The following is a 288,358-nucleotide window of genomic DNA, read 5'->3' as shown; positions in this document are numbered from 1 at the left end:
GAAGAGACAGGTGGGTCAGCATTTCAATGGAAAAATTTTAAGACACAGAAGACAAGGGAGCGTGAGGGCACAGAGATGACTCTGCGAATCTAAGCCCGGGAGATGGGGAGAATGATGTCAGCTGACAGAAATAGGCGAGACTGGGAAGGAGCCAGCTTTGGGGGAGAGATTGATGGATTTGATTTCAGGTGTGTTGCACTTCGTGAGATGGCTGGATATGCAAGTGGAAATTTCCAGCAGACATTTGGGGTTTATTTACAGGAGAGGATATATGGCTGCTAACGACAGCTCCTGGGGGACACAAAATTGGTAGAAGCTGAAATTCAAGAGGAGAGAAACAGAGAATTCAAATGAGCTTGCACAGACCCAATAAAGTGGAGGCCCTTGTCTATGCAGTAGGAGCTTAGTGTTAAAAAGTTTTCTGGTTAAACAAATGACTAGTCTGAGGCAAACTTGGGAGTTGAATTTTCTGGATCATTTCTTCAGTCTCCCACTTTACTTTGCATATTGTAGACACAAGGAGATAGTTCAGGGTTTAAAGCCAAATAAGCCCGCCAAAAAGAAATTCACCTCTTGAGCTTCGGCTTGTGGATTTCACGGCAGAATGTGGTTTTCTCAGTAGTCGACAAAGTAGCTGGGAAATTTCTGAGCTAGGATGTTGTCTCTAAACACTGCAGTGTCTCGGGCAGTCTGAAAAGCCCTTAGCACTTCAGGATCCAATTAAAAGGGAATTATTTTCCCATTCCACAGCTAAGGAAATGGATCAACAAAGAGGCTGAATGACTGTTTTAAAACCTGACAGATGTAACAGGGCAGACAAGGGAATGGGATTTCGAAGACTCTCCCGTGCCGAGATGCTAAGTTATTTTCTTTTTAGTGTGGTCTGTCAGTTCTCCCAGCAATGAGTCAGTTGAAATCAATCTTTGATAGACTCATGGAGGTAAATAAAAAATAGCCCACCTATATCCAGTTGCAGTCAATAAAAAAGAGCAAGTACTTTGAATTTATCACACTTCCTAGTAGATTTTCATTTTCTATCTTTTTGTGCTCTTTCCACATAATCCTTCATATACATCCAAATAAAAGTAAAATACTGTTTTCTCATTTCAGTATGTATCTGTTTACTCTAGTCTACTGAAATTGTTCTTGCTAATAGCCCTGATGTCTTTTAATTACCAGATTCATTGGAACATTTCTCTTAGTCTCTTTCTGGATTATTTTGCTGTTCGACATTCAAAATCTCTCTTCTGTAGACTTCCATGAAACCTCACTCTCCTGTCTCTTCTTGGCTTTCTACAGGGGATCCCTAACTACTTACCAGCTAAATTCTGGCACTTTTCATCCTAAGAAAGCTGCTATTTTATTTTTCATTCTGCACATTCTTTCATCTGGTTGATCTAATTCACTCTCATTATGTCAGTGATCATTAATATACCCATGACTCTGGAATATTATGTCTGGGCCAGATTCTTCTTCTGGGTTTCAGATTTACACACCCAATCAGACAGCTCTATTCAGATGTCTCCTAAATATCTCAAGATCAAGATATCTGAAACCAAGAGAGTCTTTTCTCCTCAAGTTCTTTTTCTTCTCTCACCACCCGTCCATCTATGAAATTGGAAATGTGGGAACCAGGGTAATCTTCTTCGTCAGCGTTCTTGGTTCCTACATAGTAGTTCATTACTGAGTAGGTAGTACAGACATTACTTTCTTTTCTCAACAATGTCATTTGGGGAAGATAAATGTAGCATGATTTATAAGGAGTGGAATAAGAGCCCTAACTTTTTTTTTTTTTGATGAAGAAGAAATAGTAACTATGACAGTTAAAAAAAAGGAACATTAAATTTTGTATCTGATAGGGCAAGGCCTTCACCCATTTCCAGAGGAACATACAGGAATCCAAGAGAGTGGAATGTGTTGCCCAAGTTGGAGTAGACTCGGAGGTGCAGTGGATTTGCAAGTCTTTTGATTTTCTATTCTCTACTCTTTCTCCCACCACTTCCACTTCACAGCTCCTTTTGCAACACATGGTGGTCAACACCTAGTAATAACATAGGAAACATTCATAGTTTAGATTCACTGGAAGCTCTAGAAGTTTGACAGCTGGATTTCATTCAATCCTTTAGATTGTTGATGTTGATTATCAAAGTGGAGTTTGGGCCGGACCAGATCTGGCCTGACAGTGCACATATCCTGTTCTCTTCCATCCCTAAGCCTGGCGTCACTGATCAGTTTAGCCAAGTAGTCATAGTGAAGCCAGAAACAGCCCCAGAGTCCCGAACACAGGGTTCTAACAAGTGGTGTCCATTGGAGTTTGTAAGAGAATTGAACCCACTTTTTATCCCTGCAGGAATTGTTTGTGCCACCATTTCTTTGTTGTAAAGACCATTGCAGTAGGCAATGCTGCTTGTCCTCCATTCTTCTCTATAGGTTACTGGTCCATTGAGACGATGCATTGTCTCAGTAGCACCTGCTTTTCCTGTGCTGCACTTCTAATCACCTGTGAGGTGGAATGCTGGGGAGTTTTACTTACCTATTTTATTCTCTCTCCACCCCCCCCGCCCCCCGCCCCAGTCCAACTCTATGCTGAGGTCTGTGCTGGGTTCTGGATTTCTGAAAATTTGTCAGACCAGAGTATTTCCCCTTAATAGACAGTTCAGGCACCAAGAAAGAAAGTGAATCCATATAAGACAGAGAGTCAATGAAATTTGAGCTCCTGGACTTCAGGTTTAATTACCAACATGATGTACCTTCTTAACACTTACAACTTGGTATTTCCTGAACTACTTCTCAGCTTTAATATGCAATTCTTTCTTTCTTCATGTTAACTTTTTTGAAAGTATGAGAAAAGTGATATTTCTAAATTGATAGAGTCTCTGAGACTCGAGATAACTGAGCCAGATGGCAGGAGCAGCAGGAACCACACCCCATCAGGAGTAGAGAGGTAATTGTGGGGAATGGAGAGAAGGTGGGAGGGACTGTGAAATGATAATGAGCAACTAGTGAGGAGACTAGGTTATTATAACGATTTTAAAAAGAAATTCCTGTTGGATTTCATGACATTTAATTAATTGGTCCTAGGTATTCATCATAGGATTTCTTTACCTTCGCTGCTGTTCTAGGTTTCTTAAAAAATGTGAATGCCATAGCTCCTTTTTTTTGAAGCTTAAAATCTTACCAGCGAGATAAATACAGCCATCTGTTACTTCATGACATTTTGTTCTGCAATGGACCGCATATGCAAGGTAGTTCCACTCAGCTATGTGGGACTACGTGTTATGTATATGTGGACAGCTTTGGTGTGGCGTAGGCCAAACCATCTGGGTTTGTGTCTTACACTATGATGTTTCTGCAATAACAAAAGCACCTAATGACACCTTTCTCAGGACATGCCCCTGCCATGAAGGATGTATGCTTATACTTAGGAAGAGATTAAAGAAAAATGTGAGTTTTCACCCCAGCAGCTTACACATCTGGAATTAGTATCTTGCCCTTCTGATTTAAGTCTGGGATGACACCACTTCTAGTCACCTGGACACCACCTTGGTGGTAAAATCGCTCAACTTCATTTTCATCTTGTTGGTGATTTGTCACCCCATTTAGGTTTTATTTATCCTTTCATCCTCAGCCCCTTGCACCATTCCGGGCACACATAAAAGATACTCAGCAATTGCTGAATTGTTATTTCTCTGTATTTTTGGCTTTTGTAGCTCTTCTTTTCAGTTCAGCTATTTGGCAAACTCAGATTCACCCCCTCCAGATCTCACACCTGGATTATTCGATTTTCTTCCAATTTTTCACTCCTGCCAGACCAGACTTTCTAAAATGCCTTTTTTCTCAATGTGTTGTTTTGCTCAAGGATTTATGGGCATTCCCCTTTTACTCCTTCCTAGCCAACTCTGTGCTTCTCAGCTTAAGATTTTAAAGTGACCCATTTATTTCCATTTATCTCCCCTATCTATGATTTATCACACCTCTATCTATGATTATTCTCCAAACAAGCCTGGGGCTTCATTAAGGTTAATCTTCTTCTTAGTTCCTGTGTATAGGTGTGTTAAATCCAGTCTCTGCATATGTAGGCCTGTTACTCTGCTTGTCCTGTGTAGCTTCCATTTTACTGGTCTATAGTCTGCTGATTAAGCCCCATATCACCCACCCAGGCTCCTCTGGGAGTAAGTTAACCAACAAATTCATTTTGTAAGTTAACCAACAAATAATTTTTTTAAAGATTTACTTATTAATGTGTATACGAACTGGGGTACAGGTCAGAGGTGTGGGGGTTGAGAGGATTCACCAGAGACAGAGTGGGGAACAGAACAGGCAGATTGAATGAAATACATTGCTGAGGGGAGCAGTGGGCGAGTCTGGAGAGTCTGCTGCACCATGTGGGTGGCTCCCTGGCTGGGGATCATGTTCCAGTGGCTGTGGACAGCTTCATAGGTTGTGTCTCAACCCCTTGTGCCACTAAGAAGCAAATGTTAATAGACTGTGTGACCTGGACATAAATATCAGGAAGATGGGACTTCTGCCCTTAAGAATTTCACAGTGTAGTCCAATATGCACTCTCACATTGTCTGACAACAGTTTTGTTCTCTCAAGTAGCCTGGAAGCTTTGGAGCAGGTTCTGCCCTTGCTCTGGTGGTGCTAGATGGTGCCAAGGACAGGGGGCTAGGAGGCTGCTCTTAGAAGGCTCTTGTGGGTGAAATATAAACTCATGTGGGACCCTCCATATCTTCTGCTATAGCTGGCAGGGAAAAAACTCTGGGAAAAGAGTGGATTGGTCTCCTCTGAGAGGTAGCCAAGCAGGACAAGGAGGAGAGTGAGTGATTATGAAGGAGAGGACATTCTGAACTTTTCTGAGTATCCAAGTTCACATTAAAAGGGTTGTAGACAAGAGACAAATTTTGAAATTCGGGTAAAGATTAAGAACCTTTGTGGAGTTCCTCCAGTGTGGGAGACTCTGGGCTATTGCTTTCACATGCACCATCACATTTATTCCCCACAACAGCTCTGAAGGGCCAATATCCTTGTCTCTAGTTTGGGTTGGGGTACTGAGATTCAAAACAGGTGTTTGGCTGGCAGAAGTCACACAGGGAGTAACTGGCAGATTTTTCTGATACACTTTAGTGTGTATGATGTTTGTATTCTGTGACAATTTCCAATAAAGTTTTGGAATGTTTGTACCAGTTATCAAATTTAATGGGGACACATACATAATGTGGCAGATAACCTATTAGCAGCTTCCACTCTGTTACGCATGTGCTCCAAAGAGTTCACACTCTGCCTTCCTTCAATCACTTTACCTCTTGGCATCTCAATAATGGATAAGTGAGTGAAGAGGCCTTGGTGCATGTGAAGGGGGTAGTAAAGACTCTTGGCTGGACATCCCTTCCCCAGGGCAAGTGGATCAGGGATGATTTGAGAAACATCACTCTTCTTTCTTTTCCATCAAAGATCATGCTGGGCTATTTGGAATTTCTCTATTACTTGGGTAAAGATATTGGACCTTTTGAAATTATTGGGCCTTTTTAAAAATAGTTGTGCATCTTAAGGGCAGCCACATGGAGCGATTATTAGCCACCAGTATCCTGGCTCAGTGAGTGAACCTGACACACCAGGTCTGGCTGGGATGGGCATAAAGACAGGTCTTTTTATTGCAAAGAGAAAAATGGGGAAACATGGGCACTAGAATTGGGATCCTGCTTGGCCAGGAAAAGTAGGAGGTTGCCACACACAAAGAGGTGGTGATATAATGGAAGGTGGACAGGTAGCAAAGATAAGCTTTAAATGCTTTATGTTCTTTAACTTGGCACAGACCCTGATCACTGAAGGGATAAAAGCTACCATTACTGGGCTCCCTGGCTTTTTGGCTGCAGATTGCTGGGTAAAGCCTGACTTTGTTTTGTTGGAGGATTCTTTTCCTTAGAGCCATTTTTCATGAAAGCCATGCTGTTCTGCATTTGCATTAGGATAAGAGCATCTTCTTTAATCTGGAACAGCCTGCTGTGTGTGTTCTCTGGAGATGAGGCTCATTAACTGTCACGGTAAAGGGATTCTCGACGCCTCTCCTGTAGGTCAGAAGGTCCTCCTGGGCCCACGGACTGTTTATGAGTGTAGGAACAGTGAGGACAGTGGGTACAAAATGATGCCCTCTCCCGCACCAGAAATGCACCCTCCATCACACTTCAGGATTAAGACAGTAATTAAACAAACCATGCAATTGTTAGGTTAAATCAAACCATACAACTCTGGTTTCCAATTTCCTAAAACCCGTGCTGGGGCAGAGGAAGTAGAGAACATGAAAGCAGTCCTTTGAAATCTAGCAGCTGCACATCTGTTTACCTGGGACATGATAACATATACAATTATCAGCCTTGTTTCTACTCCCAATTATTTTGTGACATAGATTATGGGGTGGGGATGCAGGGAATAAAACTGAATGTGTTATGTTCTATGTAACCTGATAGCCCATTATTTGAGGATCTGATCTTGTTAAGACTTGGAGCTGAACAAAACTGTAAGTTACTGCATAAAAATCCTTTGCAGTGGAGTGAAGCAGGATGTAAATCTTGCCCATCCTTTCTTCTAGAGGAGGAGACAGAATGAGCATACCACTGCCCTTTGCAAGCCTTGGTCATTGATTAAAATTTGCATTCTAAATGTGCTCTAAGGGGTTCTTCTGTGAAAGTATGCCATGTAGGCTTTAAAGAGGTTGGAGGTAGTCCTGTTCAGCTGGGTAAAGAAGATCAGAGGTCGGAGCACACAATTATTCTAGAAATCTAAATAGATTAAAAATGGGCAGCAAGAGAATATTGTCAGAGGATGAGTCAATCTTCATTATGAAAAAACTTTTTAGCATGTATGTGCATCTGTGCATTTCATTTAGGCCTGTATGTAATTCATATTTCAGGAGGCTCTTTGTTTTATGAGTTGCTTCGTTTACATAAATAATCGCACTATCTCAAAGTGAAATGTGACCCAATACACCTTCTTTGGAAATTCTTGAGGAGGAATTTCTTGGAAAAACTGATTTATTTTTGTAGCAGAATTAGAAGGCAATATGCCTGGAGTACAGCTTGTCAAGAAAAGGGGAGAAAGAAAACCTGTGCTGTCGCAGATTCATTTGCATTTCTAAATAATAATCTCATTCAATAATTGTCAACATTAAATCATTTTTTAAATTTTTTAAATTTTTATTTTCCCCATACAATTGCACCCTCCTTATTAACATTAAAACATTTTTTAATCTCTTAAGATTTTTTTACTTTCTATATTTCTTTTATACAATACCAGTAAAATTTCTTTTCATTTCTCTTTACAATTACTAGAAGCTCTTTGAAGGTCTCTCTATAAGGCTTTCCCAAGAAATAAAGCATTAGAGTATGGACTTTGTTTACCCTGATACCTATAATGTAAAATATAAAGCAATTTATAATATTAAATAATGTACAATATAAAAATTATATATATATTTTTTCTTCACTAAAGACTGCATTTCAAATATAGTTCAAAAACTTACCTGATTGGCAATCTTGGCTCCTTTTCTAAGATACTTTTGTCACAAGAGAGAGCTCTTAGAAAAGGGCTCTTTCCAGTGAAATCTTCTTTGGTAATGGAAGTATATTTTGCCTGCAGTGTTCAGTATAGTAGCAGATTGCTACATGTAGCCATTGAGTACTTGGAATATACCTAGTGTAACTAGGAACTATTTTTTTACTTGGTTTAAGCTCATTTAAATTTAAACTGTCATGTGTGGCTAATAGTACTGTATTAGACAGTATAGCTCTGATGCTAGAGGCATGGCATGGAATCCTAGTTTTACTGGATTCCTGTGACTTCAGATTTATGACTTTATATAAGTTGTTTTATGTCTCTGTGCTTCAGCTTAGTAGGCTTTCATTAAATTCAAAATACTTAACGTAAGTTTAAAAAATTCTTTGTTCGTTCCACACCTAACTTGACTTTTCAACCATATCACTTATTACTGTCTTCTGTGTTCCTTATTTTCACACAAGTTAGACTACTCTGAAAATGAGTCATATTTCCCACATACTTTAATAAGTGCTCTCAACTCTAAGTTGCAGAAAATTCACATTTATTTAAGAGAATTTATTGCCTCAGATATTAGGCATGACTGGATCCAAGAAGTCATCTTAGTTCATCTTATTCTCTTTCCTACTTTCCATTGAGTGTTCTTTATTATGTGGATTACAGAGAAGTTATGCACAGCCAGCAGGAGTTGCAAATATATCCTACTGACTTTGGAACACGAGATAGGTGAAAACAAACACCTATCACTTTCTTGTTAACTTATGCGAAAGTCTTGAACATGAATCTCAGTAGCGAGTCCTGGTTCCTTGCCTACTCCTGAATTAGGAAAGTGGTAGGAAGTAGAATGTAACCACTTAAAATCAAGCCTGGTTTCCAAACCCAGCCTTGATATTAATCCTGACAGATCACCTGGAATAGGAAGAATGATGGTTAGCTTCCAAAAGGAAACAAAATCAAATGCAGACAAAAACAACAAATTGCAGTTACCCTGTACACCTTCCAATGGTTCCTTCAAATCTTTGATTACCTAAAAGTGTACATGTTTAAATCTTAGGTAGGAACAGATAGCTGTCCATGTGATTTGGACTTCTCTCTGATGGGAAAGAATTCTTGCCTCACCGGGGAATAAATGTAGCAGGATCTCTTCCCCCATCTCCCTACTTTTAGGAGGAGCTATGTGACTCATTTTTCTCAGTGGGATGTGAAAAGAAGTGTCTGTTCCATAAGTCTTTCCTATACACATTTCTCTCTTTCTCCATCTGCTGACTGGGTGTTGAGCTAGAACAACCTGGGAACCTAACCACTGATGATTGTAGGACCCTGACAATTTGGATTCCTAAATGCTAATGATTATGTAGAGCAGAGTGCACTTCAACTTTTTCTCCTAATCTTCCCATAGGATTGGTTTTTCTTATGTGTGAGATATAAGCTTCTATTGTTATTCCACCAAAAACATCACATTTATTTGTTGCAGTATCTAATTTTATCTTAACACTGAGGCTCACTTCTAATTCCAACACATATATTATTATTATTATTTTTTTGTTCTTCCTAAATTCTGTTACACTGCTTCTTAACCCTCACAGCTGTCCTAAAAATCTTTGATTTTTTGGACTCTCTTAGCCCAGGGTATGGTTTACACTTGCCATCTTGACTTATGTTATATTTATGTGTGTACCTTTGTCATCCATTATGTTATATAGAAAACAAGGTAGAGGGCCTCCCCGGTGGCGCAGCGGTTGAGCACTGGGTTGCGAAGCTGCCCGCAGCCTCTGAAGTGCTGGTTTGATCCCCAGCCACCGGGTGAAGGTCCTACATGGCGCGCAGACCTCTCCTGCCATGCCCGCTGCTCCCCTCAGCAGTATACTTCGTCAGTCTGCCTGTTCTGTTTCCCACTCTGTCTCTGGTGAATTCTCTCACTCTCCCACGCTTCTGACTGCACCCAGTGCTTGTATAAATAAATAAATCTTAAAAAAAAAAAGAAAACAAGGTAGAACTCAGAAGAGACAAGAAATAAAATAAGTTTATTTTTTTTTTGCATGAATACGATTTTGTTGTAGTTTTTTTTTTTTTTCACCTTTGTCTTACTACTCACCTGTCTCATTCAAACCTGTACAGTCAAGCCAATAAATGGTTGTACCTTGAGTACAAGAAATGGAAGATATTACCTAACCTCTCATTTATTCCAACCGAAGCTTTGAGATGTTATGATTTAGCTTTATTAGCTGGAAATAGGAACTGGTTCATTTTACCCCTCCCTGTTGGTTTTTCTATCAAACTTTGTAATGACAATATATAAAATAAATTGTAGGTTTAGATCAGAAAATATGATTGGGATGCTTATGATGAGGGGGATTAGGCACATAGAAACTGGCTCAATGTTAAAGAAATGGGGCAAGATAACCCCACAGTCTAAGTAATAATAACAAATTAAGTTTTTTGAATTATAAATAGTGAGAATTTGTCCCTTGTTTGTTTGAAATGGAAACATTGTAGTTTATTAACCTGTTCACCTGTAAGATGTGACTTTGTGTTTCAGTCAGATATGAATGTATCTCTTAACTTTCATGTTTGGAAGAAGAAAATATTCTCATCATCTCAACCCAGGTTGACTAGTAAGAACAATATGTGGATGGGCCAAACCCTTCATTTAGAGTATTTGGCAAAAGCTTGAAATCTTATTAACTTAAAGTGGCAAGCTTAGTGGTAGAAAAAATGGTGGAAAACTCACAACTTTACTAACCTGGGGTTGTAGTCTTAATTGGGTGATAGATCAACCGGATTTTTAACTGAGGAAACCTGGACATTATAGGACAAAGAAGAACTTAGATAAACTCTCTGTGTATGCTAGCCAACTGGGGCCAGTGCAAAGTAAGCTTTAAAGGCATCCCCTACTTCATACACACACTCTACCCCTAATAGATATTGTGGAAGCTTTATAATTTCAAAGCATTTGACCACAATCTCTACCCAAGTTATTAGCTCTTCAGTAAGCTAAATTGACACAAGGATGGGCCTAGGAACTCAGATTAAAAAATGCTAATAAGAATTAAGAGCTGAGTAGTGATATTTTCAGCTATATGCTCTAGGGGGAAAGATTCTATACTGTAAGTACAGGCAACTAGCTATAAAAATCCCTTAGAAAAATAACCATGATCTATACTTGCTATGATATATTATCTATAATGTTCAGTTTAAAGCAAAAAAAAAAAGAAAAAAAGAAAAAATATGAGTCAAGTAAAGGCCAGTATGATGTATATTTAGGGGAAAAAATCCATAGCAACTGATCCTGAATAGGCTGAAATAGTGGATAAAGACTTCAGAGTAACTACTATGAATATGTTCAGCTAATTAAAGGAAAATACGATGGCAATGATTCAACAAATAGGAAATTGCAATAGAGAAATAGAAACTGTATTTATTAGATTGGAAATTTTAGAGTTAACATAATATAACCAAACTGAAAGATTCACTAGTAGACCTAGTGAACATATTTGAGAGAGCAGAAAAATCAATGAACATGAAATTAAACCAATAGAAATTATCCAATTTAAATAACGGAGAAAATATTGTAAGGAGAAGTGAACAGAGAATCTGAAATCTAACATACAGGTAGAGGGAGTCCCACAGAGGAAAAATGAGAAAAAAAGTCACAAAAAATATATAAAGAAATGATGGCTGACTTCCCAGATTTGAGAAAACAGTTTATTTATTGATAAAAGAAATGCAGTATTCTTCAGAAAGGAAAAATAGAATGTGCTCTACACTTACATGCATTATAGTCAATGTATGTTAAGTGGCCCAGAAATTCTGGAATCCATGGAATGACATAGAGTGCTAAAACGGGAGAAAACTTTCAGCAGAAGAATTCTATTGTTCAGATATGAAAATAAAAGTCATTTTCAGGTAAGGCAAAACTGAGAAAGTTCCTTAGTAGCAGACCTGTTTCATAACATATTCCGAAGGAAGTCCTTCAAAATGAAAGGGGATCGTACTCACAGGAAGGAATGAAGATATTGAGCTGGTCTCAGCTTGTTGATTGTGATGGTCTCACCTAGGAAGGCCTGAAGCACTCACCTAGGAGCATGGGATTTGCAGTGAGTCCCTACAAGTATTTCTTCCACTGGGACTAATGCTGTGGCTGAATTGGCCCTGGTGGTTGATAGTACAGCCATAGGATGCACTTCCAAAAAAAAAAAAGAAAAAAAAGATCTTCCAGGAACTTCGAGGAAGAAGATATATTATGCGCAGGTCCTGGAGGGTATATGGCAAGCCTGAGGCCACACAGCAAGGTTACAGGTAGAGAGACAGAGAGAACATCGGCCTGGAACTCTGCTTTTATTAGAGTTCTAGGTTGGGGTGTCTTTGGTTTCTTGGGTTCACTCTTCATTGACTAATTTAAAATATAAGAGTGGGAACTGGGGTACAGGAGGAGAGAGGCAGGTCATTTATCTAACTTACCTAGGGCTTCTTGGGTGGGGGTGCCTAGTTCCTTACCTGGTTGTTTGGTTGGTAGCTGTGTCTGTATCAATATCTTCTTTGTCTTTTATTCTTCTAATTTCTTTTTTTTAAAGATTTATTTATGCATATAAGAACTGGGGTACAGGCCAGAGGTGTGAGGGGTGAGAGGATTCACCAGAAACAGAGTGGAGAACAGAATAGGCAGATCTACTGAAATACACTGCTGAGGGGAGCAGAGGGCAAGGCAGGAGAGGTCTGCTACGCCATGTGGGTAGCTCCCTGGCTGGGGATCAAACTTATGCTACAGTGTGCAGCTAACTTCATAGGTTGTGTCTTAACCCCTTGCACCACCAGGGAGGCCCTTCTTTTAATTTCTTTAGAATGATATGCTTGTTTAAATCAATAATTGTAATGCTGTATTATTGGATTTATAAAAGAGAGATGTAATATGTCTAACAGTAATAGAATAAAGTATCAAGGATGAAATTAAGCTGTAATGAAACAAAGTTAACTTATGAAGTCACCATTAACCTGAAGTAGATTGTGAGTAGTGAGAGATATGTACGTACAGCCTAGAGCAACCACTAAGAAAATAACTTAAAATATAGAGCTAAAAAACCAACAGAGGAATTGAAATAATATCCTATAAAAAGTTAACGGAGAAGAAGGTACTAAAGGAGGAACATAGTAACAATAATGGTAAGCCATTGAAAATAAATTAATCCAACCATATCAATTACACTGAAATTTTAAAATGTGAAGTCTGAAGCAAATAAATTTAGCACATGGAAGAACATCTCTACCCATAGCAATAATTTCATTAAATGTAAAGGCAGTAACACTCTAATCAAAAGATAAACACTATTAGATTGGATAAAATAGCAAGACCCAACTACATGCTGTCTTCAATACACATACTTCAAATTCAAAGAAGCAATAGGTTGAAAGTAGAAGTATAGAAAATGATATGTCACACAAACAGTAACCATGGGAGAGCTGGAAGGGGTATATTTATATCAAAAGTTAACTAGATGATTCTGATGTACAGTCAGAAATAAGAACCCTTCACTTTTACTCACACTGTGACAACAGAGCATCAAGGAAGCCTTCTAGGATGAGGTAATCCTTGAAAGAGAAATGGATATCAGGTAAAGAAGGTAATGAGTTGCAGGAAAGGGAAAAGATGCATTGTGAGTCATCATTCAGTGTTCAGTGAGTTACAGTTGGGGATTATTCAGGATAAAATGAGGGGTGAGGGATGGTGGGAGGTGGCACATCTCCGAAGTTGATAGGGGCCTGATGATCGATGGCGTTGCCTATCACCTACATAAAACAAAAAGTCTTTTAGGTTGGCATATTAGATTTAGAGTTTAGTCACTATGGAATGTGACAAGGTGTTGTGTGTGTGTGTAGGGGGGATCTCTAATCACATAATGGCAAAGGACTAAGAATAGTGCCAGTAGAAAGGAAGAAGGCCAGTGGACTAGTTGCCTTAGACCCAGAGACCCCTATTAGTTTTCGTACATGTGTTAATTTGCTGCTTTGTGTAAAGGTGTGGGTAGGTTAATCTGGCTTATCATGCTTCCTATCAACAGTGACATACTTCAACCTATTTTTTCCCATAAAAATAATTTGTGAATTTGTACAGAGAAAGTCTAGTCAGTTTTATCTCTATTTCAAATTTAAGACTTCAGTAACTGGAAGTGACCTTTTTTGGAACTCTTGGGCTATGAATATGTGCACATGTTTGAGTCTTTACAATACCACTTTATAGGGAATTGTCTGTGGTGGTCATTCCTGAGCTTTTGTGTTTAAAGTGTGGGTAACAGGTCCCATAGCTGGAATCAGTATCTCTGGGTCAAGATTCAGGAACCTGATTCTGATGTAAGAGGCTGTTGGACCCCATTTTGAGAAATACTTAAATTCAGAACTTTCATCCTTGGCCCTTTTTTCTGTGTATGATAAGGTGGCCTTTTCACTTGCGAAGGAAACTCTTCTTTATAGTTACGACTCTGTTCTGAAATTCAATGACCTAAAATTTTCAAAAGGCGTGTGGAACTTAATTTAAATGTCAGCAGATCAACAAAATCTTTAGCATACTTAAATATTGGAAATGTTATCAAACAGAAGTGAATGTTACACCACAAAATACAGATCAGTTACTTGAGCAGCTGCCAACACTATTTTCAGAGGTAAGAGTTGGAAGATGTTATTCAATGCCAAATTCAATTTCCTTAGCTTGTGAGGAAATCTGTGTCTTATCAGCCTCCACGGTATTGAAGAAAGAACAGAGCCTTTAGCATTCAACCTAAATTTGAATCCCAGATCAATTTTTTACAAGTGTTTCTTTGCACAAGGGTCTTACTTGGCTGTTCTGAGTTGTGTGTCTCCTATACGTAGATGGATCGAGTACAAAGTCAAGGAGTAGGGAGGGAATTAAACAAGAAATGCACATAAAGCACTAGGTCCAAGAATATTCTTGAGATCCATTGGTTTCCTTTTATATATATATCCCTAAGTTAGCACATATGAAGCTAGACCTGGAGTGACCATGAAAAAGGACACATTCTAACAGCCCAGATAATTTATTAGTAGTTGGTATAATAGTCCTGGTAGTATAAAGGTGCAGTTCAAGGTGCTGCCATTCTTTATCTGCTTCTCAGAGCAATAGTTCTCCTTCCTCGATAGTGAGAAAGGAAGCTGGAATCCTGGTCTTTTTGGGGTGGGTGTGGTGAGGGACATTCCTGTCTATCTCGGGGCTCTTCAGTCCTGTGACCTGAACCAGTCACCCCCACCCTGCCCCAGCCTTCAGCTCCAACTTTAGACCTCTATCCCTTTTGCTCCCCTTCCCCCAGACTTCTGCCCCTCAAGTCCCTGACAGGTTTTAAGAAAGACTTTGTTAATTACTGTGTTCAAGTGCACAGGAGAATTGACAAAAAGGCAACGAATCATGAGTCTTACATTTTAAATATGGCAATCCGAGGCACTCTAATAAATATTCTTTCAGTAATAGAATTTTTGACCTACCTGATTTCTGACCAGATTCAAGCAGCATAAGAAAATGCAATAAAGTGAAAATGTAATTACTTAGGTGTCCACTCTGAGAGTAGTGTTTATTGCATTTAAACTTTTTTGGGGAAAAGAGTTGATAATGATGTTTAGAGTAGAAAGTTCTATAACTTTTAATAAATTCAGGCTTCAAGGCAGAACCAAGCATTTTCTTCACTGAACAAAGCAAACAAACTTGGCCTTGACTTTGGGGCAGCTCCAGGGGGACTGGAAGAGGAGAGGTGATTCATGGGATCAAATAGACTAAAGCAGGGTGCCGTTAATTCATTTTAGTTTCACAGACATATTTTATGTGTGTCTTGAAATTTATTTAAGTATGAATTTATTACTGATTTTTACATATTGCAAATTTAAAATCATATATTTTCATTTTAGAGAAATAAGCATTATCTACAGTCCCACTTATTAGAAACACACTAGGCAGTATTTGCTAATTTTAATTCAAAGATTTAATTCTGAAATATAACCTGATTGTTTTCTGCATGAGAGATTACAAAAGAAAACAGGTTTATAGACTGTCTTTTTCTCTCTTTCATTTATTACCTGATTCTGAGAAATGGAGATAATTTTAGGCAAACAATTTAAAAATAAACCTTGCTGGAATAAAGAACATCACCAATCAAATCATAGCAGGCAAACAATTAATGCTTTTAGAAAATTTTATTTTAAAAAAATCTAGCTAACTTTATGTTATGTCTTTATTACATGAGTATTACATACTTAAGGGAGTGGGAGGGAGCAGGTATGTATGTATATAAATCTATCTGTGTTTTGAGTCAACACAAATTTCTGTGATAAGACGTACAATTTTTTCTAATGGGTATCTTTCAAGTGTGATTTTTGTTGAAATGGCATTTAATAAGAAATTACCATTTTAATATGAACTAAGCTTAAAGTTATGAGAAGACTGTACATAGACATGATGCTTGAAACTCCAGTCCTAAATAGTAAGGAGGTTGATAAGAATATCATTTTTGTTTTAACAGAAGTCATGGAACAAAATTAAAGCTGAACAGATTTCATAGCTGATAGTAACTTCTGTTTTTGTTCAAACAACTCTGATGATTTAGTAGTCAAAAGACCTTTTTATATCCAGAAAACTTAGTAACAATCCTATCGGGAAAGGGCTGGGTAGACTGAGAAATTTTTTTTCAAAAGGTCATGGAGAAAACACAGCTATATCTATTTTACAGCAGCACCTTGAAAAATACAACCAATTATTTCATTTTGCTCTTTTAAAAGGGTATGGATGCCAGATACTTATTTTATAAGGTTGGTATTAAGCACATAAAATTTAAAAAATATGTTTCAGAAACATTAATTCAAAAGGGCACCTGCACCCCTATTTTTTTTTAAAGATTTATTTTTATTTATTTATACAAGAACCAGGGTATCAGGCCAGATGCGCGGGAGGGTGAGAGGATTCACCAGAGACAGATAGGGGAACAGAACAGGCAGACGGATGAAAAACACTGCTGAGGGGAGCAGCAGGCGCGGCAGGAGAGGTCTGCCATGCCATGTGGGGCCGGCCGGGATCGAACTGGCACTGCAGAGGCTGCGAACAGCTTCACAGTGCTGCACTCAACTGTCTGTGCCACCAGGGGAGGCACATGCACCCCTATGTTTATAGCAGCACTATTTACAATAGCTAAGTTGTGGAAACAACCCAACTGCCCAAAAATAGATGACTGGATCAAGAAGATGTGGTACTTATATGCAATGGAATATTACTCAGCATAAAAAAAGATAAACGCATGCAATTTGCAGCAACATAGATGGAGCTGGAAGGGATCATGCTCAGTGAAATAAGACAAAAAGAAAAAGAAAAATACCAGATGGTCTCACTCACAGCAGGAATTCAGAAAATCTAAATAAGGGATCAGGAAAAAGGCTAATTATAATAAAGTAAAAATCAAAATCAATAAGCAGCTATAAACCAGAGACACACTATTGGGGGGAGGGAAAGAGGGAGTAGGATCAAAACAAGGAGGGTGGGAATTTTATGGGGGCCAAGATGAAAATGCATACATTGTGCAAAAATGAAAAATGATGTAAAAAAATATATAAGATAAAAAAAAGCTGACCCCCAAAAAGTTAAAAAAAATAAATAAAATACATGTCCATTTCATTTAAAGAAATTGCATGTTGACTCTCGGTCGTAGCCCCACTATGGAGAATATTGTATTTCTTTTCTAAAAAAGGTGCAGGTAGGAAGAAAGTTTTCCTAGCTCTTTCCCTGATGAAATTTGAAGCTGTCTACTTTTTTTTTTTTTTTTTAGTGTTCTGCTTGAGTTAAGTATACTTTAGATGAATTCAAAGATGCCAAATCATAAATAATAGACACAGTTACAAAGCTGTTGGAAATTTTATAAAATTGCTGGTTTGAGCTTCAATAAGCCACCAGGTCAGAAACAAGTTCCCATTGCTCCATTCCTGAGGCATGCAACTGTGTACAGCCTGGCGTGAACTCCAAAGGGTTGAGTAAAATGTGTTTTTCTCTATATTCATAATCATGATATCAACACCAAAGACAAAGCTGAATTTTTTTTTTTTTTTTGCTATACTCATAATCAAGACAAAATCCCACTGATTCTTTCCAGGTTTAGAACAATGTATTTGTCAACTTTTGTGTAAAATTAGTATCATAGATACACGGTTTTAAAATTAAGGACAAGAATATTTACTTTGTTCCCTTGCATCAAAATTACTGCACATGCAATTTCCACATAAAAATAGCTTCTTTAGGGTAGGAAAATCACTCAAAAAATTGCAGGAGGTCTTTAAAAGAACAATTCTATGGGCTATATAAAAGGCCGGCATTCTTATGAAAAGATCTCCTATTTGTTTAATGTTTCCAAAGAATAGGGGAGTTAGGGACTCTTTTTGAATACTTGTCTCCTCTCTTCCTTCTCTTTCCTCTTCCTCTCTTCCTTCCATTCTGCATCCCCATTAAGTGCATTAAAATAAATAAAAGGGAAAATGATGTCATCACAAATATCAGATAGCTTTCCTGTAAACAAACAAAAAAAAATTAGTTGCTACTTTGAGTCCTTAATGCAAGCTAATAGTTAAATTAGAAAAATAAAGAGCAGAGGCATCATTTTCTATACTCAGGGACTGAGAAACTATAGCATATTAAATATATTTTGATCATATTTATTAAGGATCAGAAGGTGGTTGAGAGCTGGTTTTTGAAAATCCTGTAAGACCTAAAATTCCAAAGACCTTTTCATTTTGAAAGAATAAACAGGATTATGAGTACAGGTAACTTTTTCCTGGAGGAGCTGTAAATGCAAGTCATTAGCAAAGTTCATTCACTACATCGGAATTCATTTTTTATAAGGTCTGCTGGATAATTATTCTTTCTAAACATGACAACAAAACCTGAACAGATGTTTAGGTAGATAACAGAGTTGATGGATCAGATGTAATGATTCTGTTCTTTTCATTGTTTTTAATAAAAAAGAAATATTTGATGCTAAGATTTCTTCAAGGTCATTAATAGGAATGTGTTCCCTAGATTAAAGAAGAAGAAAAAAAAGGTGGTATAGAATTTGATGTGATACTAGGATAATGAAAAATGTATCACTTAACAAGGTCTGCATTATTCAGAGTTATGCCCATGCAACTGTGTGCTCTAATCCCCAGCCAATACGTTGCCTGGTAACCAGTTACCTGCACACCTGCTCCGTAGCTATAAGAGACAGTGCATGTATGGTTATAGGCCATATTTAGTACCAAAGAAAGAGATAAAAATCCAACAAATATTAATATTTTATGCAACAATATATCTTTTACCTTATTGTTGCACTCACTCACTGTTTAGCCAAAGATTTTTTTTTTTAATCAGAAGAATCACTGCTTGCCATCACACTGTTTCCCCCCGAGTAGCATGAGAAAATCCCTTTCAGAGCAGCTGTAATCAACTCTGTTTGCTGCAGACAACAGATGCTACCATTAGAAGGGATTTTGCACTTAGGTGAGAGGGAAGGCTGAATGGAGAATTTCAGTTTATAAAAGATTCCAGCCGTGGAGGCAGAATCATTCTAGAATCGGTTTGACCATAAGGGTCTATCTCCAGGAAAGCTTGATTAACACAGCCCTAGAAATATCAGCCATTGTGATTAGGCTGTGGTGTAGCTGGATTGTTCCTGATTATTTCCCTCTCAAGTTGCCGTTCAGAACAGTTCTACCATTGATTGTGTGGCAATGACCCGGCGGGGGGGCCCTAAGAGGCAAGCTTTGGACCAACATATGAAGCTCGTGTATTTTTTTCCCATTAGAAAGCTGATTGCACACTATGCATTTCAGTCTCGGGTCTGTTAGAAAAGATGTCCCAAGGGCCTCAAAGTCATTTCCTCCAACTTCTGGCAGAATCACAGCAATTTATTTATTTTTTAAGAGTTGGACGGTACCTTTAGAGATCATTTAGTTCATTGGTTCTTGGCCTGTCTGTATATTAGAGTCACCTGGAGAGCTTTTGAAACATGCTGATGCTTGGACCCATCCCAGAAGATTCTGATGCTACATCTAGACTGGATTCAGGTCAAAGGAGTAGAGAGGATTCAAAATCAAGTATGTTATACTAATTGAGAGCCCTTCACCTAAAGAGAAATATAGGGAGTGAAGATGACATATTGCCCCCCAACTTTTTTTTCTTGGTTCTTATATTAACTTTAAGCATTGGATGGAACTAGGGTGGGGCTTTTCTGTTCCAGTGAGAGCGGAACAGCCTGCTCCCACTTCCCTTAGATCTGTCTTCCTGTGTCAAACCACTGCTCTGTGGGGGGAACATCCTGAGCCACAGGTGAACTGTGAAGACTTTTCTCTGACAAGGCTCGGCAGTGGATCAGACAAGTTCCTTCACTGAATGAACTCCAAGGCCACTGCCAAAGCTGACTCTTCACTCCTTGTTCTATTTTGCTTTATCCACGATGATGACACATTGCCCATGTCCTGCCTTGAAATTCAGTGACAGTGTTGCATACACAGTCCAAATCTTAGCATTAATATTAAATTCCTGTAAAATGTCTAGGGAGAAATTAAAATCTAAAAACTTGATACAATCCAGAGGACTTCAGGCCCTGCATCTCATTTTATTATCACAGTAATTAAAAAAAAATCCATGTAAATGCAAATCAATAATCCATCCTCCTCAATTTAATTTTTCTCTCATGAAAAGATGTTCTTGATCCAGATAGTTCTGGGGATTTTTTTCAGGAGGTGTAGCCCAGGCAGAATCTATTGAGACTGGGGGAGTTTCTTTGTGTTTGGAACTTGTGTTGAGAGAATCCATGTCTGTAAGAACATCACTTATAAAGAGTTTAAAGAGTTAATAGGACATGCAAGACCATTGGTTGTAGAATAAGCCAATCCCAGTCTTTAAGCTGTTATCCTCTGTCCTGGGCAACACTGTTCCAGCTACCAAGTTGCCAGAGGCTATAACAGAAACATTGCGACTGAGAGGAGGCCCAAAGTAGAAGGTTGGCTGTTGTCAGCTGTCTGAAACACACAATGTATTACCTTAAATGCAATGGAGAAATTAATCCCAGCATGAGGTTGGTAAATGGGCACTGAACATTCAGGTACCTGGGGGAAGACCCCACACAGGCAGGACTCATCCCTGGGACACAGGTATCCCCTCATAAAGAAAAAGTATTTGCAACAGAGGGGCTTCTGTCATTGGATCTTATTGTTAGAGATTTTTCTTTCCTCCTTTTATCTCATGTTTTTGAAACCTCTTCATTTGTCTTTTTCTTTTCTGCTGCCTGCCCATAAGGCATTGCTAACACTTTAAACCCAGAATCTCATGGGCTCTGCTGTATTGCAGTTTAAAAGAAGCACATTTTTTAACAAGTTCTACCCCACCGCAACTCTCCATGTCTGTCTCTGCACTGAGGCTCCCTTCTTTAGGAGACCATGGTCCCTGGCAGAGTCCTTGGTGTGCCAGTCTGCCTCTAGAGAAAATACTAGCATGTAGGCAGAGCCACAGAAGCTGCAAAGATCAGTCAAGGGGAGAACTGTCCATTGCCACCCATACAACTTATGGTCCATCTGAGCTGTTATAGCCCCAAACTATAGGTTCCATTAAGAGCCTGTGACCTATTCTCATTTACCAATTCTCCAAGTACCTGGTTCATAGCGCCGATGTTGGGGTATTGAGGGGACTCCTTATAACTGCAAGCCTCACCTGCTCCATTGACATGCTGATTAGACATTTATATCTGAGGGCAACATGCCCTAAGACAGAGGGAAGTGAAAGGTCTGGGGTACAGTGTCTTGTTTCATTACCAGATTCACCATCAGATACATAGCTGGAGGGAGATGAAGTAAGAAGGTAGAGAGGGGCCAGAAGTATAGTATTAGTTGATGTCCTTTCATGTGTCAAGAAACATTTGGAATGGAAAGCAGGTGTTCCCTTTTGATACTTGTCTGCTCCTGTGCTAGGCCCTGTACCCATCACTATTGACAAATCTTCCTTACACCCCCTCTTCCACATCTTGTGTTGCTGCCCCGTCAACTCTGTCTCCACTGCTGAAGTCAGGCTGTTTTCTCTGTTACTAAGAATTTTGTTCTCTTCATTACTGGGATTCAGGTCTTTGTGGCCCAGCCCACTCTGGCCCCTTCCTTGACCCACCCTCCCTGCATACAAACAAAAATCAAAAACCTTCCAGATCATCAGTGATCATTTTATTGTACCTGCCTGATGATGCCATTTTTTGCTGTGTCCATCAGGGGCTTCCCACTGCCCGCAGGAGACTTTCTCCATCTCTGTGTCTGGTGTATATGGTCCTTCACATAGGGGAAGGTGGTTAAACTGTGGACTTGAGAGAAAAATGCCTGGTTTCTAAATGAGACCTTGAGCCACTAGCTTAAGTAACTTCGTGCCTCACTTACTTCATCTGTGAAATGAAGATAGTAATGATATTTAGCTCAAAGTGTTGTTGCAGAAATCAAATCAAATAATCCATGTGAAACACCTGTTATTAGACCTGGCACATAGTAAGAGCTCAAAATTCATCTTTATTTTAATTTGGTCTCTGCTTTGATTATGTAGACCCTTTCTCGGCCCTCCCTCCCAACCCCCAAGGTGAGATTTGGTCCCAACTACCTGCTTTTCTCTGCCCCTGCCACATTTTCTCAGATCTTTGTTTCTTTCATCCTAGATGGTCTGGGTGTGTCCCCTTTTCCATGTTGACTGCCTGGCAATGTCGGCTTCATGCTTCAGCGTTCAGTAGAAATGTTTTCTCCTCTGTGGACAGATGTAGGAGTTTCTTCCTTTGAGATCCTTCTTTCCAGAGCTACTAAAGCCAATACCCTCATTCTCCTAAATAGGCACTTCCTGAAGTTGGGGACTGGGTCTGCCTTTAGTTCATGGTGCCAAACACAAGAGTAGGCATATAGGAAAACTGCTCAGAAAGTCTTGCTGAATGAGTAAATATGTGAATGAGAAGATCCTTTTCTAGAGCAAGTAATTTCAAGTTTGGAAAGCTTTGCATGGACAGCATTTTATGGAGAACCTTCCTTCAGCATATTTTCTGATGCAATTCTGTGGAAACTTTAAATGAAAAAGAATTACAGAATATAATTGCTACTTTTTTAAAAGCAATTTTTTAAAAGATTTATTTATTTATACAAGAACTGGGGTACAGGCCAGATGCTTGGGAGGGTGAGAGGATTCACCAGAGACAGAGCAGAACAGGCAGACGGACGAAATACACTGCTGAGGGGAACAGTGGACGAGACAGGAGAGGTCTGTTGTGTCATGTGGGACCCTTGCTGGCCAGCAGGATCGAACCGGCTCTGTAGAGGCTGCAGACAGCTTCACAGCGCAGTACTCAACTGCCTGCACCACCAGGGGAGGCCCCATAATTGCTACTTTTAAAGTATCAAAACTAATAGAGAATTTTTTTTTAAACCCATTCTAATATATTGTGGGTGTGGGAGGAAGAGGAGAATAATTCACATGTAACCTTTTAACTGCCTTCTTTGTTGAAATAACTTTTCTAAAACAAATGATAGAGTTGATGAAATCTCTTACAAACGAGTTGCAGTGCAGTGATGTATGGCCCTAAGGAAGCTGGTTAGTCTCAAGGCAAACCATTCTTGTATACTGATCACTTAGACCTTTTTTTTTTTAAAAAAAAAAAACTTTTTAAAAGGTCAATTGGTTTATTTTCGTGTATTTAGCAACAGTTTACAAAGCACTCTTTTAGAGCTGTCATTGTATTAATTTTCATGGTTTTAGTAATTGTGAATTTTATATTTCCTTGGGAAGCAATTAATACATTTAAGAAACTCTCCTGGGCTTCATAAACACTTCCAATTAAAATGTATTGATTTGGCAGTGGTTTCTCCTTGGTATTCCTTTACAGAGACCAACAAGCATTTCATGTGGCTTTGTCTAACCTGAATGTGAACAAAAATGAGACAGCTGAAGATATTATCTCTTTTTTCCCTTAGAAGTTAATTAGTTCTATAGGTATTGTTAGCCTGTAAGCGCCTGGAGGGCAAGTGTAATGTCTTATTCATTATTTTATCTCACCCTGGGTCTAGCAGTGACCCTGCATATATTAAGGGCAGCAGTTGGCACCCCCAGCAGAGAATTTGCATAAGTGAAGGAGCTTTGCCACTGGCCAATGTGGAACTAGGAGGAGAATCAGCAGAGGTCGTGGCAGGAGCTTTGTGAGTTCATGGGAAGCAGGACAGACTGCACCTCTGGGGCACCGGGTCTGAGTCAGGACCCAGAGGCAGCAGAGAAGCACTTCCTGTAAAGCTCAGGAGGACACAGTGGGATCCAGTCAGGAGACCTCTAGGTGGGGTGCAGTGTTGTGAATACATTTCAAGTTGGAATCCTTTGGAGGATTTGGGTGAATAGATGTTTGTGGGAATTTGGGGTGGGGAAGATTCCAAAGTCTGAAGCTGGTAGTTCTTGTGAGCATTTGCCATGCTTCCTCATGGCGGTCTGTGGGGTGTGTGTGTACGGTGTGTATGTGTGGGTGGGTGTATGTGGTAGGTGTGGTATGAGTGGCATGTGTGTGTAGTATGTAGTGTCTATGTGATTATGTGTTATACTGCATGTAGTGTGTATATACAGTGTGTAGGTAGTATGTCTGTGGTACATGGAGTGCACATTGTGTATGTGTGGTGTGTGTGAGCTGTGTGTGGAGCATATGTGATGTGTGGCAAGTGTGGTGTGTTTGTGGTGTATATGTGTGGTATGTGTAGTCTCTAGTGGGTGTGGTGTGTGTGTGTATGAATGTAGATATATGATGTGGCTTCTCATCAAAAATTAGCCCTCTGATTTTTCAAATGAAAGGATTGGATTTCTCTCAGAGGCCGATGTTTATGTAATAAGAAGCCTCATTACCATGTGTCTAATGATGGGTTAAGTCCTGCAGGGAATACAAATAGTATATAAAATGTGGTTTGTTCATCAGTAGTTTATAATCTCATTAGATGTGTGAAAAAGATCAGGTTTACAATGGAATAATATAGGATTTTTTAAAAATTAATTTAATTATATATATATTTTGTATTGTTCCTCCTTTTTGTACTTTGCATGCTTTCTCCTTCAGGGGTAGTCCACACAAAATTCCCATCACCAATTCACCCACGCATGATCACCATAGTCCTTGTTTTGATCCTTCTTCCTCGCTCTCCCCTACAGAGTATCTCTGATTAACAGTTGCCTGTTAATTTTGTTTTTTATTATAATAATTTTTTTTCCCAGGACCCCTATTTGGTTCCCTACATTCCTCCTATAAGTGAAACCATCTGATGTTTTTCTTTTTCCTTTTGGCTTATTTCACTGAGCAAATCCCTTTTCGTTCCATCCACGTTGCTCCATGGAATAGTATATGATTAATGATAAGTTGTGGGCTGGCTCTATGAAGAGGTTGAGCAGGACCTGAGTTGTGAGGGATGAATGGGTGGCATTTCCACAAGTGGAGAAGGGCTGTCACATGTATGACTTGGGAGCACACGCTCCAGTTCTGAGTGAAAATGGTTGGCCGGTGTAGCGATTCCTACTGTATGAGGAGCTGAGAGTTAAAATATTACTTAAAACCCATTACAATCTGGACTTTACTATCAGGTAAAGCTCTCTCAGCTTCACCTTTAGGCACAGGGGAACTGCTTATGGTTTTTCATCCAGGGATTCACATGATCAAAATATTCTTTTAGAATACTCTAGCAAAAGTATCCAGGCTGGACTGGAAAAGAAGAATCTGAAGACAGTGAATCATATTGTGCGTGTTCATTTCCTCAGCCCCTAGAATGTTCTATGGTCTCCTTTTATCCAAATATCATCAGGTTACTATAAGGTCATTTTTGCATAGTTACAGATAAAAAATAAAACATGAACTAAATTTTTACTACATTCTATATTCTATTAATCACATTGCATTATACATATAAAAATCTTTAAAATTCTCTTCACTCATTTAAAGGATATTTTAAAATGTATAAGACCATGACTCTCATAATGATATAAAATGAACATTTGAAAAAGATTTTATTTAACTCATTAATGGTGAACTCATTAATGGTGAACCCTGATAGCTCTTACAACCAGTTCCAAAGAGTCCAAAGAACAGACACATTTATAGATAGGAATATTGAAAAAAAAAGTACGAATAGAGCTGAGACTGAGAAAAATCAATGCACTTCTAAGGCCCAGAGTTTACATGTCTCTAGACAAGAATTATTTTGAGTTGCTACCAGTGGTCTATAATTTACAGATTTGAATAATAGCTTAATGGCAATGAAAGGCTAGAGTGGATAATCCAGAAGGGTGTATTCTAGATAATGCAGAATTTTAAAGCATAAAGTTATTTTTTTAATAAATTTCAGAGTCTTCTTTTCCTTCGCTTGATCCCAAACTTTGTTTCAAAATGCCACCCATCTTTATTCTTTTTTACACTGAGTGATTTCCTGACACCTCTGGATCAAGAGCAATTCTGGACCCTTCCATTCTAGTGCAAATCATTCTTCCCTTCTCTCTCATTCTTCCTTCCTCCATTACTGCATCAGCTCACAAAGATTCATGTTGCTGTATGCCTTGGCAGGCAGAATGTGCCTGCTTTCATATTTTCTGTCATACCTACAAAGCCAAATTTTTATGCAATTGTTTTATATCAAAAATATTTTGGGATTGTGATCCTGATTATTTACTTTGCCCTTAAGAGTGCAAAAGACCAAATGTAGGTAGGATAAAGCTTAGATATTCTTTTCTTCTTTTTTTTTTAAAGATTTATTTATTTATACAAGCACTGGGTACAGTCAGAAGCACGGGAGGGTGAGAGAATTCACCAGAACCAGAGCAGGGAGCAGAGCAGGCAGAAGGACCGAAGTACACTGCTGAGGGCAGCAGCGGGCGACAGGAGAGGTCTGCGGGCCATGTGGGACTCTCGCCCGGTGGCCGGGTAGCAACCGGGGATCGAACTGGTGCTGCAGAGGCTGCGGGCTGCTTCACAATCCAGCGCTCAACCTCTGCGCCACCGGGGAGGCCCATTAGATATATTCTTTTCTTATTGCACTGTAAAGCTCCCACTAAGGGATCTTTTGGTCCAACCAGAGCAAAAGCATCTGAGGACAGTTTGGCAGTTGAGGCAAAAATGAGACTGGAGCTTGGCTTCCTTGGTCTAGGAGTCAGTCAAATAACACAGATTTATTGAGTGCTTGCTATGTGCCAGATGTCCATAGAGCTTAGAGTGCATGTAAGAGAGCTAGGCAATATATAAATATATAAATAGTGCAGTGTTTTGTATATAGATAAAATACTGTCTTAGGTACAGTTGTATTATGTATTATTGTGTTATGCAGTATGTGAAAAACATTGTGAAGGAAAAGAAAGTAAGGTATTCTAAACAAGGTGATTAGTGAAGGTCTTGGTAAGAAGGTGGCGTTTCATGAAGACTTGGAAGAAGTGGGGAGTGAGCCATAGGACATAGGAGGGAGAACATTCTGGGAAGAGGCATAGGGGTCAGGAAGTACAAAAAAAACAGAGGTAGGAACATACCTGGTATGTGAGGAGCAACATGAGGCCAGAGTGACAGGGTGTTAAGTAGCACAGTCAGAGGTGAGGTCAGATAAGTGTGAGGAATGGGTGCAGATCATAGAGACTCTTGTAGCAGATTGTAGAGCTTTCAGATTAAGTTGGGAAACAACTCGGACATTTTGAATGATAAACGTTCTAAGAGGATTATCCTGAATGTTATGTTGAAAATAAAGTGTAAGGGGACACTGAGGCCAGGAGGGAGGTGATTGCACTAATTCAAGAGAGTAGCTTGGGGCCAGGGAAGGTAGCCGTGAGGGTGAAGAGGTTGTAAAATAATGATGGCCACAGTGTTGACCTCGAGTCAGTTTACATCAATTATCAAGTTTGGGTGGTGTTTGCTAGTTTTCTAGGCATATTGTTAGGAGAGCCTGTGGTTGAAGAGTTATATAAAAGCTAATTCCTATCCCAGAGGACCTCAGTGCGGTTGAAGAAACAACCATAAAAATATTAAAACATCACCATGTGTTGTGGCCAGCACACCAATACAGACCTTGATGTAAAAACAGGAATGGCAGTCAGTGAAGGCTTCTAAGTTATATTTTGAAAAAGGAAGGACTTTTCAGGATTCCCTTCCCAGGGAGGTTTTTTTTTTTTAAATTTTAATTTTTTTAAATTTTTAAACAATATTTGTTCCCCCCACCCCCTCAGATTGAGTCCCCATAGAATTTCCTTCCTGAATGCACCCGTGCACCATCACCTCAGTCCCCTGTGGTCCTCCCTCCCTCCCTCTGATCCCTCTCCCTCCTCCTCCCTGCAGGATGTCTCTGATTTATAATTGTCTGTTTTTGTTTTGTTGTGTTTTGTACTGTTATTATTTTTTTTTACACTGATGTCTTATTGGTTCCCCTATATTCCTGTTATAAGCGAAACCATTTGATATTTTTCTTTTTTCCTTCTGTCTTATTTCACTGAGCATGATTCCTTCTAGCTCCATCCACGTTGCTGCAAATGGCATGAGTTTATCTTTTTTGAATGCTGAGTAATATTCCATTGTGTGTATATATAACACATCTTCTTGATCCAGTCATCTATTTTTGGGCATTTGGGTTGTTTCCAGGTTTTACCTATTGTAAATAGTTCTGCAATAAACATAGGTGTACAGGTGTTCTTTGAATCAGTGTTTTTGTGTCCTTTGGGTAGATTCCTAGGAGTGGAATTGCCGGGTCATATGGTAGCTCCATTTTCAGTAGACTGAGGAACCTCCCAGGCAGGTATTTTAACAGGAGAGAATGACAAGATGTAAGCTACTAAGTTGTTTCTGTTTTCTTCTTGGAGATGTACCAGATTCAAAGCATTGAAACAGGATTCTCACCTGTTTCAGCCTTACACCTGAGTTCCAGCAACAGCCTGGATGCTCTTGTGAGTTAAGGTCTATCTTGGGGCAAAGAGAAGAGCCAAGTGTGAGACCCTAAATATAAACTCCAGTGTGTATTAAGGAACTTCAGAAGACTAGGGGACTTCAGAAGACTAGGGGACTGGTCAGCAAAAGTAAGGGGAGCATGAGAGTCCCAGAGATTGAGATCCCTGGGGTCATGGAAGGAATTTAGGGTTATCAAGGAGTTCATGAGGAGATTTTTCCAGGGGAAGGGGAACAAACTTTCCTACTATAAATTAAAAAGACAAGTGACCCAAGAGGTAGTTCCATAGAATTTGAGAAAGAAAGGGAACTCTGCTATTTGTTTAAGTATAGAATATGAAAACCTCAAGTGGTGGGGAAGGGGTGCATAGAAGCTTGTCTAGGCCCATCAAGAAGCCCTTGGGAGTGACAGGGAAGTTTCTGTGGTCAATCCTCGCAGGCCGTGAAGAGCTGCAAAACAGGTCAGGGAATCCAGTAAGAGTGAGAACTCCAGAGTCAGGCAGGGTCTAATTCCTGCCCCACCACATACCTGGATAACCTCCTTAATCTCTGTGTCTTGACTTTCTCACCTCTTAAATCAGGCTGGTAGTAATTGTGGCTACTTCATGACGTTGCTATGAGGAACATTTGCAAACTGCTTGGAACAGTTGCTCGCATGCAGTATAAGTGCTATGTACTTGCTGTTATATTACTACCCTCTGGGATATTTGCCTGTGACCTGTGGTGGCCTTGAAAGAGCCATTGACTAGCAGAAGGAATACTCAACAATAAGGCAAGTATGTGGACTTGGAACAGGGCCTCTTCCTGTGAGAGTCCTGGGGTCCTAACAGAGCTCAGGGGAGGGGGGAGGCCTGGGGTTAGGACTAGAACTCCCAGTAATACTGGCAAAGAAAGTCTGGGCCAGTTTTAATTTTATCTTGCAAAATAAAGAAATGTGATGTTTCTCAAGTGTATCATGAAGCAAATTCTTAGCAGTTACGTGTGCTCAGGGAACTATAAGCAGCTATAAATTGCTGGAAGATAGAAGCTGAGGTGGGGACAGGTAATGGTGAAAGGTGGGCAGACATCAAATGAAGATGGACCTCAAATGCCCTTCAACTCACCTTAGCGTTTATTCTGCACATTGCTGGGGAGCCATCGGAGATGTTTTTAAACAGAAGTTGCATAATTCAATTTAGATCTTAATATCTTTGTTGGTCACAGCAGCATAGCTGTAAACTTGTCAACACAAGAGAGAGCAAGAGCAATCAGTTGAAAAGGCCATTGCAGCAATTCCAAGAAGGAAGAAGAGGGCCATGTATTAAGACATTAACAACACAGGTACAAAGAAAGGACAGCGGAGCTGAGACATAGTTTGGAGATTTGGGTCTGATATTGCAGACAGAGAAATCAGGCTTCCGGCTTTGGCTATGGGGAGGCCAGGAGAAAGAACAAATATGTGTATGACTGTAAGTTCAGCTAGGGTACCATTAGCTTGAGATAACTAAGTTTCAAAATTGGCCCATGACAGAGGTTTTGGAATCGTCAGGATAGAGATGGTTAAAGAGGGAGTGAAATTGCTTAAGACAAAGGCAGTGACATCAGAAGAGAATTCTGCAAACCCCAGAGACTTGGTGAGGATGACTTGGAAGAAATGGTCAGCTCATAGAAAATCATCAGGGAGAGGGTAGTTACCACACAACAGCAAGCTGTAGAGGGTAAAGGAAGCTATTAAGTTGTTCATTTCTGTTTTATTCTTGGTGATGTATAGAATTTGAGAAAGATAGGGACTTGGGTAATTCCTTAATATACAATTTGAAAGTATCATGTGGTAGGAAGGCGGTACATGGATGCTTGGCTGGACAAAGGTAAAACAAGGGAAAGAGCTTCGAGGCAGTCTCATGATGACATTCGGAGAGTTCAGAGCAGAGGAGTTCTGTTGATAGGTTGGTGGAAATAAAGTCAGTCTTCAAGTCCAGGTGGGAGCAAGAAGCAAGGATGTAGTAAGGTGAGCATGGACCATACTTAGGTATGGTATGGTCCACACCATAAGTATGGACCTAAGTACGGTCCATGCTCACCTTACTACATCCTCGCTTCTTGTAAAGATGAAGATGGAAGCTAGAGGGGCAGTGCTGGGTCAGGAATATTGCCCTCGAGTCCTCCACCTGGTAACAACTTCAAGCCATGGGGAAGTTCTTGGGAGAGAGAGAGAACATTTGAGGATTCTTATATTTATACTCAGAAGGACATAATAGAATATTTTCAGATCTCTTTCTCTGAAAGTGAGGCTTAAAAATTTACCAATTCAACCAGCTGAAAAAATTCACATAAGAGGACATGAATGGGATATTAAATGAAGAATCCCTCTATTTAATTGACATTTTCATTTTGTTTTCATCAAGAGTTGGGCTTTTGTTTTCTCAAATATGATTTTTCCACATAAAAGTGAATCTCTGGCAGCCTCATCGCATGACAGGCTGTCTGTTCTTTGTCCCACCAAGTCCTACTGAGACACTCTTTAAAGTCTGATATTAAACTACGGAGCTTATCCTGTAGCACATCTTAGAAACTGAAACCCCAGTTGTCAAATGTTGAACGGTGACGAAATCCACTTTTATGATTCAAAAGGGCATGTGTTTCACGGGGACAAGGAGCAGAGCTTTAATTTTGCAGAAATGGTGAGAACACTGTGGGAGGTATATTTGGGATAATTGTAAATATGGTTTTTCCCTGAATGAATGAATCTTAGATTGTTAGTTAGGAATATTTGGAAACAATACAATTATCAACAAGAAAATACTCAAATGCCTCATTGCGTTCAGTGGTTTCTTTGATTAACTGTAGAACCTGCCATTTCTCAGCCTGTGCTTTGTCTCCAGACAGTGAAGGAGGGTCCCACGGCAAATGTTGGGCTAAGTTAAGTCTCCAAATAATACCATAGCCATCAAATTGTGTACCGCAACCTCCTTAATCTGGAGAGTTCAGGTACAAGAAATTTTCTTCTTGATGCAATGAAATGTATTTTCTGAATCAGTTGTTTAACAAATATTAAGGACGTGACCTTTGTGTGTTAGGCATGGTGTGAAGCTCTGAAGTTACAGTCTCGTTATGGACAAGTTCCCTGGCCTGATATCATCAATGGTTTTGTGTAAGAAGATGACACTGAAAGAAGATAATTGCGGATGTGTAAAATAAAAGGAAAAATGCATGGTGGGGGGTAGAGATATTCAGCAGGCAGGGATAGTGACCTAAATAACTGTCAGTTCTGGACATGTCCATCAATTTGTCTGCTGCAGAGGGAACAGCTACCTCCTTCCTGAGCCTCCATGAGATGACATCTGCAGGGGTATCTTCTCTCAGCGCTGGACAGGAGGGAAACACAGAGGGCAGCAACTGTCATAACCAAAAATGAGCTTCCTAATGTCTTAAAAAACTATTCTCCAGTGAAGCTGGACATTAGGTGGACATCTAGCTATGCTTTGCATGTTTGGCTGTGTTGTTAGTTGCATCTTGAGGATTCTTACTCCTTCGCCTGTTATTATTCATAGCTGCGAGAGGTTCTAATAACCTGGGTTCTCTTTTCAAGGAACTATAGATATTCCTTCTCTTTCTCCTCCTCTGCTCTGCTCTTCTCTTGCTTTGCTACACTTCTATTTCCTAATTTTTCAATGTAACTTGGAATAAAGCATTAGACATCATTTATTTATTTATTATGTCAGCCAGCATTTGCTCTGTGCCAGACACTGTGTTGGATGAATGTGAGATATCCTGTCTGTCGCATCATTTGCAGATTATGAAAGAGATGAACGTGTTAGCAGACACCTGTAACAACCCTCTGTAGCACGGTGGAGATGAACACGAAGGCAGTGGCACAAGAACTGGAACTGAATGACTCTCAGTGTGTGTGATCAGGGTGGAGGTGATGTGGAGAGCAGTCACAGCAGACTGAACTGAGGGTGTGCCATTTGAACTGGTTCTCTCAAGGAAGCTTTCTGGGTTCAGATGGAATAGTGGCACGGAAAATGTCAGTGGAGGGACTTCTACTTTGGTAAAATCACTAGGAGGCTTTTTAAAAACCTCAATTCTCAGACCTCAATAAAGATGCATTGGGGTTGGAGCCTGAGCTCAGGTGGTTTTCAAACCTCCCCGGGTGGCTCAAATGGGCCCTGCACATTGGATCCACTGATCTGGAGAAACTCCAGTGCATGAACACATGACAGGAGGAGGGTATGCAAGGTCCTCGGACTCCATGGAGGGAGAGACTAGCACCACATTTTGAGAGGTAGAACAACTTGGAACCACCAGGAAGATAAGGTTCTCCTAGTTAGTGTTGATGAGGGAGCAGATGGGGGACCTTGTGCCCACCCCAGTGTCCCAGCAGCTGCTGGTGGATCCCCGGGAAGGACTCTGCACACAACCTGGGGTTTCGTTCTGGATGCTGGTTGACCTGCCCTTTCGTTTACTACGTGAGCTAGGTAGACGCCAGCTCTGGGCTCCTGTCCTGTCATCAGTCTGACTAAGGGAAGTCCCAAGGGCAGGTGTGTCCCAGCCTTGTCTATGGCACCCTTAGAACTCCCTGGTGGTACTGTTGGGTCACTTAGAGAGGGAGGGCATGTTTGAAAAGGAGCTCTCAACCTTGCCATCCCCCAATCAGGGTAGCTACCCTGAAGGATTTTTGTATATTTAGGGTCCATGTATGATTTCATTTCAGAAGAGGGCTCTGATGTCTAAGCAACACAAAAGCAAACAATTAACAGTTTGGAAAGTACTGGTCACAGACTTTCCCATCTATCAGATGAACTTGAAGAATTATAAAAATAAAGACTCGCTAGACCTTACCCTTGATTTACTGAATCGTTACTCCAGGCGAGGTCTCCAGGCTCTTTGGTAAACAGGCTCTCTGGGTGGATCTCACAGCGGCATCCTGTCTCATCCATAGTCTGGTTTTTGAAAACCTCTGTTGTGTTGGAACTTTCTAAGCACTAGCATACCATGAGTCTGTGTTTATATTCTTCCTGTGTATAACACCTTCTGTTCCATTTGTTTATTTTTTCCTCATTTCTACAAAACAACAGCTTCTAAGAAGCAAAATATCAAAATGAAGCTGCCACCATATTTGTATTTTTTCCCTATGTACAAAAGATAGGGCTGTTTTTCTGGCTTTTATGTCTCCCCCACCCCCTCTGTGAACATTGTGTTTAAAAATAGGCTTTTTGTTTTTCGACAGTGCCTACCGCTGTAGCTTCCACATGCTTTGGAAATCATGCCATTCAAGTTTGAATAGATACTAAAGGAGCCCGGGGAGTAATTTCCCCTTGCATCATTTGGGCAACAAAATATTTCCAAACTGTGCTCTGACAATGACTTTGACATATTTCTCCCTGTCTGTTTGCCCCCACCTCTGAAAACATATAAGTATGCTTGATTGAATAGCCCACTGGAGAGAGTTAAAGATAAGCCTGGAACACCTGCTCTTGAAATAGTGTCTGTGCTTTGTACCCCTTAACAAAGAAATATGATTCTTAGAAGGGCCAGTGAAGGGCAGATGGAGGAATTAAGGGAGTATGTGGGCTGAAACATGAGGTCAAACTAAGAAGATTAAGACTTTCAGCCTACAGAGATGAAGGCTGCATGGGGAGATGATCAAAGTCGATGCAGCCACGAAGGGCATCAATATGTTTGTGTTGACCAGATTCCAAAGTACGAAAATGGACAGGGAGGATGCTTTGAAGCTTGAAAGAAAAGAAATTTAGGACAAATAGAAAAAGGAGTTTACACAGTGAGTCATAAACTCTTGAAACAAGTCACTCCTAAGTTAAAGTCTGAGTTGAAAATAATCAAGGTTCACAGAAGATGTAATATATGTATTAGCTGGAGAGACACAGTGGTTTCTTGAGAGTGAATTATTCTGGCCTGTGGCACCTGTCTGGCATGTGTGTTTGGGTTGGTAGCATGTCGGAGATGCAGTGCTTAGCTGCTTGCTCTGCAGATGCCCTAGTATGACAACATGTATGTCCTTAGGGAGCAAACACATGATTCAGTTAAGTGCCTTGAATTTTTTAATTAATAGAAATGACATCCTCACAATGTTGGGATGTGTTGATGTATGAAAGCTCCTCATTCTTTTTTTTTTTAAAGACTTATTTATTTATGCATACAAGAGCTGAGGTACAGGCCAGAGGCATGGGGGGCAGGCGGTGAGAGGATTCACCAGAGACAGAGTGGGGAACAGAACAGGCAGATTGACTAAAGTACACTGCTGAGGGGAGCAGCAGGTGAGTCAGGAGAGGTCTGCTGCGCCATGTGGGTTGCTCCTTGGCTGGCCAGGAATCGAACTTGTGCTGCAGAGGCTGTGGATTGCTTTATAGGTTGCATCTTAACCCTTGCACCACCAGGGAGGCCCAAAAGATCCTCATTCTTGAAGCCCTGTGGTTTGTCACTTGCCCAGGCCTGTCTTCAGTTGTGCTGTGAAGACACCACTGCTGTAATGGTAGGTGCATCGTGTCACCTCCAATCAGATGGAAGGACAGAGAGGGACAAGACATGAGGAGACTTGAAAAATGACATGTTAAAAGAAACAAAAGATTATTTTTGAAATGTTTTGGAAGGAAAAAAATGAATACAGCTGAGACTGCAAAAAACTGTCAGTTACCTTAAAGAGAAAGTTCGGAGATTCCTTTAGAAATGCAGAGGAAATTATCAAAGAAATAGACATGATAATAGCAAAGCTGATCAATATGAAAAAGAATAGATTATGAAGCCATGAGTTTCAGGGGCTACTGACAATAAAACCAGCACAAATGGTATTGAAGCAGTAATAGAAGATATAAAGAAGAAAACTCCCAAATGGAAGAAAGATTCAGCCAGCATTTGATAGCATTCAATAATTTCCAAAGAAGTAGCAAAGTAAGACTTATTTTCAGACATTTTCTAACAAAAATTTTTGACCCTTATAGACAATAATAACATTGGTGGAAAACCTTAAATCCCCAAAAGTTTTTGTGCAGAGGAACAAAAGCAAGCTGAATTGGGATGTCAACTCTGTGATATTAAATACCAGATTGGGTAAACTCTATACAATGAAACACTAGATAATAATAGAATTATGAGAAAAAGACATTTGACCAAAATATTATCTAAGTTTTTATTAATGTGTGAAAGTAATGGAAAAGCCTTCTCAAATATTTAAAGATTCAGAAAGACTATCACATATATATGATTCCTAGATAATTATTCAAGATATGTCAGTTGATGATCTCTGGGCTGAGAAAATACACATTACATGACACTTCACAATAATTATGTGGATTTCAGATTTCATATTGTATTAACAAGCTGACAAGTATGAATAGTTTGTGGAGAGACAATGTTGATATCCTCAACTTACATAGGGAGAAATGACAGATGTACTGTTCCTACTTCTAGAAAGTAAATTGAACATTGCTAGAGCAGAGTGAGAGAAACTCCAGCCATAGTATTTGCAGAAGAGATTGCAGCTGATGAATGGGCTGTCTTACCTAGAATATTTCAAAAAAGAATCTAGATCCCAAGCTCAGTGGTAGTAGATAACTAAGAGTGTAAGAATGACCATATACAAAGCAGAGCATTCATTAAAGGTTTATATTTAAAGATCTTTTCAAATAAGGACACATATTCTAGGTTCTCCCTGAGAAGACTTAGCAAACAACTAGTTGCTTCTGGGCAGAACATCAACTACAGTAAAACAAACCCCAGACAGGTCTTTTTTAAATAAGTTGAACAAATATCTTGTGAAAAGTTGTGCTTTTAGTGTGGGTTATCATCACTCTGGAGTAAAGCCCTTCACTTGCTGTCATTTAAATGTCACATAAATAAAGTTGCTCTCACATCTTTAGCCATCATAAAGGGAAGCATGTGAGCCGGGAAATTCTGTCCTTAGCCTTATATTTTAAAAGTTTACAACATAGAAGAGAAGCTAAAAGATAACCATAAAAAAGCTGACCCCTGAAGAAACAGAGAATTCAGTGAACTAAAGCTAATTTAAAAACAATAACTATGACAACTCAACTGTCCTCAGAGAGATTTAAGGACCCTGTTACCTCCGTAAAAGGGGACCATGGTTCTCTGAAAATGAAAAATATGAAGAACAAAGATGAACACTTGGAAATTAGAGAGATGATTCCCCAAAATACAACATCTTTCCTAGTGTGATTGGGAGAAAAGTTTGAGGAAATCTCATAAATGCAGCCCAATAAAAGAGGATAAAAGAAGAAAAGGTAGAGGTTAATTAAGGTGAGGACTTCAAAAGTGTCCAGTGGATAGATTTTGTAACAGTGAGGTCATTGGTAATATTACAAAAAATAGTTTCAAGGGAGCTATAGCATGAACACAGTGTAGATATCCAAATGATGAGATTCCGTGTAGCTGTCTAACGAGGACTGGTTTAGTGGTTCCAAGTTAGTGGAAAAGAATCCTTTATCTCATTCCAAATATATGGTTCTAACTCATCTGTATAGTTCAGTGGATAGTGACTTCTCAGTCTTGAATTCAAAGCTCAAAAACTATCCTACCACATTATTTATTGCTTCTCATTCCAGGTGAGTGGCAATGACCTCAAACCTGATACACCCAGGGCCAAGGTTGTCCAGATCGTCAATTTTTTTTTTAAGGAATCTAGGTTACATTCTTCAGGGATCTTAATTATATTAATTGTATTATTTTGTAAATTGGTGACCTCTACTTATTGAAGGGTATGTGAATTGACTAGTTTATGCCTTACTATATCATAAATTGGTACATGATTTCTTATATAAGCAGTTAGAGAATTTCATTGAGGTAAACATTTTATGTTCCTGGACATAAATAAGCTCAGATAAATACTGGAAGAAACAGTTGAAGATTTTGTAGCAGAAAAAGGACCCTCAAACCGTATTTTTCAAAGATTTTCATGAAGTATTCATTGATGCTACAAGAGTACATCACTATTATCAGCATCCTCAGAAAGGTAGTATCTTGTTATATTGATATTTTTATTAGATTTTTCAGGGGTAGAAAGTTGCCTTCCAGGTAAGAACTATCTTGGAGCTCATTGTTTAAATACAGATGAAGGTTTTCCAAATCTGTGATTCTCTTTAACTTTATACCATTGGCAGGAAGCAAAATGATAATGGGTAATAACTAAAAAAAAGTCACTTTTTATATAGCAAGTGAGCTGGAGACTTTCAGTCCTGCAAATTAAGTTAAAATGAATGGCTTCTGAACAGCACATTGGGTGACAGGAAGTTTATAAATGTTGTCTCTCGAGGTGTTCCAGTAATAGTAAGTTTGGGCAGAATAAGCTTTCCTGTAACAGTCTCCTTGGAAAGACCAGCAGTCTCCAGAGAGACTGGTTAATAAGTCAGTTACCTGAGTGTTGCCAAATGAAATAGAAGCTGTGGAGGAATAAAAAGCAACTTAGAAAGAGAAAAATGTTAATTTAGCCAATTCTATGTTTCTCCATCCAGAGTGATACTCAAGGCTGGCTAATACACTGTCTGTGATTTAACTCTAATTTCAATCTATATGCCAGCCTCCACAGACACAGGGTTTTGTGTTTTGGTCATGAAGAGCTGGTACGGAGAAGACTGCTGATGTGAGCCTTAGGTTGGTGCTGGGAGAAGGCTGGCTATGGTGGTGGGAGGACCTCCAAGTGGGCCTCTGTGACTGGACAGCCCCGTGTATGGACTATGGTTCTGTCGCCATGTCCCCTCGTTTGCCAATACCTTTTCAGATCTTAGCAGGAATCGAGACATTGCTGAGTGGTATTTCTGTAAGTCACAGTCTGACCGTCATCCCTACAAAAGCATTTTCATTTTCTCCTGGAAAGGTGCTCTTAGAGGAGACACAATAAATTGGCTTCTGAAATGCCTCGACACTTTGAGCTCATTGGACAAATGGTGGAATATATAAGTTCATGAGCAGAATGTGCTTGGATGTGTACAGAGAGAGCATCTCTCTGAAAAAGACAGTGTTGTTGACCTGAGGATTTTTTTTTCTCATCCTTGGCATTCGGCATGTTCCAAAGTAGCAGGAAGGAGAGCAGATTGAGGTCTCCAGATTTCACAGGCCACCAAGCCAGCAAGTCTCATGGTTTTGTTTCATACACATAATCCTACACATGTTTACACATAGTTTCTCCTATTTTCTGGTAACCCAGAAGTTAATAGTGTTGTTGTTAAATAAATGAATGTATTAATTTTAATGTGAAATGATGTTTGAAAAAGCAGGAATGTTTTCTCAGGAAAGCTTCATGAAGTATTCATTTTTCTATCACTACACTGTAAATCTATATACCAGTTATAATCATTTTAAGATTTACTTTGTTTGATCTTTGGTTATTATTTTGAACAAGAGGGCAGTGAGGAGGACATGACATCATTTTACCACCTCTCTCCTACCTTCAGGCCTCCTTTCTCTGCTGCAGTGCCATTGTCCCAGTGCAAGTTTGCATCCCCAGCCCCTGCCTGGACTATTGCAGTAGTCTCCTCCTCACACCAGCTTTGTGTCTCTGCAGATCGTCCATACCAAAGTGATGGCTCTCAAGAATATATTTGGTCATGTCAATTCTTTCCATTATTTCCAGTGCCTAGAAGAGGGTATGCAAATTCCATGCCAAGTCCTTTACAACTGGACCCATTTCTACTTCTCTTATGTAGTGATTCTGAACTAGGATTGATTTTTACCTTCTAGGAGATATTTGCCAGTATTTATGGGCATTTTTGATTTTCATTGTGTGTGTGTGTGTGTGTGTGCGCGCGCATATACATGCGTTCATGTTTCTGTACTATTGGTTTCCAGTGGGTGGAGACCAAGGATGCTACTAAAAAGCCTATAGTGCACGGGGAGGCCTCCACAAAAAGGAATTATACAGGCTTAAAGTGTCGGTAGTGCTGAGGTTAAGAAACCCCCCTTCTGTCTAATCTGCTCATTTTTCTCATGCTTCCAGGGCTCCAGCTATAGGGAATTGCTTGCTCCTCTGCGAGTGTGTACTGTTGTCGTCATCTTTGCACATGCTGTTCCTCTGATTGGAGTGCCTCACTCCTCTTTTACCATCTGGAGGTAAAGTGTTATCATCCCTGGGCTGCCATAGTGCCTTGAAAACCTATCTAGTTTGTGCTTATGTTATACTGTAATGTTGGTAATTTTTTTTCCTTGTTCTCTACTGGGCAGAGTTGTTCATATCAAGCATCGTGCTTGACATTCTATCCCTACCATCTGGTACAAATCTGGGCATAGAGTAGGTGTTGGCATGTTTGTTGGATACTTGGCTAAAAGCATGGTTGGATAGAATCTGTATTTAGATCAGATGATAGTCAGAGTCCAATATTGTTTATAAGCTAAGGTTACTAATGTCCCATTTTGGAAATTAACTCTTCTCTTATTCCCTTCCTTCCATTTTTCCACTCTCTGGATTATTTTCTCTCGATTCCTACTTGACTGCTGGTGTGTTGAATGTAGTGGGTGATCAGTAACTGTTGTTTCAAGGAAACTTGGCCACAGGTTTTGGTTTAAACAGATGGTAGCATTGGCTAGCCTTAGATTCCTTCTCTTTAGGGAGGCAGGGAAGAGAATTTTTTCCCTCAAAATTGATTCCCCCCAAGTCACGTTATCCCTACTCTGTTCCTCTCCACCACAGTGGTATCTCCCTATGCCCTACTTCACCCATCAGAGCTCAGCATGCCCTGTAAGTTTGGAAACAGAATGGAAGATTCCTGGAGTGGAAAACCAGGGGGCTTCCCACAGATTAAGCCGCCTTAACTCAGTTCGCCCCACTCATTTCAGAACATTATATCCCACTCCTGCTGCACTTGTAATGGCAGAGACCTGCTTCCTCTTCAGGCCACAGCGTTGGCATTAAGTTCTGTCCCCATCAACTATGAACACTGCTTGCTTCACCTTACTTCTACCCTTCAATCCTTAGTGTCGTAGTTTCTATCTTTCACCTACCTTTTGTCACCTGGAAGAGAATGGTCCGTCCAGTTTCTTCTGAATGTTCTTTCTTCCTTTGGCCTGAGACATGGCTGCATGAATTATCTGGGGAAGTGAATTTTTCAAGGTCTGTGTTAGGTTGCTATCCCATTCACTCATCCAGCCTCCCCATTCCTACCTCTTCCCTCTCAGTACAATTTCGTCAGTTATTTATAGTCCCTGGTCTTGGACTCATTTTCTTGTTCTTTGGTTCTGTTCATTTTTATAAAGATTCTGGTCATCCTCTTTGTGCAATGTAATCATTTTCTTTCTCATGAAGTCTTTGGTTTTCCTCCTGAATTCTTGTTCTTTGCCCTCATTGCTCTGTAGGAATCCATTAGCTCATCCATCTCTTCCTTCCAAATTTACCTGTCCTTTTTAGTGGAAGGTATTTTTTCACAGGCCTTTTAACTTAAGCCTTTTACCTATTGTATCTCTTGGGTAACAGGTGCTTGGTGGTCTTAATCTTCAAGTTTTATTGTGCCTAGAAAAGGGGGATGGGTCGTGGGAGAAAGGGAGTAATTGAGGAAGAAAGAGTCAAGAGAACTTCATTTCACTGTTATCAGAAAAGGACAAGGATCACAGTGTCCTGGATTCTTGTCTGTTACATTCAACTCTGGGTTTCACAGAATTTCCTTTGCTTTCTTAGCACCTTGATTTCTATTTCCTCCCATATACAAAGTGTCAGTAATTTGCTGGCATCATTTGAAAAAGCAAAGACAACCTCAGGAAGCTTGCTCCTGGAGCCGATTTAGTGTTAGGCATCGTTTGATAAGGCATAGATACCTCCTGGATGGTCAGCCAGAGGGAGATTAATGTGCCCAACTCAGAAAGAAATATATCAGTTTTCAGCAAGGACTCCCACCAGAAAGCTGTCCTTCCCACAAATAAAAAATAAGCAGACCCAAACCACACACAAACAAGACTTTCGCTTTCATTTACCCCAGACAGGCAATATATACAGAATAACCCACCCAGAACTCAGAGAGTAGACAGGCAGGAAGTCACTACATGTCATGAGCTGAGGCGAACAAAGATCTAGGGCTTGAATCAGAAGGTAGGCAGTCAGCATGTTGCAGGGGATATTGGCAGGAAGCAAGGTATCCTTGGCCATCTGGCTGATTATGAGGATGCACCGAGTCAACTCTGATGTGCATTAAGAGACACTCAACAAAAGGATGCTGGTGAGAAATGCAGCAACTCGTCTGTGGACCAGGGTGGAATAAATACAGGATGGAGCACAGAGGGAGAGCAGCAGTTCTGATTACATCAAAAGGACAGTCCCCTACCCTCTAAGTATAAGGGGTTTCAGTAATTTTTTTTTCTACAAGAACAAGGTATTTCTTTTAGAATACCACTCTCTTTCCTTTATATTTGTGTATGAATAAAGTTCAGTCCTTTTCAGCATCCTTGTCTTCATAGAGTCTCATGTTAACCTCGCTTGGCTTTATTTCATCCACACAGTGCGTCCTATTTCAACCAAGAGTCTGGCATGCAGAGTGGGAGGGGTGGGTGAGCCGTACCCTTAGGGGTGTTGGCAATATCAGATCCCTCTGCCTAAAATTCTTCTGTGTAGGGTAAACCTCCACCACCAGATCCCCATTAACCAGAGTGTTAGAACAGTCCCAGTTTCCATCTCTGTTCAGGGTGGTTTTGAATAATTTTAAAATTTCATCAAAAAAATCAAATATCAAGAAAATTGATGGTGGTAATACTTAGTGCTGAAAAGATCTTGGAAACTTTTATGATCAATGAATAAGTATTCTGGGATTAGTATAGATTCAATTCCGTCTCCTTTACATGATTTAAATCAGTAGCTATGGAAACTCCTACTTCAAGTTTACTATAATAAGCCTGAAATGATGACCTCAGTCATCAAAAGAAGACTCATCAGTGCTCAGGATGGTGAATGTTGTTAGGTTGGAAAGGGAACTAATATTGCATCTTAGAAGGTTTAAAACAAAGGTCAAAGCAAAGGTTCTACAAACATTCTGAATACCTATTTTTTAAAACTTTTTTTTAATGAAAAGTACAAAAATACTCAAAAATAGAGAGGATGACATAATGATCTAGAAATTTAATTCTATTCAAGCTCCATTTTAAGCAAGCACTCGTTCGCGTGCTGTTTGTGCTACTTGTTGCTTCATGTCATAAAGCTCGAAGGTCTGCTTGTCCCACTTGAAGTGATATTGAGATTGGTGAGTGGGTGCAGATGTGGCAGCTTCATCCCTCCATTATAAAGTCAATGTTCCTCGATGATGTTGTTTAGATCCATTATTTCATTGAAGGGCTTGCAAAAAGTGATTTTCTATTTCTACCACCCCTTCTGTTTTTATTAGTGGATGTTTTCCCATAAAGAAGCAAGTCCCCTCATTAATTATTAGAGTGCACTGAAACAAGGGGAGGTCTAAAATACAGGGAGAGTAAAATAAATGCCCACTTTACTCCTTGTGCTAATCAGACCTCAGAGTCATGTATGGCCTCAGACATCGGATTTGTGACCACCTAACAAATGTGACCAGAGGCTTTGTTTTTAAACTCTATTTGCTAAGGTCATTGGTGAATGCTTGTGTGCTTGTGTTTTAGAATTATGTTTTTTTTTTTCCTTGGCAAAATGTAACTTTCCTCCCTGCACGTATATACCCTGCCTTCAATAAAAGCCAGTACACATTCTCAAATAGAAGTGACACTAGAAGGGTTGAGTCGAAGGAAGAGTTATGATTTTTGTGTTCATTCTTCAAGTATTTTATGATTTGTGTTGACTACAAGGACCTCCCAGACCTGACATTGGAACTGTAGGTTTAAATATAAATTCTAGATGGTAAGAGGTGATAGATGGCTTGTCCCTTCCCTCTGACAAGCCTACTGTAAGGATGTGCACCTGGTTACAATATATGGACAGAGAACTGCCCTGGCATGGTGCCTGCTAGGATGCCTGTGGTGTGGCCAGTGTGCCCCTGCAGGTATTTTAGGAAGTCACCGTAGCATGCTTTTATAGGCAGTTTCCCTGTGCTGTAAGCTGCATCTGTAATAGTCGTAATCCAAGGTATCATCAACAATAGTTTTAGTTCCTTTATTGGAGGGAGGGATGGCATGAGGCAAAGTGGGACAGGGGCAGGGAGAGAGTTATTTGAAAGAGAAAATTACTGTATTTTTTGCCTTTTCTCTTTTCTATCATCCTTTTTGTTTAACTCAGAGTTTGGGTAACCCAAGATGGTCAAAGTTTAAATGCTTACAGGCATTAGATATAAAGTGTGGTGAAACTCTTTAGGCTGAACCCTTTCAGGAAAGAGGACTAAAGACAATGCCAGAAAGATCTCAGAGAAGAGGGTTGCCATATAAAATACAGAATACCCAGCCTGAAATAGAATTTCAGATAATGATTAATGTTTTTTAGTAGAAATAGATCTCCAGTATTGCTTGGGACATATGTCTACCAAAAAACAATGACTTGTGATCTAAAATTCAACTTTAGCTGATCCTGTACTTTTTTTGCTATATCTGGTAATTCTTATTTGGAAGACTGAGGAACCAATCTGAGAATTGTATGTGGTGCTGTGTGTTGAGCCTTCAGTCCTTTAATTATCTGGAAAACTCAAGGGAGAGCCCTCGTGGTGATGAATATTCCTGTACAACATGCTGCTATTCATCAGAGCAAAGCCTGCTGTTCCTTAATAGGTAGGCTTTTTAATGTCCATCTTACTGTATGAAACTGAGTATCAGTAGACAGTCTTTTCTGGGGGGGTCCAAATACTCCAGAATAATCAGTCTTTCTCACTGAGCAATCTCGGTGAGGCTGTAGCCTGGGAACCATGAAATGCTAGGGGCTAGGGTAGCTGTCTTTACATTTAACCAGGCGAAACAAATATTAACTACAATTTTGTTTAATTTGTTCAGAAATCCAGGGAAGAGACCAGTGTGAAACTTGCATTTTTCATGACCTGATTATAGAACTAAAGAGATTAAAGGAGATGTAAGAAATGAAATAAGATGTGAGTATCTGATTATTTAAATGTTGCTGCATTAAATCAGTCACATCGAACCTGTATATTCGGTGATCCCTGAGAAATCTGAACCTGGAATTTCTCTTTACTTTCAATATTAGAAATGCCAAGAGAAGCTTCCTCCCCCGACCCTTACCATTCATGTTGTTCTGTTGATTTTTGCAGTGTATGTAAACCCGAAATAGAAACAGGGAATGACTGCCCAGCTATCTTTATGTGATAGTGAATACTTCTTGAAGAATTATTTGTAAGATAAAGAACTAAGAATTTATACAATTTAGCTAGTAGGACTGTAAGGTTTTTACTTTCTTTTTGAAAACTGTATTTTCTTTATGTCAATCTTGTGGCTCTTAGGAGCTGCCATTTTTATAAAATATATTTGTATGCCCAGCTTCTTTTGATTGGTCCAGTAATAGTACATTGGTAGAAATGGAACCAATCATAATCCTGCTCTGCCCTTAAGCTACCCTGTGATCATTTGAGATGCCTCTAGTAGTCTTCCAAAACATCAATAAATTTCCTTTCCCCCCTCAGCAAAAAGTTCAAGTTGGATTTCCGAGACTTGCAATCAAAAGACTGGTAGTAAAACCCAGAACTAAATTTATGTGAACTATAGTGTGTAAGTATTTAGGTTGCATTTTAAAAAAGCAACAAATTAAAACCCAGCCTCTCCTTAGAGTATTTTTGTAATGTTTCCTCTTATTTTAATGCTGGGATCCTCCATGAACATTTTTTTGATCATTTTTGGGAAAAAAAAAATTTTCCTTCAGTGTACTATCATATTTCACTACTTGTAACAATCATTCCACATTTAATTCATATTCTATTGTATTACAACTTTTTTTCTCAATTCTTTCTCCTGTACCTGAGAACAGGAACCAATTTTTTTTACTCATTTTCATAGTCTTTGCAATATGTATAAATAAAAATAATATTTGTGAAATGGATGAATATTTTTTCTTGTGAATATTTGTTCTGAATGGAGTATATAATAGAGTTTGGGTTGTCATGTATCCCAGAGAAGGTATTTTTTTTTCAAATTTCTTAGAGATATACATAAATGAGTACAAATGGTATATTTCACATAAAATAGAGATATTCAGTTTTTAAAATATGATTCAAAAGGCATTGGAAAGATGTGGTTGGCTTGGGAGAAAGGGGTTATTATCCATAGGGTCTCGATGTGCAGTGAGACTAGCCTCCATCAGTGACAGACGTTTGAGGGAACTTCTTTAATGTCACAGACAGTTGGAGACCATGAAAAAGATTCCCAGCCACAATCTTGAGTTGCCTCTGGGAGGAAAGAAAAATGACTTCCAGCAATGACTCCACAAATAACAATGTGGAATTGGCTGGCTTTTTTGAAGAAATCACATTGGAGATAGATATTTGAGGAATGAGTGAAATCACACTGAGGGAAGACATCTGAAAGCTAATAGGGTGTGCTGGTAGGGATGTCAGAGAGAGCTTGGCCTAACCTGAACTTCTCCAGCACCTTTGTATTCTTGTGAATAGGGAAGAATTGTGTCTCTGGGGGACCATGGACTCTGTGTGGGAATGACCTTAAAGCAGCTTTTTATAGGAATTGGAAATAATTGTCTTCTTGGTTCGTGATGAATGACAGAAGTAGATGCTCGAGAAAAGACTGAGTAGATGATGACTGAATGAGCTGAAGGTGGAGACTAGGAATGAGGAGTGAAAGACTGAGTGGTTATGCACAAATTCACAGCTGTCTTCTTTTTATCCACCCCAGAATCAAGGAGAGGGTAATTCAAGAGAGATTCCTGGAAAAGTCTAGACTTGCTGATAATCATGCCAGGGGGCCCTTATGGAGTAGTAGCATGGTAAACATGTGATAACATATATTGATGTAACAATAGTGTTACATATAGCATATAGCATATGCTATCACAGCATATAGTGTTATAGCAACTGCACATTATATTATAGTGAAAATGGCACATTTATATACATTTGGATGAGGTCACGGGACATTTGGATGGCATGTATTTGAAATACTTGTGTTTAACCATTTCCAATTATCTGACACCTAATTGTTCCCAATTTTTCACTGTCATCAGTAGTATAACTGTGAACTCATTGTTTATAAATCTATGTCCAGATTGCTGATATTTTTCTTTAGAGTAGGTTCCTGGCAATGGAATGAAATCCAATAGTATAAATAATTTGGGTCTTGATACCTATTGCCAAATTGCATCTAAGAAGAGTACAAAATATAGGCAAGCCTGTAGCATATAATAGATCCTACTTTGTGAGGCCATGTCTTGAGTGTTATCCCTAAAATGAAAGTATTTTCATACATGGAAATGGATATGTTTTGAGTTTTCCATTTGCTTTTTATTTTATTAATGTGATGCATTGTATTAATACAATTTCTTTTACTGTGTTCCATAGATAAACCATATTTGTGAAAGAATTCTTCTTAAAAAGAACAACTTGATTTCCTTTTTATACAAGAAATAAGTTCAGGGGAGAAAGTAAAGCCAAGCAGAAAGGAGAGAATTAAGATCACAGGAAATCCTACCTCCTAGAGATAACCACCATTGAAGCTTAGGTATATCTATGTTTAGTCTTTCTTTAATGAATACATTTTAGTGGTTTTCTTTTTTTTTTTTAAAGATTTATTTATTTTAATACAAGAACCAGGGTAGAAGCCAGAAGGGTGGGAGGGTGAGAGGACTCACCAGAGACAGAGCAGGGAACAGAATAGGCAGACGGATGAAATACACTAATACACTGCTGAGGGGAGCAGTGGGTGCGACAGGAGAGGTCTGCTTGCCACGTGGGACCCTTGCCGAACTGCCGGGATCAAACCGGCGCTGCAGAGGCTGTGGACAGCTTCACAGTGTGGTGCTCAACTGCCTGTGCCATCAGGGATGCCTCATTTTAATGGTTTTCAAACCTAATTGGACATCAGAATTACTCATGGTACTTCAGAAAGAGAGAGAGCTGACTAGACCTCCTATCTAACTTCATGTTTAGCAGGTCTTTCCTTAAAAATATTTTCTGCCATTGTGTTTAATGATGTTGCATTCAGTATGCCTTAGGGTTTTATTTACTTACCAATCCAGATAGCCAAGTGGATTCAAAGGTGATCTCCCAAGTTCTCTGTTTTCTGGTATTCATGTTCTTGTGTCATTCTCTTCCCTGAATGGCTGACCTAGCAATATGCTTGTAAACAGTAGATGGTACTGTCACTTCCATGAGTGGGTCAGAGAGGATTATGACTTCTGCCTTTTTAGCTCACTCTCCTGAGACTAATAGTATAGCCTGACTTAGCAGAAGCAAGTGGTCATGTTTCAGAGGAACATTTTATGTAACACGGAGTGGAGGCCCTCAGTCCAGCTGCTGCAAAGAACTGCGTTTGCTGCTTTTTCTTAGCAGGGCAGCATGTGACTATGACACTGTTTCTCAATCTGGCTTTATCTTCCATGCCCTATGAATACTGTGCTTACCTTCCAGAACTTGGTGATAAAAGAGTTCTCCTATATTCATTGGCAAAGTGGGAAGGAAAGGAATTACATTGCTGTGTTTAATGCCATTTGACCTGAAAAATATATTTGCTATTTTTCAGTTTAACTCTTTAATTCATGTTACTCTTCCCATTATCTTCTTATACATAATTCATTTCTAGGCTCTTATTTTGATTCATCTCTGCTCATGGGAATGTATTTTCAAGTGTATTTTTAAGGTTCTTACCTTAAAAAGTTTCTGTTTGGTTTGTCTTTATCTTTGCTTCAACTGCATGGTGAAGGATAGAATTTGATTCTTAGAGGTATACTTAATGTAGATTATTCATATGTTGATTTTTAATCACACTTGACACTTATATAATGTTATAATGCAGTGTTATTTAAATAAAAAATATTTTCAACCAAAAATAAATAAGAAAACATTTAAATAGTAGCCCTTTTCCTTTTAAACTCTGTAACTGTTTGATCTGTTGTCTTTTACTACGAAGAGGAGCCTCAGGCCAGCCTCATTTTTTCCCCTTGTGGGTCACATCTTTTTCCCACCTGGAATCAAATGTAATTTTTTCTTTATGCTTACATTTTTTCAGGTTTTTTTCTAGCATGTAATCTTAATTATTAATTTTACCTGGAACATAGTAAGCATGTTTAGTTTGCATCTTCAAGTCAGTTTTTTTCCAATTTTAGAAAGTAATTTTCAATCCTGTCTGGTTGTTGCTTATGTTTCATTTATATAGGTTTCTTTTTCAGAAACATAATTCTTAGATGGGATCTCCATGTCAATTGTGAATTTTTAATGTCTGTGGGCGCTTTTGTGCAGAGAAAAAAGGCTATGTTATTATTCAAGGTTTTAATTTAATTCATTTTATTGAAGGTACAGTCTTATAGAAATCCAGCTTTTCTCAAACCTTTAAATTCACCTTACATACTTTATTATTTGATTCGTGAATCTAGTAAATTTTAACAATTGCCTTCAAGGAGACTTTGAATAATGTTTGATCAATTTAAGTTGAGCACATTCAACTCTCAAGCAGGTCCCTTTACAACTTAGTTAATAAAATCCCCTGAAGTATTTAAAATACATTTATATATTTAATGCATTCAGTTTTCTTTTTAAGCTTTTCAATGCATGACCTACCAGCCAACCATAACAACTCCAGTAAATCTAATAAATTAATCTTAAATAACAAATCACATGTTCTCCTAACCATTCCAGTACTTTTAAACTTGATTAAATTCTCTAAATCTTTCCACTTATAAATAAAAGTCTCAAATCCATTACTCAATTACATCTTCTAAATGGGAAACCCAAGGTTAATTTGTCATATTCACTAATATGCCAGATACCCTTCAACATTAAACCTCTTTATATATTGTATGCATGTTGACCCATGATTACAAACTTAATCCTAAACTTACCACAGAAGTGAGAAGTCTGGAAATCTGTTGTACTTTATCATTTCTACATTTACTGCAAATCTTCCTGATGGGGAAAGACAGTTACACACTAGATTTTATCATCTAAAATAAATTGATGTTGCCATTCCAAACAAGTTGGAGTTATTGGTCAGGGAAAACTGGGTCTATGTTTCATCAGTTGGCTGAGAATACATTTAACTAGAGGTTTTTGGCCATGATATCTCTATGGGGCTTAGGGTGATCACGAAGCATTGTTGTTATGACAATAGGGGACTCCTACTCCATTGACTTTAGAAGTGATTGGTTCTTTCTTCTGGTTTAAATTGTGTAATCTTTTGATTTGAGTGGGTGGGATATTGCCCTCCCCTAATTATTGCAACTGAGTGCAAAATCGTTTGGAGTTTGTCTTTCTTAGCTTCTTTAAACTATCTTACTATATTGTTCTTTAAAGTCACAGTTCTGTATATAATTCATTTCCTTTGATTAGAAAACAATACAGTAACAACTCTTTTGATCTTTAGAGCAGTCCTATGAAGAAGAAACTATTATTGTTCATCATCATTTTATATGATCTTTATTTTTTTAGGCTATATGAAATCAAGTAACTTGATCTAGGTCACACAGTGATGGACCCAAGATTCAACTGTGGCAGTGTCTTTGTGTTTACACCTTTTGGAATACTAGTTCTCTGCTGTAGCTACGACCAAAGGAGAATCCAAATCCTTTGAATCCAAATCCTTGAAGAGGAGTGACTTTGCCTAGGTTCAAGTTATAGTTTTAATTTTCTAATGCTCCTAATAAGGTTGTAGTTATCTTCTTCTCCAACCTATTTGCTGCCTGATTGAATTTCTGATCTGCATGCAGATGAGGAACTGGTGTTCATAGATTGCACTGCTGATCTCCTAGACTGTTGGCATCTGTTATCACAGCCAATGCCGTGCTAATCACATGCTGTTATTTGTCCTGCTTTCTTACCTGGCATTCACAGAGGGCACCACACTCATGTCCTCTCTACCTCTGTTTCTGATATTATTTTCTGGAGCATTAATTCTACTTTTTAACTATCTTCAATATGAGTTTCAGTACTCTGACTGCAAATTTTGTTTTCTTGAAAGTCTTCCTTGGTCCTCCCAGCTTCTTTTGCACTCAGATTACTCTTTAGAAAACTCATCCTCTTTTATTTTTGACTCTTAATAGCTTCCTTTTGGGGTGCCATGGAGGATACAGCCTCTTAGGCAGTGTCTAATTGAGGCTGCCAACCCAATTCTTAGAATTTCTTCTGATTGCTCTAAACAAAGCATTTTCAGAGTGTACCTTTACTCTGAGATCTTGCATTTTTTTCTTTCATCCTTTTCCATATGGTTTTTTAAGCACCCTTGAGAAAGGGAAGAGTTCTCACAGTGGGCAGTCATGGATAGGAAGTAATGCACCATCCCCTGTCTAGTCCTTGCCTTACTATTTTCTGGAAGCTTCAGGTGGAAGAAATGGAGGAAAAAATGGTGAGTTAGAGCAGGTGAGAGAAGAGTGAGGAGAGAGAGTGAACAAGCTCTGTTGCTCAGGCTTGTGGTCCTTCTAGACTTGGGGTTCTGCAAGTATACATTTTAATCCATGTTTCTGTGCCATGTATTGTGTCAAGATATTTATCAGAATCTAGGAATAAAAATCTGTAACTTTGTCTTGATAGTTGTGCGAGTTTTATAGTTTCTTTAATTTTGTAAGTATTTTAGCTAGGAGTTAGGAAATGGTTGCTAGCTACTTTCCATTTAAATCAGAAACATCTAGCTATGATTCTTGATGACTTCTATTGAATAAGTGTGAAATCTCAAATGATTTATATCCAGGGATGTGATATGGGCTTGATTTATCTCATTTTTTCTTTTTATCTGAAAGATAATCTTCAAAATCTTACATTTCTAAATAACCAAAACTAAATATTTTCTCTTGGCTATTCATTCATAAACATAAGCAGCTAAAAACCATAAAACCATAAATATAATATGATATTATATAATTCATCTACTTTTATAGTAGAAAATAGAGTATATGAGACCACATTTTATTCTGTAAATGTAACAAGTAACAAGGGGACAGATGAGAGCATGGAAGGGGGACAAAAACACATCTTTAAAATCCTACCAGATTGAATGCAATTCACTCTCCATGGTGGACAGTAGGGTCAAAGTCCCCTGACATTTAGAGCCACCAGCAGTCTGGGTCCCATTTGCTTCTGCAGCCCTATCTCTTATCACCTCCCTATATGACCCCTGCATACAGACAAAGCAGCCTACTAGGCTGAACTTTGCATCTTGTGTTCTCTACCCTTCAGTCTTTTTTTCTTTTTTAAACTACTTTTTTTTTTTAAGATTTTAGCTTATTTTTATACAAGAACTGGGGTACAGGCCAGAGGCATGGGAGGGTGAGAGGATTCACCAGAGACAGAGCAGGGAGCAGAACAGGCAGACAGATCGAAATACACTGCTGAGGGGAGCAGTGGGCGAGATAGGAGAGGTCTGCCGCGCCGTGTGGATATCTCCCTGGCTGGCCGGGAATCAAACCAGTATTGCAGAGGCTGCGGACAGCTTCACAGCACTGCGCTCAATCCTCTGTGCCACCAGGGAGGCTCCTCCACCCTTCAGTCTTTGCTAGCTGTGTCCGCTGGCTAATGTTCCCTCTCCTACCCGCTCTTCTTCCAAGGTTGGACTGCTGCTGTCTCCTTTGATCCCAGTAGCCAATAGTGTTCTCTACAATCTCTGAAACACCCCAAGTATTTACAGCCTAACACTGCCTTGAATTGTACTATCTGGTTCCTGTCTTATATTTCAGTTGATTGTACTTTCTAGTCTGACAGGGACCCCACCCTATATTCACACTTCTCCTAAGGCCCAACAAATTTATTTGCCCAGAGCAGGACCACCATGAACAGGTCATTTGACTGAAAAGAGATACAGTGAAAAGGAAAGTAAAAGGGCACAAGTAATAATTTAAAGAACTAAAAGGAGAGATAGGGTAGGCATGAAAAATAAAGATGACAGAAGGGACAAAAAAGAAAAGGCATGAATGATATAGATATGGAGGAATGATAGAGACAGACATGGCTTTTTTTTAATTCTGAGGGAGACATACTTTTTTGTTTTTTTTTCCCACTGAAGTGCGTGTTAGCATGCCAGCTCTTGCAACACTGGGGAAAAGAGTCTGTCTGCTTTTATTTACAAATTTCAGATTTCAAAGCTTATATTGGAAATAAACATCTATGTTCCCATGGAATGCCACAGATTCTGTATTGTGTCAAAGAATGTGTTTGGGTTTTTAACAAGCATTTTTGGAAACTCCAGGGTGTCTATCAATTTTCTAGTTATTCCTGTGAGTCTCTTTGACATTCACATTCTATCATTTTTGCCTAATCTTTGTTATTTGAAAGATTAGGGCTGTCTCGTTTCACAATACCTGTAAGATTTTATTTGAGACTGGCATTCATTTCCTGATGTGTACATTTTTTCAAATCAAAGCTATCGTTTTCTCAAATCCAATCACTTTGGATTTTGTTTTAATTGTTTCATGGTGGGGATTATAGGTAGATGAAATCAAAAGTAAGAGTGAAAAATCTCTGGAAGGAAACAGTTGTTCTCCGCTTACAGCTCTTAAGCTGTTCTTATTAAAACTCCAGAGCCTTGGTTCTGAGCTCAGCCATCTCAAACGCCACATGGCCACTGAGATTGTGGGCTGCCATGTTATTGCTGGTTTAATGCTGCCTCATAACAGCTTTACTCAGGACAAGTGAAACGAAGGCTAAATGTGATTTCCAGGCTACTTTCCACTTTTGCTTACTTTAAGGTTCTAGTCTGTAAGAGATTTAAATCTTCTGAAGCCTTTTTTGCAGCATGCCCTTGCTTAAAGAGGATAGAATTGACTATTTGGCTTCTCGAATTTACTTCCTTGCTTTGTGGGAATGAGTTTCCAACTTTTCAGGAGTTTACTATGTAGTTACAAATCTTAATCTTAAGTGATGATTCTGAAATCTGACTGCAGCTGCATTTCTCCCCGCGTGCTCACAGCTGTTGGGGGTGTTTCTAGAGGAGAGGGAGGTGTGTCTGGAAGCTGTAGGAAAAGCCACTGAAATGTGTGGATGGCATGGAAAATGCTTCCAGGTTATAGTCAGTTCAGGATGAAGGTATACCAAAATCCTCTGCATTTCAGACAATTTGGGCATTCAAGAGCCAAATTTGCAGGTGAGGATATAGTAGTAGAGATGGAGGGTCTTCAGGGAGGCACCAGCATATGTCAAAAACCCAGAGGCAGTACTCAACTGTGTTCTGAGAAATGTGAGTGTAAATGTAGTGTGGTACTCTGGAAGGTGGAGAGAGGTGAGTCGGGGAGCTCAGCCAGTGATCTTTACATCTAACAGAAGAAATTAGGACTTCAGAGAGTAAGGAGAACTGTCTCCATCAAATGGGAATAACAATTGCATGTTTCTAAGGGTTCAATTCAATAACCATGCTAGCATAGCATTTAGAAGGGGATTAAGACATTGCTGCTTCTAGCCCATAAATGGTCTTTACATGAATTCGGGATAGATCCTGGTGCATCATGTCCTAGTTATCTATTGCCCAGTTGTCTATTGCTGCGTAACAAACTTCTCCAAAGCAGTGGGCCATAAAACAGCCATTTTATTATGCTCAGAGACTCTGGTTAAGAATTAAGACAAGATAGAGCCCAAAAGTAATGGGGAGCTCAGATGCGCTGGGTCGTCAGGTGAAGGCACTCGAAGGCTGGAGATGATGCATCAACTGAGTATTATCTGTAGGTGTCTTCACACATGTTTGCTAGTTGGTACTGGCTGCTGGCCAAGTCCTTAGCTGAGACTGCATGTGGTAGCTCCATGTTGTCTGAGCATCCTCAGAGCACAGTGGCCAGATTCCAATGGCGAATGGCTCAGAATGAAGAAAGAGGAAGCCACCATTTTGTGACTTCTGATATTCTGTTGATCCAAAATCAAAGCATTTTGGAGACATATTTTAAATTACCATGTGTTAATTAGAAAAAGATGCTCTCTTGAGGCAGATACACCCTTTCAGGCAAGAAAGAAAAAATTCTTATTCCTCCAGAAAAATGTAGCTCCACACAAAAGGAACACAGATTGTTTCTAAGAGTAATTTAATATGTAAATTGTAAGAGTGGAAGTATTTGCTCATTGAAAGATTCTAAATTAATACATTCTATTTATAACATTAAGTTATGATGCTATTTTTAAGACACTGAAAAATTTATTCATATAAAATACTTAATTCTCTTAAAAGATGACTTGGAAAATTTCAGGTGGAGTGAGAAAGACCTACCTAATATTTTAAATGGGGCCTACTGGGACTCAAACTGAGGCTTCTATTTTAGTGAACCCTATGGCCAAATTTGTTTTTTGGGTCTTCAGTTACTTCACAATACTAAAAACACTGCCTTCCTACATTGCTGCTCTCTCTAGAAACAGAAGGAATAAGATTAGAGTGATCAGGGCCTGGAGTTGCCATTGAGACTGGGGAAATCCTTTATTTCCTGGCCCCAGGTTGCCTAAGGGCTGCAGAAGGGACAATGTGGTTTTCAAGGCTTGGCCTCCTTCTTATTTATAAGAGTCTAATACTCTTATTTATCTCCTGGAGGACTCTGTCCTAATGGATCAATTTTTATTCCTTTGCATCCTTTTATTTCTTTTAACCCACTTAAAGAAATGTAGGAAAGACTACTGATTGTTAAAGCTTTGTTTTGCTCTTGTATTGGATGCACCATTTTGGACATGGGGTAAAAGCACTTTTTGAGTGGTAAGATATTATTATAATACCTTATCTCTTCTACTCATTATGTACCATTAAGAAAGGGAAAAAACCCTGCCAATTAATTGTGAAATAAGGGAGGCCATGAATTTTAATGCACATTTTGATTTCAGAGATATTAAAAGCCAAAAAAGTATACCAGTCTGAAATAAGTTATAAATATTTTATTTTTCTTTTTTATTAATGAAATGCCATTGTTTTATATCTTTGTTAGTGTTTTGACAATATAGGGTTTCTCCCCTTAGGTGAGGTCATCATAGCTCTCCCACCACCGAAGCACCCGTAATCCTGTGCCACAGTCTATTGTTACACTCCTACCCCTCTTATACCTCCTTCTCCCTCTCCCATCATGGATGTCTCATATCTATGGACAGTTTTCAAGGATTGCTTATTATTTTTTTAAGAAAACGTCTTTATTTTATTTTTTTTAAAGATTTTATTTATTTATACAAGCACTGGGTACAGTTAGAAGCGCGGGAGGGTGAGAGAATTCACCAGAGCTAGAGCTTGGAACAGAACAGGCAGACTGATGAAATACACTGCTGAGGGGAGCAGCGGGCACAGCAGGGGAGGTCTGCGTGCCATGTGGGACCCTCGCTGGTGGGACCCATTTTGTTGCTGTTATTGATAGCTCTTGCAAGCAGTGACATAATGAATATTCTATATAATGTTCTTATTTATTTGAGTTTTTGTTTTTTTGGTTCTTCTCTATTCCCTGATAAAGCACATAGGTTCTAGATATCTTGAAATGTTTTTGTTTAATATTTATATGTGTATGTCTTTAATGCACCTTAAAATATATCTTGGTATGTGATGAAAGATGTTAGTCCAAATATTTTTTTCCCAGATGGATAGCTAGGATAACCTGTTAAACAATTTAAGTAAAATGAGGATTTACTGTCTGACAAAGGTTGCATTTCATTTCACTGGGTAAAAAATGAAATGCTACCTTTGCCAGATATTAAATGCTCATATCCTAACATCTGATTGTTGTTTTTCTATTACGTTTCTATCATTTAATTTTCTATTTTTCTTTAAAGATTTATTTATTTATACAAGCACTGGGTACAGTCAGAAGTGCGGGAGGGTGAGAGAATTCACCAGAGCCAGAGGGGAGAGCAGAACAGGCAGAGAGACAAAATACACTGCTGAGGGGAGCAGCGGGCAGCAGGAGAGGTCTGTGTGCCATGTGGGACCCTCACCCGGCAGCCAGGGATCGAACCAGTGCTGCAGAGGCTGTGGGCAGCTTTGCAACCCAGCATTCAACCGCTGTGCCACCGGGGAGGCCCTAATTTTCTATTTTTAAGTTAATACCATATTCTCTTTATAGTGTGATCTATATCTGGTAAACCAAAATTTCTCTTATTCTTCTTTTTAATCTTTTTCTTATATGTTCTTACATATTTTCCTTCCATATAAAATATACAGTCATTATAGCCAAATTTTCTTAAATGTCATGTTGTTACTAACTGTAATTGCATTAAGGTATATATTTGCATAGACATTTTTCATGGTATTAAGGTTCCCTTTTTGATAACATGGACCAATTACAGTGAAATACTCATGGTTTTTTCCTACTATTTCTTCATGACTTGGTATTATAGCAAAGCTACATTCAACTAGTGAAATTTCCTTCATTTTTCTATAGCCTAGAATAGTGTAAGCAACACTGGAATTATCTGTTCATCAGAATAAGTGTAATTGTCTGGTATTTTGGTTATCTCAGCGATGGTGATGCTAATGTAATTTTATAACCCATTGAACTAGGAATAAGTTAACATCAAGCAACACACAAGAGAAGTCCTGTACTACAAATTATTATCCCATCAAACCCCACCAGTAGTGCCCCAGTTAAAAACATTGCTTTTGAAAATCTTAACTGAGAACTCATTGAATTTCAATAGTTCTTTCTAATGATGACTTAAAAAATATTTTTAAAGTGTTCTAATCTCTGTGATAATGGATCTTTTTCCCTTTGGTTTAAAAGTGCGTTCCCATATATCTTGATATGAACATTATTTTGTTTCATTGCTTTCAAAATAATTTGCCATTTCTTTTTTGATTTTACTCTTTGGAGCTAAGAATTTTTTAAAAGTGTGTGTTTTAATTCTTACTAATTAATTTTTGGGGGAGAAGAAATTTTTTCTTATTTCTAAAATATCATTTTATAATTAGAATATATTGCATGTATATTTCTCTAATATATATATATATATTTTAAAGATTTGTTTATTTATTTATACAAGCACTGGGTACAGTCAGAAGCACAGGAGGGTGAGAGGATTCACCAGAGGCAGAGCGGGGAACAGAACAGGCAGACCGATGAAATACACTTCTGAGGGGAGCAGCGGGATACAGGAGAGGTCTGCGCGCCATGTGGGACTCTTCCCGGTGGCCGGGGATCCAACCAGTGCCACAGAGGCTGCGGGCAGCTTTGCAGCACAGCACTCAACCGCTGCCCCAGGGGAGGCCCTATTTCTGTAATATATTAAAGACTTTCTTTGTGTGGTCTTTCTTCTGTGCACACGTACTTTTGTGTTCAAATTTCAACTTTAAAGAAACTAGTCAAATTGGATAAGAGCCACCCCAGGTGACCTCATGCCACATTAATTACTTCTGATGTCCTATCTTCATGTGTTGTTACATTCTAAGGTACATTCTGAGGGCTGAGATATCAGTGTATGGATTTTAGGGGGACACAGTTGAACTTATTAAGTAAAGTTTATAAATTGCACTATTCAGTATCTCTCTGATTTTGGCTAGAGTTGGGTGTGCTCGAAGAGATTTTTGCATATCAAGCTATAGTGATATTCTCATCAAGGACTTATGTTATTAATTAGTAATTTTTGTATTTACTTTTAACAGCTATCTTATATAGAACTACATTTTTTATTTCCTCTTAATCTATATGTTTATCAAAACCTGATGATCCTCATTTCTTATTTGGTGTTTATAACATAAATTCCACCTTGAAAAATATTAATATTATCTTTGCAATTCTCTTTGGTCATATGTGTGTTTTGATCTTTAATCACTGTTGTGGTATAGTCGTTTCTTTTTAACTGCTTAAATCAGGGTTTTCACTTTCAGTTCAATTTGACAGTCTCATGCAGTTAATGAATTCAATCTTTGTTTATAGTATCAATGACTTGATTTTATTCCTGTTTTCTGACTTAATAATTTAAATTGTTGTTGTTTTTCCTTTACCCTAATTTTAAAAGGTTTGATGAATCTCTTATTTATTTGGAAGATCTATTACATTTCAGGTTATTAATGGTTGCCTTTTCTTTCCCTGTGTTTATAGTCTTACATATATTTCTCTAATATAGCTTAAAAATTAAGGTGTTAGTTATTTTCTTACCAAGAGGCACTGTTTCCTACATTTACCCCACCCTAATAAATTGAGATTTTGAACACTGCTATTCCACTTGTCAATATTCTTGCTAGTTTTTCCACTATGGATGTTATAGACTCTATAGATGTTATTTCATTATCTCTGTGCCTAAGTGTTGCAGATGAGAAGTCTGATGCCTATCTGAGTCTTTTTCCTTTGTGCTGACTTACTTAGTTTTGCTTCTCTCTGGGAGTTTATTAAATTATCTCCTCATCCTTAGAATCCATGAATTTTAGATTTGTTTTCAGTCTGTGTTTTTTCTGTTTTAATCTATGCTTGAAGTTTGTCCTCTTATTCTGCTCTTTCTTCACTTAAGAGAAAGCTTTTTCCTATTATTTGTTTAAACATTGTATCTGTCATCTTTTCCTGTCTTCTAGGAAAAAAAACTACTTTCTTGGCTTTGTCCTCCAACACTTTTTCCTTTCCTCTTAATGTTTCTAACATTTTATATTTTTCATCTCTTCATATTATATCTTTTAAATTTTTACTTTCTACTTAGCATTTTGTTTTGAGTTGTTTTACACACTTAATTTTCCAAGTCATTCTTCTGGATCTTAACAATAACCATTTGCTCTTCAAATTCATATACGAACTTGTTTGTGAAATCAGCATCTTTATTTTTATTTCCCCCCAGAAAGTTCATTTTGTTCTTCACCTTAATCATGATTGCTATTGTTTTTTTTTTTAATAAAAGTATATTTTTACATTATTGTGTTCTGTTGCTCTAAATGATCTTACCCTCTCTGGCTTTTATTATAATTAAAGACATATATATATATATATTATGCACTCATTCTTTTTGGGGGCAGGGTGGGGAGGTGTTCTCTCTGGGGCTCAGGTCTGGTTAGCAGTTCTGGAAGTGAGTGATAGAAGGAGTGGTGCCGGCAGGAGGAAGACTCTTGTCTTAGTTTTTCCTAAGAATGCAGAACTGGGGATAGGGCGTATTGCACCCCCCTGCTTAGTTACATTTATCCCTTTCTCCACTACTTGTCTCAGGCTCTTAGGCATGCTCATGGTGCTTAGGAGCCACTGAATTTTGTGGGCCCAGCTCTTTCCAGTATCTTAGGAGTTATGATCTTCATGTCTGGCTGTTTGAGGTTGTTCTGCTGTCATCTCTTTCTCATTTAACTCCATTGTAGAAAACAAAACACTCCTCCTTTGGGGGCTTACTTTGAGGAGAACCCACATTTCCTTCCAGAGATCACTGGGTACAAGACTGGCGGTGGGGAGTATAGTTATCACAAACTCTAGCAAGGTGGCCATGTTTTCAGAATCCCCAGAGGCCTTTTAAAATAGTCCCATTTTAAATCAGCCAAATCTTAACAAATTTCAGGAGAAGTGATCAATCTAGGCTGATTCTTTGCCTTAATGCACATTGGCAAGGAGAGCTTAAATTGTCAAATGATGTTTTTTCTTTCACATGTGTGAGACTGGGGGACATTTATTGTAAAAGTTAAACAGAGTGACAGCTTGCTTTGGCTGATGTGTAAGAGTTCTTGACTGGACTGCTTTCCTTTCTTCCATAATAAGTAGTTAATAGAAATTCACTGACCTGCAGTGCAGACTTAATTTATCGTGTATATCAAGTTGATTTAACAGGAATGGAATGTGGTGGAACAATAGCTTCCCTCTCTCCCCACCTCTTGGTGATCCTCCGACATTTCGTCTGGAAAGAAAATCAGATTTAACACCATGTAGAACCTTTGTGATTTTAAATAATTGGACTGTGTTTGGAAAAAAGTATTTAATCAATGCCAATCATCTGTTTATTTGAAAAAATGTTGGATGGGGGAGGTGGTATTTGTCTAAAATTTTCACTTGCAAGGAAGACTGAAGTGACTGGGTACACTATGTACTTTGCACTGTACAAAAGGAAAACTGAAAATCCTGAATTGCTTCTTTCTTTCATGGCATGTTCTCCTTTTAGAAAATCCTTAATTAATTTTGTGTGAAAGCAGACAGTCAACGGATTTAAAGACGCAGAAAAACATCTTGAATTCCCGACTGCTTGCAAAGTGGGGAAAGTGAAAATGGTGAATTGATTAAAAGAAGTCATCCTGAAGTCTACCATTATGATGAGATGTAAATAACAACAGCAACAAATCTGAATCATTTAAGAAAGTTTGCACAGGGTTTTTTTTTGCCATTTGAAATGCATTTTTCCCCCAACTTTGTTCTCTTGAGACATCAGCCATTTAAAAGCATGATATTGGAACTAACCCAGCATCACTTTTAATTAGCACAGAAATGCTAATTACACTTTTTCTGTGTGATGCTTAATGTGAGCTGTCAGGGTACTGCATTTCACATCAGTTGCTGTGAGGTACTTGCCATCACCAGACCCATTTTAAAATTATAAAGGCCAATACCTCTAAACTGATGATTGTTTTTAAACTAGCGGAATCTGTTAGAAGATGCATGAAAATAGGGGCATCAAAGTGAAACGGGTGAGCTTTTATTCACTCCAGACACAAATATCTTTCATTCTACTCAATGTGGTCTGTGAAAACCATTTTTTTTAAACCATTGAATCATTTAAAATACCACATAATTCTTGATTTTGAAAGAAAGCTACTTTTTCATGGAGCAGTCACTTTGGAGAAACCAATAGTTACCATCTCTTCATTTGACATGTTGAGGAATTTGCATTGTAGATTTTCTTAATGGAAGGTCTACCTGTGTTCTTGCGAGAATTTTTCAGAGGATAGCTCTAGGAATACAATGGATACTATCCTTTAATAAATTCTGTTGTGTAAATTTAATTAAACACAAATACACTGTAGTTCATTTTAGTTTAAACTAGATTTACTCTTCTCTGATAATCAAACACTTGAACCTCCCTTAGCAAACCTCAAAAAAAACAAAGCAGAATTCAAACACATTCAGTGATAAAATCTAAACCTTACCGTCTACCAATATTTATGAGTCAGGATGAGTCTAAAAGGCCTTAAGGTCTATACCCATGTAATTCTGGGATTCTATATAACAAAATAGATTATTTGTTTATTACATTACCTTTCTAAAAAAAATACTGATGTAATGAGTACTAGAGTTAGCCAGAATTCTAGGAAGAAAAATTGAGCAAAACTTTTGTGTATTTTTGGGGCTCATTTTGTTTTGTTTTATTTTTGTCTACTAAAGTAAATCCTCTTTTTCACTCACTTGGGGAAAATTCTGAATTAAGTTTAGAAGTCTGAATTACAAAATATTATGAAAGAAATTGAGTTTCACGGTGTCTGGCACATGTGGCTCACTGAGTAATGATCCACAACAGCGACCACTCTAATGTTTATTGACTTCTGCAGTGGCCCTGGCACTGTGCTCTCTGTGTGTGCAAAACCCATGCCAACTAAGTGCCATCACTGTCTCCTTTTTATAAGAGAGGCCGATGCATTCAGGCTGACCCTGGATGTTATTAGGCTTGCCCAAGAGTTCACAGCTCATAAGGGGAAAGGGTGGGTCCCAAAAAAACATGCAGAATAGAATTAAGGTATTAATGTTTTTCAGCACAAATTTTCAAAATTGACATTTATTTAGTGAATTTATATTTATAGTTATATTTAACTCCTTTAAAAAATAAGTTGAGACAAGCTACCCAAAAAAGGACATCACAATAAGGTCAAAAGGACATCACAATAAGGTCACAATAAGGCTTATGCAAATGAGGAAGACAGAGCAGCAAATAATGGTAAGCCTTCGAATACCCAACACAGAGGGTGAGGCACAACACATTTTTTAAAATTTATTTATTTTTAAACAATATTTGCTTCCTCCCACCCCCTCAGATTGAGTCCCCATAGAATTTCCTTCCCCAAGGCACCCATGCACCATCACCACAGTCCTCTAACACTTTTTTTTTTAATGAATACATTTTTATTGAGGTGACATTTGTTATCATGCTATGTAAGGTTCAGTTTTACAGCAATGACTTTGACCCCCGTGTCCTCTAGCTAACGATCCTACCACAAATCTAGTTTCTATCCATCACCATGTAGTTGTCCTTCTTTTCCCCATTTCTCCCACCCCCCTCCAGCCCCCTTTGCCTGTGGTAGCCTCTAATTTGTCCTCTGTATCTAAGAGTTTGTTTTTGTTTTGTTTGACAGATGACATATATTTTTCCATAAATATTAAATATTTTCTCAGAAGAGAGAAAGTTCTTTCCCTTCCACCACATTTAAAAACAAATTCCCCATGTTAGAGCTTCTAAAGTGAACATAAGTACTATAGTTTCATAGAGTAATTACAGTATCATCACTTTTGCTTCTATCTTTTTGTCCTGGCAGAAATATTCAGGAACCATGAAACCTTTAAATTTGGTCAGCAGGAGGGAAATGTTGTTGAATATAAGGATATAGGTGATTTAAGACTAGGTAATCAACCCTTAAATTGTAAAAAATGGACTATATTACCAGAAAAGACCTCTCAAGGTGCCAGATATATCCGCCATAGCTGTGACAGTGCTACCCACCAGGTCATTTCACACTGATACCGTGTAGGGTATGATGCAGGAGGTATAATTCGATGATTAGATGTGGCTTCTGCTCCTGGGCCTAACTTTTAAATTAGACATAGCATATTAGTGCAGAGAATGGATCAGAATCTAGATAAGGGAAGCACATATGTCTTATAGGCTATTTAGAAAGTATAGAAAAATTATAAAGAAGAAAGTCAACATCAATCAAAATTAACATCATTGTAATCTTGGTATTTATTTCCCTCCAGTGTCTTATCTCATTCCATCTATATGAAGAGCAGTAGATATTGATATGGTAAAGATACAATGTAAATATAAATATAGGTATAGATAGATACACACTTGTTTCACACATGTTCAGAGGTGCAGAATTTCAAATGGGTTTTGTGCCTTTATCAAAGTTTCAGAGCTCTTGAGTGGTAATGATGGAACTCCAGTCCATTTCTGTTTGATACTTAAGATCTAGTCTCTTAAGCACTGTCTGAATTCTGTGTATGTTGATGTCTTGCCACAAAAGGTAGAAGCATGCATTATTTAAACTTTGTATTTTGCTCTCCCTTCCCCAGTCACCTTGTATTGGGAGCAGTGTTTCATTCATGTCACTTATATTTTTCTTTTTTTTTTCTTTTTGCATAGAAGAACTGGAGTATAAGCCAGAGGTACAGGGGATGAGAGGATTCACCAGAGACAGAGTAGGGAGCAGAAAAGGCAGATGTACTGAAATACACTGCTGATGGGAGCAGCCAGGGATTCAGGAGAAATGTATATTTTGTTTTTTTTTTTTTAAAGATTTATTTATGCATGCAAGAACTGGGGTACAGGCCAGAGGCATGGGGGGTGAGAGGATTCACCAGAGACAGAGTGGGGAACAGAGCAGGAAGATTGACCGAAGTACACTGATGAGGGGAGCAGTGGGCGAGTCAGGAGAGGTCTGCTGCACCATGTGGGTATCTCCCTAGTTGGGGATCAAACTTGTGCTGCAATGGCTGCGGACAGCTTCATAGTTTGCGTCTTAACCCCTTGCGCCACCAGGGAGGCCTGAGAAACGTATATTTTGAAAAGCATCTTGTAATTTTTTTTTGCGTCTTAACCCCTTGCGCCACCAGGGAGGCCTGAGAAATGTATATTTTGAAAAGCATCTTGTAATTTTTTTTTTTTTAGGATCGTACTAACACATACACATAGTGCTTTTATAAATGAGAAAAAAAGCTGTAATAAGCATGACTGCCTTTAGGTGGATATAGAATAGATGGATTGATTGGTAAGCATTTAACATGTAGCTTTTGGCATTTTGTTATCCCATAACTATTTAAATTAAATTGTATAGCTCTTTAGATATAGAAAGCAAATAGATTAAATCTGCCCTCATTCCCACTTTGTGCAGCCAATCGCTATGGACAGTCTTGCTCAGCGTGTCATGAATGTTGGTCCCTAGATGTTGGCATTTAAATCATCTGGGAAGCTTTAAAAATCCACCATATTTTCGACTCCACTCTTAAAAGAGTCTGATTCTATAAGTCTATATGTCCAGGCATCTGTATGTTTCTCCCAGATAACTGATGTTTGACCAGGTTTGGCAATTCCTTAGTGGTGAGAAGAGATACGGAGTCAGCCCCTAATCACACATGTCCCTGGACTGTATTTGGGTTCTTTGAGTCTTTGTTTCTTCATTGTTAAACTCAGGGGAATTGAAATGATTTTTTTTCTTTGACTCTTATAAAATGCTTCTCCTACTTCATAAAGGAGATAAAAAAGATAAAATTCAAACCAGCATTTCAGCTGTCTTTTGACTGCCGACAAGATGACAGTTGTAGGCGTGTCTTGGTTTAGTGATGTGTAACAGTAATGATAGTGAGCCCTGTTGTATATAATTTAATCCTTAAGCATGCACCTACCACTTAAAGTTATTTTCTGTACACTTAAAATGATAAAATAGTGAGCAGAATTTCCTTTAACTTTATTTTGTTATTGTATGTTGTGCTATTCCCACAAGAGAAAGCGTAGTGATTTTTTTCCCCACTTTTCTTTAAAAATCAAGCTCATGCAAAGTGACAGCTTTAGAACATATTTCTGAATCACAGAATGACCATTATAGGACTCGATCATACAAGTTACATCCCTAACTACCATTTATTTGTGCTAAAATTGGCTACATTCCTGATGATAATTCTGCAAGACAGCAGTAGGATATGACTTGCCTTCCCACTGTTTGATATAAATCTCCACTGATACGAATTGAGTTCAGCTGCAGTGAACTTAAATGCTAATGTTGAAAACATAAGGCAGCCTGCTGTTTCTTTTATACCAGAAAGTTTTTAACTTCTACAGTCTTCTGAATCCCCTTCCCCCCCCCCCCCCACCTCAGGTTAGATCAAATTAGAACCACTCCATTTCTGTCTGAAGGGCGAAATGTGCAAGCTTAATTTCTGTAACTCAACATGAAAATGGAAGAAGGAATTAGTCATAAGTTTGTACACACCACTCTTATCCTCACACAACAGCAGTTATGGGGAGATGGTTGGTGCAATGGAATTATCATATAGCCAACCTTTGTTTACTAAGCACCAATTCCACCTGCCTGATACTATGTAAAGTACTCTAGGGTCTAGAAAATAATAATGGTCAACATGATAATAATGGAATGGATTCAGTGCTTACTATGTGCCAGGCATTGGCATAAGTACTTTATGTAAATTTTACTGATGGGGAAACTGGGACCCAGAGAAACATAATAAAAAGATAGCTCAAGGACTCCAGAAATGTAGATTCAAACACACGTTTATACTTTTGGCCTCTTGATGTTGCCTAATTTTAAAGAGTTTATAGTCTAGTTGGAAATACAAAAAACGTAGCTCTTCTGGAAAAGGCTTAGCATAGCAAGGTATGCGTGAAATAAGGAGCCTTAGGTTTCTTTCTGATGATGTGAGATGTCAACAAGGTGAGAGTATAATTCTGAAATGGGAGCATGACTCAAATTAAGGAAAATGGCAGGAATGGGGGAAAAGAATTCAGCTGTGCAATTCTTACTGGTTCATACCTATAGCAAGTTCCCTGAAGTGCATTCATGTACTTTTCTCATTGTACTTTTTGCTGTGACTCAGAATTGGCCCCGGGATGCCTTAATATTAGGTGTACCTAGAATCTTAGATGTTTAGTGTCACTGATATTGTGAACTTAACAGGTAGAGTAGAATGAAATGAGATTGAAGTGCAGTCAGGGGGGAGAAAGAGAGGGAGGTAGTGGGGGAGAGAGAGAGAGATGGGGAGAGGTTAATAACTAAAGGGTGGAAGAGAAAGGAATTAAAATAAGGAGCGGTCTTCTCCTCGAAGAAGATGCAACCTTTGTCTTAATAGGCAGGAAGAACGACCATGTGCATTGTAGACTGATTCATGGATTTGGTCAAAACTGATGGCTTCCATTTTCTCCATGAAGGGAATGGAGAAGTCTGTGCCAGGACCACACCTTTTTTTAGTAGTCTCTCCTTGTCAGCAAGGAATCTACTCTAAAATATTCTGGATGGCCATATCTTCTTGAGATATGTAATGGAGTCTGTTAATGTCATTACATTTTTATGGACAGAACTTAAGGGAATTGTGACCAGTGTAGCATGTTTATGGATGAGTTTTCATCATACTCATGACTACTGCAAGTTGTCTATTACTATTTGGTTCCCTTTTCTTTTTTATGGTTGCTACTTTCCATTTTATCTTCCTGTTTGATGCCAGGCCTGATGAGCTGGAGCAGAGATACTTGGTATAATGGTTTCAAGTCTTAATATCAGCACACTTTCAGTGCCCTTAGATAATTAAGGCTAAAATTCACAGCAAGTGGTGGTGACAAGAGTCAGACAGCAACCATACAGATAATGCAATGTGCTTAATAATTGTTTCTTCCTCCCTTCTCCTAATAATCAACTTTACTTTTACCTGCAATGACAAAGACTGGTTGGGGAAAACACTTGTTATGTAACAGTTTTCTTCTTGACCCGAGGCAAATCTAAAAGACATTTTATCTGTTCAGTGGGTGGCTGAGAATCCCAGGCAATATTGTAGACATGGCTTTTCTATTTCCATTTTGGAAATAGCAGTAAGTACCACATCACAGAACTCTTTGGAGACCTGAGCTGCAGCAGCAGTAGTTGTTCATGTTAGTTATTGCATGACCATAACACAACTTTGAAAATCAGATTTTTCACTGTTAATAATTAAGCAATCACAGAGGTATGAGCTTTGAGAAGACTTCTTTATTTTTTGATCCCCTACAGGGAAACCAAAAAGAACAAAGTGAAAGTTAATACATTGAATTCACTAGCCAGTTTTCAAGTCCCACAAATACCCTGCCATTGAAATTTCAGTGTGAGATGGGCCAGGCACCTCAGAAATGAATTATTTTCCCCCTACTTTTCCAATTGTGTGTTTTATTAGAGATCTTCTTTCTCTTATCCCAGAGATAAATATGTGTGACATAGGCTGGGCGGTCCTTTGGGAATTTCTCATATTCAATCAGAGGTTTGCAGAGCACAGAGAATCCTTTCTGAATGTCAATAGAGTCTAGGAATGGTGAACAGGGTAAGAATTGCCAACTAGGAGAGAAGAAAGACCAGAGTGTTATTTTTGTCTTGAAGTAAAACAAGTTTGGAGTCAGATCTTGGATTCACAACTTAGTATCTTGCTTTTTGGTAAATAATTTAGCTTGACTGAGCCTCAGTTTCTTATTTGCATAAAAAGGGAAAATAATACCCATTTTAGGGATTCTGGGCATTAAATTAGAGCTCCTAGCATATGTCCTGTCAGATATCATTCTTAACATATATTAATTTCATTCTCTTTTCCCCAAATAAGATTTTCTTCACATCTCCTGAATGCCTAAAACCCTTTAAGACTCATTTTGTTTAGTTACTTCTGTGACTATCTCTTGCATCGTTATCTTTCTTTCCATATCTTCCAGCAATGGCAGATTGCTATTCCAAGGATAGATTGATGTAATTAAAACATGATTCCAATCATATGTCAGACTTCCTATGAATCCTTCAGTGATTTTCCATTGTCTGCCTAAAAAATCCCAAACCTCCTAGCTGGGAGAGGTGAGACCCTCCGGTTTTGGAATTTGCTTCCCTCTCAGCCTCTTCGCTGAATTCCCTGCATACACACAAGTCAGGCTTCCCTTTCTCCTGAATATGGCTCATCCTGACCTGTCTCTTCCATTTCTTTGGCTTGATGAAGTCACACCCTTAATGAAGACCAGTGCTCTAGCTACTTCGGGGTGGCTAGAGGGTATACTCTCCCTCTTTCTCCATCCCATCCTGGAAGAATATTTCCCTCTCACATCTGCCACAGCATTTTTTCTTTCGTTGGTTGTGTCTGGATTTTTTATTCTCCAGGCTCTTAGCCTTGTCACTGCCTATTGACCCTAAGGTCTCAGCCCTAAATCATGTCCCCAACTGTTGGGTCTACGTTAGTCTCCTTTGGTATACACTGCCTTCAGGATAGTCATCTCAGTCCATGATGCTATAGGCATTGGTCTGTTTGTTCCATTAACATCACCTACTTGCAAGATGGAAGCTTCTTGTGCTCCATAGTATTTACCCAATGGGTGGAGGAGCTCAGGTGCCTGTTTTTCTCTCTGTTGTATCTTCAATCCTGACACAGTGTTTGGCATCTAGAAAACACTCAGTTAATACCTGTTGATTCAAGAAATGGAGTATACTGCTTGTGACAGACTGCCTTTTTAAAAAATACACTTTATTTTTTAGAGTAGTTTTAGGTTCACAGAAAAATTGAACAGAAGATATAGAGATATAGACTTCCCATATACTACCTGACCTCACGTGTGAACAGCCTACCCTGTTATCAATTTCCCTCATCAGAGTGGTGCATTGTTGCAAATGGTGAACCTCCCATGACATATCATTATCATCTGAAGTATGTAGTTTGCACTAGGGTTCATTCTTAGGGTTGCACATTCTATGGATTTTGACAAATATGTAATGGCATGTATCTATTATACCATTATAATATACAGAGAGGTTTTACTGTCCTAAGAATCCTCTGGGCTCAACCTGTTCATCTCTCCCTTCCTGTTAACACTCAGCACCACTTACTTATCTATAGTCCTCATATTTTGCCTTTTCCAGGATATCATGTACTTGTAGTCATACAGTCTGAGACCTTTTCATATTGACTTATTTCACTTAGTAATATGTACTTAAGTTTCTCCCTGGTCTTCATTGCTTGATAGCTCATTATTTTTTTGGCACTGAATAATATTCCATTACTTGGACATACCACAGTTTACTTATCCACTCACATACTGAAGGACTTCTTGATTGCTTCCACATTTTGGCAATTAGGAATTAAAAAGCTGCTACAAGGATTTGTGCAGGTTTTTGTGTGGGTGTGTATTTTCAACTCATCAGGTAAATACTATGGAGCACAATTGCTGGATCATGGTGTTTCATTTTATTTTTCCCCTATATTTATTAATTTTTTAATTTGCTGCAACATTGGTTTATATCATTGGATATGAATCAGATGAATAGGTTCACAATCGCAGATGTGCATCACCCTATCCCACCCGCTGCAGAGCACCCATATCCCTTTATCATAGACTGCTTGCTCCCCCCACCATGTTGTTCCAACCCCTCTAGCTCCCTTTCTCCATGGTAGCCCCAATTCTGAAGTCATTTCTGGACTATATTGTAGCTATTTGTATCTCTGTCCTATCACACCCACGTTACTGGGAATAGGAGCTGTATCATATAAATCCTGATTGGCCCTATAGCATCTAGCTCAGTGCCTTGCTGCCCATAAATGCCCACTAAGTATTTGTTTAGTAGAAACTGAGTGCCCATAGAAACAGAAGCCCCCATATGAAGTCTACAGATGTTTTAAGTGGTACAGTAACTGTCCGTGGGGGATAAGGGGCAAGGATGGGTCCACTTCAGGTTATTAGGAGTGTTCTCATTTTAGTAAATAAAACACTTGTAGTGGGCTATCAAAACCTTGATTTTCAGATCTCATTCATAAATGGCAAGGTTTTCTTTTCAAGAAAAAACCTTAAAGCAGAGATTAAAACATAAACCCTTTTAATGATAAAAACAAAAGCTTTCCTTCCGCTCCCATGTTGCCAATGAAATGGCCTTTCTCTGGAGATATAATTTTCTCTATTCACCATCTTTCTTTTAAATTGCCCAATCAATCAGGAAGGGGGGATTTGTGCCCCACCTGTGGCGAGACATTTTAAAAATTCGAGGTGTTTGATTGCTATGTTTAGATTTATGGGAATTGAGATGACCCTGAAGATTAAGTGAAGAAGCAACTGTGAAAAGAAACTGAAACAGGGAGAAAATTGATTTTTAAGTTGGAAACATATTGGTGTTGAGAGGTTTAAATGAGGAGATAGGTCACAATGATAAGGTTTAGGTGGGTAGGGGGAGGGGTACACTGGGAAATCACATTGTTTAATTGTCACTGGTGTAATCCCCATTGACCTTCAGGAGGCTCCAAGAATGATGATATCATGAGACCTGAGCTTTAAAATCACATTTAGTGAACACCTAATCAGACCTACAGATGGGCTTTAGATTTGATCCTCCTGATGAAACTGAATTAAGACAGGGTAGAAGACAGAAAATAAAGAGTGACTATGAGATGAAATTCTTCAGAGTTATTTTTCAAGATGTGAGAGGCAGCAAAAACATATTGCTGGCTAAAACAAAATAAATTTAATCACTGAAGATAAAAATATGATTTTTTTTTCCAAAGGGGGAAAATGTTTTGGAAAATTCCCCCAAATGTATGAATATCTTTAAAGGAGATCTACTTCTGCATACTTGAAATTGATTTATTTCTGCTTCCTTGTAGGTCACTGGTCTCTCATCTATTCTTCGATATTTTATAGTATCGTATCATTCCTTTTTGCCTTTTCTCCCTCCTCTTTTGGTGACTTCCAAAACACATCTTTGGGACTAATTGTGAAACTTCAGTGGCATTCAGGGTACTTGCTCTTTATTCAACAGTAGGATAGGATGTAATGACAATTCCTGTCCTCAAAAATTTAAAAGACTTTCAGGTTAAATCACGTACATAAAACAATGAATAAGCAGTTAAACCACAGACATCAAATCTAATAAGTTCGTGAGAAGGAGGAGGGGTCCCTCTGACTGGTTAATCATGGCAAATTACATGGTGGAGATGGGACATAGTGAGTTGGGGAAAGGAAAAGTCATGGACAATGAAGTTTGGGGGAAAGTAGACTAGAAATATTGTGGAGGCCAAAGGACACTGACCTGATGAAACTAAAAACTGGTTATTGAGATGTAACAGTCAACTAAAGAATCAAAAATGAATTATACATTCTGAGAACATGATTATATAATTGTTAAGTCATTTATGTATGGTATTTATGTATTTCTGATTAAATACATGGATGGAAATGCCTGACCCTCCAATTGTGTTTATTTCTCATCCTTGAAGTCATTTGTTTACACACACACACACCCATATAAATATATTTTATGTATTTATCATCATTCTTGGAGCCTCCATATTGCTGTGCTTATTAATTTGTTTGCTTCTTTTGGGGGGTGAGAATAGCATGTCTCCAAGCACATTCTTCCTACTGGATAAATGAGCTAAAAGGAGTAGTATATGGCCTTCTCCGTAATGAATAGAAATGACTAGATACACATATTCCATTAATGAGACTAAGTGGGAACAAAGCTATGGCAGGTAAATAGTTTAAATAATAGAAATATACATTTAAAAATAGAAATATACATTTAGAAATATACATTAAAAAAAAGGTGAAGTAAAGACATTTGGCCAATTAAAATACTATCACAGACCATATGATAACATCTCCTGATATATAGGTAAGAGAGATTAGTAGGAACAAAGGATTTGCATTCAGCAATATTATAAAAATAATAATGATGTTTATTTAAGCATTGAATTTTAAATCACAGAAAAGCAGAATGGTAAAGAATGACGAGATAAAAGGTAATGTATTTGGAAGCAGCATGAATCGTTGTATAAGAGAGGCACTGGATTAACAATCTATAAAATTTTCAAATTCCTTGTGCAAGCTTTCTTTCTCCATTTAAAAGGAAGACTCTAAAAGTTAACATCATCATCATGACCACCTCTCCAAATAGTCTTTATTTTATTTGTTCTTTCACTCCATTTTGCCTTTTTCTTGCTCTTAGTTTACTATGTAGACTAGAGGACTGATCTCTGTAACATCTCAGTTGGCAGTTTGCTGGGTTCAGCTGTGGGAGGTATTTGCAAAAGTTTGGAAGGTGGGAGAGGAAGACAGTATTTCTTCCCTCTCTCCCACTTGGCTGCTGCTTCTTCAGACAATCCCCTATTATTCCATCTTTAGTTAGATGATCCAGTCCCTTGACTCTGGAAACAGCAACTGTCATTCACTCTAGAGGGAACATTCTGAGTTGCTAACTCTAAGTTGCTCCACCTTCCCTTTTGGCTAGCCTTCTCTTTCATCACCTGCTCAACAAAATCCCTCCAGTATTAGATTCCTTATTTTAAACACTGTTTTCTAGATTGGACCCTGATTTATGTACTAATTTTACATGGGTAATACAAGAAATGAGACATTACAACATATCAGCTTGAGATATTTGGAGAAATATAATTATACATGTTCAAATAATAAATCTAGAGTAATCATATTTAATACTACATGCTTTCATAGTATCACGAGGCATGCTCATAGGATGAAAATCTCCTGGTGACTCTAAATTTATCTCTGCTTATTGCTATCTGCATTGTCACTGAAAATGATAAATTCCCAAGTTCTGGAATGTATCCAATGTGTGTAATGTGAAAACAACCCAGGTAAATGCTTTTCAATGTGAAATTTTTCATAACTCCTTTGACAGGCATACCTTTTTATTTTTGCATGGGTAAGTTATTTCCTCCATTACTTAATTGGTTTTGCCAAAGAACAGAAGACCTTGGTGTAGGAAAGTGTCTACATTTGTGAGGTAAGTACATTTCAAAGAAGTTCCAGTATTGTTGATATAGGTGGTACTGTAAGATCTCTGGTAGTCTGTTATGCTTAAAGTCCTGATTCTGTTGGGAAGTCTTGTCCTCTGATGCCTGATTGTCCATATCAGTTTTTGTCAAGCACAGTTTAAGAACTGCCTATCCTGGAGTCACCTGGGGATGCCTAAAAAAAAAAAAAAAACCACAAATGCTGAAACAAAACAAAACAAAAATGCAAATTCTGAACCTGAACCTCTGTAAATAAAGCATGAAAATTTGAATTTTAATAAGAAGAATTTGTTGGGCTTTCGTTTGCAAAATGCTGTGTACCAATGAATGCTGAATTCCCATTAGGCTGTATTTTATCTCCTCAGTGAGATCAATGGCTTTCAGAGGAACATTTCTTCATCCAATCTGTCTTCCCTACATTGCCTCACAGAGTAATAAGCAATTAGTAAATGTGCAGTAAGTATGTATAGAATTGATCTGGATCCCTTTATCAGCCAACCCAAATATGAAGAGTAATTTCTTTATCATTATCATAATGATAATGGTTATTGTTGTTCTTTAAAAAGAACAACACTAATGTAATTATCTAGCAAAAGCAAGGTAAATCTATTTTTAAAATAATAGAATGAACATTAATAGAAAATCTGCAGGCATTGATGAAACATATAAAGATAATGACAATGGACATTATGAAATAGGAATTTAAAAAGAGCAAATCATGCCAGAAAAACTTGATTGCTTTTTTTGATAGAGCTACAAGATCAGTAGATAACAGTAATGTGAAATTGTAGATGCAATCTATCTCAATTTTGGTAAAGTGTTGGATAGTGTCACATGGAATTTTCCATCTTGAATTAATTGAAATTGGCTTTGGCATGAACCTCTTGTTGTCTGTTAGATGCTACAAAAGACTACTAACATAATGCATCTGATGAAGAGAGTTCAGAAATAAGGGCTAAGTTTGCCTTCATTTGCCACCTTAGTGTTTGATTTGTAGACTATATTTAAAGATGTTGGTGACATTTTACATTTGTGTTGCATTAAAACTTGTTGGAATCACCAGGGAATGAGAAATTATACTAAGATGAGTTCAGATATCATAAATATTCATATTTTGTTCCATTGACAACCTTCAGGCTTTTAAATATTCTACCAGCTTGCTTGCACAGTTGTGTTCACATGTAGCCTTCTCTAGACTTAATGAATATACAAGCATATGCCTGTTTCAAACATGCTAACATTGCCATATTTATAGCCTAAAAATACAGGCAACCTAAATATATTTAGAATTTGTTCTTAAACACAGATGCATTAGAAAATCCTATGACAAAGTTATGAAAAAAGATAGTAATTACACTTATTCATCTAAATTTGCTGGGTCATTTCTCCTAAAGCTAACTTGCTTTTCTAAACTTACATAAATGGCAAATCTGAAATATGATATGATTGGCCAAATAGGTATGTTTGGGTATGAATTGGAAATAGCAAATTGAAAAGGATGATGGAATTTTCCTTTTCCTTATGATTCTGAGGGAAGCGTTATCTGAATTAATACATTTTCAAAATTGTACTTGTGGAAAGTGATAGAAATGTTTTGTGCTAGAGCATTTTATTACTATAAGTTAGAAAAATGAAAATAAAGCAATAAATATATGTAGTTGATTAAAATGAGTGTAGTGTAATAACAAGGGTGTCATCTGTGTTGAGGTAGTTTATCTAATATATTCAAAGGATATGAATACTATAGAATTAGTTACCATGGTACTAAATTATTAATGAATTATATTAAGTAAATGAAAATTTAAAGAGAATCATACAAGGGTGAACTGTTTTAATTATAATATTCTAATAAATTGTTGGGTAGTTCAACTCTTAATATATTTAAAATTAGTCTAAAACCCAGCATATGCTTAGAACTGATAACTACAGATGATGACTTCTTACTTCTCATTGTCTCTGATTGTATGAATTTTAATTTTTCTATATATAATAACTAATAGTTAAATTTTCATTAGTGCTATGCATCCAAATTTTGGTAAGCACTTCACAGGGATAGCTCACTGAATCCTTCCATCAGTCCAAGAGGTAGACATCGTTGTCTTCATTTTCTAGAAGAAGAATTTGAAATTTTTATAAGTTGAGTGACTTAGTCAAGATTCCTTGGAGAACATTTACAGGTTTGGGGGCGGGGTAGCAGAACCCAGATAGAAAAGTCATAGAAAAGTCAGTTTTCTGGTCAAGAAGGAGCTAAGGGTCTAAAGAGGCATGAACTGGGATTCACAGGGTAGAGTGTCGGAGAGCTACATGGAAGAGAGACTTCTGGATATCGGCAAAGGGTGCCCCTTGAGATGTTGACGTAATACTAATCAGAGAATCCTTGTGAAAAAACTATGAAGATGGGGAAAAAATACTAACTGAAAGGATTAGTGGGATGATACAAGATGATCACAGAGGCCTGGGACCAATTCTGAGCAGACAAAATACTGGACTGTGTGTTCTGGAGAATTCGGCTTTGTAGTGGGGAATATTTAGACCTTGATTAAATACTGCTCTGGTCCTGCCTAGAAATGATTAAAAGCAAGAACTGAAATAACCAAATCATTCTCAAGTAACTTAATTATGTGTTCCAGTGCACAGCTCAAGAAAAGAATACCAAATTATCCAGTACCCAGTGTTGCAAAATTCACAACGTGTAGCATTCAGTAAATAAGTATCAAAACTATACTCAACCACTTACTGGTAGCATGTTGAGCAGGTATTTGGATTATAATCCTCTACTTCTTCATCTTCAAAATAGGGATGATAATGGTGCCTTTCATGAACTGTGAAGTGCAAATAGCTTCACATCAATCATGTGCTTGGCAGAGTGCATCAGTAGGTAACAGTGCTCAATAGATAATAGTCATGTATGGCCTATGTGCTGAAGACCCTCCTGCCTTGAACATACACTGAATCATGAAACACAGAGCTGCATGTGGCATTGTTTCAAAACCCTCCTCTAAGAGAAAGTAGCCACATTGGTTTTTAGCAGCTTCTCCCCCTACCCTCCAATTTTCTGATGTTAAATAGTTGGAGATATACTTAGGATAAGAAGAATGTAAATATTCTATCTTGACAGACAAAAATCTGAGTTTCCTCAGTTGCAGATATTTACTCAGTGGAAAAAAAAAACAACAAAAAGAAATACTGCTTTAAAACTGTCATTATCTGAGAGCTTTTTCTAATAGGAAAAGAGGGCCCAGGGTCCGCCGAGAGCATCTCTTGACTGTTAACCATCTGCCAGAATTTCAGGGGGTGCTCTCCAGTTCCCCTTCCTCACCCCCCATCATCCTGTAGTCCTCTGTCCATTTTCCTCTGTCATCAATTTTGTTCTGATTCCACTAGGACAAATGGTATGAGATGAACAGAGAAGCAGGTACCCCCTCAGCTATCGATCCATCTCTGGCGCTGATCACTATTACCTTGAACATCTGTGGGCAACTCTGTTAATTGTCTTCCTAGTGAAACTACATTTTTAGCAAAACAGAATAGAATCCATTATAATTAATTTGGTGCTGGGGAGCCTAATATAAAAAAAGTAAGTGAATTGAAATGATTTTAATTTAGAATGATTTGTGTCTGTTTCATTTTAGTGTATAACTCTGTTATTTCTAGCATTAAGCAGATGTCCATTTTTTTTCATATATATGTATATTATATCTAAGGGTCCTACCTATTATTCCCTTTCATGACCTTTCTTTCTTTGGTTACTGGATTCTTCATTTTATTTTATTTGTTTTTTAGATGCTTGCACACCGCACCTCCAAAGGTTGTTAGCATTTGTCAGCTCTCCAAATGACAGTTCTATTCACTATAGGAGACAAGTCATTTTCTTCCTGACGAAAGGGGAAGCTAATCTCCTCCCACAGTAACATGTTTTGAGAAACATAATGCAGTGGGAAAATGTACCAATTATTTCGCTGCAAATTGTCTTCCTTCTGCTAGATAGACAATCATATCAACATTTCGGACTCTTTATTTTTTCTTTCTTTTTTTTTGCAGTTTCATAACACAACTCGCCTCCTGCAAAGTTAAACTTGATGTTAAAGGAAATGAATGAATGTACCACGAGCTATATGAGTGATAATGTATTGCTGTGTGGTTCTGGGCTGCTATCATTTGAGATTTCATTCCTGTTGATAGCTTCCATCCAAGCCCTTTAGCAAGAACATTTGTTTTCCATCACACCGGTACAGGAGTGGGGAAGATGGCTGGATTGGTTACTTATTCTTCATGAATTCAGCAGGGGAAATTAGATAGAGGGTGTTTATTATATATCCACTTTCCTCTGACCTCTTTAATGACGAGAGGGCAGTGGAAACAAGGGGATAACTTCTTTTTTGAGTCCAAGTGCAAACTAGTCTGTGTGTTGTGTTAGTTGTAGAATCTTGAGTTCGAGGCCTCGCTCCTGTCTGTGTTGGCTGGGTGACCTTGTACAAGGCTTACTTTGTGCATCTGTAAAATGGAGATAACCATGGTACCTTCCCTGTGGGGTGCTTGGTAGGATTAAGGGTCCAGTACAATACAGTACCCACTGCTCAACAGAGGATGGAGTGTGCTATGATCACGGCTGTGGTCTTAGGCACATGTTTAAATTCATTGACTTTAAAATAATTATACATTTTATTTTATTGTAAAATTAGCCCTTTGAAGTTCCATTTGGTATGCTTTTCCCAGGAGAGTATACCCAGTTTGCAAATACATTATATACATGTGGAAGTGGCTATATAATTCTTGAGACAATGAAGGTGTTTTTCCCCTGCCATATCTGAGGATAGGTGAACTTAAAAAACAATATGAGACTAATTATAGAATTGCTTTCAAAGTTAGAGTAATAATTCAACCTGATAGGTGTAAATTATTGATCCTGCGGGGCTTGTTTCAACAATGACATACCATCTGGATTTCTAGAGATTGAGGAAAATGTGAGCTTATCAAATTCAACCATTCAGTTTTATAATTGAGGAAACTGAGATGTAGGGGGTTTACCTTTTTCACGGTTACATAATTTATTCCAAACAGAGTTGAGTGTGAACATAGATTTCTTCCAGTTTAGTTGAACACTTTTTCTATAATACACCCCTCACTGACATGCTTGTAATTTTGGATTCATTTTTATGCAAACATTGTATGTCAGAGGCCTTGTAAATGTAAAAGCAAGTTACCTATCTTTCCTGCATAGTGTAAATATTAATTTGTCTTCAATTTCTTTGCTCAGTACAGTTCCAGTCAAAGAGTCACAGGTTTGAAATTAGTATTATCCAATGACTATTACTTTATTTTCATAGTGTCTATAATTTAATTGTGCTTTGTATGGTTTTTCACAGAAAGCATTTTGTCTGCATGCCCATGCATTTTCCCATCTTGAAAAGATAAGAACTGAGCCTTTTAGAACTAATAACTCAAGGAGAAACCCAACCAGGTTTTAATTTGACAACGTTAGTCACGTGCATGCCAGACTCACAGCTTGCATTTTCCCTCTTACTATGCAATTATCTGTAAATACTGTATGTGCTTGGCTAAAATGCTAGGAAGTCTACAATTATATTAATGTAGCTCCTTAATTGCATATAATGGGATTTTCGGCTACTGCAACCTATCACATTTATCATAGTCCTAATAAAATTACTCGGTTTTTGTCTAAGGCCTTTTTATTTACTCTTCATTTAATTTAGAAGACTTCTAAAAATAATTTAATTCTTGAGAAATTAAATCATTTGAAATGAAGCAGGAAAATATGAAATCCAGGTTAGTGCAGAATCCACTGAAGAGGCAGTTACCCCAAACTCTGAGTCTAGTTGATGAGACATTTTATGCCCCGAGTGGCAAACACTGAGAAGTGAGTAGTGCTAGGACTCCGCTTACAAGATTCCCAGCTGTAAGGGGTGGGGGGTGTGAGGAGAGGGTGCATAGGAATGTTCATAACTCTTTTGATGCCTAAAACAGGTCTCCCTTGATATATAAAGGAGATGTATTCCCCTCCAAAAGGTAGCTGCCTCTCAGGCACATATCTTCACGTTGGTCCCATTTGCATCAAGGACCATAACAAAATCCAACTGGCATTTCAAGGCGAGGGACTCTCCAGCATATATATTGAAATCCTAATCAGAGAAAGACACTGGTTTATATGAAAAGGTTAATAGTATTCAAAAGCCACTGAAAAATACCTATGCTGACCCTCAAAAATATCAACCTCACTTTAAACCTGTAGTGTAGAGAAAGGAGGAGCCAAGAGCTAAGGAGCTGGAGAGGACTGCAGGCACTGGTGGTCACTATGGGGTAACAGCCATGGCAGGAGTGGGGGTAGGTTGGTTAAGAAGTGGGGCTTGGGGGAAAGCCACAAAAGTGACTCCTTATGTATCCACTTGCTAGCTCTCCCGTTTCTTTGGCACTTTCTCGTTGACTCTCTTGTTGCTTTTGTTATTGTTAGTACAAATCATTCACCTAGATCTGAATCACCCTCACCTTACCTTCTGCCTGGAGTCTGTGGGTACATGTGTGGGAGCAACCAATTCACTTTTTTACTGCTTCTGGGGAAACCGTGGCACGGAAGTGGAAATTGTACACAGGCTACTTTTTGTCTTGTGGGCTCATCACCTGTATCTGTCACCCCTCCAGGGTGACGGTGCCTCTGGATGCTGCCCTGGGCTCAGCTAAAATTGCTGTTGTCCTGTGGTCTGTGGCTTCTGAGAATTTCAAGTCTGTGGTGGGCCCCAAAGTTGGTAAATAGTAATGATTCCTTGCTCTCGATTCTGGTGCTGAAGTCCAGGAACATGGAGGTGGGGGAGGGGAGCGAGAGAGTAAGCATGTGTGTGGGGAGGTGATGGAAGACAGTGATACAGAAGTGTGCAGAGACACTACAAGATAGAAAGTCTCTAATCACAGAGGTTTTGGTTCCTCTGAGTGTATTGGGGATACCCAGGGACAGTGGAGCATGGTGACAGCAAGCCCAAACAATTGGGCTTGGATTTGAACCCCAATATCAATTTCTTTTGTGATTGTGTGACTTTTGGTAAGATATTTATCCCTCTGTGACTCTAGCCTCACTATCTTGAAAATGGAGATGTGGCTGTTACAGGGTTGTATTGAGGCGTTCCTAAGATGCAGTGGGGTGTCCACCCAAGCGAGCTCTCATTGCTAGCAGCCCCAGAATGGGCTTCCCAGTTCTTGTGCCTTGCATTTGTTTTGGGGTCAGAATGTTGTACATCTTTGGATAAAATTAATGGACATGGAATTTTCAGGATTGTAGGTAGTGGGTATTTGTTTCCTGTATGTATGTGTCACTGTGAAATGCTGCTTGTTAGATGCTCTGTCTTGAAAATAGATGCACTGTATGTAATACACATGTATGGGGGTGTCCCTAGCACTAGAGTTTTAGTATCTCTAATGACACAAAGGCTTTATGGCTTTTTCCCCTCGAATTATATTCACATTTTCTATAAACCAAATGCTTTTCTTCATGAAATTTCTTACAATGTCTTAGTCTCTCCTACCATCATCACCCTACCCCCTAATTCTAATTACAAAATAGCATGTCTAATAGTGCTAGATGGAGGTCAGACAGTGGCTTTATCTTTCTTCTCTTGAGACCTATCATTCTGGTCTTATTGATGAACATATAGATGATGAAGTGGATGTTAGGAGAATTTCTTTCACTTCTTACCCTTTGCCTTTTTGCAGGGATTCATCTTGATTAGACAAAAACAAAAAACAAAAATAAACAACAAAACAATAAATACCAAAACTTGGAATAATTTCCCTCTCCACATCTAATGGAATTATAGTTTTGAAAATATTGAAACAGGAATTGATGTGTGGAGGAATGGCTCTTTGTGGCTGCCTGGAAAGTGTGAGAATGTGAAGGGCCACTACATTATTTGCTAGCCTGCCTGCTTGCTTGACCTGATGCATCAGCATCTGAGAGAAATGAATCTCAGGGGAGAATTTATTTGGGTCACCATAGCAACAGAAGGGGGTGCAAAGATCGGTCTGGAAGCCTGTAAAGAATTCAGACAAGTCCGTATGACAACTGTAATACCTACTTCTTTGAGTTTAAATGTTTCAGGGAAAGTCTAATATTTAACTTTTCCAGTGGCATTCAAACTTTTCTTTGGCCATTGGTGGTTAATGTGGCATGACTCAGACGTTGATGTCTGATGTCTTTTTAAGAAGTTAGATTCCTGCAGGAATTCAGTGACTATTACATTTTGAGTCATAATACTCCTGTGGCAGTCTAGCAGGAGTAAACTTTTTCTTTTTTAATTATCTTGTTCTATCTTTTTGGTTTCTGACTAATAAAAAAATGTTCTTTTTACTGATGTGTACTAACACCGGGTGCCCTTCTTTATCATTCCATTACTGAGCTGAACATTTTAAATGTCATTTAGAAGAACATTATATTGAGCTGCTCACAAAGAAATGCCTTTCATGTTGGGATTCAATATGGGAATTTAATTCAGTCTTGCACTGAGATACTGGAAAGATTAACAGATTATGGGATGAGAATGGAAATATAAATGACAGATCAAAGAGAATTGTGTAGGCTGTCGTCTTGACTTCCTCAACTAAGAGACAGATGAGTAAAATAAAGCACATGTATTTGAAAAAGAGCAGGTATAAAAGGAAGTGATATGCATTTGTTTGAAATCTCTGTACTAGAACCTGGGTGTTAGGGTGTGTAGATACATGGAAATCTGAAGAGAATTGATTTCCCAAAACAACCTTATTCCCACCCATCTTATATTTATTTTTACCTGTCCCAAACTCAGTACTTTTCCTCCTTCATCTCCTGCTTTAGCTTTCTAGTTCTTATGTGGAATTTACTCTTAGTTCTTCCTAGCAGAGAGTAGGTTGACCCAGTGTTCCAGTTTTCCTGGCACTGACACGTTTTTTTTAGCATTGAAAATCCCATTGAAGTCCTCAGTTCCAGGCAAACTAGGTAGGTTGGTCATCTTACCTCTGAGTATTCTTTGTATCTTCCTTTCTGCTTTCCACTTCCTATTTGCCATCACTGCTCTGTTCTCTGCCACTCTGTTATAGTGCCACTCTGACATATAGTCCAGACAGACAATATATGAACCACTAGCTACATGTGACTGTTTAAATTTAAACTAATTAAAATAAACCTAAATTTAAAACTTAGTTACTTAGTCTTCCCAGCAAAGTACTCAACAGCCAGGCATGGCTGGTGCTCACCACATTGGCAGTGAGGGTATGCAGCATTTCTGAGATAGTGCTGATTTAAGTAGCAGAACTACTGAGGATGGGGGTAGGGAACTGGTGGAGAGACATGCCTTCAGCTTTTCCTTAGATGAATGTATAGCTTGGATATAGTGATAGCTAGAAACCTGAAATGCTGAAAAACCAAATAATCCTTAGATTCCATGTCTTTTGAATTCCTCCTTGTACCAACTATGCAACATGTAATAAGGCTATCTATCATCATTATTGGGTCATTCGTCAACCAGGTATTGAGCACCTGTGCTGGGATACCATGATGAATTATGATGTCTGCCTTCTAGTAACTTATGGTCTAAAATGAAGAAGAGCTGTGATGATTATCATATAATACGACTTTTCATTAGATACATAGGGTGGGGTTGATGAGTGATTGTGGTTGGTGGTCAGAGGGGATTTTGCAGAGGAGATGATATAGAAAAAAGAAATGGGAACAGAAGGAGGAAAAATGTGGTAGAGGGCACGGCTTCTGGAAATGAAATCTCTGAGTTTCAATCTTGCCTCTTCCCTCCTTCTATTTACTTATTGGTTTGTGACTTCGGACAAGATTCCTAACTGGTCTGAATAATTGGAGAGTAGTAAAATAGTCTTTATCTCACAGAGTTTTATGATTCAGTGAGTTAATATTCATAAAACTCATTGATTAAGACCTGGCACATGATATAAACTATATAACTAGTTGATAAATATGATAAACAAGAAAGGATAATTGGGACACAGAAAATAAAAAGCACAGAGATAACAGTGTGGTAGGATTAGGGGACCACAGGTTTTCTAGAACTGTCAGAATTAAAATGGTGGTAGGTGGTGACCTTGCTGGGGTGGATGTATGGGTGGATGGGAAGGAGGGAAGATGTGGGATGGATTGAGGAGAGACAAGGTGGACACATAAGTGGGGCATGTGATGGGTGGGCATATTATTCTGTAAGTGACAGGAAATTGTTGACTTTATTTTTTAAGAAGGAAAGGGAGATTAGATCAGCAGTTGAAAAAGGGTCAATGTCTAGGAGGAAGCATTTCGAGACAATTGACAACATTTGAAATATGAGGAGATCTAAAAGGAAATGACAGATTTGATACTTATTTGGAGGTTAATAAAAATTGGTGGCTAATTGGCTATGGGAAATGAATGAAAGACCAGTCTACATACATCAGTTACCCCCAAGTATTTGAAAAAAAGAAATAGAGGGTTGAATTTTGGAGTGAATTTCAAAGAGAGTTTTTCTCGCCTCCGGAAGATAGCATCACAAAGAATATGCTATTATTCTTACTTATTGTAAACTCATAAGTGAAATTTTCATAAAGAAAATTTCTTTGTGATATGGAAAAAGGAAAAGGGGAAATTTGATGCTAGAAAATGGTAGAAAGTCTACCATCATTCTGTTATTCTAAGTTATTGTTTTGTCTTTGGAAAAGTAATAAAAGCTTATTTCCTTTATAACTTCATCTGTGTACTCGAGGCTGTCACATTAACCCCACATTAGTATTAGATTTTAATAAAGGACAACACAGCAGGAAGAAAGATGTTTGCTAAATCTAGAGAGTGGGCCATATAATTTCGTTTGGGAAGGGTTTCTCATTGTCTTGAAAATGATTTTTGACTTTGTCAAATAACCACAATAGAAAGCAAAGGCTGTGTTGGATAGTACTTGGGAGGTGGTGCCACACAGTGTGTATTCTGTTCCTGTTCTTTCTGGGTAGCTTGGTGGAGCCACAGAGGAACTGATGTCTTGAAGGCCTGTGCAACTTTCCTTTCTTCCTTGCTGGAGGAGTTTGGTGATTTCATTATAGGACCTCATGTCATCACTGAGTCTCAGTGGCTCACGAGCTTTGACCCTTAACCCCCATCTGGGTCCTGCTGCTTACACTCCTGGTGATGCCCATGACATGTTGCTCAGCCCCTCTTCCCACGTGCTTCTTGTGTGGCCCCAGATTTCCTATCCTAGGTGATTCAAGCCCAGATATTTCCATGGGTGGATGGATGATGTCTCTATCTAATGCTATCACCTCCCATCCCCAACCCTGGATGTAGTGCACTACTCTCCAGGCTACTAGTATATTCAATATCCCTTCTTGGGGAAATTTTGACTTCTTGGCTCGAAGGGTATTACAAACAAAGGGAGATGCATAGGGCTGGATGTTTATATTTCCTACAAGATTTGTTGGAATAGAGGGACAAGGCTGGAAATGTCAGGTGAATGGACTTAAGCAGTGTCTGTTGGCTCTGAGCATCTGTGACGGGCCTGCTTCATGGTGTCACAAGCAACTGACAGTTGCTGGATGAGTTTTAGCATTTTTCTGGAGTTATTGTCCTTGATCCCCTGATTTCAGAGCTCAGTCCCTCTATGATCTCCTTCCCATAGTAGTTCCTTGAGCCTTCATCATTAACAATATTAACAACTACAATAGAAACAGCTAGCACTTGGGGCTGCTCCCTGTGTACCAGGCACAGTGCTATGCCCCTTGCATTCCTTATGTCTTTTAGTCTTTGATATCACCTAGTGAGGTATGTACGGCTGTTTTCTTCACTTTACGGGTGAGAAATTGAAGGTCAGAGAAATAGATAGATCTGTAAAGAGTCACCCAGTAAAAGTGGAGGAACTAGGATTCTGATCTAGGTGGTCTGGCTCTAGAATCTGCTGTTGATTAGTATCCTCTTTTTAAGTATTACGTTCTCCACCAACCACCATCCTTTCATACCTTGCTTTACTGGGAAGCGTCACATGTGATCAAGTCAGCAGCATGTCACCCTGCAGGGTCTTACAAAAGCATCTAAGAACTCCTGTTAGGAGCATTGAGATCTTGCTTCTCAGTGTTTCCCAGAAGGCTCCTTAGAGACAGAAAATTGCCTAAACTCAGCACTTGAGTGTTGAGTTTTCACAAGAGTAACTTTCCCTTATAAGATATTTTGCTAGCAGTGGCTCCAAACTCTTTGAGGAGCAAGACGCAGTTTTTATCACCCCATTTTTTATATTTTTTAAAAGAATATGGTATTCAAACTGTTCAGAGACACATTTGAAGAGTTTTATTTTTTTATTTTTATTTTTCATATATTTCTTACATCATTTTTCATTTATTTTTTATTTTATTTTTTTATTTAAATATTTTAATTTATATAATTCTTACATCTTTTTTCATCTTTGCACAATGTATGCATTTTCATTTTGGTTATATTACACATACAATTGCACCCCTTATTTTGACCCGAATCCCTCCTCTCCCCAATCCCCCCATAATGTGTCTCTGGTTTATAGTTGCTTGTTTATTTTGATTTTTTCTTTATTATAGTTATTCCTTTTTCCTGGTCCCTTATTTAGGTTTTCTAAACTCCTGCTATGAGTGAGACCATCCGGTATTTTTCTTTTTCTTTCTGACTTATTTCGCTGAGCATGATCCCTTCCAGCTCCATCCATGTTGCTGCAAATTGCATGAGTTTATCTTTTTTGATTGCTGAGTAATATTCCATGGTGTATATGTACCACATCTTCTTGATCCAGTCATCTGTTTTTGGGCATTTGGGTTGTTTCCAAAGCTTAGCTATTGTAAATAGTGCTGCTATAAACATAGGGGTGCAGGTGCTCTTTGGAATTGATGTTTCTGTGTCCTTTGGGTAAATACCCAGGAGTGGAATTGCTGGATTATATGGAAGCTCTATCTTTAGCAGGTTGAGGAATCTCCACACAGCTCTCCATAGAGGTTGGACCAGTTTGCACTCCCACCAGCAGTGCAGGAGAGTTCCTTTTTCTCCACATCCTCACCAACATTTGTTGTTGCTAGTTTTTTTTTTTTTTAATATGTGCCATTCTCACTGGTGTAAGATGGTATCTCATGGTAGTTTTGATTTGCATTTCCCTGATTACAAGTGATGTTGAACATTTTTTCATATGCCTGTTGGCCATTTGCGTTTCCTCTTTGGAGAAGTTTCTTTTTAGCTCTTCTGCCCATTTTTTGACTGAATCATTTTCTTTGTTTTTGTTGAATCTCATCAGCTCTTTGTAGATTTTTGTGGTCAGTCCTTTATCATTAGTGTTTTGTGCAAAAATTTTCTCCCAGTCAGTGAGGTTTCTCCTCATTTTGGTTATTGTCTCTTTTGCTGTGCAGAAGCTCTTTAATTTGATGTAGTCCCAGCTGTTTATCTTTGCCTTCACTATCACTGCTTTGGGTATCACCCCATTTTTATATATGGAAAAAGAGAGCCAAAAAGGTTAAGTGACTTCCCCAAGGTTGAGTTGCAAGTCTTCTGAGGTGACAAAAAGGTGGCAGAAGATAAAGCAATCTCCACTTTCTTTCAAAGTCTCCTAAGTTTGGGGCTTATAGGATTCTCTTTGCTTCTTCAGTTTATATAATGCAGCTCTGAGTGTCTGACCTGACCTCTCATTTCTTCCTGGCAGAGCAATGCAGCTGCAACAGGTTCTCCTGAAGCCGGCGTTGGCTGATTCATTTAATAACTGCCTTTTGTTATGCTCTCCCACTCAGAAAGGGCTCTTGCTTTTTCTTCTGTGCTTACTCAATCTCATCACCCATTTGCTGCTGAGAAAGGCCACGGAGTATTTTTATTCTGGTCATTCTCTCATTACCCTTGGATAAAATAGCCACAGGCACTGGGTAGGTAGCATTTATAGTGGTTTTCAGTAGAGTTGGCATTCCTTTCTGTTTTTCCAAAACACAGCTAAGAAAAATCTCCTGGTAGTCGGAGAGAAGGGACGTGGCTCACCCACAGGTCAAATCCTATTAGAAAGAATGCTGCTACTGCTGATGCCTCAGAATGATGAAAAGGGTTTTTGGCCATAGCACCCATCTTTCAGAAAGCGACATGAGACCCATTTACACCTTCTGGCTACTGTTTCATCTCCTTCCTTTCATCTTAATCACTTCTGGAACACTATTCCATCTCACTATTGAAATTCCCAAAGACCCCTTCAGAGTGGCTCTTATTCTTCCACAGTACGCAGAGCTACATAAGGACCATCTCCCTTTCGGAGATTGCTGAAGGCTCCCTCAGCTGTCAGCTCCAAAAGGCTGCTTCTCAGTCACTCCACTGTTGCGTCGAGACAACACCACACTGACAAGCGGGAGTCATGGAGCAGGCTACATAATGCAGGATGCTGCTGAAGTGCAAGATCCTGGCCCTTTTGTTGACACATGTAATTGGTTTTAAGGAGATTAGGGAGATTAAGGAAAGGGGAAGGGTGTAGAAGATTAGGGATCGTGAGTCTGCCCTCCAGACACTTCTAATCTACTTGATGCTATACTCTAATCCCCAGCCATGGTTCTAATCTTATCAACAAGGCTCTCCACTGATCAGCTTCTGGGGTCCCTTGTCATACATCAGTCCTCAGCCCCCCTGGGCATTTCCAGTCATACCTCGTGATGTATAAATTGGGAGTATATATTTTGCATCAGTCCTCAGCCCCCTGGCTTTCTGGACATACCTCCTGATGCACGTGTTATGCTTCAGTCCTCAGCCCTCCAGGAGTTCTGGACATACCTTGTGATGCATAACCTTCCCAGTGTGATCCAGCTTTGTGCTCTTGTTTGATCTGAAGGGCTTAAGGGTTTGGGCTTCTGTTCCTAACTGGCCGGGCCACTTTGACTTTGTTTAGGTGACAAGATGGCGGCCGAATAGGCTGCCTAGGAGTAGCAGACCCACACTCCACTGCTCCTGTTATACGAGCTATACCTTTATTCTTCACTAGTCTGCAGCCCCTCTGAGGACCCACATAGTGCCTGCTCCATAATAGGAGCTCATAGAGGGATTGCCAGCAATGACTTGGCCTCTGAGGAATAGGCCTTAGATGGCTGCCTGTTATTTCCCGGACAGTCCCACAATACCTCACTTAAATACCTCTGGTGCTTTAGCCTGAGTTTCTGATCTTCCACATCTATTTGTGTTCTCTTTCTCCTGATTTATCATCTATACCTCCAGGCTACAGTTTCATCTCTTTCAACCTCTGCAACTTCTTCCTCACCTGGACATCTGTAATGTTCCTCACCCCCCCGCCCCCACTCCTTCCTCACACTCCAGAACATGCCTCAGACTATGCTACGGATTACTCCATCAAAGTGGTTAAAAGTTTCTTCCCTTTAGGAAGCAATGTTGCTCCCTTTATCTGTCTCCAGAGTCCCCTCTTCTTTTGACTTAATACTGGCTTATCGGTTTCAAGTGACTTTGCCCTCTCTGCTTCCTAGAGCAAGGTCAGCACATTTTTCTGTAAAGGGCCAGACAGTAAATATTTTAGGCTCTGAGGGCAGTATGTGTCATTTTCACTTTATGGTAGAAAAATCTGTGGAGAAACTGTGACTGGTGTGTCGCTTCACAGTTTGCTTCTTGAGAGGCCAGGATTCAAACTGGGGTATTCAGACTCCAAGTCCAGTTTTCTTTCCATTATCTGACATTTCTCATTTTTTGTGATTTGTGTTGCCCTGTCATCCATCAGTAACATGCAGGGGACAGTTCCATTGATTTCTACTGATTATACTTTTAAGGTGGGCCATTCACGTCCTCTCTCTGACATGCCATTCCCATCACCCTCTCAAAGGCAATGTATTGCCAAATATTGTGCAAGGTAGTTGCTTAACCACAACTTTGGAAAAATGGTATAATGAGCTGACCACAGAGCACAAGAAATGGCCTGTTGTATACTTATCTGGTAGGTGTGAATTTTGCTTTTTTCACTATAAATGCTTAGCACATACTAGAATCTCAATTAGCTTTTGAAGTCAGTGCATGTTTATAACAAAAGTATTTGACCTATGAGGAAACATGTTCCTAGTTTTTTACTAGTGATTGACCTATTACTAGATGAAGTTTTTTTCTCCTCATATATTGATCAAATTGAAATCAAAGACAACAAAATGAACATCCTCTAATATTAATTTATTTGACTTTTTAATTTTTAAAAATGTTTTACAATGCATTCTTACATGGTATTTGAATTTAGAGGCAGGATAGTGTTAAAAAAATGAACATCCTGGATTGTGCAAGTTGCGCTGGTATTCGCTTCTCTGTGTTACTTGAGAAGTGAACCTCATTCTCTTCCTTTCTCTGTTCAACTACAGCACCCTCAATAATATGCCCAGACTCTGTTGTTAAATGTATGCAAGTGCTTCGCCATACATAAATTTATTCTCAGTTGACTCAGTCTCACTAGGGCAAAAACGGAAGCAAAAGAAAAAAAAATCACCTGGTGTAGCTGGTAGAAGAGGGTGGACCAACTAGATAGATTTCTAGGGACAATGGCTTACACTGCTGGAAGAATTGGTTTGACAGGTGCATTATCAACCCAGTAGATATGCAGAGCTCCAAATAGCCCACATGGCCTCACCTCTACATGTGCAGGGGGTGAGTCATGATCAAGAGGTAATGGAATGGGTGATCGTGTGGGTGACCGAGGCCCAGGGCAGCCAGCGCAATGGTCAGGATGTGCCACCATTGAGGCATCTCAGTTGACGCTTAGTGTGATTATTTGATTGTCTCTGTGACGTGTACTCGTAACTGGGGTTTCTTCTGCAATGTCACCATATTGTCTTAGTCTCTCTATGGAAACCATTCTTAAAAAAAGGCAAGTCTTCAGTTTAGGAAACTAAATGTCAAATATTTCAACATATCTTTCTCTTGTGGTAGACACATTTATTGTTTTCTGTGGAATTTAATTGCTTTGCTCCTTAGCTAGTTTTTTCCTCATTGCATTGCATGCAATGATAAAAATGGTCTCCTACAAGACAGAAGAGTGGAGGGAGTGGAAACATACTGGTTATCTCCCACATGGTGCTGACCTTCTAAGTCAACAAGTGTCACCAAAGATGGCCTCGTTTAAACTGGGTTTTAGGGTTTCTTCAGTAGAAACATTTGAGATGGATTATTGTGATCTATTTTAAGTGCAAGACAACAGGGATATTTTCTTCCCTGACACTGTGCTTTAGTTGTGTTGTTAATGAAATTAAAAAGTATTTACAGTTGTGAAGTTTCCTTAGATATACTTAGTGGCAAAAATAAAAATTAAAAAAGAAAATTGTCCTACTTCTTTAATTCTTGGGGAAAACCACAATTCTGAGTGGGAGTTGGTTCTTTGTCTAGGGTTCAATTCTGTCTTTTGCAATCTATCCCTTGTAAAATACCCCTTGTTCCCTCATGTAGGCCAGGGGATATATTTACATTACCTCTAGAGTAGTGATTCTCAACCTTATATGCACATTAGGCCATTTGGGCTAGACCCCCTTTAATTGGCTTGGGGTTGGTCTGAACACTGAGATTTTATTTTATTATTTTTTTAAGATTTCATTTATTTTTGTGTAGAAGAATTGGGGTATAGGCCAGAGGTGTGGGTATGGGTAGTGGTGAGAGGATTCACCAGAGACCGAGTGGGGAACAGAACAGGCAGATCTACTGAAATACACTGCTGAGGGGAGCAGAGGGTGAAATAGGAGAGGTCTGCTACGCCATGCAGGTCAGCTTCCTGGCCAGAATTGAACTTAGGCCTCTATGGAGGACCAGGGCCATGGCCTTAGTAGTGCTGAGACTTAAACCCTCGGCCACCAGAGAGCCTCAGCACTGAGATTTTAAAATTCTGGAGTGGTTCTAATATGCAGCCAAGGTTGAACACCTCTATTTAGAGCAAGGATTTTATAGTGCATCAGTGGGATTCCGAGTTTATAGCTACTGAATAGACTCTTGCTAACTAACATACAAAAGGAATTTGTTAAAGGATAAAGGGACCCTCACTGATTGAAAGAGAAAGAGCTACATTGCCAGGTCTCAGAGAGGACAGAGACCAAGACAACTATGGTGTTTGAAGGAACATGAACTAGTGGACGGACTCTTTAGGCACTGCTGGGATAAATCACTCCAACCACTTTCTGTTCTTAAAGTTCTGCTTAAGGTTCAAGTTCCAGGGAAAGAGAGGGTCATCTATGTCCTTAACCCCACCCTTAGTCAGGAGACAGTGCGATGGATAGTTTCCCAAAGGAAAATTGATTTGCTCTTCTCAGAAGATGGCACTGTTGGTTCTTGGCAGACGGCACCAACAGATGTCTCCACACCCTGAAACCATTTTGCTCTGGAAGGGGAAGATGTAAGAACATTCCTCTCAGAAGGCAGTTGGCTCAGGATCAGACTCCCTTGGTGTCTGCTAATTTGCTCATGGTAGTTATTCATTCAGAAAAAGTTTCTTGAATATCTATAATATAAAAGTCTCTCTGGGAATGGCAACTTAAGGAAGTAGTTGATGCTTTTAGGGTGCTTACGATTTCATAACAGAAAGAGACATGCAGATGTTATCATACTATGCCAGGCCTATCTCTAGGCATTACACTGTAACACAAAACACTATCAGTTAGACAATTAATACTTGAATGCCTACAATCTCTTAGGCCACCATAGCCTCCACAAGGGAAGAGAAGAGGGGTGTGACCAAATGTCCCCAGACAAGTGTGGGTCTATTGCTGCTGTCTTTTTTCAACTTAAGTTCTGGATCATAAGAATTCAAATTTATTCTTTAATTTTAACTAAGGTATAATTATGATGATCATTTATCAATATGCAAAAACTAACATGCTCTATTAACTTCATCTGCCTTGCCCAGGTTTTAAAAATATTTTGATTATTTCTTTCCTGTTTTATTGAGATATAATTGACATATAGCACTATGTAAGTTTAAGTGTATAGCAGGTTGATTTGATACACTCAAACACTGCAAAATGAATATCATCAAAGCATTAGCTCACACCTCCATCCCATCACATAATTATTGTTTCTTTTTAGTGATGAGAATATTTAAGATGTACTCTCTTAGCAACTTTCAAGTATATAATGCAGTGTTGTTAGTTAAAATCACCATGCTCTACATCAGATTAACTTGTTAACCTTGTAGCTGGATATTTGTAACTATTTATTTTTTCTCCACCACAGTGCCACCCCCAGCCCTTAGTAAACACCACTCTGCTGTTGTCTGAGTTAGGCTCTGTTGTCTGAGTTAGGTGTTTGTTTACCATAGTTCCTGGTGATTTTACTAGTTTAAATAACAGGTTTGCTTATTTCTGGAAGAATCAACATCTGTTGACCAGTCTAGAGGATGCTTAAGGAAAATGTAGCCATAAGTAAGGGAAGAGATGGGCTGTTCATTCTTGCTTTCCTGTGCTTTCTTTTTCTAGGCTGGAGATGACACTCCTGAAGTTAATTCCTCCATTGTCCTTGCACTGTGAGATACCTTTCTTTCCTGAAGGATTTCTTTAATCCTCAATGGTTCTTTAAGTGACTGTCTTGATAACACCAAATGTTGTCTGGCAAGCCAGTGACCTCACCTGTCTATCCGCATACATTGTTAGAGGAGACTGTGAACTTTCTTTTGGCCTTAACTTTAGGAAACTGAATCCCAAGGCAAATATAACGCACATAAAGACTTGTCTTGTTGCCTGTTCCCACGCTTTGCTGAAGAATAATAGAAATTATTGTTCTTTTTTATTTGTGTTTATTTAACTTTTTGGAAGAACTGCTCACTTTTAAAAAATAGTTTTATTGAGTTAATATCCATTAACAAGGTTGTATGTGTAATGAAAATGTAAGATCACCCCTTCAGGCAACATTGTCATAGTGTCCACCAACAAAACCCCCACATTCTCCATCTCACTCTCCCTGCCCGTCCCATCCCTCTCCAGACTCCTCCTCTTTTTCCTTTCCCTCTTCCTCTCCTCGCTCTCTCCTCCTAGTAGAGTGAACATTTGGGGGAGCACTGAACGTGTAGATCTTAGGTAATTTCTCTGGGGACACTGTTGGATTCATGTGTTACAACAACTCTGAGCATTTGCAGTTCTTTGTCTAGAGGGAGAAGGTCTTTTTCCTTTACCTATGTGCATTTTGTCACTAGGGTCCAAAGCAGCCCCTTCACGAGGCATCTGCCTTGCTCACTGCTCCATGCACTCAAGTACCATCTCTCAAAGGTAGGGAGCTGGTTTTCTGGCTTAGCTGTACTGAGGTTAAGATCAGGGGCCTCCCCTGGTGGCGCAGCAGTTGAGCGCTGGGCTATGAGGCTGCCCACAGCCTCTGCAGTGCCGGTTCGATCCCCGGTCGCCGGCGAGGGTCCCACATGGCGCACAGACCTCTCCTGCCGCCCGCTGCTCCCCTCAGCAGTGTACTTCGGTCCTTCTGCCTGCTCTGCTCCCTGCTCTGGCTCTGGTGAATTCTCTCACCCTCCTGCGCTTCTGACTGTACCCAGTGGGGGGGGGGGGATCACATCTGCCTGTTTACCTTTGTGTCCCCAGTTCCTGGCAGGTACATCCATGTAATAGGTACTGAATACGTATTTGCTGATTGACACATTAGTCAGACCCTTCCTGCTATCCCCGTGACTGACACTTTCCCGAGATCCAACATCTCAAATGCAGATCAACTCCTGCTTTCAAATAGAGTGCTCGGATCCAGTCCAAGCATGACTTTAGGCTCTAGATGAACAAGCGGAGCTATGCCGTGCCCTTCTTCTCTGGCTAGAGGTCATTTCCCACCTGCTTCCTTCCCATACATCTTGGTCATACAGAATAGAGCTCTCTGTCTCATTTTGAATTTTAATTATTTTTCCACTCTTCTGTCTTTCCAGCAAGAATGGAGCCCTGGCTTACTTACCTTTGCCTTCTCATCAGCACACACAGCTTTTTAGGTTCTGAGACAATTAAAAAAAAATGAGTCAGAGGAAGAGGAGAAAGAGGAAGACAGAGGATGGGAGGAGACTAAGAATGAAGAAGGGAAAGAAAGAGGGAAATAAATCCCTGGTTTGTAGATGGCCTCCATCCTCGGGTGGAACTCTAGTTTGTTCTGTTAGATTCCTCGGGCAACAAAGTTTCTCTCAGCTGGTCAGTGAGGTACCTGAGAGTCCTGCTAGTCTGAAAACTATTGTAAACTAGTAGTACTCCTGTGACTTGAAGGAATAGAAACTAACTTCAGACCTGAGAATAACCTGAGACTTCAGCTCACTGAACCACAGTGCCCCAAACTCATTTCCGACACTCCCAGTCTGGATCAGCCACTTAATGCTGTAATGGAGGATAATCATATTGCATGATATATTTTGCTTAATGAATGTGTGGGAAGGCATTCCTGTGACTGTAATGCACATGGCTTTTAATACAGCTAAGTGGAGCTGATGCCTGGTGTGCTGAAATCTAGTGTTAAAATTGTTGTATGTGCAGCCAGATCCTAGAGAGACTCAGACGGAAGAATCCACCACAATTAGAATGTCAAATCACACTTCCCCTTCTTCAAATTGCATTTCTAAAAATAAGATAATGAAAATATGTATTTGTGTGGGAGAGGGCTTATTGTAAAAAGCTGCAAATAAGACGCAAGAAAATGTCTGTGCTCACAATCCCCATTCAGGAGGAGGCTTTCACTGCAGGAAGCGTCTGTGCCATGAAGAAAGCTGCATAATGTGCTCTGTGCACAAAGAGGTAGCGGCCAAGAAAGCTGATTGCATTTCTAAGCCTCTAGAATAAAAAAGCATGCAGACAATATTGTTTTACCGGTTAAGACCAGTTTTCCCTTCTCCCTGTCATCTGATTTCAGACATTCTTTGAAGGGGTTGGGGAGAGACTTATATGGTCTATTAAACCTTGCAGCAGCTTTTAAACCTTTAAAGTGGTTCATTATTAAATACATTTGGTGGTCACTATAGAAGGCATCTAAGAAGTCCAGAGAATTTCTCCCATACTGTCTTTTCCCCAGCTTCCTAGTGTGCTGATACAACTAAATATAGTGGACAGGCTTAGGATTTTTACTGGTGGCAAGGGAAAGAATCAGCTGACCTGTGAGATTCCTTCCCTTAGGAAAGTGTCCTTGACAATGAAGATTGCTTGAGATAATCTCTCTTTTAGGATGGGAGAAAGAGTAAACTGGGAAGAGATATCTGGGGTTGCCCATCTCCTAAAATTTTTTTTTTATTTGGGGACTCATAATGAAATAGAATTATTTTCAGATTCAGGAGTAGACAATTGGATTGTCTTTTCTTCCTTTTGTAAGGTTAATGGATACTTTAGGTATATACAATTTCTCTAACTTAAGTGAAGATGGGAGTGAGGAAACTATTGGAGCAAGGTGGAAATAATGTTATCATCTTGATAGTTAAGCTCTTACTAAGAGATAATCAGTGTGCTGGGAACTGGCCATAAGTAGTTGAACTTCCTGTGCTTGAGATTGTGGACAGATTTTTTTAAAAGTTTGTTGACTTTTTATTACTTCCAGCATTTCAGTATTGCTATTTCAGATGATTTTCCTTGTGCCTATAAAAAATACTTTTAGCAATTTTATTTTTTTTACAAGTCTCCTTTCCACTTGGGGAATTTTTCTTAAAATAGCTAAACTTTCCTTTTACTTCTCACTACAGAAATTTTGATTAGTTATTTTCTGTCAACTCTGTAATGAGGTCATTCTATTGTTCTCCAGTTTTCATCATCTCTGATGAAAAGTTTGCTGATTATCCTAAAGGTGTGTCTTTCCCCTTCTGCCTACTATTAAGATGGTTTTCATTGTCTTTGTTTTTAGTAGTTTATCATGATGTAAACAGACACGATTTTCTTTGTATTAACTTTGCTTAGGGTTCGCAGAATTCTTGGAGCTGTGGGTATTATTTTTCTTGAGTTTTGGAAAAATTTCAGCCATTACAAGTATTAGTTCTGTTCTTTTCCTTCCTTTTGGGCAACAGTTACAAATATGTTCAACTTTTTTGTTGCTGTTGTGTATTTATACTCTTTTCTGCATTTCTTTATTCTTCTCCTCTCTGAATTTCAATTTGGATATTTTCATGGACCAGTATTCCATTTCAATAATTTTGTCTTCTATATTAAATCCATCCAGTTTAGACATTTGGCTTTTTTCTACATATTTCCATTCTTTGTTGGAATTCTCCATATTTTTATCTGTGTAAACATATCTCTGACAGAGACAAATATATGATTTCACTTATATGTGGAGTCTAAAAATCAAAGCAAAACAAAAATTATGGAAACAGAAAACAGCCACTTTGAGATGGGGAGGGGGTTGGGTATGGGTGAAATGGGTGAAGGAGATCAAAAGGTACATACTTCCATTTACGAAATAAAAAAGTCAAGGAGATGTGATGTTCTGCATGGTGGCTATAATTAATATGGCACTGAAAATTTGAAAGTTGCTGAAAAAAGATGGTAAATAGACAGATTGTGATGATCATTTCACAGTGTATACAAATGTCAAATCATTATGTAATACACCTGAAAATAAAATAATGTTGAATGTCAATTATGCTTTAATTTTTTAACAATCCACTTTATTTTTTTGAATTTAAAAGTTACATACACTAAAGTTTGTTTTCTATTAGCTCTAACAATGGGGTTAATGTGGACCTATTTCCCTATCTAGTTTTTCTTTGTATTTTTGGACATGTAGTGCTGAATCTTGGTATTCCTACTAATTTTGAAATTAAATGCCTGACATTGTATATAAAAACAATTGTGGTAATTCCAAATAATGTTCTATTCTTTCAGTTAGCATTTACCCTTTATTCTCTTATGTAGATAAAGTTGGGACTGTTTCTTAATACAATTAAATGCTATGTTTTAATTTTGGCAAGTTTCAGTCTACCCTGGTTCACCTCTATTCCCAAAGCTTAACTCTCTTGAGAGCTTGAGGAATTCACAGGACCCCTTCCCCACATCTTCCACCCTTAGGGACCTAAACTCTAATCCTTTCTTCCTTAAAGATTGAGATCCCTAAAAACTCTGCTCTGCTTTTCTGTTTGTTTACTTAGCTTAGCCTCCTGGCTTAGCATCAGAATTTTGCAAATGTATTTGGGGAAAAGCTGTCTGAATGTCAACCTTAGTTCTCTACTCCTCCCTTGTTACCAGTGTTTTGGGTGTTAAAGTCTCAAATTTTGTCTCTTTAGCTATAAGACAGTGAAAAACTGCACATTTGTCTGTCCCAAGCAGTGGCCTTGTGCCCAGACACAACACAGATTTGCATTTTCTTGCTCTGTGTACAGAGTCATCAAAACAGTAAAACAGTTGCACAATATCAATGTGTGGTTTCCTAGTTCTCTTCAGAATCTTTTCCTATCTAGTTTTCATTGTTCTAGCAACTTGCTGATACCTGTAGGCAGATTTTTTTTAAACTCCTGCATTTTAAGTTATTTTCAGATATGTTGACCTGCCATCATTCTGAATTTCTTTTGTAGGGAAGAACTATAATATTTGTGTCAGCATGTAAGATGTATCAATACTGTTTGCGGCATAGGTATATAAAGAACAGAGTTGATAAATTCTTGGGGTACAGTCTGTTTTTTCAAGAATATGGTCCTGTTATGGGTTCAATTATATCACCCTAAAAAGATAGGTTGAAATTCTAATCCCTAGCACCTTGAGTAGGTCACATTTGGATAGGACAATTGCATATATAATTAGTTAATATGAGCTCATGCTGGAGTGGGGTAGACTCCTAGTCCAATATGACTGCTGTTCTTTTTTTTTTTTAAAGATTTATTTATTTATAGAAGCACTGGGAACAGTAGAAGTGCAGAAGGGTGAGAGAATTCATCAGAGTCAGAGCGGGGAACAGAACAGGCAGACTGACGAAGTACACTGCTGAGGGGAGCAGCGGGAGAGGCAGGAGAGGTCTGCGTGCCGTGTGGGACCCTCACCCGGTGGCCGGGGATTGAACCAGCACTTCAGAGGCTGCGGGCAGCTCAACCACTGCACTACCAGGGAGTCCTGTGACTGCTGTTCTTATAAGATGGAAACCATATGAAAGACAGAATGGCATGTGAAGATGGAGGCACAAACTTGGAGTAGTGTATCTTTCAGGCAATGAATGCCAAGGCTTGTCAGCCCAGAAACCAAAACTCAGAAGAAACAAGAAAGAATCATCTCTACAATTCCAGCTGGAAGTCACCTGCTGACACCTTGCTTGTTTATTTCTTGCTTCCAAAACTGTGAAACAAAAAGTTTCTCTTGTTTTAAGCCACTCAGTTTGTGGTAATCTGTTATGGCCACCTTAGGAATAGAAGAGAGATCTCTTGTCCTTAGAAATGAGAGAAGCTGCTCTGAATAAGAAAAGAATAATGAGGAACTCAGAGAAACTCCTGAGGGATAATAAACAGGGAATGATCTGGTGGGTAGAGAAATAGCAAATTAGAAATGGTGGTTTGACATGATGCCTTGTATTTTCAATAATGTTTGTGATGGTCTCTGTTTTTGGTACAACTTAGACATGGTACTTAGTTGATAGATTAGACTTCTTAAAACAACCAGAAAAGAGTTTGTGAGCATGTCCAGGTCATTGTGGGGAAAAAATGAAGTTAACATATATGGATGTCAGAGGGCAGAGGAGCCCTGAAACTTGAAAGGCCCTGATATTCACATAACTCAGGGAGGACTTAGATTTTCTGCTGGTTCTGGATATTTTCTTCAGTGGAAATGAGGAGGATTATTTTTAAGAAATTTCACCTTGAATCCAGAATCATGACAGGTGAGTTACTCACGTTTTCATTCCCTTAAAATTTATAACATTTAGTGCCTTATTAGCTGTTTTCTTGAGTTGTGCTTTTGGAAGATTGCTTTACCCTTGGTTATCTTTTCAAGCATAGTGTCAACTATATTATTCATGACAGGTTAGATTATATTGCAATCATAAATTCACTCTGAAATCTCAGCGGTGTTCACAAAGGCTTGTTTATTTTTCATGTGCCATGTCTAACATGGATATTGATGGGGGTGCTATGCTCTCCATGGCCACTCAGCTGGTCAAGATGATGGAGAATCCACCACTTGGACTATCAACCTTCACTGCAGGCAGGACAGGAGAACATGGGAAATCATGTGTCAGATTCTTTCTAAACTCTCTTATGGTCTGGAAATGACACAATTACTTTTGCTTTCAGTCTGCTGACCAGAGCTACTTATATGACTGATTTAACTACAAGAGGGGAAAATAGGGGCACACAGAATATTTTGGTAATCACTGTTATCTTTGCCCCTCCACCTTAGCCTATAGTGTGGTTACTACTGCTATAATATTTTCATTAAACATATGAGGATATTGGAGGCATAGGGAAGTAACTTGTCCAAGCTGGTGAGCAGCAGAACCAACCAGGCAATCTGAATTTGTAAGCACTCTCTATTATATGGCGAGGAGAGAGTAGTCTGTTTGCTGAAAATTTTTATTTATTTATTTATTTATTTTTAATCAGTACATTTTTTGAAAAGATTTATTTATTTATTTATACAAGCACCGGGTACAGTCAGAAGCACGGGAGGGTGATAGAATTCACCAGAGCTAGAGCGGGGAGCAGAACAGGCAGACTGACAAAGTACACTGCTGAGAGGAGCAGCGGGCGGCAGGAGAGGTCTGCGTGCCATGTGGGACCCTCACTGATGGCTGGGGATCAAATTAGTGCTGCAGAGGCTGCGGGCAGCTTCACAGCCCTGCGCTCAACCACTGCGCCACCGGGGAGGCCCTTTGCTAAGAATTTTTAACTTCCTCATTTTCCTCCTCCTGATCACATATAGTGGGGATTTCTTTATACTTCTGCTTCCTAAAGTAACATAGAGTGAAAGAACAATTGAATGAAACATATCTTTCACTGTTTTTTGGAAAATGAGCAAAATAGATTATTTTCCATGAAATCTTTCTTAATTAGCTGTTTTAGTCTGTTTAGGCTGCTATATCAGAATACCATGGATTGGGGGGCTTACACAGTAGACATTTACTTCTCACATTTCTGGAGGCTGGGAAATCTAGGATCAAAGTGCTGGCAGATGTGGGTGTCTGGTGAGGACCCATTTCCTGGCTTACCAATGACTGGCTATTCACTGTGTCCTTAGATGGCAAAGGAACAAGGACACTCTCTTTTTTTAAATAAGGGAACTAATTTCATTCCTGAAGATTCCATCTTTATTATCTCATTATTTCCCAAGGGGCTCACCTTCTAATATCATTACATTGGGAATTAGATTTCAAAATGTGAATTTTGGAGGACACAAGCATTCAATCTATGGCACTAACGGAAGCTAAACTAAAATCACTCCTTGCTTTGAATGCTCATTGCATTGGGATTGCATTACAACAAGGAGAAATTTGGGCAAGATTTGTTTTTCCATGATCTACAAACTGGCCTCCCTACCACACATATACCATTGTATTGTGTGTGATCAAGCTCTCCTCAATCTTAGGGAGATGCCAAGCAAATATGACTTTTTATTTCCCTTCTAAGCACATTGTGCCTCCTAACCCACTTGTATGTGAAAATTCTGTGCTACTGTTCATACATCCGAGACTTTATTCTTTCTTTAAACAAGTTTTAAGTCCATACCTTGTGTTATTCCCTGGGGCTGTCGAAACAATTTAATGTGTGGAGTAACTCCCTCTATGGAACAAAGGTTGGGCCAATAAATACACAAAGAACTATATAGTCATTTATTGTAACCTTCCCATGGTTGATTTCCTCAACTTACTACAAATTTCTTGAAGGCATTAGGGACATCTAGATGTTGGGTCCTTTCACCATGCTTCATTGAAGGCTTAGTAAAATCTCGGTTGGTTATTAGTTATTTGATTATCTGGACTTGAGATGAAATTCTACCTTTCAGTACTTCTTAGCCCAAAGAGTTCTCAGAGTCTGGCAGATTCTTACTTGGCTCCAACTTTTTCTATTTTTCCACTTAGGACAATTCTCAAGTTTTTGAGGTTGGTTTATGATGAGGTGGTCAGATGTTAATTTGTTCTATTAGAGAATCTATGTTCACCCGTGAAATTCAAAGTATTAGACTAAAGTCAGAGATGCTATTTTCTGTAATTGACTAAAGTTAAGCAGGTGAGTGATAGAACTTCAAATGCAGGTAATAGTGCTGAGCTAGCACAGTGCAGGCTCCATCTCAGAGACCCCCGAGCAGTCTAAAATTGTCTAAAAGAAGCCACAGGGCTCTTTTAACCAAGTTAAGTGCTCCCCTACTTTCTGACCTCTGAACAGGTCAGATATCATCTTATATTCCAAGACAACATCACTTGTGTTATCACGCTCGGGACTTGGTTAAAGGAACTTTTATTGGACTATAGCTTCTCATACTGCCTGGAATTCTCTTGTCTTGTTACTTAATAAGGTTAAGGGCTGCATTGATCTTAAAGTGACCACACAGCCCCAACCCAGCAACCTGCTGAGAATAAGGCTGAAGCCTTGGAAGAAAAAGAACTGTACTTCTTAACTGAGAGAATGGATCTGTCCTGGAAAGCAGGAAGCTGGCAGGAAGAAAATAAGGTCACAACCTTCACCATTCTCCTTTTTATGCCAACCAATTATTGATATAGCTTAACAGTCTTTTCCTTGAGCATGATATTTTCCCCTTAAATTATGCTTCTGAGACAAAGAAATGGCTCCTGTCTGTTCACACAGACCACTACCTTTTTGGCCTCTTTTTCTTTTAAATGAATGTTATATCCTGATAAAAGGAAGCAGTTGTCTCCCAGAATGTAGGAATCCCTGATGGCAGCATGTTTTTTAATGGGAATGGGGGACTAGATAGAATATGACCCAGTTATTAGTTTTTATGCTCAATTCGTGGTTAAAACTACTGTTCCTACTGTCAGGAACACAAGCAGAAATCTGTGATTCTTTCTTAGTTCTGTTTGTTTCGTGTACGTGTCAGGCTATAGATATGTTGTTAAAAATCTGAACCACCTGGAAAATAATTTATTTTTAACTTACTATATTAGTTAGGTTTCCTATGGCTGCTGTAACACATTGGCACAAAATAAATGACTTAAAACAACGCAGATGTGTTATCTTATACTCTGATTATCAGAAGTGCAAAGTGGGTGTCAACTGGGTTAAAATTAAGGTGCTGGCAGAATCCACCCTTTTTGGGGATAATAGGAATTTTTTTTTTTTTTTTTGTATAGCCTCTGGAGACCATCTGTACTTGTATTATGGCTTTCCTCCATCTTCAAAGTCAGAAACATCGAGCTAGTCTTTCTTACCCTGCATCTCTCTGCCTCTCTTCTCTTTCCTTCTGCTCTTTTTAAAAACTCTGAATACAGTGGGTCTAGCTGGATAAACTAGACACTTGCCCTAATGAAGGTCAACTGATAACCTAATTTTGTCTGTAAACTTTGCAATGAAACCTACCATATTCATAGATTTTGGGATTAGGCTTTGGGCCTCTTTGGTAGGGTGTGTGTGTGTGTGTGTGTGTGTGTGTGTGTGTGTGTGTGTTCTGGGGGTAAGGGGAGTGTCATTCTTCTGTCTACCACAGGAATCAGGTCTTTTCCATCTTTTTAAAATTTGATTTTGATTATTCCAGGACCTGCATCCTGGTTGCAGGTTTTTAATCAGCTAAATATTTATGAAATAATTAATTTAGATCTTTCCAAGTCTTCACTGGCTTCAATTTAATATCACTTCACAATATTCTTGATTTTGCAATATAAGCAATTAGACACAGTCATTGATTGTCAACCAACTATTTCATGAGAGTAGAAACTGCTGGTGAATTACTTATTGATTATGTATGACTGTGACATGATTGTCTTTGCACTGGCTTTAAAATAGGATCAGATCCAAGCTTGTTTCCAATATGTCTTAACATTCCCAGACCACCATGCCCAATACACTGCTTCTTTGAACTTCTGATCTTTTCCCAGATTGGAAACTTTGGTATCTTCTTTGACAATCCTTAGTAACCATTTTAGTGCCCAGGGCCCAGATGCCCAGAATATATAATTTTCCTGATTGTGGCAATGGCTTCTGATCACTTGTTCTGATTTCTGTCTCATCTCTCTGTCCATCCTGCATACTGTAGCCAGAAGAATTCTTTTAAAAATAGTTTCACAAATCATTAACTCTTGTTCCAATACTTACTAGATGTGACTGTGCAAAATAAGTTAACCTCGACAAGATGTGGATAAAATAGAGCTAAGACAATATCTACCTCTAGGTTTGTTGTGAAGAGGAAATGAAATTTAATACATGTGAGGTGCTTTAAGCATTGCCAGGCATATATTAATCACTCAACAAACACTTGCAATTATCATTACTGTTGTTAATTTATCAAACAATATAAATGCTTCTGCTCTTGTCCTCAAGATCCCTCTGGCCCAATCCTCTCCTGTGGAGTGACTGACTTCTATGCTTATGTCCCCTTCATCTTCCCCCTACTCACTTCCCACCCACAGCCCTGAGACCCAGGAGCTCTTATCTGCTCTTGGGCAAGAAGATGTGGGAAACCTTCCTTTATCTCATCAAGCTTTCTTGCCAGCATCCCCTCTGGGCCTGAGCTTCTGAGACCTAAAAGGCCAGACTTTGAACTTCAAAACAGCTTCTTCTCTTCTTTTTTGTTCTGACAACCCTTCCAGAGTTTGAAGTTTTACTGTTTGGCTTGAATGGAGAAAGTGCCAGAGTATAAATAAAGAAAATACTAGGAGGTCCCTCCCCAACTTTGCAAACACACACACACACACACACACACGTGCGTACATATACTCAAAGCAGTTAAACTATTGAACTATTATAAATGTTTTAAATAACAACAAATATCTATTAAGCTTTTTTAATATAATTGATATTATGGCTTCCCACTCACCTGTGTCATCTCGTTTCTCGTTTTGCATGGGGCCTCTGCCTCTGACCTGCATGTCATACTCTCCGACCCCCAGATTCACATTCCCACCCGCTGAGATAGATTCTGCTGTTTCCTATTTGGATTGCCTTCCTATTTTTTGATCCATTAATCTATATTCTCCCCTCCCTTTCTGGCCCATCTGTAATGCTTCCTCTGACCATTCTGAAGCCATGCTTTCTCCCTTTGCCAGGTACTGTGGGAGAAAAAAAGTGAAGGGAAAGGAAAGATCTGACTGTTACAAAGATAACCCAGGAGACAAGACCAATATATGACACAAACTCCATAGTTCTGTCAAATTCTGGGGTACAAAATCATAATTGCAACCTAAGTATCCCAAAGGCATAGTTGATTATAATCCTGCATCAGCACATATATAGGCTTGACCAAATCCTTCCATTCTCAAAGCAGATTTCTGTTATGTGTTTATGAATCTGTTCCAGAGATTATGTGTAAATTAGTTCAAGATCTTTACACTTTCAACAAAGCTGACATATACAGAAACAGCATTTACAAACTTTTTAGGTAACAAACACCAAAAGGTTTCTTTTAAGAAACAAAACATGATATGATTTACAAAATAGTTTTGTTTGCACAAAATTTCAGGATAGATAACATTTGCATAAAATGAGGCAAGCCTGTAACTACCTTACAATTGCCTGAAGTGCCATGAATTGTTCATGCAACTCCCAATAAGCTGAATTCACTCCCAGGAGTAATCTGAATTTAAGTTTTGGTAGAAGGCATTAACAGAGCTCTTCCAAAAGATAATTAACTACTCACAGTCATCCATTCAGTTGTGTTTGGAGGAGTTTCACCTCCATTTTTACATATTTATGACTTTATTTATGAATAATGAGCATTACAAAAAGAGTCTGAACCAGCTAAAAGGAAAGATCTTGAAATTTAGATTGGTTCAATCTCTAGTGCAATGATTCTTAAATGAAATTCTCAAATTGTGGATGAGTTTTAGGAAGCTATCAAACACTGGAAATTGCAAGTCCAAAGTTGTGTGTGTGTGTGTGTCTGTATGTGTTTTATGTATGGAGAGAACCATAGCTCTGATCAGACTTTTCAGATAGATCCACGACTTCCCTGCCCTGTCCCTCCCAACCCCACAGCTACTTCTTTTCCTATGGATGAGCTTCAGGAAGTTCTATGAGCCTCCCAACCTCCTTGATTTGTAGTATCATCACTTGTGTATCAAATATACTGGGACAGAGTCTACTAGGTGCCCATATCTTATCACCCCACCTTTACCCCTCTCTACTCTGTTGTTAATGTCTGCCTGTTTGGATTCTGAGAACTTGACTTTATTCCAAGTTTCATGAACTATATTCCCCCTAATATTTTGCCTTTTGAGCCACTTCTGCCCATTTTTATAAGGACCTATTTGGGCTTTGTATCTCAAGCCACTGAGTGCCTTGATACCCTTGAGACAGAGATCACCCAATGATCATCTTTGCAGTCTATTTGTTGTGAGTTGTGCACATTTCTCCTTTCAGAGTGATCATCTAGTTTTTGCCAGGGTAGAATTGCCGTGGTCTCCCGATGTCTGTTTATTCAGGGAGAATGAAATTATTTATATTTTTTATTGGTTTATTTTTACTCTGCGGTTTTTTTTTCTGCACCAAAGTAGAAGTATTTAACAAAATATGATTCTTGTGCCTTTTGTAAGCTTTGTGTTAATCATAAGATAGAAAATAGCTCTATAAAATTAGACCTAAAAAGGATCATGGGAACAACCATATTATAAAATAATTAATGAAGGGAAAACACCTTGTTAGGTAATGTTATGATAGTGAATGTTAACTATTAAAGTAATTAAGTCCATTATGATGGGATTTGATGTTTAAACTTAAAAGCCTGTCAATTTGGAAGTTGGAAAGACAAAACTTTTTCCCTCTGAAACTGATTGTGATAACATTGTTGAGAAATCATGCTACAGATTTCTCTTCAGAAAAAAATTACTCTCTAATAGTTGGCATAAGAATCTAATTTGTTCTTGTTCTGTGTGGATTCTCTTCTAATCTTTTCTGATGGATGACTATATTTACCTCCTTTAATTTTAAGGAAAATTCACTGTAGGTGAGTCCTTTCTTCTTTGTACAGGTCAGTAAGATTTTTATTTTTGTTAAAAAAAGAAAGAAAGACTCAAATATTTACACTATGTATCAAAGAAAAAAATGAGGGTTGATGACTGCCTTGCAGAACTTCAGCTTCATTTTCCTTGCTATAGAATATCCCAATTATCAATCAACATCAGCAAGAAATGCACATGCAAATCAATGGACTGTGTTAATCTATGTGTGTGGTGTATGAATCAGGAATGGGTAACTAAGAGAGAGATGGAGGAAAAGCAGGAAGCAGGAAGCAGTCAGCTCCATGGTGTGGTAGGAAGCTCCTGATAGATGCTGTTTACTCTTGCTAGAGATCCAACCTACGCCTTCTGAGGGAAGACCATTAGAGACACTCAACAAATCACTTTTGTGTTGTGACTGATGTGGAAGTCAAAGAGTAATTATTTTTAAAAGTCCATCAGAATAATTTCCTGTACGTCTGGTTAAAATAACTTTCCCCAAATTGACAGTGCATGGGCTAAAACCCATGACCAAAGAGTACTAGAAATAATGAAAGGGAAAAGATCTGGCTTCAGTAAGCACTGTGGGAATAAGGACCTGGAAGAGAAATGTTTCTCAGGGCCGCATGGCCTCTCTAAAGCCAGAACAGCATGGCCCCTTCAACTCGACCTCAACAATGTGAACACTTAGCACAGAATGCCTGCCAGCGTGCCGGGCCAGGCCTGCCAGGCCATGGCTGCTAGCTCAAGCATAAAGACTGAAGGGAATTGAAGTCCGTGATTAGGAAATTGAAGACTGGCTGAAAACTTGAGATTTCCTGTACTTAGCTGGGGGGACTTGTGAGAGATTTGATTAGAATGCACACCGAGAGGCCAACTCTTTTGTCTCTCCTGCTGCACATTGGGCCGAGTGGTGGGGTGCATTCCAACACCCTTATTGGATTTGTCTCTGAAGATTTAAAGCATTCAAAAGTAAAATTCCATTGATCTGAAAGGTCAGGAGGGGCAGGAGAAGGCATTAAAGGTTTAATTTCCAGTTCTGGGTGACTTCCTAGTACTTTACCTCCATGAGTCAGGGCCTCATCCATAAAAAGGAGGAGATGAATGTTAATACAAAAAAAGAGAAAGGAAGAAAAAGAAACATTCCTCAGTAATGTTACGAATGAAAAAAACAATAAGCATGCCAAATACTTCCAAAGGAAGCTAGTGAAAATGAACACTTTTAATATTGTTTCAAACTACATCTTGTAGAGTTTGCTACTAAATGAGAAGCAAAACTGAGGTAAGAAATTGTGTGCAGTAGTAAATTATGGTTAATGTCAATAGTATTTTTTTAATAAATGGGAATGGGAAGTTGGGGCTCTAGCATAGCTTTGAGTCTGCACAATAGAATGCATATATCTGGGGGGGGGAGAGGGAAGGGTGGGGAGAGAGAGAGAGAGCGCGCGAGCGAGCACACGAGCGAGCGTGTGCAAACTGAATCGGGCAGGCTGGACACCAAGACATCATGTGCTGTGGGTATCTTGGGTGGCTCCTGACAGGTATGTGTCAAGATGTGAGCGAATTATGTTTAATGTTGCTTCTGTGTCTCTCAGAGCCCCCTGACAATCAGACGCTCTCCTCTTCAGCGTTGTGAACTCCTTCAAAGTTCGCCCTTTGATTAATTCTGCCAATTTCATGTACTGCCAGAGTCATTTTGATTTAGTGACATTTTAAATCCATCTCCTGTGTTTTCCTCCTCTTTTGGTCTAAAGTTAGCATAGCCAGATCAGTTTGATGTACAGTTGCCCCTGTGCTTCTCAACTTCAGAATCCCAGAGAGGGCCCTGATGGGGTGTGTCTGACTTTCTTAATACAGAGGCAGAGCTGAAGTGCATCTGTAATGGAAAACATTTTCCCTAGTAAATATGAATGGCCCTGCTGTCTCCTAGGTCACATTTCCTATTTAACATCAATTTCATATGCTGGACTTCCTTTATTCCCTTTCCACTTGGTGCTATCACATCAGGATTCTTTCCAATCATTTCCAACAAAATCAGGGCCCACATCAGTGATAGCAAGTGCTGTTTACATAGAACAGCCTATTTATAACAGGGATGTGTATTGACATACTGTTAGGAAACAATGAAAAATTGAGAAAAGAAGATGTGTGTAATTTTATAATTGTGTCCCTAATGCCTAATGTTCTTGCCTAAGTTGCCCAGCACCTTGTCTGGTCCAAATTAGGTGTTAAAGACATATTTTTCTAATGGGATAATTTTATCTCTCATTGGAAGTGCCATTGACTAAAATAAAGGAGAAAACTCTAGTCCCTAAAATGATTTTTTAAAATTAGAAGATGACTGTGAATTTTAGGTGGGGAAGATATTAAAATATGTTCACTATGGGCATCTAAGTCAGGAAAAGCTTTGCTCTGTGATTTGGGCTTCTTCTCTACTCATTCCCTATTTCTTGTGAGAATTTAGGACAATGGGATTAATTTCCTATATTGATCTGATCAGTGACATTGCCAATGCTGTGTAATGTTATATATTCTTCCCCAGGCATTTCTTTTCATTTTTAAGAATTCTTCATCCTTCTAGCATTCTTTTGGCTTCTTCCACCAAAGACCGTGGAGTTATCCTATATTTCTTTTTCTGTCACTCCTCCTACATCCGGTGAGTCAACATATCCTGTTATCTGCCTTCAAAATAATCATTTGAGCTACTTTTACCATGCAGAGTTTAAACCACTACTCTCTCCTGTCTGGATGGTTCCAGTTGTCTCCTAACAGGTCCACTTTAGACTTTGCTCAGCACAACAACCACAGTGATTCTCTAAGATCCCTTTATGTCAGATCATTAAGCGCCTCAGCTCAAGAACATTTGCATCTCCCCATCTCACTTGGAGTGAAAACCAGAGTGCTTACAGTACCCCCAGATTCTGTCTAAATCATCTCTTGAACTTGCTCATGGACCTGTTCTCCCTTCCAAGCTTCTACCTGCCGAACCATCATGTCCTCGCAGAACCACACACACTTTCTCCTTCCCTGCACCGAATGCTCCTCCCATAGCCACTCCATGGCTGGTTCTCTGACCTACTTCAGGTATTTGCTCCATTGTCACCTTCTAAAGTCCTTCTTGAATCACTCTATTTGAATGGTTGCCTGCTGACTTTACTCTTCCTGCCTATTTTTCCTTGTATCATTTATCACCATTGGAAGTACTTGTATTTTACTTATTTTTATGTCAATTGTGGATATTCCCCACTAGGAGGTGAACTCCTTTAGAGTTCAGGGCTTTGTCTACCCTGTTCCCTGCTGTATCCCTGGGACTTAGTAGGGAGCTGACTCCTTAAATATTTGCTGAATGAATGGATGAACACTTTCCCACTCTTTGGACCAGGTTGCAATGTTTGTCTTCATTAATCCACCTTTCAACAAGTCAAGTAGACTGATTCTTTCTATCACATAACTTAATAACATGATTTACTATGCATTTTAAAGTGAAGGACAGAAACTCGACTAGACTTGCTGTGCTTCTCAAATGAATATCTCTATGTAATTACTTTAAACTTCATGGCAATCAAACTTATTGATCTAGAATCACATGCTTCTTTGTGAAATTGCCTTTAAAAAATTATTGGTACTCCAATATCTCTCTAAACCCATCTACTGAGATTCATTGTACTTAGAAGTCATGGTGCCTGGAAATAAGGGAAAAAAAAAGATGTGAGAGGCTAGGAAAGTGGTGGAAAATGTTATGATAATACTCACATAGGTGGAGTAAACCAACAGTGATTGATCACTTGTTTTATAGATGAAAGACATTATTTGAAAATTATTATAATGTGCAAACCCTGGGAGATATTAGTTAAGTTCATATGTCAGAGGAGAAATATCAAGTCTTCTGAACATTTGTTTGTATTATTGACAGACTAGATGAAGTGATAGTATTTCTCATAAACAGCAGTGACCAAAGACAAGTAGACCCCTTCAAGAGCTAACTGCTGTTGAAAGCCCCTGAATTTTGACTACATTCCTTCTTGCCTGTCACCCCAAGAAACTTTGAAACCACTTGAGTTTTCCAGCTGAAAATACCTTAGTAGAATGAACTACTCATGTGAATTATGTAAGCTGTTTTGCAAATATATGTATGTGTTTATGCCCTTGTGGATACTGGAATAGACTCAAAAATGGTAATTCTGACAAAATAATCTGTATGGTATAGAAGTACTCTTAGATGATCTGTGGTCAACTGAGTCACTAGTAATTTTATTTAACTTTGAAAATTATTGTATGGATAAACAGTGTTTTTGAAAGTCCATTTTAACTTCCTTTATAAAACACTAATTTATAAGATTTATACTATGGCAGTCAAGCATTTGTGCCTTCATTTTAAAATAATGCTAAATTTGCTGACTTTAGAACAGCTAAAAAGTGGCAAAATTGATGAATTAAAACATAAAATGAATGCTTTTTTTTGGAATTTACTATGTTTTTCATTCAAGTCAACAACTAATGTTAGTTATTTAGGTTTACACCTGCCCATAGTACTTTACAGCTTAGGAAACAGTGTTTGCTATACATCTGTGCTCTCCACCAAGATGATTATTTTTATCACCAAATGTGTGACAGCAAAGGAGCTGTGTCTAGAAAAGATCAACCACCTTATTGACAGCCATATGCAAACCTTGAGAGAGAGTGTCACATTTAGAATTTGAGAAATAATGTAGAAGGTATGCTATTGGGTGATGATCAAAATAGTAACCATTCCAAGTCCTTTGAATTTCTTGTCTTCTATCCATTTTAATTTTCATATAAGCATTGACATGTAGAGACAATACCTATGCAGAAGTGAATTTTTCTCTTTGCATAAACAAAAATATTTTAAGGAGGTCACTGCTGAATTAAGACAAATGAAAGCCAGACATTTGAAATTCTAACCCAGTCTGCCACTTATTGGGTGACCTTGGGAAAATTAATTAATTTCTCTTTGCTACAGTTAATTTATCTATAAAATAGGGATTATTAATTACATCTAATTTAAAGATGGTATAAAAATAAAATGAGCAAGCATATGTAATATGCTTAGAACAGCTCTATTGGATGAATGACTGAGTCGGCTTTGAATAAAAAATATCAAGGTTTGAATCCCTGTTTTTCTAATTATTAGCCATAAATTATACAACCTTTCTCAGCTTTGGTTTAGTTATCTAAAAGATCAGAAAAATAATGTCTAACTCCTAGAAATGTTGTACAACATCAAGTGAAATGACACTTGTCACTCTTAGAGTGGAAAATCTATATATATCTATATATTGAATTTTTCATACTTTTGGAAAAATATGCAAAAATGGATCATATTCTACTGGTAAGAGTATAAATTGGCAAAATTATTTGAAAGAAAAATTTGGTAAGATCTTTTATCCTTTGAAATGCTCTTACCTTTGTCTAGTAATTTTACTTTTAGAATTTTATGACAGTGATAACTAAGAATATATGTACAAGATTATGTACCTCACCATTGTTTATAGTAGTTATAACTGGAAACAACTTAAAGGTCCATCAATAGGAAACTAGTTAAATAAATGATAAATCTGAAGAATGAAAAATTAATGAGGTAAATATATAGATATATAAGTGTAGCCAAAATAGACTTATATTAAATAGTTAATTAAAGAATAGTATATTACAGATGTCATGCATACACAGATGCATATATCAGTATATATGTAAGTGTAAAAATATGTAGTATCTTGTGTATCGCCAGCTTGAGGTACTTCACTGACTTGGTACAGAGGTGAATGCACCTCTCCTATTTTACCTGTGAATTGCTCAAGTGTCCACCTATCTTAATGATTTTTTTCAAGAACTCCATGTTTATAGAGCTCAAGCAGGGTGTGTTAATCTAGTTCTCAACACCAGGGGGACCCAGCACAGCAGAGTCCGCTCAGTCACTCCTGACCTTGCTTCTCATTTCCAGGCTAAGTTGTGCCCACTGGTTCCGCCCAGCTGCCAGGTGACACTTGTCCATGGCTGTTGGGATGCCTCATTCCTCCAGGATCCCGAGAAGCTGTGAGGGCCCCTGTTTTTGCTGTGGAGGGACAGCTGGCTGCTGTTTGCACCCACCGGCTTCCCCATTACTCTCCATTTCACTAGTCCAGTCATAGATACCTCCCCCTGCAGGAGCCTTTCAGCAGATGCCTTTGGCTCTGCTGATGAGCTGATGTCCTTCCTTTTGCTCTCCTGGTGAGGCCTCAGTATCCTTTCCCGATGGAACCGCCCAATCAGTCACTCAACCAGTTTTCCTAACTTCAGGGAGTGAACTTTTGATATCTCCTTTCTCAGAAAATATGGGGACATGGCAACAGGGGTCCTTTTTCAAATTGATCCATCTCCTCTCCAAACTCTGCTCCCCAGGATAGGAGTGGTTTTGTGCTCCATTCCTGGGACACTGGTGTCTGCTGGTCTTGCATTTACACAACTATGACAGGTCCTTTTTCTTTTCATAATGAAGACCTCTCCTTCAAGGTGGCTTCTGGCAACTGCAAGCTAGGGAATAAGGGAACTTATTCCTGTCTCACTAGTCCTTCCTTTTATACAAGTATTTTTATTTCTCATGCATACAAGTTTTTGTCTGTTTGTTGGTGATGCATATGTGTTGAGACTTCTCAGAAGAACATTCAAGAAATTATTAATGTTGCTATCTATGAAGAGTAAGAGTGATTGTTAGGAGTAAGGCTTTTATTTTTTATCTTATTTAATTATTTTTGTTAAATTTTTAAAAATTTCTTTTGTAATAAAAATAAAAACAAAGGTAAAAGATCATTTCGAAAATAAGAAAATATATTCTCACCATGTGACAGATATTTTAAAAAATGGCTGTTTCCTTTCTCTAATTGTCACTGCCATTTTTGCGACCCTGTAACCTGGATAGGAGTAGCTGAGCGTGTCTAAGGTGTCCAACATCGAATAAAAATGTTTCTGTGTGACAGAAATTTGAGAGAAGGGTCAGAAAAGACTTGAAATATTTCAAGGTGGGCCAGTGTGTACGAATATTTTCCCCCATAGATTTGCTTTCATGGCTCCCACGTATGATTGTATAGGATGTGCACTGAGTGAGTGTCACCTCCAAGGAGTGTCATATGATATGATAGACACAGTAATTTGATCACTGCCTTTGCCTGGATGATACAGAAAGTGTCCTGTTCAAACAGAACTATTACATTATGACAATTTGATGACCAGGGAGCTGCAGAGCAGGCTGTAGCTCTGATGACTCACCACTGGAGTGATCATCTCCAGAAGGAATGGAGGAGGCCATTTTATGCTCTTTTCTGATTTCCATTCACCTTTGTACTGTGCTAACATGTGCCACTGAATCTCTTCTCTTGTAGGAGAAAAAGGAGATCAGAAGATGGCATAACCTCACCTCTTCTCTGAGTCTGCTTCTCAAACAAGGTACCTTCAGATTTAATCAATAGGTTTATTGTCATTTTGGGGGCACTAACATAGAAACTCTCCTGTTATTTGGCTTATATCAGAGTGCTTTTGAGTAGGATGTCACTGGGTTTAAAACAAGTTGAAATTTTTGTGCATTTGGTCACAAAATCTTCTACCTTGGAATTGTTATGGATTTCGGATAACAGGGAAACTCAATAGGATTAAGACCTTTTTGCTCAAGTTCATTTTGTGGTCTGTCAAAATGTAAGAACTGTTGTTTGGGTACTGCTTTGAACTTTCCAAGACCTATTTTTTTTTTAATACATTGAGGTATTATTGTTATGTTACTTAACTTTCAGGTTAATTTATTCATAATATAAGCATTGATGATTGTGCTTATGTCTTCAGTGCACAAACTTTAACACACAGGCCCTAAAAGACAGAGTGCTACATAAATCCCTGAAGTTTGTGCATTAAAGGAATTATAATTCCTGTGCAACTCTGTTTGTCTTATCCAAGCACCACAATTAAATCCTCTGGGATATTAAATTTCGCTGACTATGATATTAAATAGATAAAAGGTTATCAGTTAAGAGTTGTTCAATTGTACGGGGTAAAAACTGAAGTTGAACTGGCATAAGCACTAAAGGAATTTATTGGCCCCTGCAACAGAAAAGAAGTGAAGGCTTCAAGACTGGTTTGATCCAGGGGTTCAAACAATGTAATGAAAACCTAATACTTTTCCAGGTAAGTCTCATTTTGGGGCTTTATATGCCAGCAAAACAACTCTAAGAAGCTCAAGATGTGCATTTACCCAAGTACAAGTCCAACAGAAAAGTCCAACGTGCTTCCCTCACAGTCTCACTACCTCTCTTAAAAAGTGATCATGTGTCCATTCCTGGACCAACTGTGATAGTCAGAGAATATGACTTGTTTGTCTAGGAGTAAATCACATGCCCATGCCTAAAGAAGTTGGGTCAACTCTGCTGTATATGCCTGGTCAAACATGGGGGAAATGGTGGTTCCTCAGAGGGATGTTGGGATCTGGTAACAAAAGACTAGACATTGGGATATAAAAAGAAAAGTTTCTACTCTGAAAGGAGAGTGAATAGCCTGGGTTCCCAGATGAACCCTCCTCTCTAAGGTTTATAAAAACCAAAATAAATAATAGTAGCTTGTTTGTACGTTTGGAAGGTGCCGTGACAGTGGTGATTACGTATATAATTTTGTAGGTATTGGTTGTTCATTAGATCTACTTATAGCTCAGTGACCTTCTTTTCAATGTCTAATGGAAAGCACTTACAAGATTTTTGTTTTTAAAATGATTTTTAACTTCTTTATTTTTAATGTAAACAGTTGCTTACCCCTACCAATCATCTTCATACAAACTTGGATAAATCCCATCAAATAGAGAGAAATGGATGAAAATCACTCAGACTGATCACCTAAAGATTTTCACTGTTAGCATCTTGGCATATTTCCTTTTTTCTATTGTTTTATTTTGCATCAAAAATTATAGGAATGATCCAGAAGGGTTAATTAAATAGTGGCAATTCTGGATCAGGGGCTTGGTATCTAAAGACTCAAATATAAAATGCTTCAAGAGCATTTAATGTATGAAAACAAACCTCAAAAGAAAACTGCAATTTCTGATGCTGTGTTCTCTCCTGCAGGCAAGACATTATTCTTTCTCGGGATATGAAAGGTTATTTCAGTGATATTGGCTTAAATCAAAGAGTCAGGTCAATCTGTCATATGTCCCTGAGTTTTCCAATCAACAGGATTTACAATATTATTAATCACATTTTTATATCATTTTATCAGCTATAGAGGGCCTGGATAGGGCTCCTGTGAGAATATACAGTGTGTCGTACATTTTTAATACATTTGCTATTAGGCCTTCAAAGAACTCTTCTCCATTCATAGTGGTGCATTTGTATATGAAATCATTTTTAGAATAACATGGAAGTAAAGCAGGGCAGAATATGCTTGTACTTCTCTTGATGCTCTTTTCTTTGCAAAAGGAGACCATATATATTTTTTAAATATTTTATATAATTCTTACATCATTTTTCATTTTTGCACAATGTATGCGTTTTCATTTTGGTTATATTCCCCATACAATTGCACCTCCTCTTATTTTGACCCTAATCCTTCCTCTCTCCACCCCCCCCATAGTGTCTCTCTCATTTATAGTTGCTTGTTGACTTTGATTTTTACTTTGTATTAATTAGTTTTTTTCCTGTTCCTTTATATAGGTTTTCTAAATTCCTGCTATGAGCGAAACCATCCAGTATTTTTCTTTTTCTTTCTGACTTATTTTGCTGAGCATGATCCCTTCTAGCTCCATCAAAAGGAGACCATAATTAATGAGAGGTTGCCTGAGAGCAGACCTTCCAGTTATCTTAGCCTTGATTCTTGTGGCTCCATTTCTCATATACTCATGAAGGACATGGCTCCCTTCATTTACTGAACAAGATACAACTTCCCTGTTCTTTTCACAAAATCCTGTGTTAATGTTTATGGTTCAGACAGTCCTTTCAGTTCTGTACCACTATTCCTAGGATTCAGTGACTACTGAAATAGAGGCCATAAATCTTGAATATTCAGATTCAGCTAAGGCAAAGTTCCCTGGGAGGCTACTAGTTTCCCGAATGTCTGAACCTTAGTCATACCCCTTGATTTTTATGGTCTTCTACTCAAGTGCTATCCTGCTTCTAGTTTTTAGGTTTCAGTAATTTTCCTCTGGTACTACAGAATGTTAACTTAGAAGTATCCTACAAGACATCTTATCATAGACTATTTAAGCTGTTAGCATTCATTGTCTTCCCTTTTCAAACTTCTCAGAAGGGGGCTTCATCGCCATCCACTTGGCCAATCTGTACAGTTCCAAGTCATGTTAGACCTCTTTTTCTCTGCTCTATCAGTAATCCACCAGCCCCAAATCAACTAGTATAAAGTCCTACCAATTCCAAGGCCATAGTATTTTTAAATCTCTGCACTCTTCCTGAGTCTTCAGTCCCAATTCTGATCATGGCACCCTCACCCTACTTCTGTGTGGTTTAGATGGGCCTCACCCACTCACCTCTCAACCTTTATGTCAGGTCAGTGTTAATCCATGGGCTTTGCAGGACCCCCAAGGAAGAGCCCTCATCCTTATACCAGTTAGAGCTGCTTTTGAGCATTTGTCAGCTCTGGTTAGAGGCTGTCTGACAGCAGAGATGAGAAGGGCAGAGCATGCTCCAGCAGACTGGGAAGGGTACATAGATCCTGCTGTGTTGGCCTTCTCTGTTCCTTCAGTCAGTTTGAATTCAGTTTCTCATTTGCGAGCTTTAGTCCTGACCACTGAAGTTTACTAGTATTTAATCAAGCTCAGTGCTAGTGAAAAAGCCTTCCTTGATCCCATGCTCACCTTTAGCTGGTATCCTATTGACCTCTTTTCCTTTCTTAAGAGCCAGAACTCTAAAAGGAACTTCACAGTGCCCTTGCTTCTAATTTTTTTTTTTACTTTTAATTTATTTTATATATGTTTTACATCATTTTTCATTTTTGCACAATGTATGCATTTTCATCTTGATTACATTCCCCATACAATTCCCTTCCCCCTTATTTTGACCCTAATCCCGCCTCTTCCCCCACCCCAGTAGTGTGTCTCTGGTTTATAGTTCCTTGTTGATTTTGATTTTTTCTTTATTACAATTAGTCTTTTTCCTGGTCCCTTATTTAGGTTTTCTAAATTCGTGCTATAAGTGAGACCATCTGGTATTTTTCTTTTTCTTTCTGGCTTATTTCGCTGAGCATGATCCCTTCCAGCTCCATTCATGTTGCTGCAAATTGCATGTGTTCATCTTTTTTGATTGGTGAGTAATATTCCATTCCTTCCAATTTATGCAACAACTATAATCAGCCTTCTCCTTAGTGTATAGCCTCATCACAGCGACGTTGCCTTCACCAAACTCTCTCCTTTCTCTTCTCCTCAGTAGGTCTTGAGGCTGCCATACAGCACTTTCCCAGAAGTGCTGGAGCCTGAGGACTGTTTTCTCCATTTTCATGTTCTTTCCACTTTGCGTGGCTCTCTTCCATCTCTCTGCAAAACCTTTTCTGTTTCCTTTATGGATTTTTGATATTTGGATTCTTGAGACTCTCTCCCAGGTTTACTTTCTCCACTCCACACCTTTCCCTTGGTGATCTTATCTATTTCTATTCCAGTGACTTTAATCATCACCTAAATATTGATGATCCTGATCTAGTCAGTATTTTTTGGATTTCAATAGAGAGAAATCCATCACAAAGTGGTTTAAGTTGGTTTAGAGACTGAAAACACACAGTAATACACCTGGATCAGATTTTGCTGCATTTGTGTTCTCAAACAGTGGCTTTGAGGCTCATCTGTGCTCTCCCATGTGGGTGCAGGTCTCTTCATGTCCACTTAGCCATCCCAGGGAAGAATGAGTTTGCTCCCGGATACCCAGGACAGGCTCTAACTGACTCATTCCTGAAACAATCCCTCTAACCTAGAGTGTGATTATTATGATCAAATCACATATCTGTTTTTATGGTAGGAGGAATAAGAGGATAGTGTCAACTCTATTTGGGGAAAATAGTTTTATTAACCAAAGAGAGAAAAGGAGCTCTTGGATGTGTAAAGCCATCAGTGTTCAAACAATTCCCAAGCTGAGGATTTCAGTTTAGGTGTCTCTCTCAGATAAGATTCCTGTATAACTACTTGTCTGGTTAGAAAAAACCTGCTGTTTCTCCCATGACCACTATCTTGGGAATTTTTTTTTTTCTTGTATGCAGTTGTCAAAACCAGAGATCTGTGTCATCCTTGATTTCTGCTCCCCTTTTCCGCCATATCCAAATCCAATCCTTGTCTCCAGGTACATTATACACATCTCATGTGACCACAAAGGAAAGACCTAGACAATCACAGGACCACTAGCATTGTCATTTTAAAACTACTGCATAAACATCATCCCACCCGATTTCTTGTTCTGTGAGAAAAATACCTCCCATGTTGTTTAAGTTGCCTTCATGTGGACTTTCTCTTCCTTACAACTGGAAGCATTCCTAATTGACAAGGTGCCTGGCTATGTGCTCTAGTTTGTACACTAACCTCCCCTCATATATCATTAATGTTTTATGACAAGTTGTTATTTAACTATATTTGTGTTTAGTTACAGTCTGAACTTTATTACATCTGTCTTGATCACTGCTCTACCTCCCTACCTGGCAGAGTGCCAAGAATGAGTCAGATATACCAAAATTGGACCTGCATTTTCAGCTGCAGCAGAGTAGCAGAACAAGAGATATTAATTATTAATTTCCCATGGTCCTTGTCATATGTAATTTGTCCCTAACATTGAAGTTAAATGCTAGTGGCCATAGTCACTGTTATATAACTTCCAGTAGAGAACTCTGTCTTTTGTACTTGTGTAACAATATGTAAGTCAGTAATTAATAGGTAACTCTAGATAAGTTTAATAAATGTTTATTAAATGAATAAACAAACACGCAATAGGTCCCTCAGTAGTCATGACTCCTTAGGGACAGTAGGATCAATTAAAAATGACAAATCTAGTTGACTGACAGAAATCCAGATAGTTTTGGTGACTATCGGGGGTTACTGGTCAGAGAAGGTTTTATAAAGCTAACTTCTACTGATGCTTTAGATCGCAGCTCACAAGACACTTTTTTGAGAAGGCTATCCTAAACTTCCCTTTGGGGGGGGGGTTGGCAATTCAAATGCAAAGAAGGTAATGTAGATCAGTATGATAGGGTAATATAAGCAGAAAGACATCTTAAGGTGAATTCTTCCAACACAGACACTCTATTTACATGAAAAAGTGGAGTAATTAATCATTTCCACAAAGATATATTCCCTCTCCTGTTTTTCATGAAGCTACTTTCTCCACCTATTTCTTTAACTTTCCATTTTTGATAGTTACATAGATACCAGAACAGTTCCTCACTGGAAATTAGCATTGTAAGCACCATGATTGTGGCCCCCAACACTTGGCTTCAGTAACAGGGACAAATGTCATGGTGGGACCATGGAATTTGGTTATTGATACCTCTTTTTCAGGGGTTCATCTACTATTTAACTTTGGTTGGAAATGTGGGCCCAGTTTTACCAGATCTGATTTTTCAGAGAAGGTGAAAATCTAGACTTTGCATAGGAATCTCTTCATTTTAAAGTTTGAGTAAAATTAAAATAGACAAAGAAACAAAATAAACTGTGCTAAACATAACTGGGGTTTGAATCTATCCCAGGCTCATGAGTTAGCAACCTCTGTCCTAAAGGATCAAGTTCCACAAGCCATTACTTTTTAATACTGTTCATCATAGCAGGGGGATGGCCATGTGAATTAAGGGAGCATTGGTCTTTCTGCTTCTGATTTCTTCTCCCTTTAATCTGTCTTCTACGTAGTTGACAGAATGACCTTTATAAAATACAAATCTAGTCATGTTGTTTCTACTAAAATACCCACACTAGATTTCTCATTCATTTCTTTTAGGTTGAGGTACAATTCAACTAGCATAGCCTTGACGACTCTTCAACCATCCCTATGTCTTATGCTTCAGTCACATTTGCCAACTCACTATTCCCTTGGAATAAAGGGAATAAAGTTAAAGTCTGTCTTCATTTTGTTCTTACAATTTCCTTAAGCCAGAATTCCTCCTCATCCCTGCCATGTTAAGTCACACTTATCCTGCAATTTCCATATTAGTTGTAACCTCATCTATGAAACCTTCACAGATGTAAGAGACAACATTAATGACTCCTTCTGTTGTTTTATATCATTTAAAAAAAATAACCACTGATGTAGCATGGACTCTGTTTTAATAGAGATCTACTTTTTGCTATGGTCTCCCTAGCTATCTTATGAAACACTCAAAGGTATGGACCAGAATTGGGTGTCTTTTTGAGTAATAGCTTGTGTTTTATAACTGCCTTGCTCTTTTTATTTTTTCATGGGTCTGTCAATACTTTAGCTTCCCAGTAAAGTTGGCATAGAGATTAGCATAGGGATTATATGACTCATAAGACATCATATTCTGTTATGCCTAGAGTACATGCTTAGTAATTATTTAAAAAAAAGTCTAAATGATTGCATCAAAGTCAACACCTTTCAAAAAAGAAGAATGAAGATGCTGTATGAGACAGGTGATATGCTTTAAAATATCTTTAAAATAAATTAATTCAAAGGATCATTAAGTGGGTCCTATTATCTTTAATTGAAGGGAAGTGTAGTCAAATCTTGTGCATTGTTTTTTTTTTTTAAAGGGATAAGGTCAGAATTTTAGGTTTTGAAAGGAAATTCTTTATTTATTACATTCAATTACTTGAAGGAGCAGTAGTTTTAAAACAGTGCATTTAAACCACACAGAACTGTTTTATGAGTACTTAAAAGTTTGTGGGACTTTTGGCTTACGTACATCAAATTCCACCTTTGTTTGCCCTGTTCATTTGCTTAGCAGTGAATACTTTGTCCTAGCTTCTACTCACACATAGAACAAAGGGAAATATTATTGGGGTGTGATTGTGCCACAATGATTGTTATCACTACATGAAGGCTCTTATAACCATGGATCCCCAATAGAACCATCCTATGACAGACTCCAATGTGGATCCTTTTTAGGCAAAAAGATATATAATGTCTATTATTAAGCATTCTTTGGTTGAAAAAAACAGAAGCTGCTGCCCAATTTTTATTAGCTAGGTAGCTCTAGAATCAATAGGCTTAATATTCCTAATTCTGGCAATTTTGATTGCAGGTAATTTTCATGTTTTTTTTCCCTTTAGATAAGTGATTCATAAGAAGGCTGCTTTAATTTCCAGTGTAGCCAAATAGCTCATTGTCTCCTTAATTTGAATACTGCGAAGGGAAATGGCTTCTCTCCCATCACAGTCCACCTCAGCTCTGTCTTTCTTCATTTCTGTTTTGCACTCCATGGGGAAAATAAAGAAACACCAGAAAAGGAGACTTCTCCATTCCTTTAATAGGCACAGTTGTATTCCAGCCTATAAGTGAGTTTCAATTCAAGACAAGTGGAAGGTCAAACTCAGGATATTAATGAGAACCATATTTTTTCTTCCTTGGTGGCTATTAAAATGATAGATGCCAGTGCAGTGAGCTAGAAGAAACCCACTCAAGACCTTGAATGTACCATCCATCGTTAAATCTCACACAAACATGTGTCATTATACATAAGCATTGTAAGTGCAGCCAACCTAAGGCCATGGCTGCTTTCCTGTCCTGTCTGTCATTGGGCTGTCAAATCCCATGCAAACAAAGAAGGGTCCCTTATTATTGATTCAGTGAGGAAGAGCTCGAGTCAGATCTTGGTGGATACATTCCTGAGCTGGGTTCAAGCCAGGTCAAAAGTGCAGGAGCCAGGCAGCAAAGCAAATTATCCCATGCAGAACATTGGCCTGAACGGTGCTCTTCAGAGGCAAAGATTTGCTACCCAAATGGTCCTGATCTCTAAATCTTTCCTTTCTGTCAACTGTTCTTGGGTTTAGTGACAGTTTTAAGGGCTGCTGTTTTACTGGAGAGTGGTATTTTAAAGTAGCATGGGAGAAAAAAGAAATGTATTGGTTGGGATACAATGAGATAGGAGAGAGAAAAGGAGAATTTGCACAGGTGGTTAACATGCCATGGATCCACTGTCAAAGTTAATTCATTCATCACTTGTTCCTTTATGCGCCAGTCACCATGTCAGATGCTGGGTGTGCAGTTATCCCTAGAAGGACTCACAGAACTCAAAGAAGTTGTTTTATTTGTGTTTATGGTTATGATAAAAGGATATGCATTAAAACTAGTAAAAGCAAAAAGCACATAGGGTAGGGTCCAGCTCAAGCTTCTCTCTTACACAGGAATCACACAGATAGTGTTTAATTTTCCAGCAATGGTGTGTAAAACATGTGTGAAGTATATAGCCAGTCAGGGAGACTCACTCAAGCTTTGGTGTCCAAAGTTTTTCTTGAGTGTCAGTCACATAGCCCTGAAACACCTGCATAAATGACCTTACTACTCAGTCTCCCATACTCTCAGAGGTCACAGCCAGGGCCCAAGGCAAACAAAACTAGACATTGACCATGAAACCCTTGATTCTAGGTATATAATGATACTGTCATCAGGTAGGAGATCCAAGGGCTTAGAGGTTATCTTCCAAAAGCTGGTCAATGGTCAGTCCTTTTTTACTGGAATGTACAGGTTTTGAACACCCCAAGCCTACTGAATAAGCCCTTCACTGCACACTGGGGATGGGGCCTTTCTTCTGAGAGCCTGGGTGGTTATACAAGCACATAGATATGAAACGCCACCACCAATACTGTATCCTATTACTTTGACTTAGATTCATTTCTTCCTCCTAAACAACAGAAGTATCTACTCTGTGCTTATGGAGAAAGAAATGTTCTCAACATTCTTCTGCTCTAATGGAGCTTACAACCTAGCTGGGGGAGGTAGGCAATAGACAGATAGTATATTACTATATTATTTATCAGGTATTATGGAGAAAGTAATACAAGGTAAGGCAGGCAGTGAAGAAGGGATCATGGGCGCTGGTGTTTCATGTGGGATGATTAGGGCAGGTCCCACCAATGAGGGGGATATCTAAGAGGAGACTTGAGGGAATTGAGGAAGGTTAAGGTATGAAGGGGACTTGCTTTGTGTTTCAAGAAGAACAAGAAAGCATGGGGTGTGAAAGCAGAGTGAGGAAGAACGTGGAGGAGGAAATGTGATCTCAGAGAGCAGAGTCTGGATTGTTTCTGGGAAAGATAGGACGTCTTAGGAGGGCATATAAAAGAAGCGTGACAAGATATGATTTGTGTTTTCAAAGGATGTCTCATGTTCTGTGAGGAAAATAGGGTTTAGAGAGCAGAGGTGGAAACAAGGAGAGGAGTAAGGGGCTCTTGTGACATGGTAGTGGCTTAGACTGCAGCTTCTGGTGGCAACCATGAGACAGTTCAGAGGACGTTCTGTATGCATTTCCAAGGGAGAACTACAGAGTTTTCACGTGGAATGGATGTGGAAAGTGAAAAAAGAAAGGAGTAAGGAATGGCTTCACAAAGACAGTTTTTCAGTATGAATTGCTCCATAACCTTTAATTTCTAAACTATTTACCTGGTGCTTCAGGGTGAAGCACTCAAAGAGCAAATGTAATTAACAGGTATGCAGTGTTCTTTGATTTTTAAAATTTCACTTAATTATTGAAATAAACATGGCATATTAATTCACATTTCCATTGTAGATGACAAATGTCAGAGGTCAAGGGCTAAATATTAGTGAAAGTTGGCAGGCATGATTGGGTTCAACCCTAGTCTTATTTTTCATGTGCAATCTCTTTATTCTATTAACCTCTGTATCTTGAGATTGTTTTTGACTATAGGTAATAGAAACTGGTTCCAAACTAGTTTAAATGTCAGAAACATTCCCTCTGTCACAGAACTGCAAGTCCAGGGATGGGACAAGTTGCATTTACCATATGATCAGGACTCAAAGATATCATTGAAGGGCACCCCCTGGTGGCGCAGCGGTTGAGCGCTGGGCTGCAAAGCTGCCCGCAGCCTCTGCAGCGCTGGTTCTATCCCCTGCCGCCTGCGAGGGTCCCACATGGTGCGCAGACCTCTCCTGCCACCCACTGCTCCCCTCAGCAGTGTATTTCATTAGTCTGCCTGTTCTGTTCTCCGCTCTGGCTCTGGCGAATTCTCTCACCCTCCCATGCTTCTGACTGTACCCAGTGCTTGTATAAATAAATAAATAAATCTTAAAAAAAAAAAAAAAAATCCTTGTTCCAGATCTTAATGGGAATGCTTTTCAGCTTTTCACCATTGAGAATGATATTGGCTGTGGGCTTGTCATATATGGCCTTTATGGTGTTGAGGTATGTTCCTGGTATCCCGAGAATTTCAAGGGCCTTTATCATAAATGGGTGTTGTACTTTGTCAAATGCTTTCTCAGCATCTATGGATATTATCATATGATTTTTTTGTATTTCGTTTTGTTAACGTGTTGGATTACATTGATTGTTGAACCATCCTTGTGTCCCTGGAATAACTCCTACTTGGTCGTGGTGAATTATCTTATGAATGCATTGTTGGATTCTGTTGACAAGAATTTTGTTGAGGATTTTTAAATCAGTGTTCATTAGGGAGATTGGCCTGTAATTTTTTTTGTGTGTGTGTGCTGTCTTTGTTTGGTTTTGGTATTAGTGTAATGTTGGCTTCGTAGAACGAATTTGGTAGTGTTCCTTCTTTTTCAATTTTTTTAAGTATTTTTTTTAAATATTTATTTATTGATTTATGCAAGCACCTGGCACAGTCAGAAGCACGAGAGGGTGAGAGAATTCACCAGAGCCAGAGCAGGGAGCAGAACAGGCAGAAGGACCGAAGTACACTGCTGAGGGGAGCAGTGGGCAGCAGGAGAGGTCTGCGGGCCATGTGGGACCCTTGCCCTGCAGCTGGGGATTGAACTGGCACTGCAGAGGCTGCAGGCAGTTTCTCAACCCAGCGCGCTCAACCGCTGTGCCACCAGGGAGGCTCCTTTTTCAATTTTTGGAAAGAGTTTGTGTAGGATAGGCACTAATTCACTGCTATACGTTTGGTAGAATTCATTTGTGAAGCCATCTGGGCCTGGGCTTTTGTTTTTGGGGAGTTCTTTGATTACTGCCTCAATTCCAACCCAAATGCCCAAAAATAGATGACTGGATCAAAAAGATGTGGTACATATACACAATGGAATATTACTCAGCAATCAAAAAAGATAAACTCATGCAATTTGCAGCAACATGGATGGAGCTGGAAGGGATCATTCTCCGTGAAATAAGCCAGAAAGAAACAGAAAAATACCAGATAGTCTCTCATAGCAGGAATCTAGAAAACCTAAAAAAAGGGACCAGGAAAAAAAATAACTCAAAAGAAAAAAAGAAAAAATCAAAATCAACACACAACTATAAACCAGAGACATACTATGGGGGGGGGGTGGGGGAAGGAGAGATTGGAGTCAAATTAAGTGGGGTACAATTATATGGGGAATATAAAAATAAAATTTAAAAAATCCTTGTTGAATTTCATTGACTTGAATTATATTATCGGGTGTATTGAGATGCCAAAGTCATGCCTGGCTTGCAGTAACTTTTGGCCAACTACCCTTTTTCCCAGCTGAGATATTTATCCCCCCTTCTCCCTGCTATACCAGGCAGACACAATTTCAGGTTGCCTGGTTTAAAAGCAATTATACCTCTAGAGAATCTTGTTGCCTCTGATTTCTAAGTGCTGGTTGTTTATAGAATTACTGCTCAGATCCCTTTAGTTCAAAATGAACATGCCAATGAAACTGAAATGAGAATCTGCACTTCTAAATTGGATTATCGGCTTCCCTAGTGTACCAGTTTGCACTGTTCCTCCCTCAGCAAAGTTGCCCATGACTCATAGCAGTTTAGTTTTACAGCTTATGCTGGATGGTTGAAGCTGGTGCTTCTAGTTAACTTATTAGTTATGCTGTGTCTTGGGGGTTTCCGCAGAAACACATCAGCACACCTTTGGATCCTTTGGAAATAGGAGCTAAACTTTACAGAAACAAAAAAAAGTACATTGAGAAGAGAGTAGATCCCACCATCAGTTTCAATTAACAGGCTCCAATGCAAAATTTAAAAACAAACAGGAAATAGTCTCTTTCTTCCTGTCTTGCTTTCTGTGCTGGAAACACTTCTCTGCTTTTCTTTGTAAATCAGAGTTGAAATCAATATGGCTATTTTGATGCTAGAGTAATTCATGCAGCATGTTTCCATTGCTAACTATTTTTGTTTGGCATGAGTATAATTGACTAATGTCAGTGGAGCTGGATTAGTGTTTATCAGTTAAAGACTGCCACAGAGCTGTATAGAGAAGGTGACACAATGCTGTGTTTTCATGAACTGAGTAACAAAAATAAGTGGGTGGGTGGTTTAATTTCCCCTCTGAATGGATATTAGAAGAATTAACAGATTTTCTGGAACATGGCCACACTTTCAGATAAATCAGATTTGGGTTTAATTGAAGTGAAGTTATCTTTTAATTTATAGAAAAGGAATTAACTAGCAGATTTGTTGAGGAAGCATTTAAAAATACAGTTCCAGTGAAGTACTACAGATTTATAATTAAATACTAGTAAAAATTCATTGTATTCCCAGGATTTGAAAAACAAACAAACAAATAAACAACGAATCCAATTAATTAAGGAACGACAGAGCAACTCGATGTGGAAGTTGTAGAAAGCAAACGTGGGATGCACGTGAGACCTGAGCTGGACCCTGAATTCACATGGAGTATAATTTACACTCTTCTGTGGGGAAAGGGAAGGATGCTGGTGGAAGCTGATGATCCACATACCTCTTTGCCATCCTCTTGATTGGCACATATTCTTTAGGGAGCAATTTGCCTTCTCTGCCAAGGGAAATAAAAATATGGCAACACATTGGCAGTTGCTAATGAGAATGAAGAGGCCAAATGGGAAAAATGGAATACATTATGTTTATTTAGCTAGTTTTGGGCTGGGTTTAAAAGATACTGTGAACTTAATGCCACTCATCTTTCCAGAAAAAGTAGAAAATGTTATCATTCCTTTAACTATAGGAACTGATGAGAAGGGGTCTAGGCCTCGAATGCTTAGACTTTCCCAGTGACTCACCTTACCTCTGCTTGATGTCCTGTCTCCCCTACACACAGTATAAAGCCCTGGGCTCAATCTCCACTGCAAATGAGACTCTTCTAGGTGGCTTTCAGAAACCCAATGTCCAGATCAATTAATCAGAGTCTCTGTCATTCTTCTTCTTTTTTAAAAATAATCATCCCAGGTGCTTTGAATGTGCAACCAAGGTTGAGAATGAGAGGTTTGGAGAGTACCCTCTCCTGGCTGCCCAAGAGGGGCAGGAGGCTTATGGTGTAGAGAATCTATTATTATAGGGAGAAAGCATATTTTATGAGTGTGGAAACAGAAAAAAAATATTTCCCATGGTGATGCTGTACAACTTTTTTCCTCAGGAATAATGAATAATGCTTGCAAATAGAAATAAATGTTGAGCCTACGAGGTAATCATGACACATATCATTTACCAGGACCAAATTTTGTGCAAGGAATGTTTATGTGATAACTTGTTTCACTAGTCACAGTAACCCATGAGATAGTGGAATTTATCCACTCGACAGATGAAGAAATAGAGGGTCTGGGAAACCTAAGTAAGATCACACAGCTGTTGAAGGTGGAATCACATATGGAACTGCGAGAGCCAAAGCTGCTTCTACTACTAGCTGCTCTTCCCACAGCCTGACTTTCAAGGAAGCTTGTGTAGCTTCAGCTTCCTTTATTCCTAGTCACCATAAAGCCACAGAAACAAGTTCTGTTCTTCGCTTCATTTGAGATTTCCTCCATTTTCCTCCTTGTTAGTCCTTCATTCCTTCTATTTTATTTTCCTAATTTATGTCCCTGCTCTTTTCACTTCCCCTACTAAGGCCAATATTAGAATGCTTAAATTACATATTGCAAAAGCTGTTTTCTGGCACATTGAATACTCTTTTTTATCATTATTTGCATACATTCAACTCACAGCACACATTTTATTAAACAGATGGGGGAACAGAGGAAGCAATCTCATTGTTTCTCTAAGATTTGAAATATTTTCCCCAGTGTCAGAATTTGACCATATATCTTCCATACTGAAACCTTTACTATTGCCAAATGGCTCCTCACTGTAAATGAGGGAGAAACAGTGAAAGACAAAACTCCCACACTGTTGGTTTCTACAGTTGGCAATTTGTAAGCACTGGTTAAGTGCCTACTATTCACATTTGTCTGGGAAGCACACTGAGAAGCTAAGGGTGTGACCTAAAATGATGATTTGAAGAATGCTGCAGAGAAGAGGTGGGTCCTGACAAGGAAGTGGGTTCTTTTCTGAGTCATGATGAATAATGCCTTTGTCTGTAAATAGATGATTAAATGCAGTTAAGATTCTTGCTTCCAATGTAGTTCAGGAAAAGACCTATTAAACTATCAATAAGCTGCATTCCTTTATATAACAGTGTGGCAAATATAATTGGTGAGTTATTTTCATATTCCTCCACCCCCGACTTATTTATGAGAGTTACTTAGGAATGAAAAGATAGGCTGTGATGAACTGTTGCTGGCAAAACATTTTCCCAGTGTTGCTGAGTTTCTTTTCTTTTGCATAAAATTGTTTCTTCTTCCCCATAATCATTAGTCTGTGTTTTGATGATAAAACAGAATTAGAAAGTTGGATATCCATAATTAATACATGTTTATGTTGCCAAATGGTTTCTTTCTAAAAATAAAATGAAACAAACAAACAAAAAAAAAAAAACAATGGCAGAAACAGTACAAGAAGAGCTTCAGTTCTGTGACTCAGTTAGCAATGCCACTTGAATTTCCTACTATAAGGCAGTGGGCGGGGTGGGGGGATCATAAAGAACTATGATTGGAGTGGGATACAGCCACAGAGTTTATTTTTATCTGAATGGAATTTCCAGGGATAGACAAAGCATTTACTACATTTCTCATTCTTTTTGACATAATCAAAAGTTGGATTTTTTTACATAAATTGTAACAAATCTAAATAATTGTACTAGCAGCTGCAAATTTGAAAAGCCAAACCAAGCTAATAGTACTGTACTCCAGCCTGGCAATCTCCATTGACAGTATTTAAAAAAAAAAAAAAAAGATGGATATTAGTTACCATTTTGGAACATTGGCTTATTCATAGTTTCTACATTGAAAAAAATCACAACATTTTTGATGAAATCAGTAATGTATGGCTTACTTCAAGAACGATAGCACTGTATCTGTGCCTGGAAATCATTAAGCCTCATCTTCTCTCTGCTCTATTACCCCATGTTGTGCTGGAGCCATAGAATTTTCTTCCTGCTACTTTTTATTTGTGGTATTTATGCATTTTATTGATTATGTGACATAATAAAACATAGCAAGTCGGAGCCATGTGTCCTATATATTTTGTTCAACAGCGATGCAGAATGTTAGGGTTCTGCTCTCCACTTGGAGAAACATCTTGCTGGGATATAAATAGATTTATAATGACTGCTAGGCTCTGTGCCTGCAAAATATCCTGGTAGGTAGCTCATTATAGAGCTAACATCATTAATAAAATAGCTGAAAAATTTCACAAGTACAGGAATATCTTTTATATCAGTAGCTGTAAGGAAAATACCTAGTGTATGCATAATTTGAGACTCATTTTAAAGCTATAATTTATCATCATTATCTACATATTATAATGGCAAAATGCGTTTAATTGCTTTTGACTGGACTGGCATGATGATGAGGAGAAAAGTTAGTAGCAGATGGCTACACTGTCAAAACTGCAGTCTTATCCCAAAATAAAGCAACAGACAGAATAAAGGATATTTCTGGTTTCTAGCTCTATCTTACCTTGATAAGTATGAATTGGCATTTCCTGGTATTATAATTGCCTAGAGAAAAAATGGAAATATTAATTATTTACAGAAGACTGTAATAACTGTGAAGTTCAACTTTATCAAATTTAAATTATCTAACATTTTTGAATGAACAGAAATATTTACTTTTGGTATAAGTGGGTTTACCAAATATTTCTGTTCTAGTCTTACAGTATTAAATTATATGTGCATATTTTTAGAAGACATCCATTTTGTTACTGTACAATATTTAATCTTTGACTCTTCCTATCAAGTTCTCACTCTCTTAATAATATCAATGGCAAAATTTATTTTATTTGGAATAACCTAGTTGTACACAAGCAAATAATTTATCCTTAAGCAGTCTGTAAGGTACATGCTATTCATATTTCACTGTTTGAAATTTCAGTATTGCTGCATCAGTTACAATATGACCTGAAATGGCCCTTCTATGTTAAATACAACACATAGATAAATGTGATTTGTTAAAAAACAAAAACAAACAGAAACCCCCCAAAACCTCTCTACCCTGCCGTAGGATCTTTGGCAAATCAGAGAGTTTAAGATCAGATCATAAGAATTCAAACTATAAAATTGCAAAAATTAACTTTGCTTCTTTGTCTCCTAAGACTTTGGTGGCCCGAGAAGAACACAATTATCAGGTGGTAGATTACACTGTTGACTGGTCAATGCAAGTAAATTAACTGCTTCAGCTGATGGAAGAGAAATGCCAGCTATAGCAACTTAAGTGAAGGTGACATGCTATCTGCAAAATAATGTGAATTCGAAAGTGCAGTTTAACCCCAAAGTAAAGGGAAAAAAAAAAGAATGGAGCAATCTGCCAGACTAAAATAATGTGCGACAGAGAAATTATTCGGAAATGGAACTGGTTATAGAGATACAGATTTATTATTTGGTTGCTGTCATGATAAATTTGCCTCAGCTATGCCCATACATGTTACAGTATTCATGTCTGAGATGAGTAGAGATGTTGCAAAAGGCTTTGCACAATTGAAAATTCATTCTGAAAATATAAATGAATAAATGCCCTTTCTTAAGTGTATATACATGCACACACACCCCCCACACACTTACATACACATACATCTATTTCATATTTAAACAGAAAATGGTCAGCTAGTGAATTGAGATGTCCACACATCCTAAGGGATTTGAGACTGTAAAATGAATTCATTATTATTACCCATTGGTATAAATCGTTTAGCCAACCATTTCAGTGGTTCTAAAATGGTTATTCTGGTCTAATATCAAATAGTGACTCTCAGCACTAGATAGGTACTATCTGGAGCAACATTATTAATAAGTATTGTTCACTGAGTGCTAATAACATAGGTAAACTAAATAATTCTACTTAATCTAACCACAATCTTCTTATTTTTGTCTTCACATGCACAATTTTTTTGCTGTTTTGTGATATATTCATCAAGAAGCAGGCTTAGCCCAATATTATAAACATCAGAAAAGTTAGAGGATGTGCAAATATTTTTATGATAGGAGAGAAATTAGGTAATTCCTCACTTTGGGATCCATGAAACCTCTCTCATGACTTGGGAAGCCATAATTTTGGGGGGCAGACTTGGTGAGAAGACTCACAGTTTGTGTATTAGGCTTCCATTAACAAATCACACTATAATCCTCTTTTCTGTTGACTCAAGAAATATTAATGCATATGGCTCCAGTTAGGACAGTCCAATAATAATACGAAGCTTGTTTCTGCTTTGAAGTTTTCTGTGTAATTATTGTCATTTGATAGCAGAGTTTTGCATCTAGTCATTCTGGATGTCAGACATCCTTTTGGAGCCCCTAAAACACCAGGGGCTACACCATTGTCTTTGTCTCCCTACCTATTCCTTTTTTTTTTTTTAAGATTTATTTACTTATGCATACAAGAGCTGGGGTGTAGGCCAGAAGTGTGGTGGGGGTGTGTATGAGAGGATTCACCAGAGACAGAGTGGGGAGCAGAACAGGCAGACTGACTGAAATACATTGCTGAGGGTAGCAGTGAGAGAGACCGGAGAGGTCTGCTGAGCCATGCTGAGTTGGTTTATCTCCCTGGGCAGGGATTGAACTTGTGCTGCAGTGGCTATAGATAGCTTCATAGTGCTGAGATTTAACCCTTCGAGCCACCTATTCCTTTTTTTTTTCTTTTGATTAAAGGAGTCTCCTGACTTCTCTTTCTTCAGTCACTTCTAACACTGAGTTATTTCATATACCTTCCTCCTAAGATATTGTATTTTGTATCAAGTATAGGATAGGAAAAAGAATGTTTTCTTCTACCCATTTTAGGTTCATTGACTGGGGCCCTGCAAAATAGACTGACAAAAGACAGATTAACAAGAGAAAACAAACAAAAATATATTAACATGTGTATAATGCATACACAAGGGAGCTCTCATTCAGTGGGAGTAACAGAAAAGGGTGGTTAGAATAGCATCTTAACAAAAGAACAATAAATGTAGAGAAGTGACAAGACAAAGGTAAAGGACATTGAGTGTCTAAGCTTGTGGAATGGTAAATTTATGGAGAAGTTAATGGTAGATCACGTCTAGTAAATTTGCGTAGACTTGCTGGGTGCCATCTTGTCAAGGGTGTTAAAAGGTTGTTATTCCTCTGGTACTGGAAGTACAGAGGGAAGGAGAACTCACCGGGGAATTGACTTTCTGCTTTCAGGTAGACTGGAAGAGGGGAGAAAGCTCATTATGCACTACTGTTTTCTTAATTCCCTTCAGCTCAAAATAATCATTATCACAAAGTGGCATATTTGGGGGTAGCATATTCTGCCAGCTTTCATAAGCAGTGTGACTAAAATATCCATGTTTGTGTGCCTCTTTCTGATTGCCTTAAGTTCTGATTTCTAGGCATCAAGATTATCATTTTAGGTATATTCAAACATAGTGTTCTAAAGTTACAGAACCTCAGAATAGCACCAATTCTATTGTCAATAATATCAAATACAATCATCATTTTTATTACTTCATCTTTATCATGTAAGCCAACTGACAGCTTATGACATGCAGGAACTATCAGTGTTTGATCACATTCTATACAGTAGCACAGTGAGGTAGATGCTTTCAAAGTTTCTACTTTACAGATGTGGAAACCAAGGTGTAATGAGTTGAAATATCTAAGGCCATACAATTAATGGGAGTGACTTGAGATTCCAACCAGGATCTCTTGGACTCTATAGAGTTTATGCTGTTAATTACTGAACTTTGCTTTGTTCTCATAATTTGATTCTTTGTAATTAAATGTAATCATTTTCTTCATTCATAGAAGGTTCTCAGTGTTACTGTGATGCTAGAGCTACAATTTTATTTTCTTTTTTATAGTTGTTTAATAGATGACCATAACTAATCAGTTCATTTTTACTTCAATTGTATATTTACAAAATTGTATATTTACAATATTTAAAAATGATAGATTTTCCTTCAAGTAGTAAACATGAAAATATAGGATTGGCAAGAGTCCTTGAGATGATGACTGGCATTTGAAAATTCACTAGAAGAAAAAATAGAAATGAAAAGTAAAGCTAAGGAAAAGGGAGAATAATAACATCCTTTTTTAAAAAAAAAAGTGGACTTGTTTTATCCTTTAAACAAATTTGAAACAACAATCAAATTAATGTAAAATAGAAGCTACTCACTGGGGGGCAAGAGGAGGACTTTTTACTATAATAAAATCTATTTCACCTAATTCCTGTGTGATGATTTATAATGTTCTCTTCTAGCACAATGCAAAAAGAGCATTTTGGAACTATGCTGTTGGAAATGCACTTTTTACCACTGTAATGTATAATTATAGCCTACTAGAGCAGCTTACATTATCCTTTAAATATTTATTCCTTTGAATAATTGGATTTAGGAGATTTGAATTCATTTGCTGGCTATGCTATTAATTTTTCATATATTTTGATAGTATACCAATCATTACTTGTCTAGCACCTAGTAAATGTAACCGAGGCGTGTAGAACTTTACAGCAAAATTATTCATTTTTTGGATCCTTTTCAATATTTACATCCAAATAAAATAGAAACTAGGAAAATTTAGCTCAGGACTTCCTTCTGGTGGCTAAAAATTAATTTGACTAGTCTTCTATTTTACTTTCCCTGTAGTCGAAAATCATGGTTAAAAATAAATGAAGACAATATTACATCAAAACCGTTCCAAAGCTCAAAGAGGCTTATAGGCTGTTGCCATGGCACCCACTGGGGCAGCTTACCGGCAGAGTTTGGCTATAGCTGCCTCAACAAAATGGGCCTAACTTTTGTTTTCTACAGGAACAGTAAGACTCCAAAGGCCTGTGTTGACAGGTAATGAGATTTAATTCATAAGAGGACAAAAAAAAAAAAAAAAAGGGGGGGGGTTATCCATATTCATTGCTTAATGAAATAAAATTCTTTCAGAGGATTCTGGGAATTCTCCCCGGTTGCTTCCCAAGCTTCCCTTTGATAGCTGTAAACAAATTACCTTACGAATAACTTCTTAATCAGGGAAGAGACTCGCTGTTCTCTACTTGATCTCTCCCTTTGGGTGGTCCCAGCTAGAGAGCTGCAGTCTTCTTTCTGAGAGCTTGGCTTCTGAAAAGCCATATAGCATTATGCTGACAGCTGTAGACCTCTTTTTTGTTAGGATAACAAACATCCTGTGTTGAGGACAGCATCAAGCCAGCTTGCAGTATGCCCAATTAGAGAAGCTAAAATCTCATTTGTTTCACCATGGGAGCCCCCTGAAAGCACACCGTTTTGGCCTCATTACAGTATTTTTAACTTTACGAAAACAATTTCATTATGGAAATTAAAGAAGCTCATTTGGCCTTAGCATGTATACTGAAGTTAATAAATTCCAGAAGTATTTCAACTACCACAGCATGTAGTTTTGTCTTCACTTAATCACAGTCAATAGTTGTTCTGTAGAAAATATGGTGGGTCCAAAGAAAATTATTGTTTCATTTGCTATTTGCTGTATTTTGATTAACAAACAATCAAACCTGCAAGAAAAATATTAATTTCAACGGTGTCAGAATAGAATGAACTCATGAAATTGGTGTCTTTGTGGGTATGTTGATTGCACAAATACATAACTCAGCATGCTCTGTTTATGTATAACTTCTTTGGAAGGTAACCACAACCTAAAAAGTAAAATTGAAATAACATCCTGTACCAATCAGTGCAGATGGAGTTCATCTTGGATGTTAAAAAAAAAAAAAAAAGTGCTGAAAATTTCCATCCTTACTACTTTTTGGAAAGGGAGGAATTTTCCTGTTGGGGAAGTACAGTGAGTACTTGATAAAAATTCCAGCTACACTTAACATTGTAGATGATAGGTGTTGGGAAACTCAATTTGGCTACAATTTTTTTTTTTTCTCATCAACGTTATAGTAAAATAACTTTGAATTAGGACATGATTCCCAAAACTACTTCAGTTGGCTTTTTTCATTCCAATTAAGAGAGAAAGTAATACAACAGGTACTCAAATGGTGATGTTTGGTGGCACAGGATTTGAGACTCCAGAAAACTTTGTGTAAGGCATTATCTCTGCTACTGCCCAAGTGATGGACATGCTGGATTGATTCTCAGGCCTCTTCACAATGGGCCCTATGCTGGGCTATGTGGAGCTCAGTTAGTTCCAAAAGAGTTCTGGAACCCAATTCCAACACGGCTATGGGTGCAGACTTCCCCACACAAACAAGAAATTCTGGGACACCAATAAAATGTCTGAGACACTAAAGTATTACGATCTACTTTTCTTTCTTCCAACAGAAAACAGAAAAATAATGGTATATTAAATTTAAAAAGTTGGGGTGGGGTAAGAAGGAGAAAAAAAAAAGATCTCCTTCTAAAATAGAGAAAAAATAACTGTCAGAAATATTGCAGTAGTTATGTTTGCAAAATAGAAAAGAATGAGCCATAATTCCACCTTTTGGATGCGTGGAAATCTATTATTTTTGTGTTTTCTCCTGTAACTATGCCCATTCAACCCCTCTCCTTCATTTCCCCCTTTCTTCCTTCCTCTCATCCATCTATATACCCCTTTATCTATCTGACGAGTAGTTGAATAGTTACAGATAGTGCTCTTTGTAGCATGATGTATAGCTCGCTGCATTTTATCAGTGGGTGCTATTCATTTGATGCTTCTTGTACAAAGATGTAGAATGACTCATAGTGGCAACTATAAGCCTAGAGAAGATTACTTGCTGTTGGATGGTATCTATCCTGATATTGGAAAATATTGTCAATGTTTCCAAAAATATTATTAGCAGTTTCATAAGGCTAAATATTCGTAGACTTTTTCTCATCATCAAATGAGCAGCAATTTGATGTAGTAACAATGAAACCTATAAAATCCAGGGGTACCCAGGGACCCCAAGCTGTTAAAAAGAGAAACCCATTTTGCCTTATCTTAAAGGCCATCCACATGCATCAAAGCGGTAATCAAACTATTGTGTGCTCGAAGATCTTTAATCAGTGAGAGGCTCAAAGGGAATAGAGAGAAGAGTAGGGGAGAGACTCTCAATCAAATTCTGAAAATCACCCATCTCCTTATTGGCAAAAGTACAGTGAAACAGGCACAGTCCAAAGCAGTGTGGCTAAGACCTGAAAGCTTTGCAGGAGTCCCTTCCAATAGGGAACAATGAGTTATGAGTTGGGCAGGGTACAGCAAGCTTGGAGAAGGGGAAAACCCAAAATTCACTGTGTACCATCCAAGCTGAAGAAGCCTCCATGAGGTCAAGCCAAAGGCTGACATCATCCTTGAAGAGTCAGCCTCCCAAACTGCTCAAGTACCAGGAGTAACGTCACCATGCATCTCCCTTTTCTCTGTTCCACCTATATATTCCATCTGCATATCCGTCTCACTCCTTCCTAGCTGGCCCCCATCATTCTGGAAGTCTAGTTCATGGCATGCCGGGAGTTGTAATTCAAGGCACCGGAGATGTTGGAGGCATGGAAGTGGGGGCAGGGAAGATGGCCCAGGTTTCCTCAGCCAAGGTGATACTTAGCCCCTTTCAGGTTTTTTTGTTTGTTTTATTCAGAAATAACCATTCTGTCACAGAAACCTGTCTGTATGGCAAGATAAACAGAATGTCTGGTCTTCATCCTATGAGCCAGACACCCTTTCTTCACCTGAGTTCCCCCTTCTATTCCTTGGTGCCCCAGGCCCTATCCCATTGCTCAGCTCAGGATAACTAACCTCATTTTATCCCATTTACTTTAGAATATACATCCATGTGTGTAATTAAATTTGTCCTTTTCTTCCACTAATCTGCCTGATCTGATTGCTTGACTAGTCTGATGAACCCAGAGGATAAGGGAAAATTTTCCTCTGTTGCTACCTTCCAAATGAATCTTCCCCAGAACTCTGTGAAATAGTTAACACCTTAATTAATGTTATATCCATTTTTACTTCAAGTTCTCTCTGCTTTATATCTGGATATTGTGCAGTTTGCATTTGTGACTTCAGTGACCCAAAGGAAATGTGTTTCTGCTCCCATCGATGCTGGTTTTCTTGTTCCACCTTATTTATCTTTGCTTCTGTTGAAAGACCAAAATAAGAATTCTAAAAATTATTTTCAAAATGCACATGCATGATTCAACCTCTGGATCATATCAGAAGAATTTTTCACTTGTAGGCCGCATGAATCCATTCTGTTTAACTTGTTTCCCTTGTTTATTTTAGACTTGGAATTTAGATTTTTGCATTTGAGATTCCTCAGTTTTACATTGGAGGGAATGGAAGTATGCCTTAAATTCTTGTGGCTGATTATTTTGGGGGAGGAGGTAACTGCATATCTACAAAAGGAAGGAGCTTACAAGAGATATTTTCCTTGAAGTTGCATTTAAATATTAAGCTTGACCATTTTTTTTTAAAGATTTATTTTATTTATTTATACAAGCACTGGGTACAGTCAGAAGCACGGGAGGGTGAGAGAATTCACCACAGCCAGATCGGGGAGCAGAGCAGGCAGAAGGACTGAAGTACACTGCTGAGGGGAGCAGCGGGCGGCAGGAGAGGTCTGCGTGCCATGTGGGACCCTCCTCCCGTGGCCGGGGAGCAGCCTGGGATTGAACCGGCACTGCAGAGGCTGCGGGCAGCTTCGCAACCCAGCGCTCAACCACTGTACCACTGGGGAGGCCCAAGCTTGACCATTTTATTTGTCAGTTCTTTTGGGCTGCCTAAGGCGAACTGGCAGAAATTTTGAGGGATACTATCAATGTACCTTCAAGCCATGCTCTTGTATCCATCCCCACTAGGAATTTGGTTTCCTCCAGTCCATGGAAAAACACTGTTCTGAGTCTGAAGAATTAGACTTTGTATCTTTCATATTGACAAAATGGAAATATTAGAATCCTAGAATATTACAGTTGAGTGAGACTAAGATATTTTCCAGTTTTATTCTTTCATTTTATAAATGAGAAAACTATGGTCTGGAAAAGTTAGTGACTTGGGAGAAAATTGACAAAAAGCACAGTTGGAAGAGTTTTGGGCCACCCAGGTTGGACCGGTATATTTTCCAATGCAGTTTTACTTACTCCAATGTTAAAAGACAAATAGTCTTTCATTGTCTCTTATTGCCACTCAGCAGTGGGAAAATTAATTCAAAAGCCAGATATATACTAAACATCAATAGTCTTGGCCCTATGAGTAGTTATATTAACTCATTTAGGAGAGACAGGCTATTGATAAATAGATTTGACTGCTGCGGCAAGTATAAATAGCTTCTTCGTTGTCTTAGAAGTCAATGATTCTTTTTAAACATTTGCTGTGCCTCCTGAGAGATACAATTATCACTCCTAGAAGTTACTGAAGAATTTGAAGCTTTGAAGAAAGTTTAAATAAAAATCAAAAGAAGGATTTAATATTGTGCAGTAGGCAGTCTGCACTGTGTCCCCTCTGAGTCCCAACAGGAGCATTGTTTTATAGATCAAGGGTTCTGTGTTCATATCCTGTACACCAATAAATCTGAAAAGGGGAGTACTTTTTTCTAAAGTGAGACTGAGTTTCAAATAGGGCGTACTCATGCTTCCAAATATTTAACAAAGTGGTAGAAAATATGCGAAGCGATCATCGGCCAAATATGAAATCTTGACAAGTCATTTAACCTGTCTAATTCTCCATTTGCACATCTGTGTAATTAAGGAGTTCTTGATGCCTCTAAAGGGGAATAGAATAAACAGTGATTTATTTTTCATTTATTTAATTATTCACTTATTTAATCGGTCCTTCAACAAATAATTGAAGATACAGGTTGCCTTTTATTTCTAGAAGTGCCCTATTCCGTATCCCACAAAGTGTTTTCTGCCTGAACCTCTGTTTTTTTCAGACTGTAAGCCCTAGAGGGCAGGTGCTATGTCTTTCTTATTTACTGATGAATCTGACTTCCCAAGAGATTGGCTTTCACACAGTAGATATTTCTAGCAGTAGAGATACATATGTGTCATTAATGAGTCCACCATGTTCAGATAGAGACAGAAAACCATCAGAGACAGCATTAACAGCTTGTGGTAGGTTTGTAAAAGGACTACTCATACAGTTTTAAGGAAGCATAAAGGATAATTTAAGCATTGAGCTCAGCTTGGTAGAATCAGCTGAGCTTCAAATATTAAATCATTACACAAGCTCTATGAGATAAGGGTTGTCCTACTCACTTGTATAGAGGAGGGAAATGAGTCTCAATCTTATAATTCAAGGATTCATGGTCATGAATCTGGATCTTGTACTCATGTGTCTGTAAACAGAACTTTTCCCTGGCCCTACTCTGTTTCTTCTCCAGAAACTCCATAGATCTACTTTTCCTGGGAACATTTGAATCATTTGAGGTGGAAGAGGTTTCGAGTTGCGGTGTCTTTAAAATGATAGACTGCTTGAGGCTTAATCCCCTTTACTTCTGTGCTCCTCCTTCTGCAGGCAGGCTGTTTGATAGATACTACATTCTTGTGTCTCTGTTTCCATTTGTCCACATGATGGCCAACACCATTTCAACTCTACCTTCAGGTATGAGTTTACTGATGGGATGATAAAGTGCTTTTTCTCCTCATTTTGTGATTGCAAAATAAAAGTAATTAAATTTCAAAAAATGAGATCAGTATTCCCACCCTCCCTCCTTTCAGTTATATCTTCTGTTTTGATCCCTCATGCTACAAACATCCTTTCAGAGGTTTCAAAAGGTAACTTCAGTACCATTGGTTACCAATTTAATGATGGCTTTTTAGTTTTCCACCCACTGGATCAAAATGTTAACCAACCTTTGTCTCTGCCATAAATCCCATCAAAGTGTTTACATCTACCCCCAAATCTCTTTTAAATGCAAATAAACAAGTTCAGCAGAGACAAACACCATGTGGATCCTTAACTGCAGCCTGCAGACTGTTCCAATCATTAACTGCAGCTTGCAGAGATTCCTGATAAAAAAAAAAAAAGAAAGAAAGAAAAAGAAAGTGTGGTCTCTCTAATGAAGCTTTCCTTCTCATTTATCAAATATGGCATAGCTTTGCCCAGCTGGCCTCATTGGAAAATTAGAAAATAGCTTAATCTGATTCATGTAGAAGACCTCTCTAGCAGGTGAAGAAGTACATGTTTTAAGGTGTATGTTTCTTTGACTTATTTTTTAAAACCTGCCCTTTGTCCTCAGGTCTGATAAGATGCTTAAAAGGACATGGAAAATCTGGCCCTCAATGTAAGTGGCCTATGGATTAGAATATATATAAAAATATGTATTTTTTCTTTAGGTATTGCTCAATTGTCCTACACTTAGGATCGTTGGGCAAATATTAGAGTGGAATTAATAGGCTGGAGAGTCCTTAGGGGTCCCCCAGTTGGAACTCCTCATCTTCTAGCTGAGAATCTTCAGGTGATCACACAGACTCAGTGGCTTGACCACTCACAGCTAGGTAAGGACACTTGTAGAACCAGAGAACAGGTCTTTTCACTCCCAACCAGAACCCATTCCCACTTCTTTACAAGGGCAAGTTAGGCATGTCAAGCATTCTTGTATTTCCTTTGTTTGGAAGGTGAAATCTGCAACCCAGTTCTGAGTCTCCTTGGCAGGTCTATTTTGGTAAGGATTACAAAAACCCAACTCAGGTTGACTTAAGAGGAAAACACAACTTAATGATTTGTAGCTGCATGTTAAGTCTTGGACTTAGCATAGACCTAGACCTCTTTTAATTTCTGATCTTCTTCTTCAAGGCTTCACTGCACACTCCATGCAGTGGCAAGATGGTTGCCCACAGTGCCTGGACTTCATCCTGCTACATTCAAATCTGATAAGAGAGAATCCCTGCTTTCCCTGTAATTTGAATGAGCACTTATTAGCTCCATTGGGTCCCAGACCCATTTTCAAATTTGTTCTTATGATCTAGGGGAATGTGATGCTTTCCATAGACTATCTGAATCGCATGCCCTCCCTTGAAGCCAAGAACATGGTATTTCAGATAGAAGTATATAAAGGGTAGGAGAGAAGGTGATTACGTAGGAGAAAATTTGGGTATGTTAACCTGATGAAGGTTGAATGGATGTGGACAGCACAAAGAGCGAATCATTACAAATGGCATTTTATAACAGTCTTCTCAGAAGTCAACATCTTCCTTTCCTTTGTTCGTTTGTAAATTTCTTTCAGTTTTAAGCCCAACAGAATCATAAATATTCAAAGAATAGTTAAAGTCCTGTGGGAAAGAGTATGCTTGAATATGATAATGATCCTTTCATTAAAATGTAAGTTCTTATTATTTTAGAAAAAAATACATGGTGAAATTTTAAAGCAATAGCCTGAGTTGACTACCAATAGGCTGCAGAACTGGGGCCATACAGGCAGAAATCTCTGAAAGAGAGGAATTTCTTCAAGCTTGGCTGAGCCTCTCTTCCTTGCAGCTCACCCACTGTGTTCCTCAATGAATATTGCCTCAGTATAGTGGGCTTCTTAGCATTCGATTGGTACAGAATTTGCTTCTCATTCCTTGAATACTCCTTCTATATCCAGAGAACAAGTCAGCACACACCGGTGGAGAAATTTTCATTCTCCCTTTTCTATTGGGGTTGGCATTTTAAAAGAATTTAGATTTAGTTTGACCACAGAGAAATCCATTGGGCTTGGCAGATGTTTTCTCAGATTTTTCAAACCCTTCTTTTATAGTCTCTTTTAGATTTCCAGGCCTATACTGGTTTAGTGGGGTGCACCCTCTGACTCTTATTGATTTTTTTTTTTATTTTCTTGCTAGTAATTGTCCTGAGGATGAGAAGAAGGACTCATGTAGCCACAAGGCAAGGGTATTTGGGATGGTCCATTTGGGAATCAATGGGGCCATCTTCAGATGGGACCCCCTCTGTGACTTCAGGATGAAAGTGGCTTCACATGCCACTGCATGTGGTGTCATCTTCCCATGCAAAGCTGAGAATGATTCATTTAAAATACCACCTGGAACTATTCAAACAGGTGTCTGTCCATGCTGATTAGCTCTCATTTCCACACTTAGAGAGGTTTCTGGAATTAAAACAAATATAATAGTGGAATTCAACCCATTCAACTATCAATTAGCAAGTTATGTCTGTGCACATATACTACCAGTCTCTTGTTTAGTAAGCATGTATACAGGTACTATTCTCCAGCATGTTGACTCTCTATGAGTGAGAGGTTGCTTAGAAGTTGAATACCATAGTAGCAATGTGTGCCCAAAGCATCCCTTTTCCTGTGAAATCTCTCATTTGGGCACAGCATGAATATACACTTTTACTATTCAGCCAAAAGTGGGAGATTTGCTTGAAGTCTTTGATTAATGCAAATAATTGCTGCATGAGAGCAGCTCTGATGCTTGGGAGCCCATTAGTGGGGCACAGCTGCCATCAGCCAAGGACAAGCTGTGCATACAGAGATGATTCATGGACTGGGTCTGTGGCTCGAGCATACTGAGTGCCCTGCAATTTGGTCTGGATAACTCTTGGAGTTGAACAGTGTGTGCTTGGGAGTGGGGCATACAGGTGGCTGGGAGAGAGCTCCAGCCGAGTTGGTAGAACAGAATGGGTGATGACGGAAGTGTCCTTAGTGACAATTTCTTCTACTTCTCTAGCAAATTATAGTTGATTTATTTTGACTTTAATTCTTACAGCAATTTGTGTGGTAAGGAGGGACTATTTATCACCTCCATTTTACCACTAAGGAAAATGAGGATCATGGAAATTAAATGACTTGTTCAGAATCACAATACTAGTAATTGATGGAATCAGAATACAAATCAAGAGTGAATCAACATTCAATGCTCTCCCTCTTCTACCAAGTAGTAATATTGCTGTGGTAGGATATAAAAATATGTGAGTTCACCTCTTAAAGATAATGGGTGAAGTGATGGGCTATGAGAAATAGGTGAATGGTATCTGAATTCTTTATGAATATTAAATATTGTGCATCAAAATAAATCTCATTGGCTAAACTGAAACATTATTGTCTGTGGAGTGTAGACTTCTTTGCATGGGTCATCCTGCACAATTCTTAGCAAATATCTGGAACAGAAACCTGACTAGTCAGTCCATGGAAAATGCATTTACTCTTAGAGAAGACTCATATTAATCATGTTTTTAGAGCTTAAGATGCCAAGTTTTTAAATTCTAAGAACTATAAAATCAGAAAGTATAGAATGGTCTCATCTATTCCCATGCACATGCTACATGGGATGCTATAGGTCTTTTTGGTATTATTTGTTCCTAATTCTTCCTTCTTTTCCTATCTTTCTCACAAGTGACTGAGGGCAGAGTGTTCTCACCTGCCCCAGATATTCTGGGCTTAGTTAGCTCTGTGACCTGACTTGGCCTGTGGATTATGAGAGACATACTGTACAAGCAGGATGCTTTAAATGTGCTGCATGTTTTTGCTTGCACTTTTGCTTCTGCCTTGTATAAGGAAAAGAATATGCCTAGGTGGCTATGGTTCTTCACTCTGAGAGCTGGAATGAGAGCATGTGGAACAGATCAGAATCCATCTGAATCCAACCTGAAGTCTAAAATAGAGCAAATGTAACCAAGCCAAAGATCGATGAGAAAAAAATACATGTTAGTTGTTGAATGCTGCTGAGACTTTTGCATTGTTTGTTATGGAGCATTATTCTGGTCAATCAAAAGACAAGTATATTCAGAAGGATGCTGTGTGAGCGTGGAATAGGATCAGATGGTTCAAGGTCTCAACCTCATTTAGCTCTTCTGTGGGGATAAATGGTCCAGAAGGGATGAGTCCTTCTAGCTGATCACCTTCTCTCCTGAATGGACAGTGTTATCAACATCAGCGTCCTTTTCATTTGTTGCTGTAACTTACTAAGTCCTCTTCTGATTAATCTTTTTGTTTTTTCAATTGGGAACATTTTTTGACTTCACCTGTCTTTTCTGTTTACTAAGGGTGGTCTGAGCTGATTAACTGTGATGCTGACCACTTCACTGAAGGAGAGGAGAGGAGAGAAAACTGAGCAATACTGGCTCCAGGGAGGATCAGGCCAGGCCAGATGGGCAGTGTTCTAGGTCCTCCCAGCACAATTTAACCCATTCTACTTACTTAGCTGGAAATTGACCATGTCAAGCACTGTGCTTTAAGCAGGAAGGTCTCTTGGTAAAGGCAACATTTAATGCACTCACATCCTCTTGGGATTCAGGACCTCATGTTCAGGAGGCAGACTACCTGGGTTTTCCTTCTCACTTTGCAACTACTGTAAACTGAGTGTGAGCAAACCCACCTTACCTCAGCAGTTCTGTGATATAATAACCTCCTAGAGGCTTTTTGGGGAATTGAGTTATTTAAATGCATTAATAAGCATAATTTATATAAACTAGTATTTAGGATACTACCTGGACCATAGAAGGTAGTCAGTAAACATGACTTGATATTTATCAGATACAGAGTGGTGTCAGATATTGTGTGATAGTAGATATGACAGGTTTTATGCTTAAGGAATGAATTTAAAAGACTCTACTGTTTATCTATGAAAATATAAATAGTACAGACAATATTGTGTATAATAAAGGGAAATTATAAATATTGATGTGCACTTTATATTTTACCATAGGGTGGGATTTTTCCATGCTTAAATCAAGAGGAACTATCATTATCACAATGTTGACTATATTATAGTACAGTCACACAATGGACTATAATGCAACTGCAAAAAGAAAAAAGGAGAAAATTCTAAATTCTTATTGTGATTTTCTCTGGATATATTGAATGAAAAATAATACAGTACAGATATGAGTATATAGTATCTACCTTTCACAAGAAAGGAGGTTAAATAAAAATGTATGTGGCCATATGCTTATTTATGATATAAGAAACCCTGGAAATATAAGTCAGTTTCAGTAAAAATAGCTGTCTTTATGGATTGGGTTATGAAAATCAGATTCCTTTAAGTGTAGTTTTTATATAGTTTTGAATTTGATCATATGAATATTTTGCATATTCAAGATAAAAATTAATTCAAAGGATTAAAAAAGTTAAGCCCCCAAATGGGAACAAATGGAAAGAAATTCAAGTGATTCTTTATCAGAATAATTACATAATCATTCAGATAAAGACTTATACAAAGTGACTTTTGAGTGCAGTGCTCTTGTTTCTTCCTTGGGGAAATATATGATTAAAAACAACTTCCAAGGGCCTCCCTAGTGGTGCAGTGGGTTGAGCACAGTGGTATGAAGCTGTCCGCAGCCTCTGCAGCACAGGTTCGATTCCCGGCCGGCCAGGGAGATTCCCATGTGGAGCAGCAGACCTCTTCTGCCTCGCCCGTTGCTCCCCTCAGCAATGTTTTTTTTTTTTTTTTTTTTATAGAGGCATGTTTTTTATTATTTATTTATTTGTTTGTTTGTTCGTTTTTTGTTTTTTTTTGTTTTTGTTTATACATGCACTGGGTACAGTCAGAAGCGCGGGAGGGTGAGAGAATTCACCAGAGCCAGAGCGGGGAGCAGAGCAGGCAGAAGGACCGAAGCACACTGCTGAGGGGAGCAGCGGGCGGCAGGAGAGGTCTGCGCACCATGTGGGACCCTCCTCCAGTGGCTGGGGAGCAGCCGGGAATCGAACCAGCGCTGCAGAGGCTGCAGGCAGCTTCACAACCCAGCGCTCAACCGCTGCGCCACCGGGGAGGCCCAGCAATGTTTTTTTTTTGTTTGTTTGTTTTGTTTTTAAATAATAAATTTTATTTTTATATTCCCCATACAATTGCAACCCCCCCATTCTGACCCCAATCCCTCCCCTCCCGCCCCCCACCCCCCAAAAAGTGTCTCTGGTTCATAGTTTTTTGTTGATTTTGATTTTCACTTTCTTATAGTTATTCATTTTCCTGGTCCCTTATTTAAGTTTTCTAGATTCCTGCTATGAGTGAGACCATCCGGTATTTTTCTTTTTCTTTCTGGCTTATTTCACTGAGCATGATCCCTTCCAGTGCCATCCATGTTGCTGCAAATTGCATGTGTTTATCTTTTTTGAATGCCCTCAGCAATGTTTTTGGTCTGTCTGCCTGTTCGGTTGGTCTCTGGTGAATCCTCTCACCCTCCTGCACCTCTGGCCTGTACCCCAGATATTGTATAAATGAAAAATAAATCTTTAAAAAAAAAACTCCCCAAAAAGTCTTAAACAGCATTTAGGGATTTTATTGTTAGCAGTAATATTGATGTTATGGATTTGAACCTCTTTTATAGTGTTATATAAAAAGTAAAACGTGTTAATATTACTTAGAAACCAAGGTGTTTAATATAAGCATAAAATATAAGGTATTAAGAAAAATCTTACAATTTAAATTTGAATTGAAAAATATCAATATGACTTTGTGGTTTCTAAACCACAAAGGGTTTAACAATAATACCTCAGTAACAATGAGCACATCTAATACTGACTCCTGTTTTCTAAATACCATTTCTCATTCAGAGGAAGCAGAACTCATTAGAGAAATACTGATTTCAAATTTGGGGCAGGGGAAATATGAACAAGGAATATAAAGTGCTAGAAGATAAAGAAACACTGAAAGACTAACAGAAGAATATCAAAGAACTTAAGATTCTGCTCAGTGGGGCTTCCACTGGCCCAAATTTGTGGTAATTTAAGCATTAAAAGGAATAATAATTATATTTAAGTTAAAACATTGAATGAATTTTAAAAAGCATGAACCAGAGAGAAAAGAGAGAGTTTGTGTCATTTGGAGGTGATATAACATTAACTTTTTACTCGGAAATACAGTGATTAAAAATAAAAACACTCAATAAAAACAAATAAAAGGAAACAGAAATATAATCAAGAATTTGTTGTATGCTTTTAAGGAAAAACTATAGTTGAGGAAAGGTTCTTCTTTGCTAAAAAAGAAATCCTATAACTAAATGCAGAATAATGATGGAATTAGAAAATCACCATTCTATTAGCTCCAGGGAAAGCCTTATTTAGACAATGATGGTAAATGGATGAGAAAAACAGCAGGTGAGAGGTTGGAGGGCCTGGGATATTCACATGGTGCTAAAGGATCAGCCCACAAGTTAATTGCTAATTGCAAAGGCAGGGCATACCTCTGTAATCAGGAGATGCAGCGAGGGTGACAAACATAGTATCATTAATATTAGGACAACCTAACCTTAAGTGTCTCCATGGTGATGCAATCTGAAGATCCAGCATCTCGTCTAAGTATTCTTGCTAGAAATATTTAACCTAACTTCCAGCTTTTAGTAAGTGAAGGAAATGCAAAAGCGATGTAAACATCACTAAGAACAATACTTCAAATCTAAAATCTGAAACAATCTACCCTAAAGACATGGCCAAATCTCTTCGAAATGTCAATGTCATGAGAAAAAACATGAAAGTTGGGAAACTGTTCTAGAATAGACTAAATGGGACAGAACAAATATAATGTAAGAACTTTGATTATATCCTTACTAACAAACAGTAGATTTAAAAGACATTTGGGGCATGATAGGGAAATAAATATGCTCTGGATGATAGATGATGCTATGAAATTACTGTTAATTGTCCTAGGTATGTTGGTAGAATTATGCTTATTTAGGAGAATGTTCTTATTTTAGGAGCTACATGCTAAAGTATTTGAGTAAGTGTTATGTCATTTGCAGTTTGTTTTCAAATGTTCTGGCAAAAAAAGAAACTATTTGTACAACATGTATATTTGTAGATAAAGGAAATATGGAAGAATATAAGTATTGTTGAATTTGGATATTAGTTAAATTGGTATTCATTAGAGCAAATTCATTCAATTGTTCTGTGTGTTTGAAATTTCTCATAGTACAAAGTCAGAAAAAATACTCTTCTCATTAGCTGTTTTCAGTGAGTTTAATGATTTTGAAGTATTTATTTTATTGATCAGTTGGTCTATTAGATTTCAGTCGAGTGTAAACCACATTAATGCCAGTGCTTATAGGGCAGACTTCTCTATTATAGAATTATTTATTTGCTATTAATAGTAATTTCCAGTCAAGATGAGCTGTGAGAGATTGTGTCCTTTAGCAACACTAGCTTCTGCTGTTTTTCTGGCTGTCATGTAAGAAAACCTGTGTACCCCACACACTATCTCTGATCAAGTTTGAGAGAATGTCATGTCTTCACTCTTGAATAACAGATTCCATGTAAAAAAAAAGGTTGTTTGCAAAACTAATATGTTAGTGCTATTATGCACCACTTGGGATTTGAAGGATACTGACCTTTTAAAAAAATGGGTTTAATACTCTAGTGATTTGGTTTAGAGATCTAATGAGATGTAAAAAATTATTAGAATTATATCTTAGAAATAAGGCAGTTCAGAATTTTTTTTTTCATACTGTCTCAAGGATCTGACACTAAGATTTTGCTCAAGGGAATCAAATATTTGTTAGCACCTTACATTAATTAGGGAGGACATGGGTTTCTCCATCTCTTTAACCCCTTTAGTGATTTCTTATATATAGTCTGTGTATGAGTGTATGCGTATGTGTGAGAGTGTGTGTGTGTTTCCTTCCAAAAACCCTGCCCTACTGCAAAGCTGTCTCTTCTCACAACTTCTTACCACTGGACTCCTGCTGTCAGTCATTAAATGTTCAAGCATTTCAGAGTCTGGGCTCCTGTTCTTGGCAAGGCTTTCCTGTCACTCAGCTTAGCTGGAAGGGGATGGGGGGCACTGGGCTTCTTGGAGAAAATTGAATCTGCTGACAACCCGGAAGGGAAGGGCATGGTGAGCCCCACCCCTCCCCGCTTTGACTCCCTGCAAGGGGAGAATGAGTCAGAGGAAGAGCCTCTGGAGCAGATAAGCAGGAGTTTTCAAGTGAGTCCTAACCACCTACAAAAAGAAGCACCATGAGGAGGGCCAAGTGGTAATTTTTATTTAAACAAACAAAAAATAGGACCTGGTGGCTAATATTTTATTTAATTGAAAATGGTTATTTGCTTGTGTTTGTAAAGAGGAAACCACTGGAAGGATAAACCAGTAATCCTGTCCCTCACTCAATGTGTTTAATTTGTTCCTGAAATCATTTCATTAACTGAAAGCCATGGGATAAAAACTTTGCATTGATTTTAATTGGAAAAAGTTGCAACATGTGCTGCATAATTCAGAATACCCAAACAGTACTCGCTGGTAGAAAGGTATGATCAATTGAACAATAGAAATAAGTTTCTATACCTAATAAACAATAATTTGGAAGTAACTTGATATCGTTCATTTAAAGCTTGTAATATAATGAAAGTTTATTGTAATGAAGGTTATTCACCATGGAAGAAAGATAATGGATGGGGCTTGTCTGGGAGGGTAATAGAGTCCAGTGGTTACCTTCCAGGCAGGCAGCCTTATGGGATTTTGGTTGTCTTGCTCTCAAATTGCATGTGAAAAAGTTATGTAGCACAGATGAAACTTCAGGGTTTCTCAAGGTAAATATGAGAAACCTTGAAAAGAGAGAATATGCCCATGCAGAACACCCTAGAAAGTCATAGGAAATGCATGCTCTATAGTTCTAATTTTCATTAGTTCACTCATTCAATAAATATCTGTTAAATATCCAGGCACAGGGCTCATAGCTGTGAACAAAACAAATATTCCCATTCTTATGGATCTTACCTTCTAAGCGGGAATAAACAAATACTAAAATATATAGGGGAGTTATCCAGCATATCAGAAAGTGGTGTGGTAATTAGAAAAACAAAGCAAGGAAGAGGGGTAGCAGTGTTGGGGAGAGGGAGCAGAAATCTTAGAATGGGGGATTAAAGAGGTCTCGTTGCAGATGTGGCATTTGGGCAGGTCCTCAGAGGGCAACTTTGTAAACCAAGCAACTATCTGGGAGACAGATGCACTTAAGAGGCAAGAGCAGGGACAAAGGCCCTGAGGTAGACTGTGCCTGATGTTTTCCAGTGGTTTAGATGGAGTGGAGAATTCAAGACTGAGAACAGCAGCAGGAAAGGGAGTCAGATCATGTTGAACCTTATAGCTCACAGCAAGGACCTGGACTTCTGTTTCTCGGAAATGAGATGCTTTTGGAGATTTTGAGCACATATCATGTTTTGAGTGACATTTTAACAGGGTAAGTTTGACTGCTGTGTTGAGACTGGACTGTAGGAAGATAAGGAAAGAAGAGGGAAACTGTTTGGAACTGTTACAATACTCTGGATGCCAGAATGATTTTACGAACGTGCATATCTGATCATGTCATCCTCCAGCGCAGAATCCTCCAATGATTTCCTAGCACAGATGGGATAAAGTTGAACCTCCTTTGAGTAGTTTCTTAGTTTAGTCATAATTTGCTGCCTTCTATCCATCGATTTCATCTCTTGCTAATGCTGACTTCCCCCTTTCTCCCCAGCCAGTTCTCTTATCTGGTTGACAAGCTGGTAAATGACTGTTGAATCAAGTCACAATTCAAATGCCCCCTCCTCCATGAAGGCTTCACTTTGTCCCCCTATGTTTTTGTCCCACTTTTGAGCATTTTAAGTGTTAATTTTTTGGCTCTCTCTCTCTTCTAGACCTTCCTAAGGTTGAGTGTTCTGCTTTTCATCCTGTTACTTAGTAATGACCCCCGCAAAAAGGGCTCAATGAATGACTTGAACCGTGCAGTATGTGTTGGCTTTTTCTTTATATACTTTGTGGCAGGGGAGGTAAAGTACTGAATTTTGAGTTTATGTGAGTAACTAGATTCTTTCCCCATCCCCCAATCCTAAAACACTTAAGAAGCCACTGAATTTCTTATCTGTGGGAGGTGGGAATTTCCACTGAATTTCCTTACACTGCCTTTATCTTGTCATTCTTCTTTCTTAAAATATATATATATATATATATATATACATATATATAATTCACATCTCTTTTTGTTGTTTTTTGTATTCATTTGTTATTAGAGTTCTCCCACTAACTCTCCAAGAGGAAAAGAAAGAGTGAAGAAAAAAAGACTTAAATAGCTGCTCCTTTATAATACCCAGTGGCAATTTATTTATATATTTGTTTTGTTTAGGGAAAGGATTGTCCCGGCACTTAATTTCATGGTTGGTGCAAATGTTTGTTTTACTCAAACCTCCAAGACTGTTACAAGATTTAAGACAGGCATTTCTTCAAAATTTTGTCAGCCATTTCCTCCAGAATATCAGCTTTTAAGGTGCTTCTTCCAAGTTATTTCTGCATTTTTATTTTCCTGTTGCAAACCTCTCAGTTGAGCTAGAATTGACAACATCTCCCCGGTTTCTCAATAACATTCATTAAGATACACTTTTGTCTCTTCGTGTAGATCATTAATGAAGCTGTTAACTAACACTAGAGCTTCATTGATTCCTGGGGCAGGGCTACCAGACACCTCTGTAATGTGACACATCGCTTTATCCTAAGATTCTGTGTCACTAGCCCTCAGCTTTCAGTCCGTATAGGATGCTGGAGTCCAAATCCAATCCAATTTGAATTCATTTTGCAACTAAGACTTTATTAGATACTGTATTAAGTGCTTTACCAAAATTAGATTATGTTACATCTCCATTTTCTCTCTCTCTTTTATTAATCATGCAATTCCCACTCCCTTTTAAAAAAGAAAAAAAGCAATTAGGTTTGCCCAGCTTGATTCAATCTTAAATCCAGGCTGCTTATTGCTCTTGGTTCCATTATAATCTAAATGCTTACAGATGCTAACTGTCAGCCTCCCTCATCTTGCTTCTTCATGAAATCAGTACCACATCAGTTTCTATCAAAACTCCATACTCCCTAGACCTCAGTTATTTTAGACTCAGAGTCCCACCTGATTAATGATGCTTGGAGCCCTGAGTATCCCCAAAGGCATGGAAAAATGTGGGGTTTTCAAAGTGCTTTTCATGAAATCCTGATTCCCCAAAGATGCCTTAGGGGCCAAGAGCATGAGAAGGCAAATGCCCAGAAGTGAGGGTTCCTCATCGCTGCTCTAATCAAAGCAATACAGCTTTCATCTGCCTTAGATATTAGTTAGTGCACCATGCAGCATCATCCCTAGTCTATATGGAGTGGTGAGAGTTAGAAAAAGTCACCCTTCCTCAGGGTGGGCAGCAATGGTTTTGTGTAACATTTAATTTTCATACAGAGGTTCTGCTGCTAAAAATAAATTTGGAGAACCTTTAACCTACGTCAGCCTCTCAACTCATACAAAACTAAAATCAACAAGATGGATTTTTCACCATTCTATAGCAAGGCAGTATATTTGGCTTCTTCCCTCCTGAGTATGTAAATACTTTTTTGTTATTTTTAGTCAATAGGGACTCCTTCCTTGGCCACACATTCATGCTCACAGATAAGTAAATTCACTCAACACATATTTATTAAGCACTCATGAAGTCTAGTCTTGTGAACCTAATATCCTAGAGGAGGAAGACAGGTATAAACAAAATCATGCATAAAGGCAATTCCAGGGACTGAAATGTATTGCAAAAACCCCCACAAAAAACAAAAACCCCAAAAAACAAAAAAACAGCAGAGCAGGAATAAAGGACAGGGAATAACGGAGAGGGGTACTATTTCAGCTATCCCATAAAAGAGTAATCTCTGGAAGTGGGAAATTAGTCTTCTTATTTTGAACCTTTCTAAGTTATGAAGTTAAAGAAAAGGGAGCAAAAGTACTCGATTTCTCCACTTACTATTTATTTAAAAGTTACTAGTGTCAATAATGAAATATATATGAAATATGTAACAACTGAAAAACTTAAATTAACACGGGTTTATAATATGATATTGGTTATATAGGTTTTATATCAACATCTGTATATAGTGTATTATGTTCACCAAAAATCTTCTTTATATTCCTCACCAGACAATTGACATTTTAGCTCTATTTACCAACCTCTTTCCTGCCTCCCTGCTTCCCTTTTGGTAACCAATATTCTGTTCTTACACTCTAATTGTTTGTTTTTGTTTTGTTTATCAAACATACAACAATTTTTATTCACCCAATGATGCTACTGAATAAACACTGAAAAGAATACAAGAAAATCAATAAGATCTATAATAAAAATGTATTTCCTGTCCTCAGAAGCTTAAAGTCTGAGATACATTTTAACAATTATAACAGATTTTATAATGAAATAACCATGGTTTTTCAGAGAATAATGACTCATTGCTACTAGCAAGAGATGCTTTGAAGGGGAATGTTTTATTCACTGATATTCAAAAAACATTTGTGTGTTTGGACTGGAAGAATGAAGATAGTCATATGAGTTAAGCATCCGTGATGAGAAGGATTTTAACAAGGAACAGAAGGAACAAGCAATGAACAAGTTAGCTTGTTTGAAAAACAGAGTAGTTTGGTGAAGCAGAAATGTGCAGGAAGGGAGATGAGACCTTGAAGGCACTGGATATCATGCCAAGGAGTTCTGGATTTATTCCATAGTCACTAAGAAATATGGAAGAATCCAGGGAGATGGATGAGTCAATCTAAAGGAGACTTGCTGTGGATATTCCTCAAAAAGAAAAAAAAAAAAGAAAATAGAAATGCCACATGATCCATTTATCCTATTTCTATCTACTTGAAAAATACAGAAACACTAATTTGATGAGATCGCTCTACTCCCATGTTTATTGCAGCATTATTCACAGTAGTCAAGAGTGAAAATAACCTAAATGTGCATGGATGGATGATAGAATAAAGAAGATGTGGTATATATACACAATATCATACTACTTGGCTCTAAAAAAGGATGAATTCTTGCCATTTTAACAACATAGATGGACTTGGAGGGCATTATGTTAATGTGAATTAAGTCAGAGCAAGGTAAACACCATACAAGTTCATTTACTATGGCACATAGAGAAATTAAGCAAATGGATGAACTAAATAAAATAAAAATAATTATTTAGACTGTAAGACAAATTGGTGATTATAGGAAGGGAAGGGTGACAGGGGAGGGGGTGGTAATGGACAAAAAAGAGGTGAATTGAATTGTAAAGGACAGAATTGGACTTTTAGTAGTGAAGTCAATGTGGTATATACATATGCTGCTTTTTAATGATGCATACCTGAAACTTACATGTTATAATGCAATGTTACTTCAATAAATAAATAAGGTAAATGAATTTTTAGTGATGTAACATTGGAACATACTCTTCTGGTTATATCTTGACATTTGCTGGTGTTGCCAGGTGCATTTTGACTTTTCTTTTTACAATAAAAATATCTGTGTGCATTCCGGTTATTAAAAAAATAAAGGAAACTTGCAATGATTTTGTCACAAATATATTTTATTAGCCAACATATCAACTCATGTATTGAATATACCATAAAAATATTTTAGTTAGGGTTCTCCAGAGAAACAGAACCCATAGGATAAATAAAACACACACATATATACATACATTTTGTTGCTGTCTAGTTTCTGTCATTCAGGAACTTATTTCCTAGAGCTACTGATAGTTTTACAGTGTGGCAATTGCTGTTAATGCTGCACATCATGCTAAGGTGGCTCCTTGGAGCCATAGCCAACCTAGTCCTGGCAATGAAAGATGTTCCTGGTGAAGTTAGGGACACACTGACACCTGAGGGGTCAGGAGGAATGAACAGAAGTGTGTGTATTGTGTGTGGCCTTGTGTGTGCCCCTGTCAGGGGGACTGTTCCAGATGTAGAGAAGTCCCTTGCACTAAATAGGGAAAGTTGTTAGAGACTCAGCATGACAAGCTGCAAAAGAAGTTGGCTAGATCCAGACCAAATGGTAGTCACTGAGTGTGTTTCTGCTTGCAGACACACTCACCTCCGTGATTACCCAGAAAGGTGAGGTTCAGCTGTGGGTAAATTTGAGAGAAACAGTAATTTGTAAGGCCTGGTAAACAAACATATTTTCACCAATCTCCACACAAAATAAAATGTGTAGGTGATAATTTTTTTAACACATTAGGGATCATGGTACTATGATTGTGACAATGCAATAAAGAGTTGAGGGTAGGGAGATGGAGTAGAATTCAAATCTGCAACCTTGTGCATTTAATATGTGTGCACAGAGAAAGGCTGGAATAATATCCTGTGGTTAGTTTTTTAAAAATAGAATTTTACATTCAAAAGAGCAGAAAGAACCATTGAAACCAAGGATTAATTGTTTTTTAAGATACCCTATTGGAACAGGTAAAAATTTGGTGAAGAGGTCTTTAATCATGGAGGTCTCTGGTTCACTGTAGTGGATCCATTACAAATCCTAGAAACTCAGGATGGAACTTTAGCACACTGATAAAACTTATCCACAACCCCAAAGATGCTGTCATAATTAAGAAGTTTTTGTTTCTCCTAATGGAGTTTGATGGTCTTAGTTTATCAGCAACCTTTGAATTGAATTAACAACACGAAACTAATTAATCCTGGTATACCCTAGCAATCCACTTAGAAGCGGCATGCAAAATTCAATTAAGTCCCTTTGCCTTTTATGAAGCATGCACACCCGAGAAGCTTCGGTTTACAGCTGAGAATTAGGTAACAAAAAGAAAGAACTTGTCATGTTTTTCAGACCCAACTTTTGAAATTAGACAATGGGTTTTAGAATTCTCCCCTGATTCAGAAAGTTGGAATCTAAGAGGATAGAACAAAAACCCTCCCTGAGCTAATCAACCCTTTTTCCTTCCTTGCCTTTCCTCAGATCAGAAGAGAAAGATGGTGGTATGTGCCTCTGGTTTATCACCAGAACTTTCGAGCTCTGACTGTTTCTTGAATGCTTTTTGCAAATTCTTCTTTTCCTGGCTTCTGGCATGCTCTGTGCTGTCAGTCTTATTGATTAAAACCCTTGGTGGATTTCAAGACCTTCTCGCCCTGTATTGTCACAGATCTACTTAAAATGGATTTTCTCTCTTTGCCAGACCTGCATTTCTCAGTTGGTCGAGCAGATGCAAAGCAGGTGGTACTGCGATTTCAAATAGAAGCTGTTTCTAGTTACTGGGGAATAAATGGTGGCATTATAAGTTCTTTTGTTTTCTTGTCTCTTTACCTTTTTATTCATCTTTAAAAACCACCCTTATACCTTTCAATGTATACTGTTAATTCGAATAAATAGCATTTATTGCTGTTGATAAAAGAGTATTTGGCAGAGTAACAAGTCCAGGCTGTGAATATCTGAGGCAGAATGTGAGAAAGATGTGATTGTGCACTACAAACAGAAAATGTTGTGAGTGCTGTTAGTCGCTTCCCCCATATTTATTTTCCTTTTCTCCTTTCTGACAGTCCTTTGCATTGGAAAAAATCCATGGAATCTGGTCAGTTTGATTTCAGCCCCTCTGACTTCAGGTTTCCAATCCACAGCTTAGGAAGCATCTATTGGAACATTTCTCTCCCCTGTCTTCATTGATTGGTTCTGGAGTAAAAGTGATCTAAGATGGTTCTATGAGAACGATCTCAGATAAAGGCATTCCTTTTGTTTAAATAATAGATTTATTTATAGTTGAAGTAACTGCATTATAACATTCCATAAGTTTCAGTTATGCATCATTAAAAATCAACATCTATATAGACTACTTAAGTACACAACTGAGAATTCAGTTTTATCTTCACCATACAATGGTGACAGAACAAAAACCCTAAACCTAAAGGTACTTTTTAGCTCTCTTTCTTTTTTTTTTTGTTTTGCAAGGTTAAGTATGTAGACAGCAGGCTTAGAACTACTGAGGCCATTTTTGTACCATGAGGATGGCTGTGAGGACAAAGCTGACAGCTGAAAGAGTCCAGAGGCTAGAGACTGTAGAAAACTGTGCAGAGATTATTAGAGGACTGCTGAGTCAGTGTACCTAATGTCCTAATGTGGCAACTCTCACAGGCCTTTCCAGTTTGGTGAAACAATCCTTGCTCTTATTTATTTTTTAATGCTTAAGCTAGCAAAGGTCAGATTTTATGTTACTCAAAATGGAAAACATTCTAACTATATGAGTCAGCTTTTACTGTACAACAAAACACCCCAGAATTCAATGGCTTATTAAAAACAAACCAAAGTATTCATATGGCATAACTGCCATGGGTGAGCTGGGGTCACTTTGTCCAGACTCTGCTTTGCTGGGCTGCACTGCTGGTGACTCCTGGACCATTTCGTGAGCTTATGGCAGGTCAGCTAATTTGTTTATTCTTCTGAGGATAAACTGAGACTGTGATTGAGTCTGGACTGGGTTTAGTCGCTTACCTGAGGCAGCTTTGGTCCACTGTCCTCTCCGTTCCTTAGGACCAAAATGCTAGCACAGGCATGGTTTCTTTGGTACCATAAAGGGGTGAGATGACCAGCAGGAATATGCATAGCATCCTACGTCTACGCTTGGTATTGGCCCATTTCTGCTTCATTCTCTTGATCAAAGCAAATCACATACCTAATACAAAGTTAAGAGGTGAGAAAATAGACTTGACGCCTTTAGGGAAGAAGTGAAATTTACCCGGTAAAGGGCAAGAAAGGGAGAGGTGAAAAATGTGCAGAAAATGCAATCTGTCCACCAGCTGACATGTAGCATAGGCACCAACTTTATGTTATCTTGATGACTCCAGAGACTTAGAAAACTACCTTGTAAAACTGTGTAGGAAATTGTAATCCAAGTATGGCAACCTTTTGAAACTTCCTCTACATTACCTAATCTGTACATATATTTGATTTGTGTTATTTCTTTTTCTGTGAAGAAGCAAAATTTAATTTTAAATTATGCTTTGGTTTCTGTATAAACTGACCTCTGTTCAGGTATAAACTAATCATCTCCTAGATTTAAAATATTTATTTTCCCTGCATATACTGTTGATTCAGTGATTATAAATATCAACCACTACTTTGTAAAAATGACACTTGTGTCTATTTATGGAGCTAACAGTGCACCTTTATGTATGAAAATGTTTAATTTGCTTTCTGGGAAGTGGCACAGGTATTAAAAACCTGGCACTTTAAACCTTCCTCATTCAGTTTAGTCTAGGATACATGTTAAGATCATGACTATAATGCTAGTGACAATAGCAATACCAGTAATAATAGTTAATGTTTAAATAGTGCTTCTTATGGGCCAGACACTGTCCTAAAATGCTCTACATAAAATGACCTCATTTAATCTCAAAACAGCCTTATGAAATATTGTTATTATCTCTATTACATAGATGAGGAAACTGAGATACAAAGTCAGATATATGATGAATGGCAGATCTGGGATTCAAATAGTTTGATTCCAGATTTCATAATCTTATATGTTAAAATAATGTTGCACCAAATGCCCAAAAATAGATGACTGGATCAAGAAGATGTGGTGCATATACACCATGGAATATTACTCAGCATTCAAAAAAGATAAATTTGCAGCAACATGCAATTTGCAGCAACATGGATGGCGCTGGAAGGGATCATGCTCAGCGAAATAAGCCAGAAAGAAAAAGAAAAATACCGGATGGTCTCACTCATAGCAGGAATCTAGAAAACTTAAATAAGGGACCAGGAAAATGAATAACTATAAGAAAGTGAAAATCAAAATCAACAAAAAAAATATGAACCAGAGACACTTTATGGGGGTTTGGGGGTGGGGAGGGGATGGATTGGGGTCAAAATAAGGGGGTTGCAATTGTATGGGGAATATAAAAATAAAATTTATTAAAAAATAATGTTGCAAACTTCATCATTATACTGTACTACACTGTGATTCTTTGTAATTTTGTTTATTTTTATATTCCAATTGCCTAGCACAGTGTTTCATACATGCAGATAACATGATATCTTGATAATCACTGAATACAGAAATACATTTTACCACTCATCATTTATAAAAATAATTATTATAATCTCTAGTTCACTTATGCTCGTTTGCCATTCTGCCATTAGCACTTAAGCTTGACTCATTTTCTCTGCTGTTTTTGAGTGAATTAATATTTCCTCACCTTAAAATTACAGTCTTAAATACTTCAATGATATTAGTCTGCTCCTGACACTGATAGCCAAGAGCACTCCAATAATGCAGATTATAATGAGGAATTGGTCAAAAATGAAGTTTTTTTTTTCTTTTTCTGTCTCATATGAAAAAATACAGGCATTGATTTAGAAATGAGAATCCTCTAATGAATTTTTAAAGGTAAACATCAATTTTCTAACTGCAGTGACCTCTTCTGAAATATGTTGAATCAACAGGAAGATGTTCCTTCCTCAAAGAAGACTTTCTGGACTCCAGAAATTAATTGTGATCTTTCCCCGAGCCTTTATAATATTTATTTCTCAACTTTAATTTTGATTATTTATGTTCTTACAGTGTGTCCATTTTCATTTGGGACATTCATTTAAATTGTATTCCATAAACTTTCAGTTCCATGATGTATTGGAAGTCTCAAATATAGAACTGGAAAATAACTTAGAAATAACTTAGAGTAAACAGATTATGTCTTTGGTTTCCTTTCATATTTGGTTCAATGATATATTGACTAACATGACTATAACATAAATTTAGACTTGGTTTCATTATTTTGTAACCGTGTTTGTACAAATGTTGATGGACTAGTCCTTGAACCAGACACAGTTGGTGCTTAATAGTTAGAAATGAAAAGATGTATGTATCAGTGGATGGGTGAATGAATATTAAAGAAATAAAATTATAGATTTATATGATATAGTGGTTATAATATATAACCTACTCAATAGAACTTAATGCAACTGAAACACATTTTCTCTCAAAAATTAACAGTAGTCATAACCCTGATTATTAAAAATACCAGGCAAAGCAAAAAAATAAGAACTGTGTTTTCAGTCCTCCAGACCATAAATTATACTTCCCATTGAATGCTGTCCTTCAGACATGGGGAGACAGCCTCCTTATTTGATCCTATTTTCTGCCTGTGCTCACATTTTTGTAATTTCCTTGAAGTAGATATCACTCTTTCAGACATACACTTGGGTATGATGTTAAAAGTCATTCATATTACTTCTAGCCATGCGCTTGTATTTTTTTTTCTTTTTTTTTTTTAAGATTTTATGTATTTATTTATACAAGCACTGGGTACAGTCAGAAGTGCGGGAGGGTGAGAGAATTAACCAGAGTCAGAGCAGAGAGCAGAGCAGGCAGAATGACGAAGTACACTCCTGAGGGGAGCAGCGGGCACAGGAGAGGTCTGCGCGCCATATGGGACCCTCTCCCGGTGGCCGAGGATCGAACCGGCGCTGCAGAGGCTGCAGGCAGCTTCACAACCCAGCGCTCAACCGCTGCACCACTGGAGAGACCCCACACGCTTGTATTTCACAAAGGTAAAAAGATAACATCTGGAAAAATGAGGTGACACAGGTAATAGCAACTTTATAAACTAATGAGATAATATGATTATCAGCTGGGCAATTTGATGGCAAAGAGTTTCAAAATATTTCAGAGTCCTTAGCTATAGAACAGTGATAAGACATGTCAATGATAAGACCAGGCTTCATCTATGTTTCACTGTGGAAGACTGTGTTTTCAAAGGACTCATGCTTAGCTGATACTTCCTTTGATTATGGTCGTTAATATTTAAGTAGGTGGCTAGATGGGAGAGTTGGAAGCATGCCTCAAACACCTGGCCATCATTTTGTAGTTTCTTGCATGGATTGTCTTTAAAAAGAAGTACTATTTTCTTGTACACTTCATGACAAGGACATTTTGACATTTTCCTAATAAATTATTGATAAGTGCATTGAGAGACATAAAGAGCTATGTAACTGCTATTACTTAACTTTAAGCATCTTGTAGTTCATTTTGAAATGCTTGCTATTATCATATTTCTTTAGATCAGTCAAACTATGAAAATCCTCTAGAGTCTCTATCATTTATATCTAATGTGGCCTTTGGCTTTTGAAGCTTTGATGGAAAGTATTGTTTATTAGAGAAGAATTCAGATTTTTTTATTTATATGAAATTTTTATTTTCTCCATCATAATTTTTTTAGCAATCCTCATCCTCCTCACCCCAGGATAAAGATTATATCAAAGGAGCTAGGAGTTCAATTTTCCCTTATGATTGATGAAATTCTGGGATCATGCTTATTCTGGCAACTCTATCACAGTTACAGATATTGTAGTTACTGTTTGTTGAGCAACTTCCCTTTTAGGACCTGTTATTTTCCCTTCAGCACATGTTTAAAATGTTTTTAAAAGACTACTCCCAATTCCTTATGGAAAACCCTATCGTGTTTTATAGTTGGAATCCCCCATGGGTAAAAAACTCTACGTGAATTTTACCTTCATGACTTCCCAGGTTCTGGAGACTAAAATCACAGATTTGTATGCTACCTTGTTTATTCCAACTTCCTCTTTTTACCTCCAGTAAACAGTTGCCTAACTACTCCAACAGTGTCTTCTATGTCTTCTTGTATGCTGATATGTCTTTTCTTGCTTCTAAAGATTTTTTCCTGTGTTTTTAACCAAGAGGCTAAGAATTCTTTTAAAAAGATATGTGCATATGGAGGGGAGAAAAAAGGATTTCTGGAGATTTCATGTAGATAGAAATTGACCTAGTTAGTATAAGCAAACTTTAAAACTATGGATAACATGAGAGAGTGAAAAAGATTGTTTTCTATGATCAAATGTTGTGCCCTCCCTTGCCCTACAACCCCTTCCTTAAATAAAAGAGAGAGGTATAATGGAAGGGAAAATAAAGTAATCCTTTCTTTTCAATACTGTCATCTTGTTATTGCCATTTTAAGTTGTGGACTTGACTGAAATACTGGCAATAGTCATTATGAGATATGTGGATTAGAGGTAGAGTGACAAGAGCCAGTGAAAGGATTTCCGAAGCATCAAGGAGGGGGCTTCTAAAAGCTCTGCTGCTTGCTAAAATGGGCCTTTGTTAACATGGAAATCTCCAGTCATCTCTAAAATAATTGATTGGCAAATACAATGAGTGACCTAGCTGAACCAGAAAGAATTTGAAAAGTACCAACAACAAAATTATATCCTTTTAGCTAAATATGTTTTCTTTTCATTGAAATATGATTGACTCATAATAATGCTAATTATGCCTAATTATCATCTCAATTATTTTACCCTAGCAAGAACATTTCATCATTGTGGTGTTTATCAGTTTTCTAATAATAATTTATATTGTTTCCACTTTTTTAAAAGAAAAGTTTCACTGGTCTAAACATACTACCATGGTTTGGCAAGATATATAATTATTATTGTTGGCTTTTATTTGATTGTAAACCTTTGGGGAGTTAGAGAGAATACATTTCTCTAATCTTGTCTATAATAAGTTGTATCAGAAACTAGTTTAAGAGGCATAACTGGGTCTCTGTGGGAAGGCCACCCATGACTTTGTGATTAATTGGGAGAGTCAGATTGTCTTTTTGTGAAATGAATGGGGCCAAGGAGCTGATTCAGAAACAATAAGCTACTCCTGTAGGCTCAGAGCTGCTATAAAATAACCTATAACATTTACCCTTCAGTGGGGGACTTTCCCTTTAACATCCTTATCATGTCTTCAGCTGGTCAGTTCTTGAACATCTCCAGACTTGAGGAGAGAAACAACCAGTTCCATCAGTGGAAAGCCCTTTTCTCTGAACAGAAATGCTTCTAGCTTATCTAGACCCCTCCTGCCTCTAGGAACCACACGTCTAAAATCTCTTCTCCATGGCAGGTCTTCAGTTTTGATAATGATGCCCAGCATTTGTAAAGCCTTTGCTCATCGACACAGTGGTTTCACATGCGTTAGCACACTTACTCCTGCCAGTGGCCTTGGGACATAAGCATTGCTGTCCTCTTACCATAGAATGTTTTCCTCACTCTCAAATGCCAAAAGCCCCCCACAAAGTCTATTCTTTCCCTTCCCCATGATTCTCTTTTTGTATCAATCTGCTTTCTCCCATGTTCACTTTATCTAGATGTGGACTCCTTGTGCTTCTCAAACTCACTGAGCCTAGGCCACCAAAGCATTAGCACCACATCAGTCAAATGGCCTTTTGGTTAATTAACAATATATTCACTTGTTTTCCTACAATTACTGTGTCTGCCTTACTTAATTGGAGTAGAAGTTCCTTAAAAACCAAATGTTTATTACTGAATCCCCACATCTAAACTAAAGTTTAGAACATGGTAGACACACAACAAATATTTGTCAGGTAAAAGAATTTTTGGAAAATTTTTACAGCTCTGACTTTGATTTTCTCATTTGTTAAAAATAAGTATTAGTATTCATTTCCTAGAGTTGTGGTAACAAATTACCACAAATTGGGCACTTAATACAGAAAACTTTATTTTCACAGTTAGGGAGGACAATAGTCCAAAATCAAGGTGCCAGCTGTTAGGGGTTTGATTCCTTCTTCAGGCACTGAGGGAGAGTCTTTTCCACATCTCTCTTGGCTTCCACTGGCTGCTGAAGATCTTTGGTGTTCTTTGACATGAAGATGCAGCACTCTAGTCTTCATCTCCATTTCCATATTGCCTCATCCTCTTTCTTCTAAGAACACTTGTCAGTGCATTTACGATTATTCTTAATCCAAGATGATCTCAAGGTCCTTAATTACATCTGAGAAGACTCTTCATCCTCAATAAGGTATCATTCACATGTTCTGGATGGACATGTCTTTTGGGGAACCACCATTCAACTCACTACAGCGCTATTGTGAGAACCTCACAAAATAAAGTTTGTTGAAGCTCTTTGAAATGATTTGCTGGCGTGTTCATTGAGAGTCATTTTGTTGACTTATCTCATCCTCTCATATCTGATCTTCTGCCCCAAACTATTGAAATACATTTGAATACTAATTCTAGTATCCAGCGTATTCATTGGCCTTCCTAATTCCAAGTCATTAATAAAATTTCTGAATGTCTTCTAGATGTTCATCTCAGTTATTGAATAAAAGACATTGACTAGAACATAGCCATGGAGAAAGCAGTGAGCCTTAAAAGCAGACTGTTCATTTAGATTGACATAATTTGGTTAATCAGTGCATTTTGGGTATAGGATTTCATTCAGTTATGAATATCCCTCAATGTACTTCCAGCTTTCTATTTCTCAATATTACTGATTGCAATATTCTGATATTCTGTTGAGTGTCTTATAGAAATTAGATATAGCTGACCTATTCCTTTTTATTTATGTATTTGTTGATTTATTCATTTACTCATTCAGCCAGGGATCATTGAGTGCTTATTAGGTGCTTGACACTGAAGAGTTGACAGTGGACCAAAGAGACACTGCCCCTACCCTAATGGAGCTCATTATGACTCATCTCCTGGCTTAATAACCTCAAACAGGATAAAAACTGTGTGTATGTGCTAGGGGAAGAGCTGTAGATGAAGTCAGCCAGTTATGACTATTTTGCAGCCTATCTTAGCCATCACTATTTCTTTTCTAGGTGTTTCAAACCATTCCAACTAGATAGCTAGTCTCTGTATGATTCCAGTTCTTTCCTTATCTTGTTTGAAAATTAGAAGGCATTTGCTGTTTTCTTACCTTAGGGTGTACCTTTTAGATTTCTCTGATTCTAAAGATTCTCCCTGTGGAGGTAGAAATTCCCTTGAAAATTTCTTTACTTCCTTTGAGGTATAATTCATGCAAAGCAGCAGACCTGAACTCCTTAAGAAAATACAGCTGCCCTTTATTATAGCACTAATAAAATTATCATTTTAAAGACAGTAAACACTGTCCTAACTTATTCAGCAACTCCACTGGGCTAAATGCCTAACAAACATTATTTTTTTTTAAATCCACAGAAATTTCTCCTATGAAGGATTTTATCTTCACTTTACAGATCAAGACACTGTGGCAGCAAAGGGTTAAGTAACTTGCCCAAGGTTACACAGCTAGTGATTGTCAGAAGCAAGCTCAAACCCAAGGCCCATATTCTTTCACCACTGGGCTACCCTGTCTCTGTTCTTTGCCTTTGATCTCAGAGCTCTTTAACTCCCTCCTAGTGTTCTTTTCTACTGATCTATACTCCACCCCTTTCATTTTGGAAATCCCCCACTTTCACATAGCGGCGTTCTTATTCCTCTTGGTTATCCATCGAATTAGACCACCAGCCCATGGCAGAAAGCTGCTTATCCCTGTCAACTTCATGTTCTGAATAATACTGTAAAAGCTTCCTTTGTTGTCCCTCACACTTTTCTCATCAAGCCTCAGTTCACTTGGGGCTCTCGCCTTTCTGACACAGTTCTTATAAGTCCATGCCTCTTTCATCTGGTTAAGAGCCCTTCTTACCATCTTTTGAATATTTCCATTTTAAAACCTGAGTGTCTCAGAGAATTGACTCTTTTAGGTACTTCTTTCATTCTTGATGGGATTTATTTGCAATTGTATATCAAAATTACTTTTTTTTGGGGGGGAGGGTAAGAACTTCCCACTTTTGTTGAATAATCCTTTTACCATTTCATAGTTTTAGTATCACCAACCAAAAAATGTTGTAAGAGTAGATACCATGGGTCAAGTATTGTGTTTGGTATAGAAATCTTAGTATTTGGTTCTTCAGTTTCTTGAAGGAGACATTATAATGTGGTAAGGATGATAGCATATACTGACATATATGCTTAGTGTCAATGCATGTTGACTCATTAAGTGGCATAGAATAGGTTGGGGAAATAGTTGTGGGCTATAGCAGTAGGAGGTTTAACCCAACAGTAGGAACTCAAAGGCTAATAAGAGGTACATAGAGCACTATAAACCCACTTCACCCTCCTCATGATCAAGTGAGCTAAGTAGTAAGAGTACCCTGGTGTTTCAGATAAAACAGTGGAGGTATACAGAGAGACTCAGTACTTGTCCAAGAATGCGCAGCTCACAATTAACTAATAATTTGAACTTTGTATGACTTAAAAGTTCACATCTTAAGGCCTGGCTCTCCTGGGAAGATTCTGATAAAGAGGGAGGACAAAAGAAGGTCTATCAGATGAGAAATGTTCAGGACTTGTTTGAGGCAACTTTGAGAAAAAGAGTTTTGCTGAAGGACCTTTATTTTTAATTGGAAGGAAAGGATGAGCGTTATGACAACTGTGTGTCTTAACACCAGTGCTGAAAACTCACTGAGCCACAACGTGCTGAGAGGAACCAGCATCAGATCGCAGTGGCTCACAGAAGCCTGGTTCCAGTAACATGTCCAGAGTGAAAAGAGGAGACACTCATTCTGTGAGTAAAAGAAAAAAATGGAGTGGCAAATGACAGCAAGCAGTGTCAATAGATGCCCCTTGCAACTAATCAAATGCATTCAATGTGAAAAGTCGGTAGAGTACATTTTGACATTTGTGCCTCTCTGGTACTCGCAGATAGCTGTATTGTTAACAACACTGTCATTGAAAAGGAAGAAAAATGACATGTAACAGGTAAAAACAAAGCCATGTGAAAGGTGTGGAATTTCTCGGAAAAATGAATTTGGAGAAAATCCAAAGAAATATGCATCGGTTCCAGCATTCAATTATTAAACACCTTGACTTCACACAGATGACTCTGAAAATCAGTTCCATTGTCAGCTGGTGGGACCAACCCCCAATAGGTAACTTAGTAAAAATAACTGCTTCTCTTATGATCTGTCCCCTGTTTTTCATGGAGCATTAAGATGCTTTCTAAAGATTTCTAAATGCTTGGTTGCTGACTGGGGTGTGATTATTAACAATCAAAGAGTCTTGTTCACAAGCATCAAGGCTGCAGTTCTGGGAATCTGGCTAACTTCCAATTGGGTAATTACATATGGAGAACCTTGTTGAATCTCCCTTGGAGCTCAAGTTATGAAAGAAACTTATAGGGTGATTTGCAATTTTGCCTGTGACTGGGAAAATAGTGCAATATACAAAAAGTAAAATAATCTGTATCCTCAACTGAGAGGTAGAATGCAAACCATCATGCCTACGATGGGCAGCTAATGGTCATGCTTAAAAAAAGAAAATAATTACTGACATATCCAAATTATAATATAGATAATTTTTTTCAATGCTTAGTTTTGCAGAATATAGTCAACAGCCAAATCATAGCAGTATTTGGGTGTAACAAGTTATTTGCTTTTCTAAGTTAGTGATAATGCTTAGTGAGTAGTTGGAGTGTGAACCCGCTGACTTATTATTCACATAATAAAGCAAAATACCTCTTATAAACCATACCACCGCAGAATTTGCATCCAGTATATATGCATGCAAATAGCCTTTTTTATTAAAATATGTAATAACCCAACTGTACCCTAGAACACCTGGGGAGCTTAAAGACAAAACAGTTCCGTGGTCCTCAATGTCACACGTGCTCTACTTGGGCAGGCAAGGATTCAGAATGGGATTTGGTAATCTGTAGTCTTTGAGGGCTTCTTCTGGAGGTTGTGACTTGCAGACAGGTCTGAGAACATCTGATGAACTCCATTTAACTTCTAGACAGTGGTTTTCCTTAGGAACTAGATGTTTTAAGAAAATATAATTGATAAGGGAATGATGGTAAACCAGGAGCTCTGGAGGTTGACAGGAATTTCTGGGGCAATGACATCTGGAACTGCAACCTTTCTATCTGCATGGCCTCAAAGTCATTGATGAAGGTAGAAAATTAAAATATATGAAACTGGTGTCTGATCATTATTAGACAAAGACCTTTGCCCATTGGGGAATTGTTGAGGCTTACCTGCATGTAATATTAGACTGAAAATATATTGAAGTGGTAAAGAAGAGTAAGTAGGGAATTATATCTTTTTCTATTGAAGTCTGAAAGGGGAACCAAGTAAAAAGTTCATCTATTTCTCTTTCAGAGTACCTTTTTTTTTGTTCCAATGTTAGTATATTTGTAGAAGTGATGAAAGCTACCTAACTTAAAATGACTTTGTTTATGAAAAAAGTTTATTTTTGTGGTGTGGAGAAACTCTAGTGTCTTAGGCTGAGCCATGGCCGTCTGAATTCATCAGACTACCTATAACTCAAAAGAGTTGCATTCATAAGATTTTGCCAGTTTATTGCCAATGGTAAAGAAAAGTTTATTCATCTTGTTGGATTAGATGATCTCTAAGGTCCTTTCCATCTGTAAAATTCTATTATTCTTTTCTATCCCTATAATGGACAAAGTATAGAAATTCATCACTTCTCTCTGATGTAATAGAAGCTAGTTGAATCTACAAGTATTTTAACCTCAAAGTTTTGGTCTTTTCCTGTATTTCACTGGTGAATAATTAAGTGAATGATTTTAGTTAATTTTTTTATGATTCAAAAGTATCTATTCATCAGTAATGGTGATTACAACCAATATAAAGATGCCAATTGATTATGGTAAATAATAGATTCATAACTATTATCTCAGGTCTTATTCCTAGCTGATGATGAATACTCTGAGATACATAAGATCTTCTAGAATATTAAATTATGTGAAACCTATAACATATCAGATAGCTGTGGTTCTATTTTTGGTAGTCTCGTAGTTTTTACTATATCTGTTGACATTTATCTTACTACCCACAAATTTTTTAGTGATGTGTCTGGTTCACAATAAGTTCTTTGAGGGTCAGAATCAGTTCTTTGAAGGAATCTTTACATTCTCAGCAGGTGTTGTAGTGCTTAGTGCATAATTATTTGGCATTTGAATGGATGTCTCTTGAATATTAATTGAGTACAGCTGCTTTCAAATAACTGCTAATTTTTAGATATAAAAGTCCTAAATACAAAAATCTTTCTGCGAAGTCTATGGTGAAGCATTGAAAGGAAGGTAGGAGAACCTAGCTTTAGAAAATGTTTAGAGGAGGCTATAACATTTACTTATAAGGTTCACGTTTTCATGGTTCTGTTTCCAGCAGAGTTAGGTAGATCAATTAAACAGCCATTATGTATTACTTCAATTTAGTGTCTCTTAGTGTTTAGACAAAAAGACACCATATATACCATTGATTTCATGGGGAACTTACCCCTAAATCACTGTACTCATCCAGTTATTCAGCAGGTCACCCTGGAAAAGAAGATATTTAACCTCTTTGACACCAGTACACCTTTTGATAGGGAAAGGCTAAAGTAGATAAATGGTTTTCTAATATTATTAATGGAATCCTTTCTGTCTTTAAATAAATGCTTATATGGAACATTTTATGAAATGTTTATGTATGTAAATGATACAGTGCTGTTTAGATTGAAGGAGGTATTAATTAAGATATTAACACTAGTGCTGTTACAAATGACCCAGAATCTTGGTGACATAAAAATACAGTATTTATCACTCACATAAAGCCAATCTCTGGTCCAGAGTAGAGGGTTGGGGACCAGTTCTCTCTCCAAATGCTCTCTCAGAGACTCAGCTCTGCCATTTTCAACATAGGGACTCCAAGGCAGCTCCAGGTTTTAACCCCAACTAGAAAATGGGAAAAAAGAGAGTAGATTACCTGTCAGGGGTTCTGACCGTACAGGACTGACCCTCAGGTACACCTAACTGCCCCTCAATTCTCCACCTAACTGCAGTGGAGCCTGGGAAATTGGTTTTCTGCTTTTATAGTCTTGGTCTTGTTTTCAATGTTTCTGTACAAAGACACCTTATTTAATATATATTAATGGCTTACTAATATTTAACTTATTAATTTTGAACATAGGAATGGAATTGGTAAGCAGATAGCTGAGCTTTATCATAAGAAAAAGGATCTGGCATTTCCCTATAACTTTGAAGGGCACAGTTTATACCCCCTGAAGCAGGTATACCCCCAAGAAGCCCTTCAGTCTAGATGTTCTGTAATTGTACCAAGCATTGTGCTTGATAGAGGAGAGTTTGATAAATGCTGAAATTTCTCTGTGTCTTTGGAAGAGACTTGTTTATTCCCACTTTGTCATTTAACTCCAAGGAGCGCTAGTAACATGAGCCATGTTTGACTCCTACCTGCCCAACAACATAATCCATGAGTAGTTTCAGTTGACCATTGGCTTGGACACTTCAGAGCACAAGCTCACAGAGCTCTTTTAATTGTGATTTGAAGTGTTGGAGTGGATCCAGCTACATTTCATTCAAATTAACAACTCAGAAGACATAAATATAATGAGTTTTACTCGCCCATGTCGTATGAGGATTTAAATCCATGTGAAGGCTGAGGTATCAGTTGTCCTTCCCAAGTTTTACCAACACTACAAGTTAGTGGCAAGATCTTATTATACTATCCATGGCTGACTGTTGTCTTCAAATGGGTCAATTCTTTCATCCCTTCTCTCACCATTATATTTCATGTTTCTCATTATTTGTGCCTTCTTTAAGTACACTAACTGCAGTCAGGGTCTTGGTTATCATCCGATGGCTTCCATATCTGTTTATTCAAGCCAAATCTGTAGAAATGTGTAAATAGTGGCTCATAGTACATCTCCATTAGATATCTCATTGTCATCTCCAGTTCAAAATGTCCCAAATCAAAGTCCTAGTTTTGCTCCTCTCTCACATCTCTTCCTCTGGACTCTCAGACTAGGAAGATGTGCCATCATTCACTGATTCATCCAGTTTGTCTTTCCTTCATTTTCATACTCCTCCAAACCAAAACATTCACAAAATTATGACATGTCTCCTTAAAATTTTCAGACTGTACCCCTTTTCCTTTAAGTCACCAGAGGGACCACAATACCCATTTTCTCACAGTTGGATCATTTCCTTAGCCTCTTAGTAGGTCTCCTAGCTTCTGTTTTCTCTCCTCTCCAGTCTGCAGCATATCCAATTCCCTAACCCATACATTCTTCTACGTAAACTCTGTGTCTGGCCCATAAATGAGGCTATTCCCTATCTGACTTCTGCCAACTGTCTTTGTTGATTTTCCCTCCCCCACCTGGACAATTTTCTATAATTACTTCCCATTCACTATATAAATTGTCTCTGTCCCAGGAACTAGAGATACAGACAACAGGTAAATATTGGGCACAGCTGTGTTGCAGTAAAACTTTATTTATAAAAGTAGATGGCGACTGTATTTGATTCAGTGGCAATAATTTGTTGACCCCTGCTCTGTGCCTTTGTTGTTTCTACTGCCTTGAATACCCTTCTGCCCACATTGCACTCCTTCTATATACCCCCATTTTGAACTTCTAATTTTTCAAATGTTTACTTAAGCATTTTTCCTTAATGAAGCCATTATTGGATAATCCTTACTCCAAGAACACAATATACATGCAGTTGATTCTCATTATTCATGGTAGTTGTGTTCTAGAATCACCAAATACTGAATTATTGAATATGGAACCATTGCTCCTAGGGGAAAATGCAGTTTAGTGTCTAAAGACACCTTATATAATATATATTGTTGGTTTATTAATATTGAACTCATGGCCAACTACACTTTCACACATCCCTAAATGAAACTAACCTGACATACTTTCTCCATAGAAATGTCACAACATTCTTGCTCTAAGGAACACTAGACAGCGCTGTATTTGAGGCATATTTTGAGCATCAAAATCACCACCAGGGTCTCCCCTGGTGGTGCAGTGGTTGAGCGTTGGGCTGTGAAGCTGCCCGCAGCCTCTGCAGCGCCGGTTCGATCCCCAGCCACCAGCGAGGGTCCCACATGGTGAGACAGACCTCTCCTGCTGCGCCCGCTGCTGCTCCCCTCAGCAGTGTATGTCATCAGTCTGCCTGTTCTGTTCCCCATTCTGGTTCTGGTGAATTCTCTGACCCTCCTGCACTTCTGACTGTACCCAGTGCTTGTATAAATAAATAATCTTTAAAAAAGAAACAAAAAACAAAATCACCACCAAACACATAAAAGTATGAAAAATGTGACACTAAATAGACACAAAAAGGACAGTTCTTTATAGTGTGAGAGTGGAAACAAGAAGACAGAGAGTACTACCCCAGATTTTTCTACCTCAGCTGAGAATGTGCACAAGGACAACTCACATTTTTCACTGATCTGCACTAGTTTTTAAACAGCCATGAAAGCAACATGAGTGTTGATTTTGGCATTACCAATAAATTTTAATAACTGGGGGGATTCATGCATACTGAATTAGAAATAGAATTGACTTTATCTCCCTGACAGAGGCAAGAGACTGGACAAATAGGTTCTTGTGAACTAGTCAGTTTGTTTTCTTTTGCTACTGGTATGGGAACCTGCACCCCACCATTGGAAATGGGGTTCAGAACTAAATCTCTATTGAGACTTAGTTTGTGGCTAACATATGGCCTGTTTTTGAAAATGTCCCATGTGCATTCTCTTGTTGGGTAGCATGGTCTGTGTTTATCTGTTAGATACAGTTGGTTTATTGTGTTGTGTAAACCTTCTGTTTCTTTACTTATTTTCTGTCTAGTTGTTTCAGTCATTGCGAGTGGAATACTGAAGTCTCCAACTGCTATGTGGAGCTAACTATCTCTTCCTTCAGTTCTCTAGTTTTGGCATCATAATTGTAATCATCTGTTGAGATGCATAAATGTTTCCAATTATTATGTCTTCTTGCTCTTTGAAATTTTTGCTAATATAAAATATCTTTCTTTGTCTCTTATAATTTTTTTGGTATAAAGTTCTTTTTATCTGTTGTTAGTAAAGGCACCTTGGCTCTCTTTTGATTACTATTTGCATGGAATGTCTTTTTAAATCTTTTTTAATTGAGGTAACATTAGTTTACATCGCTATATGTGTTTTTTTTTTAAACAGACAACTTTATTTTTTTTTAAAGATTTATTTACTTATTTATCCAAGCACTGGGTACAGTCAGAAGCGCAGGAGGGTGAGAGAATTCACCAGAGCCAGAGTGGGGAACAGAACAGGCAGAGTGACGAAACACACTGCTGAGGGGAGCAGTGGGCACAGCAGGAGAGGTCTGTCTCGCCATGTGGGACCCTCGCTGGTGGCTGGGGATCAAACCGGCGCTGCAGAGGCTGCGGGCAGCTTTGCAGCCCAGCTCTCAACTGCTGCGCCACCAGGGAAGGCCCAGTTTACATCACTGTATATGTTTTAGAGGTATAGGATCACACACTTCAGGTGTGTTTTACCACACCACACCCACCACCAAGGCACCCATAGTCCTTCACCATGCTTTCACTTTCAACCTGTTTGTCTTTGTATCTCAAGTGAGTCCCTTTTAAATAGCATATAGTTGGATCATGTTTTTTTTTTTTCTATCCATTCTACATATCCCTGTCTCTTTATTGGAGGGTAAGAAAATGTGTTCCTACTATGTGGAAACACTGGCAATGAAACCATACATAAGACAGAGACAGTCTGTGACCTCAGGGAATTTATGTATTCTTGACATGCAGACATTGCAAAATAATTACACAATTTATTTCTTATAGTTATCTAAATCCTACAAAGGACAATATATATAGGAGGATGAGACGTAGAATGACATGCTTGAGATTATATTCACACTTTAATCTTTAATTAGTAGTAATTATTTAATCTGGAAATGACAGTGTGTGAATGTTTATGATTTTTCAACACATCACTATTTATTTTTATGAATAAAATACATTAAGTGACCATTAAAATACTCAGAAATAGGTCACAATGGGTATGTCAATAATAACTTTTCTTAAAAACAAATACCATTAGCTTGTTTATTACTTGTCTTCATCATAAGAACAGACACACTGTAGTTTCCTGAAGGCTGGATTATAGATATTACAGATTGGAAAAAGCAAAGTTGGTCATAAAAAGTCAATTCTTCCTACTTAAGAAAATACCTACATTTCCAGGAGCCAGTCTGACCTCCTGTTATGGACCATCGCTTTAGAATGATTGCATCTGATCTCCAATTGTGTTGGGCAGAGATAAGCACTTCTGAATGTAGCCAACAGGAGGTAGCTGTGGTGGGCAGGCTATTTCCCAAAGCTGTATGATTGTCTGGAGTGCTTCTGAGGACTAGACAGCATGACTTGTTTGATTACTTCCTCCTTCACAATTTTGATTTTGAGTTCTCTTAGCTAAAAGTTAGCTTACATTTTTAAAGTCTCTGAACTCTGGTTATTTAAATAAATTTAAGTGCATTTGCTATTGACAATCTGATTATATGCTTTATCAAATCTATTAATAAATTAACTATAATTTAACTTGTGCATGATAGAGTTTTTGTGGGAGGTGCTATAATTGGAAGAACGTCACCAATTGCTTGTTCTTTAAACTAGTGACTTATACAGATCTTTTTAAACACATACAATAGGAAGTCTGTTAGCTTTGGTTGGAAGATACATTTCTCAATTTATTTGTGGGCTCATACAATAAAACACAGCTACCTGAAATAGCTGGTAATGAGCTGAAATGTGATGAAAATATAAGCTATTAATAGAATCATCAACTCACATGACACAAACTGTTCAGTTAACATATTTTTGGGAATTTGAAAAAAAATTATCTTCAGGGCAAGAAGGTAGAGAGTAGTCATAATCATAGGCAAGACACTTTAAATTTTTCTCCTCTATATTAACTATTTGAATATTTAAGTTAAAAAATTTTGAAAAAAGACTTTGATAGGTTGGCATGTGCTGGAAGACTGTGCTGTAACAATGCAGAAAGATTTTTCCAGACCCTGTGATTTTTTACAAAAACCCGTGTCCTGCAAAGGAGGGCAGGTTTCCATGTTTCTGTTTTGGTCAGCTTTTTGCATTGTTGATTGAGTCACTGTAGTGCTGTTGTGAGTGTTTTATCAGTAGTCAGATAGATCTCATGACTGGCATTGCCTTTTTAAAATGTCCTCTTTGCTGTTAGGGAGCATTGAAATCTTGAAGCCTGTTGGGAATGGCTGGTAGCCTTTTTATTATTATTTATGAATTCATCAGAAAGGAATATTGACCTCTAATTAAAGCCAGAAAATTACTCCTGGAATAAATTGCTAAAGGTCAGTTTCTTTGCATAGAACTTGCTAATGTGTCTCTATATGCCTTGCATTATTACTATTATAAATAAGACACCATTCAACCGATTTGTAAGAATAGGTGAAGATAATGAACTGTTTTATTAGCTCTTGCTTTTGGTATTGAATTTCAATTAAACTTTTCTAATGCATTTTCTGTTCTTGGTATGTTTCTCTTCTGAGGGTGGGAAAAACTGCTCTGTATTCAAAGAGATTCAAATATTCCATATATTTTTTTTTTCTTGAGTAAAGTAGTATGTGTATTTTTGATCTAAGAGAACTGTTTCCATCCTTATTCGAATCCTGTTTTCTAACAAAAGAGAAAGTCTTTCCCTAATTATAGAAAGCTCTAGGAAAAACATTTATCCATTTTGGATCAAGAAATCAAAGTGAATCAAAATACTGTAATAATCAAAAGAAATAATCAAAAGAAACACCCTCACTTGAGATTTTGGCACAGTGAATACATATTTAAATATTTAACAATTCTTTTTATCTTTACCTGCTCACAAGTTACAAACAAGGAGGTGGACTGAAGTGAAAAAAAAAAAAAGCTGCCTATTGACTTTGAAATTAAAATAAGGCTTATTCCCAGGTTTTGAATAATTTCCTTTCTGTCTGCCAGAAGACAGAAATTCTTGTTGATCAAATTAGCTATGTGCCTAAGAAGGTGTTCATTATGTTATATAGATGCCATCTATTCACTCATATTTTTAGATTTATTGAACAGGTTTTGAAATTTATCAATTCTAAAAAAAAATATCTTGGAGGTGATTTCTGAAATCTTCTTCATAAAATTTATTAAGTAAAAAAATTAAAAAGCTTTCTAATTTAAAAATTTAAAGAAGTGATTCTCAATGGGGTGATTATGGTAATATCTTGAGACATTTTGGTTGTCACCAGTGGGAGTGGTAGTGCTACTGGCATTTAGGGGTAGAGATCAGGGATGCTAGTAACTATCTTACAAGGCAAAAGACAATCTCCAGCAACAACCTGTAATAGTACAGGGGTTGAGAGACTTTAATTTTGAGAAATAAGATAAAAAATATTGCTCATTGGTTACAGTGATTCAGTCCTAAAACTCAACATTGGGAAATTCAAATTAAAATAACAGTTACGTGTCTTTGTCATCTACCACAATAGCAAAAGTGAGAATGATAATGCCATGGTAGAAAAGATGGTAGAAAGCAAATATACTTATGCTTTGCTGGAGGGAGTAATCTGGCAATATCTATTAAAAACAGAAATCAAATGTTCCTTTCACTCAGTTACTCCTCATTTGAACATAACAGTACATGAAGAGCCAGCTTTTTTTGTTGTAGCTAAAAAAAAATCACGAGAAATAACCTGAGAATTTGTGAGACATCCATAATGTAAAGTATTTATTAAAAAATAATATGTTAGCTGTATAGCTAATGACTGAGAAGGACACCCATTATGTTTTATTGGGTGAGAAAAATCAGTTTCCTAGTAACATGTATTTTATAAGATTGTCTTTGTAATAAACAAAAATAAAGCAAATACTATTTACCTTTGTATAATTTTAATGAGCATGTGAGAGACTATTAGCATCTGTTTAATTTATCTATTGCGTTGGAAGATAAAAGAATGAAGATGGATAGAGGTAAATTATTACCTATTCTTCCTATTTGCTTCTCCATTTCTAATTCTAATTTTTACAGAAAGAATAGGCTACTTTGGTAATTTACAAACTATATAGCAAAGAAAACCTTAAGAAAAGTGGGTATCACTTATCAGTGACTATTTTATGTTTAGTTTCATTATATTGTGTACAATTTTCACCTTGGCTAATGTAATTAAAAGAATGATAATTGGGTTCTGTTTGGGTTTTGGTCAATGAATAATGCTGAACTTGAAGGTACTGTAAAATGATTACCGATAAATTCTTCTTTTAATATATGTGACTTGTATTTTATTCTAGCATTTATAAGACTCTAGATTCCATATGATAAAATTGTCTGTGTTGGAAAATGTTAATGTGCTATCATTTCATGATGGCATATGAGAAGGGGTGTCTGGGAACTGCACACCTGTGCCCTGACTTGCACCCATGGGTCATCCATTCAGAGCTACCCAGGGACCTACTGAGGAAAGGGCACTGTTTTCCTGATGTCAACTGCAAAGGTTAGGAACCTTTCCTGAATCTTTTATTATCCCTACGTTATGAGTAGTCTTAGTATCTCAATAACATAGAAGCTTTTGAAGATGTGTTTTGATTGCTTTATATTCTGAGAATCACGGGGCGGTTACTTCCTTTTCTTAAAAATGACATGTGAACACTTGATGGTATAACACTTGGTGGTATTGGCTATCATCTAGGTAGGGAAACAACACTGAGAAAATTTAAGAGTTAGCACTCTCTTCAGACTTTCATTACAATAGACACTGAAACCACAACAGTAAACTTACTGAATGCATATTTCTGACCCTAGTTGAATCAATTCATGTATGCTAATTATTTTAATTTTCATGATAATCTGAAGAGATGTATGCTATTTTAATCCTTATTCTGTATTTGAGAAAACATAGAGGATGGACAATTTGCCCAAAGTCACACAGTTCATTGTGACAGAGCCAGAACTCTTTCCAAGGAAGAATGACTGAAGGGTCTGTGAAAGTGTAGTGGAATTCAAGATTATAAAATGGAAGTATCTGATTATTTCCTTCTGGGCATGATTTTAAAAAGCAAACAACCCAGCACATTCTAATTCAATAACTTCTTAACTTCAGTGATGGGTAATTTGGTAGAGGCCCCTTAATAGGTGAATTTGAGAGTTGATATCTATATAGACATTAACATTTGGTATTTAGGAACTACTCCCAATTCTGAATAATTCTGTGAGTGTGTATGTGTGTATGTTTGTGTGTGTGTGTGCGTGTTTTGGCCCAGTGAATAAATAACTAATTCCTTCAGCTTTTGTTCTTTAGGATGAGTCTGTCTATATACACATAGTCCTGAAATTGCCACAGACATCAGTTTGTAGGCAACACAATCTCTTATAAATAAAAATGTTGAAAGTTTAAACCCCTGGACCATGATCCAGCTTTTCTGGCCTGATGATCTTGTCTCTATGGTTATAATGTATGCAGCTCCATTACCATTTAATATCTGATGTATACGTTCAATGGAATTGTGACACAATACATCACAGAATGTAGGTTTTTAGATGAATAAAAATAGTTTGATAGTGCTATCTCACATTTGAAGTTTAATTCTCTCTCTGCTGGGAGTGTTATATTGAGAAGGACATATTTTTCAGATATTTCCGCCTTTGCAATTGCAGTCCTTAATTTCTGTCTCTTTTTTTTTCTCCTGTATAATTTCCATGTCCCCATACAATTTTTCAGCCACAAAGCTTACCACTATATTACTGGCTTTGGGGGGTAAATTTTGTATCTTAGTTTTCTTGTCACTAGTATTTCCCCCTTTTCCTTTTATTGCATAGATTTCTCACATAGCACATAACACACTTAAAGTGAAAATGCTGGCTATAAAGTCCATTTTTTAGAAGTTGAGTGCCCTTCCTTTTTTTGCCCCCAGGAAGAGAAAATTCAAAACATGAAAGATTGTAACAACTTATCCACCGCTTTTGATGAACAAACATTTGTACTGACAAGGTGAAAAAATATCGAAGTGTGAAGATCTTTGAGCAAGAAGATTTCTGACAGTTGAGGTTATCAGAGCTGGGACTAGACCGCAGGTGTATGTGTGGGGGAAGGTGGTGGAGGCTTTCATTCCTAGAGATGCCTGTGATAGAGAAGACAGCTCCAGGTCAGGCTCCCAAAGGGATAATTCTTTCTGATAGCACCTAACATGATGGGGGATGAGAGAGGCAGTACCTGCTGGTCTTCCTTGGTCCTTTCCTAGAAATAAGATCAAATAATATAACTAGCCTGCGGAAGAATCAACACAGTTGTTATTTATTAATATACCACCCTAAGCAAGGGCACTATTTCTGGAAACAGTTGAAACTACTTTCTCTTTTTCATCAAAATGACCTCTTATCTACTCAACATAGTATTTTGTAGAGGGTGAACAAAGTTGAATAGCACATGGATCCTGATAGAAGAGATATATGATTCATTAATCATAGATATGCACCCCCAGAATTAAGTCTAGGACAAGTCAGATTGAGGTTAAGAGCTATTATATAGACAGAGATCTATGAAATTATAAGAGAAAGGGGGAAGATTAGTCATATTGGGGGGTGGGAAATCTAGGAAGATCTCATGGAAGAGGTGGCATGTGAATAGACTTAAAAATGCATAGGACTTTGGCAGGAAGAAAAGGAGGGCTGTACGGGAGAAAGGTCCTTCCTCAGTAAAGGCAGGGGAATGAGCATTGTGCAGTGACTCCTTTGAAATGGATGGACTACAGGATATCAGAGAGGCTATAATGAGAGATACATTTGGAATCCAATCATGAAAGATCTGGTTCCCTTCAATTTCTTGCTTACTTGTGTCCAAGGACCTATTAAGTTTAAAAAAAAAAAAAGAAAACATCATTACATATGTATTGCCTGGTACTCATTAAATGCTTAATAAATTTAATCTGAATAAACATCTACTTCTCTGTAACTTAGAGAGTTAATTCTGGTCTGGTTGTGTGCTCCAGTTTATTTTGGCAATAGTCATTTCCATCCACTCTCAGTGTGAATTTCCATCATTAATCTAGTCTTAGAAAGTATGAGTTCTGATTTTTAAATCTTATGCAGAACAGAACATTGCCTTGTTCCATTGTAAATATGGAATAGGTGGCACTTGACCGAGATGGGATTAACATTTGTTTGGCCAATTTGAAGGAGACAAAATGCTTGCATATCCAGCAGCCATAAACCCAGATATAACTCTTGGTATTTAAAGAAAAAAAAAACTGATGAGAGAAGCCGTGGGTACTCCATCTTTTTCACCCTCTCCATCTTGGACACAGGATTGAAGGGAAGGCAGCCTCTGAATAAGGCAAAACAAATCACGTCATTGTTGTGATTGATTGAGACTGTGCTTGGCACACCCCAGGTGATTGTGTTGGGTAGAGGAGTCATCAATTTGCTCCCCAAAAGGGTGTGTGGTGGAGTTATAAATATTTCACAAAATGTGGGTTGGCATCTGCTTTCTTGTTTACTGAGAACAATGCCTGCTAGAATGTTCCTCCTCCAGACAGTTGTTCCCAGTTCTGATCTATCAAAGACTTATTTACCTGCAGATGGGAAATGTTGCTATTTCTTTCATTTTCCTTTGAGTTTTCATTTTTATTTTTGATAACTGCATATCCTCCAGAGGCTGAACTATTTTTTTTTATTATGCATTTTGTGGGAGGCAAAGGAAAACACACATTCTTGGTTAGGGGTTTGAAGTAAGAGCAGTTTCTAAAGGGCAGAATCATTTTTTATGTATTGATATTTTGTGTTCCGGGAAAGAGGAAGCTGAATTCTTATAACATCACAATCAAGAAAGAGATCAAGGTACACTTTGAATTCTGCTTGAACTCCAGTTACTGCTTGTACATTTTCATAATATCGCATATTTTTAAAAGCACTTTCATATGTCTAACCTAATATGATTATTACAGAAACTGTAAGAAATGGTGGGAGTTAAAATAAAATACAGAGAAGCAAAGCACACCTCAACTGGGTCAAAGTACTCATACGAGTTTATACAGCTAGTTAGAAGGTAAAACTAGAACGGTGATCTTTCTTGTAAAATTCTTTGAATAGATACAAAAATGAATCTCTGAAATGGTTTATCTTCTTGCCTATTAACTATGAAAAGTATGGCACTTTCAAAAGTCAATAAAGATTTAAAATAATTGTTATTTTGCCTTCTTTGGAGCTAGGAGAAATTGGGGCAGGAGCTTCTGAGAGTGACTTCCATGTGGTCATGAAACAAGTCACATGGGAACAATGACAAGACTGTCATTTTCTGGGCTTAGCTGGGGGTTAGGGTTGCAGGGAGCGGGGTCTTGCTGCAGCTGAAATCTCTTCCCTTTAATCCCAATCATGAATCCAGGCATGTGATGGTGCTCACGGGTCTGCAGGTGAAAAATGTTGTCCTTTCTCCATATGTCCTTGTGATGCACTGAAGTGCAGCTCAGCAGAGGATTCCCGGTGCCTGTGGTGCCAGGCTGCTCTCAGCACGGGTCCCAGCAGTTGTATTATAACCCAGTTCCTGATGGTTACCACATGTGATCAGTTTTTTTAAAAAAAAAAAAAAATAATTCCTGGGGACTCCTTGGTGGTGTAAGGATTAAGTCTCAGTGCTGTCAAGCTATCACCAGCCACTTCAACTTGATTTAGATTCCCGACCAGGGAGGTGACCCACATGTCTCAGCAGACCTCTCCTGTCTCTGGTGAATCTTCTCACTCCTTCATACCTCTGGCCTACACCCCAGCTCTTGTATACATAAATAAATTATTTTTTTAAGATTTTATTTATTTTATACAAGAACTGGGGTATACATGTCAGAAGCTCAGGAGAGTGAGAGAATTCACCAGAGCCAGAGCGGGAAGCAGAACAGGCAGACGGAGCGGAGACACTGCTGAAGGGAGCAGCGGGCGAGGCAGGAGAGGTCTGCTGCACCATGTGGGGTTCTCCCTGGCTGGCGGGGAATCGAACTGGTGCTGCAGAGGCTGCAGACAGCTTCACAGTGCGGCACTCAACTGCTGCACCACTGGGGAGGCCCAATAAATAATTTTTTTTAAAAATAATTCCAAATTAACACTGGAAATGATTTTGAAGTATAACTTATGAGGTTTCTGTGGTGGCTGTCCATTAAAATGGACACAAACCTGAGGTTATTTTTGATTTGTGTGTTGCTTCCTTTTGGAGGATTAGAACAGAAAGCAGCTTGTATTTGTGATGTGATGTTGCTTTTCACTTTTTTCTCTTATGTTTATTTATTTATTTGTTTGTTTATTTATTTATTTAAATATAGGAACTAAGTGTTATTTTCAGGGTTAGAAGGCCCAATCTATTTTGTTTTCAATAAAAAAATAATTTGAGGACCTCCCTGGTGGCACTAGGGGTTGAGATGCAACCTGTGGGGCTGTCTGTAGCCACTACAGCATGAGTTCTATCCTCGGCCAGGGAGCTGCCCACATGGTGCATCAGACCTCTCCTCTCCTGACTCTCCTGCTGCTCCCATCAGCAGCGTGTTTCAGTTGGTCTGCCCTGTACCCCAGTTCTTATATGCATAAATAAATAAATCTTAAAAAAATTGAGGGAGCATAATACTGAGGGGAGATATGTAAAATATTTTTTTATAAAACATATATTTAAATTTTTTTCGGCGTAGCTCTCCCTTTAAACTTTGAGGAGGTGTTGCGTTCTGCTTGCTACCTTGGCTGATGGAGCTAGTCTAGGGAAGCTGGTCTGGGGTTTGCTCCAGAACCTTGCTTGCAGAGGATTATGAATCCTGTTGGTGTATCTGTCTGATTAATGGGAATGTATTCAAACTCTTAGATCAGACTTGGAGGACAGAGAAGCAGTGCCAAGCAGAGAGGCTTATTCTTAAGGACATCAAGGAAAAATAAGCTCAGACATGATTTAGATGGATTTTTTTTATCCCTCCCCTGTTCACTCTTCATTTGAAACATACACCATTTCAGGGGCCACAATGCTGACATGCAGAGTCAAGCTTTTCTAGAAATGCCACATTGATACTCCAAGCTATGTTGGATGCTCTAGAGAGATGCTTTGACCAGCTCCTCACTATGCTAGGCTCACTGGCTCCTGAGACCTGAAAGCTCTGAAGATTTTTCTTTGTTCTTCATTTTCTAAAATTGCGTTTTGTGAGTTGTCAGATCAGGGCATCTTTTGACTTCCAGATTACATTGTAGGAAATGATCAGACCTGTCTTTATGTAATTCATGTATACGATGTTTGTCTTTTGACTCAGTCAATAAAACAGTTGTTCTAGGTCGTGGGCATTGGAATCACAATAATTGTTTTTACCTGGAAATGAGACTATTTGGTTCCTGCCTTCATCTATTTACTTTTCAATCAATCATTCAGCAAATAATTATTGAGTGTGGACCATGTGGCCAATAGTGTCCTAGGCATTGGGATAAAACAATGAACAATAAGATAACTACAGTAATAATGGTGAGCACTGTGCACCTGGTGCCATTCTAATTACTTACATCAAACCTATAAAGTAGTTTCCTACATAATTTCATTTAACCGATGAGAAGATTGAGGTCTACAAAATTTGCCAACATAAGTAACTTACCTAATGGAAAATTCAAACAGTCTGACTGCAGACCCCAATCTCTTAACCATGGATCTTTACTTCTTATAAGAATGTAAACTGAAGGACAGTAGGACACATTCTAGCTTGCTCTAGAATGAGCAGTTGGATGACTACACTAATTTCAATGGAATGGATTGCATGGAGAGTAAAGACATTAGCTAGTGTGTTAAGGGAAGGCCTTTATGAGGAGCCTACATTTGAGCTGAGACCTGAGTTAGTAGAAGCAGCCAGTGTTACAAAGGCCTAAAGGAACTGCACACCAGCAAGAAGGATATTCTTTTTTTTTTTTTTTAAATAATAAATTTTATTTTTATATTCCCCCATACAATTGCAAACGCCCCATTCTGACCCCAATCCTTCCCCTCCCGCCCCCCACCCCCCAAAAAGTATCTCTGGTTCATAGTTTTTTGTTGATTTTGATTTTCACTTTCTTATATTCATTTTCCTGGTCCCTTATTTAAGTTTTCTAGATTCCTGCTATGAGTGAGACCATCCGGTATTTTTCTTTTTCTTTTTGGCTTATTTCGCTGAGCATGATCCCTTCCAGCGCCATCCATGTTGCTGCAAATTGCATGTGTTTATCTTTTTTGAATGCTGAGTAATATTCCATGGTATATATGTACCACATCTTCTTGATCCAGTCGTCTATTTTTGGGCATTTGGGTTGTTTCCAAAGCTTAGCTATTGTAAACAGTGCTGCTATAAACATAGGGGTGCAGGTGTTCTTTGGAATTGATGTTTCTGTGTCCTTTGGGTAAATACCTAGGAGTGGAATTGCTGGATCAGATGGAAGCTCTATGTTTAGTAGGTCCAGAAATCTCCACACAGCTCTCCATAGTGGTTGGACCAGTTTGCACTCCCACCAACAGTGCAGAAGAGTTCCTTTTTCTCCACACCCTCACCAACATTTGTTGTTGCTAGTTTTTTTAATATGTGCCATTCTCACTGGTGTGAGATGGTATCTCATGGTAGTTTTGATTTGCATTTCCCTGATGACAAGTGATGTTGAACATTTTTTCATATGTCTGTTGGCCATTTGCATTTCCTCTTCAGAGAAGTTTCTTTTTAGCTCTTCTGCCCATTTTTTGACTGGATTATTTTCTTTGTTGTTGCTGAGTCTCATCAGCTCTTTGCAGATTTTTGTGATCAGTCCTTTATCATTAGTGTTGGGTGCAAAAATGTTCTCCCAGTTGGTGGGGTTTCTCTTTGTTTTTGTTATTGTCTCTTGCTGTGCAGAAGCTCTTTAATTTGATGTAGTCCCAGCTGTTTATCTTTGCCTTCACTATCACTGCTTTGGGTGATGTGTCTGTAAAGATGTCTTTGATATGCAAATCCCGTAGTGTTTCGCCTATATTTCCTTCTATGTATTTTATGGTTTCAGGTCTTATGTCTAGTTCTTTAATCCATTTGAGTTGATTTTTGTGTATGGTGTGAGGTAGTGGTCAAGCTTCATTCTTTTGCATGTAGCGACCCAGTTTTCCCAGCACCATTTATTGAACAAACTTTCTTTGCTCCAATGCATAGTCTTTGCTCCTTTGTCAAAGATTAGTTGACATTCTTAATGTATGAACAAACTGCACATGTTTAAAAATAGAAGAAAGGGTGAAATAGGGTGAAATAGGCAAAGGAGATAGAGGTCATATTACGAAGACCAGTTTAAGAAGTTTGAAGTTTATTCTCAGTGCAATGCAGAGTTTTAAGTGGAGGTAGAGCACCTGAAATTTTATAAGGATTTCTCTGACCATTATATGAAGAAGAGATTGCAGAATACCCAGAAAAGAAGTAGGGAGAGTAGGCTGAAAGCTAATATGGTGGTTTAAGAAGAAATGAATCTGACTTGGCCTAGGTTGGCAGCAGTTGAAGTTCAAAGGGTCCTCCAGATTAGAAGGGATAACAAAATTCTGCTGTTTTTCAATCCTCTTACTGTATAATAAACCACCACAAATGCCATTCATTTAATCTCACTCATTGGCTAGAGACTGGTTGGAGTAACCTTAGTCTGGCTGAGATTAGCTCCAAATCACAGGTGGGGTTCAGGTCTACCTCATGAGTTTCCCATCCTCCTTCAATAAGTGGCATACATTTTCCTTAGTGATGGCAGAAAAGCAAATGGACAAGTCCTACAATGTAAGCATATTCAAGCCTTTTCTAATATCCTATTCACTAAATTTCCATTAGCCAAAGTAAATTATGTATCCAAACCCAACATGAATATGTGGGGACAGATCCTCTGTCTACAGTGGTAGGAGGTTGATAGCAAATGTTTGGTGAACAGTAATCTACATAATTACAAAAGGGCACAGGAGTCTAGACTGAATAAAAGAGGAAAAGCACAGAGGTAGGGAAACTCAGGTCAAACATTTGGAACAATGGAGTAGTTTATTTAAGCTGGGACATTGAGTATGATTGTATATGTAGAGAGAGAAGAGATTGAAAAGCCAGGATGAGCCATTATTGTTGATGACTTTGAGCACAAAATTATGAAAGTGATTTTATATACAATGTGTAGCTAAAGAAGTAAGAAAGCTAAGTCTTGAAAATTAACCTTCTTGGAAGTGACTGTCATTTGTTGAATCTCTCAGAGTTCAGGACTTTGTCTTTAATCTGATGGTGAGAAATTCTTATGAATTGAATTGTGTATCTTAAATATATATATTGAGATGCTTACTTCTGGTACTTTGAATGTTGTCTTATTTGGAGATAGGATCTTTGCAAATGTAATTAAGATGTAAGTTAAGATGAGGTCATACTAGAGTGGTGTGGTTTCTTAATCTCATATAACAGATGTTCTTATAAGAGAAGAAGAGACACAGAGATCAATATCAACATCATACGAACACTCAGATACATAGGGAAGACAGCCATGGACTGAAGGAGGCAGAGAGTTTTAGAGAGATGTAGCTATAAGCCAAGGTCCACTAAGGATTGCCAATGCTAGGTCAGCATCATGGAACAGAGTCTCTCTCAGAATTCTCAAGAAGGAGTGATCCCTACTGACACCTCAATGTTATACTTCTGGCCTCCTGAATTGCCAGAGAATAAATTTCCATTGTCTTAATTTACCCAAGTCTGTGTTCCATAGGCTACTAATGAAATCAATGAATGATTTTTCTGTTTCATTCTACTGTCATTTTAATTGTCTTTTGACCAGGAAAGAGATTTTAATTTCATTAAGTTTGTAAAATTGAATAAAATCATTGCATTTATAAGTCAAGATATATAAGTGATTACAATGACTGATCGATCATATGCCAATTTGAGGGTAAACAATGAAATGCATAACATTTAATTTTTCTTACTAAAAATATTCTTATATTCAGTGTGAGAGATGGGTAGCTAATGTAAGTGATCTGGAATTATTTAAAAAAAAGAAATAGATATATATGTGCTTTTATGTTTATGTAAGTACATATATTTTGGTTCCCTGAAGTAAAAAAAGAACATCTTTAAGTGACAAATCATATGTGGTATTGAAGGAATGTAACTGCTGTTTTTATTTGATAAGTAGATACAATGTGAGCATTTAGATGTAACAAGGAGGCTAACATACATTAGAAGGTTTTGTTCTTCAAAATATTTTTCAAAAATCAACTGGTATTTGGGTTTACCTATCCTAGATCTCGTTGGCCTTTACTTGCCTTTGCAAATCTTAAGAGGATTAAATAAAAGTAGGTCTTTGGTTGGGTCTCCTTGGTGGCACAGGGGTTAAGTATCAAGCTATGACCAGCCACCTCAGCATGAGTTCGACCCTGCCCAGTGAGTTGATCCACATGGTGCAGCAGACCTCTCCTGTTCCACCTGCTGCTCCCCTCAGCAGTGTATTTCAATAGATCTGCCTGTTCTGCTCTCCACTCTGTGCCTGGCGAATCTTCTTACCCCCCAAACCTCTGGCTTACACCCCAGCTCTTATATGCATAAATAAATAAAATTAAAAATCTTAAAAAAAGAATAAAAGTAGGTCTTTGGTTACAGTAAAGAGTAAAGCTAATTAGCTATACTGAAATTAAACTCACAACTCTTTATTAGTTCAGATTTTTTCTTGACCTCCCAGTGTATGTTACAAAAAGAGTGACGATATGTGGGAGGAAAACTTACTGGGCCTCTGTGGAGTATTTCATTTAGAAAAATATCATGGAAAACCTTTAATAAAATAAAACTCCATCCTTGAAAATCTTACTTGGAACTCCAAGATGTAAAACAACAGCAAATTGGGAATGTGTTCCTCAGGCAGATCCTCCCCATGGCAGGGAGGGCTTCATAGTATGATGATCTCTTCACACAAATCCATGGAGGTCAAACATTGCGAAGAGAGTCTGAGTTAAAGAACTGTTCTGGGACAGCACTAATAGCAGCATCCCACAGGGTGTGTGTTAGAAACTTGATATTGAAGGTCTTATTAATCACTATAGTGCTATAAGGAAAAAAAAAAAACAGCTGAGAAACTGAGGCATTAAGTTCAGGGATTTGCTCAGGTCCCAGTGAGTAGAGCCAAGCATGCTGGTCATTGTGCTAACATAGCTTCTTTAAAATGGACATGATAAAGTGCCCATATTTAGGGTCAGTATGTAGGCATTGACTGGATGACATCAACTTTAACACTGATCACAATCAAAAGTATTTCTGCATGCTCTGACCAGAATGCCACAGGTACAAGTTTGAAGAGGTATATTTAAACAGTGCTGCCTTAACATCCATACAAGTCGCCGGGGATCTTGTTTAAAAATACAGATTCTAATTTTGCAGATCAGGGTTGGGCTCAAGCATCAGAACTTCTAACAAATGCCCAAGTGGTGCTGCAGCTGCTGAGACACATAATTCAAAAGCCATTTAGTGGGACTTTTGCTACTTTCACCAATATTAGTAGTAGCTATCATAGGTTCAGTTCTGCCGTACTCATGTCAAAGTGCTTGCCATATTCTAGTGGTCCTGTGTTGTGTAACCATGTTGTGGCCCTTGGCCTTCTTGGGACAGTGAATCTGCCCCACTCTTAGCTCATATGGAAGTGACTCTGGCATTCTAAATCCATGAATGGAGTCCTTAATTACACCTATTCATAACAGTTTTGGGGATAAGTGCATAAAGAAGTTAAGCTAATAAGAGCTAATTGAGACTCAATTCTGACTTATTTTCCTGAGATGAGAAAATTCATCCATTTCTCTTGAAATTATGAAAGGTCTAGAGCTAACACAGCCAGCCATCCTGTGACCTACGAAGAAAGCCGATACTTGAAGAAGTACAGAGCTGAACAAAGAAACAAGACAAGTGGGTCATGGAGGTGAGGATTTGCTCACTTCACCATGTATACCTGAAGCCAGAATGACCTCTTGCTTCAAGTCTAAAGATAAAAAGGACTGTGGGCTGTCTCTTCTACCCTAACTAGATTGGGGACAGATATTCCTGTTTTGTAGTTGCTAATAACATTACTTGCCAGAGTTCTTCAGCTACTTCATGGATCCTTAATTATAAAGCTTCTTAGATGTTAAGATTTCCTTACAGGAGGATGTAATTTCTTTTTTTCCCTCTCTACACCTGGTGCAGTAGAGAACACATGGAGGTTGATGGCTAATTGGTTGCTGACAGCTCTTGATGAAGCATATTCAGTCCAAGATGTGACCCATTTCTCTGTGTTAATTTTAAAGTTTGCATTTGAGTTAGTCAGGAAAGATCTTTATCAGATGATTTCACTCATAAGTGAAGTATAGAGAAACAAAATAACTGGCTGTACTAAACCAAAACAAAATATGACTAGATATATGTAGAATTGAGGCTACTAGAGGGAAGGCTGGGAATGGGGGCATGCCAGTGGTATAAGGTGGAGGGACAGGGGTGCACTTGTGCTGGGTGTGGCGAGATTTACATCTAAAGAGGTGTGAACCTGCCTCCTGAATCACATACAGTGCTGTAAAATAATATTACCTCAAAAAACATTTTAAAGGAAAAGTGGACAAAAAGAAAAAAAGAAAAAAAGGTCTTCTACCACCTACTTTTCAATACATATTTTACTGTTAAAAATCAGCACACAACAAAACAAAAACAGACAATTATAAATCAGAGACGTACTGCGGGGTGGGGGGTGCGAGGAAAGAGAGGGATCAGAGGGAGGGAGGGAGGAGCACAGGGGACTGAGGTGATGGTGCACGGGTGCCTTGGGGAAGGAAACTCTGGGGACTACACCTGAGGGGGTGGGGAGGAGCAAATATTGTTTAAAAATGAACAATGATGTAAAAAATAAATGGAAAAACAAACAAAAAATAATAAGCACATTTCTTCAAGCTGACACAGATCTACCCTTCAGGATGTGATGCCTTTTCGAAAATATTCTCCGTCCCCAAGACACTATCTCGGGCCTCCCTGGTGGCGCAGGGGTTGAGCGCTAGGTTGCGAAGCTGCCTGCAGCCTCTGCAGCGCCGTTTCGATCCCCGGCTGCTCCCTGGCCACTGGAGGAGAGTCCCATATGGCGCACAGACCTCGCCTGCCGCCCGCTGCTCCCCTCAGCAGTGTACTTCGGTCCTTCTGCCTGTTCTGTTCCCCGCTCTGGCTCTGGTGAATTCTCTCACCCTCCTGCGCTTCTGACTGTACCCAGTGCTTGTATAAATAAATGCAATAAATGAATAAATCTTAAAAAAAAAAAAGACACTATCTCCCTCTCCAAAGGCCACTCATCTCCACTCATCAATTACCTCTTAGGGTGCTTGCTAATGCCCCCTTTTGTAATTACTCTGTTCTTCCAGTATCTTCTGTGCCGTTGGCACAGCATTGAGACTATATATTATTTATAAATAATTTTATTCCTATGACCTTTCTAAACGTTGTTGAATATGTATCTTTCCTTTGTACTTATGCTATATTCTCCTTTCTTCCATGCCTGATGATGTTTTGAGCTCAGTTCAATAGTAGGTTTGTTTCAAGTTGATCATTTGAATGTCCGATATGAGCAAAACGGTATGGTAGTTATGAGTTCAAATCCTTGCCCTGCCACCCACTTGCTCTGTGACTACAGCAAATTATTTAGCCTCTTTGAGCCTCAATTTTCTCACCTGTGAAATGGAAGTAACCAATACCTGTATTCAAAGGTCATTTTGAAGATAAAAGAGGTTAAAAATAGAAGAATTTAGATCTATACCTGTTGTTGCCCAATAAACATCAGCTATTACTATTATTAATGGCTTCTGGTTAATTTGATAAAGTTTGCAGCTTCCATTCAGTCTTAAAGTTTTAATCCTACTCCTTCAGTGGTTTCCAATCCTTAAAAAAATAGAAAAATAAAATAATTTTTAAAATGCTTCCTCCCTCAAATGCATCTCTTATGACCCATATTATATCTATATGTGTGTCTATGCACATACACAGCTATATACACAAATGTTTTCTATAGATCAAGGTTAAATATTATGTAGGCTTTGTTCAGGAAAATAATAGAAGTGAGGTATAGCATTCTGACAGAGAGAAATAGGATTGAAATACATGTAGTTGAAAGGAGAAACAAAATTATTTATGTTCTTATGTTGTTTAAGAATTATACTTTACACTTCATCACTTACTCAGTGCATCATAGCATTTCCCCAACAAATGTGTGAAGTCAGAATAGCAAGTGCTGCTTTTATTGTTTTTCACAGATGAGGAAATCGACACAGACAAGAACTTGCCTGAGGCTCTATGTAAATGGCCAGGTGAGGATGACTCCAGCTTTCTGTCCCTGTCCCCAACCACTGTTAAATTCTTACCTTGTCTGGCCTTCTTATTCACAACTAGAAGTATGGTTGGCTGTATGGTTGACTAAGTTTTCCAATGCCACAATGGGATATTGTGGCAATGCAGTATACAGTGCCACAACTCGGTTGGGACTAAACCAGGATTTGGATTGATTACCAATTAGAGAGGAAGAGAGGTCTCCACTTAGAGAACATTGGATGGACCAGACACTGTATTTCTCCCTGCACAGCTACCATGTGAGGCAGTCGTCATTCACCCCAATAGATGAGGGGGTGAAGAAACTGCAGTGCAATATTGTGCCACTTCCAGGCTAGTGGCAGAGCTGGGATTTGAATCCAGGATTTTGTCGTTCTAAAGTCTGTCCAATTCCTCTTGCACATTGTTTTTCATGCTTATAAAACAATCACTTAACTATTGTAACTATTGCCATAATCTTCAAAGCTATCATGAAAGATAATGCAAATGAATGAGGCAGTAGGAAAAAAATCTGACCCTATTCCATGGAGAAGCAAAATAATACTTCCGGGAAAACTGTTTTCTCTGCATTTTAACCTGTATGCTATGGAAAAAATACATAAGGGACAAAGCCAATGAAACCTTTCCAATATTCCTTTGAAGTCTACATATTCAGCATATTCCCTTTTGAATTGAATATGATTAATTTTGTCTCATTTTGAGAAGTTAAGCAGTGCTTTTTCTCTTGATTATTCAACATGTGTGAATAACCAACAGCATTGTGAAAGGGCAGAAAGAAAACATGATTGCATCAGCCAGGGTCCTGTTAGCAACTTGGATGGAAGCAAACACTTGATAGTTGCTCTGAGGACCTATTGGGCATTGTGCCCCCATATGCCCAAATACCTTGACTCTTCTGTTGAGATGAGAGTGCGTCCAGTGACAAGAAGTAGATGTGAAACTAACGTTCATTGTGTGACAGTGGGCAAGTCATTTCTGGCCCCTTTGGGCCAGTTTTTGCTTCTGAAGTGACACATAATTATCCGCACAAAGGTTTGGGGGAAAGATTCATTAAGGAAATTACCATTCATTTACAAAATTGCTGCTCAAGTTCACTAAATGTTTCCCTGGTGAGCTTAACAAGCACACGGCCCTCCTCAAGGTGAGTGAATCACTGCATCTCCCTGGGGGCAGTGTTGCTTCTCCTTCATCTCACACCTTATCTTGGGGTGCCCAGGACTAATAGTGTGATTTCCTTAGGAAGAACATTGACTTGTGTACCCAATCTTTAAAAAGAACTTTGCTTCTCGATTGCCATCTGGTTTGTTCTGAATATTTCTTTCCAGTTCAGTTTAGACTTGGGAAGTGGGGGGTTTGGAGATGGCCCACGCAAAGTGGCATCAAGACAAGCCCCCTTGATGTTTCCCTAATCATGAGTGATTATTCACTCTGTAATTTGCAGTTATGATTAGTCAGGATAAACACTATTTTGTGCTGAATTGATTTGTAAAGGCACATAAGAGTGGCATGCTGGAGAGTTCAACTGTCTTACCCACTGTTAAGTATTTCATAATGTCCTTGTCTCTCAAGTCATCAGTGAACACTAGGAACAAAATGCCAAAGAAATCCTGACTTGTTCAGTAATCAGGCAGATCGTTGAAGATGCCTGGTCAAAATCCTCAGTGAATATTTGACTGTATGAACAAAATGATGAAGCAGACAGTGTTATTATATTAGAGCTGATGGATTGAAAAACTGGAACATTTGCAATTTGTCTTTTTTTCTCCCTGTTCACTGATAACTTCAGACTTCAACCATACGCTGCTCCACATTCTCCTCTTGAAAGAGAAAACACATGATTTATTCTGATTGACGAGGAACATTGGCTGATGGAATATTGTTCTTTTCTTCTGTTTCTGGCCCTGCCCATACATCACATAATAATTTCTGAAATCAAGGCTTGGACTGGAAAGTACTATATGCAGTCTTCTCTAGAGGAATCTTGTTGTGATAAACTGTTGCCTTCATCTTTTCATTGGCTTGAGAGCCTTCCTGTTGTTGGCTAGAAACTTTCACTTGGGGCTACAAAGCCAAACCTAAAAGTCAACTTTTTGGTATGTATTTTTTTTCTAATTCTAATGTTTCTTGACATTTCTCTAATATTCCAGTATCACATATGAGGACAGATGCATTTATGCAGGCCTCCAACCAATAGTTAATTAAGACTGTTTATATGATCATACCTATATAATCCTATCTACAGGATAGTATCTCCATTGAGAAGTAGTGGACATCTTATAATGAAGGGAAATGAATAGATGTGGCTCATGACACCCAGATCCTTTATTTCAGTGAAAAGCAGTTATAAAAAGATGAGATGTATGTGTGTAAGTGTGTGTGTTGGGGAGACAGAAACCAAAGGTCTGTAGAAACACTGATCAGTTCATCTCTTCATTGAATAAATATCTATTCTAAGTATTGGGGAAAGGGTCTCTACTATCATTGTGTTTTTATATTAGTTGATGGAACAGTTCGGAATGTTCTACTTCAAAAATTTACTTATTTTACTGATATTGCAATATTTAATATGTAGTGGAGGGAAATCCAGGGATTGGCAGTCTTGGGGAACCAAGAAGTGGGGAGAAAGAAGGAAATGACTCTTTATTGGGCCCCCCTGTAAGACAATGTCCTTCTGGATACCTTCCCTGACGACATCTCACTCCAGGCATCACCACCATGCAGGGTTGATTGAATTCTCCGTGTGTTAGTGACAAGGCAGTTTCAGAGAACAACTTAGGTCCTTCTAATGATGAAGGGAAAGAAAAGGAACTACTCACATCTCAAATACATAGTGATTAATAAATGTTTCTCCATGTTGGCTGCACATTAGAGCTTTTACTGTCCTTGGTGTCAGGCTGCACCCAGACCAATTAATTCCCACCCTGGGGGATGAAGTGCTGGTATCATTTGTTTTTAAAGCTCCTTAAGTGATTCCAATGTGGTCAATGTGTGATTCAAATTAAATATGTTTTAAATGATATTTAAGGTACAGAGTATACCTCTTCAAGATTCAGAATCAATGCTAAGGCAGGAAAGAATCCTAAAATCACCCATTTTAACTGCTTAATTGTAGAAAACTGTAAGTGAGGGAAGTAAGCCAACAAAATTCATATAGCTAACCAGGAACTGAGCTCTTACCCTCCCATGACTTTAACTTGTTGACTTCTCCAGAGGGGCTTGTATGGTGACTTCCATACAGCTAAAGTGAATGATAACTCTTGGTGCTTTATTACATATTTTCTTGAATTTTCTTTTTTTAATTATGGGAACCATTTCTAAACATACTATTCACATTCATATTTTAGTATCTGTTTTGATAGCTTTTTTTTGTTGTGCTAGTAGTGGTGATTTTTTTTTTTTAGGAAAAAATATTCAGAAGGTGAATTTTGAAAAGTAATTTAAATTTTATCAAGTTTTGCATAACTGGTGTATCTCTGCTGTCTCAGAAAAGGACTAGGGAATCAGAGGTCAACTTGAAGCACCTCATTTATATGATAATTACCAGTAAGCAGTGGCCAGTGATTCATGATACAAATCATTTGTTCCTCTGGGACTTGTATGTTTACTGAGCAGGAAGTATGTGATTATGTTGTACTAATTAGTTTCTAGGTGACAGAAAGAATGTGGCACAATTGAGACCAAGTTTGTTAATTGTAGGCTGTTTAGTTTCTTTATTTACTTGTTTTGGCAGAGTTTTTAATTTAATTTTTAATCCACAGAAAGTCTCTCGGTAAATATACACCTGGATGACTGGAAACTAACCTTCATATTATCACTTTCATAGTTTATAACATGTTTTAATATGCTAATTTTATGTAACCCTAACTCCAGTCCTCTGAGACATATATTATTATTGTTATAAAACTCCCTTTACAGATGTACAAGCTGAAGGTAGAGAAGTTAGAGGAATATTTGAAGATCCTAGAAATGTCTCATATTACTTGGTTATCAAATCTCTGATGAATATAATTATGAGGAATGGTAAGGGATGGCTAGAAATGATCATTTTTTAGTTGGCTTTTTCTAAGTTTCTTAACTACTAAGAAAAAGTCTATAAAAGAAAGGAAATAAGAATAAACTATTGTATTAGGGTTGGGGAAAATATTAGGGGGACATATAAATGCAGAGAGGCTGTATTTTAACAACAACTGAAAAGAGTTTCAGTGGGCAAAAGATGAATTACAAAGCAATGGAATGCTATTTGTAGTCCAGCACTAAAGGGGCATGAAAAAAGGGAGAAGATAAGGGAAATTCGGGAAGAAAAAGATGGGGGAAATAGTAACAGTGGATAGAGAGGGAAGGACCAAAGAAAGTGAAAAATAATGAGCAAGTGCAGCAAAAAACAAGTCTATCACTAAACCAAGGCAAGATGGGAAATTAGAATTAGATAAATATTAAGTTTGGGTTTTAGTTATTTTTTTAACGTTCTTAGTGGTCTAGAAATATTCATTTAATGTTTCAGCAGTCTAGAAATACTCATTTAAAAGATAGACAGAAAGTCATTATTATCTGAAATGAAACAGAAAGAATGAATAGGCTCTTCTTCTACCTGCTGCAGAGTGTTCACGGCATTTGTCTCCCAGGCAAATGTCTCCTGAATATGTATGACAGAGCCTTTCTGACAAAGAATACAGAGAGATGTATTACCTGAAATATGGGAGAAACACTAGCATGCATGGAACCCCAAGGCCCTCAGATGCAGGTGATATGGAAAGAATATTGTCTCTGAGGCGGCAAATTTTGCTATGCCTTTAAAAAGCCTTGGGCAAAATGTAGATATTACAAGAACCAGACACTATCATTCTACAGGTGAAGTGATCCATGATCTGATAGGCAGAATGGTGCTGCCATCGAAGATTAAACTTCACAAACTCCAAGGGCATCAAGTTTGAGCTCATGCTTTGCTTAATCTTCAAATGCTTCCCTGAGGGATATTTTTATAAATTCCCTGTCAAAAAAAGAATTTAGGGCCAAGGGTATGTTGTCTATTGCATCTCCATGGAATAAGCTTTCATTATCTTAGGCCCTCAAGTGGTCCATCAGGAAAACATCAGCAATAACTAGTACATTAGTTAGGTTTTACAGAGAAACAGAATCAATAGGATGTGTATGTATACAGAGCGATTCAGTTTAGCTTATCAAACTGGCTTTGGTGACTATGGAGACTTAGCAAGTTTGAAATAGGCAGGATGGGCTGACAAGCTGGAGACTCAGGAAGAGCAGATGTGACAGCTGAAGTCTGAAGACCACCTGGCAGTAGAATTCCCTCTTGCCAGGAGGTCAGTCTTATGTTCTATTCAGACCCCCAGTTGATTTGATGAGGACCATCTGTATTATGAAGGTCAATCTGCTTTGCTCAACATCCACCAATTAAAATGTAAGTCTCACTCCCAAACACTCTAACAGAACCATCCAGAATATTGTTTTAGCAAATAGACTCTATGGCTCAGGCAAGCTAATATATAAAATTAACCATCACACTAGGCTAGTGAGATTTTTATCTTTATTGATATTTATACTACCTGAATTTCTTTATTTAAACTTTAAAAGGTATGTATACACATGTGCCATTACAATATCCCCAAAGGAAAGAGAAATATTGGCTGACAGTACTATAATTTGACTTTTTTTTTTTAATCAGTGTGTCTGGGAAGTCCAAGACTGAATGTGGATTCTGTTTTAGCAACAGAGTCTAGTGGCTTTGGATGATGGTATCGTTGGAAAATACTTATAAATAAGCAAACATAGAGATGCATATTTTCATTTTAAAGGAAGAATCTTTAGGTGTACATAATAATGGAGAGCTGTAAAATTCATAAGATATTTCAAAGAATGGGACTTGAGTCTCCAATTAAAAAAAAATAAGACACTACTATCATTTTTTGGAATAATGATAATAATGGATAACATTGTTTCAAATGCTTTATTTGCATAATCCTCAGAACAATTATTCTGAACCTCCAAATAAGGACACAAAGTGTAGAATGGCTAAGTAATCTGCCCAAGGTCAAGAAGCCCACAAGTGCTAGGAAGTCCCTGGGAAAAGAAGAACTTTGCCATCAAGTGTATTGCTCTTGAACCCAGTGTCCAATTCCTCCCGACAACATCCCTGCCTTTGGGTGAGGGACTTCAGGTATCTTCCTTCTGAGCCTTTCCATGTCACTGCCTAGATGTTCAAGGATCTGGTAGTCTCAGAGAAGCTAGAATTTTTGTATGGCAGCTGGCTTTCCTGAGAACTAAAAATCTTAAGGCTAAATTTCAGAACTGGTGCAAAGTCACCTCCTTGGAATTCTGTTAGTTAAACTGATAACAGAACTTGCCCAGATTCATAGGAGGAAACCACACAAGCAAATAAGTTCTGCATGATGTATTTCAGGCCACCAAGATTAAAGCCTACCATGCACACACACAATTTTGTACAATAATTTCAAGAGGGATGTATACCCCACAAAACCATTTAGGAAACCTAAGGAGTAGATGGACTTCAAGTTAAGGATCAAACAAGGGGACACTTTTACCCAAATAGTCTAGTATAGAGAAGAGAGGAGATAGTTCTCGATATAAGGGGAATTTACACATGCGCAGTGCGTTGTTGGAGGTTTGTTGTATGTTTCAGGGGACAGTGAGCGATCAGTTAACTAAAAGTCTTGAAATGAAGGTTGAAATCAGATTATAGAATATTTTCAAGGCAGCCTGTGGAGCCTGAACTTCATTCACTAGACATTAGGGAACCATTGCACATGGCTTTTTAAACCAGGCATAATGAGCACACATACTGAAATAATTCAGGAGAATTATAAGAATTAAGAAATAAGGAGGATGCTGTAGAGGGAATTATGGTAAGGAGCTTTATGAGTTTGTGGGGTTTTGAATCAGAAGTCAGTATTAAAGTCAGGACTAACAAAATCACCCTATTGAAGAATGTAGGCATAAAAATTTACTGTAGAAAAGGGTTTTGTAGTACATGATATAGCAAATATATAACAATATAGAGAGCATTATATATTGAGTTTTCTTTTGTATGACTGGATTAACAAAGAGCTTAGTTCATCTATATGGCTTCAATTGATATGAAAAAAAAAATCAAACTGTACATTTGAAAATTCTTTTCCACCCAGAGTTAATAGTGTTCTAGGGTATTGCAGTAAAGGGTAATGCATGTAAGATTAAGACATACTAATTTGGGTCCATAAGAATAAAAAGGACACCTGTGTGAATAGAGCAAACTTTGAATGTTAGCCAGTTACTTTTCACTAAGGAGGAATGTTAAGCCCCCAGTAAAAATTCAAAAGGGCATAAAACCATGAGTAGTTGTTCAATTTCTACTTGTCAGTCCATGAAATTGAGAAGACCGCCTCACTTTGACCCTAAAATGATACTCGCAATAGTATTACAGGATATAAAAAAGGGTTTCAGTGGGAGGGCAGACATGTTCATGTTTATTTCAAGGGTAAAACTTCTTTTGCAAACTTGAATCTGCTGCTTTATGAAGCCATCTTTGTTGGTCTTCTTATCATCAAGCTTTTGATTCTGTACTTAAGAGTCTTTGCCAGGTGATGGGGATGGATTTGTGCTGAAGCTGTTCATGTTTACATTGGAGCTTTATAAGGTTTACTGGCCAATATTTGAGGGATTGGACAGGATGGAGTTGAGAGTTGAGAGTGTCATCCAGGGATGTGGAGTTGCTCAGTCAGTAGTGCCACAGGGGTTTCTCAATGCGAGTAATTCTTGAACTATAAAAAAAAAAGAAAAGAAAAGAAAAAAAGAGTATTTGTATGTCACATACAAAAATTTTCATTTAATTGTTAAGGGATATTTTGGAATAGGGAATTGTGTGTGTGTGTGGGGGGTGAGGTTATCTTTCTTTTTTGAACTTTATTAAGGAATAACTGCCAAATGTAATCGTATACATTTATAGTGTGTAAGGCATGATAATTGGATAAACTGATATATTTAGAATGATTTGCAAGATCGAGATAACTGGAAATTTGTACCCTCTGTCAGGAGCTACTGTTTTATACTCTGTGCTTCTTCGTACTGGGCTCTTGCCTGTTGAGCTAATCAGCCATGGCTCCTGCTTTTGTGAGTGCCAAGTTACCTGGATAAACTAGCCTCAGGCTCCTATCAGGAGGTAGAGGATGGCTGTAATAAATGCTGTGTCTTTGGTATCAAATTGTTGGCATGGAAAATGCAGACACCACTGGAATAATGTCTTAGGGGGCTTTCAGCTTTGTGCCCGCCTAACATGAGGTCCCTGTGGTGGAGGCCAGGCAAACATCAACCTGAGAAATTCAGTGACAACACTTGACCTAAGAAAGAAAGAAAACAAAGAAAAGCACAGCTTTCTGATTTTCACTCCATGCACCCTCGTGTTGGTGGGTTGTATGTTTTGTCCTCTTGCACTTGATTCAGGGAGCTCCATCCTCCTTTTCTGAGCAGCACAGCATTATCACGTCTGGATCTCTATCCTATCCTCGGCTATTTATAATTATCACTTCCTTGTTGCAATGCATAGCTTCTGGCCCTCAATCTGCTAATGGCGCTTTTAAGCTCTAATTCCATTTTGGCTGTTCTGTGCTGAGTCTGGCCTTTCACCTCTCAAATCTGTGTTTTCAACACAATATCCACCAGCTAGCATTTTAATCAACCCATCTCTCACTTTCTCTCTCGATCCTCACATTTCTCCCCTTATAATCCTATCTCATATCTTTTTCTAACTTTCAACAACCTAAATACAGCCTCTCAGGCAAAAGTCACATTCAATAACTTTATGTTTCCATTCTTTATATTAGAACACACTTTTTTTTTCTCACTTCAACAGCAGTAGCCTTTATGCTGACATAGCAAGAGCTTTGTTCTCAGTATCTAAGAGCTACAAATAAATGTGTGTCTGTGTATGTATATATGTAGCGTGAGGGGGAGAGAGAGAGGTTTTATATGTACTGAAATATGGACAAAGATAATGGTCTGTGCCGGATTCGAAAACTAGTTAGACAATCTGTCTTGACTTTGGTTGAAAACTTTTGGTCCTGAATTGCCCTCTTGGGGATTGAATCTATTCAAATTGATCTTTTCTATGAGTAGGCACATCATTTTAGAAATGTTTCTGTGAAGATGTGCTGTTTTCATGCTTAGGGAAGCACACCGCGTGCTGAGTGAGTCCGAAGGAAATGCCAAATTAATTCATTATTTCCGTGGCAATGTTCTTTTCCCAGGAAAGGACTGCTTTAATAAGGCAGGTGGCTGTGTGTGCCATGGTGTGCCTGCCTCTGTAGGAACCTTGGTAATCCTCTCCCCGGAAAAGCCAGCTCTGGTGTTTGCTATGTGAGGCTCTTGAATGTAATATTAGTTTACAGTCCCACTCCTGGCCACATTATATAAACAGTGGGGGAAGAAATGACAATGGAAATTATGGCAGAGAACACTTTCCTTAAGCCTTTCAAAATGGACACGTTGCGCACGGCTATGGGTCTGTTTTCAGCACCCTGCCTGAAGGAGTGAATGGCTTCTGTTTCCACTCCAATGCAGGCGACGGTGGGGCCACTTCAAACCATCAGCCCAACAATGTTATCCAGCCGCTGAGTCCCTGCTTCTGTCAGTAAGCCATCATTATTCCTCATGAGCCAACTGCAGGAGAGGGACACTGTGACAAATACACTATTATGTTGCATTTTAATGTGTGCCAATCAGCTTAATTCTGGCCCTGACATTCGTCTCAGGTACAGCCCTTTTCTGCCACAGATGCCTGCGTGCTTCCTTCAGTTGCAGTTCCCAAAGGCCCCCCGAGAGCATGGAGAGGCACCCCGAGAGGTCACCGACAAAGATATAAAAAGGAACTAAATTCGTGGGATGGTTGAGCTTTTGTGCATTAAGTTCCATGATCTATTTCAAAGTCCTGCTGATATAGGTGGTTGAGCAAGCTGCACATTTGAGATGAGATGCTGAGATGCCAATTCAGCCATAATGAACTTCTGCTGCCAGAGTTCACCCAAAGTCTATTGAGCCTTGAGGACTTGTAGGGCCTGTGGGACTTAATTTTTTCTCACTAGAGAATGGTGTGAAATATGGATGTGATGTTGGCTATCTTGGCATTTAGCTTGGGTTTGGGGACCACAAGTTTCTGTATCTCAATCCAACATGGCTGCCACCTGGATGCTGTGGTGACTGGGTTGTAGGTCTGGGTCTCAGCGACCTGTCTTCCTAGCAGAGACAACAGAGTCAGTGCTCGTACTAATGTTTCTATGCCACCACATCTATTGCACAGGGGGAGAGTTTGTCAGAATCAGTACCCATCACATTCTAAAGGTCTGAATGTATAAAACAAAACTGAAAGAAGCATATTTTGGTTAAATAATTAAGCTACAACTGTTGTCACTTAGACAAATGGGCTTTTTAAAAACAATGACCTTGACTTTCTTAAATATGTTGACTTCCTTGAGCTTGTCCTAGGCAGCTTTATGTCAATAGTCTCTTAGCTCTTGCTCTGTTAGTGAATCTCTTTAGTCCACAGTTTCCAACTGCTGTGATGATATACAAGGAAAAGAGAAAAATATGAACAATGTGGTGGATTTTTCTTAAAGGTAGATTTATGAAATTTAAGTTCTGATTTTTTATTTTTCAGGTTGTGACTTTACTACTTGAAGTCAAATTGTCCTTTCTCTATGAAAAGTCAGTGACAACACATAATTTTTCTTTTAATACCCTAACTTGAAATAATGAAGTTTACTGTCTGGGGTAGCATATTCGATTTGTCTATTCATCTAACTGCCTATTTTTAATACATTTCTCTGGTTCTTATAATCTAGAAATCTAGGAATTACTGTTTCACCAAATGCATAACAAATTTCTAGGATAAAGATTCAAAGCATCTGTGGGCATTTCCAACTGCTAAACAATAACAAATCAAACTAAAACAAAGAGCCAATTACCTAGTGATATGAGATGTAAACCTGTAAAAAAAAAATCACATTGTTCTTTGTTCTAATTACCTATGCTTTACTCACCTGCTACATGATCCCTTCAGTCCTCTTTCCTATCAAGTATCTACCTAGTAGAATCTTACCAGTTAATGTATATCAAACATAGTTCTTATATATGCACTGAAGTGCACATTTTAAAATGTGTGGCCTTTGGACCTCCCTGGTGGCTCAGCGGTTGAGCGCTGGGTTGCGAAGCTGCCCGCAACCTCTGCAGCACTGGTTTGATTCCAGGCTGCTCCCCGGCCACCAGAGGAGGGTCCCACATGGCGCGCAGACTTCTCCTGCCTCCCGCTGCTCCCCTCAGCAGTGTACTTCGGTCCTTCTGCCTGCTCTGCTCCCCGCTATGGCTCTGGTGAATTCTCTTACCCTCCCGCGCTTCTGACTGTACTCAGTGCTTATATAAATAAATAAATAAATCTTAAAATAAAAAAAATAAAATGTACGGCCTTTGACAAAAACATCTGATGTAGACTTTTAAAGTGACCACATTACCTACTATTTTAAACTTCACTTTTAGAATACCGGGGCCAAGGTTTCAAAAAAGGTTCTAGTGTGATTTCTTAGTAATGGCCGTCTGTGCTTTTGAGCTTCCACCAGGTATTACATAAGATTTGAATCTCTCCGGCATGATTGCATGAGCTTCCCTGATACGACAGAATATCTCAGTCACATTACATACTCAAATCATATGCTTGGTTTTTTGATAGGCATATCGTAATGTCAGCCATTAAAATAATCACATAGATAATTCTTTGATGTTCTGTATTTGTTATCCTTTATTACATGAAAAATTTATATACATTTAACAATTGCAAACAGCACATATCACATCACAGTTTTTGTGTGTTGGGCACTGCAGCTGAGTCCTCTCCATCAGGGGCCCCCAGGAGCTGCCATCAAGGTGCTGGATTAGGACTAGGTCTCATCTGGTAGGTCCATTGTGGAAGGATTTGCTTCCAAACTTGTGTGTTTGTTGGTAGAATTCTGTTTCTGGAGGGTTGTTGAATGAAGAGCCTCAGTTCCTAGCTTATTCTTAGCTGGAGACCACCCTCAGTGCTTTATCATATGGGACTCTCCAAAATGGTTATTTGCTTCATCAAAGCATGCCAGTTGAGAAGGCAAAAGAGATTTATTTAGCAAGACTGAAGTTACCATCTTCTGTAATAAAATCAGGGAAGGGACATTCCAACCCTGTGCCCCAATTTATTGGCTAAAAGCAAGTCACAGTGTTAGGGGGAAAGGATGTCTTATTCAAACTCCATCAGGTTTTGTGGACTCCACCCCCACTCCATCAACACACTGGGAACTACAAATCCCATGATCCCCAAAGGGAGGTTGCGAGGACCTAAGGGCAGAGTTAAGCTGCCATTTTCTCTGCTTGTGTTTGTAACCAGCCATGTGAGTGGGGCTCACTCTCTTGGTTCACTCTCTTGGCCAGGCAGCACTTGGTCTAGGTGGGTCATTTGGGATTTCAGGTCAGCAGAACAGGTAGGACACATTTAAGAATTTATCTCCCTCTTTTTCTCCCTGAGATATTAATTTCCTCATTTCCCCTTTCCTTATAAATATACCTTTGATTAACCTTTTGTGTGTGCCTGCAGTTTAAGTCCCCTTTAAGCATGCAGGTGAGGACCCACAGTCAGGCAACCCATTTTATATCGGGATTGCCCTGTAACAATAGGTCTCACTCACACTCTAGGTTAGGGGACTGCATAAGGGCAAGGATAGCAAAAGGCAGGGATTGGTGGAGGCTAGCTCAGAGTCTGTCACACTCTCTTGGAGATAATGAAACCTAGGAGCCGTGCTACTTCCTTGTTCCTATTCCTTCTTAGAGAAAAGAAGTTTTTGAGTTGTCTGAGGGAATGAAATAATGAAGGGTCTGAGTTATAGAATAGTATAATGGAATGTAATTTTACTACTTAGAGACTATCTTAAAATTAGTGCAAATAAAGTATTATTGAAGAAGGATCTTATCTAGCATTCTTTAATAACTAACAGATATCTATTTAAAATTAACACTTGTTTTCATCCCAGTCAATAATTAAGAAAGTGTTTGCTATGTTTTCAGTGCATGATACATATGGTATGGAATACAAATTGATTATGATGAGGTTTGCTTTCTTAGAATACCTGTATTTAGAAGCAAGGAGAATAAAACATACACAACTCTAACAGAGACCTAAATAAATCATACAATCAAATGCCAAATGCATTAACAAACTGTCAATTATATGGCCTCAGGAAGAGAGAAATCAATATTAGGTGAAGTGACTAAAATAATTCTCAGGGAAAGTATAACTTGAAAGAAAGGAGAATATAAAAAGAACGTAAAGGAAGGAAGGAAGAGCCTGGAACTTAATTAGAAGACTAAAGAACCTGTATCTTCAGTGAAGGAAATGGGGAGCAATGAAAAATAAAGTCAGAGGAATATTGAATGCTGGAGTGAGGGCAGTAACTTCATGGGCAATGGAGAATGATTCCATTTTCAGCAGAAGATAAAAGTAGTATTTGGGGAGATCTGTTTGGTGGCTATGTGCATGATAAATAACATGAAAAGAGTCTGGAAAAGAGAGATTTATGGTTACAGAAATCTGGACTAGGATAATAAGTGGAAATGATAAATAGAAGCAATTTTATGATGAAGGTTGCACAGTTTGAAGAGACTGACTAGATATATAACTAGTGGCAGAGTCTTTTCTCCCCATTGAAGTGGACAACATCTGGGCAACTAAGGAGCTGGTTAGCATTCCTGCTGATTATTTGGTTGTACTAACTAGTTGGTGACTCTTGGTTTTGATTCCTGGGATATTTATTTATTCAAAAAGGCCTCAAAAATCTAACAGCTAGTAAAAGTTATTCACACTTTAGACATTATTACTGGGAGACCAAGAGGGACACTCTTATATGTTGTTCATATCACATCATCTATGTGATCCTGTTCAGGCTATAACAATGCTCTCTTTCTAAGATGTTCCACAAACCAGCAGTTTCCATCATATTTAACAGATTTTCAGGTAACACACACATACACAGATAGCCCATAAAAACCCAAAACTATATCTAAGTTGTAGAAAGTTCCATGCTCAAATAAGTTTGGGAAGTCCTGAGTTAAAATTCAAAATACTCAAAAGATAACATTGCTAATAAATCACCAAAGGAATGTGGGGGGAGCTATAAACAAGAATCTCCCAAACTTCTTCATTTATGGAACTGTATGTGTGTGTGCACTTGTGTGTGCACTGTCTTTAAGACCATTGTGATGCCCAACACACTTGGTAAATGCCAGGGTGTTAGCAAGTTTTCACTTAAGTCAACAGTTTTTTAGAAATAAATTTTTTGGTAATCTTAATTTTTTTTTATAACTGCATTGTATTTTATTTTTTTAAAGATTTATTTATTTTTATACAAGAGCTAGGATACAGGCTAGAGGTGCAGGAGGGTGAGAGGATTCTCCAGAGATACAGCAGGGAGCAGAACAGGAAGATGACTGAAATATACTGCTGAGGGGAACAGCAGGTGAGACAGGGCAGGAGCGGTCTGCCGCGCTGTGTGGGAATCTCCCTGGCAGGCCAGGAATCGGACCGGCGCTGCAGAGGCTGCAGACAGCTTCACAGCCCTGTGTTCAACCTGCTGCGCCACCAAGGAGGCCCTGTAACTGCATTTTTTAAAAATATTTATTTATACAAGAACCGGAGTACAGGCCAGATGAACGGGAGGATGAGAGGATTCACCAGAGACAGAGCAGGGTACAGAACAGGCAGACTGACGAAATACACTGCTGAGGGGAGCAGCAGGCGAGACAGGAGAGGTCTGCTGCGCCATGTGGGATCCTCACCGGCCGGCCGGGATCGAACCTGCACTGCAGAGGCTGTGGACAGCTTCACAGTGCGGCGCTCAACCACCTGCGCCACCAGGGAGGCCCTATAATTGCATTTTAAAACTATTCCTTCTTGGACCTCCCTGGTGGTGCAACGGGTTAAGTCTCAGCACTATGAAGCTATCATCAGTCACTGCAACACAAGTTTGATCCCCTGCCAGGGAGCTAACCCACCTGGCGAAGTACACCTCTCCTGTCTCACCCGCTGCTCCCCTCAGCAGTGTACTTCAGTCAATCTGCCTGTTCTGCTCCCAACTCTGTCTCTGGTGAACCCTTCACCTCTCCATACCTCTGGCCTATACCCCAGCTCTTGTATGCATAAATAAATATTAAAAAAATATAAGATAAAACTATTCTTTTTCAATATGACCTATGCCAGAAATTTGGAAGGAAGGAAGAAAAAGAAAAAAGGAGTAATCGAGGGAGGAAGGAGGATTACTCTTTTGTTTGATATTTCTTATGTTTTCAGGAAAAATCTAGGAAGGTAAATGATAGGAACTAAGGAAGTTACTGCAATGTCAAGTCACTGGTTTTCAAAAATGCTTTCTTTTAGTACCTTTATTCTTTTTTTTTTTTAAGATTTATTTATTTATTTATTTATTCAAGCACTGGGTACAGTCAGAAGCACAGGAGGGTGAGAGAATTCACTAGAGCCAGAGCAGGAACAGAACAGACAGACCGATGAAATACACTGCTGAGGGGAGCAGCAGGCGCGGCAGGAGAGATCTGTGTGCCATGTGGGACCCTCGCTGGTGGCCGGGGATTGAACTGGTGCTGCAGAGGCTGTAGTCAGCTTCACAGCCCAGCACTTAACCGCTGCGCCACCAGGGGAGGCCCTTAGTACCTTTATTCTGTAGGCCAACCTGGTGCTAAGTTTTATTGGATCTTTCTCCAGTTGAGGGACCTTGGAGAAGTTCTCAGCTCCCTCCATCTGTTCTCTAAATTTTTCTCCCTGTTAATTTTTATTTTTGTAGTCTTAGAAAAGAGTTTCCATGGGAAGAACAAGTAACCTTTAAATTAATAATTTGAAATGTATTTAAGCTTTTAGTGAAGCTTCCATTGAAAGATTGTATTAAATCCAGATTCCAAATTATCAGTTCCAGGATGCTAAGAGAAGCAATTATAAGAGGTGGTGGTTGGTAAATAGATTGGTGTTGGCCCGAGGTGTTCAATTGACCTACTTTATTAAACATATTCTCACCTGCGTTTGTCATTCAAAAGGTGCAATTTTGTTTTGCACGGCTGTGTCATAGTTGAAAATGCTTTCTGTGTCCATATCATGTCATGTTTATGCTTCATTTGCGAGGTTGCTAACATGACTCAGGTTATTTAACTTTTTGTATCTGTCTCAGGGTTGGAGAAAGAGAAAGCGTGAGAGAGAGCGAGTTAGTTATTGGTAGGATACGAAAATGTTTATGGTTCTAATTTCTTCATCTTAAATTAAAACTCAGTGCTATATAACAAAACTACAAAGTCATCCTTGCAAAGCCCACATTATGGGGATGTCATTGCTATTGGAATTCCTTTTATTTTTATCCTGGAATAGTTTTGCTTGGAACATATGCATTGGAGATAATTTTGGTGATATTGTAGAGAAAGCCATGATAGTGGATGAAGTTGCCCACGCATGATTGTACTTTTGTGTCAAATATAACTTCTGAGAATGTAGTTCTCTGCGAGATTCTTGGTGGTTCAAATTTGTTTACCTAGTCGGATTTGTTAATACCAAGAGAGGGTAGTTCTGATGTGTGGAAAGCTGAACTTAGTCATAGTGTTGTTATTTACTGAACACCTATGTGTGAGGTGATGACAATGCAACAGGAAGATAAGGCAGTAGATGAATCTTTGGTTTGGCTTCGAGAACAACACAGAAATTCTGTTGTCCCCTCAGAGGCACATACTAGGTTCTAACTCATTTTTAAAATGCTGACTTTTTGTCATCTAGCTGCTCCTCTGAACGAAAGTTGTTTCTATAGTGCTGTGTCTTGTGAGGATAAAAGTTCTTTAATTATCAGCCACTCAAAGAACTAATGTACTGTATCCATTTCTGGGTTATTGGAGCTGCCCTTTCCTCTGCCCGTCCCTCATTGCTGCTGCCTAGCTAAGGAGCAGCTCAATGCCCATTCACATTCTCCAGTTTAAAGTTTTCACATGCATCCCACCCGTAGCCTTTCAGTCCTAATTAAAATGCATCTTAACTTTTAGATTTCTAATTTATTGAGTTCAAGTTCTGTCATTTTACGAGGCTACCTCTGTGAAACCTTTCTTGACCTTCCACCCATCCCAAGTACAGCCGACTACTCTTGCCGGTCTTCTCTGCCTCTATTATACTCCCATCACAAGAATGGCATTTAATTATTTAGGTGTTGAACTCACAGAGCACAGGAGCTATATATTAATCATCTCTGTATTGCTCTCACATAGCACAGAGTCTGAATCATAAATATTAGCTGAATTGGTCTGAACAAGCACAAAAAATAAAGCTGCCAGGAATCACAGATAGGAATGTATTTCAGGCCAGCCTTTACCTAGTCTCCAAGCCACCATGTACAAAACTGGGAAGGGAACCATGTAGGTGAAAATGAATTTGGAGAAATCTAGCCAGTGTAGCCACAACTCTTAGAAGAGAAGAGAACCTTTTCTGGCTTCTTTTGGTAAATACTTGCCAGGAAAACATAGCAGGCAATTGTTTCCAAAGGTTCACACAAAAGTAGGAAAATTTAAATATATTTAGTGGCTGGTAAATATTTATTTTTTAAGCATATGAAGACAGAAGTTGTTGAAGCTGAATGTGTATGCTGAGAAAATGCAGAATTTGCCCTTTTGACAACCTGCTATGAATTTTAACAATATTCGAAATATTTTATTGCTAATTAGCCAATTTGATATTTGGCTGCTGCCTTGGGGAATTTACAATGACCTATTAACAATTTAACACTAGACCAATTAGGTAAAACTTTCAGCTTCCTGGAGATGCCTGAGCATGTTATAGAAGGAAATGATGACAACACACTAGGTAACCAAAGCCTTCCTCTCCCCTACCTAGGATGCACCTGGCTACACTTCCCAAGAAGCACAAGTCTGCGGTGAGCATTAATAGCCTTCCCCATGTCGCTGGAGGTGGTGGTGTGATGAGGAAGGGGAAAGGAATGGAGGCTGGTGGGGGAGGACTTTCTAGCAAGCTCAATATCTCCCGCCCCCCTTCTCCTGCCTCCTTTCTCAGTTACCATGCTGCTGTGTCAAATTACATGAAGGCACACTTTCTTTGACCTAAAAAATAGAGACTTGTGATTGTAAATCAGGCTGAGGGGTATTAGGTGACTACCGGGGCCTACACTCTGAGAATTACTGATCCAGGCACAAGTTCTATCTTTTTCTGGCATTTGAACTCTGAAGTGGATATTAAAGTATCTCAATCTCTCAATTAGGTGAACTTCATGAAATAACACCAATAATTTAAGACTTCTAATTTTATTACCACAATTTGGGGGAAATATGAGTTAATAAAACATACCAAGCTCTTTGACCTCTTATGTCCAAAATGTATTATAAATGGATAATATCTATTATCTCTCCAATTAACTCTGACATCCCAGTGTCTCTAAGTTGGTTGAAATCAACATCACCTTTCTTCTGGAAGAGTCCATATTATAAACTTAACTACTATCTTTCTTCATGGGATTTGTCCTGGGTTGACCATCTTCGTATTATATTCAAGACTGATGTACTTTGAGCTCCTTTGTGGGCTTGCCAAGATTCTTTTCGATATAAGGGTCCTGTAATTAAGGCTGGGAGGTATGGTGTTGACTAAGTGCCCTGCAGATTGCTCATTAACATGCCATCTGAACAATTTAATAACCTTTTTAATTAATCCAAAATTGGCATGTCCCCCTTCAGGCTACAGTGCAGCTTTTGCAAGAGTTAGTCTCTTGGTAGTTCTCAATTTAGCTTATTATTTGAAACTTAAATCTGCCCAGGCTAATGAGCGTGACCAATTCCTCTTACCAAGACCACATAGGAGTCTCCATCTGCACTTCACTAAAGGATGAGAGGACCAGATGTCTTGGGGTAATATTATGGTTCTTGGCATTTCACAGAAGTTGCCATCAGTCTAGAGATAAAAGAAAATAATTTTTAGAGTACTTAAAGATCACTTTTCCTTTTTTTAATTTATTATTTCACTTTTTCACATTCAGGTTTGACATTTTAGAATCTTTGGTCCTTCTTCCTTTGCTGCTAGATATAATGTGAAATAACTTGCTGGTCTTTGGTACTTTGATACTTTGAAGGCATAATAGTTTTGGAAGAAAATCCTAATAGATTAAGGTATGCCAGGTTTTGCCAAGGTTGAGCTTGTACTTTTTTAATTTTTTAATTTGGGAAGATAGGACTAGAAAATTTTCTTTAAAGTCTGAATAAGGGGTTTCTGGGTGGTGTACATTTCATTTGGCTACCATCTCTAGTATTTGATTCAGTTTTGCTCCAATCAAATAAAAGGTCACCTCTCTTAAAATACCCTGGTTGTTTCTGGAGGACTTAAATGAATGCCTCACATAGGCCAGCTCTTTCCTGCCTGTTACTCACTGCAGTCTACCCATTTCATTCTCCGTTTTTGTTTTTTTTTTTTTTTACTTGCTTCTGCCTGGGACAAAATGCCCTCAGCTGCTATTACTGAAAGTACCAACCATCTATTCTTACAACAAACTAAGTTGAGTACTTACATGTACCAAGTGCTAGACTGGAAAATCATGACTCCACAATCTTTGCCAACAATGGAGCTGAAGTTCATTTAGAGGGGTAGACTCCCCTCCCCCTAATTCATGACACCCATTGACACCAGTGCTTTAAAGCAGTTTGGCTCATGTCCTCATATTCATAAAAATCTTTTATATCATGTCCTCATGTTCATAAAAATCTTTTATAAAGTAGCCACTACCTCTTGCAAAACAAAGGAGAGTTTGAAGTATAGGTTCTGCTTATAATCGCTCCATCAAAGACTCCAAGATTTTAGGATGAGTTTTGTTTGACATTAAGCTCTCAGCACCCTCCAGGGCATTTATCCATGTGAAGAGGAGACTGGCCTGAGAGCATTGCCTGGAACGAAAGCTCAGCCGTGTGATGTGGCAGAGGGAGGTCTACTTCCTTGCCCCAGATCAATTAGCTTGAAGATAAAATATTTTGCATATGGAAGTTTAGCTATGAAAGCTACCACTGTCCATGCAATGCCATCTCCCACTCCAGGGGATAAAAATATCAAGAAAGCATTCCTCATTACCCACATCCTCCACCAGACAGGTACATTATGCAGGTAATCTACAGGTGGGGGAGGGTGCATGTGTGGGCAGGATGTGTGTGGGAAATCTCTGTACTTTCCTGTCTTTTTTTTTTAAAGATTTATTTATTTATTTATTTATTTATTTATTTATTTATTTATTATTTATTTATTTATTTATGCAAGCACTGGGTACAGTCAGAAGCGCAGGAGGGTGAGAGAATTCACCAGAGTCAGAGCGGAGAGCAGAGCAGGCAGAAGGACCGAAGTACACTGCTGAGGGGAGCAGCGGGCGGCAGGAAAGGTCTGCGCACCATGTGGGACCCTCCTCTGGTGGCCGGGGAGCAGTCGGGGATCCAACTAGCGCTGCAGAGGCTGCGGGCAGCTTCACAACCCAGTGCTCAACCGCTGCGCCACCAGGGAGGCCCACTTTCCTCTGTCTTGCACCCTTCCTTCCCCATACATCTTGGGGAACAGGCCAGGTCTGCTCTCCAGCCTGCAGCTGTTCTAGCCACTAGATGCACTAGGTCCCTATCCCCAGTACAGAGGCAGCTCACCTCCCAGCAGGAGGTGGCAGGGGGAAGGGGTTTGGGAGGGGGCGGGCAGTAGAGCTCACCACTTTGTTCACTGGAGAAAGCCTGATTCCACCTGAACCCTGGTGAAGTTCGCATTATCTAGTTTGTATTCTGTAAGATTATTTTGTTGGCACTTGAGAACCCCAGAGAACAAGCTGCCTTTCTGAAAAACATATCCACTGCAGACTGCCCATATTTCACATCCAGCTCTTAGTTATGAACCACATTTCTTTCAGCTACACTCCAAATGCTCACGCCACTCCCACATTCACCTCATCAATATGGATGAAGAGCTCAATCCCACCGTGTGGCTGTCGCTGCAGTTGCTGGGACCCTCTCCCTTCTGCTGAGTCTCTCCTTTCTGTCTGTGAATGGAGAGTGAGCAGTGTAACTGACAGCAGAAGTGCCAGAGGGGATGTTATATAAAAAACATAAACAGAAGAGGTCCTTTGGCATATCTTTTTAATTGGGAGAAAATATGGTCTTTGAGTAACAATATTCGCTACATTTCCCTAAATATAGTGCGTTTCTTTTTAAAAGCCAGAGGACCAACACATTTATGGAAAAGTGTATGGGTGTTAAATCTCAAGTATCCTCAAGTTAGATGTTAAACCTCTATGATGCACCATAGTACCATCTAGAACCTGAAGACTTCGTGCTGCTGAAGAATTAATTGCAATAAAATACACCAATTCCTAAGTCACATAGTTCTCTTTGGCCCTCCGCCTTTTAAAGGTGAGAAACAGGATTAAAACCCACAACTGAAGCCTTGCCATAGGTCTCCATAGGGGAGGAAGAGGCTTTCCACCACTCTCAGGGTCTGAAAATTAAACTGACAAAGAAAGATTGGCAGGAGAAAACTGCAAAATGTTTAATATCTTTTACATGACATGGGAGCCTTCATAAGGAAATAGGGCCCTGAACAAAGTTAGACCTGAGCATCTTTGTGCTAGTTTGAAGGAGAGCGGCTCGCCACAGGGGACCCTGATAGGCTGAGGTGTGTGAGGTCACTGTGATCAACTGGGGTGTAGTGGCAGGATAGGCATGTTTTCTAAGACCTGAGCAGATGGGTGAAGGAGGAGTCCTGGAGCCCTCTGTGGCTTTTTCAGGCTTTTATTGGGATTTTACCACGTACACGGCAGGCAGGGATGCCGGGGGGCTGGGAGGCTTGCAGGTTTCCCAGCCCCCAGGAATCTTCACTCTTCACTGGGCTCTCTGGCTTTCTCTCTTGGCCTCTGCTTCATGCTGGTTCTCTTCATGGTCTCTCACCTGTTCTTCTGGTCTCTCTTTCGCTCTATTGGCGTCCCCATGACACCACCCTTATAAGCACAGTCTTAGCCCAGGTGTATCCCACCTATATATGCCCACACCCCACTCCAGGTGCCCGCCATCAGGCATGCATTCAGGACCGCAAGGATCCATCATCAATCCTAATGGTGGGAGGGCAGAAAAGACTGATAACCATTTACCCTACATTGGGGGGCCTTCTTGTTCAGAAATAAGGAGGCTTCTAGACTCCCAGGATGGATTTTGAGCTGTTTCAGGGGACAAGGGTGAGATGGGGAGGAAGTCCGAATCACCTCCAGCTTTGAATATTTAGTATGCCAAGGTACCATACTTTGGGTAACAGTGTCCTGAACCCCAACATTAATATAACTCATGCATAAGAATTTGTGCACAAAATATTTACTAAATTTTATGAGGTGAAAAGGTCTTTAGCTATTCTCCTTCAATAACTTCCCCCCTTCCCCCCACCTTATTTTTTAAATTCTACATTTTGATGTCTGTGAGGGGGTGAGGGGTGAGGGCGCCACACTTGACTAAATGTCAAGTTGACTTAAGTGCCTCTGTTTCTGTGGGCAGAAGCCCCACTTGGGCGGGCTCCACTCTGTGGAGTGTTTTTCTGTCGTTCTTAAAAGGAGAACAACAAAGATGCAAATTGCCGAGCCAGCCCTGGGAGCTGGGCACAAAGAGACAATTCAGGAGGATGAGTGTGCGGGGAGTTGAGGGGGGCAAGGAGGGGCGAAGGCTGGACGAGTTCTTCAGCTTCTTTCTTCTGCCTTTTGTGAGCAGATTTATTGGGCTTGTTAAAGACTAAGGGGGCAGTGGGAGACCCGCAGGCTCCTGCGCCCGGGAGACCCTTCAGAATTCTAAATTCCAGGCTTCTTGCCGCTCTCTCCTTTCTGGGATTCCCTGTGAATGCTGCACATGGGCTGCCTAGAAAAATCAGAAATGAATCACGTCTTTGTTCAAGGTGGCTGGAATGTGACAGTACGTGACACAGGCAGGTAAAAGTCACAGCTCCTGGGGGCTGACATGATCTCCTGGCCTCGCACCTCCCAGCCCATTCCTCACCCTCACCCAGGAACCCCATTTTCTTACCTCCTGTTTAGCAATCCTGAACCTGAACTGTGCTTCCCTACAGCAGTTCCCACCCAGGCCCAGGCCTGGGGAAGATGCTGTTGCTGCTTTGGGCATTTTCTCCAGACCTCAAGGAAGCCCTCAGGTGGGTTTTGATTCAGGCGGAGGCAGAGCAGGCCTGGCAGAGGCCTGGGTTCTGGTTCTGGTCCTAATTGGCATTGTGGCTCTGGGAAAGTCACTCACCTGTTCTGGGCCTCACTTACCTCTTCTGTAAAATGAAGGGGATGGACTGTGGGCCTTTGGGGCCCTGTCCTGCTCCACAGTGGAAACCTCGGTGGCTCTAATTGCCTCATTAGAACACCAGGGAATGTCTTTCTAGCAATTGTCTTCCTGGGCTGCTATTGGGCTGCCTCCAAGGAAACAAAAGCAGCCTCTCCCTCTGGGGTTTCCTCTGTCCTCCAGCCCTTGACAGCACGTGTGTGCCGGCATTCTCTGTCTCACTTCCTCACTCGTTCCGAGGCCCATTTCTGGGGGTGGGGGTACGTCGCCCCTTTCGAGGCTAGTTCTTTCTCCTTTTTGCTCCTTTGACTAGCATAACTGGGCTTTATCCAGGGTGAGAGGGAAGTTTTCTTTATTACTCTCCACCTTGCACATAGGCACTTTCCAAATTGCCCTGTGCATTGTTGCCATGGGTGTGTGCTCAGTATCCAGGTGAAAACTGAAATGGCTCAGAGGCTAGTGACAGCGAATGGCCAGAGAAGGTCAGTCTCCCAGAACCTTCCCCTGAGAAGTACGCATTCAAATTTAGCAGCTGCCCTTAAGAAATCATCTTTTTGCTAAAACCCAGGATATTGCATTTTCTTTGTTTTAAGAATCAGTCACAAATGGAATAGGTAACTTGGTTTTAAAATTAACCAAATGAGCTGTGAGCCTGTGAGTCACAGACCTCTGAGTCGCGTACAAAATTCTGAGTATGTTTATGAGTGTGCCTGCTTCAGAGGGGTCAGGAGACAGTTTCTGAAAGAACATCTGGGCAAGAGATCAGAGATGTGGGTGGGGCTTGGTAGGGAACCCAGGTCTAGTAGGAGATCAAAGGAAATGGCGAGTCTGGCAGATTCCAGAATATTTCAGGTCTGAAAACAGATAGTGAGCATCGGAAGGCAGCCGAGATGGAAGGATAAAACAATTTGTGGGCGATAGAGCAGGTAGGGTCTAGCGATCAGCAAGGCAGGGACTGAGACCCCAGAGCTAGGAGATGAGTGGGCCCTTGGGAGCAATGGGTCTCCTTCCTTCCCAAGTTCCTGAGGATGGGGATGCTCAGGGTTGGCAGGTTTGGGCTCAGAACCAGAGCTATGTGGGCAATAGCCCTTTCTAATTGATTTACAGCTTCCTGGGAGGCTGAAAATGTATGGATTCTTGTAGTAGGCAAATGGGCCCAAATTCCAGATCTGTCAATTCACTAGCTGTTACGCTGTGCCTCAATTTTCTCATCTACAGATTGGGACTAATAGCAGTGATCACCTCTCAGGGAGTCTGGGAGGATTAAAAGTTCCTCTTGTAGGGCCTCCCTGGTGGCGCAGCAGTTGAGCGCTGGGTTGCAAAGCTGCCAGCGGCCTCTGCAGCGCCGGTTCAATCCCCGGCTGCTCCCCGGCCACCAGAGGAGGGTCCCACATGGCTCGCAGACCTCTCCTGCCGCCCGCTGCTCCCCTCAGCAGTGTACTTCGGTCCTTCTGCCTTCTCTGCTCCCCGCTCTGGCTCTGGTGAATTCTCTCACCCTCCCACGCTTCTGACTGTACCCAGTGCATGTATAAACAAAACAAACAAACAAACAAATAAAACATGCCTCTATTAAAAAAAATTAAAAAAAAAAATAAAAGTTCCCCTTGTAGCACACTGGCGTGCAATGAATACATTGAAGGGAATAAATACATCAGTAAGTGTCAAATGCTATTAATATTTTGAAATTTATTTATTGAGATCTAATAAGACCCAGAGAACAGAAAGATTCTTGAGATACTTTAGCATGTATCAGAATCACTGAGAGGGCCTGTTTCACTGGAACCCATCCTCAGAGTGTCTAATTCACTCAGTACATGATAGGGCCCAGGGAACATATTTTGAGAACCATTACTCTGTACACAAGGCTTTGTACTGATGAGACCATTATTTATTTAATGATACCCAATTAGCCCTTATCAGGTGCCTGACTTTAGTACATATACACAATATAAGTATTGCAAGCATTGAGACATCTGTGCCATATGGAGATGCATGAGGCAGTTTCTGTTATACCCACTTTATAGAAGAGAAAACGGAGGCACAGAGAAATTAAGTAAACTTCCCAGTAACTTGCCTAGAAAGTGATTATGTTATAAAACTGAATAGGTGCCCCAAGAGACACATAGCCTTCAACAGCTGGCACAGAGACTTTAGGGTTCTCAGAATGTGTTTAGCTCCTCTAGATTCCACATGCTTGTATAGGTCCTAATTGGAACCCCTTTAAGACAGTGGAGGAACAGTGAAAGGTAGCAGTAGAGTCTGGAGCCATACTAGGGTGAAAAGCCCAACACTGCCAACTGTGTGAACTGTGTGGCTGTAGCAAGAGAATTTGTCTTTCTGTGTCATTGTCTTCTTCTGAAAGTTGGAGAAGAAAGCACCTAGCAGGGATTATAATAATAACTAGCAGGGATTTTTGTCAGGAACAAAATGAGGATGTTCATAGAAAGTTCTTGGATGAGCAGGTGGTGGATGAAAGTTAGTCTTTCCTGTTTTCCTCAACTCACTGGCCCCTCATCTTGTGCCATCAGTAATGGCTTTTGCTTGATGGTGATAAGTATTTATTTCTCTCCCCATAGATTACCTTTTCTTCAAGCCAATTTCAATTTCTCTTCATCAGTGTATAACATCTTAGGATGATAGAACTAGAAAATATTTTTAATCATTATTCCTGGTTGTGTCTCCTAGTCTCCTGGGGATTAAAAAAATAGTTTTTTGACATCTATGGTAGATTGAATAATTCTTTAGAAATATTCATTTGTTCCTACTAATTTCCATAGGAAGAATATACTTTTTCTCTCTGATGTTAGCCTAGGCTTTGTTTGGGTCACTTTGCTGTTAAAAAGACATCATGTAGTGGAGACTTGAAATGAGCTTTGTGAAGTTAAGCCCGCCCCTTTGCCTCTCTGCTGTTGCTGCGACAAGTCACACAATCTAGCATGCTGGTGCCTAGGGGTAGGATAAAATGTACATGGTCAGAGCTGACCCCCAGATGTGGCTGAGTCAGCCAGGATCAGCAGAGTCATCCAGTGGAGCCATCCAGCCTAGCTTAACCCAGCTGGAATCAGCTGATGTCCAGCCATCCTGTAGACTCGTCCCCTGAATATTTACTTGTATGTGCTACTAAGATGTTGTGGTTCTTTACTAAGGGCATGGTTTTAGCTCCATCTCTAGATATTCTAAGGAATAGACTTGGGGGGAGGAGGGACAGGAATCTGTTATCTAAAAGCCCCCTGCTCCCAATGTGATTTCTGATATCCAGCTAGATTTAGAAGCCCCTGAGCTCATCTAATCCCTTCTTCTCTTAGAGGGAGAAGCTGAGACTCAGAGAGGTAAAGTAACTTGCCAGTCTCAATATTTGGCAAGGTTAGTATTAGAATCCTTGCTATTTTATATTAATATTCTTTTTACTATGCCACACTGTTCCCATAAAAAAATTAACATGGAAGAAGAAGTTCATCAGGTCCCAATGACTTAGATGGTTTGGGCTGGAGTATTTTTAACCCCATACTGACACCCACTGATGAAAGGAAACACACTATGGAAAGAGTATGTTGACTTTGGTTGTGATTGTATTTACTGTGCCAAGCGACTCAGATCAGGGTAAAAATGTAGCCACTGACTCATGCACTTTAGAGGGAATTTAAAGCACAGTACTCTTTTTCAACTTAGGAAAGTTTATGCGATTTCTAGGCAATTATTTCCTGTAGGAATAAAAATATGTGTAACTCTTTCATCCTATTCCTCTTGCTGCAGTTTCTCCTCATTAGTGGTTTCCTTCCTCTTGAGCTGCTGTTATGCCCTCAAAGTACAGAATCTATTATAGCTGAAGTTTGTCTTTGCGGACCTGACAGAAATACAGATTGGCAAACGGAAATGTCTATCTCCATTCAGACTAATATTTATTGAACACCTGCTATATGGCTAGCTCTATGCAAACTACTTTCACATACATTATTTTTTATTAAATGTACAGGAATTTACACACAGAGAGTACAGCCTGTGTAGAAGGAAGAGAAAAGAGACACTCATGGCTTAAGGCTGTTATTGCAGACTCCTTTTGTGACATTTCTTTATTTGCCAACACTCTCCTCTTTAATCTCTCCCATCTGTTAAGTAGTGAAGAATCATCTCTCTCCCATATCAGCCCTCTAGCCCAAACATTACCTTTTCCCACTCCATTTACCTCTCCAGGGTCTACTTAAGTAAAGAAAGTCAGATAAGGTGCTAAATATTTCCTGGCTGAACCAGACTCTTCCTTGGTCTAAGATTTTTATTGCTTCCCATGTGGGTCATTGCAATGCCCCCTCAACTCTTCTCCACACCCATTTTTCCCCTGCATAATCTCTCCTGCTCAACTCATCTTTCAAAACTCCTTACCCCTGTACTCTCATAACTCCTGAGAAAAATCTTTCATATAAATTTCCCAGATAAAATCCTTCACTGCCCTTCATTTATTACATCCCTTGACTCAAAAAAATCTCTCCATTCTGTTTTGGAGCATGCCATTACTTGCTTCTTACCCTCCTACTTTTTCCTCTTTCTGACTTGAACTATATACATGCATGTGCACACACACTCAGCAGGATAATCTCTGCTTTTTTTTTTTTTTTTTTACTTTCCTCATACTTTCTATTCAGCACGAGTATCTGTGACTCCACATTCAAGAGTCAGGTTAACTTCCTACAGATGTCATGCAATATTAACAAGAGATGCAGATGGAAGAAACTCAATAGGGAGTGGTGGGGAGCATGGAAAACTGTCAAGGACCCACCAGGTTTAAAAGGCACGATCACTACTAGTTCCTAGTGAATGGATGTCATGTCAAAATATGACCCATTGCCGACATATCTTCTACATTTTTAGAAGCTATAATGACCCATTGCTGACATATCTTCTACATTTTTAGAAGCTATAAATACACATTTTGTGTGAAATATATATTTTTAAAATACAAAAACACATTAAGACAAACAAACAAACAAACAAACGAAAAAAAAAAACCCACCTTTGTGTGTCAAATAAATAAGCCTGCTCTGTACCGTTTACTTATTCAAATCCTACTAAACCACTTAAAGTCTGGTTTAGCTCTTCCCTGAAGTCTTCTTTCATAATTCTAACAGGAGAACTGGATAATTATATGCACAAGATCCAGAAATAGATAAACTAGATGCAAAACCACCTATAGGCTGTGTAATATTGGACAATGCAATTAATTTCTTAATTTTTATCCAACTGGGAGGGGATAACCATAATCTCTATTTCATAGCCATGTGATTAAAATTAAAAAATAATACGGATATAAAGTACTCAACATAATGTTTGACGTATAGTAAGTTCTCAATGATCGTACCTATTATTATTTATTGTTCCACATCCACAAGCACATAGTGTTAAAAAGAGAGGATTCTAGCAAATGATTTCCAGGGTTCCAATACCAGGTCTACCACTTCATAACGGTGTGGCTGTGGCAAGTTATTCAACCTCCCTATACCTTAGTTTTCTCATCTGTAAAATGGGGACAATGTGACCTGATGAGTTATTATAAGGGATTGCCTCTTGAATAAGTTTTCCTCAGTATCACATATGATACTGTATTTCTAACCTTGCACCAATTATCAATGTATGGGCTGTCATTTCCAAATTCAGCCTTGAGTTCCTGTTCTGTAATAATGGACACAGCACTTTCCCCTTTAGAGAGAACATACTGCTAACCATTGCCAGTAGAGGGTGCAAGAGGAACATTTTGGGAGGAGGGGGCTTCTTTCCTGGTATTGAGAAGCTTTTCTTTGCCTGGATCTGCTTCTTGGTCCTGCTTCATGGTCTTGGGAGTGGGCGTGCAGTGGGGTGGGGTGCGGTGTGTGTATATTTTCTGGAGGGCTTTGATCCAGACATATATCTAGACTGTGAATGTGCAGTGTCTGGATCAACACACAGTGCTTCCTGGGTTTGGTTACTACTTTGCCCCTGGATGCAGACACTGCCCACTTCCAGCCTCATGCTTCCAATGGCCCATCTCCCTCTGTGTTCCTACCTCTAGCATTGACTCACCTGTACCTGGAGGGCTTTCTGCTTGCCCTGCAACATAGACTAGCTCTGGTTTAGACAACCCAGCAAACTGCTTAGCCTCAGCTATGGGGACACTTTGTCAGCCCCTGGGAATGATTTAGAATGCTATTTATATCTTTGTATTTACACCCCTATCATAGGTTATTAATTCTTCATATTAAACTGCCCCTGTTTAAATTACTGTGTGGTTTCTGCCTCCTGGTTAAAATCAGACTGATACATGCCTTTAGTCTAAACCTACTCCTTCATCACTCAAACAAGCTGCTTATTATAGTCTTTCCTAGGACTTACACTGTCTCTATTTCCTATCCTACTGACGTGCTACTTGGTGCTTAAGAGATACTTTCTAACATCGAATACAACCTGAATGCATGTGTATTTGCAAAACCTTTACTCCAGGGAACTAATATGGGTTCTTGCTTCTCAACATGTTCTATGTGGTAAAGGGTTGTTTTTAAATTTTATTTATTTTTCAATGGCATCCTAATATTTAAAGTAGTTTAGTTTAAATATATGTTGTTAGTTTGTGTCAACCTACTATCCATTGTAAACAGTACTGTTTTTTAACATTCTTGTACAATGGGGCTTTAAATTACTGTATTTATTATACTGAGGTAGCACTGGTTTAACATATGATTATTTAAGGGAACAGGTTCACACCTCCTCAGATATGTTACCACACCCCACCTAAAACCAAAATACCCACAGTACTTGACCACAGACATTGGGTGCCTCCCATTTTGTCCCCACCTACGACTCTCCCTTCCCCTCTAAAAGCATCAATTACTCAGTCATATTTTTGGGTCTTTTTTTTTTTTTTTTTGGTTTAGTTCTGTCAGTTCATTTGATTTGCTTCTCCATATATCACATAAGTAAAATCATCCAATATTTGTCATTCTCATTCTGACTTATTTCACTTAACATTATCCCCTCCAATTCCAGTCATCTTTCACAAATGGCTAGAGTTCATCATTTTTATAGCTAATTAATATTCCATTATATATATATACACCACATTTTCTTAATCTACTCCTCTTTCATTGGGCACTTAGGTTGCTTCCATAACGTGGCTATTGTATCCATAAATGGTGCTTCAATGGACATAGGAGTGTATATATCCTTTGAAACTGTGTTTTGGCATTGGGTAGATACCCAGGAGCGGAATTGCTGGATCATATGGTAGATCTATTTCTAGTATTTTGAGAAACTTCCTACTCTTTTCTGTAGGGGCTAGACAAGTGTGCAAGGACTGTCATAAACTAATACTTTAGGGAAGTCTAATAAAAATTAAATATTAGAAACATACAATGTTTTCAAAAACAAAAAATACAAGCTCAATTATATTAGTATTAACTCCCTCTCAGATACCTGGTTTGCAAATATTTCAATAAATATCATTACTCTATGAAACTGCTCTAAAGCTTCTAAATGTTTACTCAGTACTTACAATGCCCTAGATGGTGAGTCTGTCTAGGCATACCTTGCACACCGCTGATATGGGCTGTAGACTAATGCCAAGAGTCCTATATTCAACTCTCTGATTTTCAAATCCCATTCTTTCATTGCATCTGGCTTGTAATTTGAGGTTTGTTTTATTACTTCAGGGAGCCAATGATAGGATTCTCATCTGTCTTCTGGGTCTGTCCATGTTCCTACTCAGCATCACTTCCATAAGATACCTTAGCCCAATGCAATACATTTGCAATAACCAGTCCCTCTTCCATTTATCAGAAGGCAGTTGTGGCTGTAATATGTCCCCAGATTTCCCCAGGCTCTAGGCCACTGAATTCATAAACATCTGTATCACCAATCCCACCACCACCACCACCACCCATGTTTGCCACTGATAAGAGCCAGAAGCTGAGGATTATATGCATATGTGACATGTCTTGATAGCGTGGGTTGTGTCTGCCTTTAGAGCCAAAAAGTCATGTGGCAAAACCTTAGTTCAGTCAATCAGACAGGGAAATGCAAATGAGTTGCCCATGATGTCCAGCAGAAGCACCATAATTGTAGATTCAATTGTTAAGATAGAAGCCAGCTACAGCATCCATCTCCTGTCCTTCTATTCTGTTGTGGGTACAAAATCCTCCTGCCTCTTAATTGTTATCATTATACTAGTGTATCTAAAGCTACATTTGCAAAATTTGTTGACTCCATGGTTATTTCCCTGAATTTATTTCCCCATCTTTCTGCTGGGTTTGTGACCTGCCTTCTCAGCTCAGTTTGCCAGCCAAAGATTGATTCGTATTCAGTGGAGCTTCTATTTCTTTGTTGGTGCTCACTAGATTGTAATAGAAATGCCATGCCACCGAACTGTGAGTTGAAGCTGTATTACAATGATACTGTCCCAATTTTACAGATGCTGCCCGGTGCCAAAGAGCTTTAATAAAATACTCAAGGTCACAGAGCAAATCCAAGGTAGAATCAGGGGTGGGACCAGCTGTTGTGAATTTTGAACCCAAATTTCTTTTCATTGTATCAGCCTGCCTCTCAAAACCACACGAGATACTCTTATCAATGTTGTTTGGTGGATATTCAGTTCACTGCAGTCGATACTGTCAAATGAAATCTTCAAATGCCAGAAGTACGCTGTCAGACACTCTTCACCTTTATGAACTGTAGCGTTATAAGAAGCAGCAGCACAGACACACCAGGAAATCTATAGTCACAGTTAATGCTGGTTTTAAAAAGTATGTCTGTTTGGAAGTTATTCTAGGGTGACTGTGATCAATGCTGGCATTCATTAAAACAACAATACCAAAAGCAACAAAACCCTGAAACCACTTGAAACAAAATCTAAACAACCAGAAAGATCGTTCATAGCTTTTATAGAGAAACTGGAAATATGCCCCTAATATAATCCAAACAAACTAATTCCAAATAATAACAATATTGAAAACGATTACCACTTTCCTCCCCCCACAACAGTGCTCTCCTCTTCCCTTCTACTTGCCTCTCCATTTTTTTCCTAGAATGTTCTGATGACTTTTCTATTCCCCTCAATTATGAGTCTTGGAGTAAGACCAGTTGCTATAGAATGGAAAATTGGATTACAGCTAATTTAATGTAAATTGTCAGCATAAATTCTAGGCATTTAACATTTATTGTGTGGAAACTCAGAGCAAATACTGTGATGGATGTTTTATATATAGTCACTCTAATTCTTATATCAGTCTTGTAAAGCAAGTTTTATAGGGGAAAATTGAGTATCAAATAAGATAACTTGTCCTTCACCTAGATAGTAAGTAAATGAACTTCAGATTAGGTCTGGCTTGTTTTAAATTTTATCCTCTTTTGCTTTACTTTTCAGCTTTTCTATAAGAAATGATATGTTACATTAATAAATGGGGATGGTTTATTTACCTCTAACACCAACTTTGGTGCTTGGCTGGAGTTACAAAAATGGTTAAAGTGAACTGTTCAAAATACAAACAAACTCAGGATGCAGAAAGCAAAACAACTTAAATTACAAGTCAGTATTCCAACTGATTTCTAGGTTCTATTTTAGATTACCACTGATCATAAAATAAAAGGAAAACTATGAGAAAGGAGTCATAATATACCTGGCATTCAGAGGAATTTGTTCCTTCTTTCTTTAAAGCTTGATTCTTGGGGACATGAGAAGGAATTTGGACTGGCGAATATAAGTCTTTCTGTGTGGGATTTGACTTTCTTTATTCTACCAGATTTCTCTGCCTTATCCCCATTCCATGGGTCCCTTCATCCTACCAAGCCTTTTCACTTATTTTTAGCTAAATTGGTCTGAGCTAAACAGATTTAGAAATTCACCTTGTCCATGGAGTTGGTGGATGTCTAAAATGATATTGTTGGACTATTTTTTGAGTGAAACAGAAGCCGTAATAATATAAGGATATCTTAAATGTATTTGACTCCTATATTGAAGTGTAATAGATGAGAATTGTATTTTTAAGACTTAACCTAATGTTTTGATCTGTGTACCCATAGTGATGATCACCACAATCAAGTTAATTAATATATTCATCATTTAACATAGTTATCATTTGTTTGCATGTGCAAACATTTAAGATCTACCCTCTTCACATGTATGAAGTATACAGTAGGGCTTTGTTAACTGTGGTCACATTGCTGTACATTTGATCCCCAGAACTTATTCACCTTGCATAACTGAAGCTTTGTGCCCTATCCTCAACAAATATCTTTCTGTTTCCTTCTTCTTCCAAACCCTGGTAACCACTACTGTGTTCTCTGTTACTATGGAGTCAACGATTTTAGATTCCACATATAATTGAGGTCATGCAGTATTGGTCTCTCTGCCTCTGGCTTATGTCCTTTAGCATAATATCCTTTAGGTTCATCCACTTTGTCTCAAATGGGAGGATTTCTTGCTTTAAGGCTGAATAGTATTCAGTTGTACATGTATATCACATTTTCTTTATCCATTCATCCACCTGTGGACATTTAAGTTGTTTTCATATCTTGGCTATTGTAAACAACACTGCTGTGAACATGGGAGTTGAGATACATTTTCAAGATACCAGTTTCATCCTTGGGATGTATACCAAGAAGTTCTAGATCATGTGGTAATCCTTTTTTTTAATATTTTGAGGAAGTTTCCTACTTTTTTTCAGTCATGGCTTGGCTATACCAATTGACATGCCCATAAACAGTGTACCCTGTTTACATTCCCATAAAGAGTTCCCTTTACTCTACATCCTTGTCCAAACTTACCTTTTGTCTTTTTTTATAATGGCCAGTCTAAGAAGTGTGCGATGGTATTTCATTTTGGTTTTGTGTTTCATTTCCCTGGTGATTAGTGATATTGAGCACTAATCAATATCATATGTCTATTTCAGGTTCTATGTCTATTTTTTAATTGGGTTATTGTTATTAACTATTATTATTAGTTATTTGAGTTCCTTATATATTTTCCATACTAACTCCCTATCAGATACCTGGTTTGCAAATATTTGCTCCCATTCTGGAGGTTGCCTTTTGATTGGTTCTATTAAGATGCAGAAGGATTTTAGTTTAATACTATTGCATTTGTCTATTTTTGCTCAGTTGCTGTTCTTTTGATATCATATCCAATTTTTTTTTTGCCCAAAATATTTGGCATTCTAAAGACTTATTTATAGATTACATTGACACAATTCTTTTAAAATTGATAGACAGCAATGACTTCATGTTCATATGTTCAAACCTGAGGCATGTGGCCACATTTAAAGATTTGTTTGAGGAAATGAAGTCATTGATGGGGAATATAAGTCAAAATATGGAATGCTGAAATCTTATTTAATGTCAATACAATAATAGATGTTCAGATTTTGGTAGTATTTTCCTCATTGCAGTCATTGTAATTCACAGTGAATTTCTGGCTAAAATATATAGAAATAACATCAAAATAGTATTTCTATAATTGAATTCTAACACTGTGCTAGTCATACTCTGCTCAGTAAGCAGTGGTATGTGAGAATCTTTTAAATGACGTCAGGCAGAGTGTTAAGTTCTAGAAGGATACAAGGAAAATATGAAACATGATCATGCTTTCAAAATACTTAGAGTATGATTTGGGAAATTAAACTCACTCCTATCAGTCATCCCAACCCAAAATATGTGGGGGACAATGAGATAGAGATCGACTGGAATTGCATGGTCCATAGAAGACAAAATTGTTGAATTGTATAAGGCAAAAAAGAAGAGAACAAGGCAAAAAGAAGAGAAAGAAAACATAATAAGCAGCAGTATCAAGGTGCTTTTATTGGTAAAACACATTCACATTCATCATGGGATTGATCCCTACAATAACTCAGCAAGATGAGGATCCTGATGCTCAAGAGACTCAAGCAGACTTTCTAAGATAACACAGACTGTAAAGGACAGAGATTAGAGTCAGATCTATGTCTGATGCATGCTTGTTGCTATATTGTTATGTATACTGGAAGATACTGGAAGTTTGTAAAACCAGGTAGATGGAAATCAAACTTTTTTTTTAAAGAGTTATTTGTTTATACAAGAACTGGGGTACAGACCAGACACGCAGGAGGGTGAGAGGATTCACCAGAGACAGAGTGGGGAACAGAACAGGCAGACTGATGAAATACACTGCTGAGGGGAGCAGTGGGCAAGACAGGAGAGGTCTGCCGCGCCATGTGGGACCCTCGCTGGCCGGCCGGGATTGAACCGGTGCTGGGTAGAGGCTGAAGACAGCTTCACAGCACTACGCTTAACCGCCTGCGCCACCAGGGGAGGCACAGAAATCAATCGTAACACTAGTCAAGGGATATATAATGAAATTAGAGTTCAGGAGGACTGGAGTCCCCTGAACCACCAGGAGTCCCCCAGCCACCATGACTTTGTCACTGGTCTGTCTGTTTGTCTTAGTTGCACATGACTTTATCACTGGTCTGTCTATCCTCTTGACTCTCGGTTCCTGTAGGGCAGGGCTTCACCTTTGTTATCTGCAAGCATGCCGCTCATTTGGTTGGAAGCTCTAACGATATTTTGAATGGATGAATGGAGTAGTTACAGTTTTGATCTTGGCATGGGGTAGTAATAATCTGGTGACAGCAGTGGAATTATAGCAGCGGAGGTGAATCCATGGAAACTGGTGGGTGTAGCCATGAGAGGACTGTCAGAGAGATATTCCCACTAGGAACATCGAAGAACCTGCTAATATTTTGCTTCTTAACCTGGCTGGAGGGGACCCACAACTGCATATTTTGTTATTGTTCCTCAAACTGGACATATGCTTTTATATATTTTGCATTCAATATAAAATGGAAAATATTTTAGAAATACGTAGAAAAAGTAGGTAACACTTGATGGCAGGCTTGATGTGAAGAATAATGGCGAAGGAAATGACACGAGCAAATTAAAGTTTACTAGTGTGACACACTGCAAGAATGGTCACCTGACAAAAATGGAACACTTGGGGGCAGATATGAGAAAGTCCAGCCTGGGTCTTTTCAGTGAGTCCTGCACCTGCAGCTAAGTGCCTGGAGCCCTTCTTCATCGTGGGAAGTAACTTGCTCCCTTTGCTCCAAGACTCCAGGTCCTGAGAAATTCACTTACTTCCCTTCCTTCTTTCAAATGCCATCATCTACATGATATTAGGGGGCTGTCCTTATCCCAAAACAGATTTGGTGGCTGAACGATTACTTTCAGTCCCTCTCTACATCAATATCCCCCCAATCCAAATAAATTCATAGCACTCCATTTAGATATCTGACTGCTGACCTCTGTGGGACTATAGATAAATATTAGCAAAAAAATTACAAGCACTGGGGAGGGATAAACTTTGCAGAAATTGTGCAAAGTTCTATATCAGTCCAAGTCAGCATTTCTGTGTTTCTTAGGCAGTACACAGAAGTCTCTCTTGTATATCCCCAAGTGCCTTTCTTATATGGTTCTAAATGATACTCTAAATTTTCCATACATAACACTATTCCTGGTTGTGTGCTTACAATGTGGCAGGCAGCATTCTAAACATATGACACATTAATATGCATCACTAATAAAGCTCATTGTAGCTTTAAAAATCCCCTCACATGTGCTTTATTATTATTGCAATTTAGAGAGGACAAAAGTGAGGCATGGAAGATGTAGACACTGAGCCCCAGGTCACACAGCCAGTAGGTGGCACAGCTGAGATTTGAACCCAGGCAACTGGGTTTTAGAGCCTGTTTTTATCAGGTTTTAGAGTGGACATCATTCCAGCAGAGCTGCTGAAGAACTGGCCCCAGGAGCTTTGTGAGGGTTATTTCAAACCATGGTTGCTTTGTGGACCTTATGTCTCAAGGTGGACCACTTGGGCTCAGGTTGCCATCCTTCCCCGTAGACCTTGCTCTCCTTGACTTTAGACTGTGTACAGCACAATCAAAGGTGCCTCCATGACCTCTCCTCTGGCCAACCCCCAGAAATCCAGCTCTTATCTCAGGCTCTCTCTTAGGAAAACTCTCTTTCCTCTTTGATTTCCACATATTTTTCCCTTGTGTTTTGAAGCCATTCTGCATGGATTTTTTCAATTGTCTCCTTCATCCTTTGTTCGCTTATTTATTCAACATATGTTCAACAATTTATTATGTGCTGAGCATGATGCTTAGACTTTAGGGGATACTTGGATAAATAATTCATCCTCCATCCTCTAAAATACCCAAAGTCCTATGGGATCATATAGGTGTATAAATAAATACAATTCACTGTAATAAATGCTGTGGAGGAGGTATATACCAACAGTGAAAGGAACACGTTAGGAAGTTAACCATGTTGGGGAGAAGGGAAGGTTTCACAGTAGAGATGTTAGTTTGGATGGGCTGAACTTTGCTAGATTTATTAGGATGGATGAAGGTCATTCTAAAGACAGAAAATAGCTAATACATAATTTACCAGTGCAGAGAATCATGGATGTGAAGACTTAATTCAGTGATTTGTTTACTCATCCATTAAATATTATCGAGTGCCTACTTTGTGCAAAGCCTCATGTTCCAGGCTGGTGATGTTATTATAGGTAGAGTTCATTGCCCTTTCTATAAAGCAGCTGTTCCCAACAGGTTTAAAATCAAGTTGTCAGCAGGGTATGTTCCTTCTGAAGATACTAGGAGAGATCTGTTTCCTTGACTTTTCTAGGATCTTGAAGCTGCCTTCATGCCTTGGCTCATGGCCTCATCCTCCATCTTCAAAGCTAGCATTGCAGAATCTTCAAATCTCTCTCTGATTTTCATCCATGTTCTGTCATCACATTTCCTTCTCTGCCTCTCCTCTGGAGTTGGTTGTTCAACAAATAAATGTCTTTCACATTGTGGATGTTCCCAAACATCCACCTACATGTCTTTTTCTAAGATTTTCTTGTCCCTAATCTTCTAATCTTTTTTTTTTTAAAGATTTATTTTTTATGCAAGATCCGGGGTACGGGCCAGATGCACAGGAGGGTGAGAGGATTCACTAGAGACAGAGCGGGCAACAGAATGGCAGACTGATGAAATACACTGCTGAGGGGGGCAACGGGCATAACAGGAGAGGTCTGCTGCGCCATGTGGAACCCTTGCTGGCTGGCCGGGATCAAACCAGTGCTGTAGAGGCTGCAGATGGCTTCACAGTGCAGCGCTCAACTACCTGCACCACCAGGGAGGCCCTTCTAACCTTTTTACTGAGGTTCCTAATCAACCAATTCAGCCATTGACAAAAGTCCAGGAGTATATTCTATTACCACACCAGAAAAACCACCCAAAATGTTGCCCGAAAGCAGGATTTTCCATTACTGATATCTTTCAGGATAGCAGAAGGCTATTTCTGGTTTGTGTTTACACACTGAACCAACTCATTTGTAAATCAAGCTCAGCCTTTATTCTTTTTCCACTAGCTGGTGATATGACCAGTTATAAGACTACCATGTGGACCATGTTGTGAGCTGAGTGGAGATCATAGTGCAATAGTAGGGGCATAGGTGTCTGAAGCTTTTGCTAATACAACTCACTTGTGCTTTATGAGCCTGTGGGTGCCTGATCCCAGGTATACTATCTGCATCTCATGATGCATTGTTAGTGGATTGTCCAACTTTATGATTTTGAGTGTATTCCAAGGTCAGCTCATGATGGGTAGTTCCATCTGCATAGTAACATGATTCCCTTGTTCAGACACTCAGTCTCTAAGGCCCAGTTACATGCCAGAAGCTGTGTAGTGAATAGTGTGTAATTCTCCAATGCAGATGGCATGGCCTTGCTCCAGAATCCTAAGGGGTCTACACTGTCGTTCTCCTGTTGAATTTTGTTCAGTAGCTCCATGAAAAGAGTTTAGGCCAATTACAAAGAGACAAGACTGCCCTCACTTTTAACACCAACTGTGTGTTTGGGAGGTTTCTAAAGCCACCCTTGGTTTTGGTGATTTGCTGGGATTCACAGAACTTACTGAACACTATTGTGCTCATTGTTATGATTTATTATGAGGAAAGGACACATTAAAATCTGCCAAGGAAAAAGTATATAAGACAGTGTGGTGAAGCTCTAAAGTGTGGAGCTCCCACTGTCCTCATCATGAGGTTAGGATGAGTTACTTTCCTGGCATTGTTGCATGACAATACATGTGGAGGACCACCAACCAGGGAAGTTACTCAAACCTTGATCTTCATCATTTTCACTGGGCTCCATTACATAGGGATGATTGATTAATTGTACATGTTTGAGCTTAGTCTCCAGAGCAATTGATATCATGTAACTCAGAGTCCTAACTCTAAATCATGTTGTGAATCCTCTGGCATACCTAGCCTCCATACTAATGTATGACCAGTCCCCACTTGAAATCACACTATCTGGCTACTCCAAGATCCCCAGGCAAACAAAGAGTAACTTCCAGCAGCCAATGGCAAAGATCAGACCTCTTTAAATTCTTTACTGCATAGTCCACAATGTTTCCCTAACAGATAACTCTGTTACCCCAGGGATTAGTGGGTGGGTGTATGACTAGCAGCAGGATTGCTTGCACTGTAGGTTTGATCTGCTCTCTTAGCATTCTGTGTTACTTGGTGAATGGTTGGAGCAGAATATCCACGCACACACTATGCTACCTCTAGAACCCCAAACCCTGGAGCATCTGGTGTGCAAGTGTTGCATATCTAAAATGCTTCCTTCTTAGAGGATCAGTTATGAAATGCCCCAATTTCTCCTTGTTTTGGAGCTGATGTGCTTACATTTCCCAGGTTACTGGGTCCCTGAAATGATCACTAAAACTGGGGTCCCTTGTATCCTCATAGAGTCACTAATGCTTCTAATAAGTTTGTCATATCTTACTCATCATGTCTAATTCACATAGTGTCATTGATGTAGCAAATCAATACAATGTTTGGAAAAATGTCCAGATGGTCCAGACCTCTTCTAATTATATTGTAATAGACCACGGGAAAGTTTATTTAGCCCTGAGGTAAGATCATAAATGTATATGTATCTTCCTTGAGTCAAATAGGGTTACATTCCAATAAACCCAGTGTAAGGAGAAAATAGCATAAATTGAAAATGCATCTAATATACCTTCTTAAGATTAGAACTTAGTCTTGCCCACCTTAAACATGCTCAGAACACTTAATTAGCTTACAGTTGGGCAAGAACATCTAACACAAAGTCTATTTTAGACTAATGTGTTGAATGGCTCATAAAGTTTATTCAATAAAGAGGAAACATTAAGTTAAACCTTCATAAGTCAGCACCATCTTCAGATCTTCCTGCCTAATAGGACTGGAAAAGAATGTACCTGAAACTGTGTTGATTTGCTCTAACAGAGTCACCACTTCTGGGCATTTGTGCCAACTCAAGAGGTTCAGGGTAACCTGGAGAATCAAGGTTTTTAAGTGCCTTGATCTAGATGTACCCATCCCAGGTTTTAGGTTTCACGTCTTCCCAATTAGGTCACTGGACTTCCCAATTAGGTCACTGGCAGACTTGCTGAGGTTGAAAATTCAACCTTCACTAGAGCTCTCAAATCTTTATAATTAAGTTCCAGCCCGAGCTTCAGCTTTTTGCCTTCTGGCTGCAGGAGATAAGGTCCTTTTCCTGTGCTACCACCTTAAGTTGAAAACAAACAATCCACAGACATTGTCTCTCTCCATTACATTGATAGCACCCAATAAGAGCCACTCGATTCTATAGTCTTTTGAATTATCATGTTCTCCAAACCTCTCAAACTCCTTAGCTATTGCATTCACCAGAGAGTGAATTTCCTTACACTGCTATCCATTCTGTTTCACCATCAATGAAAGTTCTAAAAATTGTTCCACAGCAAATGTCAGGGAAGAAGTGATGGCGCTTTCCTTATCAATTGGCCTGCAGGTAATCCAGGTAATACAGGTTTTCCTGCAGGTAAACTTTGCACAATCAGCTGCAAAGTTTCACATTAGACTTAGCTTACTAAAATGCCTGCCAGTACCAACTCTCTTAGGAATAATTCCTCAAGGAACAGAGTCAGAAACTAGGATTTGCATGCAGGCATCTTACTGATGGATGTTCTTTGGGACAATACCTATAAAAGAGTGAAAGAAACAGGAGAGAAGAAAGGGAAAAGATGAACTTGGATGAAGCTGTGTTGCAGCTTTAGACTTGGCCAATCCTTTATGGATGCAAGGGACCTGGGCTTTTATATAGCCCATGGCAGCCCACCATTATATGCAGGCTATTCTCAGGGAGGAGCATGGCCCTGGAAGTGGCCCCTCTATTTCCATGATCACAATGGAAAGTTTCAGCTCTAAATGCCAGCAGTCAACACTTTCCTGGCTTCTGGGGCATCCTTGTCATGAGAAAGGAATCTGGGAGACACACCACAGTATTTTTGACATTTAGATGTGTGACTGGTAACATTCTAGATGTGGAGTTTCTATCAGCCTGGTCTCCCAATGACCCTGTGTCATTAACTCTTGTTAGACATTTTTCTCAGAGAGAAACAAACTTGTTTTTTGGTAATCCCTGGAGATTTCAGCATTCATTTATTGCCTTAATCTAATCTAACCTTTTCTAATCAATAGATCCTATGTAGTCATTATTATTATTTCTATGATTACTTCTAACCAATATAGTCTATATAATAGTTATTCATATTTGTAAATATCACAGAAAGTAGTCGAGTAGCTTGATCAATATTCTAAAGTAATTGACAGAGTCAGGATTCAAACTCAGGTCTGCCTATAAAAGGGCTTCATTCCTTTTTTCTCCCTCAAGATTATGTTCTCCTGTGTACTAGAATACTTTATTAAAATATATTCTGTGAAAATGGAATATTCTGCCTTTGAGGAGTATTAGCACCTAATCTTATCAGTCAAGATATGCAAATATATTCATCCAGACTTTCCTGAAAATAATTGAGAGTAAGACTTGGCATAATAGGAGAAAAAGGCATGCCAATGACAAGTAACAACAGAGGGGAAAGAGGAAACACACTATGGGTTATAAATAGACAACAAGAGGAGAGGCAGGAGCCTCACATCACAGGTGAGTGTCACCTATGCTTTCCTTACTTCTGAACTCCTGGATGAAGTCAGGGAGCACTTTTGCAATCTTAGCATAAGCAAGGAATTCTTAAACAAGACCCCTAATGATAAACCTTAATTTTGAAGGATTTGACTATATCAATACCAAAGCTTTCTGCTCAACTCAGGACATATAGACAAAGATGACATTGAGGAAAGAAATCTGTGATGTCTGAACCAATAAGAGTTTATTGTCTCAAATCAAGCAACTAATTATGGTAAATCAGCAATAAAAAGATGGGAAATTAGGATAAATAGGTAACTTCCAAAGGGGAATTGTGGTTGGCTAATAAATAAATGACCAAAAAACTCATTCTCACTAGAATTCAGAGAAATGGAAATTAAAATGACAATGAAATACTACTCAATAGATGGGCAAAAATTAGAGAGTCAAATCATACTAAGAGTTGGCAAAAATGTGGGGATACAGGCATCTTTCATGTGCTGCAGAGTGAGACATATTTAGAACACCCATTCTGGAGAGAATATGGCTCTACCTAATGCAATTAAATGTGTATAAATCTTATAACTTAGAGATCCAACTCCTGAGAATAGACTTCTAACCAGCTGTTGTGGTTTCATATGGCGTCTCTTATGAAGATGTACTTTGCAATGGAATGTGCGAAATACCAGGCACTGGGTCAGCTCTGTCTTGTGTCTGTCACCAGGACAATCGAAAGTAATACCAAGGCTGCAAACAACTGAAAATCTCAGTGTCCCTCTCCTCTCCCCTGAACCTTCTCATCATCCCACCTCTTTTACCCACCTCCTGCCCCCTCTCTATTATGCTTATGTGTCTGTGCACACTGGAACATGAAATGGAAGAATATACATTGAATCTTTTAGTAATAAGAGGAGGTCACAGGAGGTGAATATGGTCAACCCAATTTTTTGGAATCAAAGTCTTTTAAAAGAAGGTAAAGAGGGGCCTGCCCAGTGGTGCAGCGATTGAGCGCTGGGCTGCGAAGCTCTGCAGCGCCCATTCGATCCCCGGCCGCTGGGCAAGGGTCCCACTTGGCGCACAAACCTCTCCTGCCGCCCTCTGCTCCCCTCAGCAGTGTATTTCGTCAGTCTGCTTGTTCTGCTCTCCATTCTCTGCTCTGGCTCTGGTGAATTCTCTCACCCTCCCGCACTTCTGACTGTACCCAGTGCTTGTGTAAATAAATAAATAAAATCTTAAAAAAAAAAAGGTAAAGAAAAAGAAATAAAAGATTAGCTCTCAAATTGGTTAATATCTTTGTAAATACATGTTTATTTATAAATTCTAACCATGAACCACTAATAATGCTTATTACTGTTTAGAATTACATAGAAACTTTCTTTTTATCCCCATTCATAATTTCATCCAGCATTTGGAGACTATTTTTTTTTTTAACCAGGGCTCTACTTAGTACTTTTTTGAGGGTTTGGTTGATGTGATGACTATCACAGCAGATCTATGAGGAATGAACTGCAGTCTGCATGTTGCAGTTGAGGGGAAAGGCTTGGAGATGTCAAGCAGTATGTCCATGGTGTGCAAGTTCTCAGTGTACTGGAGTTAAGGTCAAGAGAACTCTGTTACTGGACAACCAAGGAATAACCAGGGGCCCCAACCCATTAAGGGGAAAACCTATTTCTAAAAGGGCCCAGCTGTCTGTGTGCACAAAGGCAAAAAAAAAAAAATAAACTCTTAGTGAGAAAGACCTTTAATTGATCATTGAGAGAGAGAAAAGAAAGGATTTTAAGTAATAGATCCCCAATAAAACTCTGAAAATCACCCATCCCCTGTGGGCAAATGATCCGTCAAAAAATTTGACCCAAAGTGGGGCAACTGAAAATATCAGAGACCCAAAATTCAAAATGTACCATAGAATCCACCATGACATCCAGATAATGACTATTATTGTCTCTGCCAAGGACCCAGGGCATCCTCCACGTGTCTCTCACCCACATATCTCTTCTTCAAGTGCTTCTCCTCCACCTGTCTCCCTTCCTCTTTGGTTCTACCTCCATTTATATATCCACCTCAGTTCTTCCCAGCATGGTATGCTGGGAATTATATAGTCCAAGCAGGTGCATGTAGGGGGGGACAGGTATAATGGCACCCCATCACTGTGCTGCAGTGCTCCCCCACTTTCATGGAAATGCATCTGTAACAAATCTGACAACTACATTCTTTCCTCATCATCTGGTTTAGTTCAAGTCCCTGCAGAATGTTTTACAAAAGCAGTTGCAATTCTTGGAATTTTGGAGTGCATATGTTGCTGGCAAAAAAAAAAATGTTACTTTTTTTTCTTTTTTGGAGATAAATTACAACCTTCCACTGGAACTAGAGTCTCTTCTCAGCACAAATATCCAATGAACCATGCCTGGCAGAGTTCAGACTTGATCTGAGGAAAATGACTTTCTCTTTTGAAAACGCTATGGTTGGTCTCTCAGCTTTAGCTGATTTCTCTCCTCGGGAGTTCTCCATTAAGAATTAATTTACTGGCATACAGAAATCTAATCTTCATAATCTCCAGCATCCAGTGCTGTTGTCTCTGTCTCCTTTCGATGTCCTTTCTGTACTTTCCTGAAAATGCAGAATTGAACTTGAGTGATTTATCAAGTACTGTTGCGGTAACAACAGCAACTCACATCTGCCTAGTGCCTTACAGTTTACAAAACCTTCCCCTGCGTTATGTCACTGCATCCTTGTATCTGACACTTGAGGAGCAGCTTCCCATTATGCAGAAGCAGAAATGAGGATTCTAAGTGGTCACCAAGTGATTCCAAGTGTGTCATTTGGAGCCTGTATCTCACTCCACAGACTCTTTCTATAACCATGATTCCTCTCTTAAGAGTAAAACAGGGGAAAAAAAAAAAAGAGTAAAACAGGGTTTTTATCATTCCCAAAGCTCTCCACCCCCATACTCTCAACTTCCCTTTCTGTCTTAGAGCTGAGATACTATTGCTTGTAGAGAGCAGGTGATTTGCTCACCATTGGAAGGATGGGATCTGAACCCAGGAAACAACACACCCAAAATGGAGTGTTTTATGCCAAGCCCTACCAGAACATAATACCTAATCTAATTGCAGTTTCAGCATCTCCCAAAGGTGGAATTTAAAACCAATCCATTTGGAATATCCTGGTCAGCATTAGTGAGAAATCTGCATAAGACCCACTTCCTTCCCCTAAGGGAAGCTAACTTTTGCCTGAAACATTATTTCCTTTCTTGTCCACCCTCTTCTCTGGTTATAAAAGCCTTCCATTTTATGTAGCCCCATAAAGCACCCGTTTTCCTGACTCCCGGATCATTTAAATAAAACCAATTATATCTCCAAATTTACTAAGATAATCTATGGTTTAACAGGGTCCTGCCTCCATGCCCACTACTTTGTTCACAACTATAAAAAAGAATAATCCAGTTTAATGTGTGGTTTAACTTTGGTTCAAGATTGTGCCAATGGAATCCTACTTATGGATTATGGATGGTGCTCTCTCTTCTGTGAGACTTTAAGGGTGATGAAGAAAAATCAAGAGAGAAAATAACCTGTTGTTAAGTTCCTCAGTGGAACCAGAAGTGGAGCTCAGAGCCCAGCCTCCTTCTCAGTGACACTTCTACTGTAAAGAACAGCCGGCTGGGAGCAGGAAGTGGGCTTTAAGTTGGAGGAGCCTGGATGAAGTTTCCCGCAGAGCTTTGTAAAACAATCAAGATGTAAAGATGGTCCACGAGTTCCGGATGAGTCAGGGGATGATTAGTCAGTGGTGCATCAACCGCTCCCAGTGGTTCTTGGCCTCCCCTTGGGCCTGCCTGCCTTCCCCTCCATGTGTTGCTGTTCATTAGCACTTTTAGCAGGGGCGTTAGGGGAAATGAACATGGGAACAGTTGATTCATTGCTTGGAGCAGCGTACCTTTTGCGGTGCTGAGTGCTTTCTCGGGCCTCTCTAGTCATTAACCCCACGTCTCCAGAACACCTCTCGGACCCTAGGAAGCATACGTTGCAAATCAGGCTCTGATTAATAAGCTGAAAACTGGGTCTTCCCAGAGAAGGCTGTTTTTAGAGGAAGTGATCACGGGGTGTCCCCACTTCAACTTGGAATCAAAGGCAAATGGACGGTCCTCAAGAAGAGGCATTATCCATCAGCGATGCTTTGATGGTTGGTCAGCCTAACAGCATAAAAGAAGGCAAAGTATGTCTCTTACTTGGGCACAGTGTTCCTAACCTTGGTCTTTTATTTATTAATGCATGTAAGTCACAGGGCCACCTAGTAGATGGAATTTTGATGACTCAAGGCCTCTGTCATTACCACTGCTTGATAAACACCTTGGATCTTACATTCGGAGGGCACATTCCTGGCATTATCTGGTATCCTGGCAAGTCATAGGATAGCTTGCCTTCTCACTGGTGTAAACCAATTAGCAGATCTGTTTCACAGACAGAATCTCTGCAATATCCCTCAAATCTGTCCTTTCCTCCCCATTTCAACAGCCACCATCGAACTTTCTACCCTTCCACATGTTATATTCACCAGCAGTTACGTGGCCTCCTACCACTGCATTTTACTCTGGTATCTACCCAACTCAAAATGTTGGGATTTCCTGTTGGGAGCAAGACTTTCTTGCTTACCAGTGACGGATCTTTCAGATCAGAAATCAGATCTTTCAGATCTTTCAAATCAGATCTTTCAGATCAGGCATCAGAAAACCGATGCCTGCATCCCTGCCACCTCTGAACTTTCAGAATACTTTGTTTTTACTTTGTTGCATAGAGAATTTTGTCTTACTTTCATTTCAAGCTATATTATAAAAATGAATTGGCATGTGGGGCTCCTTCCTTACATGGTGAGCTTTCACTGGGGCAAATCCCACCTTCTCCACCTTTGTGCCCCCAAAACCTAGGCCAGTGCATGGCTCAAAGTATAATGGTGGAACAGAAATATTTAATATGAATTAAAGTAAATATGTGTGTGTGTATCTATACAATGTAATCTATACATGTATTAATATTTACTGTAACAGGATATTTTAGATAGATATATATATATATATAGATAGATAGATAGATAGATAGATAGATAGATAGATAGATAGATAGATAGAACTACATTCCAAATGCTTGTTCATTTTTCTTCCTCTCTTTCTCTCCTTCTTTGTAGATGAATCTTGCCTGTAACTTCCTGAGGATAGATCCATTATTTTCATTCCTTCATTCATTCTTTATTAAGGATCTACTCTTTGTCAGATACTGTTCTTGACATTGACACAAACAGGTAAAACTGACTCAGCCTCTCTCATGAAACTTACAGTCTTTTGAGAAAGACAAATGCCATTAAATGTCAAATATACCATGTTAATTGTGTAGGAGAGAGAAGCATATGGGGTGCTGAGAGCCTGTCCTAGTGGAATCAGCTCCATTAAGGGGGTCAGGAAAGGATTCTCTGATGAAGTGGCTCTGGAACTTTCTGGCGTGAAAGTGAAATCGCTGGGAAAGCAGGGATAAGTTGATCAACAGTTAAGGGAAGAATGTCCTGCTCTGAAGAAGCAGCAGGCAGAAGACCCTGTGCCAGGGGAGGTTGGCGAGCATGAGTGTGAACAGAGCAGGGTGGCCCAAGCTCTGAGAAAGGATAGGAGATGGAGAGTGGGAGGAGAAGGAGCTGGTAGAGAGCCTGGAGGGATTTCTCTCTCTCCTGGTTTAACAAGGGAAGCCACTGAAGTGTAAACAGAGAAAAGCCAGTAGAAGGGAGGTGGGAAGGGGTGAATTTTAACACACTTTGCATTTTGCAAATATCACTCTTTTCTTTGGAAGATTGTTTTTCTGACAGCTGCTTTCAAATATTGATTACATATTTCTTAATAAATCAAGCTCAGGAAAATGACAGCCATGTTCTTATTAAATATTGTGATAGTAATACCTTGCATTTCTTCAGCTTAGACAAATAAGTATCTGTTTTCACATTTGATCTTATCTGTCTCTCTTTATACAGTTATTTTTATTGCAGCAACATTGGCTTACTACACGGTGTATGTTGTAGGGGTACAAATCTGCACCTCCTCAGATGTATGTTCTTGCACCCACCGATAATTCTCCATCAGAGCTCCCTGGGGCCCCTCCCCTTTCCCACAGTTCCTCTCCCCCACCCCCCAGTCTCAGATCCACAGTCAGATTTTTTTAATTTTTTTTAATTTTATATATTTTTACATCATTTTTCATTTTCATGCAGTGTATGCATTTTCATCTTGTTTATAGCCCCTATACAATTCCCACCTCCCCTTGTTTTGATCCTACTCCCTCCTCCCCATCCCCCTGTAGTGTGTCTCTAGTTTATAGTTCCTTGTTGATTTTGATTTTTACTTTATATAATTAGGATTTCTCCTGGTCCCTTATTTAAGTTTTCTAGATTCCTGCTATGAGTGAGACCATCCGGTATTTTTCTTTTTCTTTCTGGCTTATTTCGCTGAGCATGATCCCTTCCAGCACCATCCGTGTTGCTGCAAATTGCATGTGTTTATCTTTTTCGAATGCTGAGTCATATTCCATGGCGTATATGTACCACATCTTCTTGATCCAGTCATCTATTTTTGGGCACTTGGGTTGTTTCCATAGCTAAGCTAATGTAAATAGTGCTGCTATAAACATAGGGGTGCAGGTGCCCTTTGGAATTAATGTTTCTGTGTCCTTACAACATTGTTTATGTTTTACAGGTATAGGGTCTCCCCCTTCGGATTTGAAGGGCTCGTTTTGACTTGGTTTTGTCTGTTCCTTTGTTTTATTTCTTTATACACCACACATGAGTGAAATCAGCTAGTGTTTGTCTTCCTCCTCCTGACTTGTTTCTTTTGTTTTATTACAGGGTAACTTGGTTTGCAGCCCCATATTTGATCTACTCCACACCTACCACCAGTGCCCCTGTACTCCCTTACCATATACCCCTGGGCCCCTCCTCCTCCTTCATCCCCATCACATCCTCCCCCACTCTGGAAGCCTCAGTTCTGCTAGGCTTACTTCACTTTAGGACATGTTGCATCACTCCTGCCTCACCCTCCTCTGGGTCTCAGTGACACCTTCTTGGAGGCCTTTGGACATTGGTTTTAGTTCCAAGGCTGATGTTTCTGGAGCTATTCAGGCTGGAAACTTCAGGGCCAGGCTGGCTGCTCACAGACAGGATGGATGCCACTGCCACGGGCTCAGTGATGGCCACTCGCTGCTGCATTTTCTTCTTAGGTTCAGGAGACCTTTGCTCTGGCTCTGGAGTTGTGCTTTCCTCATTGTTCTGCAGCCAGGGACCGTCTTTGCTCCCAGTCCTTTCTTTCCCTTCTGTCTTCCTTTCCACTTGATTATAAAAATTTCTCTTTGCCATCCTTTTTTTCCTTTTTTAAATTTCCCTTCACTTCTCAGCTGGAACAGGTGCCTCCCTTGCTTTCTGAGGAGGTTATGAGATGCAGGTGACAGACAGGATGGGCACAGCTGCTGGACACAGAGGAGCCTCATGCTGGCTCAAACAGGATGGAGCAGGACAGGCCCCAGGCTTTCTGACGTTTCCCCCTTTAATGAACCAGGGGAACCATAGGAAACCATGAAAATTTGTGTCGGTACTGATTCTCCTAACAACCCAGGAGCTTGGGGACAGCACCCAGAATTCAGAAGACATGTGGCCTCATGTGTAGCCTTTCTGGGGGCAGCTGGGTAATTAAGAAGACTGTGGTGCTGTCACTCTGTATCACATCACTTATTTGTCATTTGATTAAGACATTGTAATGAGACCTCAGCATTGTTTAGAGAGGGGTATAACCCATTTCTGAATTTCTTGTCTTTGCCAAACCTAACTCTATGATGATGCTTTCTTTGAGTCTTACCTAAAATTCATGTATCATTTTAATTGCAATTAAATGTAAACCTGGAAATCATGTTGATGAACATTTTCTATTTGAAAGATTCCCTTTGGGATTAAACTAGCTCTTTGGAGGGTATTTTTTTTTCAGGTTATTTTTTCATTATCCATGGAAATATGGGATGCTGAGGTTTGACTGCTGCTCTTTGTTTCAGTTCACCTTCTTTCTTAAGCATATTTTTTCCTCTTTAATTTTTTTCTTTGAAATTTATTTACTCATTTATCACGTTTCCTTTTTCACTCTTATCGCAATTTCATTAATTTCTTGGTCCAGAATGAAATAGTTGGCTGTAGAGAGAGGAGGGAGAGAAAACAGATTCAATTTGGAAACAACCCTGATGATCAAAGACGAGATGAGATCTGTGAACCATGAAAGATAAGAACTCAAAGAAGTCTGAGGTCCGTGACCTTGCTCTACTTGAAGGATCCAGAGTCTGGTAGTAGGTAAAATTACACTGGACATCTTCCTGAAAAAGTAGATGGAAGGAAAATATGATCCTAAAAAGTAGCTTGCAAGATTGTGCTGAGGACTTAAACTTTAAAAATCTCTTACATTTTTCGATCTTTCTCTAAGCAGAGCTTGTCTTGAATCAATGACATTCCCAAGGTGTCTCAGTGTTCATAAAGAGAAAATAAACTTGCAATTTATGTCCCTTGAAGATGCTATCAGATAGAAGTTAATGTTTGATTGCTTCAAAATATAAATCTGACTGTTTAGTTTGGAATACCCTGTGGACACGGAGAATTATTCCATTCTTTATTTGAGAGGTAGCAAGGCCAATGAGCTCCATACTCTGAAATCAGCCACAGAGAAAAGTGACACCATGCCAACCAGTGTGATAGAAAGTAAGACAAAGAGCTCTTCCCACCTTCACGTTGGTTGGGATCAGCTGTTTGAGTTATCCCACAGAGGAGTTAGAGTGACTGACTGACTCACACATTTTTTTAAAAATGGTAAGGAATCCTTAGAGGATGCCATATGCTGTGTGCTTTGCAGCAAGCTGCTGGCAGTGCTTGGCAGCTACAGGCCTGAGATGCTGCACCACCCCAAAATCCAGTGGACAGGAATGTCTCCAGGCTGTTTAATTGCTAATGGAGGCACCCTCCTTCATTTCTGATATTTATTGCAAAGTGAATGACTTCACATGCAAATTCTCTCTGCCCAAAGAAGTCTGGATGTGGACTGAATTAATTAAAATTATTTTTTAATGTACTGTGTTGAAGTTCTAGTTTGAATCCATATCACCTCTCTGTCATCATAGCCCTGGACATCCTAACCTCATTCTGATGTCCTGGCCTTTTAAACCTAACCTATTTGATGGCAGCCTGGGTGTAAAATGAAGTTGTTGTTTCAGAAGCTTCTTTATAAATATTCATTCAAAAGGCAAGGGTGACAGCATTATAACAGGGACAGTTTTGCATACAAAGCAAGTATGTATGGGCTTGTATAATTAAAGGCACTTTTACTTCCTTTTTCTCCGTGCACAGGAAATTCTTGTGCCGGTAATTACCAGCAAGTAGCATGGCTCTTGCAATGTGGAGCAGTTGGCCTATTGTACCAGCCATGATGGATGTGTACCATGCACTGGCAGAAGGAGCATTTCCTTTAACAGGCAGGGTTTGCTGCATATTTATTATGTATTATTATAGTCTTCATTGTAACCTAGCCTAGAGTGAAGATTGCAGTGTGATTTCCATTGTAATTTCTTATTTTCATTCACTCACAGCCCTGAGAAATGAGGTGAATTCTTTCACGAAGCCACTAAAAGACCCTTTAGTTGTACTGTGGCTATTCACCTGGCCCCATCTGACCCAATGAATATAACTACAAAGACACTAATATACATTTCCAATAGACTGAGTGATGACTTCATGAGTCAGTGAGATTTTGCTGTGGTTTTTGCATTATATTCACTCTCCTTATTTTTACTGTTGGTGTTTCTTTCTATTAGCATGTAAGTTTGTATAATTTTACAGCATACTACATAATGCCCAGTCAAGATCTGGCCTCCTTGATGATAATAATAATTGAACAAAATAACTTGCTAAAGAAGGGGGACTCAGCTTCATATTTAGAAAATTCAGTTTAGGAGTAAGGAAATCCAATCGAATATGGCAGAGGACTATTGGGGATTTGATGGTAGGCATGGTGTGTTAACATACATTTTTAGAGGTGTGATCTTACACCTCTAAAACACAGTGTTGTAAACCAATGCTACCTCAAAAAACATAATTTAAAAATATAATAAAAGAAAACCAGTTTAGTGAGACCTTTTCTGACTGTTCTCTACAGAACTCTTTTCATTTAATCACTGCTTAACTTACTGTCTTTGTCTTTTTATGATTTTTATTCTTTGCTCTAAACCCAGTGTTCCAGAAAATATAACTATGTTGCAAAGCTGTTTAACTTGAGATAAAGAATTCAGCACAAACATAGAGGTGCTGGGCTGGTTGATGGGAAGCAGTGACATGACTAGTAAAACATCTAATAACATGGAGATTAAGGGCAGAAGAAAAATAATGGGATGACATAAGACATGATTAAAATATCAACAGAATGACAACTTTATTAGACTGAGCCCAGACCAAACAAAATGTGACTTGCTGAGTTCTAGTATGAAGCTTTTTTTTCTTTCCCCTATATCTGGTCATGGTGTTAATGTTGATTGTGTAATTCAGCCTTTGAGGAGATCAGTGGTTCCCAACATGTGGTCCCTGGACCTACAGCAGCATTCTCGCCTAAGAACCAGCTAGAATTTCGAATTATTGGGCTCCCTCTGGTCTTATTGAATCAGAAACTCTGGGGATGGGACCCATAATCTGTGTTTTAACAAGAACTTCCATAGAATTTTAATGCAGACTGAAGCTTCAAAACCATTGACCTAGGCCCTAAACACTAACATTTCAATCTTTAGATGTTGAGATACTTAGAATTTTAGTACTTTATATTTTGAATGTTTTGTTACCAGCAGTTGGTCAAATCAAAGGTGGAGAACTTCAAATACCAGACTTCTCTTAATTATGCTATTAGGTTCATGGATGCTCTCTAAATCAATGATATTGTAGCTATTCTATAATATGATTCTGATTTTGATGAATGTGCTATCATTAGGGAAAGAAGATTATTTGATTTCATTCTTTAAGAAAATAATCTGTTGGTTACTAATGCATCATTAATGAGGTAACTGGTAACCTCTTCCTTGGTGTACCTGCTTATTTTTTTCTGTGGAATATTAGTGGAATACCATTCTGTTTGTGGAGGAAGGAGAAGGAATGGTCTTAAAGGATACACATGACATAATGGCCATTTTTTTTCAGTGACCACAGGGTACTAATTTAGGTAAAATTGCTTCTTCCTCTAGGTCTTTTGCATTTATTAAAATTTGGTAATCTAGTGTACTACCTGTTAAGAGTGACCTCTGCTGTCCATAAGCAGTACTACAACCACACAAATCATGGACTTTAGATATTGTTTGATAAGAAAATGGATTTACTGAAGTTACATAGAAAAAGATGTTATGATTTGCTGCAAAATTATCTGGCTCTTCTCAAAATGAAGCTGCATTCCATTTTTCTTTTCCATTGCCAAGTTACTGAATGGCACTCCTCAATAGGTTAAGGAATTACTAGAACTTATTAAGGAAGTCAACTTGGTCCCCTAACGACCAAGACAATCCTCAGTCTTTAACTGTGGCACCATTATTTGTCAGTAGGAGTAGCTGATCATCTGTAATAAAATCTTATATCTCAAAGTAGAATAAAATAAAACATTTAGTTTACATGCTTAAAGTATCTTAACTTGAATTGTGCTACTGGTGAGTCTAAGGTTCCTGGTATCTAGAGGATGATTAAAGTATTTGTTGAATGATTATATAAAGACAAGCACAACAGAGTAAAGGATGCTACATCTGAGGCATCTAAGATCATCCTGTGTGTAGTCAAGAGGCAATCAAGATGGCTACTTCCCTTTCTAAAATGTCAGATATGCCCTGGGATTGAAGGACCATTGCTCAGATTCCCTTTGCCAATAAAGCATTTTGGGGCCTCCCTGGTGGTACAGGGGTTAAAGTCTCAGCGCTATGAAGCTATCACCAGCCACTGAAGCATGACGATCCTGGCCAGGGAGCTAACCCACATATAGTACAGTAGACCTCTCCTGTTTGCCCACTACTCCCCTCAGCAGTGTATTTCAGTGGACCTGCCTGTTCTGGTCCCCACTCTGTCTCTGGTGAATCCTCTCACTCCCCACATCTCTGGTCTATACCCCAGTTCATGTATGCATAAATAAATGAAAATAAATCTTTGGAAATAAACCAAAGATTCTTTATGGAACATGCATTATTGTCAGTTTATAAACAAAACTTTTGGATGATACTCTTGTGTCTATCAGTTTAGAAATATTTATTGAATATATCTTCGATATTTTTATGTGCCCAAATGTAGCACTGGTACATGGTTCATCTTCACTTGTGGTCATAGGTAAGGCACTTCACTACTCTGACCCTCGGTTGCCACATCTGTAAAATGAGGAGAAATTATACCTACAGTTGAGAAAGCAGGAAATTGGGTATACAGAACAACAAGTGGTCTTTACATCTCATGCTCAGAATGTTTTCTTAAAAGTCCGCCAAAAATATGACTATTTAGGGAATAAATACAATTAATTAGGGCTCAGGTATTTTCCAGATTTGTAAAACTGATAAGAGGTGATGATATGCATTTCTGTCCAAATAGAGAAGACAGCCTTAAAAGACACATTTTCATTGCTTTGGGGGATGTAACTAGTTTTGCAGCTCACATAATATTTTCTCAACATGTCTTGTTTTCCTTTCCTTACTCCTCTTCCACTCCCACTGACTCTAATTCATGTTCTCATAATTCTTTTGAGTGAATTTGCCATCCTGCTAGTTTCCTTAATAATGAACTAAAACCCTCACATGTGCTTGCCGTATATTTGTATAAGAATTATGTTCTTAACATTTTCAAAATTAAGTTTTGACATACTACCTTGGAGGATTTTTGTCAGTTTTGACTAAGAACACGTGGGACTCTTCCTGTCACGGTGATTGGCACATGAGATGCTTTTTTTCTTTTTGTCTTTCCTGGGTTAAAAATCTTCACTCAGTCATGGGGTTGGTTGGGGTCACTTGCAGAAGACTGAAACTAGACCACTATCTCATACCATACATGAAAATCAACCCAAAATGGATAATAGACTTGGATGTAAGACCTGAAATCGTAAAATGCATGAAAGAAAACATAGGCTAAACATGACATCAACCTCAGAAACATCTCTGCAGATTCATTTGTAGCAGAAAGGAAAACAAAGGAGAATATAAACAGCTGGGACTTCATCAAACTAAAAAGTTTCCATTCAGTGAAAGAGACAGTAACCAAAATGAAGAGATACCCTACTGAATGGGAGCGAATATTTGCACACCACACATCTGATAAAGGACTGATAATGGAAGATCTACAAAGAGCTCACACAACTCAACAAAAACAAAACAACCCAATCAAAAAATGGGCAGAAGCACTAAATAGGCACTTCTCCAAAGAAGATATGCAAACAGCTAGCAGGCACATGAAAAATATTCATCATCACTTATCATCAGGGAAATGCAAGTCAAAACCACAATGAGATACCACCTCACACCTGTAATAATGGGCCATATTGAAAATATAAAAAGAACAAAACAAGAAACAAGTGCTGATGAGGGTGTGGAGAAAAAGAACACTTTTACACTGTTGGTGGGAATGTAACTGGTCCAGCCATTATGGAAAGCTAAGTGGAGTTTCCTCAAAACACTGAAAATGAATCTTCCATAGGACCCAGCTATTCCTCTCCTAGGAATCTACCCAAAGGTTGAAAAACACTAATTCAAAAGGAAACCTGTCTCCATCTTTATTTGCAGTACTATTTGCAATAGTGAAGTAAAAAAAAAAAATACCCACAACCTAAATGCCCCAGAAAAGATCAAGAAGATGTGGTATATATACACAATGGAATACTACTCAGCAATCAAAAAAGATAAACCCATGTTTTGCAGCAACGTCGATGGAGCTAGAGGAGATTATGCTCAGCGAAATAAATAAGCCAGAAGGAGAAAGATAAATACTGAGTGGTGTTGCTTATATGTGGAATACAGAGAAACCAAACAAAGTGTCAGACAAAGACAAACCTTGAAAACTGACTATGGATCTGAAGCATGGGGGGGGGGCAGGGAAGGGATAAGGCAAGGAGTAAACATAGGATGGGGAAGAGCTCAAAGGACTATGGTGATGGCCTTGGGTGCTTAGTCATGGGAGAACTATGGTGACTGCATCTTAGGGTGGTGAATCCTATGCTGCCCCCAAAATTAACAAGGATACAATAAATAGGTGCTTCATTAAAAAATAAAATCTAAAAAAACAAATTGGAAAAAATCCTTCTTATTTACAAGAAAAAATGTTGACTCAAGGTATTTGCCTTTGAGAAAGTAAAATTCTAGCTAGGAAAGCAAAATGGTCACCTGAGAAGTAATTAGAGAAACATAGAGACTGGTCTATGACGTGCTCACTTATTGACTTGCATTTGACCCAGGAATCTGCATTTTTAACAGTTATTACATTGCAGGGGCACCAGAATTTGGCAGAGAGAATGGAGAGGTTAAGGTGACTCCAAAAAAATTTTCAGAAGTGACAATAGTGACGTGTTTGGGGTTAAGAGGGTAAATCCTTTGGTCAAACAGACTCAGGCTGAGGCAATAGGGAGGACGAGTAATAGGCGTCTCGGTAGAAAATTTCCTGTGTGCAAGAAATGTGTTTCTCTATAAGATTAATTTCTGTTTGGATCTGTTGGTCTGTCTGGCAATAAGAAATACCATCCAGGGTAGTCTTGGGCTACTCAGAGAGCCTGGTTGTCTGACTGTTCTGGGTGTATGCACTGAGGTCCTAGGAACCATGGAGAACTTTGATGGGTAGAAGTGTGGGATTTTAACTGCTTCTTTATCTGCCATGACTGACACCTGTTGAAGATTTGCACTAGAAAGATGGCTCCAGTTCAAGTTTACAGGACCACTAAGACTCCATTAATGCAACCATAGAGACCGCTTGCCTATTTTTGTCAGTATTTTCAAAGGTTTTGTTGACCAGATGCTATGTTTCATTCTTTCTATGTACTGAGCTCACTTTCTCTCAATAATTCAGATTTTAAGACTGGTTTCCTTTGAAATGTAGATGTGTCTTTCAGTAGTCCTTTTGGGGTCCAGAGATTTAGGATCAGCCTCTCTTGAGTAGCTCTGTTTTTCCCTCTGCTTTTAAAAGTGAAGGCTCCACCTGGGGTTGGTACAAATGGCTTAGGTGCTGGTGGAGTGTGCTTTGGAGAATGCAGAAGCTTTTTTTCCCCCCCACTTTTCTTGCACTTCTGTGTACAGGATCTTTCAACATCATTAGAAGTGTTAAACTTTAGTAAGAGAACAGACACGTTAGCAATAAGCCAAGTTGCATTTATTTGGGGACAGTGGAAGATTACAATTCAGGGGACACAGGTTAAGTTTAGAAACCCAAAATATGTCCCAGGGAGGAGCCCAGATAAGGGACTTCTTTTCGTGAGAAAAAGAATGAGCTAATGACTGAGAGAATGGCCAGCTGATGGTGGGTAAAGCTGACTTTCATCAGTCCTTTCAAGCTGACCAGTCTCCTTGCTGGCTTGTGGATCAGGGGTTTGCTTCCATTTAAGGGGGACAGCAAATGGCTTTTCTGCCTGCCTTACTCTGGCCCTATTTTAAAATGGCTCCAGTGATGTGAATTTTCATAAAAGCATTAATGGTGCAGAGCAGGGCAAGTAAGTGAGCTTTCTCTGGAGCAGGAGAAATCCTTTAGGGAGGAAGATGTTCTCGTCACACCCAGGCCACACAAGTTTGCACATTTGTCCTGTGTCTCCTTCTGCATCCATTTGCACCATTGTCTGTCGTGGCCACTCACTCCACCCTCAGAAACCCCGTCTGTTTCCTCTTCCTCTCTAGCTTCTGTTCAGGTGGGAAAGAGACATTATTCATTCCTCTGCTGCATGTTGAGCATGGGGTCCTGTGTGGGGTAGCCACTTAGAGGCCCTCACTTGCTCCAGTGCATGAGACAGATGGGGAGATCCTTCACCCCCTTTGATGGGGACCCCCAACCCCTTTTTAGGTAGAGAGATGTTGCTGGGCTTCTTAAGTTGGGGGCCTTGGTGTATTTTCCCCTTGGCAACTTTGACTCAGCAGATGCTATAACTTCTCCCTGAAATGCCCCTTCCCTCCTTGATCATCAGGAATGTTCCAAAGGGCCCTCTGGGAAGCCTTCTCTGCTATGGGTCAGAGAAGCCCCCACCCCCACTTCCTCAACTGAGAGCAGGAGAGACCATCTAACTGACTTTACAATGCATTCACACCTTGAAACGCTTCTGCTCAACCACTTAGCTCTCTCACATCAATATTAGTTTATTTTTGGAATGCCATAGAAAATTCCCCTGTCACTCTGGGTTCTTCTCATGCTGGATGAGTAATCAAAACAGTATCATATGGGTTAGCAAAAGACAAACCAATTTAATAATATTTGCATGGGGCAGCTAGCATGATTATGCAAGTTCAGATTTCGGTTAGAAGGAAAGGGATTTAAATCCCAAACTAAGGAGATTAGGGGTGGGGGAACTGAGGTGGGCTGGGGACTTCACAAGACAAGACGGGGATGACTTCATATGGCAAAATCTTGCCTCTGGCTATATGCTTTGCCTAATATAGGTTCCTCTAACAAAATAATTTGTTTCTGGAACAATCCCTAAATCTGTGTTTTTTAAGTAATGGTAACACTTTCTCCCAAGGCTAGGGTCTCAGTTAACCTTAGTTCCTCATACCAAGATGACATGTATTCAAAAAGGCTTTCTCTAGACATCTTGGAAAAAACCTGTCTTTTTAGGAGAGATCAGTGCCACAATTTCAAACAATATTTATTGTGTTTCTAACTAGAAATAGTGTAGAATAATAAGTCATTAAACACATTTTAGCTTCAATGTCAGACTCTGTTTTGGGTCTCAATTTTGCGACATTAGTTGTGTCATCTCAAGTAAATGACTTAATTTGTCTCAGTGTCCTGTTCTGTAAAACAGAGATGATAAGGGATCTAATTCAGAGGGTGACTATGTGTTTAAATGACTCAATATGTGTGAAGTTCTCAGAACAGTGTTAGATGTTAAATAAATGGTGTCTCTTACCCTCTGCCAAATATTTTCTATTTGAAATTTGTACTTTTTGAAAGAGGGTCTATATCTTACTCATATTTTCATCACTAGTTGTAACATATATTTTGAGTAAGTAGATAAATGAATCAGTGACAAGCATTCACACACCCTTAATCCCCCATTCTACCTAAAACAATCATTTTATGACTTGCACATTCCTTCTGTGATGACTGATTCTCAGACAAATGGGATGGTAATTGACTACAGCAGGTCCTCAATTAGCATCATTTCATTCAATATTTCATTATAATGTTGATGATTAAAAAAAAAAAGAAGTTGATTCCAAGCCAGGGCCACTGTCTGTGTAGAGTTTGCATACTCTCCCCATGTTGTTATGGGCGCTCTCTGGGAACTATGGTTTCTTTTTCTTTTTTTTTTTTTTTACAAGAACTGGGGTACAGGCCAGGTGTGCAAGAGGGTGAGAAGATTTACCAGAGACAGAGTGGGGAACAGAACAGGCAGACTGACGAAATACATTGCTGAGGGGAGCAGCGGGCGAGACAGGAGAGGTCTGCTGCGCCATGTGGGATTCTCGCCAGCTGGCTGGGATCGAACCCACATTGCAGAGGCTGCGGACATCTTCACAGTGCGGCGCTTTACCACCTGCGCCACCAGGGAGGCCCTGGGGAACTATGGTTTCTTTCCACAAGTCAGTGATATGCACATGAAGCTCATTGGCAGGTCTCAATCTGCCCCAATCTGAATGAGTGCAGTCAGGGTGTGTGTGTGTGTGTGTATGTGTGTGCATGTGCAAACATGTATGTGTGCACCCCCTGTAATGGAAAGGCATCCTGTCCAAGGTTAGGTCCTGCCTTGCACCTTGAGCTGTCAGTATACGCTCTAGTCATCCATGACCTTGAATTGAAATAGTGGGTTGGAATATAAATAAATGAATGAATACAAGTGGTTGCTTTATATTGGAATGGTTTTAGATTTTAGAAATTTGCTGATGTTTTTGTTACCAGAACTTGCTGTAGGAACTTAACTTGTTCATGTCAGTTAGCCAATTTTAAAATTGGTGTTATTTCACTAAAATTGATGAAAATAAGTGGTGACTTACTATATTTTTTCACATAAATGCTTTTCTCCCAGATTGTTTAGTGTTTAAAGCTCATTAGTTAGTAACTTCTTATGAATGTATCAACAATATTATCATTGTGATGGTCATCATTATTAATGTTATAGCATGTATTAAGCCACTTATGAAAATTATTTCATTTAAGCCCCCAGCTAGCACCCCAGGAAGCACTTACAGCACCACTTTACTAGTAAGTGTTTCTGACCGACTCACTCTTCTGTCTGAAGGTACCTACATTGGTTTGTCAAGGAAGTAAAGTTATTGGCATCAAGCCACTAGTAATTTTGGGAGAGATAGTTAGGGGAGAAAAAGCAGAGAAGAGTGAACTCATTTCCTGCAGAATGATCTAGAATTGCCATAACATCTTCAGAGAATACTAGAAAGTGTTTTCTAGCCAGTGGGTAGGCAATGCAGGATTTGTGGGGACACCTGGGGGTTAAGTCCTAAATGTGCTTTTTTCACATTGTGTGACTTTGGGCCAGGTCTTTGACCTTTGAGCCTTTACTTTTTCATCTGTAAAATGTAAGTGACATTTATATACTTCACAGTGTTGTTCTGAAACTCTGTTCTAATGAAAGGATGGCAAAGGACTCCATAATTAGGTTAATGGAGCTCAGAAGGAACTAGGATTGGAACCCATAACTTTCCATCTCTTGTCCATTGAAGATTAACTATCAGTAGGAATCTCCATTGTGCAGAACCTTTGACTATGTTCACGGCTGCTAATGTAGATACTTACAGCAACCAGCCCAAAGAATTTCTTATTTTTGAGGGATTATAGATGTCTCATGACCTTTGACTTCTGGGAGCCTCCCTTACAATATGCAATTTAGTTTATGTTTAATTTTAAAATTAGGGTACTGTCATTGTGTACATGAGAAAAAAGGGAACACTTCCTTAAAAGGCAAGAGATCTGTTTTATCCTAGCCCAGTGAATTATTACCTGGACGACCTTAGACAAATCATTTAGATACTCTAATCTTCTATTTTTTTCTTTAATTTTTAAATGGGTTCATGATCCTCTTACTGAAGTGCCATGGTTGCTTGGGAGGGAGGATTAAATGAGATAATACAGCATTCTAAAACAAATAGAGGCACCATAGCACCTTGCAAACTAATATAAGTTTGTAGATGCTACTTGTATTCTTCTGCCAAGTCTTTGAGCCTCTACAGTATGGAAAACTTTGTCCTGGACATTAGAAGGGGAAGATGACAACTAAGCTGACAACAGATACAAGGTATAGGAGAGAAGAAGAAATCGGGTGAGGTTCAGATGACCTTGCAGTTGAATCTGAAAGATGAGTGAGATTTCTGCTCTTGCAGGTGAGAGTAGCAGAAGAGAAAGAAGTGGAATTCGGAAGGAATTCCATGGTTGGAGCAAGGATACAGCAGAAGTGATTTCTCTTGCCTAGAATCACTGATGAAACTAGCAGTAGAAGAGGAGGATGGTTAGGAACTTTATGATCTGAATAATTTCTTTTTTCTAGTCCATGGATTTTGAAAAGTGTTTTGAAATATACTTAGCCTTTCTGCTCCTTTTCAGTGGACAGATATGTGCTATTGTAGAACTAATCAGCCACATCTCTTTGGCTTTGGGGTCCTTATATGCCATCCCTAGATGATGATACCTTTAATGAAATCTTTGTGGGCGATGTTGTCCCCCAGAAATGATATTAATATTTTGAAATATTAGAATTTATAAGCAGTCTCAAAATAAGTAGGACCAAAAGAGATGGTCATGAAAGGAAAGGGTTCTGATAAAAGGGGGAAGAACAGGAGATATATGGAAAAGATAGGAACACAATATACTGGGAAGGATTTGTTAGCTCACTTCATTTCCTTCTGATGCCTTCATAAAACAAGAAGATACTAGGGGATACAGGAAGTGTAGATGATTTACTGGGACTGTGGAGGGCTAATTACCTAGAGGCCTCAGTCCTAACTTGGGTCCAGATGATTATTGCACTGGGGAATGCAGACGTCTATGCAAGAGTGTGTATGCAAAAGTGGCTGCTATTGTTCATGTCTCCCAGTGTCCACACCCCTTTGTCATGGGACTTTGCATCTCTTTGCATCAAGAGATGAAATGTTTCCCATCTTTCAAACCCAGGTTAGCCTTGTAAATTACTTTGGAAATAGAATTATGTGAAGGTGTCAGTTCTTAAGTGTTTGCCCTTACTCACTTGCAACTCTGCTCAACTTCCTTATGACAAACCCAGACTAATTTAGTGGGTGATGAAAGAACACTTGGGCCAGAGTTGATGCAGTCCAGTTGTCTTCTAGTCTAGAGATGGGACAGTGTCCAGCCAATATCAACCAAGCCACCTTGCAGATTACTGCTGGCATAGAAGGAAGCCCAGCTAGACTAGAAGAATCACTCAGCTGAACCCAGCCTAAATTTGCAGTCTGAAGAAGTTTGACCTAAATAAATTGTGCAAGGCAAACAGCACATATCTACAGCCTGAATCTCTATCTTTTAGGCTACTAGTTTTTATCTATGATGTGTCTTTACATTTTCTCCCTACACTACTATCCATGGACCTGGCTTGAATCTAGTTAGACTAACAGATTATCATTCTTCATTTCTCTTAGGAAACTATCACTTCATAGCTATTCTCTGGACACCCTTCCTGTTCTCCCATCCCTACTGCAACTGGCTTTCCTTCTTCATTTCCTAATCTGACTGCCTTTCATCCCTGGGTCCTTAATACTTACTATAAATGTTGGCTTTGTCTTCCAAATCTAACCCTCTGCTGTCCATTTTCCCATCCACCCCTGAGGGTGAGTATTGGGTCTCCCTGGTGGCCTAGGGTTTAAGTCTCAGTGCTATTACCCCAGAAGGTGAGTATTTAGGGGTCATGGAATATCACCATTTAAATAAATAGCAGCTGGTGTGGAGAGAGACATGGATGGAAATGGTTATCATCATTGGAATGTTTCTCTCACTAAACCTGGGGATCTTTGCAGAGTGAGAGTATAGCAGTTGAATCTGAAATTGTTGATAATTTCTTTAAGTGAAATGGTTGTTGTCACTCAGACAATTCAGACATTTCATACCCTATCCTCCTGCCTCCTCTCTTTTTTATGCATTCTCTTCTGTCCTCTTGTCTATCCAGTCCTTCTTAGGTGTATATTGTATGTATTTGTGTCTCCTATCCTAGTTTAATACAATATCCTCAGTAAATCAGTTCTCCATACATTTCTTTGTTCAGTGTGGTTTTGTAAAAAAAAAAAATCCCATCACCTGTGTTAGAACAGTTTGTAAACAGGTAGTGTGTGTGTGTGTGTTTCCCTGTGTGCATGTGCTTGTGTGTGTGCATGTGTACATGATAAATTCTGACTTCTAGCTGTTCCTTTTTAATTTTCTGGAAAATTACATTTTCTATTGAATTTGAGTGTGAGTCCACTTGTGCCCTGAAGATCATGTCATTTATGCCTCCTATCGATTTATGGGACCCCAACATTCAAAATCTGAGTTTTGTTTTAAAGGCACATTACCTTAGCCTGGGATATTTACTGCTCCTTTGGAAGATAATTAAAATAAACTTCAGATTGTAGCTGAAGAAATATTATGATTGTGTTAGCTGATTAGTTACATATTTAGACATGACTGAAATTAGAAATTATTTGACAACAATCCTGTTTCTCATTAATGCATAAACCTGCTCCCAGGATGCATCTGAAGGAATGTCATGACGGCGGATGACTACCCACTATGTATTACTCATGCTTTGATCTTTATTAATAAAGAGTTAGTTCCACATGTTCATGCTAAAATGATGGGCTTATTCCCCACCTGGCCCCAACGTTCAACTCATTCTCTATGAGTTTTGCTCTTTAAAAAAAGGACAGCTTTCCTTTCAGTTCCGTGAGACTGAAAAAAATAAGATTGCTGCCAGTGTGTAAGATTCCCCCAGTACTCTCCAAAGACCACCTCACTGTTGTCTGTATTTTATTCTCTCATCCTGAGCTAAGAATCTCCTTGAATCTCTCAATAGAAGAAAACCACCACATTCTTGCACTGGGTCAGAGGGGGAAGGTATAAACTTCAGATTTTTTGAAAATCTCAGATGAGCATTTGCGATGTGCTTTTAAAAAGAACAATGCTTTACTTTCAAGTTTGTATTTATAGGGAAGCAGTGCCCTGCACTGCATACGGATATGGCTGTAAAAGAGCCCCAGAAGCAGGTGAGTGGAGGACGCATGTGGCTGTGAGGTGGTGGTCAATAATTGTGGTAGAGCTTCTGCTGTTTAGGGCTAGGGGAGGCGATGGCAGATTGATATGAATGTGAGTTGGGACACGATTCGCCTAGATTATTTTTTGAGCCTCTCCATACTTGTGGGACCAACCCTGTTTCCAGCAGTTCCGGAGAAATGGGACAGTTACTGTGCTGTGTGCTTTATTGACTAGAGTGCAAATGGGGCCACAGATGTCATAATTTCCATGTTATCACTTTGCCGAGTGCTTCCTGGCTCCCTTCATTATCTTGCTCCACATTAGCAGTTATAAGTAGCTTCTTTATAGGATCCAAATGTCATTGACTCCCTTTGGCAGTGCTTCTGCGTTTAAGGGCCCAGTGGAGGGCGTGAAGGTACACGGCCCCTGCGTTTCCAAAATGGTTAACGTGGAATGCTCTGCTTACCTCTCCCTGCCCAGCTTGGGGGATATTTTCTCCCCATAATAGAAAGACAACTATCTTATTTTTTCCCCCGGCCATTAGACAAAGGTATAAATCCTGGAAGGTGGCAGGCACAGATGAGGATTGTATGTGTCCTAACTGGAAAGGCCATTACAGATCACATACAACTCTTCAGGGGGCAAATGCCCCCTAGGGTGCCTTTCCAGGTGACTGAGCCCAGGAGGGACAGATAGCCCAGCTGTGCAGGTTCAGTGATTGATTCTGCTAAGGGACCTGGCTTGGGCCATCAAGGAGGAGGAGGGGATCTCACTTTGTTATAGAGCAGCCCCGATATTAAACGGGTTCCTGGCTGTGGGTCCTCACCCGCGTGCTTTAAAGAGACTTATGAATACTCTACTACAGACACACACAAAAGGGTTAATAAAAGGTTTATTTACAAGGGAAAAAGAAAATAAGGAAAAGGCACAACTCAGGGAGAAAATAGGGAAATAAAGTCTTTAATGCGTCCTACCCGATCCGACGACCTGGAAACCCAAAGTCACTCTCAGAGCTGACCGGACGCTGCAAGCTGGCCGAGAGCCCAAAATGGAGAGCCCCCCAAAGCCCACGTGTCTGCCTTTTGTATCCACCTGGCTGCTTAACCCCACCCTCAGGTCCCAGCCACCTTCCCTTTGGTGGTGATGGGATTTGGAGTTTCCAGTGTCTTTGGCTTTGGCCTGGGGTGGGGGTGGAGTCCACAAAGCCTGTATGGAATTTGCTTTGGGACATCCTTTTCCCCCTAACAACTTGACAAGGAGGGAGACGATATTATAGGACAAGTCTTACGTCTGGTCGTGTGCCTTGCCTTAAGATAGGTTTCTCCAATGAAAAGTCTACTTCTGGGATATGAGTTATGGTTCGATGGAATATGGTTCTATGGAATATGGTTTCTTCCAGGATGTGGGTTATCTTCATTCATTATGTCATGGTAACAGTTTCTCCTGAGAGCTGGAGGGTCATTATTGACCTTAGTTCTTCATAGCAAGGTGACACATCTTGGGAAAATACCTTCTGTGCACATCTTGAAAACGCATGTCTGAACACCTGCCAGGAGCAGATCCCACGTGACCATGGTATGTGCCTCTTTAAACTCTTCATGTCATTATAGATCTGGGTTCCTTGGCTGCCAATGAGGGTGATCCTAGCTTCCTTTCCTCTTGCCATTGTTAATAAAGCAGGCAGTGTGTGCTTGCATGCAACTTTTTGTTCCCTTAGCAAAGAAATCTTGTGGAAGTCAGGATCCAGAAGAGTACCTGGCTCGTAGTCAAGTCTCCAAATAAGTAGTGTTGGATGGATGCGTGAATGAACCTGACTGCACCACACAGGGGCTGAATGAGCCCCAATTTCCTTGTCTCTTGGAGGCTGGATCATCATAGCAGCTCCCTGTGGCTGCCAGGAAGAGTTAAATGAGACAATGTATATAAAAACCCCTATGGGTGCCTAGTTTGTAGTAGTTAGTCATTTAAAGTTGCTTTTGCTTTTTCTTTCTGCCTTCTTTCCCTTCCTCCTGGGCTTGGGATAAGCTATTAAGGGAATAGTGGGCGCAAATGTTCTGAAAATTCTATGCAAATACACTGCAGTTTGACAGTTGCCTGGCGGTCCTGGCGGGCAAATGTAGAAACACAATGGCTACCTGTGTGACCCATTTGAAAGACGTCCCATCTCCCATGGCAGATGAGCAAGAGGAGCATGGGCAAGAATGCCTGATGGTTCTTTTCTCCGAGCAGTGGGAGAAAAAGAAAACAATCAAGAATTGAACTGGAGAGTTTAGGTGTTTGTGTCACCTGATTTCCCAGTGGTATGTCCTTTAAAACATATCTGATTGGCCACCCTGAGCATCTAGGCCTGCGGGGGGTGTGACCCACACCCTCTCAAGAAATCCCCACTCTGCTCAAGACAAACCAGCATGCTTATGGAGAACGTGCAAGTCTGAACAGAGTTGCATTTTCCAAAAGCTCTTCAAAGAAGAATAACTGCTCATTTCTGTGTTCCCACTAGCATGTGTATGGTATATTTAGGATGGGGAAGTATTTGTCTGCATGTATTTGTGCATGTTTATGGTGAATAAAGAGAGAAAGTGCCTTTCCAGGGAGAAAGAAGACAGTCCTGACTCCAGACTGTGGGGCAGGAAGGAATGAGACCTGGAAAGCTGAGAGCATGCATGGAGACTGAAAAATGAAAATGATCCTGCTTGTGTAAAAGGAGCTGAGATGGGAACTCATAGAACTGAGAGTGATGGTGGACACGGAACAGCAGGAGAGCAGAGAGGAAGGCATGGTGGATGCGCACAGCAGGGGGACGTGAGCAGCCTCCTGGGGGAGAGGGAGCGGAGCGGGTGTCAGTAACGAAGACCATCCTCTGCAGGGGGAGGGGGCGAGTGTGAGACAGACAGCAGATGCACACAGCGGGGAGCGGGAGGCATCACCGAGCTGGGGAAGCAAAGAAATTAGGGATGGAAAAGACCTGTTAGGTCATCCCTGCTCCCACTGCCGCCACCACCTTGGGCTTCTTTTGTTTAGCATATATATTTTAAAATGTCTTTTGGATTTCTACACCCACTCCTTCCCTGCAAACACTTAGCCGGAGGATGAGGTTTCTTTCCATAACCTCTGGTTTCTGAATATACATACAGAATGCATAGAGACAGACTGGGAGGACAATAGAGAGAGAAAGAGGGTGGGGGGGATCCTGAATGTAACAGCTCACACCTGTTTGGTCCCCATTAAGCCAGCTCAGTATCAACTCAGTGTGTAATTGTTAGGGGGCAAAGGATGTCCTAAAGCTAATTCCATACAGGCTTTGTGGACTCCACCCCCACCCCAGGCCAAAGCCAAAAGACACTGGGAACTCCAAATCCCATCACCACCAAAGGGAAGGTGGCTGGGACCTGAGGGTGCGGTTAAGCAGCCAGGTTGGTATAAAGCCAGACACATGGGCTTTGGAGGGGTCCCCCAATTTGGCTCCCCACCAGCTCGCAGCGTCCGGCCAGCTCTGAGAGTGCCATTGGGTTTCCAGGTCGGCGGATCGGGTAGGACGCATTAAAGACTTTATTTCTCTATTTTCTCCCTGAGTTGTACATTTTCCTTATTTCCTTTTCCCTTGTAAATAAACCTTTTATGAACCTTTTGTGTGTGCCTGTAGTGGAGTATTCATAAGTCCCTTGTAAGCGTGCGGGTGAGGACCCACAGCCAGGCAACCCGTTCAATATCGGGACTGCCCTATAACATTAGGAGGTGTGTGCTGGATAATTGAGATGCTGCTGCCTCTCCATGGAGTCTTGTCTATGAAGATAATTATCTACCGATTTTAAAATGATATTTGGAGACTTGGTTTGGTCTTGACTTGCCGGGAAGAGAAGGAAAGCAAGAATGGATAATAAAAGGAGTAAATTAAGGAGAAGGAGATTGTAGAGGAAATAGAATGAGAGGAAGAATGGAAAGTGGAAGAAGTCTCCCTACTTCTAGATGTAAGAAATAGAAGCGTGCAGCGGGAGGAATCAGGGTGGGGAGGGGCATAGAACACAAGAGATTAATATTGCTTTGCTTTGGGACTACTTCACTAAAACCCATTCTCCATTGTCAGGAGCTTTTACAGCTTGAACAGTGGTTCTCAAATGGGGGAGCTTTTGCTCCCAGGAGCTATTTGTCAGCGTCTGGAGACATTTGTGGTTGTCCCTGCTGGAGGTTGGGGAAAGTGGAACTACAAACTATTGGCAGAGGCCAGGAAAACTGCTCAGGACCTCACAGCACACATGCCTGTCCCTCAAGACAAAGAATGCTCAGGCCCAGAATGTACATAGCGAGGAGGTTGCAAAACCCAGAACTAGTGCACATATGCACAGCTGTGAAAGGAAGATTGCACAAATAATACTTATCGATCCTACTCTGCACAGTCAGTGTGACCTTTTGTTTTCAGCTCATTCTATTAATCGTCAAGCAATGTTGACCGAAATCTACTAACCTGATTACTTGATGCACAATTTGGAAAGTACTGTGGAAAGTGATAGAAACAGCATAAAATTCTTTGTTCCTTGAAACATGTCTTGCACAGTAGTAGATGCTCAGTAAAATCTAATGACATTTATGATCTTGCCCCTGTCTAACTTTTTTGATTGTCTTCTCTTTCACCTTCCTCCTCCCTCTGTCTCCCCCAGACACACTGCCTTCTGGCTTTGACTTTCTGGGGTGTGGTTCTCCTGGTTGCTTATAAATTTTATATCTCCCTCCACCAGATTGAAGCTTTAGAGAATAAGGATAGCATCTCTCTGGTTTACCAATTGTTTAGAACAGTGCCTGAAACTTAGCAATCACTAAACAAATAATGTGTGAAAGTTTCTGCATGAATGGACAGTGTAGAATAAAATTGTGCTATGTGATATTGTTTGGGAAACTTTTGAGATCAGAAGATTCCTGCCAAAATATATGACTAAAGTAGATCCAAGGTGTATGGTTACTACCCCTTCATTTGCTATTTCTTCAACATAATTTCCTTCTAATGTACATAATTTGTTCCAACATGGTTCTTTTAAAGGAAATGCTAAGGCTTTCTCTTCTAGAAGCACCTGAGGGGGACTGGCATTTCAGTGGTTTTCACACTATTGAATGTTGTCATAATGTGAGAGCATAATTCATAGGTCTGTCTTCTTCCTTTCCGATCAGTAAAATGGGAACTTCTTCCCTCCTGGGGGTGGATTTATAACAGACTTATTTTAGGCGTTTGGCATGTCTGGTGCCTCCTTTTGAATGGATACTTTAAAATGATCCTTTGATTATTACAAAGAGGGCATTTCCCCCAGTTATTTTTTCATTCTGCTTTTGTCATTGAGCCATTCAGTTTAAAGTCGAGGAAGGTCCAGCAGGTAGACCTCCCTATTTTCATAGATGAGATGACTGAAAAAAGATCAGCTGTACTCACTCTGATAAGCTTTACAACCCCGATACAAATATCGTTTTCTTGCTATGTCTACTCTTAAGATGAGAGGTTGGGAGTACTAGGAGTTTGTGACATGTTCAAACTAGGAAAATGGCATAATCAGAATTGAACGCTTGGTCTTCTTCAGACTCATAAAACAAGATCCAGAGATTCAGGTTGGGGACACATCACCATTTAGGGAGTGCCTGAAGCCACGCAAGTGGAAGGCTCCATCAGTTAAGTTATGTAGGAACAGAAGAGAAGGAGACCTGGGAAATAATCAAGGAAATGTTAGTACTTGAGATCAAGGCAGAGGAAGATGAGCCTGAAATAGGTGGTTGATTGAGAAAGAATGCAGGTGGGGAGCAGGACCCGAGGAAGAGAGCTTGATCTCACAGAAGCATAGAGAAGAGAGTTAAAAAAGGATAGACTGGGGCCTCCCCGGTGGCGCAGCGGATGAGCGCTGGGTTGTGAAGCTGCCCGCAGCCTCTGCAGCGCCGGTTCGATCCCCGGCTACTCCCCTGCCATGAGAGGAGGGTCCCACATGGCGCACAGACCTTTCCTGCCGCCCGCTGCTCCCCTCAGCAGTGTACTTTGGTCCTTCTGCCTGCTCTGCTCCCCTCTCTGGCCCTGGTGAATTCTCTCACCCTCCCGTGCTTCTGACTGTACCCAGGGCTTGTATAAATAAATAAAAATAAATCTTAAAAAAAAAAAAGGATAGACTGATCCAGAAGGTCTAATACTACCTGAAAGAAGATCAGAGTATCTGGGTGGACAGTGTTTGAAGGACCTAGTGGCATCATGGGAGTTTGGAGGTTTTTGATGACCTTGAAAGAGTAGCCAGATTTCAGTGAGCTGAGAAGTAAGTGCAAGTGATAAATGAAACAAAGTGAAGACATTCAGTTGAAGTGGAAAGGTGGCAGTAACACAAGGTCAATGTGGGTCATGTTTGTTGGCTTATTTTTTAGTTATGAGGGAATAACATAAATTTACCTTTTGTGAAGAAAACCCCAGTAAAGGAAATGGTTGAAGATAAGAAAGAGAAGCTCATCAAGAGTTCAAGGATCCTGAGTTCAGGGTCCCAAAATTAATGTTTGATGTCCCCAAATTAATGGGAATTGAGAGTGTGATTTAGGATACAATGAATTCAAGCCTGATGTTAAGCATCAGCTGTAAAGTCAGATAATCCCTATATAGATAAAGTTTATCTCCTCCACAGAGATCATCTTGGCATCTTTTTTTTTTTCTTTCAGAGCATTTATAAATTCTGTGTATTCATCTCATCATGATTTTTGTGTCTGTCCTTCTGTAGAAAGTAGGGAACATAGAACAGGACCTTTGCCAAAGAAATGGTCCGAATATTTAGGAAATTTTTCCCTGGAAATAATCCTGTTGGAAACTAGGGTGATGCTAAGACATATGTCACATCAGAAAGTTTTCAATTCATATTGAAAGTGAAAAAAAAACAGGAAGTCATTAAAAAGTGTGGGTGTGTGAACTTGGATTGCATTGAAACAGTAATAAACCTAAGGACACATAAACAAACTAACAAAATTCTCTCTTGAGTACCTAAAGGCTCTTGAAGTCAGCATACAAAGCAGCTTCTCTCTTGCCCTTTGCCTCTCAGCTTGATAATTTTCAAATTAGAAATTGCTAATACTAATTTGAAAAAGGTAGGAGGTCCTAGATGTACTTCTTAGATGGAAATCTTGCGTGTGTCTTTCTCTCCTCTTAATTCTCTCAACTGTCTCTCACTGTTCACCCCCTCCCCCTTTGCAGGACAAACTTGGCAGCTGCCTGGAAGAAACCTGGAACACACACTTTCTCTGGCCCTAGTTGTGTGATTCAGACCGTTAGAAACATTGGCTGGGTACCTGGGGCAGGGCGGGAAGCCTTCCAGTCTTTCCCTTTGGAGAGGGACTTTCTGTTTTTCAAATCACACACTGATCCTTAAAACCAAATGCGGCATCTCTTCCAAACTCACAAAAAGATGTGTGTCTTGGGACAGCATGGGAAGTGCAGTGGAGGAGGGCGGCAGGCAGCAGGCCGATAGCAGGGCTGAGTGTTCAATTTATAAGTAGGTGACAGTGGCGTAGTGTGCAATGCTCAAGGGTCTTTTTTTTTTTTTTCATTTTATTTTTTTTTTTTCATTTTTTTACATCATTGTTCATTTTAAAACAGTTTATGCTTCCACCACCCCTCACCCCTCAGGTATAGTCCCCATAGAGTTTCCTTAGAAAACAGGGCTGGGTCTAAATTCTGCTCTTCCGCTTACTGGCTGGTGACCTCACTCTATACCTTAATTTCTTGGAGCATTGGCTACCTTATATGGAAAACAGAGGTGAAAGAGATAGCAATGGTAAAACTACATGATTTTTGCTGATTTGTAAAAACATGTGATCACATTGCTAGGGCCCCTTCTGTGGCCTTGGAAGAGACCTATGCAACGAACACCCTGAAACTGGACTCATTAGCTTTCTGGCAAATCCTACTGTACATGAAATAAGCTTTTCTCCATTTCTCATAAACTTAGAGCAAAGTGTCATGTGTGCAATGGGCTCCTCATAGTTAGGTTTTAGATGATGTTTTTGAGGAAAAACTTTGCATAATATTGTACATGCTATTTAAGGATGTCAAATAAAATAAGCCATGAAGAAAATATTTCTCACATATTATTGTTCAAAGTTTTCTCCATGTAACATATATCTCCAAAGAATCTTATGGTGCTGTGCGTTTTCAAGCTTGGCTGCACACTAGAATCTCCTGGGATACTTTTAGAAAAATACCAATTGGTGTGACATTAAGATTTATTTATTTATTTGTACAAGAACTGGGGTATAGGCCAGAGGCATGGAAGGGTGACAGAATTCATCAGAGACAGAGCAGGGAGCAGAACAGGCAGATGGACTGAAGACACTGCTGAGGGGAGCAGCGGGCAAGGCAGGAGAGATCTGCGCACCATGTGGGAATCTCCCTGGCTGGCTGGAAATCGAACCCACACTGCAGAGGCTGCAGACAGCTTCACAGTGCAGTCCTCAACCCTCTGCACCACCGGGGAGGCCCAGCAATGGTATTTTTATAAAGCTTTCCAGGTGATTCTAATATTCAACTAGAAATTGATATCCACTGTTCTAATGGTTGAAATTGTTTTTTATTTTTATTTTTTACTTCAATGTCAAAATATTATTCTAGTTCTCTTCAGACACCTTTGAAAGAAAAATGATATGATATTCAGAAAATGTGTTATACACACATAACACAATAGGCATTATGTAAAATATTTCCTTGCTTAAAGAGAAACTGTGCTGGTAAAAATTCCTGTTTATGTAGAATGCAGTATCATGGTGAGCTGACAGAATGAGATATGAGCCAGATGATGGAACCAGCTCCTAATTAAAAATGAAATTAATTTTCTGCAAAGCATTCTGTATTGCACTTGAAGGCAAATGCATTTTTTTTCATATGAAAGGTGTCTTGAAGGGGTCAGCTACAAGGATATTTCATAAGGAAAGTACCCAATGTGATAAGTCCATTCCAGTTCATCAAACACCCACACTTTCTCCTATGGCTCAGGTAACCTATGGGATTGGTAGACCTGTCTACTATGGGAATGGATTGTGCATTACAGATGATTAATGTCTGCTGGAACAGTCTGTCTACACTGAAGTATTGCTCTTATTTCTTCTGAAGTGGCTAATTTGAAGAACAAATACAATTTTTCATGTGATAAAAGAAAATTAGAATTAAGAACTTTTTCAAAAGTGAAAGTGTGTTGTTATTTTTTTTTCTTAGTATTGTTATTTTTTCACAAAGTAAAAAATTCTACATGTATACCTTTCTCAGTTATAACTCCTACCTTTGATATTGATTGGTAAAAGCATTTTATATCTACATTTGAGACTATATATGTCCATAGTCCTCTCTAGTCCTGGAAAGTAATGTCGCTCTCATTTAAAGAACTTGCCTCAGATGCAAGACTGGACCATGATGGTCTGATTTCATAGGCTAAGCTACTAAAGGGTTCAGAAGTGTTTTGGTAGAGGAGAGAAGCAACATAAATATTGTCAAACTGAAATAAATTCTATAATAAAAAAGCAAACATTTGAAGCTTCTCTAAGACAGAACTAAGCTTTTCTTTCTACTTTGATTTCTCAGATGTCATTGTGCAGGGGAGAGGGGAGTCTTAAAGTCATAATAACAGTGTCTCCCTTTAAATATATATTTCATGGAGCAGCTAATACAGTTGCAATATACTTTCTTTACTAATCAAGATGGAAAAGTTTCTCAATCTGTGGGAAAAAAAAACAGAAGTACAATTTTATGTATCCACAATAATTATTCTAAGGAAAAATGGACTTGAGCAAGGAGAATTCCAGTGAGTTGCAAGAAAAGATTTCAGAATAATTGCTAAACTACCTTGAGCTTCTTCTTTGAGAGATAGGTGTCCTGGTCAGATCAGGCTCTCATTTGCCCACTATGGCCCAAAGAAGTCTTCCTCAAGCATTAACATATTAGACCTCTGCTTAAAACCCTCCAAATGACATCCCCTAAATTCCCAAATCAAGAACATGGCACACAAAATGGATTTTGAAATATGAGCTCTTTGCCTTCCTCTCATATTTTATTTCCCTATTTCTTTCTCAATACATTAAACTACTTGCAGTGCATATACACCCATGCACACATATGCATGCATGCACACAAACACATGTATGCAAACACATCCTCCCATTGAGAGACAGAGGCTAATACCTCTACTCTTGCATGTGGGCTGACTTTAGTGGTATATTTGATCTGTAGATTATAGAAGTTATGCTCTGGGATTTCCTAGGCTTGACCATGCCTTGCAGTTTTATGCTGCTCACCTTGAAACACTCTAAGAATCCTGAGCTATCATATAAGAAGTCCAGCTACCCTAAGATCACTTTGCTGGGGGCGGGGGTCCATATATAAGTGAAAGATCCAGCTGACCCCCCACCCTTTCAATCATCCCTGTCAACGGGATAAAAACATATGAATGAAGCCTACCTGGACCCTCCAGACCACATCTGTCATCTGCCAGCTGAAAGAATGCTACCAAGCGACCTCTGTGGACTCCACATAGGACAGAAGAATCACCCAGTTGAGCCCAGCCTAAATTCCTAGCCTAAAAATTTATTCAATAGTAAATATAACATGGTTGATTTTTTTCAGCCACTAAGTTTTACAGTGGTTTGTTACACTATAATAAACTTGAACACAGTTCTCTTCACTCCGTGCCACCCACTTCTGTTTGACTGCTTGGTACCCTTATCAAATGAGTCAAATATGGAAAGATTTCTCTACATTATTAAATTACGGAATAAATTAGGAATAAATTTCCCTCCACAGATTCCTGTTCCATGATGAGACATATTTTCTATTCCTTTCTCAGATAATCTTTAAAATTTCTAGTCTTTTCTAACCTTATCATTTCCTTCATTTTCTTCTAACTTACCACACTTTACCTTTGTTATGCTACTTTGATGGACATCAGTACACCCTGAGTCTCCTTGCCTTTGTCCTCAAGGTAACTCCACAGAATTAGCCTGCAACCAAAGTGGTATTAATTAATTTGCTCAGCAATTTAAAAAAAAAATGGAGACTATACATCCCTGAAAGGTTTTTGGATAAACAATAGATAATCTATAGGTTGGGGTTTAAGTAGTGCTTGTTCCAGAATCAGAGAATCTGGATTAGACAACCTCTATGATTTCTTTCTGCCAGAAGATTCACCAGTCATAGGCCTGAAACATGTTAACTATTAGTTTCTTGAGCTCATAATGTACTCACAAATAAATAACTGCTTGAATTTTGTTTTGGATTTATATTTGAAAAATTTCATCTTTTGGGATTTATTTATTTATTTTTGTTGTTGTTGTTTATACAAGCACTGGGTACAGTGAGAAGCGCAGGAGGGTGAGAGAATTCACTAGAGCCAGAGCAGGGAACAGAACAGGCAGACTGACGAAGTACACTGCTGAGGGAAGCAGCGGGTGGCAGGAGAGGTCTGTGCACCATGTGGGTCCCTCGCCCGGTGCTGCAGAGGCTGCAGGCAGCTTTGTAGCCCAGCACTCAACCACTGTGCTACCAGGAGGCCCTCATGTTTTATCTTTTGTAAAGAATTATACAAATGAGTTTCTTCCAACCATAATCAGTGTTTATCACTGCATTGATTTCCTTTCTGGTATTTTTTAGTCCCTTATAGTTTTTTCTCCATGAACATTTTTAAACTATCTGCAATTTTCCACTTCTGATATATTTAACTGCTGCTCAAATGTGTTTCCTATCTACCTTGTGCACAGAAGGAAGAAAGAGAGAAACCTCCTTTCCATGTTTGTTTTGGTGACTAATCTGGGTACTTCAGTAATGAACAAGTTTGTTTCCCCAAGTTGGTGGCAAGATAATCTTCTTAGAATATGGGGAAGATATAAAATTTTCTTTGTCTCTTAAAGTTTTCCCTTCAAGTCAGGTGGAATAAACAATATTGCCAAGAATAAAAGTTTGCTTGTTATGTGGACTGCTTAAATGATCCTAGTTACCCCAGTAAACATATTTTAGCCAAAGTAATGAAAGTTGACAGCCATTCTGTATTCTCCACCAATAACAGTGGAAGTAAAGGCTTCTGTGCATGTGATAAATTGAGAGCCCAATGAGAGCTGTGAATTGATCTGTCCGATAAAGGAGCAAATGTAGAACAAGGCCACAGGATGGTGTTGGAGGGAGCATGACATAGAAGGCTGTAAGTTCACATTGCCTGCTAAGTCCGGCCTATGTGGCAAAACTTGGTCACTCTAAATAACCAAGATACTGAACAGACAATTCAAGTCTAATTCAAGGTGCGGTTGGAATCAGGTTGGAACAGATGCACAGAGAGATCCCTTACTTTAGCATTATTATCAGGAAAGGAAGGCAGTGTCGTGCAGAGGCAAAGAGCCAGAAGCAGTCACATAAGGAGAGCAGCCATGTGATGCACTGCAGAGCACAGAGCAGCAGAGAAGTCCCTAGACTCATAAAAGGGAATGAGAAATGAAGCCTGTGCCTTCAGATGGGAAAGTGCCCACAGGAGGAGAAGTCAAGCTAGACACAAGAGCTAAGAGGCACATCATGCTCAGCAGAAGCATGGGGACCGTCAGCACTGGCATTCCCACCTCTCTCCTTAAATAACTGCGAACATTGGTCAAGTTATTTGGTCTGCACCTCAGCTTCCTGTTCTATAAAATGATAATTCCTAAGTTGATTATGATATATTAAAGGCATTATAGTTTGTAGTCCTTAGAACACAAAATGTACTCTCACTGAGTGTTAATTTTTATTATATATATTGTTATAGAAGATTCCTTGAGTCCTCTTTGCCATTTATATTTTTAAAGTTTTTTGCACATGCGTTATAGAAATGCAATTATTGAGTTGATAGTACTTTATCTACTAGCTCCTTTAATTGCAGTTGCTGTGTTTATGAAGTTGCCCAGATTCCCCCAGTGGGAAAATCACACCCTTTGCCTTTCATGGCTTTGAAAACTTCACTCATTCTGCCAGACCAGTGTTCCTGACAGCCCCTGGACAAACACAATAAATGTGGTCACTGTTGCTTTTTTGACACCATCACATAGAACTTGGTTTGTCTTGAAACTGGAGATGAGACTTTGAATTGTCATCAGAAGGAAGAAAGGATTAAAATATCTGGATGTTTTGAAAAATAGTGGATCTTATGATAAACAAAGGGCATTTTCTAAACTAGATGATGAAGGATGGGAACAACTTAAGAACGAGCAGAGTTGGGACTCAGACGGTCAGCTGAACGGTCTGAGTATCTGACGAGGATGCTGCTGGGAAGATGGTGAGGATTCCATGCCCCCTTGTCATCTTCACAACCTCTCTGGCTTTCTGGGTTTTAAGTTATTTAAATTTTGTTTGTACTTTCTGTGGAGCTTAAGGGCTCAGACAAAAATAGCAATAAAAACAGGAATTGTAAGGAAAAACAGTTTGTATTTGCTAAGCATTAGAATTATGTTTCTGTTTTTTAAGTAGAAATTGTAGCATAAAGAGATACCATAATCCACATTTTGGCTCATTTGGGTGGTTGAATTCGGGTGTAATGAGATTTGCTTATATTCTGCTGGCTGATAAATGTGACACCATAAAAGAGCCCGGGGCTTGCTTGTGTAAACAAAAGGCCAGAGAAATTAGCATTAGGACGAATTGCATTTATAAGACACTATTAGCTTTTGAGGTAGATTTAGATTTCTTTCTCTAGATTGTAAATATCCTCTGCTTCTGTCTCTTTTCTGCTCTGTTATCTGCTGGATTCAATGCTCTAAACACAAAGGTGCTCAATAAATAGAACCTGATGATGGCAGACTTAGATATAAAAACAGCCACAGCCTTCAAAATTGATAAAATAAGTTGTTTTTGCTTAAGACTTTTCTTAAAGGTCATGTGGTAGAATTTGGTAGAATTCCCAGCCTCCTGTAAGTGATGACAAAAGGTAGCCAGTGTTGTCTCTGTAAGTTCCCTGGGTGTCTAGAATAAACATGAATTAGGAGAAAAGATCTAGGTGACTTGGAACAGAACTTTGTCATGACAAAGTGATAGGTGATGTGATGCTTAATATTCTCCATCAGGAATCTTCTCCATTGATGAGTTCTCCCACCCTCCTCAGAAAAGGCACAAATAGAACTGTATGAAGTTGGGGTGTAAAATAATAGATGACCTTGTCACATCTGGCCCATTACAACTGACTTGGTAAGCTTGACTGATGTTCCTTCTCTGGGAGTTTATCTTGAATGGTGTATGAGTAACCAGAGAGCTCTGAGGTTCCTTGCAGCCTTTCTTGGATAGAGGTGATAATCTACTATCCCTTTTAAAAATGAACACTTATGAACAGAATTGAGGAAAGAGAACCTTCACTTTTAAACTCTGAAATCCTATTTATTAATGTAAGAAAAGAACTGGAAGAGAAATCACCCTGAAATATTACCATCTCAAATCTTTTTTGAAGAATAAAAGAAAGAATAATTATACCTAGTATTTTTTTTAGGGATTCTTTATTTTCATAGGAATTTGGTTCAAATCAAAGAACTCAGGTAGAAGTTTTCAAAGTTGTACTTAGGGATTGCTTGACTGTTGTTTCAAAAAAAAAAATGAGGTTGGTTTATTGACAGTTTATGGTTGGGTTTTCATAGCAAACATAAGATAGTTGAAGTAACAAATGATTGGAGAGTGTGTGTGATAGGTGAGGATGGGCGGGATGCATTGTTCTTTCCAGCAATCTGCACCTCCACTGTCAGTACAGAACTACTTTTCTGCAGATGGGATGACTTATACATCTTTTATTATTTTTTAAGATTTATTTATTTATTTATACAAGCACTGGGTACAGTCAGAAGCACGGGAGAGTGAGAGAATTCACCAGAGCCAGAGGGGAGAGCAGAGCAGGCAGAAGGACCGAAGTACACTGCTGAGGGGAGCAGCGGGCAGCAGGAGAGGTCTGCGTACCATGTGGGACTCTCGGCCGGCAGCCGGGGATGGAACTGGCGCTGCAGAGGCTGCGGGCAGCTTCACAATCCAGTGCTCAACCGCTGTGCCACCAGGGAGACCCACATCTTATTATTTTTGATATTTTTAAATTTTAGTTTTCTTTAACAATTTACTTTCACCTCCAATCAGTGTTCCTTGCAGTTCCTCTTTCTTTTTAGATGTGCTTTATAGACCAACTGAGAGTTACAACAAAATGAGTAATTGCCTCAATTGCAAACAATCAGCTTTATGTTTTTTCTTCTTAATTTCACTTCTTAAATTCTCTCAAAGTTGTCCAGAGACCTCTTAATATGTAGAGACCAGCCTGGGTCTGTGCCATGCTTTAGCTGTTCCCTTTACTTTTCTCTTTGCCTCTTTGTTCGTCAAACCCCGTCATATTCATGCAGATTTATGCTAATGATTATTTTATATGCAAATATTTCAATTTAGTTTTTATTATAGAGACAGCCCTGACCAACAGACCTGAAATTGAAGCTTAGCTTAGCTAACTGTGAGACCTCATGTATTTTACTTAATTTCTCTGGGACATAGGTTCACCTCTTTGGAATGGAGATTTTAAAAGCTAACTCACAAAGTGTGATGAAAATTCAGTAGATGGAAAGCTGTATAGGCTTTGAAACACCATGCAATATAAGACTTGTAACACAGACACCTCTCTCTGCCCACCCAGATCCATTCTCCACATCTTCCTAGTCATGGAGTTTCATATGGATCCAGTGTGAGAATATACTTTCTAGCTTCCCTTGCAGCCATGTGTTTAAGTGATTACCAGAGGATAGAAAGAGGGAGAGATGTATATCATCTTTGCTTTATTTAACTTGCGGGATATCTTTAGCCCTGGACTTCAGCTCGCCCTCCCTTCCTTATGGGCTTACACAGGTTATTAGCTGAGTAACTTTGGAGACCACGTATGGTTAAATCACATCCTGAATCAACCTGCTCTGATAGCAGAGCTGTTAGCTGATCTAGAACACTGTCATAAAACAAACTGTAAGAGAGAAATGAATTCCATTTTGTTTGTCCCTTTGCACTTTGGGATTTTTTAATAGCAGTTTAGTCTATAAAATTAATACCAGCATTATTTTAAAATTCGTGTTGGTAGAGATTCCTAGCGTAATAGAGCTAGAAGGAACTTAGAGGTTACCTGGAAAATGCAAGTCATGTTTGGAAGGGACACTATTTTATTTGTTTCCCCCCCAAAACAAAATTATAGAACTGAAATAAAATCATTTTTATTACACAACTTTGCCTCTTTGTAGAGTGAATAATGAACATAAGGAGTCAAATGCCTAAAAGATGATACATGCAGAACATATGAATAGATTCACAAAGTGCTAGTGAAAATTTATAACTGCTCTGTAAGTGGAAAGTTAGGGAAGTGGAGTGTTAGCCCTTTTCACTGAGATTAGGGTAGATAACTGGGCCAGTGCATAACACAAACTCTGGGACTTCATTTATCCATGAAGAGTCCATGTGTCAGATAAAATATTGCAACCCCTTTGGGTTCTGTGTGAGAACAGCCACTGGGGAAAACAGCCAAACTAACCATGGTGCTGGGTATGCTTAAGCCACAGCAGCTGAGAGCTTCTGTATTCAAAAAGATTGATCTAAAATGGCTTCTTGAAACATAACCCAATGAGAGAGAGACAAGATTATGTTTTAAGCATTTGAACCAGAACATGCACACTCTGCCTTAAAAGGTCTTATGGGACTGAAAAAGCCCAGGGAGACAGAAGTTGCTGTTCTCATTAAAGAAGAGAGGTATTTTTATTCATTGTTTTTATTCACATCAGTTAATTTAACATGCCTTGAAGGGGCCTCTTCCAGGGTAGGGTATTAAAGTAGCAGCTTACTCACTGATTATAAACAAACATTAGTCAAGTTGACTTTAAAAAGTTGGTATACAGATAAAAAGCCAAAGAATTACCTTCTACCTGACAGATAGCATGAGTCTCAGAGGTCCCTTTAGGCCTTGTGACAATATGCTGTGCAAGAAACTTCAAATGATATTCAAACTCTTTAACCGTGACTTGTAAATCTCTGAACTGTTTGGCCCATACCTACATCTCACCCTCTTCTCAAAACTCATCACCCTTGGCTCACTACCAAGAAGACCCATTTGGCCCTTCTCTTCCACATTCTTAGTTTCTTCCATGTATTGTGATATGTTGTTAATATAGGCAGCTGTTGCTCCTTCTTGGGTCTCTCTTGAAATATCACCTTCTGAGAGATGTCTGTGCTGACTTCCTTAAGAAAAGAGGATCATTTCACCCCTTTTCCTCTTTATTTTAGTTTATTTCCTTCAAAACACTTGAAGGAAATTGTCATGTGCCTGCTTTATTTTCTGCAGGGATCCCTGCAGTATCTCTCCACTGGACAATGACTTAATTGGCTAATGACCCTTTTCGACTATAAAAGCAGGTAAATTTCATCCAGGGAGAGTCTCAAAACTCCATGTTCAGCCCAAACTAGGGCTTAGGTAGGGATAAGCTGAATCAAAAGACTCAAGATGGAGAAAGGGATCAGTCATCTGGGTAGGGTTTCCTTAGGAAGGCAGACTGGCTGATGTCGATTCCCAAATAAGAATGAATCCATTCCTAGTGTAGGAAGTTGGGCAAGATGACCAAGAAGGTCAAGGACCTGAAAATAAGTCAAGAAATCAGGAGCTAAAGCAGAAAAAGAGGCAAAGTCTGAGAGGAACTAACTGAGACTCACTTTTAAGTCCAGCCCTTCAACAGGGTGAGTGTGCCAGTCCCTGCATAGCTTGTCCATGGCCATTCTCAGTATCTCAAAGGACGTGCATGGTTGAGGTGGCTCCTAGTCCCCTGGACCAGTGACTGTCCTTAGGTGACCTCCCTCCATTTGTCCTTAGGTGACACAATTGGAGAAGCATCCTTTCTTCTGTCTGGTGTTTCCCCTCACACATTCTTAACTCTGCACACATCCCAGCAAGAGACTGTTTCACTACAGCTGTAGTAGCTGATTTCTCAAAGAGCAGTTGTGCAACTGTGGTCTAGTTGCAGTTTATAAATCTCAAGCTGCCCTTCAACCTTCCCCAAATTCTGACAACCCTATGCACTATTCATACATCAAAGCCTTCTTTAAGTTCTACTTCCTTTAAGATGGTTTCTTAGAGAAACCCAAGAATCCTCCTGGTTCATGAACTGCCATCTAATGCATATGATTCTCTTTAGACTCTGTCTTTCTGTTGTTATAGTAACAGCAGATGTGCCTTCTGGAATGTTACATTTCCTGGGAACACTGTTGTGAGTATCTAAGAGAGATTTACTTGGTCCCAACTCTATTTCAGATTAAAAAAAAAATTCCTACACCCACAACTGTATTTGTTTTCTTGCAATTTAGAAGTAAGGAGGAATTGATAGGGTAACAGAACCAAATGTTTGCAAGAAGTAGGACATGTAACACGATGGAATCTGATATCTAGCATGTTCTGCTTTACTGGAGAAAACATAATGCTAATAATTGACCTGTTCTGTGATTATCAGCATAAATTGTGCAATAAAATATATGGGCATAATGGAAACTTCAAAAGCATCAAATAGATGATTAATGATCTATAAAACAGTGGATTATTTTATTTAACTTCAATTTTAATGTTTGTAAAATGAATGAAAAATGCATTTATATGCAGCAAACCAGATTATCATAAACATATTTGCTAAAACAGGAAGCATAAATTGTGGTTAAATTTAGTAATGTCTGATGGTATGCTTGAATGTTACTTTGTGATTAAATGTGAACAATTGCTCCTTTAAGGTAAAGGTCTGTGTATATGTGATTAATCAGATTGAAATGAAAGTGCAGACAGCTCATGCCATGCCTAGTTATCAGAATGATTGATTTTAGTCTGTGCTTCTAGGTGAAAAAATATCTGTTAATAACCCCAGCAGCCAAACCCCTGATGTCACTGATAGCTCAATGATTTGTGCACATTCTGCATTATCGGGCTCATTTGCAGGTAGAGGGGCTACATAGTGATCCATTGGATCGCAAAATTATAACATGGAAAAGTGACATCCAGATTTATGCAAGAGTTATGACTGCAAAGTGCATTTCATCAGTGAGAAATTTAAAATTGCTGCTGTTGTAGCTGTCACGGGCATGTTATTTTCTTTGGTGTGTGTGTAGGCAAGGCTGTCAAGCTTTTATCACACAAACTGGTGTTTTTGTGTACTGGAGCGCTCTGCCTGCTGGTGACAGCCAGTCTCTGAACCGAGTTGTTATTAAGTCTTCAGCTTTAAGATCGTACTTTACCAACTTGGTTGAATTACACTTGATCATAAACACCTTAATGTTTTACTGGGTATAAAAGATTCAGAGGAAAATATGAAAGCAGTTCTATAGTGAGTATTGATGGTAGGGAGCTGTTGCTTCCCACCCCCACAGAGGAAATGGTGTCATAGATGCCTCTCAAAATGAAAGCACACACTTAGCAGATGACTTCTCCTCTACAACTTGGGTGTCATCTGTCCTCATAACCTTCCAGAACTAGCCATTATATTGTCCCATGGTAAGATATTCCAGCCTTGTGCCCTTCTGTCAAATAACTTGTTCTTTGTTTCTAGTTATATGTTGCTCTAAAATGTCCAAGGGATTTTATCTGGCACCATATCTTTTTCAGATCAGTTTTTCTCTTGTACCACAATTGTTTTTGGTTCTTTGCTACAAGAAAGCCAGGAGAAATTGACAGAGTATTAGAGCCAAATCTTGGCAGGAAGGAGAGAGGTATCTTTTATATGATGAAGTAGCAAGCCTAGCATGTTCTAGCATTGTGTAAGGAAATGTAATGCTAATACTCTATCTAAACTTTGATGACTAGGGTATATTTTGAGATGAAATATGTAGATAGAAGGGAAATGTCAGATGCTACAAAGAACAGACCTAAAACCACCATCGATTTATTTAGTTTTAATTGTTATTCTTGTCAAATTAATAAAGCAATGTATGTAGAAACTGTTTCTTAGAAAATTCCATACAAGCGTATCTGGTACAATACCTGACCCAAAACAAGCACAGTACAAATAGGAGCTATTACTATTTTTGTTAATATTATATACAAAAAAGGAATATAATTACATGTGATTTTATGGGATGAGTAGCCAGATAATGGAGGTAAAAGCATGTGACCACCACAGTAAATGAGAGCACCTGATCCCCTAAGGGGTCAGTGAGCTGCAGGAATTTGCCTCCATTCTACCACATGTAACCTCCTAAGCTGCTCTTCAGCAGTTTACTGTAACCTGTATCTTGGAACTGAACTGTCCAGTGCAGTGACCACATGCCACATGTCGATATTTGCATTTTTAATTAATTTAAATTCAATAACATAAAAATTCCAGTTCCTCAGTCACGGTAGTCACATTCCAAGTACTCAGTAGCAATTGTGACCAGTGGCTACCCTAGAGGATGTAACAGAGAACACTTCCATCATCACCACAAAGAGACGCTTTGGGCAATGCTGCTCTAGGCTAAACTCTGCAAAGATCCTGGGATTTGGAACATGGGGTCTACAAATAAAAAAGGGGGAAATAAAGTTTGTGCAATCAAGCAAGAACCAGACCTGTTTGTGGAAGTCAATTAGCAAAGAATTGAAGAAGGTCAAATGGTACCATGTAAATTGATTTTAAAGACCTTGACTCCCCTTGAGTACCTCTGCTATGTCTGGTAGGAATGGGCAGGGAATGGGGAAGACCATCAAGCCACCCTCTCTCATCATGTCTCAGCATCCCACATGGGGAGCCACGACCCTTCAGCAGCTGCAGTGGGAGGAAAACAAACCAAAACCCAAACTTAAAATACAATCATTTTGTATTTGAGAAAAGTAGTTTGTGGTAAAATGAATCTGGAACCATCTGGGTCATGAAATGTCTTTTCAAGTGCTCTCTGATCTGGTGGTTTCTTTAATGCATTTGAATTTAATTATGCTTAAAGGGTGAGCAAACTCAGTCCTGGTTACTCGTTCTTATCTGAGTTCCCAGTCATGCATCACATCATCAGGAATTGTGTTACATTTATTAATGATACCCACTTAATTAATCCCAAGAGAGGCAGGAGCTAACGCCTGTTATGGTCTTGACAATTATTAGAAATACAACTGATGGCATTGCCTGCAGAGTAAGTGACCAGAATTAAGTATATGTAGTGGTATGTTGACATTCTTGTCACAGAAACAATGTAAGTTTATGGGACTTTCAACTTTGCATAGTTTGTGTTCTCCATGAAGTTTTTTAATTTTCATTATATTTTTTCAAATGCTTTAAGTCACATCAGTAAGGGAAACCTGTAGAATGCTGATTTGAAAGATTCCACTACACGTAACCTCCTAGGAATAAGAATTTTGCTGAACTTTACTGAATTGAAAAGTGAAATTGTCACTAGTTGGAGAAAGGAATGGATTATATGTATTGGCAGCATATGAAATCTTGGGTGGAAGTTATAAATACTGACTTTTTAAAGTGGAGAAGTGTCTATGTGTTCACTATCAATTTTCCTCCTTTTTTTAAATTAAAAAAACATTAGAATTGTGATGTTGGCAGGGTCTTCAGCTGACAGTCATCCTTCTTCTGAGATACTAAATGAATCTGGATAAAAGTGATCTCAGAAACTTGCTGGGGGCAAAGAAGTGGGGGAGGGGGTAAAAAGAGCTCTGGAAGATGGACCAAGTCATCTGTACTCTAGTCCCAGATTTGCCTCGATTTCCCCTAAAATCTTATAACTTCTCTGGATATCTGGTTCCTTACATGGGCAAAGGAAATAGGCAAAATTGTTTCTGTAGTACTCTCTAATTATAATATTTTTCTATTATTATAGAGTAAATTATCACAAATGTAGTTAGTGCCTTAAAATAATACCCATTTAGAGATAAGGATTAATTAGACACTAAGGAAGACATTCAGATGACCGATAGGTATATGATAAGGTGATAACATCTTCTTATGGGAAGACAGAGGAATGGAGCAATTCTGCCTTCACCCTCCCACCCCACTTGTAGCAGCCTCTGTTGGAGTCATTTCTAGGAAACCATTTTAAATGAGGTTGACAGTACAGCCACTTTGTGGGGATTTGAGTCAACCTAGGTGGCTATGACAATGTTTTTTATTTGTAATTTTTATTATACAAGTAAATGGGTAAAATCTGAAGTACAGATGACCCAATTAGGCAAGAATGAAAAACACCATAATTCCATCATCCAAGGATAACTACCATTAGTATTCGGTTGTATATTTTTCTCAATAATGTTTTATAATATGTGCTTAAATTTTGAAAAGGATGCTATATAACATTGAACAATATACAGTGAAAATTTTCATGTCCGTAAAGATATTTCTATGATATTATTTTAAATTATTGACTTTTAATATGCCATCTTGTAAGTATACCTATATTTACTCAATTATTTCTGCTGAACATTAGGTTGTTTCTAGTTCTCACTTCTATAGATGACACTTCAATGAATAATTCTGCAGCTAGAACATTGAACATCTTCTTAATTACGTAAGATAACTTGCCAGAAGTGAAATTGTTTGGATAAAGCATACACACATACTGAAATCTTTTAAAATGCATCAGCAATGCCATCTAGTTATAAAGTGTCTATTAACAAATATGGTGCCAGTAAAGAATGCAGGATCTGTGGTAGAAATTTCCTCTTTTGATCCTTGCTAGCTCTAAAATTTTGATCAAATTAATATCCCTTACCTCAATATCTTCATTCTAAGATGGGAATAATGATATTCTCTCTATCTACCTCATGTCTAAGGCTTATTAAATAAGTGTTGAGAGTCAGGCTATCAAGCAAGAACTTTGAAAAGTATAAAGTTCTGAATAAGGCATTCATTCATTCTTTTTGCCCAGAGGCGGTGGTCCTCAGGGAAATGGTGCTTCCTACCCTATTGAACACCTCTTTTGAGAACATTTGATTATATTTATATCTCCCAGGAGGACAGTATGGATGTGATGGTGTTCCATTGAGTATGCCACTAACCCTCCTTCTCATCCAAGTGTGTTTCCATACTCATGCGCCTGTTTATTTCCTTGCACAAAAATGTCTGTTGCTTTGGAAGTCTATGTTGTATGGTTACTGTATTTACTTATTTTTGTCACCTTGCTTTTTCAAGCTGGCTATTCACTCATTACCCACCGATCTATTATGTTCCCTATGAGGTTGCCTTTATTGATACTCATAGGTGGCATTTAGCACTCATATGGCACTTTTCATCTTGAAAGCACTTTATAGACATTAGCTAATTAATTTTCACATCACAGCATGATAGGTAGGTAGGGAGCTAATCTAAGCATTTGAGCTATGGCAATGAAAGGTGTGTTACAAGTGCAATAAATTATTTTTATTTTTCCTTAGAAGAGGAAGAAATGGTTATGTAATTTATCCCAAGCCATAGAAGGAATTTCCATTATAGGTGAAATTTAATCCTAATCTAATAAAATTAGTTATATCACAGCAACTCTTACAGGTTCTGATCCAGTTTTCTCCCAAAGATCATGTTATGGGGGTGAAACCAACCAGCTGGTCTTGTCTTTTCAACTCTGTTGAAGGAGCAACATTATCTGCACGTGAGGCACTTTCTCCCCTTATTTCCTTGTAAGTGATGGTACTTACTGAAATGAACATGATGAGAAGTTTGAAAATATTTCAGAGAAGCCTCCCAGTTTATGAGAGAGGAGAATGGGCAACAGCAGGAGGCAACACCCCATATAGGGGAAATATGTTGAATTATAATTGGCTTTTGGAATCTAAAAGTCTTACTAATTGATAAACGATGATGTTGCTCTTGCTTTGGCAGATGGGAAAGTAGTGAGGGTAAAACCCCTTGACTTGGCCCTTGTAAGATATTCCATTCAGGATCCTAGAGCAGAGGGATGGAGGGAAGAAGAGAAACTAGAAACACTGACTCAATTTTGCTCTTTGACCTCTTCAACTTGGCAGAGCCGATAGGGATTTTTCAGCTGCCCTCAGGTCTTGGGGTACTATCAGTTTCCAACATTGATTTCAGAAAACAAGACTACTTTTAAACTTTGTTACGGTAAAAAAAAACAAGCAAAAAAAAAAAAAAAAAGGACCTTGGTCAAGATTCTCTAGAATTCTCCTTCCTGATAAAGTTCATGGGTAGAACTCTGCAGTGACAGCTCTGAGTCCACACTTTCTTCAATGTCACAATTGAAGGTAAAGCAGAGATCAAATTCTTTTAAGAAAATAGATTATTCTGGCTCTTGTGTTCTGAAATGTGGAAATGTGGTCAATACTTGCAACAATAGTAATTAGAAATATAAAATCTTTAGATTTTGGAAACTGGGGAGGCATGGGATGGTGGCAGTAGAGGTGAAGCCAGAGGAACAAGTCTGGGTGTTTGATCCATTTACCAATAGCTCATCTCTCATAGTCAGATGGTCTATAATTTCTCATGCTGGTGGGTGTCAGTCTGAACACCTAAGCAGATGGCCTAAATAAGAGGGGAGATTTGACATTTAGCTGTTAATTTATTTTACGATGTGGGTTGCCATGTATTATACATGAGGTAAATAAAAATGATGGACTAATTATGGAAACGTGCAGTGCCTTCCAATTACTCTTGGAATACACATTTAATATTTTGAGTATTCCAATTACTGGGAGATTTCTCACTGCAGCAAACTTTTTTATTTGTGGAATTCCAGCTTTACCTGCTGTGAGGCTCAACTGATTTTGTTCTGCTAAGTAAATGAACATCCTAGACTTTCCCACACAATTCGGATTTTTTTTTTCCTGGTTGAATCATATTTTAGACTTATATTTTTGACAACCTATTTCACAGTTGACTAGTTCCTCTCTCCCAGTCTGGGATTCTGGTCCACTTTCAAATAGTAGATCCACATTTGTTATCATAAAAGGGCAATCTTGTCATTTCTAAAAGATCACTTCTGGTTAATTCAAGATCTGTAACTTGTTTTGGTCTATTAACTTTATCATATTTCTTTCAAGAACAATTTGATTGGAAGAGGAATGTACCAAAACAGCCAAATGGTTTAACATTAGCCAAATGTCTTGTTAAAAATTTTATGTACATATATATCTTATTTCAAGCAGAGACAATAACTTTTTAAAGCAGAAACAGTAAGTTCTTTCAAACTTAGGTTACCAGTAATAGGAACACCAGAATGTTTGAAAACTGGAGGATTATTTGGCTTTGTGTCTAAAGATTTAATGAAACTCCATTTTGTTTTGTTTTGAACTTATGCTAACTACACCAACCAAAGCCATCTCTCTCAATTTCTTAAAAATTTGAAATTTTATAAAAATTGAATTTTTGGTTTGTTTTTTAGTTAAAGATACTTACTGGCTGTAATCCAGCATACCATTTTTATTTTGATCTTTTAGAAATGGTGAGTTTTTTTAAGTGAAACATAGTTGCTTTATTACATAGGAAAAATACTGTGCATTTTATTGTTTGAGCTCCATAAATGGTTATTTAGTTTTATATGGTTATAGCTAATCTCATTCCAAAAAATCATTTGAGACAGTTTATGCAAATACATAAATTAAAAGAGGCAAATTGTATAAAGGGGTTACTGGATTATCGGAAAAGTCATGATGTATTTTTTCTATGTTTTTCAAGCAAAAATGTATCATGACTTTTTAACCATCCAGTATAAATCAAGAATTAGGAATTATAGGCAGAGATAAAAAGTCAAAACTCAGGTAAGAGGTTAACATAGAGAACAAAGTTGCTAAAGTTGAGCCACAAATTTTGTGTTTCTTGATATCTGAATATATGACCAAACATATCTGTTTGTCTGGCAAATTTTGGGGGTTTATTTTGATAATTGAGTTGTTTACATTAGTATATTAAAATATATAATAATGTATTAGTATACATTTTCTGAAATAACTCTCAGTACAAATTTCATTACTTTTGTGTGTTTTTATTTTGTTTCCATAACAAATCCCAAGTATGGTAGCTTATAATGACAAACATTTACACTTTTTCTCTTTTCTGTGGGTTGATTCTATGGTTCTCTGAAGTGGGCTGATTTGTCTGTGGCTTGATTATCTAGGACATTTGAGCTAGGACTTCTGGGATGCTGAGTCCTACCTCTGCATACTCTCTCATCCTCCAGAAAGCAAGTGATGCTCATTCTTATGGTTACAGAAATGTTCCCAGTAGCAGGAAAGAGCAAAGTCCAATGCATGAGCACTTTTCAAGTGCTGATGTTGTGTTTGATAACTTCCTGTTGGCCAAAGCAAATCATGCAGCCAACTCAGATTTAAGAAATGGAGATAGTGACATCCCCTCCTGTGGGCATGAGCTGCAGAGTTCCTTTGTGAAAGAGATGCATGAAGGAAAGGGAAGAATTCTTGTGGCTCCTTTTTGTAAATAAACCATGAGTTGGGAAACCAGTCTTTGTTTACTACTTACCATCAATCATTTAGACTTAACCAGAGCCAGAAGTAGAGGACATTGTATCAACTATCCATTAACCCTCAGTTCTGATTGCACTCTTAAATATATATTCTCTGCAATAACCAATGGAATTTCTTGAAAACATTTCTCCTTAACAGAATGATGATGGTAAGCATTCTCAGTAGAGGGCACTGGAGGGACATTGCAAAAGGAAGAGACTTCCTGCAATTTCTGATGGGCCAAGAGGTCAGCAATGTGGGTGTGAGGACACCCCACATAGGCTGCCCTAACTATAGTTCCAGGGCCCCTCTGTGATTTTTAAGTCTCTGGCTAGTGATAACTTTTCTGCAGCCCTGTCTGGAAATAGAAACCAGAACTCTGTGCAACTGCAAGCAATTGCCTATAGCCAGGAGAATCACACATTGGACCGTTATTCATTCTGCAGGGCCAGCTCCTTTTCCACGACTCTGAGCAACCTGTATCCTCTGATGGCCTCTGTCCCTGTCCCTCCAGGGACTCCAACACTCAGACTCTTACTGTACACAATGTCATTGGTTGCTTATCCTTTGCCTGCTCTCCAAAGCGTTACCTGGTATTTTCTCAGCAATTCCAGATAAGCTCTGGCCATGCTGAGCCAGCCATTTCACTGCAAGAGGCCAACTAACCTTTCCCCAATGAGGTCTGGGCCCCTTCTAAGTTTCCCCTTCCTTGGTGTTCTCCCTCAGCCTTAGGGTATCATATGTAAAGAGCTTTATCTTATAGTTCCTCTTTAACCAAATAATTATATTTAATTCGCTCTGCTGATCCTGTATGCTTTCTATCCTTTCATTGGAATCAGACTACTAAAGATATGATATAAAGAAAATGGAAATGCTAAAGACAGCTTTCCCTGATCCTGGTGAACAAGTGGACAAAATAGGTAAATGTGAAGGGAAAGGAAAAGGGATTAATGGAAGAAGGGAAATGGAGGTAAGAGGAATTGATTATATCTCCTTTCCTCTGACAGCCGAAGCCAGGGAGGGAAGTTTTGAGCATTAAACTACCTAAAGTAGAGTAACTGGAATTCTCTTTCATTGTTGGTGAGCATGTACCATAGCCTAAACTCTAATGAAAGTCTGGCCATTCCTTTTTTCCAATAAAACTAAAAATATGAATATCCTATGAACCAGAGATTTCAATTTATGAATTTACCCAAGAGAAATGAAAGCATATGTCTACAAAAAGATTGATGCAGGAAGGTTCAGAAAAGCTTTTTCATAATAAGTCTAAACTGGAAATACCTTTTGTCCATCAATAGGAAAATTGATACAATATGATGTATTCATTCACTGAAATGCTATTTAGTAATAAAAAGAGATGGACTATTAACACATGCAAGAGCAGGGATGAATTCCCCAGACATCCATTCATTCATCCATTCACCTTATTTTTTTCTGACTTATTTTCATATCCTTTATTTAGGACTACTGATGGAAATATAATTGATATATAACATTATATTGTTTTAGGTGTAGAACATAATAATTTGATGTTTGCAAAATAACCAAAAAAGTCTATTACCAAACATAGTTATAATTTTTTTCTTGTAAGATTTTTTAAAGATTTATTTTTATTTATTTATGCATATAAGAAGTGGGATGTAGGCCAGAGGTGCAGGGGAGAGGGGTTGAGAGGATTCACCAAAGACAGGCTGGGAGCAGAACAGGCAGATTTACTAAAATACACTGCTGAGGGGAGCATCAGGAGAGACAGGAGAGGTCTGCTACCATGTGGGTTAGCTCCCTGGCCGAGGATTGAACTCATGCCACAGTGGCTGGTGCTAGTTTAATAGTGCTGAGAATTTAACCCTTGCACCACCAAGGAGGCCCGTGAATAAGAATTTTTAAGGTTACACTCTTAACAACTTTCAAATATGCATTAGTATTGTTAACTATAGTCACCATTGTACCTGGACATCCCCGTGATTTGTTTATTTTATAACTACAACTTTTCACTTGATTTTACATTTGACTCCCTCATTCCATTTCACCCATCCATCTTATTTTATATATATATTGCAAAGCAAATTGCAGACATGTATATATTTCCCATGAAATACTTCAGCATAGTATTAACTAGTCCTATTAGAACATTTATGTATGTATTAAAAAATTTATGAAAAGCAACACAGATAGTATTCATTCATATGAAGTTCTAGAAAATGAATATTTAATCTAAGGTAGATTAAAAATCAGAACAGGGGTTGTCTCTGTTCCATGTGACCACACAGCAAGAAAACAACCAACTGCAGACAGCAAGAGAGCTCCCCCAGAACCCAACCATGCTGGTGCCCTGATCTTAGACCTCCAGTCTCCAGAACTGGCAGGAAGAACTGATGGCCGTTGAAGCCACTCAGCCTATGGTATTTTGTCACAGCAACCTGAACTGTGTGTCCAACAGCAGGTGCTCATTTTGTGTCTGTTACGTCTTGGCCACTCTCATGATATGTCAAATATTTTCATTATTATTACATCTGTTATTGTGAGTCATGATTAGCCATCTTTGAAGGCACTATTGCCAATTGTTCTCTTCATTGGCCAACCTATGGCCATATGACAGAAAATTTAATGCTTAAATGTGTACTACTACTAATAAATATGTACTAATCAATAAATATGTGACTATCCTACTTACTAGCTGTTCCCTTTTCTCCTTCCCTTTGGCCTTCTTTTTCCCTGAGACACACTATTGAAATTAGTCCAGTTAATAACCCTATAGTGACCTCTAAGTGTTCCAGTGAAAGAAAGAGTCTTGAATCTCACTGAGTTAGACATGATTAAGTTTAGTAAGAAAGGCATTTTGAAAATCAAAACAGACTGAAAATTAGATCTTTCCTGCAGTTCAGCCAAGTTGTGATTGTAAAGAAAAAGTTCCTGAAGGAATGAAAAGTGCTACTCCAGTGAACACACAAATGATAAGAAAGCAAAATCGTCTTATTTTTGATATGGAAAAAGTGTTAGTGGTTTGGATAGAAATTCACACCAGCCACAACATTCCCTTGAGCCAAAGCTTAATCCAGAGCCTAAATCTCTTCAATTCTATGAAGGTTGAGAGAGGTAAGGAAGCTGCAGAAGAAAAGTTAGAAACTAGCAGAGTTTGGTGCATGAGGCATAAAGAAAAAAGCATCTCCATAAGATCAGATTGCAAGGGGAAGCAGCCAGGTCTGATGGAGAATGTGAAGCAAGTTATCTAGATCTAATTAAACTCACCAGTGAAGTGGCTACAATAAATAACAGATTTCAACGTAGAAGAAACAGCTTTCTATTGGAAGAAGACACCATCTAGGCCTTTCACAGCTAAAGAGACATCAACGCCTGATTTCGAAGCTTCAAAGAACAGATTGACTCTCTTGTTAGTAGCTGAGGTAGCTGGTGATTTGAAGTTGAAGCCACAGCTCATCCACCACCCAGAAAATCCTAGGGCACTTAAGAGTGATGCTAAATTGATGCGGAGAGAGAAGGCACCTCACTCCATGTTCTGTTCCTGCTTTAGTCTTTCCACACAGAAAATTCACTTTTGCGCCTCTGGAAAGAAGTAGCTGAAGAAGCAGGAAGAAGAGACTGTCACTATGTGATGCCCTTCCCTAGGTTAACTTGAAGATCGGGGAGGAAAACTTTCTACCTTAACTCTGAGTATACTCTACCTAATACTTACTTCTGAGTACTACCTAGTGAACTACCCTGAAGTTAACCCAATGTCTTGGTTAGTTGACTGCTATAAAAAAAATACCATAAATTTTGTGGCTTAACGATAAACATTTATTTCTCAAAGTTCAAGATCAAGTTGCCAGCAGATTCACTCTCTGGTGAGAGTCCTCTTCCACTTGGCAGATAGTGACCTTTTTGCTACATCAACATGGGGAAGACAGGAGAGCACTAACACCTTCTTGTTCTTTTTCTTCTAAGGATACTAATCCCTTCAAGGAGTTTCAATCTCAAGACTCACCGAATTACTTCCTGATGGTCCTACCTCCTAAAACCATCATATTGGGAGCTAGGTGTAAGGTCAGGACTGGATACAGTGCAGGTTTTCCTGATCCCATGCAGACCGGGTAAAGGAGGAGTCAGAGTCCTCAGTGGTTTTGCAGGTCTTTTATTTGGGGTTCACCAGGCATATAGCAGGCCTGCCAGCCTCCCAGCCCCCAGCAAGTCTTCACTCTATCTGGACTCTCTGGTGTTCGTTCTGCTGCTTCTCGGCTTCCACTTCGGCTTCTACTGCTGCTACTTCGGCTTCTACTGCTGGTGCTGGTGCTGCTGGCGTCCCCCCGTGACGCCGCCTTTAAAAGCACAGTCTTAACTCAGCTGAATCCCATCTACCTATGCCCACACCCTATTCCAGGTGCCCGCCATCAGGCATGCACTCAGGACAAGGATCCATCATCTATCCTGATGGCGGAAGGGCAGAAAAGCCTGACATTTTCTTTACCCTACACTAGGATTTCAAAATATGAGCTAGGGGCAACACAAATGTTCAGTCTCTAGCACTTAGGAAAGACCTGAGCACTGACTGTCTTGGGGGTCTTCTTGTAGGTGGTAACTGATGAGGTGAGAACCAACCTTCCAGGGCAGAGGAGATGAGAATAGGAAGGAAAACATCTTTCCTATAAGAGTATGTGGAAAGGCATTACAGGTCATTTTCTATCTACTAGTCTATATTTTTCTTCTTTTGAAGAGTTTTTAAATGTAACTGAATTAAATGCCACCATTTAAAAATCAGGATATTCTGCTTAAAATTTTGGGTTACTTTTGTTCAATCAATGGGAATTCTGGCCCCTGTGAGTGTCTCTTCCACCAAGACAGCATTCAAAGGGGCAAATTATTTTTGGCCCTTTACCTAGGGTCTGCCTGCCTGCTTGACCTATCATTACGATAAACTGGCCTTTGGAGGAATTTGGGTCCATAGTCTTTCTCTAGGTAATAAACAAATTGTTTGTTTTGCCTTTAAACTTCTGCAGAAAGGTATTAAACAAGAAAAAAACTCAAGAGGAAACAAATGAGACAGGAAGAAGGGTGAAAGAAAACACTTCAATATGCTAATTGGGTACTGATACTTAGAGGAACAAGGGGGAAAATTGGCAACAGAAAGGAACAACCAGAGGCAGCTGAAGAGGCAGGAACCTTATTCTAGGGCAAGAATATCAAGGATGTGGGATGCAAGCAGGTGACAAAGGCAGCTACAAGAGTGATACTGAGAGAACTAAAACACTGTGTTTAGACGAGGAAAATATTTCTTTGAAAATCACTAAACCTTCTGCCAGTTAGTCTGCCAGTGTTCTCTAACCAGTCCCAATTGGTTGGAGATCAAATGCAATTCAAATAAAGTGCAAGGCAGAGAGAGGTGTGGGGATGGATTGTGACACATAGTCGCCTCGAGTCCAAGACCGATATTGTGGCCGTGTATTTCTGCTAACTCCATGTTTTTGCTGTTAGTGATAAATTGAACCAACTTGAATAAATTAAATATACAGAACTTCTCCAAATCTAGCTCTGATTTAACTAATTCCTTTGTATTTGTGATGTAGCAAAATGTAATAGAATAGTGTCTCTGTATGGTTTCTGTCTTGCTGAAGACCAATTCAAATGATCACTTACCTTGTTTGGAAAGTTGTTTGTATAAGTCTGTGTTTCAGGTAACTTCCACCAGATGGTAGCGGCTGTACAAACGTTTGCACTTGGCAACAAATCACAAAGGGTAGGGGCTAGAGCAAAAGCTTAACAGTGGATCTTCTGGGCCCCATCTGTGAACATCTGTAACTCTGAATAGGTTGTTGGAATTGCAACTCAATATTCTTAATTTTTTTAAAATTTTGCTCCAAGAGATGCTGACCTGCAGTTAATTGGAAGAATCACTGTATTGACCTCTAGATTTTCAAATCTGGTTTCCTCAAAAAATATTAACAACTTCAAAGTTAAAGATAAAACAGAAGAAATAAAATTTTTCAAGGCAAATTGAATAAAACTATTATCATTTTATTTCAAATACTAATCCAGATTAGGAATCTAATCTCCTTTGTAGGAATAAGCTACACAAAGCAAAACTGTAGTAAAAATAGCTTCTCAGGCACTTTAAGTTGCTTTCAAACCAACTTCCCTATTTGGGAGTTTGCATAGAGAAATACATAGAAGGGATTATACATGGAGGAAAT

This window comes from Talpa europaea (genome assembly GCF_964194135.1).
Source record: "Talpa europaea genome assembly, chromosome: 15".
NCBI classification, from domain to species: Eukaryota; Metazoa; Chordata; class Mammalia; order Eulipotyphla; family Talpidae; genus Talpa; species Talpa europaea.
The sequence above is the reverse complement of the archived record's forward strand: the minus strand, read 5'-3'. Positions refer to the sequence as shown.